Genomic DNA, 219336 nt, shown 5'->3' with positions numbered 1-219336 from the left:
CATCCCTGCCGCCTCCTCCTCCGTTTGGATCTATCAATGATGCTTTTGAAAATAAGTAATGGAGATACTAAGTACAAGCTAGAACCATACTTTATTTTGGGTTTATGCGTGTGTTCTTTTCAGGGCAGTAACAAATTAATTCTCATGTTAACAGTTGTTTCCATAAACCCTCTGTCTTAGAATTGTGTGCAGTGGTGAACTGCAACTGAAGCGAATTAAAATCTGTGATTTAATAAGTTTGTACTTACCTGAGGAAGCCTGAGATACAATTTTTGTAGCTAGAGAGTAGTCCTACCAGCAGACCCTGTTGCTGGCGAGAATGCTGTGTGGTTTGCTTGACACCTACAAGTGTTGGGTTCCCCGGGTTACAGTGGTATGTGACAAAATGTCTTCTAGGATAAATGTCTCAATGGATCCGGTGATGGCATCCTGGGCTGGTGTGTCACCAGCATAAGGCTCCTCTGATGGTTGGGTTTGCCCCTGTGCAGGAGCAGTAGAGGTTTGGGCGTTTAGTCCTGCAGACGATGGTCCCCAGTCCCACCTGTGGCTTCAGGAGGGTCAATTTTGTCATACAACCTATAGTTCTTGAGGCATTTTATGGCAGCGCATCTGTTGCAGTTGACAAACCTTTGGCTGCCCTGACAGACTCACGTTTGATGAGTTTGACACAGGTACTTACACAATCATCAGGTTTTTGGTCTGCTGTTGTAAAAACCTGCTTGCATGCTGATCTGACCAGATTCCCAGTGTCGGCCCTCCTCGTACATTTTCCAACAGCCTGAAATGCTCAGACGGTTGGTAATGGGGCCTCCCACCAGCAGCTGGAGATTGGAAACAGGCACATCTCGGTGACATCATCCCCCGCACGGAGATGGGGCTGGAGCCCGTCTCCCCACGTCCCAGCAGGCGGCCGCCGTCCGCTCCTGCCCAGCCAGCCCCGTGCGCTCGCCCTGTGCCCTCAACCCTGCCTGGGAGCCATGCTGCAGCCGCTGCCCGGCCCTCCGTTGTTCTCGGGAGGTGACCATCACCTGTGTCAACACACTCATATGGGAAGCCGTCACTCCTGTGTGGCCGCTCTTCCCTGTGGGATTAGCCAAAACGCTCCCCGGGTGATGGCTGGGCTCGGACTCTTCTTGCGCCCCCTGTCCTGAAGCAGCCCCGGTCCTGCACCCTGCTGCGCGCTCCGAAGCCGCAGTCCAAAAACGTTTGGATGCGTTTGCTTCTCCGTAAGCGCTTTGCTGCCCACCAGGAGGCATCCCGCAAAGAAAAGGTTGAGGAGCAGGAGCAAAAAAGCGTAGGGGAGGGACAGAGAGCTGAACCTGGCCTTCCTTCCCCTCCGAGCCTCCCTGGCAGCTGGAAAACAGTGTGGGGAGCAAAGACACAAGGCACAAAGGTCTGCACTGCCCCATTCCTTGAAATAGCTCCTCGGGGCTCTTGCCGCTCCCAAAAAAAGCCGCGCTGTATTCCACAGCTGGTGGGGCCGCGGCTGGGTGCAAGCACAGCTGGCCAGATGTTGCAGAGCTAGGTACAGATGTGCCTGTGCAGATGTTGTGGAGCCCAGCGCCTGCTGGAAGGTGGCAGTGTGGGGGTGGCGAGGTCCCCCTGTCCCTGGGGAGGGCAGCCTGGCCACCGCTTGTGCTCCTCCTGCCTCGTCCCCCGCAGCAGGCGTGCAGGGGGTTGGGAGCGGGGCTGCCCCCCAAAGCCCCGTGCTGCCTGAGGAGGTGGCTGCGTGGCATCCACCACGTTTCTAGAATTCCTGCCCTCACTGCCACCTGAAGAGACCGCGTCAGGGCCCGGCGAGGTGCAGGCTGGCAGGGTGTCCTCCGCAGATGCGCTGGCTGATGGATGTCTGGCAGTATGTTCCTTTGCAAACACCTGCGTAATTAAATCCATGCGTGATCGCCCGGTCTGGGTGGTCGCACGGAGGAGGAGGGCGTGCAGCCGCGCCAGCTGCCCTCCAGCAGCTCCGTGCAGCCTGCGCCTCACTGGCGCCCCCGGCCACCCCCATGGACCGGTGGCTTGCGGGGGACACGCTCCCCCGTGCTGCGAGCAGGTGACAGCCTGGTGTTGCCCCAGCGCCCTCCGGGTCCTGTTTCTTGCCTCTAATTAGTTTATTAGGAGAGTGAATGTCTCCAACCAGCTGTTGGAGAGACGGCGCGCTCTGTGTCGAGGTAAACAGCTTACTGTAAAGCTGTGGGGAGAAGAAACATGTTCTTGGTGATTCATCAGGATGTGCCTATAAAAGTGGCCAGGAACATTCTTGGACGCTAAAACGAGACAACCCCTACCATTACACTGCTGGGGATGGGCCCTGCCATGGTGTTGGTGGTGTCCTGCTTTCTGCTGGCTTGCTCATTTTCAGTCAATCCCACAGTCCCATCTGAGCTGGAAGGCTGGGAGGCTGCTAAATTCTCCATGGAGAGCTTTCATCGTCCCTTCCCACAGCCTCACACCCGGAGACTTGGAAAACCCAATGCCCTCTCCAGCCTCCTCTCCAAGAACCAGCCACCAACAAAGCAGGTTCGATGTCTGGTTTGTGACTAGTGGCTCACTGGGGTTTTGATCTGCAAAATAAATGGTTGGGCTCAGGGGATTTCCCAAGTGCTGACCTCAAGAACTCAACCAAACGCTGTTGCTCCAGAGGAAGTGACATTCCCACCGTCCCCCTGCCCTCTGCGGGAGCAGATTTTCCATGGTGTAACAAAAGGGGAGCTTTTCCTGGATTTCTTTGTCATGCAGTTCAGATCTTTCTAGACTTCCTTTGGGTGCATTTCTCCATGGAGGCCCAGGGTACTTGCACAGAATGACAGTGACGTTTGTGGTGAGGATTCAAACCCACTTCTCACTATTAACTCCACAGAGAGATTAGAGCCTGAATGGGATCACAAGACTCACACGGCCAAACTGGTTTTGGAACACAAAAGGTGAGATGCAGGGAGTTGCCATTCGACTCAGCTCCCTTGGCAGACACTTATTGATCCCTGTCTATGCAGAGATAGCTTGGGGAGAGCTGTGGAAATGGCTCAGCCAGGGGTGGTCTCAACACTGCGTTACAATAAGAACCCAAACCAGAACTGAAACCCGAATGCACCACCTTAACAAACAAAATGCCCCAAGTCACAGTCCCACCACTATTCAGTGACTGTGAGACCAGACATCCCAAAATAAACATTGCTATCTGAGGGGCCATCAAACCACCGGAGATAACCATCCCAGATAGTGCAATCCATTCAAGCACAGTCCTGGAAACAGGATATTTAAGTCCAAAGTTTTGGGCAGAAAAAGTGGGGGAGTCTTCCAAAGATAGAGCTGGCCTGTAGGAGATTCTGCCTGCCCTTGCCCAGGAGGCTGTGCAAGGTGACTTCCCAGGACTGAGTGGCCTTACCTGAGAGAGAGGGTAAGTGATTTAATAACGTATGTATGATGTCTAGCATGCTCTAACATCGTAGTTTGTGCACTCGTTTAAGGTATTCATGTCTAGCATGCTCGTGGTTTGTGTTGTTACTTTTCGGAATCACTTGTTAGGTGGTAATAGTGTATTCTATGAATTGTTTTTGTTCTTTTTCCCTTAAACTGCCATAGTACATTCTTCCATTGTATCCGTAAGAACTTGCAATAGTGGCGTATCGGACCTGTGAGTGAAGTCCAAATAAATTGTTAATTTGAACCTCTCAGTGAAGTCTTTTCCTCTCCGTCACAGGGCCACGTGGGCACCCCATTACATCCCCTGCAACACTCGCTGCCTTGCAGAGCCCTTGCAATTAGATTTATCGACGCTAATGCACCGCCCTGTCAGCTGTTATGACCCGGCTGAGGAGAGCAGCGGGGTAGAAAGAGGCTGAAGCAGCCTTATATACATCCATCTATATGTATCCTGCGCAGCTTCCATCTGTACCTAGGCAGTCCTGCCCCTCCTCAGAGACAGATTCGCATAAAAACGCGTTTCTGTCTCAACAGGAAGCCTCCATTCCAGAATAGCTCCATTTAAAAAATAATGTTAAGTGTTCTACCAGCAAAAAACACTGTTTGGGTTTACTGTAATTATTTATACAATTTCTACTTATTTATTTTGGTAAGAGCCACCTGCTGGATCCTTAGGGGTTTACAAGCTGCTACAAGACGACGTTCAAAACAGGAACCTACGGGAAACAGCATGTGGCTTATCTCAGCTTTTCCAGCTACTCTGCTAACCCCCCGTCCAGTCAGGAATACAAGAATATATTCCCTTAAAAATCCACCCCTAACTAGATATTAAATAACTGACTCTTTCCCGTAACTAACTTTGAAACGGAGGTATAGAACTCAGTTGCTTTTGGGGAATTTTGTGCTCAACAGTCTTTACAGAGCCAAATGGTCGTGGACGAGCATCAACACGTGAAAGCCAGAGAGAAAAAAGAACTTCCCAACGCGTTGGGAGGCAAGAGAAAACATTAGCACCGGCATCATTGGTGTTTTGTTGCACAAAGAGTGTCAGGACCAGCAGCCAAAGTTGTTATTTTGGCTTCCAGTATCTCAGCAGACCAACGGGACCCAAGGCCTATTGGTGGTGGTTTTCCAGTAGAATAAAAGCAGCACCTTCTTGAAGACGTGAGGTCAGTACTTACTCTGAAAAGCACAAATCAAAATAATTGGAGGAAAAGTCGCTTGTCAGTTTTGTGGCCACTGGATCTGGGTTGCCCAGAGCCCCAGACGCAGTAAATCAGAGCAGCCAGGCAGCACCTACTGTTGAACCTGCTGGTTTGTTTCCCACCTCCAGGAACTGTTTTTAGTTTACACCACCAGTCATTCCGAGTACTTACGTGTACAACTTTACAAGGAAGCAGGTGGGCAAAATCCGAGTCATGACAAGTCCATTCTGTGCTACTACTAAAGGAAAAAACATGAACTAAATGTTTCTTCTACTGCAGGTTTCCCATTGTCTGCAGGGGGAAAAGATGTGTCAAGTAGAAGAGATAAAATGTGCTAAGGGTCACTCAAGTCCTGGATCTCAGGCAAAGTGTGGTAAGAAATTAAATCTAATCCAACAGTGCAGGTTTGCAGAATTTAACCAATTTATCAGGTCAAAAAGATGCAAAGCCCTTCCTGTCATTCTCCTCTTCACCCTTTTTATTTTACTGTGTTTGAAGGCAGAGATGGAACAGAATCCACCACGGAGGGATCCTAAACCCACGCCTTGCCTTGCTGCAAGGAGTCTGTAGCCCAGGCTTTCCATGCTTTTGTCCACCCAGAACCGTACCCAGAGAGGCACAAGGTGCACAAGCCCCCCCAGCCTTGGTGAGTCGAGGCGCCAACTTCGAGGGCTTGGGGTACAGATGTAACGCCCTCCACAGATCATGCATGTCTGTAATGCCTATTATTTACGAAATGCAACAGTTAACTTTCTGGTATTTTGTGGTGTTCCAGCTTCTTAGGATATTATTTCCATGATCAGTGTTGGTAGGTTACAAAAGAAATTGTCAAAAGTACTATTTTAAGGAGTAATACAGTACATCTGTAGGCAGTTATACAAAAGTACAAATGTTAAGCCACAGTAATGTCCTTGAACACAATACAGGGAACTTTGCTACTCTAAAATAAATCACATTAAGGAAGTGATGTCTACTGTTCCATTTTTATCCTGTCACCCAGAGATTATGTAAATCATTCTTTACACTCAATAGTCAGGGATAGTAAAAATAATTCACCATGACAGCATCATATTTTTTTTTCACTGAAGAGAGAGAAACAGTAAACTAAAAGGAAATTCACCTATACTGAATACTTAAGTTTGGAAAAAAATAAAATACGGTAAATAAGAGTAATTTAGAATGTTATTAAGTATCTTTGTCAGTCCTGTAGTTCAAAGATTTGTAGTTGTTTTTCAAATGTAAAATTTACTGCAATAAATGGATGATCTGCATGAAGATAACAAAAATGAACCGCTGACATAAGCAAGAGGTGAAAAAATGGTCAACAAAAGCATTTTAAACTTAAAATAAACCCAAAAGACTTGAATGCTGTTGAATTGGGGAGCAATCACGTTGGTAACATATGCACATACTGTTTTCCACGTGTGCAAAGCGGGACTTCGTCTTCTGACAAACAACAAAACTCGGCTGCGGTCTAAAGCCATAGGAACCACCCGCAGGTCACTGACTCTCGGGTCACACCCCACAGCGGGAAGATTTGTCTCCTGCAGCGTGCTGTGCAGTCCCTGCACCGGGTTCGAGGCCCATCTGGGTCGGTGGACCTCCTGCTTCGAGCAGGCTGTTTGCAACGGAGAGGTGTGAAAGGGCAAGTTCAACTTTTGACTGAAGCGTACAGCCCACCTCGCTGTTTTGCAAAGCCGGACGCTGCAGAAAACTCTCCAGAAAGCGCTCTCCCTTTTCACTAAGAGGTTAGGCCCATTTTTAGCAGCGTATCAATACACCACTCCGTGGGACACAGGCAGGCATTTCTTTATGTCAGTTTAGGAGTCCCTCCTGTTGCTGAGAAAAGGCTATTCAGAAGGTAAACAAGCTTCACAAATAATTTCAAATATGAAACTTTTATACCTTCTTACGATTCTTAACAGCGTTAGTAGAAAGTAGCAGGGTAGGAACGGGGGACACGGAGACACAGAAACGTTTCAGCAGCAGCATTCTTGCGGATGTGTAATAAATTACTAGATACAAAACACTAAGGTAATGAGTAAGTAAATCCTGGCTTCTATCTTAATTTACCAATTCAACACGAGTACTGCAGACAAAAGGGTAAATTGGTATCATCAGATGAAATTCCAAGGAACTGAGTTATATTAATTAATCAAGATAAAGAGGAGCCTACTGGCTTCACCAGCAAAACGTGTCAGCATTTGCCAGAAGGAAACCACCTGCTGCTATTAAGAAATCAGTCTGAAAATGCCATCCTCTTTCAAGACAACTTTGGTTTTATTTTTAAGTCATTGAAAGTTAACCGGCTAACATACAGCTGGGATTCAGATTTTCCCTTGTGTAATTGCTTAGAACAAGCCAAAGACAAAAAACACAAACAAAAATTCTTGGAGAACACTGTAAAAAGTAACATACTACACGAACACCACTTTAACAAGTGTGCTGGAATCAGTTGCCTACAGGAGATCAAGTCCTCTCTTTGCTTTTTCAGCCTCAGTTTTCGGAGTCAAGGCTAAGAAACGTTTACAAGGGAATAAAAAGGAAGTCTTCGTATTTCTAATTCCACAGTTAAAAAAAAGCCAACAATATTAAGTGTATCAATAAATACAGTATTCATACAAAAAAATATAGTATTCATACATGTCCATAAATATAGTACAGACACCAAAACATACATCTAGAGCTCAGCTTCAGTAATATCCTCATCAGGGCAACAATAGTATTCCACAAAACAGATCTGTCCATCTTCATTCCTAATCATATACTGCAGTGAAAGAAATCCTTGAGCATCTGTTCGAATGGACACTTTACAAGATAATGCCAGTGCCTTTGTAGACGGTTTAAGCAAAGAAATCTTGTACCTGAAGGGGGAAAAAAAGAAGTCATCTGAAAAAAAAAATAACACTGTGTAGAGAGGAGCTGAAACATTACTTCCAATTAAAGTGACAGAGTAACTAAAAAGCAATTAGCAACGTGCTAATTTGATCTCTTCCTGGTAACAACATTGGACAGACATTGTTATTGCTTAGCTTTTGGTCGCAGGTTTTTATTAGATCAGAAGTTATTCTCCGCCGGCCCCCCCGCCGCCAGCCCCGACCCCAGCCCGGTACTGGTGAAATAAATGTTGCAGCAACACAAAACCAGCCTTTTAAACTTCCCACCAAGAACACACGAGCTGCCAGAGAGGGCACTGATCACAGACTTCCCAACCTGTTTGTCTGGGTCTGGTTACAGTGGAATGCTTCCATCAAATCAGAGTCCCTAGGGTAGTCCAGATGCGCACTTCCTGCATTGCCAAAAGTGGATAACCTGGAAGACAAAAGGCAACATCTCAAAGTACCTGATCACAGCTCTCTAAAGCTCAGAGTCGGTCATCTTGCATATCTCAATGGCTGTTTCATAAAACATTATTGGCTTTTTTGGCTTTATTTAATTAAAAATGCTAAACTGTCTGCATTAGTATCACATTTACCAGGCTGTCAATATATTTGTTACTACGCTAATTAGATTACATATAGTGATTTGCTATACTCATTACAATTCTTCTTGAAATAAAGCAATATTATAAAATAGCTCCCCCCTCTTCACCCTGAAAACTTCCAGTCCTTACCAATGGAGGCCAAGCATCAACATTTGAGTTGAAAATAATAGTTTCCAGTACCTGAAGTAGGGTTTATCTGGAGACATGGTAATCTGCAGAACTTCGCTGGTCATATCCAGTTCGGCAAATGCTTCTCGTAGCCCTTCCGACTGCAGGATAATTTTATTAACAACTTTTGTACTGCAGAAATCAAAGTCTAACAACTCATCAGGTTCCTGAGTGTTAATTTTGCACACTGTCACTACTCCTCCTTCTTCCAAGAACAGCATCAAGGGGTAACCATAACCACGGTAACACATCCTAAGGGCCGTTGTTGATCCTGAAAAAGAGAAGGAAACACACGTTCTTCTGGGAGCTAGCTTGTGCATGTGTTCCCTTTAGAAAATTCACATTTTCCTGGCATACGGGACACAGATCAATTTGATTTACCATGTTTGGTCCAGCCTCCAATACACTAATGCAGCATGCTTAGTGCAGCCCCCTGGACGCCCTGTAAGTGCTAATGGTTACGCAGCAAAATGAAATGACTCGTACAGAGCCACCAGTTCAAATCCAACTCATGTCACGTACCAAACGGGGAACACCAGCTGTGACAATGACGCTGGATATGCTACAAATAGTTCAGTGGAATTGGAAAATCCTTCACGGTCCCAAGGCGCTCTCTGGCTCACATCGTCTTTCTTCACTACTCTTGTTACTTGTGCAACCTAAACTGAAGTTAATGCAGCTTAGCTTGCATTGCGGTCACATCCTCCTTTTGCTAGGTACTCACAATCCCGATGTTTGGTTTCCCAAAACCAGAGTGCTGTTTACTACAGTTGATTTAGGCCTTTGGTCAGAGTGACAACAGAAACGGCAGAGGAATGTGGAGTTCAACCCAAAAAAAATGGGTCATGGTTATCACTCTACTTCACACGAGTACATAGTGCATCCTGTAGCACCCACACAGCCATGCTAACTTGTTATTTTTGCTTGAGAAAATATTTTTTGAACAACCATCAAGTAAAAAAACAAATTATAATTGATTTATAGGAAATAAAATTCACAAAGACCTTTTTTTTTTTGTTTAAACAAATGGGTTAATGCAATTCAATATTTGTACACATAATTGTGAAGGCAGCTTCCCACACACCTCTGTCACTGAAAAGACTACAAACAGGATTAATAATACAGCCTACTTGATTTTTGTAATTCACGCACTTGACAAGCAAAATTTAAAGTGCTCTTACAGCACCTGAAGTGCTACCAATCCAGCCAGTTCTTGTGAGACCTTAGGTAAGTATCATTCCTCAGTACCGTATCTGCAAGCTGGAGATGATACTCACAAAACAGGCGTAGCCTGAAGAAGGGAAGGAACAGAAGGTGCCACATAACAGCATTGGAAGCTGGAGCACAGTGAACTGACGGTGCTACCTGGAACCCCTGCAGACTTCTTCAAGCCCAGTAAATCTGCACCAGAACATTTCCTAGTTCATGTATTTGCTTGTCAATGTTTCTGAGGTAGCTGGATGTTCCAAGGTTGCACAAGCCACAGAAATATTGGAAAAGAGATCACATTTATCATTGAGTTGATACAAAATTTGTTAGCAAGACAAATTCCAAGCTATGTCTATACTGTCTCCCAGTGTGCCGATTTTCGCTACAGTTGGAAGCAATTACTCAGCCTGAGTCCCTTGCAAGCCCAGTGTGGATCCCCTGCTGCCTTAAGATGTACTGACAGCCTTTGTGCTTTTTCAGCCTAAAGTGACAGCTCTGATAAGAGGCTACCCCAGCTTGCCCAAGCAGTGGTCTTTTAACCTGGTGCTATGTGCAGCCTGCCCTGCTGGCCACTTAAAAGCATGTGACGGCGTGAAGCACCCCCCCTAGCAGAGGGAACCTTGGCGCTCTCTACATCCACACTGACTACCATGAATGGGCTGCGGAGGAACTATTCCGCCAGCTGTGCCCAGGTCTTCCCCCTAAGTGAAGGGCACTTGGGAACAAATTAGCATTTTTGTGATGTGGATGATCTGGGCCCTGGACTGAAAACAGATCGACGGGAAGGCAGTCACAGCATGTGTCAGTGGTAGGGTACAGCACTGGCCTGAGTCAGAACTCCAGCCTAAACATCACACAACTTGCCAAAGATTCCTGAACAAACTACTTGACAATGTTTTCTTACCAAGATTACAGAAATTATTTGAGATCTTCAGCCCCAAACCAGAGCAAGGGTGCAAGCTGGGGCTGTTCATTGGACCTCATGCCACTAAGGGGTTCTCTCCCAAAAGAAGCAGTTCTTTTGTGCCTTACATAGATCCAGGAAACATTATCTTCACAGGAAGACTCTTCTGTTTCTCAGTTACCCCAACAGCATCACACAGACATATACCTTTATTCCACCTTCCAAACTGAATTGGGCTCTTTTAGCCTCTCCTGCTGCAGCAGTCCCTGACACACTGGCTAGGTCACATCCATCAGCTCCTCTCCTCTCTGCATCGACTGTTGCCACAACACATACTTGTGTTAGTTTCAGTAAACAGGATGGATCCTGATTAACTGTGATAGCTGCCGTGCTCAGAAGGACTTAAGGGGAGGAAGTCAGATGTTTTTGCCAAGACTGGAAATCTCCTTGTAGCTATGTACAGGTTTCACTATGTGATTACAAGTGATACACGTACACTGTCAAGGTAAATATGCACCATACCTGGCAAAGAACTGGTACCAAAAATGGTCAAGCAGTCAAGGAGAACAGACAAATTGATTCGGAACGTCACCGATTCCTCCTGAACAGCAAATTCCTGAAAAATTTCTGCCTGTAAGAGAAAGGAAATAGATGAAGAGAGGGAGTTTCTGCAATTGTTTTACAGTTTACACTTACTTCCTCAAATTCGGTGCTTTCACTTTCAGAGATCAGTGCAATGCAAAGTAATTTCTATGTGTAACAATATCAATTAAAGAAAAAAGGGGTCTTCATCCTCAAAACTAGTTAAATAAAATCAGGTCACAGTTGAAAAAAAGTAGCATGGCATAAACATGAAAACCTAAACACGTATCTTTTATCATTTAAAAACAAGCCACAAATGTTAAAGCCTAAAGCTGCCTTTGGTTCTGGGCCCCACCACTTAAGAAGAATGTGAAGAGACCTGAATGCGTCCAGAGGAGCGCAACAAAGGTGGTGAGAGGGCTTGAAGGAATGTCCTGTGAGGAGCTGCTGAGGGCTTTGGCTTGTCTAGTTTGGAGGGAAGGAGGCTGAGGGGAGACCTCATTGCCCTCTACAGCTCCCTGAGGAGGGGACATGGAGAGGGAGTGCTGAGCTCTTCTCCCTGGGATCCAGTGACAGGACACATGGGAATGTCTCAAAGCTGCACCAGGGGAGGTTTAGACTGGACATTGCGAAGCATTTCTTTACCAAGAGGTAAAGAAACTGGAACAGGCTTCCTAGGGAGCTGGTCAATGCCCCAAGGCTGTCAGTGTTACAGAGGCATTTGAACAATGCTTTAACTTCTGGTCAGTCCTGAAGTGGTCAGGCAGTTGGACTTGATGGTCATTGTAGGTCCCTTCCAACTGGAACTACTCTACACTATTCTTAACAGCTCAACACTCTCAAAGGAACCTCCAGTCACTGTTCCTCTGCTCCTGCCCGCTGCTTAACTTCAACTTGCACATGCTGACCACTTCATAAGCCAGCTTAACCCACTCAAATACAGAACTAGTGTAAAGAAGGACTGTGCAGCATGGAGCAGGAGAAAGCAAGGGGAGATGCAAGAACAAGCAGACTCAGGCTACTCCCCTTTCACACATAGCTCAGGCTGAAGTTTCACAGACAGCAAATAAACAGACTCTAAAGGACAAAGGAAAGGTAAAGTTGGGTTTGAGTTACTACCATAAAATAGTCCTCACCCCTTCCATCTACATACCCAGTATCATACATGCTTTCAAAAACGGGAACCAGCATGATGCCTGTTCTTAAGAACAAAGCATTTACAAGTTGGATATACATTAAATAAAAATAAACCAAAAACCACTCACACTCAGAAACTAAGCCATTGTTAAAAGAAAAAATTAAAAGTGCACCTTAAAAAATTAAAATGAAGCAAAGGCAGCAGTCACAGCTGCAAAAGAGGTAGTAGGGAAGCGAGGAAGGCTGCTTTTGATCTTATACTAAATACAAGTTAAGAAGAAATAACTTAGATTGCTATTTAAAGCTGTCTGTTTGGACAGTGCAGTGTAGCTGAGATCCTGTCTACGCACAACCTCTCAAGCACCGTTTCAGGATAAAGTTCATCACTGGCTGAATGAGAGAGCGAAAGAGGCAGACCACCGCTCCAGTCTTCTGACGCAGCACACACTGCTGCCCTGCAGTTGTAAGTGCTTGGCTTACCCAGTTGATACACTGCAGATGAGTGTCTCTGAATTGTTACTCTCTTCCAGAGTCGACTTAAACCTACTTTTTTGGCTTTGGGATGAAGCATAATAGAAATACTTAAAGACAGACCATTCATGAGCTTGCTCAAGCATCTAAGAACGGTATGGCTGGAAGGAGCAGTGGGCTGAGCAGATGCCAACACATTAAACAAGGGAGCATGCTCATCACGCCAGCAGGTACGCGTGAACAAACCAGGGGCTGAGCTTGGCCTTTCGGCAGCGCGGATATCTCATAAACAACCACAGCCTCATCACAGCCCTTCCTTCATGCCCGCTCTCCCGGCTACGCCGCCGTTTCACTGCAGTTTCCCCTTCTCCGCAGGTACACTTGCTACACAACTCCTCCACCAGGTGCCTCTCTACAGCGGCACCGGCCTCTTCTGACGGCGGAGGCCGGGGACGGGCTGTCCCGGGGCCCAGGCGGGGAGCGCGGCCCCCACCTGGATGAAGGCGTTGGCCTGGATGCATTTGGCGTCCTCCACCGTCACCCGGAGGCCGTTGGCGGTGGCGAAGCAGGTGGCGTGGTCCTGGAAGTGGACGGCCCTGAGGAGGCTGGAGAGGTGGCGGGCGTTGTCCAGGCTGGCGGACAGCAGGTAGGGCTGCCCGCTGGCGGGCGGCGGGGCGGACAGCGGCATGGCTGCCACCCCCGGCGCTTCCAGGAAGAGAGCGGAAGTGAAGGGGACAGGAAGTGAAGGCGCCCGGAAGTGCGGTCAGCCGGAAGTGCTGGTGGCTGCGAGCACGGCGTGGTGCGGGCAAGATGGCGGCGACCAAGAGGAAGCCTGACGGCCCGGATGGGCGGCCGAAGAAGCGAGCGAAGAGAGCTCCGAGGGCGGCCAAGCCGGATGCTAAGCCGGGCCCGGAGGGAGCGGGCCAGGCGGGAGCGGGCCAGGCGGAGTACAGCATCCCGCCGCCGGTCTCACAGGTACCTCCCAGCCCTGCTGCCCTGGGCGGAGCGGGCCGCGCTGGGCCGGGTGTCCCCGCTCGGCTCCCTGCCCGGGCCGGGCCTTCGCCCGTGGGAAGGGCACTTCGTCTCCCTGCCCCAGCCGGGCCTTCGGGAGGTGTTCCGCCTCCGTGGGCTGGGGTAGGGGGTTGTCTGAGGGGAACCCAGCTGCTAAGCGAGGATAGAGAGGCTTATTCGTAATTTTTTTTAGTAATCCCGGCAAAAATACAAGTAACGTGCGATGGTATGTTATTTCTATGGAAGTATACGATGAGAGGTATTCTGGTCAGTGTAAATAAATTGTTTTACTTTAATGTCTGAAGTGTTTTAGAGGGTTGGGTAATTCTGTTGTATAGAAAGGATACGTGGAAATTATGCCCTTTCATTTAGGAATCGCCCTGATAAGGCTTCAGTGATTGCCTTGTACTTTCCTTAAAAGAAAAACAAAAAGTAGCACGTTCAAGTCTGAGATTTCATCTCTAGGAAAAGCTAAATTGTACGCTGAGGCTGTAGCTCAGCTCATTCTGCAGGGATGAGCTTTTGTAAATAAGTAATTCATATGCCTTGCTTAATACTTGCATGTTTTGTATGAGTGAAAGGCTTTATGTTGGAACATACTGAAGCAGGATGGATGGCAGTTCTTCACGTGAAAACTTCTGCCCCCATGTTCTGTGGGGAAGTTGCACTCTTCTGAAGAGTGATTCTCTGAGGATGGGCAGATGATGTTAATAAGAGATGTTCTTACTGTGTTTTCCTGTAATTACCGTGCAAATGTTTATTGTTAATGTGTTGTAGTAGTTTTAAGGCTAGAAACTTCATGCTTAACTTTTGTGTCTTTCCTAGGGTAAATGGAAAAACAAGGAGCGAGTGCTTATTTTCTCTTCTCGTGGAATTAATTTCAGGACAAGGCACCTAATGCAAGACTTAAGGACATTGATGCCTCACTCTAAAGCAGGTACGGTTAGGCATCATCCCTAACTCACATTTTCAAAATAGTTTTAAACCAAGAACTTAACAACAGTCTGTTCTTTTTAAAAATGTGGTACATAACTGTTTTGATTAAACTGTTATCTTAAACAAACAAACACCAAACCCCTTTTGAGCCCAGAAATACAGCGACTGTTGTTGTATCTTAATATTTTTCTGGGAAATTATTCCTATGGCCTCAGTCCTGTAAGTGCACAGATACTTTTGTTGCTCTCTTTATTTATTGCATAACATGGCTGAAACAACTTGATAGTTATTCTTAATTTTTCATTTATAATCAGTGACATTTTTCCAAAAGGACTGACTGTTAAAATAACGTCTCGTGTTAAATCAGTTTTCCAGCCTTCTAAACGTCATTCTTGTCTTCCAGATACTAAAATGGACCGTAAAGACCAGTTGTTCGTAATTAATGAGGTAATTTAGGTTTTAAGTGGTGCTTCTTTTTTATTTTCTCTGGAAATACAAGATGCTCATGTTGAAACAGGAAGTTGACTTTTGATTAATAAAACCAAAATGAAACCTTTAATTAAACATGGACTTTTGTCTTGAAGAAAGAAAACACAATGTGCCTTTCTATACAGGTGAAAGGTGTGCTACAGTTTATACTTGAGGAAAGAAGGGAACACGTATGTAGTGAGGCCAAACAATGTAGTAGGACATTGCTAATTCTTCACATATAACCTAATGTCACAGCTCCTGCACTAATGTTTATATCCTGTAGAGCTTATCGGATTGCCTGTAGCTTTAGTGAAGTTATTATTCCTGTAATAAATATGTGAGATTTTTCAAAAAAACAAGTGCTTCTACCTAAGTTGGGGGATCAGTGGGTGTAATTTATTAAAACGAGACCTTTTGCTTTTGAACTTAGATATTGGAGAGGGAAACAGAGAATAATGCAGAAAGTTTTTGAAAATGTCTTCAGAATTTTGTAAACAGCTAATTTGATGTGTCTTGTGTAGGCATGTGAAATGAAAAACTGCAATAAGTGCATCTTTTTTGAAGCCAAAAAGAAACAGGATCTCTATATGTGGTAAGGGAACGTTACATTTTCTTACATTTCTATATCTAGCTGGGGATGCTTCCGTTCTACCTAAAGTTTCTTGCTGTAATAGCAAAAATGCATGAAATTGTGTTGCTTAGTTAAATCTGTTTTAATCTCGCACTTGTGTGGGTAGTGCAAGTTTACAATGCATGAACAGCTTTTGTAGACTGTCTACAGAAGCATTGTACAAAATTGTTTAGAAAGCAATTATTTATAAGTATTTTAAAGGAGCTTAATAATGCTATAAAACTGAAATTACTTCCATACCGAAATAACTGGTTGGAGTATACTGTAGAAATCCAGCATATGTGCTGGCTGCTGTTAACGGTTTTCTTTTCTCTCCTCCCCACTACCTGTCCTCTGCAGGCTTTCAAATACACCACAGGGACCATCAGCTAAATTCTTAGTGCAGAACGGTAAGTTGGTGGACGTTATTGTGTTTGGACTCTTGCTTTCTTGTCTGTACGGTTTTCTGTAAGTACTAAAATGATCTTTTTAAAAACATCACTGTAGTTCACACACTGGCTGAATTGAAGATGACAGGAAACTGCCTACGGGGCTCACGGCCCCTTTTGTCTTTTGATCCAGTAAGTATGGGTTTATTTTGTTGATTATGCTTTTGTTTTCTTTACATGACTATTGCATTTAGCTTTGTATGTAAAATTACATTTTTTCGTTTGTAGACATTCGACAAGGAGCCACATTATGCCCTGCTAAAAGAATTGTTTATTCAGGTCAGTCTCTAGTTCTGCTGCCTGGCATTTCTTCCTCATTGGAAATGGTTTTTGGCAACATATTTAAAAATCTCAGGGTTTTTTTTAAGTACTAGTTTTACACTTCTGAACTTGAAAAAAATCTTCAAAGAATTAGGGTCATGTGTTCTGGGTTTTGAAATGTAACTTGGGATTGGGATCTTAATAAATTAAAATGAATTTAGAATGAGCCATTTATGTTTGGTCTCTTACAATTACAGGTATTTAGAAATACTGACTTTTTTTTTGCAGATATTTAGTACACCACGGTATCACCCCAAAAGCCAGCCTTTTGTAGATCATGTTTTCACCTTCACCATTACAGATGAGAGGATCTGGTTTCGGAATTACCAGGTTAGTGGTTTCTTTTAGCTCTTCAAGAGGAGCTCTGTGGAGTAATTTTGTATCAAATACATTAATTACAAAAAAACAGGAAGAATGGTTGTTATTATTAGGATATGCCAACACCTAGTGCTTGCACAAAGTAATTTCAACGATGGGCCTGGACTGTCGTCGTTTAACCCCAGTCAGCAGATAGGACCATGCAGTCGCTCACTCTCTGCCCCTGGTTGGGATTGAGGAGAGAGTCGGAGGACTAAAAGGGAGAAAACTTGTGCGTTGAGATAAAAACAGTTTAATGGATAAAGCAAAAGCTGTGCACACAAGCAAAGCAAAACAAGGAATTCATTCACTACTTCCCATTGTCAGGCAGGTGTTCAGCCATCTCCAGGAAAGCAGGGATCTGTCACATGTGGTGCTTACTTGGGAAGACAAACGCCATCGCTCCCCATTGCCCCCCCTTTCCTTCTTCCTCCCCAGCTTTATATACTGAGCATGACGCCATATGGTATGGGATATCCATTTGGTCAGTTGGGGTCAGCTCTCCCAGGCGTGTTCCCTCCCAGCTTTTTGTGCCCCCCCACCTTGCTCATTGGTGGGGCGGTGTGAGGAGCAGAAAAGGCCATGACTAAAATGACTTACTTTCTCCTGTGTCTTTGGAGAGAGCTGGTTTAAGTTCCATGTACTTCAGCTGACCCTCTGTTAGTTGTGATTCTGTGATGGTTGTCCTGGTAACAGGCAGCAGTAGCCAAAGCCTAATCTTCACCTGTCTTTTAACCATACTTGGTCTAAAGGAGGCATTTACAGATACCTGGTACTCTCTTAAGTGCTTGCTTGAACGCAAAAGAAGTGCTATATGTATAGAGCTGTGTTTGTACAATTCCGGCTTATCAGCTTTAGTGGCATTGGATCTGGGATTTAAATTCGGTTGTGTATCACTGTATGCAGGGTGCCTACGGGGTCATATGCTTTGATTCAGTCTATGAGAGATTAATCTTTTTATTGCAGATAATAGAAGAAGATGCATCTCTAGTAGAAATTGGGCCTCGTTTTGTCCTCAACCTCATAAAAATCTTCCAAGGTAGCTTTGGAGGAGCAACTCTGTATGAAAATCCCCATTACCAGTCCCCAAATATGGTAAGGAGCTTTATCTTCTCTTTGATTTAGCAACTAATTTTGAAGACTGGTCTCGCAAGCTGTCTGTCCAGGAGAACATGCATGCCTTTCCCTGGAACCTTTTGTAGAAAAGAGTGCCCTAACTCATTACAACTGAGGAACAAAGTAAATGTGTGAAAAATTGAATGAAGGCGATATTAATGTAACTGAAACGATGCCATTATGCTGAGGATTTTGGCAGTTAAGCAGAGAAATTACCGCTTGTTTCTTTAGTACCTGATTTCTTCCATCTTGCTTATTTGAAACCTGATGTAATTGAAATTCTTATTTTTTATAGCATCGGCGGCTATTAAGGTTGTCAGTGGCGGCTAAGTTTAGAGAGAAACAGCAAGTGAAGGAAGTCCAAAAGATTAAGAAAAAAGGCAGTAAGGTGCTTATTGGAGAAGATCCCACTGAAGTGGTCTTTGAAACTCCAGCTGAAGAAAAGACAGTGGAAATACAGCTCGTGAAACCGGAGTCAAAGCCAATTGTTAAAGATAAAAAGAAGCCACGCAAAATTCAGAGGAAGAAGCAAAAAAAGCTTTTCAGAAGTTGAAGCATCAGCATCAATGTTAAAAGTGAAGAAACTAGGCAGACCCTAAAGTCATGTCAGTCTGGTATAGGTATACCTAGCTATATTTCGTAGGTATATTGATATCATATTGTAAATACTTGTTTTTACAGGCAAAACTAACCGGACTTCATTTTTATGTAAACAAAATACCCATTTCTTTATTACAATTGAGTTTGCACTCTTTTATTGTCTTCCTCTCTTTGGTTTGTGTAGTCTAATAACACAGAAACATGAAGTATCTTGAGTTGGAAGGGACCCACATGTCTCACAGGACCACCTGAAACTAAACCACATCACTAAGAGCACTGAACTCTGACAGGCTTGGGGCTGTGACCGCTTCCCTGGGGAGTCTCTTCCAGGGACGACCACGCTCTCAGTGAAGAACCTCCTAATGTCCAACCTGAACTTCCCCTGGCACAGCTCCATTCCGTGTCCTGTCACAGGTCCCCAGAGAGAGGAGGTCAGCACCTCCCGCTCCGCTGCTTGCCATGAAGGTGCAGGCTGCCGTGAGGGCACCCCTCAGCCGCCTCTGCTCCAAGCTGAACAAGCCCAGTGGCCTCGGCCGCTCCTCATGAGTCTTGCCCTCGAGGCCTTTCACCATCTTGCTCGCCCTCCTCTGCACACACTTGAGTAGTTTGATAGCTTGATGTCCCTCTTACATTGGGGCACCCAAAACCACACACACAACTCGAGGTGGGGCCACATCAGCCTGGGACAGTCACCCGGCCCGCTGTGCTCTGATGGATGCTCCCCAGGACACAGCTGGCCCTTTGGGCGACCGGGGCACCCTGCTGACTCGTAGTCTCATCGCCATCAACCCAGACCCCCGCATCCCGCTGACTGTAGCGCTGCAGCCTAGCCGCCCTTCCCCGGCGGGGCCCGCCCCGCCCGCCGCCTGCTGGCTCCGCCCGGCGCGGGGCGGGGGCAGCCCGGGCGCCTCATGGCTGCGCCGCCGCCGCCGGCCCCGCCTCTCCCCGCTGCCTCGGCCGGGCCGCCGGCCGGCCGGCGCTTTCCCCCAGGCGGAGCCGCCGTCCCGCCGCCATGAAGTGTTACTACGAGGTGCTGGGGGTGAAGCGCGACGCCGCCGAGGAGGAGCTGAAGCGGGCCTACCGCCGGCTGGCGCTGCGCTGGCACCCGGGTACGGCCGCCGCGACGCCCGTCCTGCGCCGGCCCGGCCCGGCCGCAGGCCTGAGGAGAGGGCCCGGCCTACCTGCGCCCCGCCGTGCCCCGCCGGCCCCCGCGTGCCGGGGGAGAAGCCTCACAGGCGGCTGCGGCAGGTGCTCGGCCGGCGGTGGTGGCGCCGGGGAGCCTCGCGTCTGCGCCGGGGGCCTGCGGGGAGCCGGGGCAGGAGGCCGCGCCCGGGCAGCGTGTGGGTGCTGGCGGCCGTGGCGGGCGGTTGGGCGGGCGGTTGTGGCGGGCGCGTTGGGTCGTTCACAGCGTCGTTAAATTGTCTTACAGATAAAAACCTCGAGAACGCGGAGGAAGCAGCAGAGCAGTTCAAGTTAATCCAGGCGGCGTACGATGTGCTCAGCGACCCCCAGGAGCGAGCCTGGTGAGCAGCCTTCATCTGGTAGCGGTCTGGAAAAGACTGCTTTAAATTCTGTCTCATCCAGGAACTTTGAATTTGCTGCTGGCTGGGCCTCGCGGCTGGTCAGGGCGGGCCTCGGGGGCAGAAGCAGCCCCTTTGCTTCGGGCTTTGAAAGGGCTGAGAGCCATGCGACCTGCAGCCTCCTGGGGAAGTGGCAGCGGGCGCTGAGGAGGCCTCTGGGCACACGCCAGTGCTGGCCTCCTCTGGGGGCGTCCCGCACCACTGCTGGCCTCCTCTCCTCTCCTCTGGGGACGCACCGGTGCTGGCGTCCATCTCTCCCTCGCCGCGCATGAGGCAGCTTGCAGGTTAGCTCCGGTATCCTGCAGTCACAGCCCTCCCTCCCCCTGAGCTGGGAAGAGGGGGAGCACCGCACTGAGTGCATGCACGTGTTTAATGTGATATTGGTGACTGCGGGTGGTCAGCCTTAATGACATACATAGTGTCGTGTTTCTGTAACAGTACTAATTTGAAATGTGCACACGTATCTCTTAAAAAGAGCTTGCTACTTCACGTGTTCTGAGTGACTTGTTTTTCAAATGGGCTGCAGCCACAAACCACCTGTACTAAGTTTGTCCTTCTTGAAAGTACTGTTTCTCAGTTTTTATACGTTAATGTGTGATTTTGGGGTTTTTGAGTGTGTGTAAGTGTTGGATGATTTAAATAGTGACCTACCCATTCTGAATTGCTGCTTATTGAAGCACCTTGCTAAATGTGTTTGCTACCTTCCTGTTAAGAAATTGCTGCTAAGGGAATATTTATTGAGCCTGTCTTTTTCCTCTCTGAAGACTTTGGATATGAGACTCAAATTTCAGACACTGAGCTAAGCTATACATTGAGGTGATACGTGTACTGTGTTAGCTTACCGGCACTGGGGAGTGTTCTGTGTCTCTACATCCTTGATATTGTGAATTTTTCCTAGGTATGATAATCACAGAGAGGCTCTGCAGAAAGGAGGGGTTGATGGAGACTATCAAGATGATAGTTTAGATCTGCTGCGCTACTTCACTGTTAGCTGTTACTCTGGATACGGAGATGATGAAAAGGTAATGCATTAATTTATCTTTAATGAATCAATTTAAATTTATTGAAAAGTGTTGAAAAGTTATGCATGGAATTGTTGAGCACAGGTGGTAAAAATGCTTCCGCAAATCTTTCTAAGACAAAACTTAGGCTGGATGTTTACGCAAGCTTTAATTCCTGCTTATTGCACAACAGCTACTTATGATTTTGTGATTTCCAACTATACCATACAACTACAGAGCGTGTGTATATTATTTATGTATGTTATATAGTGAAGTGTTCCAATGCTTTGCAATACCATCTGTTTATTCAGAAATATCTTTAGCAAGCTAGAATGCTTCAGGCTAAAGAAAAGCAATATAATACCAGTGCCTGGGGGAATTGTGCTTCCTATAATATAATTCGCTGTTAGATTTTAAGACATTTGTCATAACTTAAAAAGCTCCAGGTGATTAGGAAAACCTTTGCCAGAGAAAACCCTTATCTGTCTTTGGGTTACTATAGTAGGAGTGTGTTAGTAACATCTTCATTTAAAAAGTAAAGAGATCGCTAGGATACTTAATAAGGAATTCTGTATTTGGAACTTCCTCAAAACTTGGTCCTGTGTAACCAGAAACATATCAGTATCCCCAGCATGCTGAAACTTTTTTGGGTTTAGATTTGAATATGACAGCTTCATGTGTGAGAGAGACAGAGACCACATGAAAGAGATGGAAATAAAAGGAATGGGAGAGAATGGGAAATTTGTTAAGAGTCTTGCTACCTAGAGCAATAGCTTACAAGGCCTTTACCCTGATTTTGAGTTGCTGTTGCAGAATTGTAATATTCTCTAAAATACACCACTGTAGTTGAGCATTTGTACATCAATTATTAAGTCACACAAAATGAATCAGAATTTCTTTTTAATTTCAGGGATTCTTTACAGTCTATCGACAAGTTTTTGAAAAGATTGCAAAAGAAGAAATGGAATATATGACCCAGGAAGGTACCGAAGAATTCCCTATGTTTGGGTATTCCCAAAGTGACTATGATACGGTAAGAGCAAGTGTAAATCTGAACTCAAAGTAACATAGTTAAGTCATTATTTTGTCCCATACTGGAATCAAAGGAAAGGCTTCTGCTGATGTCTGAGGTGAATAGAAAACCATGTGTCTTCTGTCTTTTCTTCTACTGTAGACCATTACTGTAAAGGAAGTGCTTGTGTTCTGATTCATAATATTTAGTTGAATTAAAATTGGTATTTCCTGTTGGACTATATTATTATCCAGGCTTTTAGTATAAGTTGTCAGACAAACACTTCACAGGGCTAACCATCAATTATGCCAAGGAAACTTACATTTAGTGTCTTGCCTCATTTAAGAGGATTGCATAGCACTTGCCGCATAACACAGCCTGTAGGAAATGGGAGATGTGTGGTTGACCTGCAATGGGAGCTCCCACTATGACAATCTTGTCCTTTACAATTATTCTGTGGTAAGATTTAATGTCCAAAATACTGCATCCTTTCGTTTGGGAAGCAAGAAAAGAAAATAGGTGGGGAACACTTGAATTCTTGTCCTCTGGTTTGCTAACTATTTGTTGTTCTATCAAACTTATCTTTTTTTTTTTAAGGTAACCAATATTCTTGTGTTGAAATCAAATAGTAAAGTAATAGCACTTTCTCCGTGAATAACTGCACAGTATCAGCGTACTCCAGTGCTGCTCCTAGTCTGTTACTTCTCCCTGTCATATTTAGTGGAATTGTCCTGTATGACTAATTATTTATGAAATTTAAATTGATACGTACCTTAAAAATGAGTAACTTCAATGGTACAAAACTTGGCTGGAGTTGGAAACAAAGTTAAAAATCAAACTAAGAGTGTCAGAATGGGTGTTTGAATGTCAGATAAAATTACAGGATGGTTTAACAAATAGAAGTTTTTTCCAGGGAGAGGATATTTACTGTCTCTGAAACAGCGAAAATCAGTCTACCAATGGAGTTATTTTAAAACATCTTTTGGAAACCACTTGTTTTGAGGCCACAGGATAGATGAGATTATAGACCCAAAATAGCTTTTATGTTGTCATTTAATAACTCCAAAAATGGATGGAATTCTAACACCAGCATGCTTTGACATCTCCATCATCACACTGCTCTGGAAGCAGAATTCTCACTTTTTTTTAAAGGGATCCATGGGGATATTTTATGGGAAATAGCCTCAGTTAAATGGGAAAGTCATTATCCCTGTTATCTTATATCCAGACAAAGAGATTACACTGTCAGAAGATTCCAGCGTTGCCGTGCCCACTTACCTACTCAGTGGGAGTATTGTGGGAAAAGAGTTTTAGAAGGGAGCTACAAAAAGTCTACAGAGACTTCGGAATGTGTGATGTGAACGCTCTCTGGTTCAGTCTACTGAGTTAATTCAAAAGAAGCTTGAGAGGTGGCTCAATAAATGCCAGGCAGACAGGGAAGATATTCTTAAGTCACTTCACAAGACTTCATGGGAGGAGAAGACTTGTAGGTCAATTAGATGCAGAAACAAAAGTGATCAGCTCCAAGTATAAGTAGTAGGCAAAACAAAATCCACCGGGGAGTTCAGCAAGAGCTGCTGCACAGTCTTCTGGAGAACGTCAGAGATGTGCCTGTATTTCAGGTAGTGGCTGAGGAGGAGGAAAGCCTTAGCTCATACAGCTACTGAAGGGGAGGATGATCCCTATCATCAGTTGATGGCCATGCGTCCTTTTTGCACAGAAGATATCCCCTTCTGAAGCAGAAATCTGAGACAGAGAGTCTAGTCTCACTTAGGTTATTGGATTACATATGAATATTTATTGGTTATTACAGACCTGGGTTCTTGTGATAGCAGAGAAAAATTGTAGTGACTTACCTGCCAGAGGCCACAGCCACGAACCTTTGCATGTAGGTATGCCATTAGAAATTAGTGTTGAGATGTTGATAGTTGTAGTCTACGTGAATGCCAGTGGCAGAAGGAGGAGGAGATACTTAAAGCAGAGATATTTAACTGTTAGGTTAAATACTTCTGTGAGGAATTCCAAAATATAAGCAGTAGTGCAAGTAGGAGTAAGTCGTAAAAAGGCAGCTTAATGGGGCAAGTAGTGTAAGAAAGGAGTTTAGGCATATCTTATTTCCTGAATGTACAAAATGCAGAAGTTTAAGAATTACTTGGAGAGGAACAGAGACTGGAAACAAAAAATTATTGTGCCATTTTATTAATCCAGCGTTTACTCGTGAATAGTAAAAGGAAGGAGGAAAAGGAAAGATCATTTACTGTTACTTTTAATGTGAGAGCTAGAGGGCATGATTTTAACCTGCAGTCTTATAATTTGCTACACAACAGGAGTTTTGTTAGCATCTACACATAGCCCCTGTTAAACCGTGCAAGTTACTGCTTGATGATACTGTATACACCAACAATTTACATGTGTTAATAAATACTGAACAAATTTATGAAAGAAAAATCCATCAAGGGCGGTTAATTTCTCTCTTGTTCTGGAAGCAGAGAAAATATAGTGGGAAGAAATAGTATTATGTACATGTGTTTGTTTTATTGCTGTTTTTATGGTAATTGTTGTCTGCTTTTGGAAATGTATGGCTGACCTTTGGTGTAATTTGGTATGGCGGTTTTTAGGCAATAACAGGTGCACATGCCTGCTTGTGGACTGCATATCTGATTCTGGTGGTGCTTTTCAGTTTGACAGGAAAAGTCCAGCAAAGCTAAGTAACTGGGCACTAGCATAAGCACAGTCCAATCCTGCAAGGGACCTTTTCTTAAAAGTTGCAGTTTGGAATGGTTTAGAGAAGGCTGCTGATGCAGCATGGGTTGAAATTTTAAGGATGATATTAGAGGTTTCTCTAAACCTTCGTGTGATTTCTTTATACTCTGGGTAAAAACTGGCCTGTGCAGAAGATACAAAACTGCTATAAAAATGCTGAATTATTTGGTGTGGTTTTTGTCCCCCTTCTAAACAAGTGACCTTTTTAAATACTTTTTTCTTACAGGTAGTCCACCCTTTCTATGCGTATTGGCAGAGTTTCTGTACTCAGAAAAACTTTGCGTGGAAAGAAGAATATGACACAAGACAAGCGTCAAACCGCTGGGAGAAAAGAGCTATGGAAAAAGAGAACAAGAAAACGAGAGATAAAGCAAGGAAAGAGAGGAATGAACTGGTCCGTCAGCTAGTAGCCTTTATTCGTAAAAGGGATAAAAGAGTACAGGCTCATAGAAAGCTTGTAGAAGAACAAAATGCGGAAAAAACTAGGAAAGCAGAGGAATTTCGGAAGCAGCAGAAGCTCAAACAAGCCAAGTATGTAAATGTGGAACAAATCTTTTCCTTTAAACTTGGAAAAACTATCCATGGGGATACCATATAGAGTTAGACTCTAATAGTAACTCTACTCGCTCTCTTAAACATCCTTGAAAATTTCATATTTTAGTTTTGGCCTCAAGTCTGACCTTTTTAAAACTTGAGTCCCTTTGCGTTGTACCGACATGTAGAGATCTAAGATAACTAGGGAATAGTTATCTGTGTGCTGCAGGTAACTGGCTTAGTAGCATCCAGTGTGCTTTGAATTACCTGGGGAAGTAAGATTTAATAGTTATTGTTACTTTAAAGAAAAAAGTGTGTGTGTTGAGGAGAACAGCACTATGGCAAGCTGGACTTAGATCAGCTTCATCTGTCTTGGAAAGATACCTGCTAAAAAGAAAGTGGGGGAAAATTAATTTAGCTTTCCTTTTCCTTTTAACTCTTCGGAAAGGACCCTTTCGTTGGAATAAGTGCGTTTCTTTGATGCTTCATTTTTCCCAAAATTAAGTAGAAGGAAGAGGCGATCTCCGGAGTGTAAGCACAATTTATTCTTCCAACTAGAAGAGCTTTTTGCCTGAAAAAGGGAAGAGGTAGCTTAAATACTTCAAAAGACTGCACTTGCAAAACAATTGCATATTTATTAAAATTATATAGCAATAGCTAAAATATATGTGAAATGCATTATGTAGAATTTATTTTTTTATACATACTTTTTTTTTCCCCCCGCGAAGGGAGGATGAAGCAGAGTTAGGCATTTACTGACAAATGGCTTGATAAGTCTGAGTCCAGGAACCAGCTGGGGCAAAATTCTGCTGTTTGATAGCTTGGGCCACACTTAGATTTGGAAAACTGGGCTGGCACATTCCCATAGCACAGAGTCAAGGAGTAACGTCCTTGTGGCTTTTGTGGTCCTGTATTGTTTGTGGGTTTGGATCTTGCAACAGGTAAAAGCAGCTGTACTGCTTTGAGGATTGAGCTGACTTCCCTGCTGTTGCCTTGATATTGACCATGCTGCACAGCATTTCTTGCCTGAAATTCAGGCAGGATCCACCTACCTTAATACCTCTCTACTTGCAGCACAGATGTGCCCACTGACATCACAAATTAACTGCTCAAATTTCCAGGCCCTACAAACAATTGTTTACTCCATCATAATATGTTCAGGACTTCCCTCCTAAGATATCAGAGAAGAACAAGTTATCTTTTAAATAATACTGTTTCTGTAATTCCCATCTCATGGATGCAGTGTAAAAGTTACTGAATTATTCTACTTAAAGGCTTGCTGAGCAGTATAAAGAGCAGAGCTGGATAACTATGTCAGATCTGGAGAGAGAGTTGCAAGAGATGGAGGCACAATATGAAAAGGAATTTGGAGATGGATCAGATGATGAAGATGAGTTAGAGGAACAGGAGACAAAAGGCATCGAAGGTATGGGGTGTGGGGGAGTGATCTAGAGTGAGTCGTGGCAGTCTGAGTATTGCCTCACTGCACTTAAAGCCCCAGATTCACAGTTCTGACTGTGGTGCAGCTCCCCGCCTCCAGCTGAGGCGTGCCAGGATAGACTCTCTCTCTCTCTGGTGTTCTCCATTGAACATGAGAAGACATGGAGCTGCTGCTGTTAATTTACCCTAATGTATGATTTGGTGAGATGGTCTTAATCTGTCTGCATGTCAGTAATACTAAAGAAATTGAATGTCAGTGTGGTGACTATTTGCTGGGGCTTTAAGAGCAGCTTACTCAAAAATCGCTCATCTGACTTTGTCTCTCTGATCCCCACTGATCTCTTCAGACAAACTGAATGATGAGACTGAAGAAGCTGAATTTGTTGATGGTCTGTACTGCCCTGCTTGTGACAAATTGTTAAAAACTGAGAAAGCGTAAGTGCTTGTGGTTGGGGATTTGGGGGTGGGCGTGTTAGGTTTTTAACTTTTTTAAAAATGTGTTTTAAAGACTTCTTGACTTCACATAATGGTCAGTGCCGTCTTTCCAGTAGAGACATTGTCAGGGCAGAATTTTCCGTACTTAGTAGTGATGGGTAACAGGCCTGTTATTACTTTATATGCAAATATAACAATGTTTGCTCAGAGCTACCTGCAGTAACAATTTGCTGGTCTTCACAGCATGAAAAATCACGAAAAATCAAAGAAGCATCGAGAGATGGTGGCACTCCTACGACAGCAACTGGAACAAGAAGAAGGGAAGTTTCCTGTGTCTTTGGGTGATGTAAATGGAATACATACCAAAGAGGAGGAAGAAACAGAAGACATGCCCAAACAGAAGTACTTTAAATTGGTTTTAAATTTATTGTGACTAATGATTTAATAAGTCTTGGAGGCCCTGGGAGGGAGCTTCTGATGACTTATAGTTGTGATGGAACTCACAGAATTGTGCAATTTAAAATATTTCTTAGCATCATAGTTCCAGTAAAATGCACACATTAGTATGACTGGATTCAAATGTTGTAGGATAATAGTCTCATATTTTCTCTGCTTCTTAAAGTTACACATTAAGGAAAAGTAGTGATTGTTATTTTTCAAACAGGGGAACTTTGACAGGGACAGTGTTTATTGATTTGGTACTTTTTTGGTGCTTTTTGTCAGTTGGATGCTAGCATACATAGAAAATGAGTGTGCTGAAAATCAGAATTGATGAAGTTGCACAACTTCATTTTTTGAATGGCCAAAGCATGATACCAGCTATCTCACTCTGAGCAGAATAAATGTTTGACTACATGCAATGAGTAGTTTAGGAGAACTGTTGTTTTCATTTCGGGCATGAGTAGTTTTCTGTTTGTGACTACTGTCACCGTAATATCATGTGAAAAGGATAAGCAAAAATATAACTTGACACCTTTTTAGAAATTGTACTCGCTTATGTTTTTTCTTGAAAAAAAGGTAATTTTAAATTCGTATCTTTACAGACTCTCGAAGAAGCAGAGGAAGAAACAGAAAACAATGATGGTATGTAGTCATATAATAATATTCAGGGAACTTTACAACCCAGTTTTATTATCTTCTAACTTAACTTTTTTTGTCCTGAAAAATAAGAGAGAATTTGGAATTCTACAGAGCTTGAAGATTATCTTCAGATATTTTTAATTCTTCTTTGACTGCAAAGTAATTTTTATTACACTTTATTATAATAATCTTTTATGATAATAATCTCATAGGCCTCATTTTGTTCTGTTTGTGCAGATCCTAATAAACATGGTGCTGGCTCTGAAAACACTACAGTCTGAAGTGTAAGGAAAACAGACGGAAACAGGCAGATAGGGAGAATACAAGGAGTTGATCAGAAAGACCAGCAATGGCCTTAGTGCATTAGCAGCTCAATTGGCAGTCATTTTCTGCTGTGGTTGCTAGAGTCGGTGTAATGTATTGTTTCTTAATCTCTAACTTGGGGGGCAAAAAAGCTAACACATTATTGGCATCCTAGTGACACTGTAGTTGTTGGAACGAACACATCCGTTCCACCTTTCATGTGGATTGTAAACACAAGTAACGCCAATCTGTTGTACTCCAGGATCTGAGTCAGTGCATGATGTAACTGATCGGTGCTGACAGCAACAAGGTGACATTCAAGAACTGCAAGCTGTTTCAGGCTTGAGTGGCAGGAGCACCCTAGTGAGCAGACTGTTCTGTCTGCCTTCCTCAAGCTTGATCCTTTTCAAGTCTTACCTCTTCTCTGCTTACTACCTCAATCCTAGCCTTGTCCCAGTGAGTTGTCTGTACCAGGTCCTGCCTCATCCATCCTTTGCCAAGGTGGTCTTCTGCCTTCCCCAAACCTAACCCCCCTAGTCTCCTATTGCGTGTTCACATTCTCTGCCCTCTCCCATACTGTCAGTATCTCTCATCCTCAAGAAAAGTATCCTGAGACCTTCAGGCAACTGAATTTTTCTTGCTTCTCTTTAGCTGATACTGCATAGTCCAAGTCAGTATTCGCTTGACCTTCTTGTTTCTGTGCAGGCCATCAGGCTCCTGTTCATTTCTTGCCTCCTCAGTTTGAAATCAGAAGGTCTTGTTCTCACTGTATAGGTTGCATATAGGTTGTATATAGGCACTGCGTCTCTTCCATTGGTTTGGTCACAAAGTCTTCTGCAGCCCAGACAGTAGGTGCCACTCTTGCGTAGCGTGAGCTGGAATCTTGTGCAGAGAGATTCTTCTGGAAACATCACCTCTGTCCTCTACCAAACTTTACAGAGTGCAGGGGATCACTATGGGTTTTGTTTTGTTTTCCTGACAGTAGATAGATTAGCCAGTTTTTTTCAGGTACCTGAGACTCTGCAAAAGATACTAGAGGTGACAGAGTTGCATTACTGTAGTGTTAGGTCAAATTTATTATCCGGCTTTTGGGAGCTGAGCTGTTTTGCTTCAGACATGCTCAGGAGTTGATCTTTTGACGAACTGCATGTATCAAGTCTATGCTGTGTTCTGGTACATGGAAAAGGCTGCCAGCATTTCTAATGTTAGGGAGGGAAAATACAGTGTGTCTGTCTGACTTCAGTCAGCTCTGTTATTTTGGCTTATGCATCCTAACGCAGGTGTCTGGCACAAAAAACTTTAGCCTAAATAATTAACATTTTGCAAAATTGTAAGTAAGGCACTGTTAACAATGTGAAATGGTAGCCAGAACAGAACAAGCCCTGTGTATAATTAAAAGATACCTTCATTCTTCTCTTCCATAGTTCTAGAAGCTGTTTTATTGGTGTTTCTTGCCTTCATCACAGGTGGCCTCACCTTTCAAAACAGGAAAACTAAGGTTTTACCTGTTACAGGCTCACTGAAAACACACAGTAAAATTAAGAGGGTCCATGGCTTTCTGTTCTGCCCACCCACCCGTGTTTGAGGTAAATGAGGTATAAGACTATAAACATAATCACTAATGAACTTAAAGTAGTTAACTTGCATTTCTTCTGTTTGGACAGACTTATGAGGACTCTTTTGATAAAAGTGCTGATGAAGAAACAGTTGAGCAAAAGGAGGTGTCCTGCGTGGACAAGGATGCTGGATCGGCAGAGGAGTTGGTAAATGATGGCCCGAGATGTACTGCGTCAGAGGACACAAGCGCTACAGAAGATGTCAGCCAAGTGAACGAAGCGAAAACTGAAGTGAAAAGGTGCGCTGACCTGCAATATCGCAGTCACTGTCTCATTCTGTGTCACATTTGATACTGTCAAACACGTCTAGATTTACTCACCGATGTGAACTGGGGGCTACTCCACTAAATCAGAGTTAAATAAATGTGATACTAAACAAGGAGTGTTGGGATCTACTTTGGAAGTGGCGTTTGACTGCAGATCCCTGCCACATCAGTTATCAGTAGCAGATCTGTCATGTAGCTGAATCTTAAGGTCAACAACTGATCGTATAACATTGCTTTATTTTTTTGCTGGAAGCACTTGCATTGTGTTGTGTGAAGGCAGAACGGGGGAAGCCGCAGAGATACTGATGATTTGAAACCATCAGAAGCCCTTAAATGTTGAATGCTGCTGTGCACTGATCTTGGTTTCTCTTTGTTTACCAGCAGTACGAAGCCTAAAGGGAAAAAAGCCAAGGACGCAAAAAAGCCTGCTAAGGCATCTTCAGAGCAACCAACAACGGTATGTCAAATTACTTACACTATTTAAAAGCTGGTGGTCGTGTTATTACAAAGAAGGTTGGTTGGTTGATCACCTCCGATCCACAAATTCTGTTTCAGTGTTTTTGCTTATTTTTTAATGATAAAGCTATTTCTATCCCTGTGATTTTATTAGAAGCTAGGAGACTGAAACATCAGCTCTTGTCCTTGCAGAGAAGAGCAGGACTAAATTTGACTTCTAATAGAGTTGGTAAAGCTCTGTACCCAAGGCAGTTCAAACCAACTGCCTGGAATTAAACAACTGAAGACAGAGCTGCTGACGTCAGACAGGTGACAGGCAGCACCATTTGCATCTTTCCCAATATCGATGCTTCCCAGAAAGCGCAAAATCTTGCAATAACTAGAGCTAAGACACATGAAATTCACTAAATCTCAGAGCCCAAAGTCTTGTGTGTATAGTCAAGTCAGATCAAAAGTATTCTTTATCTGGAATTCTATTTGCAAGGCGTCTTTTGTTGTTCTTGGTTCTGCTTAGTACTCTTTGAAATTTCAAGAAGCTATACTTGTGATTTTTTAAAAACATAACAATATTTAATTGTTAATCAGTAATGGAATATCTGCGATAGAAACAAACAGCTTATTCACACTTCATTGTCTAAGAGAAGCTGCATGCAAGAAATTGGTGTATTACGTTTATTGCATATGTGAAGCATTTTGGTTTTTCCCTCCTTGTAGAATGAAGTTCCCATCCACTGTGTAACCTGCAGCTCTGCATTTCCATCCCGAAATAAACTGTTTGAGCACCTAAAAGCCACAGGACATGCAAAAGCAACACAAGCGCCAGCTGTAAATGGAGCTGTGAACACCAGAAACAAAAAAGAGAAACGTAAAAACAGGTAGAACTTTGCTACAGTGACAGTCTTGAGAACCATACATGAAAACTCTCCTGAAACTGAAAGGTGCACACTACCTGTGTTTGGGGATAAATGGGAGAATTTTGGGGAAAAAAAAAAAAAAGAAGATGCAACAAAAGGAGTAATACCTTGTGAAGGAATCTGTGCTTTCTTTTGGTTTTATGAGCATTTAATGACTGGCTTAGACCTACTGTCTCAGCAGCTTTCACAGTGGTGATGGGGAAATAGTAATTCAAAGCTACTCCACCTTGTAGTCCTGTAGGAACTTGCACAGCGAAAATAAGTTATTTTAACGCTTGCATTGCTGCTATTCTTTTGAGAGGGCTTAGCATAGGCTGAGTGTAGCCATTAGAGGGGCCTGTGCTGCTTTGATCATCTATTAAAGATCAAACATCACCGAGACATGGAAAAGCACTGGCTTTTCTTCTGCCATTTCCAAGGGTCTTTTTTTCTTTTGATTTCTCATGAAAAACAACATAGGAATTTGTATTGTACCTCTGTTTAAATGCATAATCTACCTGATCTTGAACAGCACTTTAAAACAAAAAGTTGGGATAACACTTGATTTTGCAGTGGAAGTGGATTTTACGCAGGACTTGTCAATGCACTTGGAGAAGGCCGTGCCCAGTCAAGGCTGTGCTATGTTGTTTAGGAAACCCCTAGAGTATAAATTTCCAGAAGCACTCACTGATTTTGCGTTAACCAAGTTTCTCTAAAGTTTCAGCTCGTCTCAAATGCTAAAATTTGAATGACAGTGAAATGATAAATGTACAATTCTTGCTGACCATCCACACCACCATTTTTTTGATTGGAGGTAATTAACTAAAACATTAAAAAAAGTGATTATGTAAGAAAGAAACACGGCATCTTACTTCACCAGCCAGAGTTTGCATCTTTGCTAAATGACTAATGGGTGTGCTGCGCAATCCCAAAAACAGCAGGAGGAAAAGAAAAGCATGTTTTGGAGATGATGACGACTGGATTAGAGCCCCCTGATAAAAATAATCACTGTAATTAGAAACTTTTCAACTTCTGTGTGCAGATTTATTTTTTTTCATGCTGTAATTACAGTGTATCCTTGTAGTAAGGGTAAACAGTTTTAACTCTGAAACCTCCAGTGATGTTCTGCTCAGGCAGAGATCGACTATGCTTATGTAAGTGAAATCTCACAGACTTAACCCTGCAGTGCTAGTTGTGACTGAAGTGGTTTGGTTTTTTTTTCTTATTTAAATAAAACCAAATACTTTATAATTTGTGTGTTTTACAAATGCATGTATGCGTTGGATATAAATGGCAAGGTTCTGGTAGCAGGGGTGGGTGCAGGAGCAGTGGTGACCGCTGCGGAAGGCAGCCAGGGACTCGGCCATTGGGGAGCGGGTGCTGCTTCTGTGAAAACGCGTTTCAGAGCCCACAGTAAACACTGTGGTGGAAGGACCTGGGCCAGAGCAGCAGGAAGCACTTCACAGCACCGCTGGTAACAGCCCACAGCGGACTCTGGATGCTATAAAGTCCAAACACTATGTACTTCCCCAAAACAACTTTTATTAATTTGCTGTCACTCTTTCTAAAAATTACCAGTTTTGTTATGAGTTTCACAGATGCAAGATGAATGTGTCTGCCTCTTCATCTGATACCCAGTTAATCCCATCAGGGTTTTTTATGCTAAGGCTACAATAGGTGTGCAGCTTATCCATGACACCACTGTAGAACTCCACTGTATGTTTACAAAACAGATTAGAGCATATTCTTTATTAAACGCTGAATCTCTCCAATTGCTCTTGTGATACTGAACAAGCATTTAATCTTCAGACGATGATTTTCTCATCTAGTGTTGATTAGTGTGGAGTCTGCATGGCAAGTATCAGGGGTTCTGTGTGCATCTCACGCAAGGGAACAAATCACGTCTGTTTTGCAGCTGCTCTTTCCGCGTGTCTCTGTAAAGCGGTATGAAATGCTTCCACAGCAAAGTCGACATCCTTTTTAGTAATGCACATAGGAGGTTTAATTCTAAATGTCTTGAAGAGAGAGGAAAAAAAAAAAAAAATCCTTAAAATTGTATGGAAAGCATACAGCTTCTAGCAGCCCATCTCGGTCAGCACTCACCTTCTGCCCAAAAAAATCTAACCAAAAGTGTGAAAAATAGTATTACAGGAGAACAGCAGAGCAGGGACTGAGGCTTCTGATAAACGCACGCTGAAGTGGGGCAGTTTTGACTCGACTGCATCCAATGCCCTGCTCCACTCTCGTCACAAACCAGCTGCCTCCAAAGGAGACCTGGCCAGAGCAGGCTGTGTTTGCAGCTCTGTTACTCCAGATAGAGCTGGTGTAAAACCTTAGATGGTTTGTACTAAGAAAGGTGTATCTTCGTGTATTGTTCCCTCTGGCAGCTTTGCCACAGGGAAAAGTAGTATCTATGGAGAGTGGTAACCTCTTGCATTGCATCAGCTGATTTGCTGTTATATGCTTTTTTTAAGGCTTCTAAGAGAATGTCTTATCAAAGAATCACAATACTAACTTTCAGTGAGGGAATTCTAGCCTGAATGCATGTTGATCAGGAAGGGATATATGCAGTTTAACTTGTCAAGAACTTAGGTTCTTAAATCCAAATGTTCGATCTACAATATGTTTCCAAGAATATTTAACTTCCTTAAGAATCTTAAACTTTCAGTTTAAATTTTTTTGTCACATCACAGGACTTTATGCAGCAAGAGTGGAATAATGGTCTTTCGCTACAGCCCCAACTGAAGCAAACACTCACAGATACACAGCAGTTTTGTGAGACAGAATCAGATTTTACTACACTCTGAGCTGCAGCCTGTTAGGTTCTGTGTGTTCTGGTCTGTGACTTGTGGAAGAACCCATGAGGTGACAGCTGCAGTGGCCTATTGATTTTAGCCATCCTTTATCTATCACATACAGAAGCTGCTTCCTCTGTGTCTGCAGGCTTTGCTGACCCGAGCAGCCCACAGGCAATTCCCCGCTGTTAACTGGCATGCTGTAAGAAGCCCGTGACACAGTGCCCGGGGTACAGCATGGTGCATCTTCAATTGGGTGGGCTGACGGCCATTCACATGCAATTCTCACTTTTGTGCTCCTTTGCTGAGCTTGCTATTAATGACTTTTTTTTTTTATTAGCATCCAGGTGGAATGTTACCAGCTCTCCAGAATGAAAAAAATACCAAAACTACACTTGTTCTGTGCCGACAGGTCAGGTGATAACCTGAACAGTAGCAAAGACTTACCAGACCTGAATATTGCTGATTTCTTCTAATTTACACACATTGTAGAACATTTCTTTTCTAGGGGAGGTTGTTCCTCTGAAGGAAAACTGCAAGCTTAGAGCTAGTTCAGCATACTTGAAAAGAAACAAATAGCTCCTGCACAATTTGTAAATTAAGCAAAATTAAGCAAAGCTGATTCCTAAGAGTCTACGTTTTCTAGTTTATTTACTGAAGTCAATTTAGGTTGAGGGAAATGGGATGCAGTTCCTAAAGAGAGAAAATAAGCTTTATGTATAACCAGAGGTTCGGTACCTGACTGTAGAGTCCTCCTCGTCCGATCAGAACCCCCATGTCTTTACAGTCTTCCCAGATCTGACTGATCTCTTCAGCTGGAAGAGGCTGGCGACTGTCCTAAGGAAAGTGAACGTCAAACTTCACATAGATGCTCTACATTAGTTCTATGAAAAAAGATGTGTATTCCTGTCTGCCTAAGAAATCCCACACCCATCTCCAGCTGAAAACATTAGCTGCATAATTTATGTGCATTATAAGATGCTTTTATGCAATTAAGGTACACAAGTCACTGCCTACTCAAAGCTTGTGAAATATTTGAAGTGCTGGAATGTTTTGGCTCAAATTAAACTAGCGCAATGTTTTCTTACTTCACTATCTGTTTTTTAATAGAAATCTTCCTATTTCAACAGAAATAAAATGTGATAAAACTTTCAATGACACTGTAAACTGAAAGGAATAAAGTAAATCACTAACCTTATCTGTCACCATTTCTACTCCAATCATAAGTCCCTTGCCACGGACATCTCCAACAATCTCAAATTTATCCCGTAGTTTAGCCAACTCCAGTAGCATGTATGTTCCCACATCATCACTGTTTTTTTGCAGACCATCTTCTTCAATAGCCTGGTGAAAATGAGGCACAAGTGACAGTGTTGCAGGAAAAGCTTCCAGTACAGTTGGTTAATCCCTATTCAGCTTGATGACACATTACGTTTATCTCACTTCCTTGCAGACTATGTTCCTTCGCTACTACGGTCCTTACATTTGTCTTCTCTCACAATCCTCTACTGGCATCAGAGTACAACTGAACATAATATTTTAATGTTGCTGTGGCCTTTTTCACATTTTACTTATTATTCCATAAATGTAATCCAGTAATTCACATGTAGTCATAGCTGAAAAATACCTGAGCAGCAAACTGACTTTCAAAATCTTACCAGAAATATTTTAATTCTTTATCCCGTATCAGGAGAAGAATATCATTTGACAAGGTGCACCTATGCATATTAGGCAGTCTTTTAGGAAACAACGTGAGTGTTTTAATTTTTTTTTCCTACTCTGCTGTCCTTAATCAAAGTTCTGACATGCAGGCAGCTATCAGCAGTGATACAAACAAACTGTTTTATGAACTTCGTATTTGCGTTAAGAACATTCACATGAAAAAAAACAAGAAATACCATTACAGGAGTTAAAGTGGGTGCCCTTTCCCTTTCCTTTTCCTTTTCCCTTTTATTCTTCCTGATGCTGATAACCTCCTTGGACTTTTTTCAGATCCAGGATCCAAGTTACTTCAGAGCCAAAAACCCCCAAAACATGGGCTCAGGCTTTCTTATTTGTAAACTGATTTTTCAAACTGTTTTTATTTATATGATCAGCTGTCTTATAAAATAGATTAAGAAAACCTCAAAACACTCAGGGAAGTAACATGAGTAGAAACAGCTTCTGCTGTAATGAAGCGCGATTAAAGGAAAAATGGTCTGTCCATGATCAAGACAAATTAAAATGTGATCTACTGCCCCACTGACTGATTTTCTGATGGATAATAGGTGAAATACGTTGCAAATTCTTCTATTGTCTTTTTCATGAGGGTTTGGGTTGTTTGTTTGTTTTTTACAAAAAGGAATTCTGACCTTAAAAATATTTTTAACTATACAGTTGTTAAGGCTTTTTAGGCATAACATAAAAGCTGTGGAGTTAAAAAAATTTTGTTAAGCACATGTGCCAGAGAACAAATTTGGTTTAGCTCAGGATTTGCCTAGTTGATGAGGGTTAGCTAAGGCTTTTGAGAAAGTGCTTTCCTACGTTTCTATTAACAAAGTAAAGAATGTAAGGGAGACAATGAAAGATTATTCTGAAAACATTAGTGGACAACTATTCATGTTAAAGGGATGAAAATTTTGCAATGTAACTAACCAGGAATTTGTTTTTTCCTACACATAAGGCACACTGGCCATGTATGCATAATACATGCGTATGTTCATGCATTTTATACAGTTTTTTAAAAAATTGCCCACATATAACTTTACAGTAAGAATAAACATAAACATTTTTCATCTTTTGCTACAAGAAAGAGTGTGGAATACATAAATTTATATAACATTCTCCCTACATCAAGAACTGCAGCTCCAACTACACAGGCCAAAGGGCTTCCTCCAAATGTATTAAAGTGAAGGTTTTGAGCCAAGGAACTTGCAATCTCTAAAAGAAAAAGAACATTGATTACTCTTACAGTTGCCTTATGTTAGGTAACAGTACGTATCTGCTTAAACTTAACAGTTAAGTAAAATTTGCTGTGCTTCAGCCCGGATTATACTGGAGGCAATGCAAGTAATTATGTGCAAAATATGACTATTTCCCAAAATTATAGTGTCTGGCAGATGCTAAACCCAGACTTTTTCAAAAAAGTCACATTTCTAACATATGCTGTCAGTTGTCCCCTTAAACAGACATCTACAAATTTTCCTCACTGGATTCAGACAGTCATTTGTACATTATCAAGTGGTCGGCTAACATGCTGCCTTACATACTCACAGTATATTGATTAGTAAAATGGTGAATTTAGTGAGGACTTTCAGGATCTATTACCAGCTCTACCAATGACTCACATGGTCATTCCTGCTTCAGTTACACAACTAACCCCATTTAAATAAAGCTTTGCACTGGTATTGCACAGCACTTGGTAAAACAAGTGAGTAATGAGAATGCAATTCATTTGTTAGAAGACAGATGGAGATGAAGATCATTAATGAAGCGCAGCTGTTTCAACAAACATCTCTCCAGTAAAGTAATTATCATACAGTATATTTTGTAATTGCTCTATTTTAATCCTTAGCAGAACAGAACACTTATACCTTTTGTTGTAACAACAGCTGCCATTGGAAAGCCATTGCCAATTCCTTTTGCCAAAGTAACAATGTCAGGGACTACATCATGTGTTTGAAATCCCCAGAAATGGCTGCCTGTCCGTCCAAATCCGGTCTGTACCTTTCAAAAGAAAAATCCAGAGAAATGCCCATCACTTCCTTACATTTTCCAATACGGATTGCTTTTCTTGTCTTTCTATGTTACTGATTTGCATTTCATTACAACTACATCTGGAGTCAACTTGTATTAGGATCCTTATTCAGATGGCTTTGCTATTTATTGTAATTGGGGTTTTTTTTGCATGTGAAAGATAATATGTCACCGTGTCTTAGGCATGGTGAGACGCACAAATAAGCTGCAGCTTCCATTTCAAAAGGGAGAGGAAACGCAGTTGCTTATCACATTTCAAAATTGCAACCTCATGATTGTTGATTTCTACTACTGCAATGCTTGAGGTATATATTTCTGTCACTTTGAAGCATTTGCTACTATTTCAGAATAGCTTTAGCTAAGCAAATTCTATTTATAAAATATATTCACGCAGGCATGGCAATCAATGCCCTTCTAGAATTTAATGTATGCAACAACACTCATAAGAGCAACTGTTATTGGGACACGTCACACCACAGCTGGCATTTATTAGCTGCGTATTTGTGTAAATTTACTGCTCCCAAAAGGTAAGGACTGATGTCTGCTACTAATGTTACCTGCATCTAAAATCACAATACCACATAGCAGAATAAAAACAGTAAAAACTAGGAGGGTCCTATGCTTGGAAAGATGCATTGTGTTAAACTGAAGCTATGAAATGTATAGCATTTAATTTAGATTATTTCCAGTCTTCCAGTTTGCATTCACTTGAATTCTTTTAAGATGACTTTCAGAGGTACCCCAAACTCTAGATCTCTTACGTCAAAAAAACTCACTTCATCTGAAATACAAACGCCCCCTCTTTCCCGTACTAGCTGATAAGCTTCCTTTAAGAAATTTCTTGGGTACTGAACAGCTCCATTAACACCCTGCCAAGACAAAAAAGACAATGTCTTCAGGAACAGACAAGGAAACAGGAGTTCTACTATGAGACTATCCTACGATGAAAAAATACCAGCAGCCCTCAGGTAAGCAAGGCTGTTGTCTCAAGTTTCTGGCTTCAGCAGCAAAACTGCTTCAGAAAGTTACTGCTCAGGTCGCTCATTCCCATTCCACAGATTCCATGTTCCCATTGCACCAAAGAATGAATCCTGTGGCTACCACTTGCTGGACAGCTGCTAAAAACACAGTGGACAAGGTGGCTGCGAAGAGGTGGAAGGGGAATTGAGTTAAAGTTTACAGAAATAGTAAAGAAAAAAATAATATGAAATTTGGAAGAAGGTATTAGAAACCAAACAACAGCATGCTCCATACTTGCCATTTAAATGCAGAAGAGTGCATGTTCAATCATGATTCTCTGTTTAATTTAACTTCATGAGCAAAATTCTAGCTCCATTGAAATCAATGACAATAGCGGAAATTTTAAGACGGTACATCCATTCTTTCAAATATTTAAGGTGTTTAAGGCATTAAATATAATATAAATCAGCAAAAGTATGTTTAGGATGTAGCTAAAGAATATCAGATTTGAGCGTTTCAAACAGATTGTGCTAGCTTAATTGAGAAATGGCAAGCCACCTACTTGAATTGGTTCAGCGATAAATCCAGCTATTGCCTTTGGCACTGAGGTATTCAGCGTATCTTGGAACTGTTCAATGTACTGGTCGTTTGCCTGACATACACCTGTTTACAGGGGAAAGAGTTTAAAGGGAATTTACTTAAAATGACAAAAAACTAGCTTCAAAACATTAAATTACACATCTAAGCAACAAGTATCATCTGACTGCGTGGTAAACATCACCTCTCAAATACACAATAGTAGGCCAAACATTAAAGGAGAGAGTCCCTTATTTTCTCTTAAACCATTTACGCTCTAAGGAATGCCACTTCCAAAAGAGCAAGGCAAAGGTGCCAGACAATAAGATGATACACATTATACAGGTCAGTAAGCTGTAGGTTAGAGAAAATGTTTGTGAATCACCTACATCAGCAGAAGGAATAAGCAGACACTTTCTCAGGGGTTAATAAGCATCAGCATGAGAGATCAGGAATTGTTAGGTTAGTGCAGGTATGAGGATTCTGGAGAATACAGCTGCCAATCTGAATACTGAAATGAAGAACAGAGCAATTAGTATAGCTAATGCTCCCATTCACTAGGGAGAGCAAAGCTAAAAAACCATTGTTTTGTATGCATGTGAATTAAAATACTGAAGAGTGCCTCTTAAAACAGTGGCAAAAAATTACTGTAATTGCTGTTAACAGGAAAGCTGTAGAGGCGCTTTCACATTGTGCTGCGTATGGAATGTTTTGCTTCATAGAAGACTTTTTGCTTATCACTGGGTTCAGGTTGTCCTCACTATTCATATTATTCCAAAACAAAAGCTGAAGAGCTGTCAAAACTTCAGACTGGTGCAGAAAGCACCAATCACTATTTCTGTGCTAAACTGAGTTCCACAGCTTCCAGAGCTGATCATGACAAAAGCTGGAAGTAAAGGTTGGGATTTTAAGAAGAAACCCAAGAACATGAGTTGTCACCTACCCAAAACTTTTCTCAGCAGGAAACATGTGCCTGAGGTTCTCTGCAATATTTTCTTTGGTTGCCCTCGCAAATCCTAACCAGAGGTCTACCTTTCTTGAGGAGGTAAATACAACCTATTTCCACAGCCCTCTAGTATTCTCTAATCTAAAAGCCGAACAGTTTTTGTCATTGACTAACCTTCTGAACAGCTGCATTTTCGAACAGTTTGCACTGGAGAATCTCTACAATTGCTGCCTCCCCATGGACCACGAAAAACATCTGGTAACATTGTCTGTCAAGCATAACAGAAAGAGCTACAGATTTGATGACACCTTCCTAAGAGATGTTTTAACCATACTTAGGGATAACTAAAGAAAAAAACTAAAAAAGAGTCCTTTAGAGTCTAAGGGCATACCTAGTTCAAGCAACTGGTCTGAAGAACACTTGTGGAATAATACCAAATGTAGCCCTCAAGGAATAGTAGCACAGAAACAGAAGTTTTGGAAACAACAAGTTTTGACTATTCACTCAATTGTTGATTTCCTTTGTTTAGTTCTTTAAATTAGTCAGCAGTTTTGGTTATCTAAGAGTAATAGCAACATTTTTAGAGCTGCCAATAGCACTTCAATAATCCAAAGCATGATAAAAATCTGCAAAATACAGGAAGGCAGGCAGATCTAGCAGAGTAATTTCAGCCTGAAAATGAGGAACTCCAGCCTTCTAATCCTGACTGCTGATGAAACGCTGCGTGACTTCAGGCAACTCATTTATTGAGCCAGGCTGGGAGTCTGCTATAAAGGAGCCTTCTTACAGGCAGTGCTGTGGCTGAGCTATCACCAGCACAGATCAGAGTAGCCAAGGGCAGTTTCTAGCAGACAGAGAGGCTCTCCCATCCCCTCAAGGGCAGAGAGACAACATATTGCCATTCATCCTCAATGTATCTTTTCAACAGTATGTCTCCTGTCTTGCTGAAATGAGGGACACAGGGGCTTTTTTCATTCCAGGGGATATCTACTTCAGACCAGCTGAAAGCAGCTTTGCACAGGCTTGCCAAAACAAAGTTGAGAAAAGGGGCTCTAAGCATTGTTATTTTGGACCTTACATAGACTTCCATGCAAGCGCCAAGCATGAATAAAGCACTGTAAATCATGATCATTCCTGTTACGGCTGTCCTAACTCCAAATGAGCACAAGTAACTATACAGAAAAGGAACCGGGACTTTGTCTCTTGTTCTTACACAGCAGAAACAGCTCTACTGCAATTTAGTTAGTAACCATAGAGCACTCTGAGCATAGAAAATGCACTAATTGTTGAATTATTAAAATAAACTGTTAGCTACCCACATTACTAAAAAAATAAAATAAAAATCTCACTGTTGAACAGCCAAAGCCATTGGCAACACCATGCTTATAAAGACCAATAGATGTCAATCCCAGGGTGTAAGGGCTGCCTCCATGGTATGCTCCCCTGTGCAAACAAACAAAGCACATGAACATCACTCATTTCCAAAAAGAGACTGTAGCAATATTATTTCCAAGAAGGCATGCTTCTGAGCTACAAATTATTGTGGAAAATGTGCATTGTTACACTCAAGACAAGAACTGATTCCTACTGCCATTCTTTGCTCTGGTTTTGGAAGATCCATAACTGCCCATCTGCATTGATTTCCTGAAATCTCAAATATTAAAACTGTGAGGTAATGTTTGCTAGGAGAATAGAACAATGACTGGAACCAACAGCAATTCAGACAGTGCCTCATGAAGTTCTGCTGTAGCACCTGAGCCCTACAGAGCAAACATCTCAGTTCTTTGAATCTTGGGAACTACTGCTCTCTCCAACAGATGCTGCCAATCATTAAACTACATGGTGTTTTGCTGCCAGTTTTATATATAAATCAAAAGTTCATTAATGAGAATACACAAGCTAGGTGGGCACCCAATGTTCCGCTGAACAGAATAACAGAAAAATACAGCTCTTCATAACAAGGCCTTTTATTCTAATATTTGAGGCTGCCTGGGATGCACAGTAAAGAGAACTGCTTACAGTGGTGCTTACACAGCCCTCACCCTTGCGCCACCTCTGTTGTTATGCCAGAAGAGCTGTTTGTGTACCTGTGCAGTGAACTATGGTTCAGGGATCTGGCAGAAAAATAAGGCTGCAAAATAAACAAAACAAAAAAATCATTCTGCTAGGTTAGCTTTTAGCCAGAGCAGCTCTCCGCTGTGGTTCACTGCACCGCTGTTCCAGAGGTATCTTTGTACCCTCACAAAGGGGTGCACTGCAGGACTGGAATGAAGGAAGAAAGTAGCAATTGCCAAAGCCTGAATGCAGATCCACCAAAGCTTACCCTAAACACACAGATGAGACCCTTTTCTAAGTAACAAAAGCAAAAATTGCAGGTTGTGGTTTTTATGCAAACTATCCTAATATACTGTATCAAATATTCAAGTCCTGTTTTACACCCCTTTGGCAAATAAAATAATTTTATAGCATTCTCCTCAGCAGATCTGGGGTTAAAGAGTTCTCTACTATTTCTTGGTTTAGGCATACAGAGACTGATCACATACACAAACGAGTTTTGTGAAGATCTATCACCATTACCTGAAAGAGATGATGTCGAAGTTACGAGTATACAGCCTTGCCATGAACATAGCCAAATCGTTGGCTTCTGACCCGCTGTTGGTTAGATAAACCACCTATGGGAGGATGCTTAGGATCAGTACAGTGCACAACCACCACCTAGTTCAGCATCAGACCATGTTACTTAATGACATTAGGAGTTATAACCTATCACTACCACAAGGTGACTTCACTGCAATAAACTTAATGTTGCCCATACGCTACAGATGAGAACCAAAATTAAGCTGATCTACTTAGGGGGAATACAAAAAATTTTTAAGAGTCGGAGTCTTCAAGTTTTCCTAAGATGGAACAGCGATTCAAAGAAAAATTAAAGTGTCTGGTTCAAACTGAGCATGACTGACTGAATAGAAATAACCTTCACATAGGTAAAAAGGTCTGTACAGAGTCCCCGCATGTTAGTTACCAGGAGTGACATACACAGACACAAGCCTGGAACACAAGAGGTAAGCAGAGCTTGCTTATTGGGAGCAAATGAGAATTAAGGGTATATCCTGAATGCAAGTTCCGAGATCTGAAAACAGCTCAAATTCTAGGGTCACTGCTTTTAAAGTTAATTTTCAGAAGTAACTGAGATATTCCCCTGCTTGAACTATGCAGATGCTTCACATTTTTTAATTTTTTTTTAAACTCTCCTTCCATTTTTAAGATTGCGACAGCTTCAGTCTTCTGCTAACCCAATTTCATTTAATGACCAGTTTATTTTACCTGAAAGCAAACACAATATTTTTCCTACTGTTTCTGGGCACATGAAATGTGACACTTATGTGGTTTATTTATTTAAATCTCAGTACACCTCCCTACACAAAGGCCTTGAGGGTCATCATGCTCTCTTTATCTGACAGTTTATAGTCCCCATACAGGTTTTCTCTCCAGAGATATTGTGGCTCTCATTTAATAAATATTTTTCTATTAGATATTTCTCATAAATAGACAGCCCTTTCTCCAGCCACTGCTCCTGTCAGAAGCAAAGTACCTTAAGTGGATCTGGAAGAAGAGCAGTTAGCTTTTCAGCATACTCTTGGATTGACGGGTGCATGTAGATATTAGTGGTATGCCACAGGCGAGCAAGCTGTTTCTGGGTAGCCATAGTTACCTTCCTGCATGTAGCACAAGAAGAGACAAAGAAATTCAATTCAACACAGATGTGCACACACACATGCACACACCTACCTGTTACTAATTCTGAAAATGCAGACATTTGCCAGAGAGTTGAACAAATAGACAAAATTAATGAACTATTCAAAATGTAGTGGAAATTGACCTTAGTATAAGACATATATTTAGTGAATTATATTCTGGTTTTAGGCTCACAGTGCCACAGACTAACAAAGAACAAAACCAACATATCTGTATCTCCCTGTATTTTATAGTATAAATTAAACAGTAACAAACTTACGGGTGACAGTGACCAACACTGACGGTGACAATTCCAGCAAAGAGATCAAGGTATCTTCTTCCTTCATAATCAAACAACCACTGCATATGTCCTTGATGCAGCAACAATGGCTTCTTGTAATACAGTCGCAGTGAAGGAGAAATATTTTGTTCACGAATCTTCTGCATATGTTCATATGGATAGGACTGAACGGAATAAAAAAGTCAGTATCTGTTTAGACTTCCTAAAGATCCAGACTAATGGTGCTGTAGTGGGTCACGTAGATTACAGAGCTGTCTAGAGCAGTTTTTCACAGAACTAAGATTTTAACAAATTCTGGCACATAAAGTGTTTTACAAACCTCTGAAACTCAGAAATAAGACCGCTGTTCTGCTCTTACCTCTTCCTTAAAGTTTTGCAAATCAACAATTTAGCAGCAAGTTACAGAACTGTCATACAGGTACATCTATGGTTTATATCGTAGTTGTAACAGAATTGGGTTTTGCCCAAATTAGCAAATTTTATAATCATATTTAATGCACTATTTATAGCAGATGAGCCTGTCACTCAGATGTAGCAATGCAGTCTTACTTAAATGCAGTGTAATACATATGACTTACTTTGTATTTTTCAGGTACAAAATCGCAAGGAGGCATTTTTACTTGTGTGGAGACAGAGCTTTTCCATTTCTGCTGCCTAAAAGCAACTGCAAAATAGTAAAAGAATTATCAAACACATATCAAAGCGCACAACAGAAAGAGTTTCTCAATAAGCTTGTTTAGAGAACACACAAGCTACGGTCAAAGTCTTAGGTTTTGGTGGTTTTTTTTGTCTGACAGATTTTCTTGGGAGAAAAAATAATTAAGTAACATCTTTGTAAAGGCAAAATATATAGAAATACATATGTATACGTGAGTCGGAAGCCCAGGGTGACTGCAGCACAGTGCTCTCAAGGACCAGGATAGACTCAACAGATGTGAACAAGGTGGGCAAAGCAGGGTCCACTGAGAGTGCCCCACTCAGTGGGGCAGGTCGAGGGCGTACCCAGGGAGTCCAGTCAGGAGCAGCAGCAGATGGGGCCAGAGACAGGGCTGGAGACAAGGCTAGAACACAGGTCCAAGGTCCACCCAGGGCCAGAGGCTGGACTGGTGGCAAGGCTATACTCCGGGCACAGCTGAGGCAGGGACTGAAGGCTTGGGGCTGAGCTGAAACAGGGCTCCTGGGCAGTGGGCACGGGCAGAGGCCCCCGGTGAGGCTGCTCAGGGCAGCCAAGGCGTGCCCTGGGCCTTGGCAACTCTCACTGCCACCTTCCGTCCTCTTTACAAAATCCTAAAATAATCACACTGTCCTACCTTTCACTTAACTGCAAGTGTGATTAAACACGTATCAGAAAAAGTTATCACAGAATCACAGAATTGTGAAGGCTGGAAGGGACCTTAAAGATCATCTAGTTCCAACCCCCTGCCCTGGGCAGGGACACCTCCCACCAGACCAGGCTGCTCAAAGCCCCATCCAGCCTGGCCTTGAACACCTCCAGGGATGGGGCATCCACAGCTTCTCTGGGCAACCTGGGCCAGTGCCTCACCACCTTCACGGTGAAGAACTTCATAACGTCCAATCTGAATCGACCCGTCTCTAGTTTTAATCATTTAATTACATTCTCCTGCTGCATCCCTAACACTGCATGCTGAGAACTCCACGTTTATTTTTAAGTGTCTACAGTTTTAAACAATTTCTAAAACACATTACAATGTAAATGAATTAAGAATAAAGTTTCTTGGAATAAATTACATATACTGTCACTTCCGTTACAACCACTTACAGCACTAATGTGGTAATTAATCATCGATGAGAGTCCAGTCTCAAAAATGCTGATTGAAAACTGTAGAGTCTGAGAACTTCTGCCTTTGTGACCTCTTTCAAAGGGACCTAAAGCTACGCCGAAAGCGCTTCTTTCCCCGGCGCTGCGCCAAACCTCCTCTGAGGGCGGCCATTGAGGGAGACACGCCGAGCCCCCCGGGCCTCTCCCGTCCCACCCGCCCAGCCCAGGCCTGCGGGGCCTTTGGGCAGACGCCGGCGGGGTGACGTCTCCGCGGCGGGACGAGCCCCCTCAGCCCCTCACGGCGCGGCGGGGCGCCTGCCCGGCCCCGCCGGGACCCGGAGGGCCGCTCCCGCCGCCTCAGGAACAGCCGAGCCGCCTCCCGTTCACCACCCCGCCTGCCTTACCGCTGCCGAGCCAGCGGCTGCTCCCGCAGAGCAGCGACCCCAGGGCCCTCGCCATGTCGGCCGGTAGCGGGGCAGCGCCGGGCGGAGGCGGCACCGCCCCGCCCCCGCCGGGACCGTCCGCACGTGCCGGCGGGCGCGGCCGTTACTGGCGGCCGTTACTGGCGGCCGTTGGCTCCAGCGGCGCCGAGCGGCCATGGCTGTTACCCCCGGCCGGCAGGGGAGTGCTGGCGACCTGGTGCTGGTCCTGCACTTGGGGAGGAATGGCCCCACGCAGCGGTACAGGGTGGGGGCTGACCTGCTGGAGAGCAGCTCTGCAGAGAGGGAGCGCGGTGTCCTGGTGGACAACACGTTGGCCATGAGCCAGCAATGTGCCCTTGTGGCCGAGAAGGCCAGTGGTCTCCTGGGGTACACTTAAAAAGAGTGTGGCCAGCAGGTTGAGGGAGGTTGTCCTCCCCCTCTACTCTGCCCTGGGGAGGCCACATCTGGAGTACCGTGTCCAGTCCTAGAATCATAGAATCGTTAGGGTTGGAAAGGACCTTAAAGATCATCTAGTTCCAACCCCCTGCCCTGGGCAGGGACACCTCCCACTAGATCAGGCTGCTCAAAGCCCCATCCAGCCTGGCCTTGAACACCTCCAGGGATGAGGCTTCCACCACCTCTCTGGGCAACCTGTTCCAGTGTCTCACCACCCTCATGGTGAAGAACTTCTTCCTAACGTCCAGTCTGAATCATCCCATCTGTAGTTTTGATCCATTCCCTCTAGTCCTACTATTACCTGACATCCTAAAAAGTCCCTCATCAGCTTTCTTGTAGGCCCCCTTAGGATACTGGTAGGCCACTATAAGGTCTCCTCGGAGCCTCCTTTTCTCCAGACTGAACAACCCCAACTCTCTCAGTCTGTCCTCATAGGAGAGGTGCTCCAGCCTCTGATCATCGCCGTGGCCCTTCTCTGGACACGTTCCAGCACATCCATATCTCTCTTGTAGTAGGGGCTCCAGAACTGGACGCAGTACTCCAGGTGGGGTCTCACGAGAGTGGAGTAGAGGGGGAGAATCACCTCCCTCGACCTGATGGCCACACTTCTCCTGATGCAGCCCAGGATACAATTGGCTTTCTGGGCTGCAGGTGCACACTGACGGCTCATGTTGAGCCTCTCATCCACCAGCACCCGCAAGTCCTTTTCTTCAGGGCTGCTCTCAAGCCAGTCACTGCCCAGCCTGTATCAGTGCTTGGGATTGCCCCGACCCAGATGGAGGACCTTGCACTTGGTCTTGTTGAACTTCATGAGGTTGCCATGGGCCCACCTCTCCAGCCTGTCAAGGTCCCTCTGGATGGCATCCTTCCCTCCAGCGCGTCAGCCGCCCCACACAGCTTGGTGTTGTTGACAAACTTGCTGAGGGTGCACTCTATTCCACTGTCCATGTCGCTGACAAAGATATTAAACAAGACCAGTCCCAGTACTGATCCCTGAGGGACTCCACTTGTCACTGGCCTCCACTTGGACATGGGCCCATTGACAGCCACTCTTTGGGTGCGGCCGTCAAGCCAATTCTTTATCCACTGAATTGTCCATCTGTCAAAGCCATATTTTATCAGCCTGGAGACCAGGATGTCATGCGGGACAGCGTCAAAGGCTTTGCTCAGGTCCAGGTAAATGATGCCAGTTGCTCTCCCCTTGTCTATTGATGTTGTGACCTTCTCATAGAAGGCCACCAGGTTTGTCAGGCACGATTTGCCCTTGGTAAGCCGTGTTGATTGCACCCAATCACCTCTTTGTTATTCTTCTGCCTCAGCAGTGCCTCCAGGAGGATCTGCTCCATAATCTTACCAGGCATGGAGGTGAGACTGACTGGCCTATAGTTCCCTGGTTCCTCTTCTTTCCCTTTTTGAAAATGGGGATTATGTTTCTCCTTTTCCAGTCAGTGGGGACTTCACCAGACTGCCATGACTTTTGGAATATAATAGAGTGGTTTAGCAACCTCATCTGCCAGTTCTTTCAGTACCCGTGAGTGTATCTCATCAGGTCCCATGGACTTGTTCACTTTCAGGTTCATCAGATGGTCATGAGCCTGATCTTCACTTGTGATGGGCAGTTCTTTCCAATCCCTGCCATTGTCTTCTGTGACTCCGGGAGTGTGGCTGGAGCCCTTGCCAGTGAAGACTGAGGAAAAGAAGTCGTTGAGAACCTCAGCCTTCTCCATATCACTTGTCACCAGCTCCCCCGTTTCCTTTCTGAGGGGGCCCACACCCTCCCTAGTCGTCTTCTTACCATTAATGTACCTATAGAAATTTTTGCTGTTTCCCTTGATCTCCTTGGCTAGATTTAATTCTAACTGAGCTTTAGCTTTTCTCACCAGGTCTCTTGCTGTTTGGACAGCTTCCTCATATGCCCCCCATTCTATCTGTCCTTTCTTCCACTCCTTAAAAAGTGTCTTTTTGTGTGACAGTGTGTCCAGGAGCTCCCTGTTCATCCAAGCCGGTCTCCTAGCATTCTTTCCTGCCTTCCTCTTTGTCGGTATACTTTGCTCCCGGACACAGAGAAGGTGATCCTTGAATACTGACCAGCTGTCAGCTGTCTGGGCCTCCCCGTTCAAGAAAGACAGGGAACTAACAGAGAGAGTCCAGTGGAGGGCTATGAAGATGATCAAGGGACTGGAACACCTCTCTTATGGGGAAAGGCTGAGAGACCTGCGTCTCTTTAGCCTGGAGAAGACTGAGAGGGGATCTCATCAATGCTTATCAATATCTAAAGGGTGGGTGTCAAGAGGATGGGGCCAGACTCTTGTCAGTGGTGCCCAGTGACAGGACAAGGGGCAACAGGCACAAACTGGAACACAGGAAATTCCATCTTTACATGAGGAAAAACTTCTTTGGAACAGGCTGCCCAGAGAGATGGTGGAGTCTCCTTCTCTGGCGATATTCAAAACCTGCCTGGATGCGTTCCTGTCCAACCTGCTGTAGGTGAACCTGCTTTGGAGTAGATGATCTCCAAAGGCCCCTTCCAACCCCTATGATTCTGTGATTCTGTGTAAAAGCGGGAAGCTCTCTGTTGCCTTCCTCCATGACATTCCAGTTTCTCGCAATACTAAACGAAATCAGATTTGTGATTCTGTTGCCTGGAATGGTAATTGGCATACACTGTATCTACACACAATTGCCAGTGAGAGATGTTTCACAATGATTTTGATGACCCTAGCTGCTCCTAAGGCAGAAATCTGACTACTACCTTCACCTACCCTGAGAGGCAACCCCACTTTTGCAGGAAAACTGCCTGATCTTGCTGCAATGGGTCAGAGATTTTTGCAGAGGTTGTGCAGGACAGTGGTTACATACCTTAGTGACAGCTAAAGAACAAAGTTAAAAGTTTATCAAGAAGTTTCAGTTGGAACAATAACTTCTGGTCCAAATTCCAGCCATGAGTGTATCCCAAAGTAACTTTGGGTAATTATAATGCTAAAACACGCACCCCTTTGTGAATAATGTGCATGCTAATCAGGTAACCTCCTTAAATGTTTTAAACATGAGCTTGGATGCATATGTATAGTTAGGAGTGCTGAATGAATCATTATTGACCAATCAGCTGTATTTTATTGTTATAAATATTGGGCAGTTTGAAAAGTGAGGTGTGCAGTTGTTAAGTGCCTGGCACCCAATTCTGCAGAACTGAAATAAAACCAACTAACTTAGTGTGTTGATTGGCTCTCGCACACCAGGTGAAGAACCCTCATTTAGGGACGACCTTGGGACTCCCAAAAGATCAACCTTTCTCAAGCAAACTTTACTTTTACTAACTTGCAATCACTGAATTTCAGTGGTAAAGATAATTTTCATCAGCACAAAGACATAAAGAAGCATGAGGATTGTGACCCGGTGCATGAGCCACCTGTATTAACTGGTTCAATTGCTTAGTGCATGTCAACTGGGTTAAACACATCCATCTCAGAGCCTTCCATATGCAGAACAGAGGGAGCCCGTCCTACAGACTGTGCTTTTCTTTTTTATTTTTATAGATTATATATCATAGAATCACAGAATCACAGAATGTGTTGGGTTGGAAGGGACCTTTAAAGGCCATCTAGTCCAACCCCGCTGCAGTACGCAGGGACATCTTCAACTAGATCAGGTTGCTGAGAGCCTCATCCAGCCTGGCCTTGAATGTCTCCAGGGATGGGGCCTCCACCACCTCTCTGGGCAACCTGTTCCAATGTCTCACCACCCTCATTGTAAAGAACTTCTTCCTAATGTCTAATCTAAACCCACCCTGCTCTAGTTTAAAACCATTGCCCCTCGTCCTATCGCTACATGCCCTTGCAAACAGCCCCTCCCCATCTCTCCTGTAGGCCCCCTTCAGGTACTGGAAGGCCACTATAAGGTCCCCCTGGAGCCTTCTCCAGGCTGAACAACCACAACTCTCTCAGCCTGTCTTCATAGGTGAGGTGCTCCAGCCCTTTGATCATCTTCACAGCCCTCCTTTGGACCTGTTCCAACAGGTCCATGTCCTTGTGCTGAGGGCTCCAGAGCTGGGTGCAGTACTCCACGTGGGGTCTCGTGAGAGCAGAGTAGAGGGACAGAATCACCTGCCTCAACCTGCTGGCCACGCTGCTTTTGATGCAGCCCAGGATGCAGTTGGCCACCTGGGCTGCAAGCACACATTGTTGACTCATGTCCAGCTTTTCATCCACCAGTACCCCCAAGTCCTTTTCTGCAGGGCTGCTCTCTATCACATCATCCCACAGCCTATAGTGATAATGAGGATTGTCCCGACCCAAGTGTAGGACCTTGCACTTGGCCTGGTTGAACTTCATAAGGTTTGCTTGGGCCCACCTCTCTAACTCGTCCAGTTCCCTCTGGATGGCATCCTGTCCCTCTGGCCTATTGACCGCACTACTCAGCTTGGTATCATCTGCAAACTTGCTGAGGGTGCACTTGATCCCACTATCTGTATCATTGATGAATATATTGAACAGCACCTGTCCCAGTATGGATCCCTGAGGGACACCACTTGTCACGCCTCTCCACCTGGACATCGAGCCATTGACCACCACCCTCTGGATGCGACCATCCAGCCAGTTCCTTATCCACCGAACAGCCCACCCATCAAATCTGTATCTCTCCAACTTGGAGCGAAAGATATTGTTGGGGACCATGTCAAAGGCCTTGCAGAAGTCCAGACAGATGCTATCCTAGCCACTAGCCTAGGTTGGTCAGGCAGGACTTGCCCCTGGTGAAGTCATGCTGGCTGTTTCGAATTACCTCCCTGTCTTCCATGTGGCTTAGCATAGCTTCTAGGAGAATCTGTTCCATGATCTTCCCAGGCACAGAGGCGAGGCTGACAGGTTGGTAGTTCCCAGGGTCCTCATTTCTACCCTTTTTAAAAATAGGTGCAGTGTTTCCCTTTTTCCAGTCACCAGGGACTTCACCTGACTGCCCTGACTTTTCAAATGTCATGGAGAATGGCTTGGCAACTACATCAGCCACTTCCCTCAGGACTCTGGGGTATATCTTGCCAGGCCCCATAGACTTGTGTATGCTTAGGTTCCTCAGGTGGTCAATATAGATATATAGAGATATATAGATATATAATCTATAAAAACTGGGGGTTGGAATTAGATGATCTTTAAGGTCCCTTCCAACCCAAACCATTCTACGATTCTGTGATTCTATATACTAGAATTGTATATTTCATGAAGAAAGCTAGAATTTATGAATTTTATTCAAGAACTTTTATTAATTGAAATGTGAACACCGTTGCAAAGAGATTTTACATTGACAAAAGATTGAAAAGTCCATCAGAAAGTTACAGACTTCAGAACAATATTGATTTTACAAGTGAAAATGCTAACAGATTTTATTAAAGCTGGAATTTTTAATATTAAGAACTTAAAAAATACATTTTAAAGCATTTTCCTTCAGATACACTTAGAAACAATGAATTCCTGAGCAACTATTTTTATATCAGTATTCTCCAACCAATGTATATACTGCATATGAAATCTACTTTCTATAATTTCTTAAATTTTAGAAATTTACAAAACATTTCAATCTGATTCATAGAATAATTGTGCTTCAAGTCATTCTGTTGCTACAGTAATGACAATATGATAACTTGGATGTTCCAGATTGCATATAAATTCTGAAACTGTAATGGAAAAAATGCCTAGCTTGTATGGCAAGGCTAGCAATGAAATGGTTTATGCAAATGGAAATAAGTTTTTCTTTAAATATTGGATGATCTCTTTCTCTGCTGGAAAGTACATTGTTTATTCTGCAAATTATTCAGAACATGCAATTAAATTTATAAATATCTTTCTTTGAAGACCTGCTGGAACAATTAAAGGCAACAAAGTTCCACAGACTTTTACCTGCACTTAACAGCATGGCAGAAATTTGAACAAATACAATTAGTTAATAACTGCTGACATATTTTTTCTGGGCAGTATTTTTTCAGACCAGCACCCTCAATATTGCTGTATTTTACACAATGAGTAAAAAATATATATAAAGCACAATATAAAGATTTCAGAAGCCCAGATAGTGCTGAATATCTCTGAGCAATATAACGCATATATGGAACTGATGGTTGTGTTATTCCAGACGATGAATCGTATCTGTAGTTCGAATCAAAAAATTACTTTCCAAGATGAAAAATAAACAACACTAAAGCAGCCCAGGAGCTCTTTCTGAGTGTAGCTGAGCAGTAGTTTCCTCTTCCCTTTGGAATGAAGGACACCGGGATGAGAATTAAGAGTAGTCTACAGCATTATGAATAGCAAAAAATATGATTTGACATCACTATATTTCTGCATGGATTCTGCATGTAGAAAAATCTGCCTCCTCCTAGACATGTACAATTTTCTGTCCTACCGAAGGGATATTTTATACAAGTAACTTCTACAAAGATTTCCAGCATCCTGTAAAAATTCTACTCAGTGCTACATGTCTGTAAAACTGACCATTGCAGTCTTTGTAGGAATTGAAACAAAATCTTCCCATTTTTACTGATGTCAAAATGAGGTGCAGGTACTCAGCAGCTCACAAAAACAGACCCAAAAGCAGCATTGTCAAAAAAAATAAAAAGTTAAATAAAGACAAGGTCCAAGACAAGCAGCATCACAAAGTAGAACAGGATGTCAAACTTTCCAAAATAAAAGAGGAAGATGTAAAAAACCCACTTCCCTATGTCTAACTGCTCTACACACCAACATCTTGAGTATAAGCCCCACTTTTAGGATATCAGCACTGCAAGAGGCCATATAACTAATTCAGATATTTTTCTTAATTACTTTTGAAAAATATAATAGTTTCTCTTAAAAACTTAGCTTACATGGGAGAGATATATTTTAAGCCTGACTTGATGATTTTCCAAATTTATCACCAAGACAGGGACTTTCTGATTAAGGAAAATAGATACATTGTCACAGGTACAAACTAAGCAATGCCTAAAAATGCCAAGAGACTGTTTAGTAGTATCCCCAAAGTCTTTTTTCTCTTGGAACTTCTAGGTCATTATATTATCTTTAATAAATAAAAAAATAGAAAAAAGCTTAAGAATGATAGGCATATGTGTGAGACAATGTAAATGGATAAATACACCTCATCTCTAGATCTGTCTGAAAAACTGAAGATTGCTTTCAAGAGCAGTGTGGTACATTATATTTCTCTTGATTTTTTTCACTTAGGAATGTAGAAAATGCAACAGCAGATCAGGTGAGGGGTCTAGGGCTTCAAGTATTATTCTGTTTGCCAGGAACCAATGTCAGGTATGTGTAACTGATAGAAATTGAATGACCACTTCTCATGTATAGGACTATCTCTACTTGTATATAATAGCTGATCCTTAGTAGCTGATTTCAGTGTTTTGCCATCTCTTCAGCATTTAACAAGGCTTTGCTACTTTTGTGGACTATCAGGTAACTGTGCATATTCATGCTTTTGATATAAAAGTATTTTCTTCATTTTTTTTTTTTTTCAAACTCATTTATCACTCCTTTCAGTTCTACTAATTGTCATTTTTTCTTATCTATCTGCTCTTAGATTTGATTCTTTTGCTTCCATTTTCTGTTCTCCCTTCCTTTCTTCTCAGCTGTAGTCAAAATGCATGTTTACTACCTCTGATTTCTCTAATTATTTACCTATGTGCCATCCTATAGTGACTGTACTCCTCTTCCATTCTGCCACATACAGCAACCATGTCCCTCTTCCCATCATTAAGCTCTCTTTCTATCGCCATATATTATGTATTTCTGTATTCCATTTATCTTTAGTTTCCTGCTTGACATAACAGGAAAGATGAAGAAATTCCCTGATTTTTTTCAAAATGTTTTTCAAGTCAGGGCCACAAGATTGTTCTAATTAATGTAATTCAGTCCACCTTTCCACACCCACAGCAACTGGAGTCTGAATTTAGTATGAGGGTTTGAGATAGTTGAGAGCAGAGCTAGTCTCCATTTTCACTCATTTAGGGACAGAGCTTGAAGATGTACTTCTCAGTAACTCAGCTGAAAACAGGTCTTTCTAAATAGCAGTTATTGATAAATGCTTAGTTCCATTGCTGAGATCCAGAATCAGAGCATCTCTGACAACTCAGCTCATTCAGTCCTAGCGAGCTGGGCACACAGGCAAAAAAAATTTCAGCCCAGGAAAAGGACTGATGCTTGGCTGCCAAGCTGGTCAGTATGGCTTTTCCTACAAGACAGAAATTTCTGTTATTTTTTCATATTAGAAACATTTCATTTTGCTATACATCTCAAATATCCCACCTTAGTACTACCAGTATGACACAAGAGATGATTCCATGACAAGCTGTTAATTAACAAAAGTAATTTGAACAAGTACAATTTTTTGCAATCTTGATAGGATGATTCACAATTTGACACACAAAGTAAAATGGTTTTGTCTGCCTTTTCAAAGGGAGCAAAAAAAAAATAACCTGAGGTAGCAATTCTTTGAGAATATGATGCCTTATCTCATGACACTTTTTCATTTCATTTGTCTTTATGGCTTTGTAGAAGATGTCTAGTATCTCTCAACTGGATTAGATGACTTTGGTTTCCTTGCACAACACCTTCAAATTGTTTACAGTTAATGAAAAATTATGAAATACATTTACAGGCTTCATGTTGTGAACATATACAATGCTTCAGAGATCACCAAAAAAATCTGCTTATTCATTTTGAACACCTGCTGTTACTACACTTCAAATACTTAAATGACATTTAAAGCAACTGCATATTTTTGAGCCATTTAAACAGACACATAAACATACACCACAGAATTCACTGCTTTAACATAAATCAATTATCATTACATATTCGTTTTATACTTTGTTACATAAACACATATAACCTTTTACTAGTTTTATATAAGCTCAGTTTACTGCATTTTTATTAAATAATCATCGTAGTTACACAGTATCATCAAGACCATTCTTCAAGCCTGCATTTTATGTGAAAGCGAGTTTTGTGAGCACATGTCCCACTTCAATAAATCGTATTTCTTTAAAAGTCAGGAATATTACACTAAAATTGTTCATCAAATATGTCACTGCTAAAGAAAAAAGTCTAATTAGAAAATATAAGATTATGAGTCATATTTGTCAATACTGAAGAAAAACTGATAATAAAATTAGTCCAAGTCCAAAGGAAAGGTAATTAATTAAAAATATATATATTCAATGTTAGGAATTTTACAAAATTAATTACTTCTGAAGAGCCTTTATGCTTCCTTTTAGGGCTTTTATGCTACTAAAAAGTAATTCACACTACATGACATATGCATAAATTTGACACTGAAAACATTTTTCAAACTTTTAAAATAATTATTCTAAGTGAGGAATTTGAGTAATGGGGCAAGAGCAAGAAGGCTAATCCCTCTTCCTGGAGTAAATTCTGTTACATACTTCATCCCTTTGTATATCAGAGGAGGTGATTATTCCCCAATGGTGTGTCATAATTTTACAACAATTGACTACGTACAGCTGCTGCAAAATCTCATCTATTTCCTAATAAATAGCTATTTCTTAAAGAGCTGCAAACAAAACTATTGCTGCAAACAAAAAAAGAATGAAGTATTTGAACTTCTAATGGCCCAAAAATTTAGCTGAAGGTTATTCTGATTTTACAGAACACTAGTTTATTCTTTTCATAATGTACTTTCAGATGTTAAAGGCCACTTTCAGAGGGTGTTGCTCCCACCTTGGGAGTAAAAAGGTGTTCTGGAAAATAAAAGCAAATTCAAGGGAAAAACCTGCACATTTGTTCAGCTTAAAGAATGAAATATATTTATGAAAATTGTGTTCAAATTGTATTTAGGTCGCAAATCCCTGAAAAAGCTTAGCTACCTCAGAGCAGTGAGCAAACGCACCTTGTCCACTCTGGCTGAATTTGCCTTTCCACAGAAAGCCATGATGAGGCGTTCATCAGTGAAGGTGGGAGAGAATCTACACCTCACAATGTAATATAGGCTACAGCTATTTTCAAGCTTCCATACCAATTTATGGCAAAGCATAGAAACTCTTCCACTCAGTTCTCTATCTGTGTGGATTACTGAAGGTACACATATAGACACCTACAGTTAGGCAGATGAATCATACACTTAAAAATCTGCTAAAGGTTGTGTCTTTTTGCCTCAGGTCCAAAGTAACCGATATGACAGCAAAAGCCTGCTGCTGACACCTTATCCATGCTCTCTTCGGTTTACAACATCTGTGTAATCACCTGTGTTTTACCCTAAGAAGCTCAGAAAGAAATCCCTAAGAATTCCACTACATAAGGAAAATCTTTAGGCTGTGGCTTGGTAAGATTCTATAGCCTCTGTGCATCACCAGATGCACTACAGGCCTGTAGCAGCATGTCCTCATGCACGGCATTAGGAGTTGAAAAAAACAGCTTGGCTCAGATCTGGCCATCTGTGTAAAGACAGAGCATATGTCTGATCCGGATCAGCTCTGTCAGACTCAGTCAGAAAACTGAAGTGTAAATGAAGCACTGTCAGGAGGAGTATATTATCAGCTTGCATATATACACACAAACAAGTTGCTGCCCTGCAAAACATTCCAGTTTTCACTGATTAATTCATAGTTTCTTTGCAGCACTTTTAACATCCCCAGAAAATTTGTAAGATATACTACAAATGCTACAGTAAAATTGCCCTGTTGACTATAACTAAATAAAATGTTGTGTTTGGCTGTTCTCTGGAGTAGCCACTTCACATCTTCAAGTGTTAAGTGGCTGAATTAAGAATCTAAGATACCTCCCTACACATTCAGCAGAGTATCCAGACTGTTCTGATCAGCCTCTGCAAGTGGGCACTACATTGCCTGTACAGAGGACACAGGCTCTAAATTTGATGCCTAAAGCTTGTGTTTCAATATACACTAACACATATGTTTACAGACACACAGATAACTAGTTAAATTCTAAAGTCCTGCCAGCGGAAGGGCTAGACAGCTCGGCTGTACTGATCTGTACTTGAGCAGTTCCATGACGTGAAGGTAAAAGGTGAGAATCTGATTTGCCAGATTAGATGTGGCCTTCTGGGACCTTCAAAATCTGGCTCTGCAGCAGGTTACCCGAAACTGCAGGAAGGCTGGCTCAGTGCATAAAATCATGCAAAGCTGGAGAAATGTAAAGCTGTTCAGGAAGGACAAGAACAGAAAAGAGCTCATCTATAGCAAATACACTTTCCTTCACATGTACAGTACAATTTCCCTTACCTTAATGTTTCCAGTATCCCCTGATGCTGGCTAAATACTTGGCCCAGTTTTAATCAGTCATTACTTGGTCATACTTTCTTGGAGTAAATTAAACTTTTGTTTCAAGAAGGAAGGACCACAGTAAGGTCAGAGCCATTCCAGTATCGTTTTGATTCTGCCTTTGTTTACATGGGATATGAGGAACCTCACTGTTCCCACTACTGTTCCGGGGACATCTGTCCAGCCCAAGTACATGGTCTCCTTTCCTCATTCCCACTGCTATTTCAGCAGAGCTCTGAGTCTGATTATGCCTCGTATCTTTGACTTTGGATGCTGGATTCCAAAATTAATGTTGATGAGTTCATTATGAAAAATATGACTTCAAACTTTCCTTCCAGGCTCAGAGAAAAGTGCAATGTCTAAGGATGCAGGAGAACACCATCCACTCATGATTGGCGTCAGAGTACAAATTCAGTGGGAAAGAAGCTTTCCTCTCAAAACCTAGATTCTATTTTAATTTTATAATTACAGGTGATAAAAAAACAAGTGAAATAAATAATTTACAATTAGAATAGTAATACATCTGCAATATATTAGAAATATAGTTTAAAAATTACTTCATATTCGTAATTAGTATAAAGTTTAATTTTATGCTTTGTATAGAAATGGTAGCTTTACTTGTTACTGCTGTCTCAGCAGAAGGAAACAGAAAAGTTCCTAAGTAGCTAAATAGCACTGGGAAATTAAAAAATATTTTATTTTGCTTTTCTTTTGGTAATAGAAAAATAGCCTTTAAAAATACATTGTTAAACATATGGGCTTGTACTAAAGTAGTATGGTATATTATATACAGTAAGGCAGTATAACAAATATTGTCCTGCTATTTTTTTCATGTTTGGTTTGATTGGACTAGGATATGAATGCGATGCAGTTTTCTGTCACATTGAAACAGAGCAAAAATATCTTTAGAATAATTTGTTATTTTACTGTAATTTGTTGAATATATTATCTTTTTTATATGATTTGTTATACATAAGAGCTCCTTTTTTCTTAAGGATTAGAGAAAAAATATAAAGAAAACAATCTAGTGTCAGAATCCATTCAGAAGAAAATACATTGTAGATCAGAATGCTGTTGTGCAATTCATCAGATTTAGGAACTGCTCAGATTACTGTCGTGTACTGACTGACCCATAACAATTTTTATGTTTGTTAAATCTGCAGTATTCCCTCAGGTTTAATCAACTAACAGATCTGCAGAGCTGAATAATCAGTTTACAATGTATTTTTATGGCAGATAATATCCATTTACTCATTTCCCTGTGTCAGAAACATGTGTTAATGGTCCAAGGTTTACTTCCATGATTATTACCTCAACCCACAGTTTCTTTTATTCTCTGTATAATACACATAGGAGGCTAGGCTATTTTAAGGAACTATTTGCTATCTGGTTTTGTTTTACTGTACTGTACTAACTACTCGTTATTTAAAGGAGGGCATAAAGGAAGATGGATCCATGTACTCTGATCCACTGGTCTCTCTTTTGCACTCATTTGGAGCTGTCAGAGAATAGCTCATATTTTTCTCAGCTTGACCTTGCTGAAGGTTTGGAGACACTTCCATTGCAGGTTCTTGAGACACAGATGTGTGCTGGATGCATGAATCTGGCATTAATACTATAATATTATGGTCCACAACTGTTGAGACCTTGGTATATTCTTTGCTGGTTCCTGGAACAGTGTATTTTTCAGTCTTTCCACTATTTTCTTTATGTTTCAGTAATACTGCTTGCTCATCTTGTCTGACTTTGTGAACTTCTACATAATCCATTACTTTAGGATTCAAAAAAGGTGACTTGTCATTAGGTCTGTTTTGTTTGACCTGTGCTGTGGTTTGGTCAGTTTTGGAATGCAAATTCTCCATCTCTCTCTGCTTTTCTGTGTCGTTGTGGACAGTTTCAGTGCTAGGATATTGTGATTGATGCTTTTCTTCATTTCCCACCAAAACTGGTGCAATGTTCACGTTTGCGGTATTCAGTGTTAACTTATATGCATCTACAGTACTGTGGTAGGCAAACATCGGAGGCTGAGTATTGGGTAACTGAGCTGCAGGCCATGTGGATGATTTTGTAGTCTCATTGTTAAAGAGGAGTATTTTCTGTTCTGAAGCTATATGCTGAGTTTCCCGGCTTGTCTTTCCTCCTGTATTTTCTTGAACGTCTCTAATGTCTTGTGTTTGAAGTGTTGATGGAAGGGTGTGGCACTCCCTGCACTTCTCAGAAAGAAGAGAAGGACTATCACAGCTCCCTCGGCCTGAGTCACTGTCTGTTTCCTTGGGTATCATTTTTGTATTTTTACTGGGATGACCACTGTCATGGCTTGGCATGAGTTGCTGATCCTCACTGTCCTCTACCTCCAGATATTCTATCAGTAGTTCCTCACAGTCTGATGTTGGAGGGAAACCATGGCAACCAAGAGCACTCAATAATTCTTCTGATTTTCCTGTCTAAGGGCATAATAAATAAGATATATTGTTTCACTGTTAACCTTAGGGTTCATCTGACTAGAACAATAGTGAACAATCTACATATTTAATACATATTTAATACTTTAATAGTTTTATCACTAGACCTAAACTGGATATCTACTGCTGCAGCAAATAGTGGAAGAACAGAAGAAAATTTCTTGAGTTCCCTCAATGGGGACACATAACCCCAGAATTCATCTTTGTAAAATGGGAGGACTAGGGAGCTTTTGGCAGGTACAGATCTCATGGGTTTAACAAGAAGGAAATGGCGGAGAATGATAGAGCAGCCATGTCCTGTCTCAGCATGGCAAAAGACTGTGGAGAGCAACTTCCATAAGAACTACTAGAAGATCACACAGACATTGGCTCTTGTGGTGTCCCAGGTAACAGCTGCAGTCACAAACTCTGTTCTCAAACGCTCTCCTACTGCTAGTCCAAGGCAAGAATCTGTCTCACACATATCCTCCACACGATCCACCTGAAAGTGTCACTTATTTTTAATGTTGATTAAATTAATTGAAGCTGGCTTACACTTTATTTTGGTAATTGTGTTTGCTAGTACATAATTTTGAAAAGTAAGTAAGGGTAAATTCTTTTGTTGTTATCAGTGGTACTCACCTCTAAGAGATGTGTATCTATGCCTTTTATCTTTGGTCCTGGAACTGGTGGTAGGATAAAGGCTATCATTCTAAAAAAAACAACAAACACACAAGGTAGAAGTACGGAGAACTATTCGTTCTCCCATTTCCTCAGAATGTGACCGACATTTTAAACACTTCTCCCATATCTGATACCTCCCTGTTGGACCTCTGTTTCCTGTCTACCTCTCAAGCCAGGTAGTTTACAAATCCAGTTACAGTTCATGAGTTACCATTAGATGTTTTTATAAGAAAGAGAACAGTACAAAAGTTATTCAACTGGAAAAGTAACACTGCTAACATCCTTCTATTGTCATCTGTCCCTTAACCTCTGGTTCTCTAATATCACTGGAATTTCATCACTGGCCAAGAAACAGCTTTGTGGGGCACAGTTCAGGAGGACTAGTGGGCCTGTATGTACATACCTGACTGTCAGCTGACTACTACCACACAGGATTTACGATGAATGACTTCTAATGACTTTTCCATCAACAGTTTCTACCTCTTTCTTTTACTCAGACAGCATTTTTTGCAAGTGATAATCTTTGTGAAAATTTTCTCTTTCAGATTTGATTGAAATTAGCCTGTGTTCTAATAAATTATTTGAGGAATTGACAGACAGGTGGGCAGAAAAACAACCTCATAATGTAACCTTGTTTCCTCTAGGAAATTAGGGCAAAAACAAAAGGTGTGCCTTCTTCAGGAGCAGGGATACGCCAAATGATGTTTGCTGAATACATGGCTAACCAAGATGGTCAGATCTAACAGAGACATGTCTTTACCAGTTGAGACCCTGGTTTCCCTAATGAACAGAAATACCTCTTTACCAGTTGTGAATTTAAAGCCAAGTACCTGCTCTTTTATAGTTTATAAGAGAACACAAAACCTATATAAAATTCAATCAAATGTTAGCAGTCTATTTTTGAAAAGTTTGCTGAGATTTTCAACTCCATGCAATTGTGAAATCGGTGACTTACCTGTACCCTTTCAAAACCATTGTCCAGCTCATGATTAAACATATAAGAGATGATAACACACCAACGACGATCCACACAACCATATCTTTTACTCTAAAGTCTAGGAAACACACAGGATTATTTAATGACACACATCTAGCATATGCATAGTCAACATGCAAAAGAAGTCTCAAATTACTTTAATTTTAAAAATTGCTCTAAACTGCCAAATTTGAGTTGAATCTAGAGGCCTTTACTAGCATCGATGGATCTCAACAATCATTGCAATATCTGATAATAAATATACTTTTTATTAATGGCACTGTGCAGGAAATAAGCTTTCTTGGAAAAATGATACAAAAATGTATGAAGAGCGAAATTTTGCCACAGGCAGTTTTAGCAATTGGGTTCAAATCCAATTATGACAATACTGTAGTCATTTAATTATCAAATACATACCATACAATTAATTAAATGGTGGCTTAAATGATCTAGGACTGGATCTTTTTAAGGATTTATATTGTAACATAGCACTTTTTACATTGAGGTGTTTATTTCAAATTCATTCCAGATAAAGAGTAAAGAGCTGTTATTGTCTGAAGGCAGTCACTCTTTGTTGCCTATGTAGCAGTTGCAATGCAGTTACTGGTATGCTTTTAATTTAAAACTACCATAATGAGAACAAATGAGGCAATAAACAGAAAGGACATGGTTTAAATGTAAAGTAATGTAAAGTAAAGAAATTGATTCACCTTTTTAACTTCAAAAAGTAATGAAGGGGAAAGCTAACTGGGTATGGTGCAGGGATGCTGAGAATTCAGTTACCTTAGCAATGATGTTCTTACCTGTCCTAGGGAAAGTATGGGCTGTCACTCTGCATTGATGACACAAACAGCTAACAAAATTACTACATGAATAACAATTACTGAAGGGATGCCTGGCCACTCACCGGTAGGGATCTGAATATACTTTTCAGAGCTCCATTCACTCCATGATCCATGGTGGTCTGGTTTGCAGTGAATCTGTACAATGTACGTCTTTCCGGGATTTAAACTGAACATTTTATATTGTGTTTGCTGTCCAACAAAGATAGTCTGGAAATTAAATAAAAATCACAAATTGCATATAAAATTGAGACATTTTTCTATGACTGATATGAAAATCACAGCTAGGTTTAAGTCTCGATAACCAAGCTGGGAATATAGAACAAATCTGGTGTTATGGTTTGAGAAAACCTATAAAAATTTATTGTCATTTAGACAATTATTCTATCACCTGATGACCCCTCCCCACACGGAAAGGGGAATCGGGGAAAGAAAGGAAACATGAGGGCTGAAATACAAATATATTTATTAGGATACAACTAAATAACAATAATACTGAAGAACCAGTATTAATCCCGATACTAATATAAGATATACAAGAATTATACTCAGCCCATTCCATCAGTAGGAAGCTGTGCACTCACAGTGTGGACACTAATGTCCGCATGTCAGTCACCGCGAGAACAATGGCTTTGGAGGAAGGGAAGGGCTCAGGGCTCTGGTACCAGGGCAAGAAGTTCTCTGTACCGCCGCCATCAAGGGAGAGAGAGACTACGCAGCTAACTTTTTAATTTATATGAAAGTGACGTTCATGGTATGAAATAATCCTGTTGGCCAGCTTGGGTTAAGTGCCCAGGCCTCACTCTTCCTCATCGCTGCACCTGACAAGGCTTGAAAACACTGAGACCTTGAATCCCACATAGCCTAACTGGCTATAAAGTAAATATTTTCACGAATTCAGACACTAAAGTCTCCCAAAACTGGAGTTTTCCCCAGCATTAGAGGAGGATAGCTTCCTAACAATTGTTATGCAGGCATGGAATAACAGTACATTTATTTTATCTCTATAACTCAGCTTTGTGACATAATTCCATGGGAATGAGATATGGCTCTGGTATACTGTGCAAATTAAACTATTACAGAAACACATCATGGCAAATAGGAAGGAACTGCAGTAATGGTGGGAACTGCAGTGGTGAGCGGAGGAGGAGGATGCAAGAAACAGAGATGGGGGAAGAAAATGCAGAGAGAAAAGAAGGAGTTGGTGGAACTGCACAGGGTAGTAAAAGTGGATCTTGCAACAGCCAGGGGGCTGGGAAGTGCAGTGGCGGGGGAAGGAAGGAGGAGGTACAGCGATGGCTGTACTGTAGCAGCCAAGAAGGGGATGCAGCCAAATATCTTAGTCTTTATAGCCAAAGACTTTACAGCCAAATAGCTTAGTGTTTAATTTGCCACCCAAGTGTTTGAGTTGCAGGTCCTGGCTATAGACAATCATTATTATGTGGCCATAACAACTATAACCTAATGGCTATTTGTACAAATTTGAAAGATTTTACATAATGTCACTGAGCTTTCTGTTACCTAAGAAGTGTTTGTGGTTAAGAACAAATTATCACAGAAGAAACCTGACTAAATGAGAACAAACAGTTTAATCTGTAATGCCAATATGATTAATATATAATGGTCACAATTAAAAATAAGTACTTTATCACCTGCTATCACACAACAGCATCTGAGATACCAGTATTCTCAGTAGGAAATTGTGGATCACACAAGCACTTTTGAAAAATTATGAACTATTCGGTGTGCCTGCTTTATTACATTCAGGCATGGGACCTGACTGACAAAATCTAATTGATCAGAAAACATCATCCAGCAAAAACTTGTAACATCCTTACCTCCCATTCCTCTCCTTCTTCAGGCTTTAGTCGCAACTCATATTCAAGCGTAAGCCATCCAGATCTGACATCAGCCAGCGGGGGTGGAGACCATGTCAAGACTAGATACGGTTTTCTATTCATTGGCTTTTTTAATTCCAGAGTTACATTCACAGGAGGGTCTGGCTGTACTGTTAAAATAAAAGAACTGGAATAAGAGTCTAAATCATTTTTTCCTTGCATCTTAGTAAGAAATATAAAATGGTGTCAGTGGTGAGTTACCACCTCCATTGTGTCTAGTAGTTTAGAAGTGGTCTGGAATACAGGGATCAAGAGTTGCCTGATAAAGTAAGCACGGATTTACAAATTTGAAGAAACAACTGAAGATCAGTAAGTAGTTGAGCTCCTGTTAAGATTTGGCTTAATCATTTATCAACAGAAATATTTTTTTCTTACATTACCATTTATTGTTGCTTTTCCCCACAACTATATTTCAAAGTTAACATCTTTAATGCTGTGTTATGAAAGTTCTACTTTACCATAATCTTATCGAAGTTGCCGTATATATTTAGGAGTGCTGAAAACACAGATATAGCTCATGAAACTTGCCCATTCCCCCAACTTTTACATTCAGAAAACACAACAACATAATCCCTACATGCATACGGAAGGATATTTAAAAATAAAACAAACTGGTAATATTAAAGCCCTGCCTGTATCTCAAAAAATAAACCAAAATGGAACACAGGTTTCTGCTACACTCAGGCTTGCATCTTCCTCAGTTCAGAGGTAGAGCTTCTGCATGTCGTGCATGTATTTTACCACTGTCTTATGCAAAGCTTCATCACGTAAGTAGTCAGGGCATGGAGGTAAAATGTAAAGCCTTTTCTCCAGCAGCCCTTTTCCAGTTCCCAGACTCCTGGCAGCTAGACCCTTGATAACAAAGCAGTTATTGGTGATAAATCCGTTCCCTTAGAAAAAGACCTAAACACTTGTCCACAGTCACTCTGGGGAAAAAGTCTGAGAAAAGAGATTATCAGTACACTGCTATAAAAAGCACTAATTCAGCTTCTCTAGGGTCTGGAAACTACTTTTAGGTAACCAGATCTAAGTATTACTAGTTAAAAGATCAATTTGATTTCAGTTGCTGGTGGAGTGGAAAAAGATTTTAGCTGGATGACGTTTCTTAGGGTGTGACTGAAAGAAATACAGAAAACCAATATGGTTATCTGAATGCAGTTTCAAAGCTCTTAGCATTTTTGGGCTTTCTTTGAAAATAAAATGGTAAAGGGATGAATATTGATTTATTATTACACCAGATAAGATCTTATTTGTTTTTACAAGTTTTTAACTTGGATATAGTACTACATATGAGAAGAGCTGGAACTAAAATTCTTGTGTCAAAATCCAGAATTTTGAATTATTTTGTCCCACAGAAAATACTTTTTATCTCTTACCTATGTAAGTCACATCCACATAATGAGGATCAGAGAAGTTACTTCCCATTTCATTAGTTGCCCTCACAGTAATATTGTATATGGTCCAGAAAGAGGTGTGCTTTTTATCAAAGTAGCACGAATTGGGGCCCGCAGTTCTGTAATCTGGACATTCATAAACTTGTTCTTCTCTGAAATGGAAGAATCACAGTGATTAGGTTACACAGAGTAAACCATCTGACTTTGATTACTAGTAGTTCAGCGTTATTTAGGGCCAGATCAGATTTTTCATGCCTGGCAATGTGAAGAAAATCAGAAAACTGCTGTCAGACTAAGGAGTCATTGGGCAATTCCAGAGACTGTCGTAAGCATTTTCCCCCCAAAATAAGGACTACAAAGCCTGGAGAATTTAGGCTGTTGTAGATGCAGCAATGGGCTAGTGGAGCGCAGCTCTTACTTTTCTGAATGCCATTGTCCATTGCATAGCCCTTACAGGTTCCAGAGGTTCATTAGAAGTGATTGCTGAAGTCTTCTAACCCATCTGTTAAAAACTGAGTATTTCCAATGTTAATGTCACACTCAACATGAGTTCTGCATATTACATTAATATGCTTTCAGAATCTCTTTGCTCTTTCATCACTTGTTCCTCAAAACCCCCTACTTTGTACCTGTCCTGCAAATCCATTCCCAAGCTTCCCAAAGGGAGCAGGGAGCAGGCATAGGAGAGAAAGTTGAGTATGTAGTACTTGTTTCTAGGGTCCTCTGAGATGCACAATAACAAAAGAGAAAGTTGTGGATGTGGACCTCACATCCTGGCTGGCTGGCTGGACCAGTATCTGTCTTTTTCCACTAAGACCTGTCTCTCAGCTGGCAAGTACAGAGTTTAGCATCCGGTTAGGTCAGTACAATGCTGAGTAGTGCTGGGTGAATGAAAAAAAGTTCACAGGACCCAAACAAAATATTGACTCCTTTAAAATGAAAGTTTAGCACTTGATCTACGTTCCAAAACTAAGATTACTGCAGAAGCCAGGAGGCATTAATGGCCTATGAATAGTTGTGCAAAATAAGCATTATCAGAAGATGGAAATTTTAATACCTGGTAATTTTGGAAAGCTTTATTTCTGGGGTTGCGTAGCCAAAGAGCTACAGGACTGTGTGTTTGTCCTGCATACATATTATGCAGTTGCTGCGCCATGGCAACTTTCAAGGCAGTCTGTCTTTCAAGGCAGAAGAATTCACAGAAATTTGAAAAAACTGACATTATAAAGAGATCCTATTTCAACCTTAAATATGCTGCTGCCAGTGCTATTCCAGAATATGTCACTCGCACAAAAACATGTGCTATGGAAAAAGACATCTCCTAAATGCAAAACAAATCAGGATCGATTTTTCAGGTCCTTCCAATAAAACACTGAATAATTATGCACAGCTTATTACCCTTCTTTGCTGTAAAGCAAAGTGTAGTTAGTAGGATGTCCTCCATCTGAACCAGGTTTCCACCAACAAGTAAAAGTTTCCTTTTCTGGAGAACGGCATTTTATTATGGTAGGCTTTTCAGGGGGTGACTCTCCTGTGAGAGATAAAGAAATGAACTAATTACTAAGTTTAATGCATTAGGTCAACCCTGAATTCATAAAACAATATCAAGCAGCGCACAGGAAAATACTGTTTTTTCTATAAGGAAAGAAAAAGTTTTGCTTCATATTAGCATAGGAAAGGAAGGATGGTTCAGTGGTTAGAGCAGCAGCCTGCTACTTTGACATGGATTCAAAATCCTTTCCCAGCTGCAGCTATGCTGAGGAAATATGTTTTAGTTTCCTGGCTGTGGCTCTTCTCTGTCCCCAGGTTTGGTAAGGGGTGCTCAAATACTGTCACAGGAAGTTCTATAAAATGATTTAAAATACACTCTGCTACCCAATCTATTTTCTATCTAAACCATTTTTCCTTCCAAAAATGTGTTTTAAGATGCTTCTGAATGTTTATAAAATACGCTGTCATTCGTTTTGGCTTTTACAGGAAAAAAATGAAGAATGTAAGTGTTTGCCCATTTGTTTATGTTCTTGCCAGTAATTCTCTTCTGAAGTACCTATGATGAGCTGATTCCAAAGATGCAAAGAAGCAGCTCTCATATTTCCTTGTAAAGTGACGTTATGCTCAGTAGTCAGGCTACTTGCCTCATTGCTGCCAAGCAATTTGTAATTATTTGGATTCCTGATGATGTTTTTATAGACTCAAGAAAAGCACTTAGAGTAGGGCAGAGGAAAATGCTTAAATTTTGAATAGGATGATGCTAGTCAAAACCCTGATGTGATTGAAACTTTTGCAGTTATGTATTTGTGGCAAAATACGGTCCTATTACATCAATAATACATATTTTCTACTATTTAGAGTAGGGACATTGATTTTCCAAATTTCTAATTGCCAAAGGCAGATCTGAAAATGGGACATTTAAAAAATATTTTTCTATTAACAGTACTTCAGCAATCTCCATGTCAAATAATGAATAATACAATTAGTGACGGAAGAAGCAGGTTTGAGACAACCTGGCAAAAGCGTCTGACAACAAGATACGATGTCATGCATATTTAATGTGTCCACTCAGACCCAAGAAAACTCAGATAATTATTTCCATGTGATAGTAGCTGCAAGTGTTATCCTCTTTTAGACATGGTGATGCTTTCCATCCAGTGACTAACAAACAAACGAATGATACTTACACAATTACCATTACCTGGTATCTACAGCTACAGATGAAATCAATGTGATTTTTAAATAGAGGGACAGGAACAATAAATTATTTAGGCACACCTGTATCAGAAGTGATTTCCTAGTAAATCCCAGCCTGTTTGTCATAGCCGGTTTCATGAGAGGATCCTGAGTGGATCAACAAGACTAAATACACGCAAAGTACAGTAAGGTGCACAAAGTTGTTCCTCCAGCACTATGAAGTGTGTGTGTGAGGCAGGTTTTCAGGGCTGCCATTTAAGCACATTTCACAACACTGAACTGGCTATAATTTAAAAACAATTAACAGAACAGCCATCATCCACTCACCATTGGGGATCTGAACGCGTCTTTCAGAGCTCCACTCACTCCATTCTCCAAGGTCTAACATGCAACGGACCTGAACAACATACTTCACCCCGCCTTGTAATCTAATCACTTTGTACTGTGTCTGCACTCCAACAGATATTGTCTGGAAAAGAAAATGGATTGGAAAAATAATAAAGAATTGGGCCATTTTAACATATAAACCATAAAGGAGTAGGCTTGTGTCACTGACTTCTGGGCAAGGGTTTCAGTTGGGTATTTTATAAGATATGAATTTCAAAGAAGCAAAGGTAGTGACTTAACAGAAAAACTCACTTCAGTGACACTGAGATTTTGATACTTGAGAAACATCTTTAATTGTAGGCTTCCTGTCAGTTAGTACTCCGTCAGATCCATGATGTAAAGAACACTATAGTTAGTCCAACTCACAGATAAACCCTCTGTGTAACACTTCTTGGTGGCTAGTTTTAGTTCTTACTGCTAAGTGCCTTCCTCAGGCCCTTTGAATCTCTCTTCAGAACTCTTTCAAGACACATAGCTTTTTCCATCATTAAGGCATCAACAATTTAGGTAGCATTGAGGCCATCTGACTCTGACTTTAGGAATGACATTTTCTCCTGGTATCTCAGCTGTGGGAGTACTGCGACCCACTCCAGCTGGGAACAGCAATGGAAATTGTGTGAGTGGGACACCCCATCCTTTCTGAGGGGGGGGTTGCCCCTGATTGATCATGTTGAAGAGGATGACAATAATGACTCTCAGCCCAATAAACAGTAATTAGAGAATAGCAGAGAAACTTCTGAAAAAAAGGTCAGCTTGAAAAGCAGTATTAAAGAAGCATAAAAATTTCTAATATGGGGGGGAGACTGGAAACTTCATCAGTAGCTGAAGTTTAGTTTGATGCCATCAGAAGCTGCTCTGCTAGCATCGTGACCTCTGCCTGGGCCAGATGAGCAGCCTCCCTCTCTGGTGCTGTGAGGAGCTGCACTCCAGACGGCATGGACCGCAGCAGGCAGGAACCCCACCGGGGTATATGCATGTGGCCCTGTGGGTGATTTCCCACTGATGTGTGTCTTAGTAGATTGTAGGAAGGGATGTGGGTTCACATTAACTTAAAGCATCCATGTCCCCTGCAGAAGTGGGTGTAAATAGGGGAGTTTGTACTCCCAGCAGGGTGGGGTGTGCTTCTAACCCACCCTTCCTGGGAGAGGGGAATTTCTGTATCTAGCATAATACTGGGACTACTAATAGAAGTGTGTTTATAAATTTGTAGGTGTCCGTTAACATTTTTAAGTGCGCAGTGTTGTGATTTATCTGTTGTATCGCTGATACTGACGTTGACTGCATAGTTAACTGATTGCTTGTTAATTACATCTTAAGAATCAATAAACTGCTTTGATCCTGATTTGGTTTAAACTATATGAATGAGCAGTCTCTAACTGTGACACCTGGGAACAGACACATTGACAAAAATTACAATTAAATATTATATCAGTGGACTAAATAGTTTTTTTCAGTATATGACATTAGGGCAATTATACAAATACCCTGAATTTCACTGTCTCTACACATCATTACAGTATTTTTCTTTCTGTAATCAGATTTGGTTATATTATTTTTTTTGTCTTCACAGAAACCAGGATTTTTATAATACCACTTAAATTCAGACAAGAGAACTTGTGGAAAAAAGCATTTATGCAATAAAGATATTTTTCCGTTACCTCCCACTCTTCCTTTTCCTCGGGTTTTAGTCGTAGCTCATAGTGATATACATGTGGATTAGAGCTGGCATCAGCCAATGGAGGTGGAGACCATTTTGCCCAAAGGTACATTGTGTTAGCAGATGTTTTCGTTTCTAGAGAGAGGTTCACAGGAGCATCTGGCTGAACTGTATAAATGAAAAGTTTGCCATTAATGATTTCATTTGCTCTTCGAAAAGGTATGTCCTTTATGATTTTGTATTTCATCACATTAATTTCAGATCGTTCAGCACTTCTGTAAGGGAATAGTGCAAGAGACTTTTTTTTCCTTTCTCCCTAATAATGTTTAACTGGCTACTGATTTACCACAGTACCAGCAAATCTTAGACTTTACTGTGAAATTGTTAGGCTAAGGAAATACAAATCATAATTTCATTAGGCCACTCTTGCAAAATTAAAATGTCAGATATTTCATAGCTAAAAAGACTAAGTACATTTATCATTACGATGTGTAGACTATGCATATGCAGAAAGCAGATGGAGTTAGGTATATGAAATACTACAAAGAGAGAGCCCTTGGAGTGCTTATGCAGTTATTTTTACTGTCTGCAAGACTGTTTTTACTATTTTTACTGTTTACAAGACTGCAATGGGAGTAGCCAGAATGGTGTTTACATTTGGAAAATTTAGGTAGCATTACTGAATTTGAAAGTTTTATAATCTGCAGTGCTTGGAATTTACAACACTGTCACTGAGTCTAATTGAAATACTGGAGACAACGAGAAACTGGAGCCAATTTTTCAGACAAAGTTAAAATGACAAAAAATACGTAGTTTTCACATAAATTAGAGATGCATATTTTAGGTCATCTGTAGATAAACACTCCTCCACAGCAAGTTTCACATAATGAGGAAAGAAATTTTTCATTCCTACTTGTTCTGGGATTAAAAACCACATACACCTCCAACTAGTTGTTTTCCATTTCATTCTTCCCTTTTTACCTATGGAGGTCACATCCACATACTGAGGATCTGAGCTGTTACTTCCAATCTCGTTCGTTGCCGTTACAGTGATATTATATGTTGTCCAGGGAGTAGTGTGATTTGTATCAAAGTAGCAGGAATTGGGACCTGATGTTCGGTAGTCTGGACATTCATAGATTTCTTCTTCACTGAAATAAAATGATTTTAAAAGTTAAAAGTTTAGGAAACGAATAATACGATAATGATAATATTCTAGTAAATGCCTAGGTTGAGCAAAGAAATTTGAAATGTTTAACTTTAAACCTATATATAATCCCACCTTTGGGAAATATTTTCATGAGTGTCAAATGCTATTACCATAAATGCTTCATTGCTATTTTTGCTGCAGTTGTTCAGGATGAACCCTTTTAATGCCTTTTTGGTACACAGGAATATATCGATAAAAGAATGGAAAAAGAAATTTCCAGAGATAGCATAAGGCAATTTTTAAAAATGTTTAAAAGCAAGTTAAAGGCAAATTAAACACATTCACTTCGACTAAAGAAGAAAAGTTGCTAAATATCTTCTTTACTTATTTCCCCTGGAAAGTAACCCAATGGGCCCTATGGCAGATGGTTGTTTCACTGATTGTTTTCAGCAAGATGTTAATTTATCTGCTTTTTAACATGGTCATCATGATAACGGTCGCAACAGTTCATGATCTCCTATTACCTTTATACAAGTCGTCAGCTTTTCTAGGAGAGGGACTGTTCTGTACTCAATTAGAGCTGAACTGGGTGATGTACTCAGAGCCTATCCCAGGTGTGAAGAACTGCACAAACCCAAAGCACAACCTGAGGTGGTTCAAGGATGCACTTCAGTTGCACTGTTAAGCCCTGTGCACCACTAACAAGATCTAGTTTCCAGGAGTTTTGTCCCAGTTCACAAAGAAAAGACGGGAGCAAGGGGACTGTACCTGAGAGACAGTGAGCTACGAAGGGCAACAGTGGCACAGATCTGGAGTGCTCGGCAGTGCCTGGTGTTCAGCAGATTTAATGAAACGGAGAAGCACTCTTATCCATCCCTACACAGGCCTGTTCTGAGCTGTGATAGGTATGACTTAAAATGTCCATTAAAATTTCTGTTGTGATCGAGGCTGAAACATCTGCACTTTCATAAAATAAAAGCTCTCAGATCATTGTTGAGTGTGGTAGCCTCGTTAAAGGCCGGATCTTTCCTGATCGATTAATACCAAATGATTTGGAGTTTACTTAATTGAAGCAGGGGAGTCTGAGGCTTTACCTTATCTATTCTGAACCTCACTGGATTTATTCCTAGAAATTTAACCTCTGATTCTCCCTGCTTACTTGGCCCTGTTCTGAGACCTCATGTTTTCAGGAAGAAAGGGCAATTATACAAAGAAGCACAGGTTAAGTAAAGTTACTAAACATATACATAAAATAAACATACATACATATAAACATATTAGACAGGATGAGGGAGACATGGACTTTACCAAAACAGTAACTTTTGAGATGTAATACCCACATCTGATTTTACTCCATTTTGGGAACCACAAGGTTGGCTGCAAGTCCAGAAGGGGAAGCAAAGACTCTCTATGTATTTTCTCCAGATGGGGGTTTGCTGTGCAGGGTAATGGAGAAGCTCCTTGGCAGGGCCCTGAGGGCACCACCAGCCCTCACTGCCCCTGCCCAGCCTCCCCAGGGCTTCCCCACGCACTGCCTGGGGCCAGGTCCTCATTTCAGCCCACCGCGGCAGGGCTGGTCTCCAGATCCCCTGCCCTTCCCAGCCATGGGCCCTGCTGAGCTAGCCCCAGCCCAGCCTCAGCCTGTCCTCGTCCCCAGGGAGGTGCCCGATGCCCAGCTCTGTGTTGCCCCCAGCCTGCCCTGTTCCCTGGCTGGGACGGTGGGACAGGCCCTGGGTGGAGGTGGTGCCCTGGGGTACCTTGATGTTCTCCTCCTCAGAGAAGCACACCATTCAGCTAAACGCTGTGCGCCTCCTGATAAGATGGACAAATGACAACTTTCCCAGCATGCCTTCAGACCAGTGGTATTTTAGGTCAGATGAGTTTCCATGGGGACAGGCTGAAGGTTTGGGACTGGTGATGGTCATGTTTTCTTCCAACAAGGGAAAGCCATTCATCTTATGTAGCCCTTGTTGGGTATCTGAGGTTTAACATGGATTCCTAAAAATGCCTTTATAAATTAATGTTATAATTCCCTCATTCTGTCATAATCATCACTCCATCACTTTCAGAATACATATGCACCGCTTGTTACCTGTCCCTGCTGTAGAACAGGGTGTAATTGGTAGGAAGTCCTCCATCTGAGCCAGGCTTCCACCAACAAGAAAAGGTTTCCTTTTCTAGAGAACGACATCTTATTATCTTAGGTTTTCCAGGGTATGATTGACCTAGGGAAGTGCAGAAAACCAGCTACTTATATTAGAGTTGGACAGTATTTTTTGTTGTTATTGTTGAATGATAAATTCATGAAGGAAAGCTTTTTTTGAGAACAATAAAATTATTTGAAATTAGGGACTGAATTTGGCAAATAAATCTGCTTAGAAAAAGGGTCAAAATATTCAGAAAAGTAAATACATTTTACCTCAAACTTCTAAAATAGCTACTAAAATTATTTTAGTTGTGTTTTTCAAAGGAAGATTTCATTTTTACCTAAACATAAAAAGTATACAGTTATCACCAAATTAAATTACAAAGTTTGGAAGTAAATATATTACCTCTTGTTTCTTCCTAAAAGATCCAAAATTTTTATGTTCAGGTCAACTTAAAATTCAATTTCACCTTCAACTTTGCAACAGAACCAAGATTCCATTATTTGCACATATTTGGGTTAAATTATAGGTAAGACAAGTAATAAAAAGAAGGAATCAATGGGCTAGATGGAGTATTTTGTATATTGGCAACCTGCGTGTATTAATTAATTATTTGAATATTCCCTAATAATCCCAATACATTTAAGAGTATTTTCTGGTAAGACCAGTTGTCATTAACTTCTACCAAGAACATAGACCACAAATTTATCTACATTTTTTCATGAAAAGCATGTGGCTTTTCAAACTAAGCTTACCTTTATTTCATTAAAGTTCCATACCGTTATCTCTAATAGTGTTACTATTCATATGATGCTAATTCCCAAGAAGGTGACAAACATGGAATGAGTGTAAGGATGGAGTGAGTGTCTTTCATCATCACCATGACATAATCATTAAATTAATACTATAAAAAGAAAACAGGACTCAAGCTTCCATACAAACTTTATAAGAAAGTCACTTAAATATGTACAGGCTCCAGTGGTTGTCAGGATAGGTCGGTTAAAGCCTCAGACTTTCCTAAAGAAAGTGTTTTAAGGAAAAACAAGTGTTTCAGGAAGTGGTGTACTTACCAGTCAGACTCACTGCAGTCAGAGCAAGTAGCAAAAGAATTTTAAGTGATGATGTCAATTTCTGCTTCATGATGTCTGCTTCTCCTCAGGAGGAAATATCAGATCAAGGGCTCACTGAAAAATAGGCCACGATGCAATAGTCGATAACAATGCTTAACATGTGATATGTATCACTTGGCTTGATCCAAGTCCCTTTTGAATGGCAGCTAATTCATTCTTATTATTTCTCAAAAAGGTGCAGCAACACCTACAGTTCCACTTCAGAAGGAGAAAACCTGAATCACAGAGTAGTAAGTACGTCTTCCTCGAAGTCTTTGAATGGTTAGCAGTTCTTGGATTACCATTCCGTAGCATTAACAAATCTTACATATTTATTTGGCATCTTGGGATACTGGGTGCTTTTCTTAAAGCTCTAACTTTTAGACTTACTAATTTACCTGAGAAATCAGCCTTTTAGTAACAAAAAAATACAGTTGTATCTCTGTTGGTACAAAGAAGAGCACAACATATTTGAACTCTGAAAGCCCTAAAAAGAGAAGGCAAATAGAAAATAGCCAAAACTTCTTTTGAAGTTTACGATTTCTGAGCCAGTCTCATGACTTCCGAATATTTGGGACTGGCAATGTTGAATTCAGAATGACCCCAGCTGAAGAATTCAACTCATCGTTTTTACTGCATTTGATTTTGCAGCAAAGGGGAAACACCAACATCAGAGAAAAGAAACCAAGGAAAAAGTAGCCTGACTTCACAGTTAATTTATCAGGTGAAAATGCAAGATGGGATGCACTTATCCCTCTTCCTTCAACTTGCAAAGGCCAGAGGCAGTGTTGCGAACTTGGCTGAAATAAAGTGGTGCAAGTGGGAAGCCACCAGCTATGAAGACCCAGTCCCTGCAGTGGGCTGACACCGCTAGATGTCCTCAGAATTCAGTTTACAGCTCGGGGTAACCAGGAGTCCCTATTGCTGCTAAATCTGTTGGCTTAGCCCAAAGAAAAGACAGAATAACGTAAAGCAAACCTCCTGCTTCTCCCACCACTGTGCTTTCTGCGTGGAGATGGCGACTCTGGTTGGATATTAGATTCTTGGTAGCCAGCCTCACTCTTTGAAACTAAAGAAGAACAATCTACTGTCTAAATAGGAAGCTCCTTACCTCAGCTTTCCACTCCTACCAAGCACATCTGACAGGTATCTGTATGCTTGAAACCCATTCAGTGTAGCACAGCATGGAAACAAGCTGTCTCTTTGCTGAGGAAAAATTCTTTGTGGTTTACCAGATGACTCAATTTTCATTATGCAATGCATTTTCTGTATCAAGAAACTATAATCCGTCAGCATATAAATGTTTTTTCAAGCACAAGGGCAAATGAAGTATCAGTTAATTTAACTGAGTCTAAACATTGTTTGCTGTGGGCAATGTGGAGAAGAACAACAGTTGGCTATATTTCCATATACCACTCCTGAATATTTATGTCCATTACATGCATGTAACTGAGCTACAGGCTGCAAAATCACATCTGGGTTAGTTTTAAACTCACTTTAAACTCACAGCAATCTGTGCACAGTCGGTGGAGAGCAAACCATTTAAATATAAATTCCAGTTTTGTGTAAGCACATGCAAATTTTATGACTGTAAACAAACAAACGTTAGTGTTTAACTTCAGAAATGAGATGAAAACTTGGTGTTATATAATATAGAGCACAGGCCACAGCTCATGCAAGAACAAGACACATTTTTCTCAAGTGAAGCTGAAATAATGAACTATAAACAGTAACTGTTGCATGTACATATGAAAATACTTACAGTATTTTCTTATTTCTGAAAATAGTTGGAACATCTGCCAAATACAGAACTATCAAACTGACACTCATACTGTGCTTCTTTATAGGGAACTGGTACCATGATTTATTTTTTTTACTTTCACAGATGTATCTTTTCTTTGTGAAGCATTGAGAGATAAGAGAAACTGATTACAGTGAGTCAAAGAATTAAATTTGTCAATATGACAAAAGAGAGAGGCATCATCAAGAAAGAGCTCTATTAGAGCACTCAGGAAGGAAAACAGGATAATTTTAGAAACTGAAGAACTTCAGAACCAAATTAATAGAAATAGGATGAAATCAATGCCTTCAAAAACAAGTATCTTTCCTTGGGAGCATTTGTTTTTTAAAAATGAGATGATTGTGAACCCCTTCTGTAATGTGGCGATGAAAAAGAACAGGAGAGATACAGGGCATGTTACAGGGAGTTACTGAATGCCTTCTTTGCTTCTGTCTTTACCGCTCGGGACAGCCCTCAGGCGTGCCAGACTTTGGAGAAAGTAACAGGGAAAATCTGGATGAAGGAAGACTTCCCCTTGGTTGAGGAGGATCAAGTGAGAGATCAGTTGAGTAAACTGGATATCCGTAAGTCCTGATGGGATGCAGCCGAGAGTGCTGAGGGAGCTGGTGGAAGTCATTGCTGAGCCGCTCTCCGTCATCTTTGAAAGGTCCTGGAGAACAGGCGAGGTGCCTGAGGACTGGAGGAAAGCCAGTGTTACTCTAGACTTCAAAAAGAGCAAGAAAGATGACCCCAGAACACTACAGGCCAGTCAGCCTCACCTCCATCCCTGGAAAGATGATGGAACAGCTTGTTCTGGGTGTCATCTCAAAGCATGTGGAGGAAAAGAAAGCTATCAGAAGTAGTCAACACGGATTCACCAAAGGGAAATCATGTCTGACTAATCTGATAGCCTTCTATGATGGCATCACTGGATGGATAGATGAGAGGAGGGCGGTGGATGTTGTCTACCTTGACTTCAGCAAGGCTTTCGACAGGGTCTCCCACAGCATCCTCATAAGGAAGCTTAGGAAGTGTGGGTTAGATGAATAGACAGTAAGGTGGATAGAAAACTGGCTGAAAGACAGAGCTCAGAGGGTTGTGATTAGGGGCACAGAGTCTAGCTGGAGGTCAGTGATGAGTGGTGAGCAGCTCTGTGGAAAGAGACCTGGGAGTCCTGGTGGACAACAGGATGACCATGAGCCAGCAATGTGCCCTTGTGGCCAAGAAAGCCAATGGCATCCTGGGGTGCATCAAGAAGAGTGTGGCCAGCAGGTCGAGGGAGGTCATCCTCCCCATCTACTCTGCCCCGGTGAGGCTGCATCTGGAGTACTGTGTCCAGTTCTGGGCTCCCTGGTTCAAGAAGGACAGGGAACTGCTGGAGACGGTGCAGGAAAGGGCTACAAAAATGATTAGGGGATTCGAACACCTCTCTTATGAAGAAAGGCTGAGGGATTTGGGTCTTTTCAGTCTGGAAAAAAGACGATTGATGGGGGTATCTTATCAACGCTTATAAATACTTAAAGAGCGGGTGTCAGGAGGATGGGGCCAGGCTCTTTTCAGTGGTGCCCAGTGACAGGACACAGGGGTAATGGGCACAAACTTGAACATAGGAAGTTCCATCTCAACATGAGGAGGAACTTCTTTACTTTGAGGCTGATGGAGCACTGGCACAGGCTGCCCAGAGAGGTGGTGGAGTCTCCGTCTCTGGCGACATTCAAAACCCGCTTGGACATGTTCCTGTGCAACCTGCTCTGGGTGACCCTGCTCTGGCAGGGGGTTGGACTAGGTGATCTCCAGAGGTCCCTCCCAACTGTTATCTTTCTGTGATTCTGTGAATATGGGCCTATTAATGACACAGCATAAACTCTATGTATAATGCTGGTCACGTGTACTTGGAGGGAAAAAACCCCCAGGTTAACCCCTTTAAAACAGATTTAGAACACAGCTACAAAGATGATCAGAAGACACGGAGGCGGTCTCATGATGACCGGCGGAGGCGGTCTCATGATGGCAATTTAAAGAATTGGCTCTTTACTCCACATAAGGATGGTTGTCTTCTATAAACATAGCAGGAGATTAGCATCAAAAGAGAGAAAATAAGAATGTGTATATGTCTAGTAAATGTTGGAACAAGAGTAGATGGCCATAATTAGCTCAAAAAAATAGAGAAAAATGTTACCATCACAGCAGTGAGTTTCTAGAATAGTCTTCCAAACATAAAAATCCCATTTATTTTTCCCAGGTAGTCTGATCTATTATGAAATATACATGACATGGTTGTTTGTGATAGCTGAGACTGGACTTCGTGATCCAATATATGTTCTCCAGGCTAGTGTTTCAATTCAAGTTATATATCTTGAGTTATTAACAGTTAGAAAACTATGCAGAAGTATGATATATCTGGCTGTCATATCTTACATCTAGGATTTAATACTTTCAAAGTATTTTCTATTAAAGAAGTAACAGAACCTCTGTTTATTTGAAGATCATGCTTAAAAGCCTCTTAGAAAAGCTTCATTCTGATACTTGTATTGCTTTCGGAAGGAATGTAAGCAGCAGCAGAGCAATGGCCAGAAGGCTCCAGGCATATTAACCATATTCCATTTGTTCCAGTGCCTATGTCTCCACGGTTGCCTGGTATTTGGTATTTGTGGGTGGTTCAAATATTGTTTATAAGGCTTCTGGAGAGATGTCTTCTTTTTTAAAGATACGTGCTTTAATAGAAAAAATAATGACCACTTTGTCATAACTATATCAAAAGTGCATCTCCCCAATCTATGACTTTGAAAATGGTTTCATAAAAGGGTAATTAGCATTACTGAAGATGCTGTGAGGGAATGCCTCACTTTTGTGACTGAATGCATTCATTTATAAGGGACACAGTGGACATTGATTTGCCAGAATGTCATGCAAAACCAAGGGCTGAGTAACTGGTATTAAAAGATCACATGCCTCCTTTTTGAAGGTTTTGATTAAATTCCAATGAAGTTATTACGTTCTGACATTATAGTTGAATTTCTCCCTTTTAATGCAGCTGTTATATGGTATTCAACAGCTGCACATTGCACCTCAGAAAACAGTGCACCTTGATGGAAATGGAAATGATTACCAGGGTTTGAGAATGCACAGAAGTGCTAGATACTCCTGTAAAACAACCCTACTCTGCAATTAATAATATCATGAAACTGTAAGTTTGAAAACTGTGCTTACAATGATACTAGATGAAGCTGAAAGCTAAGTATCAACACTGAAATCAGGTGCTGTGGAGCAGGGTTGAGAGAAAAATGTCCTTGTCCTAATTGAGTTCTAGTTCTTACATTCTTTTCTCTGTCTTTCTTGGCTATACTGAAGGATGAATTTCTTCAGAGCGACAGAGAAGTCTTTACTCAGTTTTGCACAGATGAAAAAATTTTCTGTCTGCAATGTTTTCAAGCTTGCAGGAACAACTGTATAGCATCCCCTGGCAATGACATTATGGCCATCACAAGCCTTGCTCGTGCTGCTAAAGAAGTCTAAAGCCAAAAGTACTTTACCAATCTATACTGAACAAGACTCACATTCCCAATACTTATGACAATAAACAATGTTCAACCTTCAGGCCCAGGGCAAGGCAGTTTAAGGAGCCTCAAAACACCATTTAAAAGGCTCATCACCATTTAAAAGGCTGAACTGCAGCTGTATGAAACCAAGTACAAATATAGAGCAGAATAAAGGAAGAATGTGACAGTCTGCTAGACCATCCAGAATCCTGCTGGACATACATTCAGCTATACTGTGGACATTGCATGAGTCTGCCTTCCCATGCTGAGTTCTCAAATGCCAGCGCTGATACATGTCCCTAGCCAAGACGTGGGCATCGCTGTCACTGATGTGTTTCTGAATGACAGGGATGGTTGCGATTATACTGCAAATTTAAAGCTATGGATGGGCAGCGTGTCCAGAGCTCTGCTTTCCCACTCTGAATGAGCCCTAACTGGGACTCTCCAGATTCTGAACCCCTCAGGCACCCAGTACAGCCTTCATGGCAATGTCTAGGGTCCAGAGAAGACATGCGTCTGGTCTGAATTTCTTGTGACTGATTCCAGGTGGCTACTTTCAGCACATAGGTTTTGTGGAGTGCTTTGTGACGATGCATAGTTCCTGCTGTTGGTATGTAAGGGAACACAGAAATCCAATTAATTTCTTGGGACCAAGCACTTCATATTTCTGTGTTCCATAAATTGGAAGCACCTATAAGTTATTTTAGATTTCACCTGAAAAGCCTAAAAAAGGGTTTCTAATATATTTTTCCTAAATTTCTCTCTTAAACAAACCTTCTCCTAATGACCCTTTGTATTACTTCCTTTGACTAGCAGTCAATGTGTGATGATGAATGAAACCACTTCTCTAACCCATGGAAATACACTCCTCAGTCTGAAAGACTTATGTAATTTCTGAAAAAGAAAAATCATGACACCCCAGATTCTTGAAAATAGCTTAGACACTAACTGCTCCATCAAAGTATTTATGCACTTAACACCTATTAATTTTACAGAACCGAGCCTGAAACTTCTTTTAGAACTCTCAAGATCTAAACTGATGAGAAAAGCCAAGACAAAAAGAAGAAAGTGCCATTATACCTACTTTACAGATGGGGAACCAAGACAGAGAATGATCAAGTACTTTACTCAGATTCATACTAGAAATATAAGAAAAGCTAAAAACTGATCCTACTGGGTTTTTACTTCCTTTACTTTTCTGAATAGTGCCTCTATTGCCTTTGTTTTCCCAAGAAAACATGATCTAGCTAACAATAGCAATCTTCCTCTACCAGTCGCACAGCTCCCGCATATTCTATTTTCTTCTCTGGTGGTCTGTACTTTTAGCCATAATTTCAAGATTATTATTTTTACAGCAGTCCTTTTACAGACAATAAAAGCGTAAGCTGAAAAGAGTAAAATTTTACAGTTTCAAAGTTAGAATTTACATTAGAGCTTGAAAATTGCTCTTGAAATATGACGGAAGTTCATCTCTACCAACTACCAAGCCCAATTCCACAGTCATTATGTTGCTATAATAATTTTAAATATTATTTTTATCTAGCATAGTCATGAAGTATAAAGTCCAGTTTCCTACCTAAAGCATTCATGTGTGCGAGGAAGATTTTTGTTCCTCTCTTTCATGAATGTCAGATCACTTGATAATCTGCAAGAGAAAAAAATTCCAGGATTAGTATATTACTGGAAGTATCACTATTTCATTCCTAAAACATAAGCAGCAAAAAAAAAATAAAAAATCACTCTTTGTATTAGCTGATTCAGATACTGACACTCTAAATCAATACATTTAAACACTGACAGCAATAGCGTTGGTGAAATATGGTGAAATACCACTCTTTCCTTTATCTGTTTCAGTAAAGGCACAATATTTTGCAGCAACTTAGGATGCAGTTTAGATCTACCAGTAGACTGTGCTAGGCTATGCAATTAAACGCTAATCACCATCTACACAAAGGCCGGGACAGGATCAGATAAAAACTGATGGAGTTTTAGGGCAGAACCCTATCAGCCTAACTAGAGAAAATGGGGCGCAGGGAATTGGCTATGCCTAAGACTACCAAAGCACTGTCAGACCATTGTCCCTTGTGTGGAACCCATAAGGAGAAGCCTACCAAACTAATCCTCTTCCCCATATGGCTCACAGACTGAAGGAGGCATAGCACTCGCTAAGGGATGAAGTGGGGAAAGAATCTAAGGAGGAATGGAAGGGATTAAAGTGAACTGGGGAGAAACAAGCACGGGAAAATAAGGTGAAAAGGGTAATAAAGGGGCCAGTTATGTGTAAACTGGTGGCTTGTCTGACTCAGATGTGTGCCTGATCACTGCCGTCTACCCTATATTCTCATTGAGTCCTATTTCTAACTATTTTCCATCTGGGTGTCTCCAATCTGAGTGGGTACATTTGGTGTCAGCGAGGAGTGGGACTGCAACCCTTTGGGCTCATACGCAACTCCCCCGCAACTGGGGAGACCAAGGATCTGGGGCCAGCTACTCGGTCAACGTAAGACCCGCTGCTAGAGCAGTCAGGTTTTTATGTGCAAATGCACACGCATACGCGTAATTGTATGTGTTACATCTCTGTTGATGTGTGTGGCCTCTGTGTGTGTTTATTGTGTCCGTATGCCCACCCATCAGGAGCTGCTCAGCTTTGCTACTGGCAGAACCTGAGGATATGGACCTACAGCAGCCTCACATCTATGGGGCTACCTGACTCAGCTGTCTTTAACAGACTGAAATTAAATATTTTACCAAAAAACAACACTATGTTAACTAACTGTTCTTTGTCATCCCATCTGAATGCATATGCTGTGAAAAAATAATTTAGGTGAGTTTCAGTGGGCCACTTAGCTGCCAAAGGAAGAAAAACTATTTATACATTAAATTACTAACTTTGAAATTACTAACTTCATCATCATATTTCTTACAAAGTCTTCTATCTTTAAACAGTTTACAACAAAGTAAAATATTTTTACAACATTAAGAACGGTCTGTATTGCCTGGAGACTACGTAGGAAGCTGTATTACACAGTTACCAAGGTATTCTTTTGTTTGGCTCCATTTCAGTAAAGCTAATGAGAACAATAAAAATGCCGTGAAATTATTTGGCATTATGCCGTTACAGAGGATTAGGTTTAATTGAGGGCGATAAATGGTTTCTTTGTTGTGTGCATCTATATAATCGCATAGATAACATACAACTGAATACAGCAGAAATCATGTTTGCAGTGAACTTCCTCAACCATGACATAAGGTGAAATGTAGTTTAAAGATGGAGCTCAGTAACTGCTTCCTGCTTTAGAAAGGACAGAAATCTGGTTGTCAGTGTGCACACTGCGAACACAGTTTGTCTCACGACTGGCTAAGCAGAAGAATTCTCCCAAAATACAAGCTGCCATATAGATCTAGATCACTTCACAGAGACGCATAAAAAACTATGCAATTGTGCCACATTTCAAAGGAAGCCTAGTTCTACGAGAAAATGTATGGTTATGATAACTAAACAAAAATAAACCTTCCTCTACTTTAACTGATTTCTACTACTTGCTACTACATCAAAATATACAGTTCTAGCCTACCAGCAAATTTTATTCTGCTTTCATGACTGTTTTCATCACAAAGTGATATCATGAATTGGTGACGCATCCCTACATAATATGACTGACATAAAATGTGTTTTTTACCAAAGCTACAATAGTGCCATAAGCACTGGCTTGTTCATATCTATGATTGGAAAGGATCATCACAGAGTTGACCTGGCCTCCTGCGTTAACCACGAAAACGACTCTCACTCAAGTACTTCTACATCAATTAATGATTTTTCAAATCATATTTATTATGATAGTCCTGAGAACAAAGGCAGAATCCCACTGTCTTAGGTACTGTACAAAGAAGAGTTTCTGCTCTTAAGAACTGAAAATATAAAAAACCCAATTAATAACACAAAGTGGAAGAAGGGGATACAATAAGCAGGTCAAAACCTGAATATTTTTGGTTTGAAACTAAAGATTATTTTCATCGCGAAATATTTTCAAAATATCCCATAAACTGGAAACCGCATATGAAGAATCAGTTTTTGAAAATTCACTTCAGAATGTCATTTCACAATGTCACAAATTCTTCTTCAACTAAACCCAATGCATGCAAATTTTCAAAGTTCCAAAATGAACAAGTATCACCAACTAACATAAAGCATTTTATTTTGAGATTTTCCAGAACATCTTCTGAAATCTAAACAAATAATTACAGTTTTATTATAATTTTTTTCCAAAGAAAACATGTTGTGATGAAAAATTTCTCATAATCTTTAATTATACAAAGAATTTCAATGAGCAATGCAAGGGCCTGAAATGTCTTGCTATTTTGACATTTCTGGGGGAAGATGCTGGTGTAGAGGTGAGGGAGTTTGTTGTGAAGGGACTAAAATGACTGAAACTTTACAGGAAGCAAAGGAACAGGACTTTGAAAGTAGCACAGGGAACGCAGTAACAGACAAAAGTGTGAAAGGTTCATGGAGTGCATCTGAGGTAAAGCGACAATGAGGAAGGACACAGAAGGGGGAAAGAACAAACAATCTGGTGGCACCGGACACTGGGCAGTAAAGGGTTGGATAAAGCTGTAATTTAGAATGTATTGCAACACCCGCTTTGAGTTTCAAAGCTCCATCCACTGCCATCCCCAAATAGCCTTTTCTTGGTGAACACAGGCAATGGGGTTGGGGGTAGCAGAAGCATTTTCTGGATCCTAATGGCAGCAGGCATCCGTAAGGTAACGCTGAAGAAAGCTGTGACCTTAGCTCTAGCACGTTTTCTTTATTCCCTCTCACCGAGACCATCCATTTTGGCTGAGTGTGTCTGGAGTCTACCTTCAAAGCTTTATGACTGTAACAGAAAGAAGCTGTCTGCAAGGGAATAAATGTTCAATCAAAAATGTGCTCAGTAATTAACAATATCAGTGGGAGCAGAGAAAACTGTTGGACAAATAATTGTTTTCTGTTTCAGTGTTCTGTTTTTCAGGAGGTCCTCAGTATGAGGTTGTAAAAGTAGCTGTTTCTTTGTCTTTTTCTGAGTACCTGTTGTACATTTACACTTGAATTGCTTAAGTGACTGTAGAGTTACTCTGTAAAAGAACACAATTGCCAAAAATTACTGCTCCAATCAAACTGACATAAACACTCAATGACCTATTATTTGCGAACATTAACATTCCTCAAACATACTGCCTGACCTTCCAACTTGTTGATTAAGGAGCCTTGTGGTTGCGTGGTGGAGGCTGCCACTGATGCCACACGCAGATCGAGTGGCACACGGGCTAGCCAAAGGCGCGAAACAATGTTATCCCGGTAATCTACAACTGAGGGAAAAATCTGCTCTTAACAATTTCGTGAGAGAAATTGCTGACAATAATGGGAATAAAGCAATGTTTAACCTTCAACCTCTCACTTGCCTGAGCTTAAAATAATTAATCTTTTGGCACTTCTAACCCAAAGCATTATACTCCCTTTAATACAGAAATAACGTGGATATGCAGAGAAGTATCTTTATCACACCTAGCTCTAATCTTGGTGGCATTTTGTAGATCTCTTCAGTACCTAATTCCCGAGTAGACTCATGTTGAACACATTTTATAAACAGATTATTTTCTACGGGTATTTACATAGGTGGCATTAACCTCTAATGTCAGTAAAAACCACACAGCTTCCTTATGAGGAATGCCTCATTACAGAAGTGAAATGTTCGAACTACTCTGAACTTTCTACATGCCAAACCAATAACAGTATCAATACCACTGTATCACAGCCCTGTTAAGCTCCACATAGATGGTCATCTTACAGCAAAAATATCATTATTTAATCACGGTTTTGCAGTGGAAGAATACTGAAGCTCCTAAAAGCTGCAATATGCATTCCAAACTGAATTCACCCTTTGATCAGGAGTACGACCTTCCCTTCTTCACGATGAATACATAAACTGAATGAAGTATAGAACTAACCTGATCTATGCCCTGTCTTCATGCCAGGCTACTATTCCTTGGAGTTTCTCAGTCATGGTGAATTTTGTTTTGGTTTTTTCATTTGTTTTGCAGCATAAGGAAGTGAACCTGAGGTTGCAGACTGTGAGACTTTTATGTACTTGTTTACGGCACAAAGACTTACACTGCAATCTCCGGAGGTTAAAGGTAAATTTATTAATGTATTCATTCATTAACCCATTCATTCATTAACCCACTTGCTCTGTTCCTTAGAAACTGCAAGGACGGTATTGTGTCTCCTACTGATGAATGCATTTCTAACAGGTAATATTTGCATCTCAAGAAACAACTTGAAGAAATCTTTTTGCAAAGAGAGAGAAATCTTCATTGTGCAGCAAAGGCAAACAAATGGCTTCACAAATGAAGATTAACTAAATATGGGATATTAGGTTTTGGACTATGGATAGTGTTTAGTTTCAACACACTAAGAACACAAGAATGCCTCTCCTTTACCTTTACTGTAACACCAAATATGCCCAATTAGATGTAACATGAATGTTTCAGTTCGCCCAACTCCTCTGTGGAGTTTGCACACTTCTTGGTTAAATAATGAAATTCTAATAGTTCTAATATTTACTTCTACTAAACAGAATTTGGAGAACAAATTATTTCAAGGAATAAAAATTATATTCTGTACTGAAGCATAAATCTATTTTAACACTTTTCTTCAGTATGTTCCTGTTATTTGGTGGAAAAAGGCTCAGAATGAAATGAAGGACTTTTTGTTACAGCATGTATCGATGCATCCGGTTACATCTGGTTTTTCTGTAAATGTTCTTAATTCACTGTGTATTGTATAGCTTCAGTGGCTGTGAAATTTCTCCTTCTTTGCACTCAGTCTCAGATTGAACCTATGGAGTGTACGATAATTATCAAGTTTTATAAGCCTTATTATACTGGGTAATGACTTCACCTTGGAACAGTGAAGTGAACACCGGAGCCCTCTGCCTTTGAAATGGCATGCTGCTTCAAGATTATAAAACTGCCATCCAGTTTAGCGGCCAAAGGGGAAGGTATGAAGGTGAGCTATTGGAGTGGTCAATTCAGACCTGCTTGCAAGCAAAACCATCTGATCTTCACCTAAAATAAAACTGACCAAAATTCAAAAGTTTCAGTAACTGCAGGTAGACAAAGATGACTTTTTATGCCCGAGCATCTGAAATGTCAGATCTGCATGTTTTAATCGGACAAAGGTTGTCTCACAAAAATGTCAAAAAAAAAAGAAAATGTGAAAGTAATAAATCTGAAATATCAATGACATTTATTTTAGAAGTATTTGATATTTACAAGGAAACAAAGACAAGGCATAAGCATCAGGAACCTTCATGCTTGCCCTCTGTATGTTGGATTTCATGCTAAATTGCAGCAAACTGGTAAATTTTACTAACAGCTGAAATAGTTTTAAGTATGGTAATGTAGATCACTGGAAATCAACCATCAGCCTCCATAATTAACATTAACCCATTTTGGCTTATATCACAGTACGATCAACTACAATTAATAATTTTGTGTAGGCACCCAGTTAGCCAATCATATTTCAAATGGTAAAAACATTCATTTTGTGTTTAATCCACAATATTTCTTCCACAATCCCTGAAATAAAAACCTTATGCTGACATTTATGAAATGGCAGGAGGAAAAAATGCTGTAACTGTGGGGTTTACTTTAGGTAATAACAAGACAGGCTTTTAAATCCTTGCTTACATAAAGCCTGACCTTTTCCTTTGATATAAAAGTCATTTTTATTGAAACTTGGGTCCACACCTTCAGACATTATTGTTACCTGCATCCTTTCAAGTTGCCTTTTCAGTGATGCCTTTTATGGTCATATGCCTGCATCTTCTTGGCTGCATGCCGTAGGTAGCAGCATATTTTATATAATTTAAATAGAAAAATCATTGAAGAATAACACAGCCATGTTTTAAATTTATCTTTTAATTTAATCATTGAGTTGCTCCACTGACAGTATGTTCAATATATGATCTGACACTTCTTAACAGATACTGGCACCAGACTTTCAAATCCAATTCAGATTGTTTGTTTAACTGGGCATGGTAGGAACCTTGAGACAGAATAGTGAGATCTCTGCCTCCCTTAAGGTCTTCTTCCACTTGAAATCTGCATCCTTCAGAGTCCATGAGAAGTAGATCACTACACCTCTGACATGGCTGCCAAAATAACAGTCTTAGGAGGCTATCACCTGCACACAGAACAAAGCAGCCGTGAAGCAGCTCAAGCACACAACATCTATTAGGGCTCTAAGAACCATGCAAGTAGGTAAAAAGAGGCACCTCTCCTTCCTTCTCCCTGGAGTTTTGTCCCAGGTGCAGCTCAGAGAGTGTAGAGGACTCAGCTTGAAAAAGTTGCTGTCTGGGTGAAGAACAGGTTTTGAGGGTTGCCTCCAGGTAGTCTTTCAAAACAGCAAAAATAGCAGTAGGACCTTGGGAAGACAAATTAGTTGCAGACAATATGGATGGGTAACTGAGGCATTCTGAAGTCTTTAGATGTAAACATACATTTTCGAAATAAGTAGACCAGCTGAGTCATAAAAGTCCATTGGGTTATAAATACTGTTTTTCTGCTTTTTTTTGCTTGGATTTCTTCAAACTGATTTTTACTTCACTTTCAGAGCCCTAGCTACATTTAAACATTTTCCATCTTACTATTCATTTACACAGCTACTTTCTATGAATTGGTACAAAATTTTCTAGCTCTTCGATAATACGTATCAATTCTTCTCCGTAGTTAAATGCTGCTGAATAGCGCCCAGTAAGGACACACTCAGTTCAACGGCCACCTCTGCAATGTTCCTAAACTGCTTCAGGTGCCTACTGCCCATGAAGCAGCATGCCGATGCAAACCTCATTTCTCCGTTCTGGACTACATTGTGAGCTACTCAGGACAGGCATCCAGAATCACACAGACTGAGCAACAGGCGCACCTATCCGAACACACAACCACTAACCTCATGTGTGGATATGTTACTGCCCTTCAAAAGAAGCTCTAAGTGCAGTCAGGATGCCATGTTATCCTATACAGACAAGAGATAGGCTATGCCCCAGTTGTTGGAACGTTAAATAAACACAGTAACATTTAGCCCCTTCTCACAGCCCATTTTGTCTTTGATATGAAAACCAAATAAAGAGGACCGATTTTTTAATAGAGATTTCTGGTACATTTCTCCTCCAGTGGTGCAAAAGAACACGGGTACTGCAAGGTGTTGATAGGCATTTTATTCCAAAATCCACTCCACTATTACAGTTTCCAACTCTAATTTAATTGCTCAAATCTTTAACTGCTTAAACAAAGTTCATTCTTTGAAAGGTGAAACTGGTATTTGAAAATACTGATCTACGCGTAGAAACATATGAAAGTAAAAGGTCACGGGCTCTTTTTTAGGTGTCAAAAACTCAGATTTGAGTAAGAGTGCTTGCTTTTTATACCTGCATATACCTAGAACAGTTTCACAATTATGCGTATACAACAGTATACACAAACAGAAAATCTCTAAATCAACAAGTGCACAATAACAACCACGTTGCTATACAAAGTATGACTGTTTAGTCTTAGCTTATTTATTTATTTATTTATTTATTTATTCGATTAAGCTTACTCCTTTACATTTTAATACTCAGTCTTGAATCACCAGGTCCTTCAAATAACTTAAAACATTTAAAAAAGTAAACAACTGCTGTGATTCCTTTTACAGGATCACATTCTGAGCAGATACATCTGTGAGACTAAATATATGAGTATTTTCTTTAAGCATAGTATAAAAGACACCACACAGAGCACTGCACCCAGCTCTGGTGGCCCCAACATAGAAAAGACATGGATATGTTGGAGCGAATCCAAAGGAGGGCTATGAAGAGGAATCCAAGGGCTGGTGCACCTCTGCTCCGAGGACAGGCTGAGAGAGTTGGTGTTGTTCAGCCTGGAGAAGAGATGGCTCCAGGGGAGATCTTATAGCCCCTTCCAGTACCTAAAGGAGGCCTACAGGAAAGATGGGGAGGGACTCTTTATCAGCGAGTGTAGTAATAGTATGAGGGGAAATGGTTTTAAACTGAAAGAGAGGAGATTTAGATTAACTATTAGGAAGAAATTCTTTACTGTGAGGGTGGTGAGACACTGGCACAGGTTGCCCAGAGAAGTTGTGGATGCCCCATCCCTGGAGGTGTTCAAGGCCAGGCTGGATGGGGCTTTGAGCAGCCTGGTCTAGTGGGAGGTGTCCCTGCCCAGGGCAGGGGGGTTGGAACTAGATGACCCTTAAGATTCCTTCCCACCCAACCCCAACCATTCTGTGATTCTATAAGCTCTGTTATATATCTAAGTTGTATTCATGGGGCAACTGCAAATAGCAGACGCAAGAAGAAAGCAGTCTTAAGATCCTTTATATGGCAAAGGCAAGACTCCTACTGAGGCAAAGTCTATTAAGACCACTGGCCTGGAATTGTTATCCTATTTTTCCATGTGATGGATTTTCCTATCATTAATACTACATTTTCTTCACATGCCCCACATCTGATAATTTCACCTGCTAAAACTCACTCACGCTTGTGAGCATTTCACAAGCCAGACAGATCTATCTTTTGGTGTTATTACCAAGCATAATTTCTAGAAATTATACGTTCATAGCTCACAAGGCTCAGCAATCAAGAACATGGCCTTTACTATGCTGTCTGTATGAACCTCTTTACTCCTTTGACAGTCCTGTTGATCTGAACTTACTTTTCGGGATTTCAGTCTTCTCAGTCATTGTGATGAACGCAATGGGAGTTACACGCTGCTTTATTTAGATTTTTCTTGCATCCTAAGTATCGTAGCATCTGAGGATTTTTTTAATATAGTACCTACAAAATATGAATCGTTAGATGTAGAACATATAATATTAAGTGGAGTCTTAAAACAGTGACACACTAAATGGATGTGAATTATTGCAAAATTTTATGGAGTGATTCCTAATTTGACACAATTTTTGCTCAAATTCTTCAGGAAACAAGCATTTGCCTTAGTAGCAGCTTCTCAAGGTCAGTTTTGATATGGAATTAAATTCACTAGTATACACTCTGATATGAAATTAATTTTATTTCACTGAATTAATGCATTTTTGCCAATCAGTGAATTAAATACTTATATATGTAATCAATCCATTCTAGAAACTAAAAAGGATAGGAAATACTTTGGGCTTTTGGTACCATGACAGGGCAAATACTCTAGATGATGGGCTAAATGTGTCCCTTAGGTAAACAATCATCAGGAAGCACTGCTAGCACCAGTAATACCATTATCTTTAAAAAACACTGTGGAAATACAGGGGGAAACTGTTAAAATCAGAGGCATTTCTGCAGGCTGTCTGCAAGTGAAATTGGTAGGAATCTCCATTGGTTCAAAGGCTTTAAAACTAGGCTCTCGGGTTAGGGACTTGCTGCTGCAAGTGTTATCCAAATGTGTGGATAGGAGCTGGAATAAAATTTTCAAGGGCAGAGAATCATGGAGGGCACCAAGCCTTCCAGGCATCACCCAAGAGGTGGGGAAGACAAAAGTGAGCACCAAAAAGGAGGTGTATGTTCTGCTGACGAAGAGGGAGAATTTGAACTCAGCTCCAGAGTTCTGCTCCCATCCCTGCCAATAGCTTAGTCTCTGACATCTAGGACATCTCTTGCCCACCTGCAAAATGGGCAGACACCAAATCTCACTGAGATGTGTATCTTTTTAACTACACTTATAATTTCCATGTTGATTGAAATTAATGTTTCCAAGATACTTTGAGGACTTTAGATTAAAGGGATTATTCATGAGCAGAATTATTTCTAGTAGGGATTTCGTTGTAAATAATTTTAAAAAATATCCAAGTTGCAGGAATTTTAGTAAACATTTCAAAGAATCACAGAATAGATGAGGTTGGAAGACCTTCAGAGATTTTTCTAGTTCCACCCCACTGCTCAAAGCAGGGCCAACTAAAGCAGGCTGCCCAGGGTCACGTCCAGCTGGGTTTTGAATATCTCCAAGGATAGCAATTCCACAGCCTCTCTGGGCAACCCTTTCCACTGCTTGTCTGCCCTCACAGTAAAAAAATATTTGCTTATGTTTAAGGGAATTTTCCTAATACTTCAGATTGTGCTTATTGCTTCTCGTCCTTTTCCCAGATGCCACTGAGAAAAGCCTGGCTCCATCTTCTTTACTTCCCCTATCAGGTATTTGCACCCATTGATGAGGTCCCCCTGACCCTTCTCTTCTCCTGGCTGAACGGTCCCAGGTCTCAGCCTCTCATGGGTGAGATGGTCCAGTTCCTTAATTATCATAGCGGTCCTTTGCTAGACTCACTCCAGTATACCCATGTCTTTTTTCTACTAGGTATCCCTAAACTGAACACAGCACTCCAGATGCCCTAAACTTAAGACTATCTAACCTTTCAGGACAACACTCAAAAACTAGAGCTAAAATATATAACTAATAATTCCATTCATTGAGAAACGGAGAGAATCTGAGGCCAGCTCCAAGAAGAACTTTGCGTTAGAGCTCCACTATGCTCATTTTCCACTGGTGAATATGTATAAGAGCTGGCACTGAGGTTCAGGAGATTCTGGTTCTAATCCCGAATCTCTTTTTATTTTCTTTTATATGATATTTTTCCATTAGTCAAAATCTGATTCCTTTTTTAGAGGTGCTGTGTTCATAAGAAAAACAGCAGCCAATGACCTAATTCCTTTACAAACTACTTTATTTTTGACTTACAGCTAAACCATTAAATAAGTCACAAATTCTCAACCTGGGAACAAACTGTCATTCTTCAGAAAGTTCATCTGTGTGTGTTTGGCTAACTGCATGGAAAATAAAAGCTTTGTCATTTCTTGATATTTTTTTCTCTCCCTCCATTAGCATGCAGGTTGGTAACCCCTAACAAGAACTATATGCCTGGGATTTCTATTTGAGTGACATTTTCAGTGATTGCACTGAAATTACATCCCAGAACATTTTAATGATTATCACTTTTCAAAAAGCTCAGAATGACAGAACGCTTCTCAACTGAGGAACATGAGTCTTTGCTCTTTTCAGCATCTACAATACGTAGGTCTGTGTTCTTCCTGCAGCTTTACTTATACGACTATGTCTGACATTAAAATCCAGAAAAGCCTCCTGCTTATATGATGAAAGCAGTACTAGGTTATGAAGTCTGTGCTGTGTGCAGAACCTGACTAAGGACATTGTGAATCCAGGAGACGGGCTCTGTGCCAGCTATGACTATGGCAGCAGAGAAGAAGAGACTACTCATCCCGGTTTTTGTAATGATTTATGTACCATCCTTCTTCTCAAGCCAGGAGATGAGTTTTGAATCACAGACAGCTGGTATGAAACAAAATTATTCTCCAATAGTTCCATTCTAGACAGTGATATTGACCTATGTTGGTGGTGCCAGGCTGTAATGAGTGGCTTAGAGACATTGCATATCCCGTATACCCTGAGTTGCATCAAACATTTCTTGGCCACTGCTAACACTTTGTGCCCTGGAATACAGTAAGTCTGTAATTTTATGAGAACAAATGCTCTTTCATGAACAGTTTTGCAATACTGAGTCAAAAGGAATTAAGTTCTAAAACGTGGCAGGAACACATGATTAAGCTGAGACCAGACTGGAAAAAGCCATGTTTTGACATGAGCAGGGGAACTAAAAAAGCCTGATTTTCTAAGAATTTGTTTCACCTTGACACTGTAATACCAGCTTCCTCCTTCCCGACATCCTCTATGATACTCCACTGGCCAAGAGACACGCTATGGCTGGGCTGGAGACAAACTTACGCCGATGGAGTAGCTTCTTCATGAGTCGGCTTGAATGGTCAGCATGCATATGCTGATGGTCTAACGGGCTTTTGCCAAATTAAGAGTAATGTTAACTAAATACTGCACAATTTTCCTTCCACATGAGGAGGATCACATGAGGGGCCCTCTTTGCCATTCATTTGACAATTTTCAGAAAAATTATATGTTTCTGTTATCTTCAGGAATTCTACCCTCTTTTAAATATGATTTATACTGGGCAACAGGATAATACAATATTGGCAGGAACAGGGCCTATAGATTGTGAGATCAGTTAGCCTCAGTTCCTTAGTAAACCAAGAGCAGTTTCACATATCAAAATCTCCAATGATTACTTTGTCAGTCATTTTAGAGCAATTTTTATTTTATTTTTCTGGTAAGCCTGTAACAGTGTTTCTGTTCACTCTGAAAATGCAGTTCTATTTTATGGGTTGCCACCTGAGCAAACAGGGCATAGGCTTTTAAAAAATATTTGGACTACAAATTAATGCCTCACTTAGATAAAAATAGACCTGTTTGGTCATTTGCCTAGAAACCAGGAGGCATCAGTTAAATTATCCTAGGGATAATTCTTAGGGATATCCTAGGGAAATTCAACCCCAAATCTCTTATTTCTTACGGCATAGAGTAATCTGTGCTAGAATTGTTCTCTACCCCTCTTGTTTCCGTTCTGGCTATGAATGCAAGTTACAGGGACAGAAAAAAGTTAACCAGGACAGAATGTGACTATTGGTTAGTGTTTAGAGTACTTGGTTGGGAAAGAATGAGGTTTGCTCGTTCCTTGGCCAAATTGTCTGTTTACCATATAGTAGCTGCTTAATGTAAAATACATGAAGAGATCTGGTGGGCAGGATACACAACACTTTAAAATATCAATGCAGAGGAATGTGCAACACAGCCTGGATCTGAATTCAAATGTGAAAAGTGTTTTGCTGCTTAACTGGCAGGGCTGTTCAGTCTTCTACAGTAGTTAAGGAAGAATGTGAGAAACAAAGGATTTGGCTGACTGATCAGGAACTGTCCTCCAGCCCTGTCTGGCTTGCTCCACTGGTGTTACAAATTCACAAAGAAAAGTCAGAGAGACAGGCCAATATTTTTGTTTGTCCAAAAGGCAAAAGGAGAGGTTTGGAGATGTAGTTTCACGGGTAATCACCACAAAGAAGATAGACGCAGTTGTTGATTCAGATGAGATGCAGAGTAAGAAGTGAAATGGGATAATGAAAGAAGGGATAATGAAAGAGGATCAAGAGTAGACTCCTACAGAGAAAGAAGAGAGAAGACATGCTGCAGTAGTCAAAAGAATTATGGAAGACAGATAAAAGGAAAACTTCTGCCTCCTGTCACGTGTGTGTCTGCACATGCATGCATGCAGAAGGGAGGGGAGGCTAAGGAAGAAGAGAAGATAGTTCTCCGTATCTTCCCTGCAGGTACTGGAAGACTGCCATCAGGAAAATGCAAGCCCATATTTTCTTTTCTGTTTACAGTTCTAATGTCCTGTTGTCACTCTCTGGTTGTAATCCAAAACTTTTACCCTCTTGGAGCACTTATCTGGATTTTAGGCTGACCTTCTGATGCAGTAACTGCATATTCATTGTATGATGTCTGTGGCCCTTTCTCCCTCTTCCAAGCAAATGGAAACTGCAAAACAAAAGCTGGAGTTCATTGGCTAAATGTGACGAAAACTGCACCAAAATACTAAAAATAGATATACATGAGGTAATTACCAAGTCATATTTTAACACTTAACAATTAGCCTTATTGTATTGTGCAATTTGATCATTGCTGTGTTCATATCTTGTGTGTATGGATGCAGTTAGAAACGTGCTTTGCTGCAAATAAACTATGTGGTCTAAGTAGGGAGGTAGGGTAAACAGCACCAGGAGTTCAACAAAGCATGTGAACCGGCCTGCGGGCTCTCATACTCTCAGGAGAAATGGCTGATAATGAAGCAGTCTTGAAATTAGAGATTCCACTATAGGCTCAGAAAAGGACTTTACGTTTTGACTGGTGTGAAAAATAGTGAAGGTATTGTTGGCTTTCACCATAATAACAAGGCTATAAATCTTTGACTTATAAGGATAACTAACCTTTAGTAAATTAGGAAACATGAGAAACCTCAAAGATAACAACTAACAGCAACTATGAAGAAAAACATCATGAAGAAAAACATCCGAGAGAAACAAAAAAGAACTTCTCCAAAAGACTCCACAAGTGATTAACAGAAGGAAACAGATGCATAGGAGAAGGGAGCTGATGATAATTGATCCTACCAGAAGGAAACAGATGCATGGGAGAAGGGAACTGATCCTACCGGAAGGAAACACATGCATGGGAAAAGGGAACTGAAGATCATCGGTCCTCAGAAACAATTGTCAGAAGGAAACACGCAAATAGAAGAGAAAAAAGACTAATGATAATCAATCATTATAAACAATTACTCTGCCTAAAATAGTGAATACGTATGCAATATTGAATGTATATAAGACATGGTTGAAGTGTTAGCTGGTGTGCCTCTGACTTGAGTCATGCGCCCAGCGCTGTGCTTTTGCTCTATTGACTTTGTCCCTATAATAAAATAAGTGCCATTTCTGTTTAAGGGATCTGGCTATTTATTACAACTGGTATCATATTATCAGCCTTCCCTAGCCAGTTTGGGATGAACACTCCAAACATGACACAAGAATAAGCATGCACAAAAAAATGCCAACTCACTGATAAACCAAAACCTATTCAAGCCTTGCGTTCACAAGAAAAGGTTCAAGAACATTTCATACTTACGGAAAAAGTACTTACTGAAATTGGCAAGATTAGAAAGAGATAAGCTTGATGCAACTGCCTATTGTTTCAGATGGAAAAGATTAGAATAGGTGGGAATTCATTTTTCATTGTCATTTTCATAAGAGCTCCGTGTTCCCAGGTCTAGTCCATTCCTTTCAATGCCACTGCCTCCTTCCCCACAGACAGAGATATTCTGCAGGGGCTCATTTAAACTTACCGCTTCAGAATAAGAGACAATTTACTGGGTAGCATTAGCATTTCACTAAACTGACTTTCATGGCAGAAAGATTGCTTGCTTGTTAAGTAAGATCACTAGACAACAAATGTTTAGGTTTAAAAGTGATGAAGTGAATGCAGTTATATCAATAACTAATTATCAGTTCATTGTTCTTAGTCCCTAAGGTCCTCAGGCTCAAGATACCTACTCATGGCCCCGGGTGCACATCCAGTATTCTCTTTCCTATGGCAAGAGACTGAAGCTCCTTCCTCAAGGAGGGATAGAGTAATGTTTTATATGTAGAGAAAAGGCAGTATCTTGCCTTTACTCAGCAACAGAAAATACAATAAGGTTTTGAGATTCCCATATGCTTTCCCTTTTTTTTTTTTTTTTTGGCTTATGCTTATGTGGTATAAGCCTTGCAAGTTTTGCTGATGTTGATGGAGTGCCATGCCCTTTTTCGCATGCAATGTGTATATAATATAAGTAGCTTGTGAATACTAGAGAAAAACTGAAAAAGTTTCACTCTGACTTAGAACATATCCTAGATCGCAGGAAATATATCATCTTTATTTTAATTAAACCCATGCTGTTTATGTGGAAACAGTCTGGCAATGGGCTCAGGAAGATTCTAATATGATAATGCAGCAGGCCTCCAGTAGTAGCATCATAGAATCATAGAATGGTTAGAGTCGGAAGGGACCTTAAAGATCATAAAACATAAAACCATAACCTTTCCTTTTAAAAAAAAATTGCTTTATTACCTTTTTTCCAGTCTATTTTTAAGACTATGTATAGTTAGATGATTTCTAAGGATCAAGATGAACTAATGCAAACTATTTTTGCACTACATAATATTCTTAAACAAGCTACTGATAAAAATAATTTGTGTAATACCGCATTTTTACATGCTATTTTTCAAATTTCAGATTAAGATGCATTCCTATGGCTAACGCCTTACAGACTAAGAAGGATCAAGCAGAAAATCAGAAAATAGGAAGGGGTCTGGAAGAATTTCTTGAAGAAGTAAGTGTCAATAAAAGTGTTCTTGGAAGCCAAGAACAGGGAGACTGATTCTTCCATAAAAACCTCTGTGAAAGAAGTAAACCTGACTATCACACAACTCAGATTACAAATTTAAGCCTTCACTGCCCATCCCAGCCAGATCAAGTATTAACTTGTCCCTCAAATGCTTCTTATACTGAGGAAGGAAAGAAGAAAAACAAAGTTTACACTGACCTAAAAGCATTTGATAGAAATAGGCACAGAACAATAACCTTGACACATGACAGCACAAAAGAGGAGGGGAGTGGAGCCACAGGTTAGGGAGGGCTTGTATGAGTAACTGCAGTGAGACTGTGTAGTCTTCAAGGGTGAGGACAAGCCCCTTAAATTCTCTTTACGTAAATACAGGGCATGAGTGGACTGATGCCAGAAGAGGGTAGAAGCAGGAAAAGATTAGTTTAAGCAGATTCTGTGCACGAGCTGCTTTTCAGTAGCTGGATTTGTCTATAAGGGAAAAGGAGTATTTATATTTTGAACAATTTCTGTATGCATGCAATATAAAATTCCAGATATCACTTTTGCACCTAGGGATGCGGTATTGCTGAATTTGAACCTTTACCAGTTTTATGCTTTGCTGTAACCACATGTCCTAGGTAAAAGTAAGCACTACTTACTAAACAACGTACGCTGACTACTGACCACACATACTCTTCTGTTAATGATTTACACACCTGGGAAAAGAAGCCCTCAGTTTTACGTACACCGCCACTGTAAAGAACATTTATAATAAATTCTGCAGCCATGAGCTAACAAAGTATTTTCTTTTATTGCTGTGACTCTACAAAAGCAGGGAAACCCTGCTTGGGCACAAAACGTTCTGCCGTCTGCTCTCACTAATCCGAGCTCCTTTAGAGTAAAGCGAGCACCTCTGCTCTGCCATGGGACAACGCAAACCAAGGGGTAAGAAGGAGGAGACACTACCAGGTTGTCTGGGTTATTCCAAGGCCCTGTTGGCTAAGAAACACCACGCAGACAAACACAAAGCTGAAAGCAAAATGGCAGATCGAATTAAGGAAGCCGGGAGGAAAACTAGCAAGAAAACAAGTTAGGAAAAACTTCTAGAAAGCGTCTGTAGATCAAAGCATACATGAAACTCAGAACTGAGGCTGATCGCAGCATAAAAATGCCATGAAAAAGTGAATCTCAACAGCAGAGAATTCCGTGTTCTAAGGACCGTCAGCCCCTCCCACTACCGAAAAGACAAGTGCGGTCTAAAGCACAGGGCTGAAAAATGTTCTGTCAAAAAAGTGGAATGTTTTATTATAATTGCCTCTTCTAATTTCTGGAATACTTCCTGTAAGTTTTGTGCTACAACCTGTAACTCAGTCACAAACACATTGATCCATTCAGCTGAATCCATTTTTTTCAAAAAATCGCTGAGGACTACTTTAATGCAGAGGAATGCTCTTTTAAATGCAGGAACTCTTTCAGCTCAGAATCTAGACATTTGCCAAACAGGTGAACATGATGCCACATAAAATATGAACGAATGAGCTTGCCATCATGTATTTCAGTTTTATTATCACGACATATTAACTTTCAACCATTTTTGTTTTCTATATGGACAGCTGGCATACAGAAAATATGAGCAAAAAACATGGGCAAGCTGATAAGAGAATAAAGGTTACTTAAAAATAAAGGAAGTAGTATTAGAAACAAAATACTCCAGTCACTGTATGCCTTATCTTCCTAAAATGCTTGGAAAATTTCTATCAGTATCTTGTTAACCTTGGCTTTATTTAACCAATATTATAAATATTAGATGGACTAGGACCTACTGACACAGACTATTTAATTGAGCTTCAATTAAAATAACAACCACTTCTGAAATATCCAGGAAACAAAGAGCTTTTGTTGGCCAACAAAGCAAATCTCACGCACTCTTGAAGAGGAAGAGTTATTAATTATGTTTGGGCCTGGATATCAAATTTCAGTTTTCACTTGTCTGCAAGTTTTGAGGACTTTATACTCCACATGCTGATTTTGTTCCACTGTATTATGGGTTGTGCATGGTGGAGGAAGAGCTGCAGCAAAGGCAGGCTACGGAGGCTCAGCAGACGGATAGAGATACGGATCCAGCTCCTCCTGCAGCTCTTGCTGTCAATGCTGCCCAGAAAGAAGAGATCTCCAGCGACAGGCTAGCGAGGCAGCTGGGGCCACCACGGGAAGAGCCCAAGGCATCTGGTACGTGGGGGAGAGCTGTGCTCTAACTTATTGCTACACCTTTGCATATGGGACCCAAGGTTCGATCTGCAAATTTTATGGATGTGATAAGAAATTACTTTGGGTCAGGAGCACTCCTAAATAAAGAGCCTATTTTACACCTGGGAAAAGAGAAGCTTTACTGTCGGTATGAAAGAGGCATCTTTTCAGCGTGCTGAATAGATCCAGTCTCTGTTGCTGCACCAATGGCACGCATAGCTGAGCTTAAACACCTAGGGAACTTTCAAAAGCCAAATATAAGCACCTGATAGATTTTGCAAATGATGGATTTACATGCCTTGATTTTGCACAACTGCCACACTAGGCACCTACAGCCACCTGGAAATCTCACAGGAGATAGTTCAGAAGATTATTCCTATCTGAAGGTAACACACCCTACTAGACACATACAGCACTTTGCACGGTAACTTCTATCTGCTTCTTCCTGGCACCCTCTGCAAGCTTGCAGTCATCTCCGACTTGCTGGATCTCATTTTTAATTTCAGTAGCATATTAATTATGAAATCCAGTGAAAATTCGCTATTATCTTGCCTAAAGCAAATTAATTGGTCCCTGGCAACTCTCTGACATGCCAAATCATAATTTACGTACTTGTCCTCTTCTACTCTGCTTGATTATACTGATAAGCTAATAATGAGATAACCAGGAAAAATATGGATCCTATCTAAAATACTTATAACTAAGATTGGCGTGGCACAAGATCAGGATATCTGATCTTAGATGAAGCTGAACATTTGAAGGAGGAAAAGTTTAATTATGATATTGCTTGGCTGAAACACACACACCTTTAAAATGTCTTAGAGTTTGTCTAACATACTTTTTTCCAAGAAAACAACTGTTATTAATAGTATACATTTAAACAGCAAATGATATTTATTTCCTAGTTTTGTATTAAGAATACAGATTCTCCTTCTTGCCCATTGTCTTCCCAATTAAGCTAAATATTACAACTGCTTCTTAAAAAAGAAGCGCTGAAGTACTCTTCCACCATAACAGTGGCTGCACCAAGTGGAGCTCTGACATACTCTAACGGTGACACCGCAAGAAGCCTGAGTTGCCTGTAAGGCTACTTACCTAACATGCAAAACTGTCCACAATAACTACTGCTGTCAAAATCAGTGTTACTGAGAATAAAAAATGGAAACTCAAGGTGAAATAGGAAAAAAAATTTACTAGGAATATATACAGTGAACATATAAATTCAATTTCTTCAGACCCAAGATGAAACCCTGGATCAATTACAGAGTTACTCCTTCCATGACATTTAATGCCAAGTAACAAATTCAGTACTAAAATATTCCACGAATCCTGAAAAAGATCTCCAGCTTGATTCAGAAAATAAAGCAAATCCCCAAACAAAAGACTTTGGTGTCTTCATTTTTCCCTTTTATAGTGAAAAGCATTTATTTGTTTTATTTCTCATTTTCAGTTCAATATTTTCAGTGTCTGTGAATGCTAGCTCGTGATTTTTTCCCACTGGGAGAAGTAGGATACAGAAATGACACCAGCAGTTGGTAAGCAAAGGCAATTAAGTCAACTAAACTTTGTAATTAACATGTAAAGAATCTGCAATACTGAACTGATTCTGGTTTAGTCAGTCCCTTAAGAATACTATGTGGGGAAAAAAAATAATATTCACATACATTTTTCTTTTCTCAATCACTGCACTTTCTCTAACCAAAAAGCTCATCTGAGCCACTATCTTATCACTAACAATGACCAGTAATAAAAGTATGGCAAGCAGTCCTCTAAGTTAAATACCGACTCATTTTACCTGCTATACCAAACACATGTACACTTTAATCTCAGCTTTTGCTCTGCAGTGTTCACATTCAGACCTGTACATACAGAGAAATCTCACTGAATTTAGTGTTAGCTGAAGAAACACATAGTAAACGTCTGACTTACAGGCAGTAGCTTTCTGCTTCATTGGTAAAAATATAAAAACCCCATAAAACTCAAATTAACAGGTTTTGCATGAAGTGGAATGCATGGAAAACTTGCATGATTAAAGAAAAATAAAATCTCAGTGTTTGTTACAAGACCAAGGATATCCCCCTGATCTCACTGCCACTTGTGCCAACTTTAAATTGAATAATTCTAGCATAGTAAGTAGGGGTACATCTTCAAACAAGAGGAAAAATGTGATGCAAGAAAAGAGAACAATTACTCAGGAATTAGGAAACAAACCATGTGAAGGCTGCACCCATATCAACACATTCAGGGTAATCCTCGAAAGTCAAACTGTAAATGTTTGCTAATTATAGTGGAATTTCAGGCAACTTTTTATGCTAACCAAGTTCCGTCTTCTATTTTATGATCAAATCATCAACCTCTTTCTCATTCTGATGAACTGCAATTCACAAGAGTTAACTATGGAGGGATTGTTTATGTAAAGGTTTACCGAGTGAACAATAGCTTCTTTTCTTTTCTTTCAAGAACGGCAACACTTTGAATATTTGCCATAGCTATCTTGCATTTACTCAACAAGCAAACTGAAAAATTCATGTCAGTTCAAGTAATCAGTATTTGGTTTTCTAGATATTGATTTATTGTGAGACTTCCCATTTCTTTTATTGTGTTTACAGGTACTTTAAATCACAGCACCTTGATGCTTGTCATACTGTGGTCTAGGATCAAATTGTATCTAAAATTCAGTTCTGTTTTTTCTCTAAAGGTAAAGCTGTCCTCTCCGGTAGCCCCATGTCCCTGCAAACACACGACTGCCATTGCTAGCGATGGACTGCAGACTGTATTGGCTTTGGAAGTCCACAGGCGTGAGGCTTGCCAGGCTTACTTTGACATTTTCTTGGCCTGCCTGCACCTTTATGGGGGGGCTTGTTTAGGCATAATAATAATTTTTCTAATTTATTTTACTTTTGCTTCTCTTTTTCGTATGGTATAACTGTATGATTTTATATATGGTAGTAACACATAGTTATTCTGATATGATGAAATATTTAATAATGGCATAATGATACAGTGTAGAGGAACACAAACCTGGTCTGATAGCAGAAGCCTTGAGAATGAGGACACAGGATGCAGTGCAAAGGAGTTCAGGCATGGGTTGATAAGAAAAGGGGGACAAGCTGACACAAGAAATCCAAGGGCTATAAACAACTCACCAATGGCCAGTTAAAGAATGCCTACACTGAGCTGAGCAAAATGAGGGTAATGAAGACCAATATCCAAAATATATAAAACCCACCAAGTAGATTAAACTTGGATGTAATGTAAACTGACAGACCAGCGGATAAACAGCAAGGTGCAGAACATTCGTAAACATATAAAAAGGGCTCAAAGTGTATCCTAAAGAAGGGGACAAAGAAATTGTGAATGCCAACATCATATTCCTCCTAGCAAAGAAGAGCAAGTAACCCCAGCATCAACATTTCACTCCTCTCAGTGAAAGACCTGGAGCGCTGATGGCTTGTAGCAATGCTCCTCCTTCCTTTCTGCTCGAGGCAGACTAGCATCGGTGGCTTTAACAGACAGAGGCAGCAAAAGGATGAGCAGGGAAAAAGAGGTAAATACTAGGAATCGTGTGCACAACAATTTTCATTGTATTATTATATTTGAGACTTTTCCTGAAGTCGTATTCTTTATTTTCTTTTCTGTAACAATTAGATTGGGACTAGTACGGATTCTTTGATTAGAGTCTTTTATTATAATAAAAGTAAATTCACAGCTTTACATATTAGAAGTGTTTCCTCTTTGCACATACCAAAATTTAAAACAGATTACCCCTTATCTAGAATTTATCCATGGCAAATACAGCAACATCATACGGCTGAGCATCGCAGATACAGGGCAGAGATACACAGGTCATCACAAAGAACTTCCAGTTCTCAGTTTTCACCTACCTTTGAAACATGCTTTTTTCCTCATTGCATGCATATAAAAAATGGTGTATGTACTTGCGTGGACAAAGAGGAGGTGAGGGAAATTCGAAAGATTTGTGTGTGGAACTTAATAGACAGATTGAGTTCTAAACTAAATCAATGTAATGCTTTCTCATGCACATTCTTCCACTGGAACTGCTTATATAGTCAATTATCTGGTTTAGCATTTGTTTCTAATAGTCTTCATAATGTGTAAACCATGCGTTAGAAGCAAGACAGTTGCTGGCCTGGACTACTGACTAATGCGTAGTTTAGTGTGATGTCGCTACAGCAACCAAGAAGATGGAATTGCATGTCATATATCATTTACCCATTGCTTGGAACGTACAGCTTTCTAAAAGCCATTAAACCAAGCAGAGGTGCTGTGACGGAGGAGACGAGGATGCCTTAAAGCATTCTAAAATAGTTTCCATTGTTCTGAAGGTTTAGAGAAGTAAATCAAAGTAATAAGCAGCACAAATAAGAGTTAAGTATTTAAAAATGAAAGAGCGTTCCTTTTTTAACACATGGTATCAGTGATTCTCAGGGTCCAGTTGCCAGAAGAACATGCTTCTAAATCATGGACAAACAACCTAGACTTTTAACTTCAGACTTCTAAGACATGAATGTTTGTGGCCCATATCATGGCATGCAGAAATCCTGTAGACCCCACGCTGCACATCGCAAAACAGCTACTGTCTGAATGAAAGCTTGAGAGGCTTTCAAAATGGGGGCTATGAACTTTCTCCAATAGACCTCTTCAGCAAATACATGTGCCTTCATTAAAAGTAGTCTTGGTCCTCTAATACAAGCTAATTACCTTTCCTACTCCCTGCACACACACAAACTAATATGTAAACAAGACCAGTATGTGTTTTTGTGGTGGTAGTGGTGGTGATGAACAAATTTAGCAGACAAATTGGAAAAATTCAAATTGGTAAATTTTATGACTTAATGAAACTATTTACGTTTCAAGTTTGCAAATGATCTGGAAAACATGCAGTTTATAACGGCACTGTGTAAAAAAGTACCCACGATTGGGTTAAAATTTTAGATTCACCAACAGGGTGCACATTTTGGATAAGAAAGTGAACCAAACATCTGGGAACGAGTCTGGGGATGTTTTCCAGACCACAGCAGAAAGATTAATGAGCTAAGTCTGTCAGGCTCAAATGGAAGCTTACAGAGGGACTGGATAAGGCTTTGATTTAAGAAAAAAAGAAGAAAGAAGAGCAGCAAAACAATCTATAGAGTGGATGGGCCTGCTGCTCATTGTCAAAAAGGATATAATTCTTTGCTTATGTATAAACACAAGAGAGTTTCATAAGTATGTAATAAGGGAACATTTTGTACTGCCAGCAAGAGGAGAAATTCTGTAAGCAATGGAGGATGCCCAGTCTTTTTCTACATCTGAAGTACCAGAGGCTTTCTGGCAGCCACATTCAGAAGAGAGACAAGTTTCTGCATGTTCAAGACACTCCCTGAGAGCACCAAACAGTGAAGCCTCTTGAGTGCCCAGTGCTTACTGTACTTCCACAGCGTTCTTCTGCACAATGGAGAACATGCTGCAATACATCATTTCAGGGCTGGAGGCAAAGGCAACATGAATCCAAATGGAGTATAGCATCTTCCTTATTTTATTTAAGACATTTGTGCAGGTAGGATCAAGTTTTTGAAAATGCCGCCTACTACGTGGACATCATTGCCTATATGCCACGAATGGACTGGACACGAGTGTAAGACAAAAGCAAAGAAACTATGACTATCACAAATCTGAGGACAGGGACAACTGGAAGAGGAGTGGGGAGGAAGAACTCTTGCTAGACGCCTTCACTTTGGGGAGAACTACAGAGCCTGTAACTGCACGAATTCATCACCATAATGTGCCAGAGAATAAAAAGGGCCTTCAAGATAAACACTGCAGATATCTCCGCACAGGGCAGTAGCAAAACTTCTATTCACACAGCTGCTGGTATCCTTTTACTGCGGTAAACCACTGTTCCAACAAAATCTCTAGCCGTCAGCTCATCTAGGTTTACAATTCAGAAACAATGAGATACAATTACCATCTAAATCCACCCAGCTGGGACACCCCTTCCTCCTTCTGGCAGGGAATATCAACGCTGTTGAGCTTACTGGCCTCCCCCCAGCCTGTTATTTGACCCACATACAAAGAAATCCCCTTCCTTCTGGAAGGATCCGACAAAATTTAGCCAACCACAAGAAGGAGCAGAGCTCCAGTGAGTCTGTTTCATTATCACCTAATACAGAGGACAAAGATCCCAAGACAGTGCAATAAATCATGGCTCTGGAAGGAGTCCTTAAGGATGCCAGAAAGGATGGGTCACAGTCCTGAACCAGGACAGAAGCTCAATGTCATGCCTGGTCAGGCTCTTGCAGCAAAATCTCCATTGCAATGCTTGCTGAATGTGCTTTGAGCCACTAAGGAAAACCACGTGTGCTAGCAAGTAGACACATGCAAGACTGTCATGGATGCTCTGGCCAAATGTAGGAGGCTGATTAGATCAACAAGGACTGGCAGCCTTGCCCCGTGCTTTTTCCAGAGAATTATTTCACATGGAGGCCAGGGACCCTGCCATATCATGCCGTCTTTTCTTGTAAGGCATTCCAGGCTGCAGGCAAAAACTCCTCTCTCAAACTCCATTACCATATTGCCCATCAAAGGGAGTCTTGGCTTTGGGTGAGTGTGCAATGAGCTGAATTAAAGGCAGGCCTGCAGTATCCTATAGAATACAGGGCAGCACCAATTGTATATGCTAGAAATAGCAGAGGAAGGAGGTACAGGGCAGCAGAACTGGGTTACACAACATAAGAACTGGAAAAGGGGAAATATGGATGTAATTTCTGGGTCTCTGCTGAGTGTCAGCTTTTATGGAAGATGCTAATTTGCCCTTGACAGAAAAGCAACATGCAAGCAGGATAAGTCTGGGCAGTAATAAAAAAGAGTTATAGAAAAAAAAAACAGGAGGAAAAACCCTGCTGGCACAAGGTATTGGAGGAAAAAAATCTCACTGAGGTACAGCCAAATATCCTGTGTGTCCTGTTAGACTGTGCCTTGGGCAGAGCATTTTCTGAGCTCATACACAAATTAAGGCTATTTAAGCATGAGTGTCAAATCCAAGCAAGTTCTCTTGCTTGTCATAGAAAGGCTGAAATAAAACCCAGGAGAAAACCTTTTTTTTTTTTTTTACTATGCTAGGTTGACCGTGGTCAGCTGCCAAACACCCACCCAGCCACTCTTACCCCCCTCTTCAACAAGACAGGAGGCACAAAAAAGATGAAAAAACTTTGTAGGTTGGGAAAAAGGCAGGGATATCACCTACCAATTACCATCTCGGACAAAACAGATTCAACCTGGGGAAAATTAATTTAATTTATTGCCAATTAAATAGATTTGGATGGTGAGAACAAGAAAAGACAAAACAACACCTTTTCCACACATACCTTTTTCCCAGGCTCAACTTCACTCCTTCATTCCTGACTACTTTACTCCCCAGCACTGGCCCAGGGGGGATTGGGGAGCGGAGGATTATGGTCAGTACGCACTAGTTCAGCTCTGCCACTCTTTCCTCCTCACGTGTTTCCCCTCTGCTACTCCCCTGCTCCAGCATGGGACCTTCCCTTGGGCTGCAGTCCTTCAAGAACTGCTCCAGTGTGGGTGCCCTCCACAGGCTGCAGTCCTTCAGGAAAAAATCTGCTCCTGCGTGGGTCCTCCAAGGGACACAGTTCCTGTCAGGAGAACCTGCTCCTGTGTGGGCTCCTCCACAGGCTGTGGTTCCTTCAGGAAATACCAACCTGCTCCAGCATGGTGCTCCCGCTGGCTGCAGTGCTGGTATCTGCCCCACCGTGGTCTCTTCCATGAGCTGCAAGGGAATACCTGCTATGACACCTGGAGCACCTCCTTCCTTCTTTTCTGACCCTGGTGCTTACACTGTTGTTTCTCACACTTTTTTTCCTTGCTCCCCTCACATTGCCCGGCAATGTTTTACCCTTTCTTAAATGTGCTTTTACAGAGGTGCCACCAGCTTCGCTGATGTGCTCAGTTGTGTCCTATGGTGGATCTGCTGTGGAGCCAGCTGGAACCAGCTGTGTCCAGCACAGGCAGCCCCTGACCTCTTCTCATAGAGGCCACCCCTGCAGCGCCCTGATGCCATCACCTTGATACCTACACCCAATGTGTCCACCAACACTTCTAATGTGAGGGCAGCAAAGTCTGTCCTGGCTGGCTGGCTCAACATCTTTGCTGTATGTAGCTATGAAAATACAGGGATGAGGAGGAAGATGGAACAAGAGGTTTTTTTGCAAGGGGTGAAGGGAGTAGATTTAGAGTCTCAAGACTAGATAAAATAAAAGGCAAGAACAGCCATGGTGCTGTGAAACTTAAGGAAGTTCTTTTCCTCATAGACTGCTGGCTTTGTAACCAAAGTCAGTCTCAGGCTTCGCAACAGCTTAGATGTGGGCCTGGAGACACAAACAGCAAGGGCCATTGCTCTTTACTCTCCTTTCATGGACTGCGAAGCATTCAGCTGCCTTCCAGTAATTTTATCCAGGGTTGTATTAAGTTGATTTTATGGCCAATACTAGTAGGCCTTAAACCACCTGATAGTGCACCAGTAGGCATCTCATAAGAAGCTGTCATCAGAATAGGGGCACACACCATATGGCAGCAGAGCTAGGTGTAAGCAGTAAGAATTTAGGTCAGAATATTCATGTCTTGGCTGTAAATCTCTGCATTGGAACAAGCTAACTTTACAGCCTGCAGGGAGATTCTGAAGTCCCAAAATACAGGAGTCACAGTGTTTCACAAAATATACAATAAACCTGAATTGATTCGAGTAGCTTGTAAGTTATCAGAGTATGATGCAATGTTGTCAGGACTTCTCCAGAGAACACCTATAGTTACATATATCTCAACAAAACCTTTGGCCCAGCTGTTCTGTCCCAGTTGCATCCGTGGAAATCAGCAGTGATGTCAGGACAGCAATGACCAAAGCAATGAACAGCCGGTGGATGGGACTGAGCATGTTTGCTACAGGAGCAGTTACAGGAACAGAGCTTGCCAAAGATAAGATAGCCCCAAATCTTTAATGAGTACGTTGTGGCCAAATGATGCCTACTCTGGATCAGTATGGACACCCAGGAACAGCTCTGAAAAGGCAAAATTACTAATTCTGAATCAGGAAATAAGGCCCAGAAGGTCCTTCCACATCCTGAAATTAGTATCCCATTACTAACAGTCCAACACCTGAAGAATGATGTGGTCTACCCGCAGATGCTGGTCTTACCTCAGTATTGCCATCACTCTACAGTTCTGGTGTGTTCTCCGTGAAATAGACAGGAAGCAATTTTTGCATTGCTGAGCGATACTGCCTCGGAGTACAGAAGCGTGGAAACTACCTGACTTTGCATTCAGCCAACCTGCATCTCGCCCTTTTCCAGCTTCTCATTGCCTTTTTGACAGCAAGATGACACAAAAAAATCAAATGTGGCAGTAAGTAGGGCACCTTATACAACAGGCTTACATGCTGAGATTACGAAGCACATCTAGTACAAGGGAGGCAAGTGCTAGGTGGATCTTGCTAGCAATAATGCAAGATTTCTAGGGTAGCTTTTGCTTTTCCTATTAAACTGTCTTTATATCAACCCACAAGCTCTCTCATTTTCAGTCTTTGGATTCTCTCCCCCATCCCACCAGAGGAAAGTGAGCGAGCAGCTGCATGGTGCTTAGCTGCTCGCTGGGGTTAAGCCACGACACGCCCAAAGGTCCTCATCCTGTTTAGACAGAGATGGTGAACTCTGGAGGTGCTGAAGCACCTCTAAATAGCTTAGATCCCAAATGATGAAGTAGTTGTCTCACTAACCATTAACCACCAGCATCAGCACCGGGAGGTCAGGCAGCAGAGGCATATGTACGCCCTGACCTTACATATGGGGAGTTTGGAACCAATATATTTTTTACCAAATATAAGGAGCAGGTTCTAGGCCCGGTGGAATGATGATCTCCTTAGTGAAATTGGTACCTAATTTACTTTCCGGAGTACATAACCTAGGCATAACATTTTGCAAAGATGTGCAGTAGTGATTACTAAAAATATTTTGATAGAGAAGGATTTAATCAAGAAAATTAAAGTCCTGAGCTACTGGGATAGCAAATAGCAAATGTAATTATCAAGGCATTCCTCCAAAATGAGTATGTATCAAAACTAAGCAAATATCTCAAAACTAGTATATAGCAAACCTGGGTTAGCAGAAACAAAACAGTGTTAACAAAACAGAAACAAAATCAGTGTTATCCGGTTAATTAAAACAGTATGCTAAAGTACAGGAGGAGACTTTGATTTCAAGGAAAAGGTAAATAAGTCTTTCCATGACTTCAGCTTTTCCTCTTAAGCACTGAGACAGCATCTGCATCCTCTAAAAGCAATGGCTTTGGTGAGCCATGCCTAGACAGCTTCTTTAGAGCGATGTATTGTCTCTTGGATTGCCCCATCCTAAAAAGTCCATTTACACACTTGCTTTCTCTAAGCCACATCACTCCCTGACAGGCAGGGAAAACCTCAGCTGCTTTCAGATACCTCCCCAGGACCTGAGACTGTCCCAATGAGAACACCCTCCACCTGTCCAATGAGACAAGTACACCCTCCCCTTTTCTCAATCCAAACAAGTGGTTTTTATTTAGTGCTCTTTTTTCTATTTTATTCTCAGACTTGACTGTACAACTATGTCACTCTGCCAGAATCCTGGAAGTGCATTTCTCTAAAGTAGTATGATCCTGAAATGCTTGGTTGGCGGATGTTAATTTCAGAAGACACTTCACTGTCTTTAGGTTTATTCATCTTACAGTTCCTGTAAAGCTTGATGAATGCACACTCACAATAAATTCTTAAAACCCAATCTGTAGGAAGTGCACTTCCACGGACTAAGCATACGAAGTATTCATAAAATCGTGACATTCTTCTTAGATCACTGTTTAGCAGTCCTCTATATATCACCCTCTTTTCCTGACACAATAAAAGTGGAAACTGGGACACCTCATGCTTACACACAGGAAAGAGGAACAGTAGCAGACATGGCAAGATTTGCTCCTGATAAGCTCATGTCAAATCTGATTGTGAATTTAGGGGATGGCAGCAATCAGTAGGTATTTGCAATTGCTTTTGAAGGGGCCTTTTTTTTTTTCTTTAGAAAGAATCATAGAATAAGGGCCCCTTTCTTGTTGTTACTAATGTAATGCAGAATAAATCTGATCTTGATCATGCTGTTCCAGATCGCCAGAGATATTAGCTTTATCTGAAAGAGTTTATAAAGATTATGAAAGATGTTTCACACTTTGAAGTTTTCTATCCTAACTGACAAAAGCAAAAGCAAAGACTTCGCACTTTGAAGTGAGAAGAAGTTATTTCATCACTGCAGACTGGAGTGAGTTGAGTTAGACAATGAAAGACAGTGATCAAAAACCTTTGATTGTTACTTGCATGAGGGGGAACAGGAACAGAGCGAAGAATGCAGAAAAAACCATACAGGTTAGCATACCTCTAATTAGAGGTACTCCTATAGAAATCAGGGCAGACATCTTCACCACACTCAGGAAGTCTTGTAAATTTCAGTTCTGGATAAACAAGAGTCTTACAAATCTCGGAATATCAAAACCTACCTTTGCCCATACATTCAAATCTCATACACAGGGACAGTGAATTTGAAGAGATAAATATGTTTTCATCTTTAGAAGCATCACAGAAAAGTGGATCTATGTTTTAAATTTCATTTAAACTGTCTGACCAAGTTAAAGCAGCCACTACTAATCTAGTTTCACTGTTCTACCTCCAGCAAGTGACATAATTTTAAAATAGAACTGAGCGACTAAAGCAACAAGATCCCAGTTTGTACAGCAAAGTATAGAGAGAAGGGCATTCCTTTGAACTGCGCACATTTACATGTTTCTACTTAAATATAATTTAAAAAGAGACACTAATTTTATAAACTTTAAAAAAATTATGAAACCTCCAAAATATTTCTTCCTTATAGACATATTCTGATTTTATTCTTCTGTAACAGAAATATCCGTTGCTTTCTAACTGTAGTGGAAAAAAGATTAATCACCTACACATGTAGACTAAGAATGACTCAAATACAACCTTTTTATTCTCCCAGCATAATCTGGCCTTAACTGACTTGCAGGGTGCTGGAACAGAACATTGTTCTGCAATCTTACTGAACTCAGAACAGCAGGCAGCATGAGGGAAGAACTACATCAGTGATATTCTGTAAGACTAGTTCAAAACTGCTGATGGACACCCACATAATTATTTATTAAGTGATGACAATGGGATTTTAAAACTGTTCTTATTTAATGCAGACCAAATGCAGTTTTAATATGTTAAAGTAGAATAAATATAAGAAAATCTTCTGTAAAACTAAGTCACTAGAGAGCTGTGATCATCCAAAGACATGTCAAAAGGCCAAATATATTATTTCAATTTACTTAAGAGAATAGTTCCACTATTATGATGACAAGTACATTCTTCTTATAAGTCCAGAACATTTTAGATGTGAGCTGGTTTTAGACAAGATTTTTCTTTAACTGTCGTAAAGACTTATTCATCATTCATTAACCATGTCATTGTCCTGTATATGCTCATTGAGTGAAGGATAGAACCAGAATTTATTAAAGATATGCATTTCTTGTGTTATACATGTGATTTTTTAAAGGCTTCATGGGTCTGAATTAGAACCACAGTTCCATATGAACTGCTATAAATTCTGTTGTGTTATGGCTGGTTAACGAATATGTGAAAGGGAAGATCCAGGATCCTATAGCCTATCTTTCCCATTCATAGCTGATACAAAGTAGAGCACAAGCCTTCCTACTGTGAATGCACAGCGTAGCTCATCTACAAGAATTTTCCATTTATTGGTGTGACAGGAGATATGATAAATGATGGTATGGTCCCTATGCATTGGGTAAATCCAATCGTCTATCTAGACAGAAATTTATATCTAGAAATTGTCTATCCTTCTCTGAACACACCATCTTCTTGCTCCTGGAGAAAACAAATGGTGTTTAGAGATATTGTACTGTTTGATTCTCTATCTACACATAAAAATCAGATACTGTTGACAGTGGAAGGTAAAAAGTTTTGCACAATCCTCCCCCTGCCCCCCAAAAACATTTGTTGTTTCACTGCAGTTCTATCTCTGAGCTAATGCATGTTTTTATAGTTGCCAGAGCACTGAGCACACCCCTTCTGCCTTCCCCCTGGAAACCCCTGGGGGTTTGGTTGCCTGCGATCAGGGTCAGCTTCAGTAACGGTGCAAGTGTCAAGCTTTGAAGACAGCTCTTCCAGAAAGCTCTGCTGAGAAGCCTCAGTGGGTGCTCTCCCCCATCACACTCTGCAGTAGCTTTGAAGCTGAGTGCCTCCTCATACTTGGTCCCCACCTGAGCTCTGCTGCAGCAGTGCTGCAGCCATGGCCAGGAACCCCACTGATCTGGACACTGAGTGTTGAACTTGAGCTTCTGGCCTGATCCCCAACCTGCCTCATCTCTATGGACTTGTCTGGCCATCTGGGCTCACAGCTGAACCTCAGCTTATTCATAAGAGGTCCAGAGAGCACCAAAGATGGTGCAAAGGAGGTAGGGCTCACTGGTAGGTAGGAATAAAGGAGCAGAGGGAGGAGTGGGTGAACAGGACCTTCCCTTTTACAAAGGCATTTGCAAGTTTAACTTAGCCGCAGCATCAAACCCAGACCTAAAAAGTTATAGCCAGTTGTACGATTGATCACTGTAAAATCAAATTGTGCTGTGCTACATTTCTCTAGGAGTTTATGAAGGGAGACAAAAGAGAGTAGAGAAAATACTTAATCTCCTTGAATAGTATATAATGTACATGTTCTCACTAGGGTTTCTAGTTAAATAAGCTGGTAGCTTTGGTAGTTTAGTAAAGAAAAAGCAAAGGCTGCACAAGGAAACAAAGGAAAACAAAAAGATTAATTGTCTACTTCCCATCATCAGGCGATGTTCAGCCACCTCCTGGGAAGCAGGTCCCCAGTATGCATAGAGGTTGCTCCAGAAGATAAATGCCTTACTGCCCTCTCCTCTCCTCCTTTCTCTTAGCTTTTACTGCTGAGCAGATGTCGGATGGTATGGAATATCCCTTTGGTCAGCTTGGTTCAGCTGCTCTGCCTATGTCCCCTCCCAGCCCCTTGCCCACCCCCAGCCAATTGATCTTTGGAGGGGGGGATGGAGGAGAGACAGCCTTGATGCTGTGCCAGGACTGCTCAAGCAGCAGCAAAACACTAATGTGTTATCAACACCTTTCTATCTACAAATACAAAGCGCAGCACTATGAGGGCTGCTGTGGGGAAAGTCAACTCCACCCCAGCCAGACCCAATATGCTCACCCAACCCAACCCTTCCTGAACTTGCCAATACAAAAAATGTCAAACTGCGCTCTGCAGAACCCAGGCAAGCTGCCTGACCCACAAAACTACAGGATGTCACTGTGTTTTGATGATTAATGCTTATAGAGTTTTCTTCATTGAGGAAAAGTATTTCACAAGGGCTCCAAGAGGTCTGTGAGAAGTCCGTAAACACTTGAAGTGTTTCTGTAATTACTACTCCCACTCGAGTGCACACTGCAGTTTGCCACAGTGTTGAACAATCACGAATGTTACTGGATGCCAGATAAAAAAAAAGGGGTGAGAAACTAAGAGAACAATGTGAAAACCTTATCTCCATTGTATAGAGCCGGGATACAGAAACACACATAGTCCTCTCGTTTGGCAGTTAAACATGCACGGTCCCTGAACAAAGCTCCCAAAACCTTTACCAGAGGTTATACACGTGGAAGAAAAGCAATACTGCATAGAAAGAAAAGCCCAAGTTCAAGTCACCTGCCCCACTTATCACTGTGGTAACCTCTACTAATCTAAGCAAGAGGTCAACAAAATAGTGCTCTATAAACTCAGTAACAGTTACTACTAACGTGGGCAGCAGCACCTTGAAGAGGTGTCTGAAAGGCGGGATTACAGCCCCTTGTCTTTTTCCTTTCCTCCCATTTTTCCCAAGGAACTCCCTTCACTTGCACAGGTCGGCAAAGACAGTCAGGAAAGCTGCGGGAACACTGGCCAGACCTGTCATGCCGGTGCTGCCCAACCATCATAACTGCAGTGCTTGAAGGGATCACAGCCTCCCCAGCTGCCATAAAGCACTTCCTTCCCACCAAAGGCAGCACCTTAGCTTCACAAAGGCATAAGTAAGCCTTTCACATTTTTCACTTATAGGTCAGAAGCTCAAGAGAGAAAATCAATACCCCTGCGTGTGTGAACCAGCTCTGACCGCTACCTAGATCTGCAGTGAAAGTATGTGCTGCAGGCAACCGAAATAATAGTTGGACCAGACAATTCCAAAATGCTGACACTAGTGGGATTGTACTAGTACTCTCTGGCCGTGCCCACAGAGTTGTGATTAATGGGGTGAAATCCTCTTGGCGGCCGGTCACCAGTGGTGTCCCTCAGGGCTCAGGTTTGGGGCCAGTTTTGTTTAATATCTTTATCGATGATCTGGATGAGGGGATTGAGTGCACCCTCAGTAAGTTTGCAGATGACACCACACTGGGTGGGAGTGTTGATCTGCTTGAGGGTAGGAAGGCTCTACAGAGGGACCTGGGCAGGCTGGATCGATGGGCCAAGGCCAACTGTATGAGGTTTAATACGGCCAAGTGCTGGGTCCTGCATTTCGGTCACAACAACCCCAAGCAACGCTACAGGCTTGGGGAAAAGTGGCTGGAAAGCTGCCCAGCAGAAAAGGACCTGGGGGTGCTGGTGGACAGCCAGCTTAACATGAGCCAGCAGTGTGTCCATGTGGCCAAGAAGGCCAACAGCATCCTGGCTTGTATCAGGAATAGCGTGGCCAGCAGGGGCAGGGAAGTGATCGTGCCTCTGTACTCGGCACTGGTGAGGCCTCACCTCGAGTGCTGTGTTCAGTTCTGGGCCCCTCTGTACAAGAGGGACATTGAAGCGCTGGAGCGTGTCCAGAGGAGAGCTACCAGGCTGGTGAGGGGTCTGGAGACCAGGGCATATGAGGAGAGGCTGAGGGAGCTGGGCATGTTTAGCTTGGAGAAGAGGAGGCTGAGGGGAGACCTCACTGCCCTCTACAGCTACCTGAAAGGAGGGTGTAGAGAGGTGGGTGTTGGCCTCCTCTCCCAGGTGAATAATGACAGGACCAGAGGAAATGGTCTGAAGTTGCAGCAGGGGAGGTTTAGATTAGATATGAGGAGGAATTACAATTACTTTACTGAAAGAGTGGTCAGGCACTGGAACAGCCTGCCCAGGGAGGTGGTTGAGTCACCATCCCTACAGGTATTTAAGAACGTGTAGATTTGGCACTTCAGGGCATGCTCTAGTGGCAGAGATTGTAAGTGGTTTGTTTGTGGTTGGTTTTTTTGTTGTTTTTTTTTGTTGCTGTTTTTTTTTTTTTTTGGTATGTGTATGGTTGGACATGATGATCTCAAAGGTCCTTTCCAACCATGAAGATTCTATGATTCTATGATTCTAGTGTCATGGTTCGGTCTTAAAAAAAACATTTTGAATTAATGTCTGTAATATATCAACGATCTGCCATCCACAGACTTCTCTACACATCCACTCTCACAGAGGCAACAACTGGGAGCACAGGTTGAAAGACACCACCTGATTCAGCCGAGCCACATGCTACTATGAATAACCATATTGTGTAAGCTTGTTAATGAACTAATCAAGATATGTTTTAAAAGTAGCTACTTCTTCTCTGGCTCTGACTGTTCTTATTGGGAGGTGATCAAGCCTTTAATTGCTTTAATAGAAAAGGATCATCTTCCAATTTTCCACTAAAGTTTATTCTGTATTTTACATCTACTTGTTCTTGTGGCTCAGATAGTTGAAAGAGTTTTGCATTTTCTTTTGCTCTGTGTCCTTAGTGGTACAGCCTCCCCTTGGCATTCCTCCTCCACTGTACAACATGTTATGGAGAGATACAATATCCCCTCTCAGACAGCAGACAGTTAGATGAGGCTTTGATGTCTCTGCCAATGGTAGGAGGGGTTGGAATTTGGTGATCTTTAACGGACCCTTCCAACCCAAACCATTCTATGAGTCTGTGATTTTATTCCTTCTCGGACTTCAGCAAAAAGTAAACAGTAAACAGTTTATATTTGGGGTATCTTCTTGTAAGAAAGGCTACTAGTATAGTAAGAAGAGAACCTTTCTTTGCATCTGCTCCAGTTACAATCCATATTTCTTGAATATGAATGAGTAGAACTTCACAAATTTTTAAAATTTATTTTAATGTGTTCACTAGAACTTTGCATGACATCATTAACACTCCTCTAATTCTACTAGAAATAATTCAGATAAGGCAGGCCAAATCTCCTAGGATTGTACTTGCCAAAGTAATTTGCTTGTGTTTCCAACTAATGAGCTTCTGGCTGAAAGAGTAGTTTTTGTTATTAGTCCACTCTGAGCCCTTGCATTCCATTCCATTGGATTTGCATTTTGTACTCCTGAATTTCATCCTATTCACATTACTGTAGTTATCAAGGTCACCTAGTTCTTCCCACACAGCACTTTGATACTGAAAGTGCATTTTGCATAACTGGGAAATTTCATCACCTTATTCCTAGCTTTTGTGTCCAAGTGATTAAAACAAGTATTAAAGATTCAGGTCCAACACTCACCCTGAGGAATTTCAAACCCTCTTCCACACAAGACCTTTCCTTTCATTGCTAGTGTTGTTATCTACTGAGGTACAGCGCTACAGATCCTTTTCTGAATCCCACTTTTCAATCCCATATTTTCCTATGTGTCAACAAAAGATATGCTTCACTGAAATTAGACGAGATTTACTTCACTTCTATGTAGATAGGTACCAGATTAGTCTAGCTCAAACTACTTCAGCATTTCATTCTACTCTCCCTTTACTTCTGTGTTTGTCTTTACCTTAAAAGAACTGTCCTGAAGTTCTGCATATTTTCTAAATTACTCTGGTCATATCTGCCTGCATCTTTTTCTCCCAGCTTCCCCTTTAATACAGATTCTATATATCCAACATTCTGGAGTCATCTCGTAATATCCGAGAACAAAGAGACTTTATAATTATGTACTCTGCTTTATTATATCACTTCTGCACAGCTATGTGATGGAGATTTATCATTCCCCAAACATTAGATGACGACTTGGGAACTCAAGAAATCATTTGTAATAAGAAATCTTGTGTGAAACCTTGAAAAAACAAAAATACCAAGTGATTTATAACTGTACAAATCAATGCTGGAGACAAGTTAAACATCTACGGAAATCTGTATGGTTTTATGAAATGAAGAACAATGCTGAAACCCGACTCTGTGCGTTGCTGTGTGTTAGCAATTTGGGGCACTGTTCTCAGATTCGTAGGCAGTATGTAGCAGCCTGGCTTTCTGTCACTGTTTCTAAAACACCCTTGTTTTTGCGGTTCTCAGATCTTTAAAATTATATTCTGGTATTGTCTTACAAAGATTGGCTTCATCCCAGATGTTTGTCAATTCATGATTTCAGCTGCTTCAAAGATGTTCTGAAATTTTTAAAGCAAATGCATTATTTTTCTTTTAAACTGAAATATCTTATTTTTCAGATACACAGTTTGAAGTAATGAACTCAGATTTATTTCTTCTATTCAAGGAATAAAATTCTCACAAAACCCACAAAGGTATACACATTCTCATCAAAATGAAAATGATAAGCAAACACACACAGCTCTTGTAAGGACAAATGATTGTAAACAAAGAACTTTTTTTTTTTTTCTGGTGATACTAGTTTCTAAAGACATACAAAGTTTTCAGATGGCCTGTCAGGGTTTGCATGTCCAACTTCATTCCATAAACCTGAGGAAAATACTTGAAAAGAAATTACCTACATACATAGATATAGCACTACAAAAGAAAAAACTAGCTGAAAGAAAAAAAAATAGCGAAATAACAGATCTAGTTCAAAGCCACAGGGTGTTTCATTATATTAAATAAAATTGACTTTCAAATCTTATTTTTACACAGACTTGATCCTATGGCTGCTTCTTAACAAAGTCTGAAATGTTTCTCTAAGTATTTCCTCTGGTCTTTCCTTTCAACTCTGCGTCTCTCTTCATTAGACACAAAACCTAGTGGGTATTTACTAACATGTAGGTTGTTTATTCCAATACTTAAACGGTGGGGCAAATACATTATTTTATTTAAAACACTGGGAATTACTTTTCTTGGAGTAATGTTGCATTTAAAACTCAAATCCAAAGATTATATGCATATTTGGTGATAATATGATACATAAATATTCTATAGCCCTAGGCTAATAGGAATTTTATGTTAGCAGTAGCTTGCCCATGGCTTAAATTTCTAATGGGATACTTGCAGCAGGGGTGCACTCCACTTTATTCTTCTTATTACTTAAGTAATACACAAGTTATTTGCTGACACGGACTTCAAGGACAAAAGGAAAAATCAGAACATCTAGTACCATTGGCAGATACGAGGCTAATACATTTCATCCATGTAATCAAATAATTTGAGATAATATGTATCATCCAGAAAGAGGGCAGAAGTAACAGTGTGATCTTACCAGGCTCTGTTCTCAGGCAGCCTCCACTAATTTCATAAACCTTCGACTCCAAATCTCCTGGCTGAAGTGCAGTGTTGCGGCCTTCCCCCTGTTGATTGACACAAAAAAATAGGCTGTGTCAATTTGCAGCTTATGCCGTGCCTCTTCTTATGGATGTCTACCATAAAGTCCTTATTTAGACATTATCCCTGATAATTTATCTTGGTGGAAGAATCATGCTCAGAACTGAAAAGGCATTGTTAACTTTTAAGTTTTCTGGTTTTAGCTTCTGGCGATCTGTTCCTATGAGTTTAACCTGCAGATGAAAAGGCTTTTAATAATTTTTCTCTTTATACAATTACTTAAAAAATAAGTCCCCTATTCTTTCTGAATAACCAGACTAATTGTCCTCACATTAAGACTCTGACTTCAGCTCTTCCCCAGCTACTGCAGCTCTCTGCACCCTTCTATTTCTTCAGCACTCATAACATGTAGGAACATACTGAATACGTGAGAATGTGTTTTGCGAAGGTGTACAGAGAGATTGTAAGCAAAATCACCCCGTTATGGAGGCAAGCTTGTTGAGATCTCCTGTTAGCATACTGCATCACGCTGACAGTACCTGAGTTGCTCGTCCTCTCTGAAGCCTCCGCGGTTCCCACAATCAGTGTCATAGTCTCCACTCTGTGAAAGTTACCTTCATTACTCACTACTTGCTTTCTACCATTTTGTACCTAACTATGCTTAGCACACTGTATGAATGGCCCTAAGGTATCATGCGACCCAGACTGCCACATATGATTACCTTCTTCTCATCCTTATTTACCTCCATGACGATCGGTGGCCACTTTAGTCAGGAGTGATTTCATTATTCATTTCATCATCAAGAATTAATCAAGCAGAAGCAAATGCAGTATTGCTCTCTTCAGAGGTCTTTTGGAAACACCTCTAAAGAAACAGTATTACCTTTGGAGATTTAGTGTGTGTTTTAACCCATTTTTGAAGCACTTACTGTTTTGAACGGAACTCTGAACAGACAATTAAGATGTTTTTCAAAGAAAAGATATTTTCCTGAACATTACATCATGAATGTAACTCAGACCTTCAAGAACCCTTACGAAGAAGTCTTGCCTTGGGATTTAAATGGTCACTATAGCTCAAGAAGAGCTTTAGGATTCTTTTCCATTTTGGATTTGCCGTGGTTAACAAAATCAAACTCAGAACCACATCACGTAATCTAAATTTCAGCTATTCTGTGTTAAATCCTGTGACCTATTCTGATCCAGCAAAGCCTGATTCTGCCAAAAAAGATAATTGGCTTGCCTATGTTCTTACATAGAACTCAACAGAATTTCATCTACACCTAATGCCTTCTGCCTGCTAGATCATGTCCATTTACTGTGGGAGCTGAGAGGATTAGAGGATATAATTCTCATACAGAAACACCAATTTATATTTGAAACAAAGAAAAACACTCAAGGACATGGACAAGATAAAAATGTACTAGTACTGGACCCTTTAAAAATCTTGTGAAAAGCCCTTTGTCTATTCAAAAATCTGAAATATATCTACATTCAGAAGAAAAGCAGTCTTTTCTTGTGAAAACATTTGGTGAAAAATTGTAAGACCAAACAAAAATGTTCAGGATAGAATGATTTGTCATTTTGTTTTTCTAAAGAACTAGCACAACAATATCAATCCCCAGAGTTGTCCTTTTAAGAGTCACCATGATATATTTTTTTAGAGAACAATGTAGTTGTTTAAATATACATTCTTCTGACCATATTTATCCTTGTTGACTTCTGGTCAGTTGTAACAGGGTCAGGCTGTTTTTCAGTTTTAGAGATCAACTGAAGATTACATTAGTTAATAGTTTTCTAGCAGAAAGCATACCTGTAAATCAGTATTATTTAGGTATGTCTCCAGGGGATCTCTATGTTCAGCTTGAACTGGCCTTCTGAACAAACTGCACTTTTAAGTGCACCTGTAGCCTTCATTGTTTGGTGCCATGCTGTGGTTTAGTGTATCATGTGCCTTGCTTGTGGAGTTCTCCAACTAGCTAAGCAAAGAAACAGACTCCTTGCTTGACCGTAAAATTAAGACAGAGTCTTGCCTATGTATTTTTAACTTCAGTGGTCTATTTCAGGCAACACAGAAGACAGCTTCATCAGCTTCACTGCAATCACATCAGTTGATTTCAGTTTATGTTTCACATTGTAAGATATCTGCTTTGTAAAACACTCCAGAATGTTTGCATTAATTGATTCTCTGAAGAAAAATACGAGCGACATCTTGAAGCAAATCTCTTCAGCAAAGATGGGGACCAAGGCAACGGGAAACAAAAGGCGGAGAGAGGCATGTACATCATCTGCCCCATGTGGAATGCTGTGCCTGGCAGGCCAGCAGCTGCAGACACACATGTTGCTGCTCTGCATTGTGTTTGTGTGTCCCAAGTACTGCGAAATGCTCATGCAGCCTTTTGGCTAGGACAGTAGCCAAGAGCTAACTCTTAAGCTACTCCGTAGCTTAGCAGGATCACACTGACGCATTTACAACCCATTCTGCCCACAAGGACACCTAGACCCGAATTTCAGGGTGGATAGAGAATTAGTCTCCCACCAAGCTAAACGTGCGAGGTTCCCCGTGGGGAAAGCAGCAGAAGCAAGGAGGCAGGGTTTAATCTACCAGTGCTATATCAAACCCGACTAAAATGTCTTTAGCATGGCACTGATGTACGAAAAGGTTTCTTGCTTCAGCTTAACCCTCACTAGTGCCTACATTAGCAAGCTGTGAACTGGATTAGGAAATAAAAAGCAAATAAGTTTAACTAACTCTATTAAAATTATGTAGCTGACAAAAAAAAAAAGAATAAATGCTAACAAACTCATTAATTAATTGATTTAATCTCTTTAATTTTTCCCATGAGGTAGTTTATATGGGAGTTAATGAGCTGCCAGTCATCAGTCATTGGACACTGACTGTTCAACATTCAAGAAGCTGATTAAAAAATATAGGTGTTTATTTCATTCTGGTAGAACAACAGGATTGAGATTATTCGTTAGGAAAGAGACCAGATATTTTGAGCAAGGGAGAGGCAATCATTCTACTTACACCAGTCTGAAGTTATTCCCATAAAACTCACTATAATATTAGCTTTTTCCTTATATGGATTAGAACTGAGGAAAATACCTAAAGCATGGTATGATATATAAACCAAAATAGGGCACAGATTTTAACATGCAGAGTTACTCCAACTGTAAAACAGAAAAGGGGGTCAGCATGGCTACAGAGGTCTACTGTCTTCAAAATAAACTTATATATATATAGAAAGATTGTTAGAACAACTTCAACCTAGTTATAAATTATAGATGTCAACCTATGAAAAAAACACTTCACATTTTGTAGTGGAGGATAATTTTCTTCTGGTCTTTTTTGGTGATGCTGAGCAATTAAGTCAGTTTACATGGTATGGTTCTATAACTTGAACTAATTTCAGCAGTCCTGCCCAATAAACTCCAGATATTCCTACCTTCTCTGTAGCATCATTTCCAGTATTCATCCGAACAAGCAATGAATCAGTTCAAGGCACCGAAACCAATCACTTTTTTTTCTGTAGAGCTTTTTTTTTGTGTCTGTATGTGTGTTATATTAGCTCCTTGAACAAATCAGATGAATATCAGTGAAAGAACAAGGGAGGAACTGGAGATGGTTTAAACTCTTACGCAATCACACTTAAACGCAACCTGTTTAAAGTACCCTTGCTTTGGGCAAACACTAAGAATAATTCCTATGGAGTTCTGATTCAAGTGTGAGGACATAGCTAAAAGCTAACATCAAGGTGACAATGTAAAAGCCGATGAAAAACTATTTCTTTACTGGCTGCTATCAAAGGATTATTAAAATACGTCTAGCTGTTCTGTGTAGCCATTCAGGCTGGCCCTACACAGTCACTGACCTGTTGAACCTAGTAAGCCATCTGTTAGCTGAAAAGCAAAATGCAAGAGTGGAAATCCGGTAAACGCATTTTTCAGGTACTCATGAGTATTGCTTATTACCTGCAACGAGTTTTCCTCATGTCTGTTTGAATGAAGGTAGCTCACGCTACAAATCCTAGTACAGCTGTGATGACATACCCAGACTTTCACAGAGTTACTAGGCAAGAGTCGTAAAGAGAGTCCATAACACAACTGAAGAAGAGCTTCCAAGTCTGGGTAGCCTATGGCTCAGCTACCTGTCTCCACCGTGACAGAAAACAGCCACACGCTCCCCTGTGAGCTGGGAAAAGTTAGTTGTTATTTGTGGGAACCAAGGAGACATCTTCCTGAGAGGATTAAAACCAGCTATATACACAAACAGCAACTTTTCTCAAGTATGTTTGTTACAGTTAAGTAGCAGTAGGACCCCCACACAATGGGATAGCATAAGCAAAGTCTGAGAAGTAAAAAGTTTGTGAACATGGTATTGGTCCTTAAGCTGTGGCCACTGGTCTTCCCACAGTCAGAAAAAGAAATCTTTAAGGTCTGGTGGAAAATATGGTAATGGGTGTGTGGGGGAATGACGAAATCCTACAGATCCAGTGAAAGTTATCTCCTGTTTAAGGAATTTAGTCCATATACTCTAGACTGCATCTACCTCACTTTGGATGCATAGTACATATAAATTTGTGGTTTCTTGTAAAAAGAAACTTGAAATTTCAGGTTTTTGTCAAGCACCACCCATTACCAGTGGTCAGAACGAGGGCAGCAGTTCCCCAGCTGACAGAATCGCAGTCCTCAGCTCAGACACACTCTCCATACAAGGAGAGTAGGTTACACTGACCTCTCTTCCAAATGCTAAGGGTGTAATTCTACAACATACTGAGGTACACCAATACAGCTGTCTCAGGAAGCTTTCCTAACTAAACTTATTGCCCTTCCCATACTGCAGTTTCCTACTTATTCAGTTGGGTTGATAACAGCTGCTTATGGGTCTGTGCGGCCATCATGCAAAGGGTGTGTACTAAAAAGTAACCTACAATTTTTCTTAAAGCCTCAGCCACCTCAGTGATTCAGTTTAAACTATTCCTAAACAAGCAGCTATATTGGCACGACATAGTGAATTAGAAGACATGGGTAGGGAATAAAAGCTTAAGGCTGGGATTTCTTTAGCTTTCCTATTACAAGTAACGTGTAATGGAAATAATCTTTAGTTGACTCCTATTAAAGGTTAATATTTTTCTTACTTCACATCAAACATCAGACAAAACCCCAACAAAGGAAGTGGGGGTGCCTTAAAGTTATTATGCTTGTGATCATACTCTCTCTTAGATCACCGATACTAGGCATTGATGTTAAATCAGCTCAACTACAACTCTTGCATCCAGAAAGAAACTATAGTTTTCAGCTGAAAGGGGTTAGACAGCCCTTCCACTTGAGATTGGAGCCTAGACTCCAAAATAATTCTTCCCTGCACTATTCCTGGTTTCTGGCATAAGCCGGTGACTCAGTTTAAGGTGCTGCTGCTCAGCTGAACATTTACTGCAGCAACAGGAAAAGGGAGGAGAAAAGCTGCTTTTCTCCTCCTTCTGAAGCATTCCTGAGTTCTGGTCTGAACTTGCTAATTCATTTTTACTGGAGCCAGGAAACAGCAATCAGGTGTTCACCACTCCTTCGTTCCCAGGATCTGCTCAGCAGTGACAGTGAATGGTGTATTTTGTTGCACATTGACCTGCCAGTTTGTATACTGCAAGGGACCATGTTTCAAGACTTTGGTGCTAGAGTATTCAGGGTTGGATTCTGGGATACTGGGGAATGGAGCTCAAACCCGAGTTCTGACACAGGATGAATAGATGTTGATAAGTGAGATTCATTGGCAGGGCTGCAGCTTGAAGCTGAGCTTTCATTGCTCTTCGATGGATTCAGCTTTGAAAGAGAAGGAAAACAAAGAACACTACAAGTTTGTCCCATTAAAGAAAACACATTTTCCCAAATATTCAAACAGCTTAGTAGTAGGTTACAGAAAATACAGGCTCAAACGCTACTGTTCCTTGATTCAGATCAAGAACTTGAATGCAAGTCTTACTTGTTACAGTTAGTGCTTCAACTACTGAGCTTCTGGCTTTGGTGAAATAGTTGCCTCCATCTTCTTATTAGTAATTCCATCTTTTTCTGATGATGCCTTACTTTATCTATATGAAGACTTGACTGTGAGGTGCCCTAGAATGCCTTGTCCCTCTTTCTTTGGGCACAATCCAGGTACATTTCTCCCTCAAAGAATCGCCTTCAACAATGCTGTGTTGCCCTGACACAATCCTTTTGTACTGTCCCTTCTTTCCACAACAATAGGAAAAATGAAAACACTCCTCACTATGCATTAACAATCTTTTCCCAGAATAAAGATTTCCAGCCACCTCTCCTGAAGTGCGTCTTAGCTTCCATACTCCAAGACTTAGACTGTGCTGTTTCTATCATGTCAATTTGTACGTCCCTGGTTTTCTGGACTGCTTTCTTTTGTAGCAATTCCTAAATCTCACTTGAATGCAGTTTTAAAAACCCATCTTTTCCTGTTTTCTTCTCTGTTCCTCCCAAAGGTTCATAACAGTGCTTGTCCTGCTTCTGTAATACTCCATTATTTTAGTGCATCTCAAGGCCCCATGACTAGTTTATCTCATTTCTAGCAAACTTACATAGGAATCTAGCCCTTCTGTAGATTTACAGAGCCCATCACAGTTCATTTTCTACAGTACAGCAGCAAACCAACCCTGCCTGCCACAGGATGTACCTGCAGAAATGAAGTCGGACACAGCTAATTCAGAGTGTCCATTCTTTACCTGTCTTTACCAGACCCTCTCATTGCCTCCATCAAGAGTATGCATGATTAGATTAGGACTGGCCTTTAAAAAGTCCAGGGACCATCAGACAATCCCTCAAACGCCAACCAATGCCATTATGGACAAGTCTCAACTTTTGTATCTTAGCTCAGCCTGCCTGAACTATTCCCGTTTGTATAGTTATTAAATATTAATTGAACCAGAAAGCAAAAGGCAAATCATAATCCAGCAGCAAACACATTCATCTACGATGCTGGACAGCCAGGATCCCCGCTACAGTTAATACTGCATTATTTATGAAGCGTGGAACTACTGATAAAAGAAATTCAACTATTTTGTTTTCCATAAATATTAACACAGTTAACTACTTGGCAATGTGGGGTAAAGCAATTCTGTAGCTTGTAGTAGCTATTCAGACTTCTTTCAAACTGGAAAAAAAAAAGAAAGGTACCATAGTACTATTATCCTACTGGGTAAGGTAAATCAACTGGGGCATAGAATACTACAGTCAACTCAAGTTGAAAGCAAGGACCTAGAACTGATTCTTTAAAAACTCATGACAATGAATGCCCTAGCCTCTCAAATACTTGAACTAGAATTTCTGGTTAAAAAATATAATGAGAAACATCTCCCTTCCAAATTAAAAAAAAAAAAAGACCTTTGAAAATATTCCTATAGAACATTTGTGTCTTAGCAAATAAAACTTCCAAACGTTTTACACCAGTACTTCTTCATATATGTAATTAATTTATATGTTCCATTATTGCATCAGGAGGTTAGAATGGGGGACTGAAAGAAGTTATACTGAAAGAACTGTGGAAGCGATAAAGAAACATGCAAATTTGGTTTAGAAAGAAAACAGTTTAAATTAATCTTAAAAGAATTATAAAATCATTTAAAGACGTAATTGTGCAATTTTTGAATGAAAATAATCTGTAACTGAGTTCAGAATTTGTTCGCAAAACCAGAAATGGAAACTCACTATTCCTTCACATTCTCTATGGAGTCAGGTGATGCACTGCTTCAAGGAGTGTGTCTTTCTAAAGACCTGAGTCTCATAAAAATCACCCTGTTTGAACCATAAAGCACCTCTTTACCTCAACAAGTTCACCCCTGATTTACACTATTATTGTGGATTATATTTGGGTTTCTTGTGTCTGAGACACAAAATCAAGGGTCTGTCTACCTGTCGGTATCAATGCTATTCACAGATAGTCAAGCTAGTTCTGAGGAAATTAGCTTGAGCATGTAAATTAGTATCACTGCATTAATGTAAGCCTCCAGAGGGGATAATATATCCTGCTTTTTAGCATTGTGTAATGTAGACAATTCCCCTTACAGTTTTAGTTAATGAAAGACTCTTTTCCATGTTTTTTTCCAAAAACTGTTATGTAACATCACTGTGTGCTGTAAATAGCTTCCCACTTCCATCTGCTGCCCGAAGTGCCTTCTCTAAACTGCTTCGGTTGGTAGAGTGTTTGTTTTCTAGTTCTTCAGGATAAAGAATTTGTTAGCCTTGTCACAGCGTATCATCTTTTCTAGACTACAGCTGCCAATAAACACCCGGCAGTGGCACGCACATGATATACTGTTAATACAAATATATTCTTACTAGTTAAACAGAGTCTAAAAGACGTTAAAAAAATAATGAAGACATGTCACAACAGATTGGACAACATTCATTTAGGGAGTATTCCCCTTTATCAAGGGGCTGAACAGCATGGTCATATTAATACCTGCTACAATTTTTATGATTGTACGGCAACTGATGGATAGAGAAAACCAGTAAGAAATCCAAAAGCCCCCTGAGCAATGGCCTGCAGCATTATTAACCATCTGATCTCAGTACCTCTTGCTCAGTGCTCTGGGAGAAAACAAACTCTAAAGGTCCTGCAAATATGATACCGAAAACAATAATTCTTGACTTAAATTGGATTTGTGACTCTATTGTTAAAAACATATTTAAATGGTAATGATAATGGCTGATTTCTGTTACAGATCACATCAAACCATGATTTTTACCTATACCAGTCACAGACACAGTTTCCAATAAAGTTCAAATTAGCCAAGATAATTTGAATGATGTCAAGCAATTCTGAAACACGGTTGTATTGGGTTTGTGTCGCGCAGTTTTGGTAGCAGGAGGGCTACAGGCATGGTTTCTGTGAGGAGAAGCCAGAACCTTCCCCTGTGTCCGACAGAGCCAATGCCAGCCGGCCCCAAGCAGGATCCACTGCTGGCCAAAGCTGAGCCCATCAGTGACAGTGGTAGCACCCCTGGGATAGCATAGTTCAGAAAAGGTAAAAAATGCTGTGCAAAAGCAGCTGGGAGAGAGGAGTGAGAATGTGTGAAAAAAACAACTCTACAGACACCAAGGTCCGTGCAGAAGTCGAAGGGGGAGGTGTTCCAGGTGCCAGAGCAGAGATTCCCCTGCAGCCTGTGGTGAAGACCTTGGTGAGGCAGGCTCCCCCCCTGCAGCTCATGGAGGCTAACAGTAGAGGAGATATCCACCTGCAGCTCATGGAGGACCCCACACCAGAGCAAATGGTAGCCTGAAAGAGGCTGTGATGCCATGGAAAGCCCACACTGGAGCAGGTTTGCTGGCAGAACTTGAGTCCCTGAGAGGGGCCCACGCTGGAGGAGTCAGTTCCTGCATGACTGCATCCCATGGAGGGGACCCACACTGGAGCAGTTCATGAAGAACCACAGCCTGTGGGAAGAACCATGCTGGAGAAGTTCATGGGGGATTGTCTCACATGGGAGGGACCCCATGCTGGAGCAGGGGACGAGTGTGAGGAGGAAGGAGTGGCAGGGACAACATGTGACGAACTGACCACCACCCCCATTCCGTGTCCCCATGCACTGGTTGGGGGGAGGACGTAGAGAAACTGGGAGTGAAGTTGAGCCTGAAAAGAAGGGAGGAATGGGGAGAAGGTGTTTTAGATTTGTTCTTATTTCTCATTATCCTACTCTCGTGTTAATAGGCAACAAATAAAATGAATTTCCCCAAGCTGAGTTGGTTTTGCCTGTGATGGTAATTGGTGAGTGATCTCCCTGTCCTTATCTTAAACCATGAGCCTTTCATCATATTTTCTCCCCCCCCTGTCCAGCTGAGGAGGGGGAGTGATAGAGCAGCTTGGTGGGCACCGGGCATCCAGCCAAGGTCAACCCACCACATCACTGATAGCACAGTGACTCACAGTTTTACAGTTATGTTCAAACACAACATGCTGATGAGATATCATTATTGCTATACAGCTTCTACAATGACAACAGTCTCTAGACTTGTATTGCTTTGCTGTGCACTGTACAAATACAAAGGATATGGTTCCTGTTTCAACGAATGTGAAAGCCAATGATTTCATGCATAAATTTTCTCCATAGACTGTATAGTAGGAAGAGGATTCAGGAGGTCATCTAGGCGATCAAAGTGCCCCAACATGGGATTAACAATGCCAATTTCATTCCTGAGATTTGCTTAATCTTTCTTTAAAATGTCCAATTAGGGGAATTTCACAATCTCCTTATGCAATATAGGCTAGTGCTTTATTATATTTATTATTAAAATGTTCTTAATATCTGATCTGTATCTTCCTTGCTGCAACTTAATCCAAGTACTTCTTTTGCAGTCTAAAAGCAACAAAACAACAGACTCTCTGCAGAGCTAAGAAACACTACTTTCAACATTTTGTACGTATGTATCACCCTTCTCTTCTCTTAGATTTACCCATCCAGCCTGTCCAGATCCCTCTGCAGTGCCTTCCTACCATCAAGCAGGTCGACACTCCCACCTAACTTGGTGTCACCTGCAAATTTACTGAGAGTGCACTCAATCCACTCGTCCAGATTATTGGTAAAGATACTAAAGAGAACAGGCCCTAATACCAAGCCCTAGGGAACAACACTTGTGACCAGCAGCCAACTGGATTTAACTCCATTCATCACCATTCTCTGGGCTCAGCCATCCAGCCAGGTTTTTTCCCAGCATAGAGTACTCCTGTCCAAGACATGGGCAGCCAATTTCTCCAGAACAGTGCTGTGGGAAACCATATCAAAGACTTTACTAAAGTCCAGGTAAACACCCGCAGCCTTTCCCTCATCCACCAAGCATGTCGCTTTGTCACAGCAGGAGATCAGGTTAGTCAAGCAGGACCTGCTTTTCATGAACCCATGCTGGCTGGGCTTCATCACCTGGTTGTCCTTCATGTGCTGCATAATGGCACTCAGGATGATCTGTTCCATAACCTTCCTAGGCACTGAGGTCAGACCGACAGGCCTGTAGTTCCCAGGATCCTCCTTCCTGCCCTTCTTGTGGATGGGCGTCACATTGAGCAGGGTAGGTTTAGAGTAGACGTTAGGAAGAAGTTCTTTACAATGAGGGTGGTGAAACACTGGAACAGGTTGCCCAGAGAGGTGGTGGAGGCCCCATCCCTGGAGACATTCAAAGCCAGGCTGGATGAGGCTCTGAGCAACCTCATGTAGTTGAAGATGTCCCTGCTTACTGCAGGGGGGTTGGACTAGATGACCTTTTAAAGGTCCCTTCCAACCCAACACATTCTGTGATTCTATGGTTTGCTAGCCAACAGTCTACTGGGACCTGCCAGGTTTGCCAGGACTGCTGGTAAATCATAGGAAATTGACTCGGTGAGCATTCTGGTGTCTAAAGAAAATATCTGGTCTCCCTTTCCCCCTTCTCCTCTTTTAGATTCTGGGAAGGGTGGGGACAGTTTCACACAACCCAGGCACGGCAAGTGCCACGTGCGCCCTTGCCTGACGCAAGACGCTGTCATATGAGCCCTCTGCCAGGGGACCCCAGACCCCCCCAGATTTTCCAGTCACATGACTGGCTTACACCCCCCTGCCCCCCAACTAGGTCAGCCCTCCCCACACAACATCATCGCGCCAATGTGAGATCACCATTGTGAGACGCAGGTGAGGCCATGCCCTGGCCAACCCATCGGCACAGGAGAGCGGCGCATCCTCCCTTGGCCCAGCACGGGGCTGCCCCTTCCTGCCATCTCCTTCACGGTTCAAACCCTGTGATCTCAGCGCACCCCTGTAATCGTTTGGCAGCTAAAACCACACCTTCCTACTCACCTGGAAGCTTCTCACGGGCCCTTATATATTCTTGATACATATGATATATAGCTATGTAAATATCCCTATAAATATATCCAGAAAGGAGTGTATAAATATGCATAAATGCATACATACACTTCTTTTTATATATATAAATGAATTTTTATTTGCAAAAGTTTACATATGAAAGATCACTTAATAAGAGGTACTGAAATTAACAAAGCTGAAATATGAATAGAAAAAAATTAAATAAGAAGAAAATACAGTTATGGGAGACCACTGGTTAAAAAGACTGCTGAAAAACCAGCCAGATCACCATACAGTATTACTCAGGCAGCCTTTGAACTCTGTGCTGTGCTACAAGGTACAGGCAACATTGTCTACTAAAATGGAAAACCAGAACAAAAATTACTTTAGAGGAACATGTGTAGGGGCACTAAGAAAAGCTCTTAACGGGTTTTGCCCCAAAGACCACATCCATCGGATAAATGATAGCGGGGTTGTGATTTATGAGAAGCCCAAATTGTGCAGCATGACAAGGGCAGGGGATTACACCTACCAAAAGGCCTCTCAGATGTGAATGGCTCTCCGGAACCTGATGCAGCAGTAAGTGTGTCTCCTGCTAGGACAGAAGATAAACTCCTGAAGGCAACATCCGTCTTACAGGTCATCTACACCTTACATAGCACACTGTGTCTTACAAACTCAGAATGTCTCCTAACGTAACATTCAGCTGGCTGAAAGTAGGTGCCAACAAGTAATTCATCCTTCACTCACTCTTCTTAAACAATTTCGCAGCAAAGATCCAGCACAGTTTTTCAGACCTACACAATCTTTCCCATTCAAGTCCAGGGGGCAAACTGTGTTACAGCTGAAAGATCTCAGTGAAGAAGCTCTTCTGAATGCTTGTCTGCATCTGGGCCACTTCAAACGAATCCAGTTTGGGTTTGGCACATTATATTGAGCAGCCATGAACAAAAATGAGCCTTATTAAAATATATCCCCTTTTCTAGTGGTAGAACAGGCCATCTTCATCTTGTTTCTTTTCCACTGTTCAGTAGGGTTTGTTATTCTTTTTCTTCTTGTTGTGGCTGGGATGCAGCCTGGCACTATCCATCCATTTCTTTTTAGGGGTTTGAGGAAGGCCATCCCTTCAGGGCTGTGACATGTCACTCGACAACCCCTGAGACCTCCTGCTTTGCTGATGTTTGCAGCTTGGCCACAACAGCCTGAGAGACAACTAAGCAAATCTTTGGCCATGTTTTCAGCCATGCTTTTAATGTGTGGTTTAATAATTTCCAAAGTCCTTTAGAAAAATTATATAGCTTTTGAAAAGAAGCTGTAGAATACCTTCTACTGCACCTGGGCTCTTTAAAAAGTCATGTACAAGGAGGGGTCCTTTTAATTCTTTTACTACTACCTTTACTGCTTATTCTTTACTACATGATGGTGTGCTTTGTTAAAATATCAGAACCTCCCAGTGCAGCAGATGCAACTTCACAGCCTCTTTTCCACTGTGAAGTAAGTTGTGCTTGTTTTCATTTGTATTTATTTCAGTGCTGCCTGTATTGATACGAGCTTGGTTCACCTCATTACCTCACTAGGTAATGTACCTAGTACTGTGTCACTGTAATGATCTCACTATTACTAACATTTGCCAGAACACAGCATCATAATGGGACCAATAAATCTCCAACCAGGTGGTGCTCAACAAGGTTTTATGTAGAGGTAGACCAAGGTAAACCTTCCAGGCATGTCAGCTGAAAAGGGAAACTGTCACTGGCAAGCCCAGCAGAAGTTTCCAAAAAAAAAATCGCTAGCTTCCCAGCTGTACAGAAAGCACAAGATTTTTCATCTGTTTTAAGCATTGTTTTCCTAATTGCAGGATTGAAGACCATGGCTGGTCAACAGTTAAAGCTCTGTTCTTGGAACTAGTAAGTGGTTATACATTCCAGTAATATGCATATGGATGGATAATGGACTTGCCACAAAGAATAATGCCATGTCTTACCCAGGAGCACTACTGATGTTACTCCAGCTGTCTGGGTATTGTATTTCTGCTAACCTCACCTCCCACTGGCCTGACAGCTCCCAGGGGCTTTCAATAGCTGTTTGGTAAAGTTCAAACTGGTGTTTTGTGGGGGTGCAAGCATTATTGGGGAGCATGATGTAAAAACCACAGTTTATCATCCTTATTTTTCTCCCACTCTGGCTCCAACGGCTAAACATCATGGACACGAGAGACTTTTATCCAGCTGTTAAATTTCTAGGGCCAGCAATACCACTTTAAAAACAGCTGTTTCTCCCTTCCTTGCCTTTTTACTGCTAGAAACTTTTCAATTTTGTAGATTCTGTCCTCAACAGTTTTCAATTTCTAAAGTTCACTGAAACGAAACGTCCCCTCGATAGCTCGGTGACTGTCGTCTATTAAGCAGCACATGGGTATTTGACCCTTTCTCACAGTTTCAACTATTATCTGTGAACATCTGCTCATAACCATTGTCAAATCTTTCTTTTGTTCTAGACATCCTCACATGGTCTTCCTTTCTGAGTGGAGGCATATTTACTCTAATTTTATACCAATTCCCAGATGCAGCTTTCCAAATCCTTGCAGAGCTTGGAAGTTTCACGTCCACAGATCTGACTCTGACAGCACTGTGGAAGCTGCAGTTATAGCTCTTTATTATAAACTCCAGTTAACACATCAGTGTAGCAAATCCTAACTGTGTGCCGTAAAACATCCCCACTTCTTGGTTTCTAGCATCCTGTTAAAGCAGTCTGTAACAGAGGCCTCTACTACATTATTAGTAACAAAGAAGTGAAAATTATTCTACTTTAACAGCTTGTCTAGAGCCTGGTTTAAAACCACCCATTCCTTGCTTGGTGTGTAATTACTGAGGCAGCAAAAACGGTTTTAAAAACCTCAGCTGATTCAGAACCCATTCTGCCTTTTAGAGTCACACTGCAAGCACATTTGGATAGTATGTTCATCACCACTAAAATGAGCTTAACACTGTTATTGTGTTTAGAATACGCTACAAACACCTGCTACTTCTACTCTTTCTCACTGCCTTACCTGTGTTGTAAGAGTCCTGGTTTACAAGCCACGTGGCCACCTGGTTTCTGTTCAGATCAACAGTACTCCTGGCTGTTTCAGAAAAGGGATTGACTCTCCCAAAGCTTCTCACTTCCCCAGGAGCATAGTAAATAGCTTTTAAAAGATGCTCCAGTCTAGTAACATGCCTCTAACTACATGCACACACAAAAACAAACATCAGAAAACTGATTTCTGTTCCTTTTCTTTCAAAGAGGTTCTTTTTTTTTTAAGTGTTGTCATTTTTGTTTTTGTTTTTGGTTTTTTTTTTTTTTCCTAAGCAAGAAGACAAACAGTTCACAGAAAAATTCTGTCTTCTATATAATCAGCCAGGATTATGTTTTCAAAAAGTGCTATAAAACCCACGTCAACGTAAGGATGAGGGAACGTGCGCAGCACAACCCCTGCCATGGCATTACAAGCAGTTGTTAGCACACTGAGATGTAGGCAAAAGTTGCCTCCCACCCTCTCCAACAAACTTTTGTTTCCAAAATCGCACCCCAACCATCTTCTTCCCAATGCACATGGTCTTTTTAGGAAAACCCATTGGGGTGTAGGTGTTCCTACACACATGTTCCTGTGAAGTTGTTTTTTATTCTGGCTTTGTACTTTAGTAAGCCAGGTTACCTGTATTTTCTAGCACAGGACAAAGTCAAAGGACTGTCCCAGTAATACTGTACAGTAATGGGGTTGGTTTGCAGGTAGCTGAGGGAGGCTACTTGGTCAGATTCCCAGCTTTGGTCTGTTCTTTGGATGAGCTGGGGCTGGGTTGTGTCCTCTTGGTTTGCTTCACAGCCCTTTGCCCAACACATATTCAAATCTTTTCATGGCCTCCCACTCTCTGACACACTCCAATACCCTTCAGCTGTACTTTCCTTTTCTTTAATTTTCTTTCTATTTACATTAATTTTTTTCTTAATTTCATTATCTCTTATTAAACATTTTATACACTTTATAATACTTAACATATTTATAAAGAAGTGTAATTGTATAAACATACATTTATACACTTTGTACACTCTCATATGTATCTTTACAAACACACACACATATATGCATGTGTGCATTTGTACATATAAATGTACATGTGAGGGCCTTTGACATGCTTCTGGGGAAAACAAAAAAGCAGGGTTTCAGCTGTCAACAATTACAGGGGTTGTGAGATCACATGGGGTTTGGCCATCACCACGACAAAATGGTGACTCTCATGGACAAAGGGAGGACTTTCTGGCCCTGAGGGATCTGATATACTTCTGGGACAGGTGGGTCATATGGCTGGAAAAGGGGGAAGGGCTTCTGGGGACAATGGTCATCAGACTTTTAAGGGGCAGGTCTTCCAGCAGAAGGTGGGGGAATGGGTTCCACACCATCTTGTATCAAAGTTCTTCTTTAACTGTCATGAATAACGTTTCCCTCAGTTGTAGCCTTTCTTCACCCTCTCCTTATCTTCCTGAATCACAACTGGCATCTATGTTGCCACTCAAATAAGGAATGAAGTGAAATATTTGACATAAAATAATCTAGGAAACAGTACATAATAATCATTAGAGAGAGCATTTACACGTGAGTAGTATTTTAACATATATTAGTAATTATTACAGGCAGTTTGGATTAATTTGCCATTACTTAGGCTAAGCAGATATATGATTATTAGGCTGTAGTGATGACACAACACACATTAGGTTGGGCTTTTCCTGGAGAGAAGATTAGAAGAAATACCTTGAATGCCAAATAGACAACAAAATATTATTTATCTCCCTTATATTAAGGCAAAATGGCATGGTCATAACCAATTATTTTATATATACAAAGATAGTTATTACTTAGAACAAAGGGGCCACATGAGGATCCTACCTTCAGATGCCCAGACCTTGTCATTGAACCTGGTAGTTTAGTAGTTTAGTGCCTGGTACTTTATTAAAACTTCCATCTTAATAGGTAATTTCTCTATTAAAGTTTTTTAAAACTAATCTTTACTCTTAACTTAGAAGTATGTACCTTTCATGGTTTTGTACTTTAAGTACAAAATACTTTTTGTACTTTGTCAGGCCTGTAACGAGTGGTGTCCCTCAGGGGTCAATACTTGGACCAATTTTGTTCAATATATTCATTAATGACCTAGATGAGGGGACAGAGTGTATCCTCAGCAAGTTTGCTGATGATACCAAGCTGGGAGGGGTGGCCGACACTCCGGAGGGCCGTGCTGCCATCCAGCGTGACCTGGACAGGCTGGAGAGCTGGGCAGAGAAGAACCTAATGAGGTTCAACAAAAGCAAGTGTAGGGTCCTGCACCTGGGAAGGAAGAATGCCAAACACCAGTATAGGTTAGGGGCGGACATGCTGGGAAGCAGCTCTGAGGAGAAGGACCTGGGGGTCCTGGTAGACAGCAAATTATCCATGAGCCAGCAGTGTGCCCTTGTCGCCAAGAAGGCCAATGGCATCCTGGGCTGCATAGGGAAGACTGTGGCCAGTAGGTCGAAGGAGGTCATTCTCCCCCTCTACTCTGCACTGGTGAGGCCACAACTGGAGTACTGTGTCCAGTTCTGGGCTCCCCAGTTCAAGAGGGACAGGGAACTACTGGAGCGAGTCCAGCGAAGGGCAACCAAGATGATTGTGGGACTGGAGCACCTCCCTTATGAGGAAAGGCTGAAAGAGCTGGGACTCTTTAGCCTGGAGAAGAGAAGGTTGAGGGGGGACCTGATTAATGTTTACAAGTACCTAAAGGGTGGGTTTAAGGAGGACGGAGCCAGGCTCTTTTCAATGGTTCCCAGCGACAGGACAAGGGGCAATGGGCACAAGCTAGAACATAGGAAGTTCCGTTCAAATACACGGAAAAACTTCTTTACAGTGAGGGTGACAGAGCACTGGAACAGGCTGCCCAGGCAGGTGGTGGAGTCCCCTTCTCTGGAGATTTTCAAGACCCGCCTGGATGCAGCCCTGAGGGATGTGCTTTAGGCAATCCTGCTCTAGCAGGGGAGTTGGACTAGATGATCTCTAGAGGTCCCTTCCAACTCTGAAGATTCCGTGATTCCGTGATTCCGTGATTCCGTGATATTTTTGCTATTTTTATTCTGTATTCACACAGTCATGATCTACCTACCTTTCATACCACCGTAGCACATGACTTTGGTCTATCGTAACTGAAGTGTATTGTTCTTTACTTTCTCTTTGCATCCCAATTAAGTAAAATTAATCTTTTAAAGGAAAAACCTACTCTCTTTGTATTGGCTTCCTTGAACTGTCATGATTTCCCAGCTAATGTTAAGTAGTGAGGAAGTAGCAACTGCAGCAATTGAATTTTTGGATCAAGCTGTGTGCAGATGTAGATTTGGCTGCGAGTCATCTTTGCTTTTCCAAACGCCATCTCTTGTTTCCTCCAAGGAAGAGGGTCACACCATATGGAAGCATCCAAAACATGCTATTCATCAAACAGATTATTCCCTCCCTAGTGATAAAACTGCCATTTTTATAGTATGATTCCTCCTGATTGTTCTTCCTCCAGTTAGAGATCTGAAAGTTTTCAGATATTATCACTGCCAAGTTTATTGGTTGTTTTGATGAACCAGTACATACTGGCTTGCAGGGAACGTTATGTATCACATGTTCAGTGGAAGTGGAAATGTGACAATTTAAAAGTAGTATTAATATGGAATGACTTCACCCTGAGGGAACAACATATGTGCTAAGAGATCTGTTATGTTAAAAAAACTCTGGTTACCTCAGATTGTCAGGGGGATGAAAATCAGGAGATCAGAAAATTTCTCAAGACAAGGAAAACAAACGATACTAGATGTAACAAATGTGCTGAATGAGATCTTTTCAGAGACCATTAACTGTAAAGCTAGAGGGATCATAATGATAGTCTAACCTATATACAAAGGCAATAAGACTCACATAAGTGCAACCCTGAATAACAGACACCTTTCAGAAAACTGTATTTTTAACATTTGTTTTAAATGTTCATTCTTTCACATTTTTAATTCAGCAACCTAGAGTGAGGCAGGAAGAGAAAACGACAAAATTACAGCAGAGTGCCACTGGCTCCTCCAAATAAAAATAAAACAAAAAAACAATCTAGTGGACTTTTAGAAATGTAAAATAACCCCCTAGCTCCTTTTTGGTGCATTATGTCGGCCTGGCCTAAAAGGTGTCTAAGCAGACCCCTCCGCTTGGTTGGTCATATGCTGCTGCGAGGTATGGGGGTATATGCGGTAGGAAAGGCCATCAGGCAGAGACACAGAGGCACTGGGCACGTACAAGCTGCCGGTAGGGCAGTAATAGGGTTCCTGCATTAAGGGGTAGCCCAGGTTCAGGCTGCCCCACAGAGTGTGTTGTGGAGTGCATCCAACAGCACCTCACAGACACTTCACGCGTTCTCCACATGTTCAGTACGCTGACGTGTGAGTGTTCCTATTCAAGCAGGTTCTAAGTACTATTCTGAAATACTTCTGGAATACTCCATCCCTCCCCATGCCCACGGTATAAGCCGGGACTATGGAAACAAGTAAGTGCTTTGAGATTTACACTGATTTGTATCTTCGCAATGTTTTTTTTAAATATTTTTTTCTTACCTGCCAATTTCACAATTTTCAGTGAAATATGGAAAAATATGCACAATAAAGCAGTTTGCAAAAGCGAATCTGTGGTCCTACAGAGGATTTTCAAAGTCTGAACTACTGCAGATCTCACCCTGAACTGTTCCACGGCAGTGAGCCGTGGTTTTGAATACCGTAAACTGATTGTTCTGTCTCTCAACTTGTCTCTCTTCTCTCCCTTTTCTAGTCACTTTAATGTATATCCTAGTAAATGCTCTTGAAATAAATAAAGTTTGAGTTGAATTGTTTGAATTTGATGGAAAAAGTGACATCTATTTTTAAGTAAAAGTTAACTTATTGTACTCTTTCCCAGATTTAACCTCCCGATACTGCTTTCAGATGAATCACTGTCATTACAACTAGACTCCTTAGTCATATAGTCAGAAACTGATATACATTTCTTCATGGCTTAGTGCTTCCTGAATTCTGATCCAAACTCTTCTGAATCTTCAATTGAAACATCCTACACAGTTTATTTTGAAATAAAGATCAAACCAAACCTTCGCAAGGTCACCGTCTATCCTGTAACTCAAAATATGAAACTTTTTTACTGCAAGAGAAAATTCCAAAAGAATATAGCACATACAGAAAACATCACCATCAGTGCAGAATTCTACCAAGCATAGGCTTCTTCTGGCAATGTGAAGTACTTGCTATACACTATGAACTGAATTATTCTTTAAGAAAGCTTACATTGACCAGCCGTAAAAAACTGCCATGCAATTTGACTGAACTCCAAAGGCCAGTAAGAGTTTGTAATTCCTAATAAGTAGGGTGCGATGTCCCAAGTAAGATGAGATGACTAGATCATTCTGGTGTTTATCAATATTCACACTTGAAAAAGTGGGAGAAAGGTTTTGATGGTGGTTGCAACAGCTGCAAGTCTCATAAAGTCCTTGTACTTGTGCGATTAGACGGTATTCCTTCTACTCATAACAGACGAGGAGCAATTTGAAAAGTAGTCACAAGATTCTCAGAATAAAGTTTGTACTGGTCCAGACGATACCAAAATGGATAGTAAATCTTAGAAAAGGAAAAGCAGGGATTTAATTTACACTGAGGAAAGTTTTTTAGAACTTTTATCCAGACACACAAACTATAGTGAGCTGAAACATTTAAATAAGCTGTAACAATTTTAATGAAGTGTCTCAGAAGAGAAAGAAAATCTAAGCAATATTCTGAAATACTGAAATCAGTCATCACAGATTTTTATGACGAAAACTTTTACATTTTTAATATGACAGTTTCATAATTCACTTCAATTCTAAAAAAAAAAAAGCTTTAAAATGAAATTATTTTCTTTCAGATTAGTCAGCATTAGCTGGATGTTTTGTTGAGCCTAAAGTTTTGTCTTTTCATTTTGCCAAAACACAATGAAGAAAACCTGATAATTTCAATTTCTTTAAAAATAATTTTCTGTATTGGCAATGAACTGAAAAATCAGTTATATGAAAGTCCAATTAGGTTGTCTGCAAAGATAGTCTTACCAACAGAATTAGCTGTGGCTCCACTGGAAGTTACGATGAAGTCCTAGGGCTAAAGAGTGATCGTATAAAAAGTCCACTGGATATGAAAGTTCCTTAGCAGGTAAGTTTTTACAAGGATTAAAGGACATGTTAAATAGAACCATTACCAACTGGTATCTACCAGAACTGCAAGATACTATTCTCCCAAAGCGAGGTCATGACCTCTTCAGTAAGGCCAGGCAACAAAAAAGATAGGAAGCAGGAAGGGCACAAAAGTGAGAAACCTTCCTTCTCTCATTATTTAGCTCATGGAAATACTTGAATCCTTGATTTCATAATGTTTAACTAAATTGGTCCACAGTGATAACTTGGAGTGGGGGGAAGATTGCAGAATAGGTACAGCTACAGCTGACCCATCAATAAAAGATATTACAATAACGTGAGTTGGTTCTCTAAAAGGGTTAGGATCAGCCTCAAATGAACGAAGTTTAGCCTAGTTTGCCCATACAGCAGGAGTAAGTATGGATTCATGTGACAGGAGATTTCTAACTCAGAGCCAGGCTGAGGGTAAATGCGACAGCCCTCACAGCTAAACAAGGATGGAGACCAAACCAGGGGATGAAGGCATCCCCCCAGAAGTGTAGGGGACCAGTCAAGAAAAGATCAACGAGAAAGTCTTTGCGAGTGAAGTTATGAGAGCATCAGATTAGTCCAATTAATTAGTCCAACAAAGAACCTATGGTTCAGGCTGAGTTGCTCTTTGACCCCACCTTGTGAAATCCTACAACTTCTCTAAAATGCAGCTCTACCGAAGGAATAAATGGGAGCCAAAACTGGTGCTAAAGCTGACGCCACAGAAAACCAAAGTTTTCATGGTGCAGTGGATTTTTGAAAGAAGGGTATTGCATAGCAAAAGTTTGTGACAAAACCCAAACAAAATCCTACCTGCAGGATAAAAAGTGTATTGATGTGTATACATGTAAATGCAGGAACACGAACACATGGAAAACATATTAAAGTTTTTAAATTTGAGTGTCTGGAATATTAGCTTCAAACAAGACAAAATTATATTCTTTCATGAGCCTGTAATTAACCTGTGTCTAATTCCAGTGAAGAATACAAGCCCGGGAGACTGGAAGTTTGGACTGAAACTAATGCAGCTGAAGGAAGTGGCTGAACTCCATTTGCTTCACTGCAGTATGGAGTGTGTAAAAGTCAAACTTCCACAATCTCTAAATGAAGGCCAGCGCTTTCAAAAGCCACTTTTGTTCCCGAGCGCCCTGTTTCTCATAGCACAGCTTCAATTTGCTACAGTTGTTAATTCAGCTGGACCCACAAAAACTTGACACATTTAAAAAGGACCTTTAGCTGGGCAACAGCAAAACATGATAATCCAATGGAAATAGCTTAAAACCATGTAAATCCCTTCTCAAAAAGACAGATGAAAATTAAGAGACCTGAATTACCCTTCTGAGCTCAGTCCACTGGAAAACGTTGCCCTGTAAAACCATCACATCTTTCACAAGAAAATGTACTCTGGAAGGTTTCCAGTTCAATTTTACCCACGCAAAAATTGCTAGCATTACGTATCAGCTTTCGCTCCTTGTTCCTTTATACTATTCTCCAGATTTTGTTTTCCTTCTGGATCCGCAAGCTTCACGCCAAACGAGGGCAGATGTAAACCCTTGTGTCAGACTTTTTAACGAGGCTCTACTTCATCGCAGGAGACGGGTAACGCAGTCATGCCACAGGCTCTGCGTATACACTTGGTGCCATGGAAAGCGCGCGTATGGGAAATGTCTGCATTCTTTACGGGGACATCCCAGCACTACTTGTTGCTTAAACTTGTTCACGGCCTGGGCAAGCCATCCGCCTGCCTTGGGGAAGGGAGTGCCCACTTCAGCTCGGTAACAGCGAGCCAGCCCTCCCCACAAGGGAAGGCTCAGAGCTGCAGCCGAGCGTTTCTGCAGGAGGGAGCTTAACGCTGCTCATACGGGCACAGAATCTGCACGCTGTTTTGCAGGCTGCTGCGCTCTCTAGAGGGAATTCATAGCAAAAGAAGCTGTGTATTCATTTCCCCTTCCCTTCCCAGACTATTAATGAATTCCCAGGTGCCTGTTGGAATAGTGAAAATATTACAGAGGATGACGATACAGCGTTTCAACAGAATGCAGGGAAAACTGGCTAAAAAGATGCTCTCAGGATCAAATCACACTGTTTTCTTTACTCCTTGCCAGCTCGGTTACCAGATTTTTTTTTATTTCCCTTCTCTCAGGGATCTGTTTCCCCTCAGCCTTCGATTGCCAGTCTATACTAATACAAAGAATTCTTAAGATAATAACACACAACAGGATCTGGTAACTCCTGAATGTATACGCAAACATAAGAGAGGGTAACACAGGAAGACTAAAATAATAGCTAAGGATCATTAGGTAGTGGAAGATATGACGGCTGTTATGGGAGCTCCAGGGGGTTTATTTCCTCAACCAGCATATTTTCATTAATGAATGACAGAAATATTCAGTAAATGTAAACAATATCATGAGATCAATATTAACAAGTGCATTAAAAATGCTTTAAAAAAATAAATGCAATCCTGAATGTCATTTTTAAAAGATGTATAGTAGTGGCATCTCTGTGTCCAGCTTATTTCAGTATTTCAAAACAGAGACCACTGACCAACAAGCAAAAATGTTTGGGGTTTCTTTTTTTTTTTTGGAGAATGTGAGCCATACAAGATTTAGCATACCATATTAAGTTGAACTGATTTTACTTTTTTGGTAAGTCTTTAATTTCTGCTAATAGAACTACAGCCTACTCTGTCCTTTGTACAGCGACACAGAACCCTTTATAGTCAGGTAAAGATATACTAAGAACAGGTTTAACTGCAGTACTTACTTTTGCCTGGTAACGAAAAGTATGTTGACCCATGTCAATTCATGAATGCTTCCTGAACGACGTCAAAATCCAGGATTTGAAAGTTTCACTTATATTCAAAAAAGAATCCAGAAAAAAAAAGGGGGGAGGGGAGGAGGTTGTAGAAGACCCAAAAGTAGAAAGATAAAACACAGAAAAACCCTGTAAGGTTTACAGCTCTGCCTGCAAGACATTCAGCCTGGCAGCTCTAGGAGAAATACAACTCTGTGTACTTATGCATGCTCTCCCCATTAGAGGAGGAGTCAGTCTTGCAACACTTACGTTCCTTGCTGGAGGCAAAACAGTGATTCTCTTCAGTGCAAGCAATGTTTGGAGTGCGACAGCTTTAAAGGTGAGAGGTGTACTCTGGAGCGTAGAAATGCATCAGCAGAAAAATAATATTTTTAAGTGTCAGCTGCATACTCTACAGGTTGCTGTGGCTCCTTCTAAATGCTTATTGCCTAGGATTATTTTTTTTTAAGGGAAAACTAATACCCCTTCAACATTAAACTGCATCCATAATACTCTTTATGCACATTTTATATTCTAGAATAGCAGAAAAAATAAATTCTTTTTGCAACAGAATGGAAGGTGTTCAGTGTACATCAAAAAGCTGACTTAACAGAAGAAAAAAAAATATCTTTTTCTGTAACTTCCCTAGCTTTTTCCTGTGGTTTGAAAAGAGTTTCAGATTATGCAATAGGGCTGTGAATTTTACCAACATACTTAGTTATTCACTAGTCATCCACCTGTACTTAACTGAAGACATACTGCATATTCTTATTAATGCTTTCATTGAATCACATTTTTAATCTTTTCTGTATTCATGCCAGTGAACTGAATAGAAAATAAAATGCATGCATGTGTAGTGAAAATTCTTTTAAGCAAGAAGATTGAGCAAGAACATTCTCTTTCATAATGAAGTGAGATTTCTGTTGTGTGGATATCAGGTTGCTATTAGCGTCAAGTCTCTCTAATCAGGGTCGGAATTGTTCACATCTTGTGACCAGATGGGCATTCTGCAGACTATTTCAAACAATCAGTTCCTTGGCAAGACAGGCAAACATTTTAAAGTAAGAAACACATACCTTGTGATCTATCCATGCAGAGATATAAAACTTCAGGTGTGTTTCTGCAGCGTGGTTGGGGCTGCGGGAACTGCCAGCTGCTGCGGAGAGGAACAGTTTCACTCTGCCCCTCCACCTGCCTTGCTCCCTTCCATCCATCCACCCTGCGTGCTGTGTTACCCATTTCACCCCATGTTAAAACAGTTTAGGGAGCTGAACTGGTGGAAGACAATTCCTTTTTCCCCCCTCCTATTGTACATTTTTGAACTGGCTCACTCTGAGGTCAAACAAATGCTGGCGATAGGGGAACGGAACGCATAGCTGGCAGTAAAGACTCGGTTGATTGTATCATAAAACTATGCCCTAAAATTGATCACATGCTCACAGTGTTCAGCCAGCACTGAGCAAATTCCACCAGTGACTCTCTGCTTTGAAAGGGATGAAACTGCTCCTGGTAAATAGGGAACGCGTGCTTGAAAAGATGCTGTTGCCTCAGAAATGAGAAAAGGAACAGAAGGTAGAACCTAACAGGTATTTCACCAGCCGGAAAAGATGTAGCAGGCTGTGGCTGGTTGTTTTCTTTCTGCATCTGCTTGCCTCTGCTCAATACAGGGAGATCAAAATGGGGAGGGGAGGGAAAAGAGATTTTCAAAATGAAGGTGAATTAAGAAGTACTGCCCACACCATCACGATGTTAATTTCTGTAAGAGGTGCATATAACATTAAGGTCTGCATGTACATTTTTATCCTAACAAAAATAGGCCTTGTACCCCTGGAATTTGGCTGATGGGAAAAGGAGAACACAAACTGTATCACTAATGATTGAGAGAAAGGCAAGATGAGGGATGAGATCTGCTATCATCGAGATCAGTAACAAGAACAACATTTATACCTGTGCTATCCAGTTTATAGCTAGCTGACGTAATGCAACCTTGGAAACTGTGGCACCAGGCAGTGCAGTGTGAGTTAGTTCTTAAATTTCCCCAGGATTCTGAGTTAGTTTTTTTCAGCTTTTAATGAGCACTGTGTGCCTGTGGCTACACCACCAGCAATATTCAAGCCAGTCAGGCAAGTCTGCACAGGCACACTCAGTCGCCGGTGGAACACTGCCAAGAAAAGACAACTGTGATCCTAGGAGCACTGGATTAAGGAGAATATTTTAAGGTACTAGTAAGATCTCATATGCACAGAACACAGGTCATCCATGTTCAAGAAAGATTCTTTCAAATTAGGACAGCAGAAAAGAAAGGTCACCAAGATGAGGTAAAGGTTTTAAATCTTACCTATTAAAAAGTGACTGGCTGAACTTGGCTGGTTTAATGTGGCAAAGTAAAGACTGAGGCAGAAAATGGAGCAGGCACTTACCTGTCCCTGTAAAGGTAATGTATGTCTATAAATACAAAAGAGAGTAAGCACTGGAAAAGCCAAGTAGCTGTTTAGGCTGAGGGACAATTCTGGAGCAAAAAGAACAGATAGAAACAGAACACAAATAAAATCAGGCGATAAACTAGACAATACTAACCATTGGAGCATGAAAAATTGGAGTAGACTTCCAGTAGGATAAAAAAAAGCACAGCTACTTCTGAAATAGAGTTTGGCTGGTCTCTGAAAGGGATTATCAACTTGACTCATCCCATGTCACGTAACTCCTGTATCCATTTTAGAAATCTGGTTTAAGTCAGGCTTTTAAAATGCCCCTGTACTCAGAAGAGAAAGATTCCTCTGTGGCTGGTCTACAAGCATAATAGCTTCATTTCCAGAGGCTGATTTATTTAGAAAAGTTTGTAAGTTTGGAATCTGTTAAAATAAGCTACTGAATTCCACACAGCAGTCCTTAACGTAAACAGATCATTTATGGAAAGGAAGGTAAATTAAGGGAACAAGGGTCTAACTTTATTTCAAATATAATGATATTTGCATCAATATAACCTCACCAACCTCAGTGAAGTTATTCTGAATCAGAGCTCCGTCAGACTTCTGACATTTAGGCAGAACAGAATTTCACTGCCCTCCAAAAGAGTAAAATAGTTACAACAGGAAGCACGTAGGATTGGGAGAAAGGCAGGAAAGAAGACAGAATTTGGAGGAAGCAGTCAAAGGAAGAAATAAGGTTTCAGAAAAGGGCTTTACAGGTGAGAAAAATGCTAAAAGGAGCATGTCAGGGAGTGAGGTTGAAAGGGCACATGAGAGAAGACTGCAATCTGTCTTTCCCTTTTCCACAGCCCTTATCTACAAAAAACCTCTAGATTTCCTTGGGGAGTAACAGTTCGTATAGGGGTTGTGGCTGTGTGTCCCTCTCTTCCCCGCTCCCTGCAAAAAAAAAAAAAAAAAAAAAAAAAAAGGCAGAGGAAAGCAAGCAGGGCAAGGCTCTGTTTTCAAATGCAGAGGAAAGAATACAAGACATAAAACAGGAATAAAAATCCATAGAACTGCAGAGAGAATGGTATTTTCTATTTTCTTCTGCTGCTGCTTAGTTTCCTTAGCATGACCTCCTGTGAAGATGCAGCAGCCAGAGCCCTCTGATGTGAGACAGACAAAATGTACTTACAGGACATTCATCATACAAGAGAAGACATGGCGGGTGCCATGGCCGCTCACTCACCCTCACGTCACCCATGTGCCTGAAAAGTCCTGCTCCTTTCCTCATCACACGTCAGGTTCACCTCAGAAGTACAGCAAAGACCCCTGGATCAGGATGTCCTTAGCCCATGGTGGGTCCCATTTTGACAGAGCCGTATCCCGTGCTGTCTGAGAAAGGCCTATGATGGGCTGGTGGCTGACGCTGTGCCTTCTCGTTTACGCAGAAGTACCCCAAAGCCAGCAAGTCCAGGACATTCTGCCTTCACTGTGTGTCATCAAAAGTCCAGCCCTTCCCTGTTTCTGGATTTTTGGTCTTGGACAAACAGCACGGATGCTGGCTTATTTTCAAGATCTGCCCTTAACACGCACCACATTTCCAGCCGTTACATTTGGGAGTCTATTCCACATATCCTTTGCACCTCTCAAACAGAACCACCATCTCTTCAATAGCCAGGCCCTTGTGCCACCGTAACCATTCCCCAGCGCTTCACGGCAGCCTGCACTTAGGGCACCATGCTCTTGCCCTCCTGTTCCTGGGATACGCGAGATAAATTGCCATTTGCCACAGAAACGCCCAGGTTTTTTTACCCTCAGACATGCTGATGACCTTTGCATTAACACGTAGCGGATGGTCACACAATGGCTGGATTGTATGGATGGGCCACACTGGCAAGCAGGCACAGAGCCTTCAGGAGCCAGGCAGTCACGGGGGGCCTGGCCGTAGCGCAGGTGTGACCGGGAGTGGCAAAGGAAGGGAGGGCTGCCTGGTCCTGAGGGACCTGACACCTTTCCAAGGTAAGCCTGCCGTGTGGCTGGGGCAGGCAGGACTCCTGCCAGAAGTGAGGCCACTTCTTATCTCGTGTGAAAGTTGTTCTTTAACCAGTGACAAAGTATTCCACCTACCACGCTTGCTTCCATCTGCCAGTGCAACTCCTTATCTGCGTTGGTATAACAGAGGCCACTGGGTTCCTACTAAGTGAGGTACACACAATGCAAAGACCTAACCAGTTCTAACTGTGCTGAAGAAAACTGAAAATCTTATGAGGCCTGGATGAATTAATGAACAAATGAATTAACCAGATCTTCTAGTTTTACAGAAGTTTTTTGCATATGTTTATTTTCGTTTTGAAATGGTAAGCACATCTGTGATATTTACATAAGGAATATGCCCATCATCACTGAGAACTGTTCTTTGGGAATTATCCTTGTCTCATGATGTCCAATATACATATGAAATACTTTGATCTATTTTTTAATACAGACTGAATACTAAGTGTAATATTATCTAATTCTTCTATCACTTGCCCTATAAACTCCTGTAGATTCATATTCAGCTGTACAAGGCTGGCACATTCAGCTGAGTTTATCTGTTGACACAGATAAAATAAGTCTTTTTTTCTTGGATGGGATCATTGTACAATGTGGCAGCTTCCTACTTCATTAAGCCAAGCTTGATCACTTGACTACCTCCTAAAGAAATTTCTGAGATGTTCCTATCGCTTTTAATTGTGGACTTGTAACAAACCCACAGCTTTCATGGATGCCTTCGCTGAGTATCTCATTCTCTCACAGTTGGCACGTAGTTTAATTATGGTTATTGGTAAAACGTGGAAAATTAGTAAAAAATTGGAACGTGGTGGAAGGAATGGGGATCACACCCACTAGCTGTATTTCAATTAATTATTTCTTATATTTCTGTGTCCAAAACTCCCTCCCTCCAATTTAATCATGCAGAGAAAGGGAAAAACAGTAAACTCAATCTATTATGTAGAAATATGTTTTCTTCTCATGGGAACATTCATGAAATAAAGATGATACTCATCCTGACTGATTTTTTGTTTTGCTTAAATTATAAACAAAAATATTTCTGTATCACAACAGCTTGGTTGATGTGAGATGCACATACACAAATACTGGGTTAACAGCATAAAATGTAACTGATAAGCAATGATGCCATGAACACAAAGTAGCATTTATACAATAACATGCTTTCTCTTTACTGGTAGTAAGTTACAGACCAGCAAACTCTTTCAGAGTTCAACTCTTTTCATCTCTTTGATCTATAACTAAAGTGACACTATCATATGAGTCATTTTTTATTGGATTTTTTTACTGTTACAAAAAGCCTACTTACATTTCTAAACCAGAATGCATTTCCACAAAACTCTATATCTAATCAACACAGTATGTCCAACAGAACCTCACATTGTCTGAAAAGATGAATAGAAAAAGAGGTGGTAATAAAAACAGGCTTTCAAAGGACTGGTCTCCTAGCTACTTACAATCTCTCTTAAATTGATTCAGCCTCTTACAGTACTCTACGAAATGGTCCCATGCATCATTGTAAGGCAGGTACAGCTTTTTAAAAGACACTAAACACAAATAATGCTTAATTTCTAACTTCATGATTGCCTTGTGAGCACTAGCTGTAAAAGTGTATTTTATGTATTGCCCTCCTTATGTTCTTACTTTTTAGCATCTTCAAATGCAAAAGAGTTAGAACTCTGTCTTGAGTGATTTGGTCCCTAAAGAAATCAGAAGTTGTTGAAATAGGCGGGAAGATATATGTGAAATCAATAAAGTATGTAATATGTAGGAGGCAGAGCTATGTAATGATGATGAGATTTCTTCTGACTGTATTCTGTTCAATTATGAACTTGGCCTAATGTACTTCCCCATGCTGTTCCACTGATGGCCATCAGCGTGAGCCCTGTGGCCAAGAGCAGTGCCTCCTGAGTGATGTTTAAATTCAACCCTGACTGAAGGAGAACAGCTGCTCCAAGATCTTTTCTGAAGTGAGCCTGAATCTCTTCGTGTTCCTTGCTCCAGAACAATCTCAGGTCTCTGCTCCTCTGGGCCTCACAGCTGTGCTATCCAACTAAATTAAAAAATCTTTTGCCTTTTTGTGTTATGAGTTTTCCATATATATGATATAAAACATCATATTATGAGATGTGTCTATAGTAGAATAAAACTCTTCCCTAAGAATTATTTCCAATAAGTGTATTAAATCATTATGAAATAGAAAATAATGCTCACTTCCAAAAACATATATATTGCTATTCAAAATCATGTTTTATGATCATTAAGAATAATACTGCTGTCTTATTTAACATCTGAACAATGGTTGTGTAGAAATATGTTGTAGGTGAGTAGTATTTCATTGCCTATTGAGTATTCTTTAGCTTAACGAGAAAGCTTCTGTATTTTGCCTTAGCTTGAATGATTAGTGTACTACCTTATAAAACAGAAATATATGTTTGCTTGACATTATTCTCTTTCCCAAGTAACATTTATTGTCCACAGCTGAAGAAGAGATAGTGAAGCAGATGGACCTTTCATCTAACCCAGTATGACTGTTCTTCTAACAGTGCTTAGCAGAGTTTAAATCAAGAAATGACAACAGGAGGTATGATGCATCTTTTCCTCCCACACGTGGACATTCTCAAACCTCTTCCATGCAGTGAGCCTGAAAGAAGAGGTCTCTGCCATCATTAACTACCTGATCCTTCAGAAATCAGTGAAAAAAATAGCTGGATCCCAAATGGGAAATTTGGATATAGTTCCCTTATCAAGGCTATACTATTTTCCACTTAATCATTTTCAACCGAAATAATTTGTTATTCAGGATTATCTGCAGGGACTGATTGACCTTTTGACCAGAATCATACTTTTTAGCCAGCAGAAATCACATAACGACCATCAGTCTACTAAAAGCATTCTAGCTGATCAGTTTAATACTGACATAATTACTAATAATTAATCTTCACTTAGCTATCCTTTTCTCTGCTGTGTTTTGTTTTGGTTCTTGGTTTGTTGTTTGTTTGGTTGGTTTTGTTTGTTGTTTTCTTTGTTTGTTTTTTTTTTTTGTTTGGTTTTTCCTCCCTTCTTTATGCACTATGAGTGATGGGCATAGTTGCAAGAAAAAACAAAAAAACAACTTGTCCATAGTGATGATAATTGTCTCTCTCCTTGGTAATTACTAACTTTTCTTCCAAAGATTCAATCAAGTTTTGTGCGTGATAGGTTGTTAACAAGAAACAAACAGTTAGAATGCCAGATTCATGTCTTTAACTGATGCTGTTCTATTGTAGTAGTTAAAAACTTGAAGAATGTTTTATTAGTAGGGTAACCCTACTTTGATTTTTTTTTCTGCATATTAATACGAAGAACTAAATTCTGCAAAAAGACAAAGACAGCCACCCAGTAGAAAACTAGCAACGAAAATGGCTGGGGCAATTTCTTACAAACCACAGGCTGAAAAGAAGGAATTAACACATGGAACTTTACAGTGATATGACCTGAAGAGACAGATTCTAGAGACTGGAAAAATAGTAACTTCACATAATTTGCTCAAGCCATTCGTGGGACACAACACAATAAACAGAAAAACTTCCATGGAAAGCAAAATAAAAAATAAAACACATGGCACATAAACAATATAATGTACACTTAAAGCACCCTGACAAGTAGAACTTGGATATGAATTATGTTTGTTTTCTTGGTACTTGAGCTTTAGTATCCCGGTAAGACTGCCTATCTGCAGGGACAGCAGCTGTTTTTTATATTTTATTGTTTTCTTTAATCTAAAATAAGAATTTTTATTGACTGTACATGCCTTGTTCTTTGTGCGTAACAATAAATGGCTTTTTCAATAGAACTACGTATTTGAAAAAACCTCCATAAATACTTAAAAAATTCTGGGCAAAATCATTAAAAATACAAAGCCTTGTAAGATTATTTATGAATCACTCTCAGTTAGAAGCAAATAGAAAAAACAATGCTAATTTTGTCTGCTCGTGCTGTTTCTCATGGAAGTATTCCTAGCAGAGAGCAAGGAACTACCATCACTAAATTACAGAAAATGTAGTGCACAGAAAATAAAGTGTAAAGGCAGCAAAAGCAATTTCTCCAAATCAAATTATTTCTATACTCCCCTAAGGCCAAACATGCTTGTCTCAATTTAAGCACTCATTTGAGGTACTGCTTCTCTAACAAAATCTAAAATCAAGCTTCTGACCTTGGGAGAGGAATGATAGAGGAGAAGTCCCTAATTCCTCACCAGTCAATGGAGAGAGGTGCCTTTGAGAATTGCAAAGATGGAGATTTCAATAGCTCCTTTAGCTAAACCAATCCAGTGTTTAACCTTTTTCTCTGAGTATTTTTTACTTATGTCCAATCCAAATCTCCCTTGTTGCAACTTCTGACCACAGCTTTCTCCCACTATACACTTTTTAGAAGAGTCTGGCCTTTTAGATAGTTGGAGAATATCACTAGATCCTCTATTAACCTTTTCTTCTTCAGGTTAAACAAACCTTCTTCCCTCAGCCTCTCCCTGTGCATTGTACGCTCTGATCCGCTAACCATCCATAGGGGCCCGCTGCTCCCGTTCGTTGACATTTCTCTTGTACTGGGGAACACAGCAGTACAGATGCAGTTACCTTCCCCCTAAAATTGCACCATGTATGGTAGCCTGTTTCACAGTAAGAGTGCACTGTTGGCTCATACTCAACCTGGCACCCATTGTATAACCTAGCCCCTGTTCAAAAGGGCTGTTACCCTGCCAGCTGGTTCCCAGCCTGTGCCGGTGCATGAGGTGGCTCCATCTGAGATGCAGAACTACACGTGCCTTATTTTGGCGTGTGCCTCGAGTTTATTAAGTATCCACTGGGTTGAAACTCTGCCACTTGTCCTCTCAGCCTGACCTCACACCTCAATTTACTACCTTTTGTAAATTTGCTAATGCTGTTGTGTTATCGTCCGGGTCACTGATGGAAGTATTTACCTTAGACTACCACTAGATGGTCAGAAAGTAAAAGCAGCTCTGGAAATGGGGGCAAGAACACTACACTGTCTACCAATGCCACCTGAGCTATAGATAGTAGATGTCCCTAAGGGAAGAAAAAGTCACCCCTGCAGAACAAACACTCCTAAACATGTTTGGGTGTGCACGGCTACGTGCTGAGAGAACTTCTGGTGCAGAAAGTAAGGAGCTGCGCATGAGGATGATGGAGAGTAGATCGCCTGTCTGGATTTAGATGAGCTTCATGAGCTAATGTCCTAGTTTAGGCAAGAATCCAGCCGACAGTTTTCCATTTGATGGGTATAAGGAGCTAGGAAAATAATCCTCAGGTGCTCAGGGACAGTAAGTGGCAGCATATAAGACCAACTCAGATGACCTGAAGACGGTTGAGGTGCTCAATACCTGATAGAATGTACACACAAACATTATGGAATTTCTATAGTAGTAGTTCAAAACAGCATCTTATCATTATGCAGAAACATCAGGTTTCTAGAACTGTAGTTTTCTTGTTACAAAGTAAGATTTTTTTAAAAGTAACAATTCTTTTCTTGAGAATTTTTTTGTTTCTTGTTTTAAAACTCTTTTTATAGCTTCTCACTTGAGGATGGTAAAGCTCACAGTCTAATAGCTTGATCTCCAGTTCAATAGGTCTGCTGCACAGACAAGAGAAGAGATTTTCATCCTGTGTATGTCAAAATGACAGAGGAAACCCAATTATAATTATGTAGGGACACACTCCTGTTTTCAAATATAGTTTGACATTTCAAGTTTCGCTCTTTAATACCTGTCTATAGTGGGTTATGTTGCTTTTCCAGTTCTACATAATCTTTCATTATTGTGCAATTAGAAACTTTCTTATAAAGATAAGTAAGATTCCTTGTGAAAAGCATACCTGCTGCAGAAGGCACTTTAGTTGTACAGAATTACAGAAACACTGTACTGTACACTGTTGTACAGAAACACTGGTTTCTTAGCAAAACCCTTTGTTATTATTTGTTTGCTGACACGCACAGATAATTAAATGGAGACAAAGATATGAATGTGGTTTTGTGATAGGTTTGCTCCTTTGATACCCACCACAGCTTTGTGTTCACAGTCTTACAGCATTTTTGAAAGACTGCGACATATTGCGTTCTCAGCACCCTTTACAGCAGATGTGCAGTGTCCACCATATACACACCACTTCATTAGCAAAGAGATGATTAAAAGAAGTTATTGATCTATGAAATTGGCTGCCTTCTCCTCTTACCCATATATAAAAGAGACGGGAAATACTTCTGAAATGGCAAACTGAAGGTATAGGCCAAATCGCCTTGTTGGAGGAAATTAGGAGCTACCAAGCTTTTGGAGAATGCTCAGTTTGTTTCTTGGTTTTTAAAGCAAAAAGCTAACCTTAGAATGGGGTAAAGTTTTCGATTTTATCCGATTAAGCACAGAGCACAGTTAATATTCTGAGGTCCCTTTAAACCACTCTTCAGTTCTAAGGTACAATCAAGTGTACCAAAGTAATTTATAAAAAATATTTCACTAACCTGTTCTCAAGGACATCTAGTAATAGAGATTCTACACTTCCAAGCAATGCTGAAGACAGTTTTTCCCACTGTTCTTGAAAAATCCTGCCTTTTACTATGATTTTAAGGCACCTGATGCAGACAATTACAGTTGCAATTTTTTATCTGAAATTATTGCACCCAATACTTACACAGATAGTCTACATACCTGTGTACCTAATTCATAGTCATAGAAAAGTATTTACATGCCTATGTCAATTTCTAAGTCTGCCTTTACAAGTGTAATATGCAAATGAAGAGCAGTATGCAGAAAACCTGCATTTTTAACTTTACAGAACTGCTCTCATTCTGGATGAAATACATGAATTAATTCTTTGCAGTCATCTATTTAAAATGCCTCACAGAAATAATGCTTTGGAAAATACCCTTATTATTAGTTCATTTCCTGCTAATAGACTAGATTGCAGTATCTCTCAAGCAAAGCATTAAAAGATACTTTGTTCTAGATATTTAAAAAATGTACAAAGACATACAGAGTTTCCACTGGTCCTTCTCCTCTCTTCTGTATATGGTTTTTAAAAGACTTTCTTTTTTTTTTAATAACAGGAATGTGGAATGTCTATGGGAGATTTTGATAGAAGTTGTATTTTCTCCCATAAATTCTGCTCATAGTTTTTTATTTCCCACACAGGTTGTAAGAATCATTTAGAAGGTTCCATGTAGAGCCTTCACTCTACATGGATTCTTTTTAATACTGTTTAATTTCTATTACGATAAAAATATTTATTTGTGAAACACATCAGATCATACTAACTAGAAAATACTTAAAAACCAAGAAAAAGAGTTTTGTCCCTCAGTATGTTGTCTCCCATTTTTACTTTCTTTGACATGTACTAGCTGAGAATTATTCTGTTCTTCTAATGCATCTCATACACTTTTCAAGAAAAAAAGCCAGCTTTTAAAAGTAGGCTCTATGTTAATAGAAATAATTTGGTGGAATAACATTGCCTTTTTAGACAATGAAGCAGAGAAATTAAAGAGAATTTGTATATCATTCTGCTATTTGATATGTTGGATTTGACCTCTACACGCACATGCTGTTAATTTTCTAGTTTCTGACCTAGTTTCCACCTTTTATGTAACTCTGTTTTTCTCAGGTCAGTCTTCAGGTTCTTCGGTCATTAAAGAACTCATGATTTCGCCAGATTGGTCTTTTGTTGAACTACCTGTCTTTCTTTTGCTTGAGAGCAATCTGTGTGGGTGCCCTTCACATTGTTCCTTTAAGAAACCACCAGCTTTCTTTAGTTGCAGTTATGACAGAATGCTTCTGTCTAAATGTGAAAACTAATAGCCTTCAGCTCTCTGCAAGGAGAAAAATTGGTGGGAGCTCTCATTCAAATACTGGTAGCACTCGGCTACAATATTCCCTTGCCATACTTTGACAGTATATTGTGTGGGGTTGAGATACTCTGCTTGTTTTTGTATAACTGTATGTTTGTGTGCCATATTTGGATTAATTTCTAAGAACGCATGTGCACTGATGTACACCTACGATATATGCCTATGGCAAATTCCTGATTGTGGGGTTCTATTTTATTAAGCAATCTGTGGACATATTTATGTTATATGTATATCTTTGTTTGCTCATGTAATCCCTTGTTTACTTAATAAAACCCCTTGGTTTTAACTTTGGTTTAATAACAAGGTTATTAAAAGCGATCCAATTTTCACCTTCTTGCTTCAGTCGGAATTAAGTAGTTTACAACTTCTGCACAACAATACAGCCATCATTGAAGAAAAAAAACCCGAAACATGGCCTGGAGAGAATTTTGAGTGAAACAATCTGAATACTGAGTAAACATGGAGAAAAAAAATTAGGTCTTGGAAAAAGTAGAAAGCTAAAGAGTACTCAAATTCAAAGAGATACTAGAAAACAGGGTGCGAAAATAAAGACACATGATACCTGTGCTCTTTTGAACCCATTCTAAGGTAATCAAAAATGTTCAGAATCTTGCTAGTGAAATTCATTGCATTTCTGTGGACAGTAGCACTTTTTGCTGCATTTTACTGTAATGCAGATTTCCTTAATTTTCTGCTTCAAGACAAGAGCTCTCACATAGTTTACAGGACATATTATTGCACAGTTTTACTGTATGATAAAAGGTTTGGGACTACTGGAGTGTCCGTAAATCTGGGTTGGATACTGGAGAGACCGTAGGGAGCTAAGAATTGGCTACTGGAGAGGCCAGCAGGCTCAAACCATCTCATGGAGAAACTATGGAGACTACCGGAGTTAGTTACCAGTAAGATCCTAAGTTTGGACCACCTCAGTGAAGAGACCTGTTTGCACGTGTGTGTCAGTGTGTGAGGCAACTGGGAGACCAGGGCATCCAGTGGCAACTACTGGCTAGACTGATTGCTCAAGGCCAGTTACTGGAGGAACCCATAGCACACTTATCCATGCACGTCTATTTCCGCGCCATTGGAAAACTTGTATGTACGAATGTATAGTCAGGAAACAGAATTTATATCCCACACTTGATCAGTGCTTTATACTGAGTTGTGTAATTGTACAATATCTTTCCACAAAACTATTATAGAAAATATCTATAAGGAAAACTAGGTTTTAACACCTGAAACTTTAAAAGCTGTAGAAGAGCTAACCTCTAAGATAAAGTATATAGCTGTGTGTAACTGAGAATCCTTTCTGGAAAGCTTTAGGAGGGACATGAAATTAGAAAGATTTCCCTTTCTTTAAAGAGATGAGCTGCCAAAATTCTCATTTTTGTAAAGGATAACAGTTTTCATAGAATCATAGAATCGTAGGGTTGGAAGGGACCTCTGGAGATCATCTAGTCCAACCCCCCTGCCAGAGCAGGGTCACCTACAGCAGGTTGCACAGGAACACGTCCAGGCGGGTTTTGAATGTCTCCAGAGATGGAGACTCCACCACCTCTCTGGGCAGCCTGTGCCAGTGCTCTTCACCTTCAAAGTAAAGAATTTCCTCCTTATGTTTAGGTGGAACTTCCTATGCTCAAGTTTGTGCCCATTACCTCCTGTTTTAAGTGATTTCAAAGAAGATGCATGGGCAGATGGCCTTTTTTGAAGACCCCAAGTGCAGAAGAGAAACAGTGTAGAACCCAAGTGCAGGAGAGAAACACTATCATTAAAGCAAAGTAGTTTTCTTTCATACAGTCAGAGAGCCAAGCAGAGGGCATGTCTACAATACTAGATGCTGACCATCACATGTCCACATGAGCAACAAGTAGTGTAGTGACATCATCATGACTCTGAGTTTGAGTTTATAGGCCCTCTGCATGGCCAATGTCAACTTGAACTCAAGATGACGCTTGCAGTTTTGATGTTTGCTACCCTTTACTGGCCAGATTCAATGATTTCTTCTCCTGTTTCATTTAAATACCTTTGCTGGTGTCAACTCTCATTTTGCAGTATAATTAAGCAATATTCCCTCATGGTGAAATTCTCTTCTTGTCTGATTATTGTGCTCTGATACCTCCTTCTTTGGCAATATGTTTTTTTTTTACCTCTGTTCTCACAGTCATCTCTCTATTCTCATCCTACTCTTTTCTAGGAATCTTCTGTTTATTATATTTTGTATGATTTTGCCCTTTGGTTAATTTCTAAAGATTCAGTTCTTCCAGCACCTCTTTCTACCACAAGTTCTGGCTCTCAAACATTGTCTACAGCTCTATGTTTGGCTATAACTTAATAAAAAAAAAAAAAAGCTGAATTAACTAAATTTGCCATTTTAAAACAAAACAATTTGCTACGTTTAGGAATTATGTGTATTTCTGAAATTCCCCTATGAATACAGATGAACAAATTAATATACTACTGAAAGTCACTTTAAGAGGAGAAATATTGTCGAATTGTTAATCAGAATGGCAAAAAATAGATGATTGTACCACAGTACTTGGGATTCAAAACATAGAAATATTCCAGCATCTGTGAGCAAGGTTTAAAAATATGCTCTACCAATTTATTTTATTACAAAATTTTTATTTAATTACAATAATAATATGGCCTAAGTACAATACAAGAAGAGAATCACACTGTAACAACTCATGGCACGCAAAATATGAAGCAATAAGATACAGATCTAGTCAATCTCTCCAAGTATGTTTCCTTGTCTACATAGTACAGTTCTGTTTTACTAGGTCTAGTTTCATGCCAACCAAAACTTCAGTATGATTGATGACACTTGATCTAACAATGATCTAACAATGCTATATACCTGCATTGTTTTTTCAGGCTGTAGCTTTGAAATGCTAAAAATGGCCAATCCCTTCAATACTGTTTGGAGTGCTTTATTTCAAATAACTGAATGAAGATTATATTTCTGTTATAAAAACGTGCCTTATATTCAGTAAGTATAGGTTGTTTTTCTTTCCTCTATCGCCCATATGCATCAGTTACTGCTAGCAGATAAGTGTAGTTAATATTAGACAGATGACCATTTCTTGGTCGGTATTTTAACAAAGTGAAGATTATTAGTGAATTTGTGAAGATTACAAAGTGAAGATATTCTAATACTTAAGGTGTGTATATAAATATATTCTTTCTATTTTTTTCAAACATAAAAACTTATTCTCATCACAGATGAACTAAACTGCTGATGAAGTAACTGGGAAGCAGAAATGCATTTCTTTATAAAGACAGACAAGGTCTTTATAAAGATATTGTATAACCTCAATGGAATGAAATTTAACAAGAACAAATGCCGGATTCTGCACCTGGGACAGAGTAACGCCGGCACAAGTACAGCTGGGAGAGGAGCATCTGGAGAGCAGCCCTGGGGAAAGGGATCTGGGGGTGCTGGTGGGCAGAGGCTCCATGTGAGCCAGCAGTGAGCCCTGGCAGCCAAGAGGGCAAACCGCATCCCGGGGTGCATCAAGCCCGGCACAACCAGCTGGTGAAAAGAGGGGACTGTCCCACTGTATTCAGCGTTGGTGCCACCTCCCCTGGAGCGCTGTGTGCAGTTCTATTTAAGAAGGATGTGAAGGGACTTGAATGCGTCCAGAGGAGGGCAACAAAGGTGGTGAGAGGGCTGGAAGGAATGTCCTGTGAGGAGCTGCTGAGGGCTTTGGCTTGTCTAGTTTGGAGGGAAGGAGGCTGAGGGGAGACCTCATTGCCCTCTACAGCTCCCTGAGGAGGGGACATGGAGAGGGAGTGCTGAGCTCTTCTCCCTGGGATCCAGTGACAGGACACATGGGAATGTCTCAAAGCTGCACCAGGGGAGGTTTAGACTGGACATTGGGAAGCATTTCTTTACCGAGAGGGTGGTCACACACTGGAACAGGCTTCCTAGAGAGCTGGTCGACGCCCCAAGGCTGTCAGTGTTTCAGAGACATTCGGACAATGTCCTTAATAACATGCTTTAACTTTTGGTCAGCCCTGAAGTGGTCAGGCAGATGGACTAGGTGATCATTGTAGGTCCCTTCCAACTGGAACTATTCTAGTCTAGTCTAGTCTATTCAAAAAATACTAGTAGCTAATTCTCCAGAGTTGCCCACAGCTGGAATTTCAATCCTATTGTTATTGTGTGGCTCAAAGGTATTGATGTTTACCACATCCTTAGGATAAGAACTTAACCTATACCTTCTCAGAAAAGCAATGACAGATGCTTGATAACGAGTATATGGAAACTTACAGACAGAATTTTTTTAAATGGTTTGGGAGGATGGGGGTATGACCTGGACCCCACAGATCCATGTACATTACCCATTTTCATGTTGACAGTGCTCATTTTAATGCCTTTCCTCCCCTCTGATGCCTCTCCAGTTACATCAGCCTGTTTATTTTACAGGATTTATTGTAAACTGGATCTAGGAACAGGTCCACCTGAAAAAACCCTTGGAAATTTGATCAGATCTTCCACAAAATAAGAGTTTGTTAGTTGCTTGATTCAGTTCACAGTCTCACTCCACAGTCAATTGTGTCAAAACTAAAGAGAGGCAGTGCTCTGTAACTGGAAACGAGCAGGGAAAAACCAGGAATAATCTATGAAGGATGAAAAAGAAAGTGCAATTTAGTGTAGGAAAACGAAGACTGAATGAAAACATTATATACCTTCAAATACTGAAAAAAAGGTCTTATGCCAGTTCTGCTGTTGAATTTGGAACTTTACCCTAAGAATCACTGCACAATAGGGTCAGAAACAGCCTTAAGACAGCATCAGCTCTATCTCCAATACCAAAGAGCTTTCTCATTCCTGAAAGAAATTTTTCAAACCTACTTTTAATGATTCAGTGATGGATTTCCCCAATCTGCCAAGAAATGTACGAACCTTAAAAAAAACGCCACCTGTCTTCTCCATAACCTCTCCTAAACTCTTACATGAAAGTCTTCCTCATCTCTCATCTAAATCACCTGTTCTGTGATTTGGAACTAATACTGTTTGCTCTGGGCACCACAGAGAGAGAACAGATTATCTGTTCCATTTTGCAGTGGCTTTTAAGTATTTGAAAATTGTTATCATATCCTTCTACTCTCATCCTCCTATCTTACCTTCTCAAGATCAAAGATTTCAAGTTTTTCCCTTGTCATAGATTTCTCTGGATTTCTGACAAAGCTTGCTGCTTTCTCCTAGATTCTCTGAAATTATTCGACGTCTTCTTGAAGCCAAACACTCCAAAAATGAATGAAGTACTTCAATTTAGTCATAACCATTACTGAAGAGTAGAACGAAAAATACACATCTTACGGACTTTACTCCTCTTTATAACCAACATAATACTTGTCTTTTTCATAAATGATAGTTTTTCCAAGTAAACCAGGAAGTAGCCATATGTCTAACTCAGATAAAACACATTTATCTGCAAAGAATAACAGAAACATACGGCAAAACAGAAAAGTCTTTCTTTTGCACACAAAGCATGGTTTCAATGTGCAAACAAATTTCATATTCAGATACTTGAAGTTAAACACACCAAGCAGTATTCAACAGACTTTACTCTCAGTGAGAATTATGTGATCTGCTATAGTTCCTTTTATTTTTGCAGAATTAGTATTTAGTGTGTTTAGTATGTGTTTAGAATTAGTATTTAGGATGATGTGTTCCTATTTTTACCTACCTAAATCCATAAGTTTCCAACCTTTCTTGTTATGTTGGCTCTTATTTTTTCATAACATGATTTAAATTTTTAAAGCTACTTTGGATTATCTACTGTTGCAGCTCCACCACACCAATTTTCTTTCATTTGTTTATGTTTTAAGTCAATGTTTAAGGATGTTAATAAAGATCCTGAATAGTACGGGATACAGGACAGATGCATATAGAACTTCATGTGACAGAGACTTTTGGTGCTGAACCATTGATAACTACCTCTGATTTTCCAACTAGTTTTGTTTTCAACCTAACATAAATTAATCTGGACCATGTTTCCCTGCTAGCTTATGAGAATGGCAGGTGATATAGCATTGAAAGCTTTATTAAAATCAAGACATTTACTGTTTCTCTATCTACAAGGCTTGTGGTCCTCTCAGAGAAAGAAATGAAACTGGTTTGACATCATTTGTTCATGAGAAAGCTGTTAAGCTACTAATCTCCTTGTTCTCCTCCTGATGTTTATAGGTAAGTAGTTTGATTATATTGTTCTGTTTCTCTCCTTCAGAACTAAACAGATACCATTAGCTCTCCCTTTTAGTATTAGCAGCATTCAGCAGCTGTTTGAGACTGACTTCTTTAATGAAAGCTAATTAAAATCTTTGGCCTTTCCACTAGATGATTCTAGTAGTTGCTCATTAGAAGCTTTGTTTTCTTAATATTTATAGGTTAATTGTATTTACTAGGACCTCACCGCGATAATTGTCTACGTTATTGTCGCCTTTAAAAACTACCCAGAAATTTCAGTACGTTTATATACTGTATTACAGACTCCAGACCAAGTGTCCAATCAAACATCACCGAGCCTCTCCTATACCTATTATTATAATCAGTACAAAAAGGACAATCAGCCTGTTATGAACTGATATAGCAGAGAATCAGTAGGATAATTAATATGTGTTACTATAAAACAGTGTAGCTTTGCCCAGTGAAGGACAAAGAGGAGTAAGGAGGAGATGGTGCTTGCTTGGATACTGGAAACAATGCAATCATCTGCTATATACATTTGGAGGAAATTATCTGAAGTCTAAGTTGAAGGAGCATTCTTAGGAAACAAGAATTTTACACATGAACAATAGTGAAACAGGAGCACATTAGTCTGGGATGCACCAACAGATATAAACACGCTTTCTGAAGAGACAGTAAGGAAGGCAGCCCCAGCGTGCAAGAACTAATGAATTCTGTTCATTCAAAATCTGACTTACTGAAAGCTTCCAGCAGCTTGTGATAGAACATTCTCAGATGAAAGAAAAATAAATTCAAATTAAAATGCAATGGTGTAGATAGTAAAAAGAAATTGCCTAAATGCAAAAGAGCAAAGAAGGTAAGGATCAGAGACAAGTCAAGCACTCTCTATTGTGGTAAAGGAGCAGGCCTAACTCAGTAATGCAGCAAAGTCCAGATGGTTTTAAAATATTTTTAGTAGAAAAGAAACATAAAAGCATATTATAGATGTATAACAATGTATGCTGTTGGAGGAGAATTTCCAAAAATAAAAAATAGTTTCAAAACCATAAGCAAGAAACAGCTAGAATAGCAAAAAAATTAAAATTAAAGGACTCTGATCAACATCTCGCAGTTAAGGGGGATGAGGGGATTGAGTGCACCCTCAGTAAGTTTGCAGATGACACCACACTGGGTGGGAGTGTTGATCTGCTTGAGGGTAGGAAGGCTCTACAGAGGGACCTGGGCAGGCTGGATCGATGGGCCAAGGCCAACTGTATGAGGTTTAATACGGCCAAGTGCCGGGTCCTGCATTTCGGTCACAACAACCCCAAGCAACGCTACAGGCTTGGGGAAGAGTGGCTGGAAAGCTGCCCAGCAGAAAAGGACCTGGGGGTGCTGGTGGACGGCCAGCTTAACATGAGCCAGCAGTGTGTCCATGTGGCCAAGAAGGCCAACAGCATCCTGGCTTGTATCAGGAATAGCGTGGCCAGCAGGGGCAGGGAAGTGATCGTGCCTCTGTACTCGGCACTGGTGAGGCCTCACCTCGAGTGCTGTGTTCAGTTCTGGGCCCCTCTGTACAAGAGGGACATTGAAGCGCTGGAGCGTGTCCAGAGGAGAGCTACCAGGCTGGTGAGGGGTCTGGAGACCAGGGCATATGAGAGGCTAAGGGAGCTGGGCATGTTTAGCTTGGAGAAGAGAAGGCTGAGGGGAGACCTCATTGCCCTCTACAGCTACCTGAAAGGAGGGTGTAGAGAGGTGGGTGTTGGCCTCCTCTCCCAGGTGAATAATGACAGGACCAGAGGAAATGGTCTGAAGCGGCGGCAGGGGAGGTTTAGGTTAGATATTAGGAGGAATTACTTTACTGAAAGAGTGGTCAGGCACTGGAACAGCCTGCCCAGGGAGGGGGTTGAGTCACCATCCCTACAGGTATTTAAGAAACATCTCAATTAACTCTGTGCTGCCTACTTGCAGCATTAGTTCTTCAGCACAGAGATTTCTATCTCTGCATGTCTGAAAAATTTATAAACTATATCAGTAAATTACACTATCATGTTTTTAAAATGGTTGTCAATGCTTTGATGGAATCCTGCAGCTCTTGAACTGGAAAAATTACTATTTTTAAAGTTGTAGTTATTTTCCATTACAGATCTGTGAAAATGAATTAAAATGACTGCCCTAGAATTGAATTACTTTACAGGAATATTCCCTGTAAGCTGATAGATGTCTATCCTTCACATTGCTAAATATTCACTTTGTTAACATACAAATCTTCTAAAATAAGTACTGCCAAAACTCAGAGATCTTACTTTGTTTCTCAGTCAAGATTCATCAGAGATTGTGATACAGTGCTCAACTACTGAGATGATGATGAAAACAAAACTTTTCACAGTATATTTACTAATACATTAGAAAACATCATGGATAGGAAAATCACCGTTAAAGTGTAAGGGAACATACATAAAAAAAATTTGGTGACATATTATTTTTTTTTAATTTTGCCAGTAAAAGTAGTCAATCTAATTCATGTTGTAGGTAGCAAATGAAATATATTAATTTCTTTTCTCCTCAGAACCTGAAGTTATTGTAGATTTGATTGAGATAGCAACAGCATTCAAAAAGTGCACACTAGTGCTATTTAAAATCACATTACATATTACTCAGATGTTAACAAGGTCACTAGAATTTTACAGTCTGAAACTACTACATGTAGTAGCAGTTACATCCATGCTTGCAAATCGAACTATTTTGGAACATTTCCGGGCATTGGAACCTGATTGCCTATAATATTAAATGGTTGGAATGGTCCCTGACACAGATTTGGTCCAAGTCATCTATTGCTCTCCCAAACAGCTGCAGATCTGGATACAAATCTGGAGCTTGCACAAGGGACCAGACTCAGTAGGTGGTCTGGAGGCAACTACAGTGTTTGGGAGGGCAATACAATTTAAAAGTATGGACACAGAGTATTTCATGTCAGTTGGCCTGTCAACTAGGTGCATTTAATTTACTAAAAAAGATACAGTCATAATGACTGACTGTCAGACAGGAATGCTGAAACTTTTTAATATGCATAGCAAGCCTACTGATATTGTATTTAAAGTATAACTGAGAAAGAAGCAAGCATGGCTTCACCAAAGGCAAGTGCTGCCTTACAAGTTCTGGGCACCTCAATACGAGAGAGATCTCGAGGTGCTGGAGCGAGTGCAGAGGAGGGCAACGAAGCTGGTGAAGGGCCTGGAGAATAAATCTGATGAGGAGCGACTGAAGGAGCTGGGACTGTTCAGTTTGAGGAAGAGGAGGCTGAGGGGAGACCTCATCACTCTCTACAACTACTTGAAAGGCCATTGTAGAGAGGTTGGTGCTGGTCTCTTCTCACAGGTAATTAGTGATAGAACAAGAGGGAATGGGTTCAAGCTGCAGCAGGGTAGGGTTAGTCTGGACATAAGGAAAAATTCTTCACAGAAAGAGTGGTCAGACACTGGAATAGGCTGCCCAGGGAGGTGGTGGAGTCACCATCCGTGGATGTGTTTAAGACTCGTTTAGATGTGGTGTTAGGGGATATGGTGTAAGGGAGAACTTTGTAGAGTGGGGTTGATGGTTGGACTCGATGATCCCAAGGGTCTTTTCCAACCTAAATGATTCTATGATTCTATGATTCTACCAACCTAGTGGCCTTCCATGATGAGTGACTACACCATTGGATGTCGACTATCTGGACTTCTGTAAGGTTTTTGATACAGTTCCCCACAACATCCTTCTCTCTGAATTGGAGAGAGATGGATTTGATGGATGGGCTGTTCAGTGAATGAGGAATTGGTTGGATGGTCACATCCAGAGGCTAGTGGTCAACGGCTCAATGTCCAGGTGGATATTGGTGATGAGTGCTGTCTCTCAGGGGTCTGTACTGGGACCAGTACTGCGTATCATATCTTCAACAACGACACAGACAGTGGGATTTAGCACACTCTCAGCAAGTTTGCGGATGACACCAAACTAAGGGGTGTGGTTGACACGTCTGAGGGATGGGAGGACAGGCTGAGAGAGTTGGGGTTTTTCAACCTGGAGAAGAGAAGGCTCCAGGGAGACCTTGTTGTGGCCTTTCAGTACTTAAAGGGGGCTTGCAAGAAAGATGGGGACAAACTTTATAGCAGGGCCTGTTGTGATAGGACAAGGGGTTATAGTTTTAAACCAGAAGAGGGAAGATTTAGGCTAGATATAAGGAAGAATTTTTTAACAGTGAGATGGTAGATGCCCCATCCCTTGAAAAATTCAAGGTTAGGTTGTTTGGGGTCTGAGCAACCTGAGCTTGTTGAAGACGTCCCTGCTCATTGCAGGGGAGATTGGACTAGATGACCTTTAAAGGTCCCTTCCCCCTGTCCCAACCCAAACTATTCTAAATGATTCTAAGAATAACCAAATTTTCTTTAGTTTCTTAAGTATATGTTATGACTAGTAAACGCTAAGTGGTGTTTTATACAACATCAAAGCTGTACATGCTAATATGTATATGCTAGTATCATAATCTATAAAACATGATACTTTACTACCTGTTGTTTTACATATTTCAGCAATGTAACCTTTCTAGCTGCCTAAATGGTTATTAGGTACAACAGAGTTAAAAAATTCAGAAGGCAGCAGAGAAAAGCCTAATGATCATTACTGACGTTTGCCGTATTTCCTGTCTGCTAAAGGCATGGGATTAAGGGAATACCCTCAGAATATAAAGTACTCTAATACGATTGAACTAATAATCTGATTACAGAATGAGCCATGCACTGCTCCAGTTGCACACAGTGAATACAGTATGCATGCAAACATGCACATACATGCATATCATCATAAGAAAAACTTTGTGTCACAGTACTTCTGATCTCATTTATAATTTAAGGATCATTGTCTGACTAATCTATTACCACTACAACCTTATTACCCCCTAAAAATTCTTTGTGTCTGACAAACATACCACACTGTTCATTGGATGAAGAAAAGTGAGACTCTGATTAATCCCATCTATTTTTAGTCATGTAACACAGACATATAGATTAAAAATATAATATAGATTATAAACACACACTTTTCCATAGTAAAGTGATCAAAATGTTAAAAGGAGCTGAGCCATCCTCAGCTTCCTCTAAAATCATTCCAAGCACCATAACAATGTTCTAGGAAAGACTCGATTAGTCACATTTATTCAAAGAAAAACTAATTAATTTCTCTAAGAAAAACATACTTTCCTGAATAGCCTACTAATTAAGTATACACCCTGTTATGATATTAAATAAAACAACAGGAATGGCTGTGGCAAATGCTGAATGTATAACATATGCAAAGGTGTTGGTCAGCCTGTTAACAGCTGCAGTGTTGATATAATTGGTATCTGGACTTCTTTACCTACATCATTGTTTATCTAAGAGCTGAATTTTATGATATTTTGTAAAGGGCAAAAGATTTGGGATTGGATTTTGGTTTGGCTCTTTATGATTTATTAAGGAATTCAGAAGTTCTTTTCTTCTGGCTTAATGGTAAGGGTAAAATCGCAGGCAGTCTCAAATGACACCTGGAAATGATAATATCATGTGAGACAAGGCAATGAAAGTCAGGGGACTGAAAGAAATTTTGTTTGCCTTTTGACATTAGGAGAGCTGGTGATTTGTAATGAATGTATGTGAGGCAACATGTGATTTAACACGTATTAACTAATTAAGATAAACACTGGGGAGCTTTGGCTTCCGTAATATTACTTAAGAGATTAAAGTCTGTCTCAGTGCAGTCAAAACTTTCAATAAAGCCATCTTTGTATGGATGTCCCCCCTGAGTTCAAACAGAATATAAATAGCCGCCTGAGGCTGATTTACAGTTTTATTAAAGTAACTTCACATTTCAGCTGGAAAACACAGAAATAGAAAAATGCCTTTAAAATTACTAATGCAGTCTAATCCAGACTGTGTATTAGCAATCTTAACTGTATTAGCTTGTTGAAATAGAAAAGCATGTAGGAAGATCCAAGATCCTGAGATACGTTCAACCCAAATGCCAAATAAAGAAATAAAAATGGAAGTTTTGGTTTGGGCTATTCATTGTACTCTCTTAATTTGTAGTCTGTTTTTATGCTTTTGTTTGGATGTTCAATTGTTCATAAAATTTGAATTCCTTAATATAGCCAAAATAAGAATAATCATGCATATTAAATATACAGCACTATCAATAGAAAAAGACTAACAGAACCAATAAATGAGTTGTATATGAATATGGAAATTGAAGGAAGTTAGGTGACTGTTTCTACCTTATTGAACAACTGTCACTAAAAGACAATTAATTATAGAAAATTTAGTCTAAAGCAAAAGCTGTTTTTGCCACCTGACCTGTTGTAGGCCAAGCAGCTAGCATTTAGTAAAAGTAACCTAAACTGAACCCAAAATGTGGCAAGACAATGAGTAACTGACACAGTGATTTAGTCTTCTTAAACAAGATTGAAGGAGATAAAGAAAACGGCACAATAGCTCAGACAACTAAAACAACTGCTGGATTAAGTGAAAACACGACAAACAAGGAACTGGGAAAATTACAGAAAGTGACCAGAACAACCACCCTGTAAACACTCAGAACGAAGAAAACCTGAATGCTTTTTCCAAGTTCTCCAGGCTCCCAGGACATTTAGGGAACAGATGTAAGATCTCGTTAACAGGGATTATACATCACTGGTGAGTTATGCATAGTTATATAGGCAGGCAGTAAACTTTGTCCATTATGTTAAGGACAATCTTTAGGTCACTGTCTGCTCAACCACCCAGTCCCCAGAGGGACAGTTTGGACAATGGATTTGGGATCCATGGGTGAGTTCAAAGTTTGCGTGAACCAAAGTAAACTTTTTGGATCAAAAGACTGACCTTCCACCTCTGACTGATCTCAAAACCCCTATTTAATGGGGCCTATGAAGCAATTCTGTGTGGTTAATATGCCATATCCTTCAAAAATAACTCACTTTTCCTAGGAAGGAATGACCTAGAAACACCAATTTATATGAATTCGTACTTCAGAACTTTCTGTACATAACAGTTTTCATTCAAACTTGATTAGATTAAATGCTTTTTCGAAAAAGGAAATTGAGTTATGATCTTGATACTTAAAAGAAGATAGCTACTATCATCCAACCTTTCTCAGATGTTAATAAGCCATTAGCAATTATTGATAATATCTCAAGAGCATCATGATACATGCAATCATCTTCTCATCAACATACACAGGAGCTTGGATTTTAATTCCAATCAATCATGAAATTTTTAATTAAAATTAAATGTTGAACTCTTGAGCTTGGCTTAAACTAAAAGTCCCTTCCTATCTACTTAACTTTCCATAGGATGAACCTACTTCTCTGAGCACTGAAGACTTCAAGGTTGCTTCTTTTCCTCTCCTGCTCCTATTTACCCTCCCTTACAGCTTCTGTTATTTGAGTCCACTGGGCAATCTCGCTCCTCACAAGTAGTGTACGTGGGTCCAAATCACACGAATTGCCACGCAGCACCGCTGCTATGCATGAGAGACAGTCAGCAGCTCTAATGGGTAAGCACTTTAATTTTTCTGTCTGTCAGAAAGAAGATGAAGACAGGTCAGTCTTTTCTGTAAGGCCTGTTTTGCAGAGAATGCGCTTTTTGCAGGGGAAAGCTTGTGGCAGAGGCCTCTGCATATCAAAATATATAGAGGCCTACTGTATATCAATTTAAGTCTTGTCATATTTTTCTCTTTCAGCATTCCTATGCAGTAAGGTGCAGCGTTTTTTTCTAAAAAGCTTTTTTTTTTCCCCTAAAACCTCTGTCAAAACAGGAACTTCTGTTGAGTTCTTTTCAATTTTTGAGCAGGCAGGCTCAAATGACTGGTACAGCTATTAGGAATTGTAACAGTATGTCCCAGTAATCCATCAGAACATGAGTCTAAAGTATAAGACCATCAAAACTATGGGTATAAAGCAAAAAAGCAGGCCTCGGGATGGAAAAATCTCAGGGATACAAAAGGCTGGGAGGATGTGATGGTCAAATACCTGCTTCTACCAATCTTTATTTTAGCTGTTGGATTTACAATAGCCCTGCAATGCACAATGAGAGAAATAGGGTAGAAAATCTAAATTTCTGCATTCACAACAACAGTATCTGCACAACAAACATGGGAGAGCAGAAAGGATTGTTAGCAGGAATATATCCTGTCACAGCAGATTTCAACTACCTCTTTAATACTCTGGCATAAATTTCTGATCATGCAAAGAAATGTAAACTGCATTCACGTTATCTCTTTAAATGCTTCATTTCTGTACCTTGTTTAATTCCAAAACCAAAATATACTTATTCTCAGAAAAAAAAAGAAAAAAATAATCAATCAAAAGACTTTAAATGAAGCAGAAAGAACCAATACTGTCACTTTGGAGTTCCTTTTCATGCCTAGAAAAGGACTATTCTTTGCCTCTCCCCCTCCCCCCTATTTTTTTTCGTTCTGGTTAACTGATTCATCACGTTTCTCTCACAACTAGCTATAATAAGTATGTTTTCCATGAATTAAGTAACATGCATGCAGTTTCTGGGTAGATATGAAGTGGAATCAATCAGAACCAGCTCTAACTCACCAGTATCATTGCAGCCAAATTTCCTGTTTGACTCACCGAGCAAGACCACTACTGAATTCAGAAATTGCAGTGCAAAAGGCTATAGCAGAATGAACAACACTATTTTTTTTTCAGACTAAAGCCTCAGCTAGTCTAAAAATTTGTAACTGTAAAAAACATTATTTTTGCACAATGTCTATGACCATCAATAGGTCCCACAGATACTACCAGAAATAAAATAACATACATATCTTCTTGGATACCTGAAGGTAATTTTGTAGAAATATTTTATTACATGTAGTGACTGTTACCTAAATTTATAGTATTCTCTATTTTGCTACCACAGTGATGAAATTGGAATTAGAAGCTACAAATGTACAATTTTAAGCTAATCAGATGCACTAAAAAAGCTTGCTCAACCAAAAGCTTATGCACAGCCCTAGCACCAAATGCAAATCCTGTATTCTCCACCATATGTAGAAGAAAAGTATTTATTTGCAATGGAAACAAACATTTCTGAATTACTGTTAACCTACTGAAGTCATGGAAAAGAAGAAACAGATGGACTAATACATAAAAGAATACCTTCACATTTAAGGATTCCATTGAGGAAGGAATTTTCCATGTCAGCTGAGCAGTGTGTGGGAAAGAACTGTTTTTATTTTACCATGGTTGTGATTAGAAATATTTATTTCTTGTTGACATTTACAGAGTTTAATATGCAAACATAAAAATCCTCCAACAAAGCAATGGAAACAGTTTTACAATCATATCCTTTCAGAAACAAAATGCACTATAAGTCATCATAATCACAGGAAAAATATTTCCATCAATTTTTAGTTATCTCTTACAGTTTTTGTAATTTTAGTCATCAGCTTGGAGTCTGAAATCTCCTACTTATCCATAAAGTACATAAAAAAGCAGACATCATTGAGGAAAGATCTACCTCTGCTTTTTCTTGAAGGCACCAAATAATTTGGAAAGAAATACCCAAGAATAAATTAAAATAACATGCAACAAAATACTATAAGCCTATCTAGATGATGACTAAGCATAATAAATGGTTCTCTTTTGTTTCTGTAATCTTCGCAATTTTGTAATATTTCAATCAGCTTTTTTAGAAACACTTTAGGAAGAGATTAAGAAGTCCTTGTAACTCTGGCAACTTAAGGCACAGTGATATTACCTTAGACCTAAGAAATCTAGATGTAGAATAATATCACCATATATTATGCTTTATGCAATAGGAAAAATTTACATCTTCCTTAAACTCTTTTTAAATATACTAGGGATAGTGTGTAATTTTGTGTGTAATTCCACATTTACTCAGTCATTTCTCATAGCAGTCCTTAGCGAGTTTACAGCAAAATTTACTAAGAGGTGAACAAAAGAAAATGCACAAGATAATTCTTAATTATAGTTAATTTTTCACTATGTTGACATAATTGAAAAATAGTGACTTAAATTAACACCACTGATAAAGCTCAATACTAACATAACTATTATTATTCCAGGTATATCTTGTCAGTGTCCTTCAATCTTAAGACCTAATTAGAAATATTTTAAATTACCTAAAAGCAGGGGACGTAAATGTACTCATTTAGAATTAATATAGAATCTCTTAAGTCACACCTGAAATAAGAACTCTGGTGGGCTAAGACACAGGTATGCATCCTGACACCAGAACAAGGAACTGCAAATTATAGCAAAATGAACTTCAATTATTCTATTTAGTGAAGACCAGCTGTATTAAATCTGGAGATGACAGTTCACTTTGTGAGTGGAACAAATAAACAGTTTGCTAGTGCTGAAAGGGAAAGGTCTTGCTTCCTCATTGCTTCTCTGTTCCTCTTTCTTTTGATCCGGTTCCTTCCATCCCACCCTCAGTAATGCAGTTACCCCACCCTGCATTACTGTCCAGGATACAGCAGCATCCATATATCTCAAGATTAGTTAATGAGTTAAATGGCTTCTGGGTTTTTTTGAGGTTTGTCTGGGTTGTTGGTTTTTTTTCAATTAGTTTGCTGACATTTTAGTGAGGTGGTTATGCTCGTGTGCAAGGTAAGCAACAGACATTTATGGCCAGAACTGGGGAAAGAGAAACAAGGCAGGGGATTTCCCATTCTGCCCTGGAGAGCTGTTAACGTGTCTACATCTGTTTCATGTAACCATGTCTTATTTATCCGGGAGTGTAGTGATAGGACGAGGGGTATTGGTTTTAAACTGGAAGAGGGTAGATAGATTACATATCAGGAAGAAATTCTTTACTGTGAGGGTGGTGAGACACTGGCACAGGTTGCCCAGAGAAGTTGTGGATGCCCTAACCCTGGAAGCCAGGCCGGATGGGGCTTTAAGCAGCCTGATCTAATGGGAGGTGTCCCTGCCCACGGCAGGGGGTCTGGAACTAGGTGATCTTTAAGGTCCCTTCCAACCCAAACTATTCTATGAATAGCATATTTTAAAGAGGAAATATACTGTTCTTTCATTAACTCTGTATCAGAGTTAATGTATGTGTAGCCTGTATCAAAGTTTCAGGATCTATTCCTATCTGCAGGGAATAAGAAATGAAGGCAAAAGATTTTCTTCTCAATAAACATAAAAAAGAGTAAATCTGAAGATTTGGAGAACTCTGTAGTTGGAAGAAGCAATCCAGAAAGTACTATAGGCAACTAGAGGACAGCAAAACACAGTCAACTCTGTCCAGCAAAAGGTCATTGTAACTTGCCCATCTTAGAACAAAGAAGTAATGTTCTCTCTTGAATGAGTTTGAGCTGAACTTTGAGTTTGTCATTTCAGAATGACAAATCAGGATTCACCTCACTTAACCAGATGCCTATATCTGAGCTTGTAGCTGAGCTATATAGGGGTCCCTACATGGTCAATAGAAGGAAAGAGACTCCTATAGCATGTGCCTCACCTTACCTGCTTTAGATGAAGAATAAGACAAAAGTGCCTATTTCTTCACTGATTAGGAACAGGGAGTCTATGCAGGCTGTTGTAATTATCCACACTTAGTCGGAAGAGTTGCAGTCACCCTAACAAGTGAGGTGGAGTTGAGGAACAAACAGCAACAAAGCAGAAAATAAATATAGAGAGATAAAACTAAACCTCAGCATCATAGACAACTGCAAACACCCTCTAGGGGGATATCTTTGGAGACCGAAGATTTCACTCATGTCCAAGTATGATACCCAGCCTTTTTTCACTCTTACTCCCTGACTAGCATACAAACAATGGGAGAATCATGTTCATCTCGATGAACTTAGGACTTAGACCTGAAGTCTGAACGAAACGTGGGGTTTCATGTTCTTTCTTTCTTACTGAAAGATTGAGGATGGATGAAAAAAGTATAAACTGTAGCAGGAAATAAATACAAGTAATAAGGCCGACACACTTTTTATGGTTTATGTGGGAATCTTAAAAGAACGCAGAAAACAGAAAGGGAAGCTCCAATGAAAATTGAAGAAATCACTGTTAAGCAATATTGCCTGATAAAATAAATTAGCTATCCTTCCATCTCCCTCTTACATCACATTTTAGTGTTGATTATACTCACTAGGAACCTAGGATGGATATTAAGGTCTCTAAGACAAATATATTGTGAGTGTATCTAGAGAACATGCTCAATTTGAAAGCAACCTTATTTTTGCTGACAATTTTATTAATAATTTTTGGCAACTTCCACATTCTGTTCTATTTTGCTCCTCTAATCAACTTCATAACCTGGTATGTGGAATGCATGTACATGGAAGTGAAACAGCAGCCCTGTTCTTTATGATTTGAAGGCTGGGAAAAGATGAGATGGAGTAAACTTGGTATTAGAAGGAGCAGCTTAGTGAGCACGGAGGGCAGAACCAGTCTGAAAGTTCATGTTTACTAATGCTTACTAATTGTACCCAAATAAAACAAATCCTAACAACAGGCACAAAATACACCGACACCGGCTTTTATAATTTGTAAAAACAATGCAAACCTTTTTCTTCTAATCATAGTATTTAAGATTTTTACTAACAGAAAAAAATCATATTATTATACTGTTTACTGCAAAGTGGCATAAACGATACCTTTTATAAATTAAATATTAGTTAAGCCATTAAACCATTTAATATTCCTGTCATCATCTCACTGATGTGTGGAAAGAAATACTAAGAGCTTGCAGTTTAAATTCCCTTGTCAATCAGGCCAAGGTTAGGGACCTGTGAAAAGAATCAGATGAGGGGGCTGGGGGGCGCAGGGAGACATTTACAATTTTAATTCCAAGGAGTAAATGGAACAATGCTCTTGTTTTTGAGAAATTTTTATAATTACTTTGCTTTAGACAAGAACATCAGTTTTCACTTTCTATTATGAAATCTGTATGTAGAAACTTAAGAAATCACAATTTCCTTACTAAAGATAGGGTACAATTTTATGTGAAAGATGGATGAATTGAATGTGCTGCCAGACTCTCTTGTTTCCTTAAGTGCTTTAAAACAGAAATGATGGCTTTCTCATTACAGTAACGACAAACAGATTTTTGAATATGTGTAATTACATGAATTCTGGTTTTGACACAAGCAAAGGCCATTGCACTATAATTGGACATCTATTTAGAACAAAAATTCATGTAATTTGATTTTTCTATCTGACAAGATGCACTGTCTTGTATTTATAGTTTCTTTTGTAATGAAACAGACCACAAAACACAACCCAAAATCCTTCTCTCATTGCCTTTATATTTCCACTCAATAAAGAAAACAAAACAAAATAATTTCCAGAACGCTGTAGTCAACCCAAAGAGTGCCATATAAAAGGGAGCTTTCTGCATGAATGTAATGGTAAAGGTGAGCTTCATGCATTCAGCAAAAGGCTAAAATCTAAGTTGTCTTTCCCAGATACTCTGAGCTTAAAACAACAAAATAGTGACTGCGTGGTTCATCATTACTTCAGATCTAAAGTACTGCTAAGCATGCTAAATAACATTGAGCATGAAAATCACTGAGCCATTTAATGCAAATACTTTCACACTCTCAGAGGAAATGGCTGTTACATTATCTGGAAAATCAGAGAAGGATTAAAGTAGGAAATTAATAAATATTTAGCAAAAAAAATTAAAATCTAACTTTTTGTGCATACTTTTATTATTCAATATTGAAAATACTATTCTTTCATAGTGTCCTCAGTTTCTCGAAAGTGTAGGACAGTGAGTCGATACCAGGAGGAAAATGTAGAAATATGTATGATCTATTGCATAATTACACTTCTTACTTACAAAAATAATAATAATGTTTCCCTGCTATGCATGATGCAAATTGAAGCTTCCTCTCATGAAACATACATCAATTCATAAACATTTCATATTCATACTTATGTGGCTCTCCACTCAAACTTTAGAATTCTGATCCAATTGCTTCCCTTTAAGCTTTGTACTTGCATTTCTTTTTAATCTTACAGCAATCAAATATTGGATAATTTTGTCTTAGACATAATCAGTTTTAAGAAAGTATTATCATACAGTTTACATTGCACCGGTGGATCACAGAATCACAGAATCACACAGAATGGTAGGGGTTGGAAGGGACCTCTGGAGATCATCTAGTCCAACCCCCTGCCAGAGCAGGGTCACCCAGAGCAGGTTGCACAGGAACGCGTCCAGGTGGGTTTTGAATGTCTCCAGAGACGGAGACTCCACCACCTCTCTGGGCAGCCTGTGCCAGGGCTCTGCCACCCTCAGAGTAAAGATGTTCCTTCTCATGTTGAGATGGAACTTCCTATGTCCAAGTTTGTGCGCATTACCCCTTGTCCTATTGCTGGGCACCACCAAAAAGAGCCTGGCCCGATCCTCCTGACACCCACCGTTTAAGTATTTATAAGCGTTGATAAGATCCCCCCTCAGTCGTCTTTTTTCCAGACTGAAGAGACCCAAATCCTTCAGCCTTTCTTCATAAGAGAGGTGTTCCAGTCCCCTAATCATCTTCGTAGCCCTTTATGTGAAGGGCAAGTACAGAAGTTAAGAGTAAAATAAAATATTTACCAGGATTGTTTTGTAGATGTGAGAGAATTCAGTTTATTGGTTAGTTAATCATAAAGTCCCATTTAAACATTGTATAGTAACTCAAAAATACTATCAAATGTATGAAAACACACAAGCACAAAAAAATTTAAGAAGTAAAATGGGCAAACAGAATGACTTGTTTTAAATTAGTTCAATAACATTTTACGCATATAAAAACATGGTGGAAGAAAAATACTATGCTGTAGTTCAGTACACAAAACATAGGAAAAACTATTCACTCCAACTGAGGAGTAGTGTTAAGCGCTAAAGTAACTGAATCAAATCAGATAAACAAGTTCACTGCATTAATAAGGAAAATAGGATCAGTATGGACTAGGATTCCACACTTAAGCAGGAAAGGATGATGACAGTGACTACGAGATAGTGTGGGAGACCAGGAAAGCTGAGAGCAATAAGCAAACAATAAAGCAAAACAGGTAAATTCCATAGGGCTGCATTGCTGAGGCAAAAATTTATAATACTATAATGGATTATTTCAGTCAATCCACTCAGGAAATCCACAGGAGGAGAAAGAAATCTTGAGTTAGTCTTTCACAAAGTACAGGACATGATTCAAAATGATATTATTAAGGAGTTAATTTGTTACTGTGTCCACCACGTCCTTTGTTTCATGGGCAATATAAGCAAAAATAAAAATAATAAAGAAAATTTCTACCAATCTAGGATTTAATTTCAAAAAAGGAAATTATTTTTAAATAAGTGGCCTTGTTAAAGAGAAAGAAAAAAGGAAATTTTATATCTTATCTGCCTGCAAGTGCCATGAAGGCTTTTCAGTGACACCAGGAGAGGGTTTCAGAAAAAAACAGAAGGAGCTTTCCTTACAAGGGATACACCGGAAAATCTGTTTCAAATACATGTGACAGTAGAAGATTTGGAATAGAATAACAAAACGAACTGTCACAAATTGCCAACACTAAATGAAAAGTGCTCCCTAGTTTTGAAGGAATGTACCTCCAAAGTAACTAAATCATTAGTTTAGATGTACAACCTATCTTAACTCGAGTGTTTTCCAAAGCAGGTTGCTAGTGTACATGCCTGGGTTGCCCTCCTTTTGCCCTGAATGTACGTTAGGTACTAGCTCTGTTTCCCCACTCATTTGCAGTCTGAAAACTCTGCAAGTTAATTAAGTTCATTGTGGAAAAAGCTGCAGAATAGAACAGAATAGCCACAGCAACAGAAGATAAGTGAACATCAAATGCCAACAAAACAGACAATTTTATGAAAATAATTGTTCTTGCAGTATCTTAGAAAAATAAAGAATCATATAAAGAAAGAAACACAGAGAATCAATGGCATCCTGAGATTTAGTTATCCCATTCTCTCAAAGCTATTGCTTTTGCTACTGGTTCAGACTGAATGAATATTGTGCATCTCACTTAACTGTTAAAATCAATTTAATAGCATTGTATTTCCTTTTTGTGTCAATACCAAGATAGGTAATCCATTGGATGGAACACAAGGAAGTTAAAGAGAGATAGGAAAGATACAAAAGAATGAAAGAAAGTAAAAATAAGATAAGATACAGGCGTGAAACAAAATGAATGGTCGCAAAGATCATGAGTATTGTTACAGGATGCTCAAGAAAAGATCAAAAAAATGGAGTGCCACCTTTGGTACTTAAACTTCAAAACTGCACAATGGAGAGTATTCTAGATCACAAAAATGGAAATGTTCAAAATACAAATATTTTTCCATCAAGCAAAATAATGGGAAAAGTATGATAAATATGCTTGGACAAAGAATACAAAATTATTTATTAAAGAAGCCAACAAGAAGCATAATAATAAACATAGATTTGTAATAAAATATAATTTAATAAATATACCATTTTTTCATACCTGAGGAAGCAGAATATTTTCTATTTAAATATCTTCCAAAACCAGACATGCTTTTTCTAAGTTCTTTTTTTAAACCCAGCAAAACAGTTTGGCTGTACTGACTCAAAGTGACTTATGCTGATTTAAAACAGTTAAAAGAGTCCAGACCAAGAGATTTAAACTGTCTTCTAATACTACTCCCAGTTAGAAAAAAGCAATACGCTGAAGGGGTAAAACTTAAACAGAATTGCAAATTCTATACACAGTGATCCTGGTATGCTCATTCTTCTCTTAAAAGCAGAGGTTTTAATCATATCTTCTCAAGATGCATGGAGTTATTCAAAAGCAGGATCACAAAACAGAACTCTTTCCAATTTCCTTTCTTAAATAAAATTCACTCTAACTTTAAGTACTGTTCAGTACAAATTGGTTATATATTATTAGACTCCATAAGAACTGCAAATTATCACTAAAGAATCCAATTATAAAGGGTAAGCAAATCAGTATGATCAGTAAATGGTTCATGCTTAAAGAAAAAGATCACCAAAACCCAATGAAGAGATTTCATGGGGACACAGGAACCACCAAAGAGTTGTAAGAACAGGAATCATTGCTGAACACCATAACAAGTTGGACTAGATAACTGTTGTAGGTCCTATTCTATTCTATTCTATTCTATTCTATTCTATTCTATTCTACCCATGGATGGCAAAAATTTGCAGCCCAACATTGCACTAATGTCTTTTCCAGTTCCTTTCATTAAGGTACTGCACATGATGAATTTACTGCAGACATGCCAATAAGAATTTAGAGATCAACCAAAGGAAACTCTTAGCTGGGATAAAATAATCAGACATTAACACTCCTGTATGGGCAAGCAGACTTGAACATAACTATTAAAAAAATATTATTACAATGTAATTAAATGGATCAGAGTATTTTTTTTAAGAAACCCTGCAATACCTGTTTCTAGAGCTGCCAAAATGCCAGTGAAGTGATGGGCTATTTGAACAGAACCTTGTTAAGAAATGTGATGCAGCAGTCATGCAGATATGCCAAATTATATTAAACATTTATGTGAAGCTCACATTGTCAGCAAAAGAGGAACTACATATCTAATACGTCATTCCTGCAGACTTAAAACCTGTCCTAAACGGTGAAAGCTACTGTCTCAGCCAAAACTGAAGTCTGGTATTTGAAAGGATTTTTAGGAAAAGCATACGTTTAAGTTGCAGAAGTAAGGCAAGTAAGTATTGCTTGTGTGCTGACCCCAACATCTGTTGGAAAAGTAGCATGATGTGCTGTAGGCAATGCAGGAGACTCCTGGAGTGCATTGAGGGAAACTTCTTAAGCCAGGCAATAGACAGCCCTATGAGAGGCGATGCGATACTGGATGTGTTGGTCACCAATGCAAGCGAGCTAATTGGTGACATCAAGACTGGAGGCAGCCTGGGCTGCAGTGATCACGCACTGGTGGAGTTCGCAGTCCTGAGGGATATGGGTCAGGCGAAGACTAAAGTAAGAACCCTGAATTTTAGGAAGGCAAAATTCCAGCCGTTCAAGGAGTAGTCAATAGGACCCCCTGGGAAACTGCCCTCAGCGACATGGGAGCAGAATGGAGCTGGCAGATTTTTAAGGACACTTTCCATAGAGTGCAAGAACTCTCGATCCCCAGGTGTAAGAACTCAGGAAAGGAAAGCAAGAGACCAGCATGGATTAGTTGAGACCTGCTGGTCGGCCTAAAGGGCAAGAAGGAAATGCACAGGCAGCGGAAGCAGGGACAGGTATCCTGGGAAGAGTACAGGGACACTGCCCGGTTGTGTAGGGATGGGGTCAGGAAGGCCAACGCCCAGCTGGAGATGAACTTGGCAAGGGATGCAAATCAAAATAAGAAGAGGTTTTGCAGGTATTTCAGCCAGAAAAGGAAGACTGAAGAAAGTGTAGCCCCTGATGAACATGACTGGCAAACTGGTAACAACAGACTACTTCAGAAGGCTGAAGTACTCAACAACTTTTTTGCCTGTCTTCACAGGCAGCCCGTCTCCCCCCACCTCTTGAGTGGATGGACTGCAAGATGGGGAATGAGGGAGCAAAGTGTCCCTCCCACTGTAAGAGAGGATCAGGCTTGTGACCACCTGAGGAACCTAAACATACAGATGTCTCTGGAACCTGACAAGATGCATCCGAGTCCTGAGAGAATTGGCTGATGCAGTTGGAAGCCATTCTCCATGACATTTGAAAAGTCATGGCTGTCAGAGAGAGTCCCCAGTGACTGGAAAAAGGGAAACATTGCACCCATTTTAAAAAAGGGTAGAAAGAAGGATCCTGGGAACTACTGACCTATCAGCCTCACCTCTGTGCCTGGGAAGATCATGGAACAGATCCTCCTAGAAGCTATGCTAAGGGACATGGAGGACAAGGAGGTGATTCAAGACAGACAGCATGACTTCACTGAGGGCAAGCCCTGCCTGACCAACCTAGTGGCCTTCCATGATGGAGTGACTACATCAGTGGACAAGGGAAGAGCTACAGATGGCACCTATCTGGACTTCTGCAAGGCCTTTGACACAGTCCCCCACAACATCCCTCTCTCTAAATTGGAGAGAGAATGATTTATTGGGTGGGCTGTTTGCTGGATGAGAAATTGGTTGGATGGTCGCATCCAGAGGCTAGTGGTCAATGGCTCAATGTCCAGATGGAGATCAGTGATGAGTGGTGTTCCTCAGGGGTCTATACTGGGACCCACCATGCTGAACACCACCAGGGTGTTCAACACCTTCATCAATGACGCAGGCAGTGGGATCAAGTGCACCCTCAGCAAGTTTGCAGATGACATCAGATGAGTGGTGCGGCTGACACACCTGAGGGACAGGGTGTCATCCAGAGGTACTTGGGCAAGCTTGAGTAGGGGGCCTGTGTGAACCTCATGAGGTTCAATGGGTCCTGCACCTGGGTCAGGGCAACCCTCAGGATCAATACAGGCTGGGGGATTAAGGTATTGAGAGCAGCCCTGCCCAGAGGGACTTGGGGGAACTGGTGGATGAAAGGTTGGACATCAGCCACAATTGTGTGTTCGCAGCCCAGAAGGTTAACTGTACCCTGGGCTGCATCAAAAGAAGCGTGGTCAGCAGGTTGGGGGATGGTCACATGGAGTACTGTGTCCAGCTCTGGAGCCCTCATCACAGGACAGACATGGACCTGTTGGAGTGTGTCCAGAGGAGGGACACAAAAATGATCAGAGGGATGGAGCACCTCTGCTATGAGGACAGGCTGAGAGAGTTGGTGTTCTTCAGCCTGGAGAAGGCTCCGTGGAGACCTTATAGTAGCCTTTCAGTTCTTAAATGGGGCTTATAAGAAAGATGTGGAAAAACTTTTTAGCAAGGCCTGTTGCAATAGGACAAGGGGTAACGGCTTTAAATGAAAGATGTGAATTTAGGCCAGATATAAGGAAGAAAGTTTTTAGAATGAGGGTGGTGAAACACTGGCACAGGTTGCCCAGAGAGGTGGTAGACGCGCCGTCCCCGGAAACATTCAAGGTCAGGTTGTCTGGGGCTCTAAGCAACCTGATCTCATTGAAGACATCCCTGCTCACTGCAGGGGGGGTTTGGACTTGGTGACCTTTAAAGGTCCCTCTCAACTCAAACTATTCCATGATTCTATGACTGCTTGTGTCTAGTACAGTGTAAAATATGGAAGGAATTAGTTTTCTTGCTGAATCTTGCATATAACTATACTTTTAGAAGATTTCAAAGATAAGTAAGTTGAAAATTCCTGGAAAAAGTTCAAGGGGAACATTTAATCTGCAGTTAATGAATGTGCCCCACTAAACAGAGTGTGACCTATAAAAAAAGAATCAATACCACAGGCAAAGGAATTCAACATTTCTTAAGACAGGAGCTGCAGTCCAGGAAATCCACAATCCTGAACACTCAAGAATAGACCAGCCACCTGACTAAAAGGATCACTGGATGAAAGAATATCTGAGTATCTGTTTGCCTAACTGTGATTCTGGTTGTCCAGACACCACACCGCTCTGTTAAACACCCTATCTGCTTACCCAGAGAGTGAGTTTGTAACCTAGCCTTTTAAAAGTTGGAAAACATATTCTAAAAAATAAACAAATAAATAAAAATGGGGGGTGCGTGTCAGAGAATAACACATTATATCTTACTGTCTCAAGCAGAGAAAACTATACTGGGAGAAACAAATGACTAAGTGAGCTAACAGCAAGACCCTCTAGTCCCACCTCTGCAATCTCCAGTGTGTGACATGCAAATTGTCTTCTGTATCTCAGCTCTGCTCTACAACCAAGAGAACAGACAAACTTCACTTCCACTTTGAAAATCACAGTAGCAAATACAATTTCCTTGACAGCTACAAATCCAGTGGATACTGACAGGAAAAAAAAAAACAAAAACAAAACTACTTGTACATATACTGGAGATACAGTTAAATGCACCTACTAAGAAAGAAACCCCTCTTCTCAATATCCAAAGTTGCTCAAAAGCTTAACAAGGTGTAAGAATTAGAATGGAAGAGAATATTATCAGTGGATTACTGAAACCAAAGACATATCTATACTAGTAATACTCACTTCAAGAATCACATATCAAAAAAGAAGAAAACAGGAAGAATACAAAAATAGCAGAAGGAAGTTCAGACAGGAATTTTAAATACATTAAAAATACAACAAGATGTATAGAAAAAAATACCATACAAAAGGGAAAAAAAATGCCAGACTGATTTAGAAAGGAGACGATTATGTGGGCATATAAAACAACAAATAATACAATGACAACAAACTGGGCTGCTATTACTCTGAAACTAAAACCCAGTAAATTAAAAATTGACAAAAAGAAATGCTTAAAACTCCCTTTTTCTCAAGGGAAAAGTTGTTCTTGTCTTGTTTACCATCAGGGGCTGAATAATCTACTCTTCAGGTAACACAGAGGTCTCTTATCACTATTACCTGATTAGCTGTGTATCAGGAAATTTAATTAGCATCAATCAACATCCCAAAAGCCTCTTCCTTCCCCTTACAATATACTCAAGGTTCTCACCACACTCATGACAGACACAATCATATTCTCTCCCTGAAACTGTACCCTGAATTTCACCCGATCTCTCCAATCTTGTTCAGGCAGTACCCATCAAATACTGACGATTCAGAAGACAGCTACTTATGCCATTGTCAATCTCTGGGTCTCCGTCCTTCCTCTTCCTTCTGTCACTCTTCCTTACTGTTCTCCTTTACCCAGCAGCACTAAGTTGCTTTTACCTTTCCTTCATTTTCTCCATCCAACTAAACGGAGCTGAGTCTTCACATATAAATCAAGTGTCACAAGCAGTGACTGGGAAAATCTAACATGAAATTTTCCTTATTAAGCTGATTATTCTGTAAATGCAATAGATTCTTGCCTTTTTCTCTGAAGAAGGCTGAATATCAGAAAAATGAATGACAGCTTTGATCCAGTACAGCAATTTCTATGTTCTCGTGTATGAAAGGATTTAAATACCTCCTAAGGAAGCACAACAGTTTTGTGTTAGCAACCACGTGCCTCAGTATAAATCCTAAGCAACAAGTACTAAAATAATCATCATCTTGGATGTGGGCCTGTTAATACCCTTAAAAAACCAGAAATGTTAATCAAATTGATCCCCTGTGTGATTTTACCAGCCAGCCTGAAGGTCTGTTAACAAGATGAACATCATTACTTCCAAAGGAATGTTATATCTCTCAGCGGAAGCGTCACCAATATTTCCTCAGGTTTTATCAAGATTGCAGACTGGTAATAGAGGCACCAAAGATTGTTAGCAAATCAGTTGAATGTGTTTTCTCAGTTTTTCTATTAATAATTTTCTGGATTTGGTTCTTTCACTTCTAAAACATTAAACTGAAACACTGTTGCTTTAAATAAAAGTGGTAATGGAAAATATGCATGTTGTGCATTGTTTCAATAAATAATCTGGAAAAGTGCACGCTTACCAAGAGATGAAAAAACCCAACAGGCATTAAGGCTTCTCTAAAGACCCTCTTTCCTAAGGTGTCTGACAATGAAATAATGAGGTATTAAGTATTACAAGCAAGTATTACACAGCTTCCAGAAGTTAGAAAGCCAAACTGCCTTGATTCTGAAATGAAACACCTTCCCCATTTACAGACAGAAGACAGCTGTGAAAGCCACTCTTCCCTTTCCTCCACTGCAGAGCTACAGCATTACAGTTGTGTACCTCTGCAGCAGCCCCCGTGCTCTCTGAGCCAAGATGTGAACAGGCGGAGGGGAATGCACTCAGCTACTACTCATTACTTGAAAGCCATTTGCCGTCTCCTGGAAGAGGCAGTGAGCTGTAGCAGAGCATCCTTAAGCACAGCCCAGCTTGTAGGCTGCTTGTTGGATCACAGTAAGCCCTCAGTAAAATCATCTTAAATATGATTAACTACTGCTGCTGCCAAACAACTTGAATTTAGGAAGGATATGGATTTGAACACAGTGATAACAGTCTCACAATTGAAGTTTTGGGCTGGTTCTACATCTAGGTTTAAACAGGGTTGCAAATTGAAAATCAGTATGTAAATCATGCGCACTTATACAAAAAACGCACTCACAGTGAACTGATTTTTAAAAATATCCTAGATCTTAAAGTCTACAGCTGTGTATTTTTCTATTTGTTTGATTATTTTTGTATAGCAAAGACACATAATATAAATACTATAGGAGCAAACCAAAAATAAAAGATGTGCAGTCAAGAATGCAGAGGAATACAAAAATAATGATGTAAACATTGTACATGATTTTCTATATAACAAATCTCAATCAGTTTCAGGAAAACAGGGCAAGCAATTTTCAAAAGGCTGAGGTACTTTCTAGAGTAATACCTATTATTGCAGTGATACAAAGATAAATACCACAAATATCTTTAGTTGTCTTGTACACAGGTAGCTTCCGTGGCTGACAATCTTTGACTTAAAACTGATGGGTGTCAGCATATTGCTATATGTTATTTATTTAAAGAAATGACACATCCATTGATTAACATACTTGCAAAAAAAAATCCAGATTTCATAACTTGAAAATGTGTGCCCAAGTTTTAATGTTTCACTCATCAAAACCTGTTCAGTTACCCTCAGGAGAAACTTTCAAATGTGTAAATTGGATCAGAAGTCTAAAGGTAAGTTAGGGGTGAAAAAAGTATCTGAGGTACACATTTGTATATATGTTTTATGAACCAAATTCAAAATATTTGAAATACTAGAATACAGTAGAAAAATAATACAATGCAGTTTATTCCTATAAACACATAACTTCTTAATAACAATGGAATTAATGCACCATAATCTAGGGGGATATAATTCACATACAGAAGATTTGAGAAGAGCTTATGAATAAATTAATTTCACTTGCACATATTACACTCCTATTTATTTTCGTTAAAACTACAGTTCTCTGTTCAGTCCTTTGGCAATTCAGCCCTTTTAGTAGCCTAAACACTGGAGGTCTTCCACAGCCTCGTTTTTTCTGAGGTTTTGATTTTGAAGATAAATATATGCCAACTGTAAACACTTTGAGTTCATAAAACTGTTCTTCCATTTTACAGCACTGTAAATAGCTACGTAAGATGAAACATGAAGAAGAATTACACATGAGTACTATAGGTCTAGTTCTGATTTCCTACATACTGATATTCCAGAATTAATCTGATTTCACAGTAATATGTTTCCAGTGACTACTCCTGAATTCCTGTCTGAATTTGATCAAATGAATTAAATCTCACTGGTACAAGGCACTTAGAATACACGGACCAAGGTTATGCCAATAATTTAAAATGGAATGAGAAAATCGTATTTGCCAGCATTTCACATGGAAGAAAAGGTGTCTACTACACCAGCTGGAACACCTGGACACATGGGTTTGGGGTATGCACAGATGGCCTACTGTAAATCTACAGGATCAGATATATCTTAGGCTTGTTATGCACACACGGATCAGTTGCACAGCACATGCACAGGAGGCATGACATGTCCTGGATGCATCTAAGTCACTCCATAAGTAGGGAAAGGCTGATCTGCCTATTTGTCCACAAATAACCCAACTGGAGAGACTGCTGCTCTGCTTATTGATCAGGATCGCAGATTATCCCAGAAAGTGGCAGGGTGGTAGATAACTTGCAGTAATATACTGGCACACTGTTAAAGCAGTTAGTTGGTTTAAAGAAAAAAAGTTGGATTCTACTAGTTGCTCCCTAAATTAGTGATAACTGGTCAAGGTAATTCATATTAGTGTGCTCAAGATTAAAATGAAAATTAAATTTAATTCATATCAAACTCATTATAGAAGCCAGACTATTTAACAAAAGGATAGATTTTAGTAGATTGAAAATCAAATTAAAAATATGATAGAGCTATAGACAGAAGACAGACCAAGAGAAAATTAAGGCAGATTTATTTGTACAAAATTAGGAAAAATGTAAGGAGGGGACAAAGGTCGAGAGGCAGACAAGAAATTAGGAAAAGTATCCAGCTCTCTACCTGACCTTCAAATTAACTATTAGACACATAAGGAACAAACAGAAATACTAGAGGATGAAATCACATGTGATATTAAGGGACTAAATATGACAGTAGTACAAAACCACATGAAAATTGAAAGTTAAAAAATTAATAAGGAAAGAAGGCATGGGAATGAGAAACTTTTGGGGAGGCACAACACATTTCCTAATCCTTTTATTTTGATTATTCTGTCTCTCTAAGCGTATTTGGATCATAGCGGACTTCTCTCCAAGCACTTAAGTCACATTTTTTTAAGCTAACTGGTGTATGTGTTCCAATGACTTTGAGCATTTTAAGCATTAAGTATGCTTTCACCTCTGACTTTTCTATTGTGCATTTTACATAGTTAAGAAGACTGACATCATATTCAGCTCATAGAAGTGGCCAAGTCTTCCCTGTCCTCTTTGCTTCATTTCTTCCCCTTATGTCCTGAAACAAAGTCTTATCAGAAGAGTGGCAACTTAAATAGCCTTAGATGTGCCGCAAAATGTCTGAATTTCTCTCTTTGCTATGAAATATCTTATACACAGAATTTTTCTGTAATATTGTTGAAAAGGTAAAAACAGCGATCCTGGAAAAAAACCCAGACTTTTTAAAAAATCAGTTACAAAGAAGAAAGAAATGCTGAAGCACTGGGAAAAAAGAGTGGGATGCAAGAAAAGAATAATCAAAATCTGACAAAATCCATTGGCTTTGGCTAGTTTAGATTATCGTCTGTAGGAAAAGAAAACACCAAGAAAGAAAAGAATTCACAGGATAATGTTAGAAGCAAAATCGGTATGATAATCAGATGTATCTCATTTCACAGTTTGCTTCAGTTCCGCTCTTCTATGTACAAGACACTGGACAGTATCATTATTGAAAAAGGTTCATCTGGCATTATCTGCAAATAAACTAACATTGATTTTTTTTTTTTTTAAATGGGCATGTAATACCAGAAGAGATACTGAAACAAGAAAAAATACAATGGTTAATATAAATAAATCCAGATTAACAACTACAGCACAGGGTTAATTAAGAAAGACATTTTATCACCTTTGATGTTACGTGACAATGTAAAAAAGAAAAGCACGATAAACTCCAGAGATTCTGCCAAAGCATGTAAAATTTAGTTGCTCATTCACTCATCCTTATTTATTATGAAGCTTCAACTAAAGTGTAACATCCTATTTTGCTTTAGAAACGAAAAGGAATAATATTTTAAAGTTTAAGCAGAAAACAATTAACTTCTGACAGCAATTTAAACAAGTTTTTCAACTTCCTGCCCCACCCAGCATAAAGCTATTAGGCATTTTTCTCTTGCACTTATTTATCTCAGTTCCATTTGGATTTTGGTTCTTTTAGATACAAAAAACTGGGATGAAATAACACGTGTTTGTTGGAGTGTGAGTTTACTTCAGTGACACACGCATTAATTCTTTTTACTAAAGAACACTGTGCTTGAAACTGTTGACAACTATTCTGCATCTCAGTGTTCTATAAACTTTGTTTCTTATTATTGGGAAATTAACACATTTTTATAGTGGCACACTTTATACACATTTTATAGTGGCAGTGTGAATTCTAGCATGATTATAAAGCTACAACAAAATTCAAAAAATACTTACAGAGTTCATCATACTTTAATTATCTCTTCCTCATTTCATAGCTTACAGAAAAACATGTCACATTACCTTCTTCTCTATTATTTATTTTATATAAACATTTTACTTACACAAATGGAGAGTTTTAATCCATCTAACTGGGAAATGCATTCACTTGTTTGAGTAATCCAGGTCTGACATTTAAATCAAGTATATTGCATGCGTGTTTTCGCCTGTGCATATCTCCCTCACTCCTGAGGGACACCTGCACAGTGAAGAACAGACAGATCTTGTTGCTCCCTGATAAGGTCATGGAGGCTTAGCTATAATATAGCCTTGCTTAATCCTCATTGGTTTTGCCTACTGAGCACAAGGCTGTTTCCTTGACAACACAACTGCAGTTGCCACAGCATCCAGAGCCACATGTGATGTCCAGGTTTAGGGTATGGCCCAGCTGAAAATCTATTATTCAATGCTATTTTCTACAAGTCATTTCAGGCTAAAAATAAAATTGGTGAAAATCTTCCTTACACTCTATTTCTTCTGTTATTATTAAGCACTTTGCTATTACTTACTTGCAAAAACATTTTCTTTATGGGATGGACACTTCTGAAACTCAGGAGTCATGACAATTCTTGCCTTGGTGAGCACACAGTCAAAGGGTATTCTTTTTTCAAGGCATGTCATTTGCATGTGATATGCAAGTAAGAATCATCGGCTTGTGATATAAAAAGGCAGACAGAATTAGTAAATATATATAAAAAATGCAGTAATAATCTGGAAAGTGGGAATATATTGATGACATCACAAACAGGGAGATGAGTTTACTTTTTGAAATGTTCTTTCGAAAAGTGACTGGCATACATTATACCCAGTGAACCAGTTTTAAAGTTGAGAATCATGCAAGAACATGCAAAGCCTACCCTATTTTTTAAGCCTCATCTCACATCTTAGCAAAGATAATCAACTGCCTGTCCTGCTGATGCTAATAAGAGACTTGTCATCTAAGATCTAATAAGAGACTTGTCATTGTATCGCTACAATGACTTGGTATTAAAATCACTTACGGGCTTTCTTGCTGAAATGGCTAAAGCATTAGGAAAAGTGACACAGAGAAGTTTCTTTCTGCTGTTTTATTATCACTGATTTAGAAAGAGGTTATCTGATTTATAAATGCTCACAATGTGTTTATCAGTTACATGACACAGTAACCTTGCCTAACTTGTGGTTTTGCATAATGAATTCTACAAGTTCCTTGAGCTCTTACACATGACAGTAATTCATCTGGATTTACGTATTCCCTGGAAATTTCAGGTATAAGTTGAAACTGCTAGATGTATACGTATGTAACTGCTGAAAACCATCTTATCTATCCCAAGAGAAGTGGATACTGGCCATTAAACAAAGACCTCAGAACCAGATCCTCTGGTTAGAAGTTGAAGGCAGACACACTGAGGGCAGAAATAAGGTGCAGAATTTAAACATTACTGACAATTAGGCATTCAGACAACTGCTGGAGGGCTGTTTGGAGTATTCCATGAATGCTGGATAATTTTCTTGGTTATACATTCTACCTTAAAGAACAATAAATGCATGGAAATTCTACAGCCCCGTACTACACAGAAAAGCTGATTAGATGATGATAGCATTATAAGCTATAACTCATTGCCGGGGAAAAGAACTGTTCAGAATAAATCAATATAGAATAATCTGTTACACCAGCCATTTTAATGATGCATATATTCTTCTGGTTCATAGAAACAGAGCAGACTTACCCAAGAACTACACATTCAAGGTTCCAGTGATCAGCTAATTATATGTACTTTGTTTCTACGAACACCAAAAATCTGTCTTCCACTGAGTTTTAGCTTATCAAGACATGAAACTTGGTATGCAGAGGTTACAGGCTACTGTACTTATAACTTAACTGTGCACAGTACCATTCTCTGTCACTGACTGCCCTAGAACAAAACAATGTAATTAAACTCTATTGTCTTCCAAAAACAGGTTGTCTGCAAGAAAACTGCCAACTGGGAATGACCCACAGTCTGTACAAACATACAGATTTCGCAAATGTCTAGCAATGTCCTGGGCAAAACTCTACTCCCTTGTACAAATAATAAAACAGTATTGACATCCGACTTCCAGTGAGGGGGAAAAATTCTCTGGCACTGTGTAACTTAATAACATTCACATCACCAAGGTGAAGCCTCCTGTGGAAGAAACCTTCTGACCTCAGAGCTCGGGAGGTTGTCATGATCCTGCATTTGACTGGCAATGAAGCAATACAGAATCATAGAATCATAGAATTGTTTTGCTTGGAAGGAACTTTAAAGACTGAGTTTTATAAGAATAAATGTGTAACTGGTCAGTCATTTATATCTTCAGAAGGTCATTGTAGAATTCATGGAATCATAGATTGGTTTGGGATGGAAGGCACTTTAAAGATCATCTAGTTCCAACCCCCTGCCCTGGGCAGGGACATCTTCCACTAGACCAGGCTGCTCAAAGCCCCATCCAGCCTGGCCTTGAACACCTCCAGGGATGGGGCAGCCACAGCTTCTCTGGGCAACCTGGTCCAATGCCTCACCACCCTCATTGTAAATAATGTCTTCCTAATATTGAATCTAAAGCTACCTTCTTTCAGTTTGAAACCGTTACCCCATGTCCTATCATTACACTCCCTGATAAAGAGTCCCTCCCCATATTTCTTGTAGGCCCCCTTTAGGTACTGGAAGGCCGCTATAAGGTCTACCTGGAGCCTTCTCTTCTCCAGGCTGAACAACCCCAACTCTCTCAGCCTGTCTTCATAGGTGAGGTGCACCAGCCTTCTGATCATCTTTGTGGCCCTTCTCTGGGCCCATTCCAACAGGTCTGTGTCCTTCTTATGTTGGGGACTCCAAAGCTGGACACAGTATTCCAGAAAGGGTCTCATTAGAGCAAACTAGAGGGGCAGAATCACCTCCCTCAACCTGCTGGCCATGCTTCTTTTGATGCAGCCCAGGATGCAGTTGGCTCTCTGGGATGTGAGTGCACATTGCTGGCTCATGTTGAGCTTCTCATCCACCAACATCTTATCCCTGTGAATGGCAAGACCAATGAACTTCTACTGAATTTAGAATTAATATGAATCTAGCCTCTTTCAAGCATTGGAAATAACAACAATAGTGGACTATGGTGTTTAGTTCCATCTAGAAGCCCCAGAACAAAACGAGTCTGATGGAATCTAAAATCAAGAAACAAACAAAAAATTTAAACCCAGAAACACATGATTTGTGCAAGTAGAAGCCAGAAATCTTCCAATATTTCCTAAGCCATATGTCCAAATTAGTGCTCTAAATCATGATTGTATCATATCTAATAAAACAAGCTAAGAATTCAAAATTAGCTTGGAATGTGAAGATTACACAAATTTTGGGTTTGGTTTTTTTTTTTTTTCCTGAGGAGAAGGAGTATTACTACTACTCTAAATCAGTAGAGCTACTGAGCCTCTGCTATTTGTCCTAAAAATATTTCAGAATGAGTACAAACTGAGGGTCACCAAAAAGTAGCTGAGATTGTGTGACACCTGATCGATAAAGCTATTTGTTCTATCTGAAAATATACGGCTGTGAAAAATAAATGAAATATATCAAATCAAGTAAAACATGGAAAGGTAAGAAAGATAATAGTTAATGCCTGACGATTCACAGCCATACAACACTAACTGATAGACCCAAAATGTTGCAGGCTGTAATTTACAATGTTGTACCAGTTTCAGTTGACTTAATACATTTCGGATCTTCTCTGGGTACATGATTTGTTCCAAATGGTTAGATTTAGATATCTGGATTAAAATTCCAGTTTCACGCAAATCAAGAGCAAAACTACGGTGAAAGGCTAGAAATGGATATAGACAGATGGTCATGAAGCAATGGATACAGTGATCAGTATTATAATCTATAATCTCATCAAAACCTTGATCTAACCATTATGAACTTTGTGCAGCTAGCAGAGCAAAAGTGATAGTAAGAAGCCAGGGGATATAAAGAGATTACTGAATGTTTAGACAAATTCCTATCAAATGGGAAAGATAACATGAGAGAAAGCAAAAAAAATACCATTTGAAAATTCAACAAGTGGGTGATAATGGCTGGCGTAGAAAAGAAGGGAGAGAGGCAGGGAGGGAGGGAGCATTGGGGTCCAAAGTGAAAGGCTTAGGTACACGTTTAAAGGTGGATATAGAAATGAAATGGTGACAAACTACACACTGAAGCAATGTTTTACATAAATACACATAGAACGAGGCTACATTTTTCAAAATTAAGAAAAAGGATTTTACAATAATTAAGATAAATGGTGAAACAAGAGAAAACAAACGTATCCGTTCTGTTACTGAATAAGGAAAGTGGTACTTTAGAAACACTCTTCAGTAAGTATAGGCAAAAAAAGTCATACAGTATATCCAGCCAGATAATTACTTGTACTACATCAAAGTTATGCAGTACTGCAATGCATAGAAGAGATATATAAATGACTTTATTCTTTTAAATTTATTCAAACAAAGCTGACAGTAATTTTGTATTGGCAGACTTTATATCTGACAACACATCAACTATCATTCCACATCTAATAAAAAAAAACAAAAAGCCATTAAAAATCTTTTATTGTGTGTTAATTTGACAGAAATGTACTATGTGCCCACATGTGTTTTAACTCAACCTGCACTTGGCAAATTCAGTACTAATGACGGTGGAAAAAGAGATAGCTGAAGATGGCACCCAGGCTCCAGTACCGCATGACAGGTGGATTATCAGGATCAAGGAAGAAATAGGAGAGGGAGATAAGTCTGTAGAAACAGGAACAGTTTTGTTTTGTCCCCTGTTGAACTGAAACTTTATACTAGATGTTCATGGAGAGGTGTCTGAATGATTTTAGTTTAGATGGAGCAAGACCGAAGTAAGTAAAGAAGCAGATAATAGCTTGACCTTATAGTTAATGGATTTGAGATGTCTGAGCCTGAATAAGGCATTGCAATCTATGTTGCGGTAAAAACAGTTAGAAGAGAAGGATTTAATCAACTGAGAACACAGTGGTTTGTTTCTTAGCAACACAGGTCAGCAAGAATACATAACTCCACCCATATAATTGTTTTCCTATTGAATTATTATTGGCCCTGTATGTTAGGGAGTGTTCTAAATGTCTAGAACTTAATGGTGACAACAGGATTGAGTGTTTACGGGTAAAAATCAGGGGGAAGGCCAATAAGACAGATATCATGGTGGGAGTCTGTTACAGACCACCCAACCAGGATGAAGAGGCAGATAACAAATTCTATAAGCAGACGGGAAATGTCTCATGATCACTAGCCCTTGTTCTTGTGTGTGACTTCAGCTTACCAGATGTCTGCTGGAAATATAATACAGCTGATAGGGAAGTCTAGGAGGTTCCTGGAGTGGGTTGAGGATAACTTCCTGACAGGTGGCGAGCAAGTCAACTAGAGAAGGCACCCTGCTCAACCTGTTATTTGCGAACAGAGCAGGACTTGTGGGGGCTGTAACAGTTAGAGGCTGTCTTGGGCACAGCAATCATGAAATGATAGATTTTCAATTCTTGGAGAAGCAAGGATGGGGGTCAGCTACCTTTGACCTCCAGAGGGCAGACTTTAGTCTATTCAGGAGCCTGTTTGACAGAGTCCCTTGGGAAGCAGACCTGAAGAGCAAAGGAGTCCAGGAAGGGTGGACGTTCTTCAAGAAGGAAGTCTTAAAGGTGCAGGAGCAGGCTGTTCCCACATGCTGTAAAACAAGCCATCGGGGAAGCAGATTGGCCTGGCTGAACACAGAGCTATGGTCGCAACTCAGGGAAAAATGGAGAGTTTCTGGTCTTAGGAAGAAAGGGCAGGCCACTCATGAGGACTACAAAGATGTTGTGATCCCATGCAGGGAGAAAATTAGAAGGGCCAAAGCCCAGCTAGAATTTAACCTGACTTTTGCTGTTAAGGACAATAAAAAAAGGTTTCTATAAATACATTAGCAATAAAAGGAGGACTAAGGAGAAACTCCATCCTTCATTGGATGTGGGGGGAAACATAGTGACCAAGGATGAGGAAAAGGCTAGCTACTTAATGCCTTCTTCACCTCAGTCTTTAGTAGTAGGACCAGTTGTTCCCTGAGTACCCATCTCCCTGAGCTGAATGATAGGGATGGTGAGCAGAATGAGGCCTCCATAATCCTAGGGAAATGAGGAATGATCTGCTACACCACTTAGACATATACAAGTCTATAGGGCCGGATGGCATCCACTCAAGGGTACTAAGGGAGCTGGCGAAAGTGCTCACCAAGCCAATTTCCATCATTTATCAGCAGTCCCGGCAATCCAGGGAGGTCTCAGTTGACTGCAGGCTAGAAAATGTGATGTCCACCTACAAAAAGGGCCAGAAGAAGGATCCAGGGAACTACAGGCCTGTCAGTCTGACCTCAGTGCTGGGGAAGATTTTGGAACAGATCATTTTGAGTGCCATCATGCAGCACATACAGGACAACCAGGTGACGGGACCCAGTCAGAATGGGTTTATGAAAGGCAGGCCCTGTTTGACAAGCCTGATCTCCTTCTATGACAAGGTGATTGCATAGTGGATGAGGGAAAGGCTGTGGATGTTTTTTACCTGGACTTTAGTAAAGCCTTTGACACAGTTTCCCACAGCGTTCTCCTGGAGAAACTGGCCGTTCATGGCTTCGATGGGCACACGCTTCGCTCGGTAAAAGACTGGCTGGATGGCCGGGGCCAGAGAGTGGTAGTGAATAGAGTTAAATCCAGTTGGCAGCTGGTAAACAACTGTTGTTCCCCAGGGCTCAGTACTGGGCCCAGTTCTGTTTCATATCTTTATCAGTGGCCTGGATGAGGCGATTGAGTGCACCCTCGGTAAGTTTTGCAGGGCCCTGCACTTGAGTCACAACAACCCACAACATCACAATAGATGAGGGGAGGGTGGTGGATGTTGTCTACCTTGACTTCAGCAGGGTGTTCAACATGGTCTCCCACAACATCCTCATAGGGAAGCTTAGGAAGTGTGGGTTAGATGAATGGACAGTAAGGTGGATAGATAACTGGTTGAAAGAGAGAGCTCAGAGGGTCGTGATTAGGGCACAGAGTCTAGTTGGAGGTCAGTGACGAGTGGTGTTCCCCAGGGGTCAGTACTGGGTCCAGTCCTGTTCAATATATTCACCAATGACCTGCATGGAGGGATAGAGTGCACCCTTAGCAAGTTTGCCGATGACACAAAGATTGGGGGGGGTGGCTGACACACCGGAAGGCTGTGCCGCCATACAGAAAGACCTGGACAGGTTGGAGAGTTGGGCGGAGAGGAACCTTAAGAAATTCAATAAGGGCAAGTGTAGGGTGCTGCACCTGGGGAGGAATAACCCCATGCACCAGTACAGGTTGGGGGTGACCTGCTGGAGAGCAGCTCAGCTGAAAGAGACCTGGGAGTCCTGGTGGACAACAGGATGGCCATGAGCCAGCAATGTGCCCCTGTGGCCAAGAAGGCCAATGGCATCCTGGGGCGCATCAAGAAGAATGTGGCCAGCAGGTCGAGGGAGGTCATCCTCCCCCTCTACTCTGCCCTGGTGAGGCCGCACCTGGAGTACTGTGTCCAGTTTTGGGCTCCCCGGTTCAAGAAGGACAGGGAACTGCTGGAGAGGGTACAGCAAAGGGATACAAAGATGATTAGGGGATTGGAACACCTCTCTTAGGAAGAAAGACTGAGGTATTTGGGTCTTTTTAGTCTGGAAAAAAGACAACGAAGGGGGGACCTTATCAATACTTATAAATACTTAAAGAGTGGGTGTCAGGCGGATGGGGCCAGGCTCTTTTCAGTGGTGCCTGGGGACAGGACAAGAGGTAACGGGCACAAACTTGAGCATAGGCAGTCCCACCTAAACATGAGAAGGAACTTCTTCACTTTGAGGGTGGCAGAGCCCTGGCACAGGCTGCCCAGAGAGGTGGTGGAGTCTCCGTCTCTGGAGAGACTCAAAACCTGCCCGGACGTGTTCCTGTGCAACCTGCTCTAGGTGACCCTGCTCTGGCAGTGAGGTTGCACTAGATGATCTCCAGAGGTCCCTTCCAACCCTGCAATACTGTGATTATGTGAACCCCATGCAGTGCTACAGGCCTGGTGAAGAGTGGCTGAAAAGCTGTGTGGGGAAAAGGACCTGGGGGTGTTGGTCGACAGCTGGCTGAACACGAGGCAGCAGTGTGCCCAGGTGGCCAAGAAGACCAATAGCATCCTGGCTTGTATAAAAAATAGTGTGACCAGCAGGATTAGGAAAGTGATTGTCCCCCTGTCCTCGGCTCTAGTGAGGCTGTACCTCAAGTACTGTGTCCAGTTTTGGGTTCCTCACGACAAGAAACACATTGAGGTGCTGAAGTGTGTCCAAAGAAGGGCAAGGAAACTGGTGAGGGCTCTGGAGCACAAGTCTGATGAGGAGCAGCTGAGGGAGCTGGGGTTGTTCAGCCTGGAGAAAAGGAGGCTGAGGGGAGACCTTATTGCTCTCTACAACTGCCTGAAAGGAGGGTGTAGCCAGGTGGGGGTCGGTCTCTTCTCCCAAGTAACAAGTGATAGGATAGGAGGAAATGGCCTCAAATTGCACCAGGGGCTGTTTAGGATGGATATTAGGAAAATGTCTTCACCGAAAGGGTTGTCAAGCATTGGAACAGGCTACCCAGGGAAGTGGTTGTATCACCATCCCTGGGGGTATTCAAAAGAAGGGTAGATGTGGTGCTTAGGGATGTGGTTTAGGTGGTTTTGTTAGTTCTAGCTTAATGGTTGGACTCGATGACTTTAAAGGTCCCTTCCAACCTAGACAATTCTATGATTCTATGATTGTATGAATATGGTTAAATTTAAGTTTTCAATTTTTCCTTTAAAATATCTCACGTGTGCAAGCTTACGTGACAGAAAAGATCAGGTTAGCACAACTATGAACACAAGCATCCATGACAACTGCAGAACCACAGAATGGTTGGGGTTGGAAGGGACCTCTGGAGATCATCTAGTTCAACCCCCCTGCCAAAGCAGGTTCACCTAGAGCAGGTTGCACAGGAACGCATCCAGGTGGGTTTTGAATGTCTCCAGAGAAGGAGACTCCACTACCACTCTGGGCAGCCTGTTCCAGGTCTCTGGCACCCTCAAAGTAATGAAGTTCCTCCTTATGTTTAGGTGGAACTTCCTATGCTCAAGTTTGTGCCTTTCAATGACTTTCCAATGACCTGCCACCTTCAAGAACAGTGGAATTGAAAATGTTCAGTTGGAGGGGCTTTTTTTTCTGTTTGGTTTTGCTTTGGTTTTATTTTAAACACCCAACATACAATACAAAGTGTTCTCCATCTGTCTGGCCCACATTTGTCAATCTCTGGGAAGTCAGAAAACCTACAAATTCTATTACTTTCAGCAGAAAATGTAGAAGGTATAATCTGACTTACTTTCCTACACACTACATATCAAATAAATAACTAATAAAGAAAATTGGTGCCTTTGAAAGAATGCAGTAAGAAAGACAATATCAATTTTCTAAGATACTAAATACAGGTATAAGCATGATATAGGAGGTCTAGTAAAATAACCACAGTTAATCAAACTAAGAGCATTTGGAGAAGACTGTTTATGCTTTAGTCTCCTCATGTTTCATAAGTCAGAAAAATTCTAAACCCAAAATTTTCTGTAAACTTGTGAAAACTTATTTTGAAGAAAATATTGCCTCTGCAAAAATAATTAATAGTTAATTATTTGCTTATTTTGATTCCGAGAAAGCTATTATTTACACACACAAAATTTGCATATTGCAGATGCAAGACAGGGAAGAAATACTAAGACTAGACTGTCTGGACCTTAGTGAATGGCTTTCCTAGCACATACGGCGGTTATGCATATGCATCTTGCCAGTTAACTAAAGGAGTCATTAGAGGTATGAACACACCTTTTAAATATGAGCTACTCAGGATTCCCAGTCCATTCCCCTCATTTTGCCTTTAAACAATTTAATTACATCCTCTGTATTGTCGAGTGAATTCTACCATCCTATTTCGCCAAGAAATTCCTCTGAAAATTCTATTATCTATTTCCTCAAGTTCCTCTGAATGTATGTTCATCAGATTGTAAAAGATCAGTTGAAAGATGCTGATAACCTGCTTGGCAAAGCAGATCCTCTGCTAATACTGTGTTAACATGGACACTGAACTGAAACTTGACAGTCTTTCCTGATTCACACAGAGAAATAAATGTTTCTTTTCTCCTAAGAACTCCCTATTTGATAATTGCCTGTATTTTCTCTATCTGATATCTCAGAAGTTGTTGATTTCTCTTCTGTGAGATCACTTCTTTTGCTGGATCCACTAGCAAATAGAACATCTTCCAGATAGTTTGGACCTAAACACTGAAATCATAATTCAACAGCTTCAAAAGAATTAAATTATTTACACAATCAAGCACATAACCAGATTACAAAACCACAGTCAATAACATCATTTACTTGTTAAACAAGTATATATATTAAATGCTCAAAATGTTGTAAAACCATTAAGTAACAGTGTAAAACGGGTAAGTAATAATAAGCAGTCTCACATTACTTGTGAAAGTATTACAAAGCTAATAAACAATTTTAGATGGAAAATTAATGAAGTAAGGTTTTCTTTTTTTAAATTCTATACTAAATTAACTTCAAATGTAAAATAAAATTCAAATTTTCATCATGATTGGTAAACTGTAAATTTTCATCATCTACAAAGGAAAAATAGAGATAAAATGGTTAAAGGACTTACATCATGTCACATGGTCATCAGCTTGTGCAGGAGAAGACTTCACACTTCTTGTTTCAAAAACTCTATGGATTCTTTCAGCCTCCAGTATCTGAGAGTTAAGCACAGGTTAAAAAGGGAGCAGTAATACAGGCAGTAAAATCAGACAGAAAATTTTCCATTTCCTAAAAACCAATGTAGCTTTCAGCATTACAGAATGTATTTTCAAATGTGATGGTGATAGATTTTTCTTTTTGTTATAGTTAATGATGGCTTATCAAGTGTGTTCAGGTGATTACCAGAAGTCTAACAGCAAAATGAAACAACTCAAATTGCCAGCATCCCCATGTATCTGTCACACTAGTTTTCAATCACTGCAGCTCCAATTTCCATTTCTGTATCATAATTATCCTTCATTACAGAAACAACGTTAAGACATGAAACTAATTTGCACTAATCTTAATTGTTTTACAGTAGTGATTCATGTTTAACTACCTCTTGTAGGTAAAAAAAAAAGAAAGCTTGTCTCTATATTTCTTGTTTATGCTTTTCCTACATGAAAATATTTTTTGGGATTGCATAGTTATAAAGACACTGCATAATGTGCCCCTTTTCATTAAAAGAACTAAGTTTTAACATGTGGCCAGCACATCATACAGGGAAACACAGATACGTTTTGACCTCACCTTTCTCCCAGTAAAGTAAGTCTTCTAAAAACAGTGCTAGGGGAGTCTCAAACTCTTCAGGGATGGGATATGGCATGTAAAATCTGTGAAATTTTAGCATCCTTCTCGATGCAAATGTAGAAATAACATGAAGTCTTATATAGTCTATAAAATGTGACAGAACAAGTGATTGTTTCTGATTTTGATGGAATTCATTTTAGAAAACATTACTAATTTAGAATCATTCAAATGATTTAAAAAAAGTCTTTATACAATGAACACATTTCAACACAATGCAGCAAATCTATTACAATTTCCGATTAAGAAATGAGAAAATTTCAACAGTATTAAATATCTTGTATCTTTTTTCATTTTCTGTTAATCATGCAGTTAAACCACAATAAAATTCCATGCCAGAAAATTTATCCTTATAGCAATTTCAGTGCTGTTAACTTAAAATACAAATAGGTTATCTTGAGGTTATGAGTTAAATGGAATCTAATGCTTGGAAAGACCAGGAATGTAGGTTATATGCATCAACAAACTCTCTTTACCAGTCAGTATATTATGTCCTGAACACACTGAAAGAATCATTAATCATAATAAATTTGAGGACAATATATAATTCATCGAGTCCAACCTTTCTTGGCAAAAGCATGGTCCTGACAAGATGGCCTAGCACCCTGATCAGCTGAATCTTAAAAGTGTCCAATGTTGGGGAATCCACCACTTCCTTCGGGAGATTATTCTAATGGCTGACTGTGCTCACTGGGAAAAATTTTCCTTTTGTGTCCAATCGGAATCTCCCCTGGAGTACCTTGTAGCCCTTGTCTTTTCCATGTGACTGCTTGTCAAAAGGGAGTCTCCATCTTCTTCATAGCCACCCTTTAAATACTGGAACACGGTGACAAGATTTCCCCGCTAAGCCTTCTTTTCTTAAGGGTGAACAAACCCAATACTCTCCATCTTTCCTCACAGTGCAGGCTTCCCAGTCCTTTGAGCATCTTGGTGGTCCTTCTCTGGACCCTCTCCAGCCTGCCCATATCCTTTTTGTACAGCGGGGACCAAAACTGAACACAGTATTCCAGGTGTGACCTGACAAGTGCTGGCTAGAGTGGGATAATGACTTCTTTACCTCTGCTGGTGATGCCCTTGTAGATGCAACCCAGCATCCTGTTGGCTTGTTTTGCTGCAGCAGCAGCAGACTGGTCACTCACATTGAGCTTGTTGTCCACCAAGACCCCCAGGTCCCTTTCCACAGAGCTGCTCACCAGACAGCTACATCCCAGCCTGTGCTGCACTCCTGGATTATGGTTTCCCAGGTGCACGACCTTACACTTGTCCTTGTTGAACTTCCTAAGGTTCTTGTTAGCCCACTCTTCCAGCCTATCCAAGTCTTCCTGCAGGGTGCCTTTCCCTTCTGAAATGTCCACTTCCCCACTCATTTTGGTGTCATCAGCAAACTTCATCAGGGTACACCTGATCCCATCATCCGGATGTTTTTTTTTTCTTTTGTAATTATAGAAATGTTAAGCAAAAATAGCTAGTAGTTTGGTATTTTATAATCAGTGCATACGAGTTCACTGGTCAGAAGCTTTCATATTAGTTAAATCAGAAATAAGATAGACCACAAAGAATAAAAATATTTTCAAATAACTATTTTAGATTATAGCCTGCTTATTTTCTAGGATTCTTAGACTCTGGTAAACCAGCATATTAACTGCACACCACTTTACACTGTCCAGCTTTTCAACATGCAATGGCAGCTGATGCAACTCAGTGGTCACTCATTTCCATAAATGAACCAATATCAAACAACTTTTTTTATCTATTTTTTTGTATATTTCTATTTTCTTGTTTATTATTCCCTTCTACATTCATAATTTGCATGTTATTTCCCTTTCAGTTTTTCAAAAATGTCAAAGTTTTCATTAACAAATTACAGTCATAGTTCAATGATCATAGAATCATAGAATGGTTTAGGTTGGAAGGGACCTTAAAGACCATCTACTTCCAACCCCCGCCTGCCCTGGGCAGGGACACCTCCCACTAGACCAGGCTGCTCAAAGCCCCATCCAGCCTGGCCTTGAACACCTCCAGGGATGGGGCATCCACAGCTTCCCTGGGCAACCTGTGCCAGTGTCTCACCATTCTCACAATAAAGAGTTTCTTCCTAATAGCTAATCTAAATCTACGCTCTTTCATTTAAAACCATTACCCCTTGTCCTATCACTACATTCCCTGATAAAGAGTTCCTCCCCTCTTTCCTGTAGGCCCCCCTTAAGTACCAGAAGGCCGCTATAAGGTCTCCATGGAGCCTTCTCTTCTCCAGGCTGAACAACTCCAACTCTCTCAGCCTGTCCTCATAGCAGAGGTGCTCCAGCCCTCTGATCATCTTTGTGGCCCTCCTCTGGACCCACTCCAAAAGGTCCATGTGCTTTCTGTGCTGAGAACTCCAAAGCTGAACACAATACTCCAAGAGGGGTCTCACAACAGTGGAGTAAAGGGGTAGAACGACCTCCCTCGACCTGCTGGCCATGATTCTTTTGATGCAGCCCAGGATGCAGTTGGCTTTCTGGGCTGTGAGTGCACATTGCTGGCTCATGTTGAGCTTCTCGTCCACCAACACCCCAAGTCCTTCTCGGCGGGGCTGTTCTCAATCCATTCTCTGCTCAGCCTGTATTTGTGCTTGGGATTGGCCTGACCCACATGCAGGATCTTGCACTTGACCTTGCTGAACTTCATGAGGTTTGCACGGGCCCACCTCTCAAGCCTGTCCCTCCAGCGTGTCAACTGCTCCACACAGCTTGGTGTCATCGGCAAACTTGCTGAGGATGCCCTCAATCCCACTGTCCATGTTGCCGGCAAAGATGTTAAACAGCACTGGTCCCAGTACCAACCCCTGAGGGATGCCACTCGCCACTGGTTTCCATTTGAACATTGAGTCGTTGACCGCAACCCTTTGAGTGCAGCCATCTATCCAGTTCCTTATCCACCGAGTGGTCCATCTATCCAATCCATGCCTTTCCAATTTAGAGACCAGGATGCCATGCGGGGCAGCGTCAAACACTTTTCACAAGTCCAGGTAGATGATGTCTGTTGCTCTCCCCTTATGCACCAATGCTGTAACTTTGTTGTAGAAGGCCACCAAATTTGTCAAGCATGACTTGCCATTGCCATTGGTGAAGTCATGTTGGCTGTCACCAATCACCTCCTTATTTTCCATGTGCCTCAGCAGAGTTTCCAAGAGGATCTGCTCCATGATCTTGCCAGGCACAGAGGTGAGATACTGACCGGCCTCTACTTCCCTGGGTCTTCCTTTTTTTCCCTTTTTGAAAGGGAGTTCAGCAGGAACTTCACCAGACTTTTCAAATATAATGTAAAGCAGCTTAGTGACTTCATCTATCAATTCCCCCAGGACCTGTGGATGGATTTCATCAGGTCCCATGGACTTGTATACCTTCAGGTTCCTCAGATGGTCTTGAACCTGATCTTTTCCTACAGTGGGCAGTTCTTCATTCTCAGAGCCCCTGCCTTTGCCTTCTGCGACTTGGGTGGTGTGGTTGGAGCCCTTGCCAGTGAAGACTGAGGTGAAAAAGTCATTCAGTACCTCAGCCTTCTCCATATCCTGGGTGACCAGGTCTCCTGTTTCCTTCCAGAGAGGGCCCACATCTACCCTAGTCTTCCTTTTATCTGACATACTTTTAGAAGTTTTTCTTGTTGTCCTTGATGTCCCTGGACAGATTTAATTCTATCTGGGCTTTAGCTTGCCTGATCTTGTTGCTGGCCACTTGGACAGTTTCTCTGTATTCCTCACACTCTAACTGTCCTTGCTTCCACGCTCTGTAGGCCTGCTTTTTGCTTTTGAGCTTGTCCAGGAGCTCCTTGTTCATCCATGCAGGCATCCTGGCTTTTTTGCCTGACTTGATCTTTCTTGGGATACACCGCTCCTGAGCTTGGAGAAGGTGATCCTCTCCTCACTGGCTCTACCATTTGGAGAAGCAAGTTGTCTTTGTCACATTCCAAGAACTTCCTGTGTTTCTTGTGCCCTGCTGTGTTGTCCCTCCAACAGGTATCAGGGTGGTTGAAGTCCCCCATGAGGAGCAGGGTCTGTGAACACGATGCTGCTCCTATGGAGGGCTAAGCCCTATAGAGAGCTTCATCTGCGTCGTCATCCTGGTCAAGTGGCCTGTAGCAGACCCCCACTGTAACATCACCTACCCATGCATTCCCTTTAATCTTGGACCATAAGCTCCCCGTTGGCTGTTCATCCATCCCCAGGTGGAGCTCCATGCATTCCAGCTGTTCATTGACATAGGGAGCAACACCCCCTCCTTGTCTCCCCTGCCTGTCCTTCCTGAAGAGCCTGTATCTCTCCATTCCAACACTCCAGTCATAGGAGCCGTCCCACCATGTCTCTGTTACGCCAATGAGATTGTAGCCCTGAAGGCGTGCACACATCTCTAACTCCTCTTGTTTGTTCCCCATCTTAAATGGGGATCTTAAATGATACGAATGGGGTTCTTAAATGATGTATAAGCCCTCCTAATGAAAAATACAAACCCATGTGATTTTTTTAAAACATACCACAAACAGTTTTTTTCTATTTTGCTGAGTGTCTAGCAATTGGATTTTTTGCAGTCTTGCTGTTCTTACTGTCTGTAAGATTCCAGTAGTGATAGGATCAGAAAGACTGAAGCTAATGAGTCTTCTAACAGTGCATGTTTCCTATTCAGTCTTCTGTATGTTATTAGATAGAGCAGATCAACCCTCTGTAAGCAGAGGCATAAAACTATTTACAACTGCTTAGTAAATGTTGGGTAGGCAGGGATAAAGTACATAATTGTGTGAGCCAACGCAGGCAGGATGCAGGAACAACCACACAACCACGGATGAAAGGCAAAGAACAAACTTAATCTCGATACCTCACAGGCCGGGGAGTCTCCGAAGCAACACCCAGGTAGAGGCACACAAGCAGGGACCACAGGCACCGCGGAGTGAGAGTTCTTGTTAGCAAGAGTCCTTGGCAGCGAGAGAGTCCTTGTTAGCAAGAGCGGGCGCACATTCCCTGTTCTTGCTGGTATTTAAAGGGTTCAAACAGGCATAGTTTTCCCACTGTGCTTTGTTCTTCTTCAACAACAGGCCAGGATTCTCAAGCGGCTAGATATGGTGTCCCTGAGCCCATCACAGACTTATGTTATCTAAGTGCAAGTGTTTTCCTTGCAAGCACCCGAGAGTGAATAACAAATAGTGTGATATATGTGTTTTCCAGCACCCCAGGTGCGAGTCACTTGAGCGTATTTACAATCCTCCTCGCCAATCTTCCGTTGCTTTCCCACAATAATGTAGTAAGTAATTACAGTATTCTCAACATGAGGAAAAAAAAAATTAAGGATATTTAGGAAAAAGAAAATCTTATTACTCCCATAAGTTAATCCCAATAGGCATCATAAGGAAATATATTATTTTTGTGGTAACTTTGCCTAGTCTGTTCCACTTTAAGCTTCACAGCCAACACAAATCTGTTCTTATGCCCTTTCTTGTGTTTCTCCACCTCATTTATTGCTGTCTACGTCCTTTCACTCTGTCTAGCAAACCCTAGCATCTCCATCCTTCCAACTTCTACCAGTGATGCAAGTCTCTCAAACCAAGTGACTCTACCATTCTCTGGCTTCCTCGTTATTCTCTCTCCCCTGCACGGCATCCAATCCTGCCATCCTCATTCACTCTGTTCTTGACTATAAAATGACCTTCCCAATTGCACGGAACTTTTTTTTTGCCAACAGAAATGCTATGCTTTTAATGGAAAGGGGCTTATATTTCACTTTTTTAAGTGGCAGGACACCTCCTGCCTTCTACATTAACTTCAGTTTGTGCGATACCTATATTGTACTGTCTCAGTACAGGCCCTTTTCATATTTTTTATTCTTCATTTATTAGTAAGAAGTGAAGAAGTTAAGTTTATAGCAGGCCTGAATTTTGTAGCAATGCAAAATTTTGCAGCAATGTCCAGGTCAACCAAACTGCACTTCCAGAAGTATGCAAAGAGGTGGCTTCCCTGTCATAGGGATCATTTTACTGGAATTAACACTAACTATCTTGGAGGCATGGAAAATATTAATAGAAAAGGATACATTAATGGAAAAGCCCAAAGAAGAAGGAAGAAGGGAACTAGCTGCTCCCCGGATCCCTTCTTTGTGAAGGTATGAAATAGCATATTTGCCATTCCTGTTTGCTGAAAAAAGTATTTAGTGATTTGTCATATCAACTGGCTAGAACACCTCTTGGGGCTTCTATTCCCCTGGGAAATAAAATTTTAATTCAACCTGCTTCAAGACTGATCACTTTAGTTAAGCCCTGTAATTCTAACAGCTATCAGCAAAATTTCTATCCCAGTCGTACACTTGGAAGTGTAACGATGACATGTCTGCTGTGTAAATCACCCACAAACTGGCACTATTTGGTTTATCCATTGTGACATAATTATGAATGCAAATCATACTATCTACAAAGACAAAGGTGCACAGCTTTTCTCATTCCTGTCTCAATGACAATACAAGCTTAAGCAACCCAGAATTCAACGGACAACAAGTAATCAAAAATTTTGTGATTACATGTGCAAAACTTGTGGTTGCTGTGGCCAGCACAGAAAATCTTTGCTGCATCTCAATATTCAGTTGTTGGCATAGCTAAAGTAGCTTCCCTTCTTTGAACCATACAACGATATCATCAGTCCTCACAGAAATACTACAGAGATTTGATGCATATCCACCCAACCATACCTCATAGTAATTGTGCTTTCTATATTTATGATATCAGTTTCCAAACAACCCTGTTCACTAATTTCGTAGGTGAACAACTTATCTGTATTTGTGGCCAAACAAAAACAAAAGTTTAAGCAATTCTGCTGCTGTGCAATTTGGTCCTTAGCAACTTTTCCACAAAAAAAGAGGGCATAAATGTAAAATTCCATTAAAATCTTGTTCTCTCATTCCAGTTTCCTTTTTAGTTCCCTATCCTTGGGCCCATATTTATAGTACATTTCGTAAGCTCTCAAAAGCAGATGTTGAATGGTCTCAATAAATATTCTTGCAAAACATTGTCCAGATTGTATCTATCAGCAACTGGTTAAAGAAGTTTCAATTGTACTTAACTTCATTTAACTCACTTTTTGCAACATTTTTAAGAATGTTGCTTGCAAATTATATGTGTTGTTTTGTTTGAGATGTTACAATTAATTTCCACCATCTTGAGCCAAGACAAGCAAGCCAACTGTGTTACTGCAAAAAGTAATGAAAATAGTAATGTCATTAATGTGGTTAGATGGAAAGCTGCACTAGATTGACAAAGAGCTCTGGAAAAATTAAGCCATCTGCAAGGTAAGATATAAAATACAGCCAAGACAAGCTAAGTTGAAAAATACTTTGTAGAGATGCAGAGCTTAATCCTTTCAAGTGGCAGACTGACAGAGCTGATGGAAAAGGTGCAGCTGTTTCATACGCAAATCTATAATCAAATGCAATTATGGTTTTAAACTAACATGAATCAGTTCTAATATTAGCTGCCACAAAGCTTTCGCCCAATTAATATCTGAAGAGCAACTGGCATTATCTACAGGTCACTACTGATATGATTAGCATATCAATAATTTGTACTGAAATTGCTGGAGAGGATTAGTTAAATAATACAATTGCTCCATGTTCCCTTTTTGGTTCCATTGTTACTCCAAGTAGAGTGAAAAAAGACAAAAAAGAAGTGGCTCACAGAAGGCAAAAGGAAGGATTTGAATTTAGGAAAAAAGTTATGCTTACACAAAGTAAACTGTATATGTTACATAGAATGTGCATCATATATACCAAAAGCATTGTTGGTTTTACACACACCTATTCAGGGTTTCATTGTTTATAAAATAACTCTTTCTTGGTATATTCAGTTCATCATCTAGATGATACTCCACAATGCTCTGCAAGTCTCCAGAGGCAGCTCCTCAAGACACAGTGTAGTCATATTTTGATACATCTCTTTCAAACCCGGATCAAATACTTCAGGGGTTGAGATCGTCATCATGATGCTTTTCTATTTTCAAGTTTGTTTTTGACTCCACAATTGCAAAGATAACTTCTTCATCTCACTGAATCTCAGCTGATTCCAAGAACAAATTCTGACTCATCACATACGGTGAACAGTTTGAAGGGCAGCAGCAAAACTCCTCTTACTGGTCTATATTCACACACTCATACCTGGCTATTGATGCCCTCTCTATATATCAGTCATAAAAAAAGCCAGTCTTAATCCTGACCAGAATTTGCACTTAATTCTCCTAACAGGCCAGCAAGTGCTCTATAAACAAAAGAACACTCAAAGCCATATAGACCTGACCTAGAGTATCAACATTACCATCTAGTTTGCTCACATGGGTAAGGAGTGATGTGAGCCAATATGAATTCCTTGTATTGATTTATATTTCTGTATCCCATTATTTAGCTCTACATTCTGGGACTGCATGGCTTTGTAAGTCTAACAGGAATATTACTTGCAATGACTGGGGGGAGGTGGACATGGAGAGCAGGAAATACACACTTTGCTTAGTGTGTAAGAAGTACTAATTCTGTCTTTCATGCTCAAAAGAGGGTAACTGTTCCTTATGAATTTAGAAAAGGCTCATTTTTATCGCTGTGTCTGCAGCAAGGTTTCCCTTGATTTCAAAATCATGTACCTGTCTTCAGAAAAAAACAACACAACAGAGAGCACCAATTATGACAAAGTTCACATCATCTCTTCGAACAGATTACTGTTCCTCATATACAGTTAAATTACACAGTACCAAGTAATTTCTCATACCAGCTTAGCAAATTAAGTTAAAATATTTAAAAGACAATAGAGGACATTATTTCTTTCCTTATATCAATACAATATTATTAAAAAAATAAAGTTGGAAAATAAAAAGACTTTTATGCCAATTCAAAATGAGTTTTCTCTCTCCAATATTACTGCTCTTTTCCCTTTTGACAATGACTACTGTTAAAGTAAAGATAAAGATTTTCTTCCAGGGCCAAAAAAAATAATTTGGATCATGTCAATCCAATTTTCATTTTTTTAAATGTATTTTTTTGATGCACGTCTTTCTTATGCGCTAAGCAAAAGTCATTAAGTAAGGTGGTAATGATGAATATTTTCTAACAACTCCAGGGCACAGATTTATAAAGAGATAGCTTCTTATAGAAGGGGTAGTACTACATATGTATATACATGAGTTATGTATGTTTCCACACATACACACATATATATATACACACACATAAAAATATTCACTAAACTTTCTGAAATACAAGAAAAAAAATTACATATGTGTTCTATCAATGTTAAAAAAAACTCGCCACAATGCAAATACATGTTTGTCTTTATATTAGTATCACCTGCTTCCAAAATTTAAAGTTACATGTACAAAAAAGCTCGTATTCTTGCAGAAACCAGATAGTTCATGCACTTCTCATGATAGAAAACTAAAAAAAAACCAAACCACAAATAAAAAAACCCATATAAAGAATACATAAAAACAAGTCCATTCATAATAACATTTAATTAAGGACTTAATCTAAAAACATGCAAAAAAATTCAGAAAACTAAGGTATACACAATAACCAATTTAAAAGCAAAAGTACAAGTAACATATTAAACAATGAAAAAATCTTCTTTCAGACTGACTGCTCTGGGATCAAAGTGAGAAACAGACAATGCACAAGAAAGGACAGGAGAGCACAGACTAATAATTTATCTTAGAGTTTAATTTCTTATAAGAAAACATCTTCCAAACTAATGTAGAATTATAGAATATTGCTTTAAAAGACTGTAACACCAGATCCACTTTCAATGCTGTACGCCAATTTAATACAAAATATTCAGAAGACATGTCTGAATTAAGAAAACTTTGGCATTCACTGTATCTAGCAGAAAGGACAAAGAATTTTGATGAAACCATAAAAAACACGTTAAAGTTAAAACTAAAGAAAAGGTTGCTGGGCAACATAAAGACTAGCAAAGCAGCTCAGTTTAGGTAGCAACAAATATGGTCTACATCTGCTAGTTTAAACTGTAGTGATTTCCAGAGATTGTCCCTCAGTTAAATGATAGACTACACCATATTTTTATGTGGACAATAAAGTAAGTGGATAGCTCAGTATCCATCTGTGCATAGCACACTGAGAACGAGTCCCAAGTTTTATTAACTGCTGAGCCGACAGAAATAAAACGCGTTTGAAGTCAAATGCTAAACTAAGAAAGAAAAAAACAAAACCATAAGAGAAAATATGTTTTTCATCTTCACCTCATACATTTCCTTAGGCATCATAATTTCTTGTGTTTAAATCCTATCATAAATGAGTATCTGAGTCATGGCGGGGCAATAAACAGTAATTACTGGCAATAACTATAAATTACAATGTATAATTTTCTACTCCATTTAAACATACAGTCTGCCCATACAATCCACCAAAGGACCATGCCTGTCACAAATAAGATCCAGTATATTGATCATAACGTCAAGTCAGACTGGTTCTTAATGATTTAGCAGGCTGGCATTTTGTTACAAGGACTAGTGTTTTGTGTCACAGAATTTGATTTTATTTTCTTTTAAAAATAAGCATAAAATGGATCTACCATAAAGTGTATTAAATAACAAACAAGTCCCCAAATTAGAAAAAAAAAATAGAACTTCATACTATGCCTAATTTGAAATTGGCCTGTATCAGAAATAGTGTGACCAGCAGGATTAGGAAAGTGATTGTCCCCCTGTACTCGGCCCTAGTGAGGCCGCATCTCGAGTACCATGTTCAGTTTTGCGCCCCTCACGACAAGAAACACATTGAGCTCCGGAGAAGAGCAACGGAGCTGGTGAGGGGTGTGGAGCACAAGTCTGATGAGGAGCGGCTGAGGGAGCTGGGGTTGTGTAGCCTGGAGAAAAGGAGGCTGAGGGGAGACCTTATCGCTCTCTACAACTGCCTGAAAGGAGGGTGTAGCCAGGTGGGGGTCAGTCTCTTCTCCCAAGTAACAAGTGATAGGACAAGAGGAAATGGCCTCAAATTGCACCAGGGGCGTTTTAGGATGGATATTAGGAAAATGTCTTCACTGAAAGGGTTGGAACACTTTCCAACCTAAATGATTCTATGATTCTGTGAAATTACTATATACCTGTTCTGGCTAGGAGCTAGAACAGTATGTACAGATGTCCTACTGGGGTATGAAAACATAGCCAAGTTAACCATCTAAATGTATGTGACTGAGATATATAAAGGTAAACTTCGTCATCTTTTAATCAAGAATTGCTCATCACCAAATCCTTTCTCAGATTTTTAGATCACGAAAATTTTAAGGATTAGGCAAAGAAACATACCAACAATTGCCAGCTAAGCAAACATCCACCACTTTCTTTGCTTCTCTTTTCTCTCTCAAACCACCTTCTTATGAATGAGCTCTGAACTAAAAGGCCTTTGATTCATCTCTTTGTCTGATTTGTTCTACAGCTTCACATTTAAGATTCTAGTCAAAACGGTGCTTTTATTATTTATTTCCAAAAAAAATTAACCAGAACCTCTTCCACTTATTTTTTGCACCATTAAGTTTACTAGTCATTGCCTGCTTTTTTTGAGAATGTGGCATTCTTATTCTGTACAGTGTATCCTATCCAGAAAAACTGCTTTAATGAGAATTGCTTCAGTAATGGTTGTGTAATCTTTATCCAGAACCTGATTATTAACCATTTTACCTTACTGCTTTATATATTTGTTGCCTTGAAGGTGTTGAAATATTTCCAGCCTTTCAACGTGCTAGCAATACCGCATGTACATGTTTCATACTACATAATGACAGAGAAAGTGTTTATCATACTTCAGTAGTGTATGAGAACACTGTGTGATAAATCCAGGTTCAGTAAACCATTTACTAGCAAATTTCTGTTTATCTTAAGAAAATTACAAGTTAGAAAAAAATGTGGTTGACTGTTATTTATTGTGATATACATGCCTTCTTTTTAAGCTTTAAATTATATCTTGCTCAGCAATGACAATATTTCAGAATATCACCTATGATAAGGATCACATTTTAGGGCCTTAAGCTTAACTTCTTTGATCACAAAGTTAAATCTTACGTATATTTTTTCTATGCAAATATGTTATTTTCTTCTGGCTGCTGTAAATGAACATTGTTAAAGAGCTGCTGACAGAACCTGCTGGACTTCATACTAGGGCAAAATTATTTCCCTTAAACTCACACATTCTATTTCTTTTGTGGAGGTATCTTGGCTATTTAGGAGTTTTACCTACATTGCCAAGACCTGATAGGAAACTCATTATAATATGAAAACTTTGTGGGAACAGAATGAGTTTTACAGACTGGTTAAAATGTAGAACAATTTCAGGCCTTCTAGTATTTCTTAAATATGAAATAAATATGAAAAGAAATGGAACGTGAACTGAGTAAAGCAGAAAAAAAAATCCTCTCTCCAGTGAAGAAATATGACAACACAGAAAGAAGAGGTGTAGCAGAAAGAAGTGTGAAGAATGATGAGCAGGTCTTGCATAGGAGAGAACAAAAGTTTGTAGAATTAAAGATAGTATGCTTCCTGAGTACTCACAAACTTGCACAAACAGACGTCAATAAAAATTATAGTAATATCAGTTGAATAAGGAGGAGGAAGTAAGGAACATACTAGAAAGCAGAGGTTGGAGAAATATTAATAAGATTCAGCTAGGGTCTGAAATGGAACTTCTCACAAAGTGAGAAGTGGTTTTTTAAATTATTTTTATTTTTAGGAATTTTGCCATTTCACACAACAGGGTTTGAACTGTCACAACTACAGCATTAAGAATGGAAACAGAATATATACATGGAATACATACTACACCTGAATATCTAGAATATTAGGATAAATAAGGTTTGCAAGAGGAATATTATGGCATAGTATCTACAGTTCTTATAAGAAGTTCTTGATACATACTAGGATAATGCATACAAACAAAGAAATTAAATACTTTAGAATTTTGCCATGTTTCAGTTCTCTGTTTTTACACTTTAACCCTGAACAAAACCTTAGAAACTGAAACACAGGTCTTTCAACTACATGAAACTAGCACAGAGACAATTCTGTGACATGACAGCAGTAAGGCAGGTTCAGCATACCATTGTGATAAAGAGGGTAGCTGTAACTTTCTCATCAGGGTAACTGATAAGCAGCAATGCCTTGTGACAGGATTAATTTCTGAAAAAGTCAAAGATGGATCACCATTAGAAGTCAGCATAAATTACTAAATGGTATGCTTAAAAGTTATGGCCAGTACATCTAAACTGCCTCCCCAGGCTGCTAGGTAGTGAGTAAGTAGGTGAACTCTCAACAGATATACAGAATTCTATTAGAATTTCTGCTAAGTATTATCATTTTCTCTTACTTTTCTACCACATGTATTTTACTGATTATGACTGAAAACACATTTGGATTAAAAACAAAATGCCCTTCATCTCCACAGTGATTTTTTCCTTTAGGTAACATTCATATCACCAAGCAGCTCTTGCTAAGACAAACTGTAAATACAAACTCTTTACACAGTTTCTACATCTCCATTATTTAATAACTACATAATTTGTGTCCTAAATTTAATGTAATCTATCACCTTGCGAAACATGCATTTTTTTCTGCTTGTTAAATGTCCATATTGCAGACTTGTCTCATAAATCATGGCTGAACCACACCTGCATACTCTGAACACTGTAAGGTATCCTCCCTGAAAAAGAATGATCAACAATTAAGTCCTCTTCCCTAGTGAGGATATCTTCATTACAAACAAAACCTATGCTGTAAAATAAATATGGATCATCGTTATTCAGTTCAAAGATGAATCAAAAAGAGTAACCATATTTAAAAGTCTCTGTTGTGTAATACGGACATAGAGTATAATAAATCACAAAATTGAGCAAAGCAAAATGTTAGTTATTGAAAAACTACACCTCTGTAGCAGCTGCTGTTCTATATGCTGACATGTTATACACAAGATGGAAATACCTACTTTTAATCTTACAAAAAGCTTGTAAATAGTAGCTTACAAATACAGAAGTGATGGGGACAATAGAAACACATTATTTAAATATCAAAAATTATTGTAAGGAAAGCAATGTTACTCTATTTCACAAAAAGTGAGCCAGAGATATCTATAAAAAACTGCCATACTCATTCTCTTCTCCTTGCACAAACCAATTGAGGGATGATAAATTCAAAAGACAAATATTTGATGAAGTTGTATTTATATAATTAGTAAAATTTCAAAAATATGTCATGAAGGAAGAAAATATTATTAATTCCATTAATTACATTTAGAATTCAGGGGAAAAAAAATTTAATTAGTTTACTTACATTCAAATAAGTAACTTCATGGGAAAGAAACTGCATTGCAGAAGTAAGCAAGCAATCAGTATTTTTTTTGTTTATTAGTGGTTTGAACCACTGAACTTTGTGTTAGCAAAAGTTTGCAAACTCACTGGACATTTTAAAAAAACATTTAAAAGCATATACACATGTGCTTGCACACCCACACCTAATCTATACATAAATTTTCTTATGAATCTTGCAAGTTTCTGTAAAGCTGGGTTTCATAAGCCAGATGGGATTGCATTTGACTTCCAAAAATGTCCTTAATTTTCTCCCTGAGCTGCTTTTGGGTGGTTGTGATCACCAAGATCCATTCCCACTAGTAAAGGGGTTTCCATGTTAACATACCAAAGCAAAGCAAACTTAAATTTCTTAGCATTAGACACAAATGATAAGATGATTGAATATTGAAACAATTGAAACAATTGAGCCAAAATTCATATGAATTTAACTGCTACATTGTCCAATTTTGTTTGCATGAATGCTTGGGTCTGTCAGAAAGCAATTAACAATGTCGCAATTTCATTTATTTGCTTTTTGTTATATTTGCTATTCCTTGGCTTCCCATATCTGATTCATCTCTCTCCATAGAACAGGAACTGTTAAAAATATTCCTTAAAAGGGATTGTTGAACAGAGTTTCACATGGCAGCTAATCACAGGAAGCAGCTGCATAGTTCCAGAAACAGAATTATAGGAATCTTAGGGTCCATTTATGCAGTAAATTATTAAATTATATTTACATGGCCTATACATATAAATGAGATTAATTTGATGCTGTATAATCAGTAAAGTCTGACAGGTATGCTTATTTCTTGTTTTAAAATTAAAGCTATTTTTCTGTGCTTCACCTGGCCCATTCAAGTAATATCATGCATTAATCTGTGGGGGAAAAAAAATCAAACTAAAGGATAGAATTTGTTTGATTTAACTTAATAAACAGCATGCGGCATTTGCCTTTTATAGGTTTGGGTCTTTTGTTATTCCAAATATGATTAAAGCAAAAATGTATACCCAAATTTTAGAACAGCACTTTTCTCTAAATTGAGGATAAGAACTATTCTGTCTCTGTAAGATTCTTCTGGTTCATGCAGACTCTATGGATTATGTATCTGCAGCAGGTATAAGCTTTAGTGAAAGAATTTCATGATGCCATCCAATGGTAAACTGACCAAAAGATCGAATACATCAGCTTCATTCACATATTTTATTATCTACCAAGCAGGAGAATTTTTGTCACAGAAAATGTGATCATTTTCATTTTTAGAATGGAAATGAAAAAGAAGAATTTATTAAATTGCTATATGCAACAAGAATTCTGTTCAAGGTTATATTAAACCTTCAAATCATCTACTGAACGTACTTTCAGAAAAGAAGAAATTCTACCAGTGACCTACTAGTACTTGTATTGTATAAGAACACATTTAATATCACGAAGTACCCACTTTTGTAACTGCAGTTGAAATAGCTTCGAATGGTGCAGCCTGAGCATCTGTATTTGTATTGTAAAACAGAAGTAACAGTATAGTGAGAGGTAAAACAAGAGAAAGGGCAAAATGAGCTTTACTGTCAGAAGTGATCAGTGAGAAGAAGAAAGTGAAACAATGATGTGGCGTATCACTTCTTTACTGACGCTGAAGACAGGTCTACTTGAGTATATACACGGAATAACACTACTTCAAACTCTGTGAGGTTTTCAGAAGAGGCAGGAAGAAAATGGTGTGTTCTGGTTATTGTTAATGATTCAGTCTGCCAAATGCTGCTACTGTGCTGCTGAAATGGAACTTGTCATTGACAATCATTTCTTTGGGAGCATTCATTCTGCATACAAAGCTAAATCACTGGCAACTAGCTGATCCTAGGTGGAGGAAGTGGTCCAGAGGTAGCGATCAATGGCTCAATGTCCAGATGGAGATCAGTGACGAGTGGTGTCCCTCAGGGGTCCGTACTGGGAACAGTACTGTTCACCGTATCTTCATCAATGACATAGACAGTGGGATCGAGTGCACCCTCAGCAACTTTGTGGATAACACCAAGCTGAGTAGTGCAGCTGACACGCCTGAGGGACAGGGTGCCATCCAGAGGGACCTGGACAAGCTTGAGAAGCAGGCCGGTGTGAACCTTACGAGGTTCAACCAGGCCAAGTGCAATGTCCCACACCTGGGTCCGGGCAGCCCCCAGGATCAATACAGACTGGGGTATGAAGGATTGAGAGCAGCCCTGTCAAGATGGACTTGGGGGTGTTGGTTGACGAGAAGCTCAACATGAGCCAGTAATGTGCACTCGCAGCCCAGAAGGCCAACTGTATCCTGGACTGCATTAAAAGAATAGTCACCAGCAGGTCGAGGGAGGTGTTTCTCCCGCTCTACTCTGCTCTGGTGAGACCCCACCTGGAGTATTGTTTCCTGCTCTGGAGCCCTCAGCACAGGAAGCACATGGACCTGTTGGAGCGTGTCCAGAGGAGGGACACAAAAATGATCAGAGGGATGGAACACCACTCCTATCAAGAAAGGCTGAGAGAGTTAGGATTGTTCAGCCTGGAGAAGAGAAGGCTCCATGGAGACCTTATAGCAGCCTTTCAGTTCTTAAATGGGGCTTATAAGAAAGATGACAATAAACTTTTTAGCAGGTCCTGTAGAGATAGGACAAGGGGTAGTAAAAGAGGGTAAATTTAGACTAGATATAAGGAAGAATTTTTTTACCATGAGAGTGATGAAACACTGGCACAGGTTGCCCAGAGAAATGGTAGACGCCCCATCCCTGGCAAGATTCAAGGTCAAGTTGGACAGGGCTCTGAACAACTGGATCTAGTGGAAGATGTCCCTGCTCATTGCAGGGGAGGTTGGACTACATAGTCTTTAAAGATACCTTCCAACCCAAACTATTCTACGATTCTTTGAAATCTCCTATTCAGATTGCATGTAGTCAAAAGAATAAACTGTTTATCAATAAGACAAGGATATTGTTAAACAAAACTGTATTTCAGTATCCATTAAGTACAAGCACAACATTATCCCTGTTGTTATGAGCAACTCTGATGTCTAAGAAGAAAAAAAATATTCTATTGGGATCAGCCTGAGAACCAATTTATTGTGGCATAAGATGAGAGCAATATGCAACTTGAAAGATAAATCATTATTTTCTAAAAGAAAGTCTACACATATCTTCTGCTTATAAAACTGAATTCTGTACACTACCATTATCATGCCATGATTTATCGTTAATTTATTGTTAAAAGGAGCAACTCGGAATGTTATCCCATGGTCTCTCC

General features: G+C 40.3%; 5 protein-coding genes across 16 annotated transcripts; 2 read left to right on the top strand and 3 right to left on the bottom strand.

The window, feature by feature from the left end:
- Nucleotides 1–6889: 6889 nt before the first annotated feature.
- On the bottom strand, nt 6890–13309 carry RAD1 (RAD1 checkpoint DNA exonuclease). Its single transcript, XM_054186112.1, has 5 exons — nt 13077–13309; nt 10916–11024; nt 8293–8551; nt 7842–7940; nt 6890–7492 (listed from the first exon to the last, which is right to left on the bottom strand). Exons 1-5 carry the CDS (start codon nt 13269–13271, stop codon nt 7309–7311), a joined length of 846 nt encoding a protein of 281 aa, XP_054042087.1. The 5' UTR covers nt 13272–13309; the 3' UTR covers nt 6890–7308.
- Nucleotides 13310–13344: 35 nt separating this feature from the next.
- Nucleotides 13345–18609, top strand: BRIX1 (biogenesis of ribosomes BRX1). The gene is made up of 10 exons (XM_054186111.1): nt 13345–13558; nt 14420–14531; nt 14934–14977; nt 15523–15593; nt 15972–16021; nt 16119–16192; nt 16289–16339; nt 16610–16711; nt 17705–17833; nt 18150–18609. The coding sequence occupies exons 1-10, from the start codon at nt 13394–13396 to the stop codon at nt 18405–18407; spliced, it is 1056 nt and encodes a 351-aa protein (XP_054042086.1). The 5' UTR covers nt 13345–13393; the 3' UTR covers nt 18408–18609.
- A 756-nt stretch (nt 18610–19365) lies between these two features.
- DNAJC21 (DnaJ heat shock protein family (Hsp40) member C21) lies at nt 19366–33101 on the top strand. 2 transcript variants are annotated; one of them, XM_054185613.1, is made up of 12 exons: nt 19366–19563; nt 19884–19977; nt 20933–21056; nt 21946–22068; nt 25037–25341; nt 26619–26770; nt 27132–27219; nt 27463–27621; nt 28263–28302; nt 30267–30457; nt 30869–30941; nt 31655–33101. In XM_054185613.1, the coding sequence occupies exons 1-12, from the start codon at nt 19467–19469 to the stop codon at nt 31817–31819; spliced, it is 1611 nt and encodes a 536-aa protein (XP_054041588.1). In that variant the 5' UTR covers nt 19366–19466; the 3' UTR covers nt 31820–33101. The 2 variants fall into 2 exon arrangements, with proteins under 2 accessions (XP_054041588.1, XP_054041587.1); XM_054185612.1 differs by having other exon boundaries at nt 30866–30941.
- AGXT2 (alanine--glyoxylate aminotransferase 2) lies at nt 31489–47190 on the bottom strand. Of its 4 annotated transcripts, none has more exons than XM_054185614.1 (14): nt 47066–47190; nt 45460–45545; nt 44861–45045; nt 44438–44561; nt 43423–43517; nt 42195–42288; nt 41020–41113; nt 39886–39986; nt 39140–39232; nt 38201–38333; nt 37459–37547; nt 35823–35972; nt 35367–35465; nt 31489–33848 (listed from the first exon to the last, which is right to left on the bottom strand). In XM_054185614.1, exons 1-14 carry the CDS (start codon nt 47118–47120, stop codon nt 33732–33734), a joined length of 1515 nt encoding a protein of 504 aa, XP_054041589.1. In that variant the 5' UTR covers nt 47121–47190; the 3' UTR covers nt 31489–33731. The 4 variants fall into 4 exon arrangements, with proteins under 4 accessions (XP_054041589.1, XP_054041590.1, XP_054041592.1 ...); XM_054185615.1 differs by lacking the exon at nt 47066–47190 and adding an exon at nt 46662–46838; XM_054185617.1 differs by lacking the exon at nt 47066–47190 and adding an exon at nt 45751–46130.
- Nucleotides 47191–52834: 5644 nt separating this feature from the next.
- On the bottom strand, nt 52835–201102 carry PRLR (prolactin receptor). 8 transcript variants are annotated; one of them, XM_054186528.1, is made up of 17 exons: nt 146180–146293; nt 121155–121242; nt 96917–96989; nt 92265–92386; nt 83086–83154; nt 76152–76265; nt 75027–75159; nt 72724–72935; nt 71786–71952; nt 70068–70209; nt 68451–68583; nt 67035–67204; nt 65599–65768; nt 63826–63970; nt 62898–62997; nt 61901–61970; nt 52835–61261 (listed from the first exon to the last, which is right to left on the bottom strand). In XM_054186528.1, exons 6-17 carry the CDS (start codon nt 76219–76221, stop codon nt 60239–60241), a joined length of 2535 nt encoding a protein of 844 aa, XP_054042503.1. In that variant the 5' UTR covers nt 76222–76265; nt 83086–83154; nt 92265–92386; nt 96917–96989; nt 121155–121242; nt 146180–146293; the 3' UTR covers nt 52835–60238. The 8 variants fall into 8 exon arrangements, with proteins under 8 accessions (XP_054042503.1, XP_054042500.1, XP_054042502.1 ...); XM_054186525.1 differs by lacking the exon at nt 146180–146293 and adding an exon at nt 145074–145284; XM_054186527.1 differs by lacking the exons at nt 96917–96989; nt 146180–146293 and adding an exon at nt 145074–145284.
- Between the last annotated feature and the right edge of the window lie 18234 nt (nt 201103–219336).

This window comes from Rissa tridactyla, chromosome Z, assembly GCF_028500815.1.
Source record: "Rissa tridactyla isolate bRisTri1 chromosome Z, bRisTri1.patW.cur.20221130, whole genome shotgun sequence".
In the NCBI taxonomy this organism is placed as follows: domain Eukaryota; kingdom Metazoa; phylum Chordata; class Aves; order Charadriiformes; family Laridae; genus Rissa; species Rissa tridactyla.
This window is presented reverse-complemented; position numbering and strand designations above follow the sequence as displayed.

Excerpts from the sequence above, each read along its gene's own strand:
- RAD1 (XM_054186112.1), bottom strand. The coding sequence starts at position 13,271 with ATGCCGCTGTCCGCCCCGCCGCCCGCCAGCGGGCAGCCCTACCTGCTG. Across the intron at positions 8,552-10,915 it reads TGGTACCAGTTCTTTGCCAG|GATCAACAACGGCCCTTAGG; the intron begins GTATGGTGCATA and ends TCTCTTTTTCAG. Across the intron at positions 7,493-7,841 it reads AACCAGACCCAGACAAACAG|GTACAAGATTTCTTTGCTTA; the intron begins GTTGGGAAGTCT and ends TTCCCCCTTCAG.
- BRIX1 (XM_054186111.1), top strand. The coding sequence starts at position 13,394 with ATGGCGGCGACCAAGAGGAAGCCTGACGGCCCGGATGGGCGGCCGAAG. Across the intron at positions 14,532-14,933 it reads GATGCCTCACTCTAAAGCAG|ATACTAAAATGGACCGTAAA; the intron begins GTACGGTTAGGC and ends CTTGTCTTCCAG. Across the intron at positions 17,834-18,149 it reads ATTACCAGTCCCCAAATATG|CATCGGCGGCTATTAAGGTT; the intron begins GTAAGGAGCTTT and ends TATTTTTTATAG.
- DNAJC21 (XM_054185612.1), top strand. The coding sequence starts at position 19,467 with ATGAAGTGTTACTACGAGGTGCTGGGGGTGAAGCGCGACGCCGCCGAG. Across the intron at positions 19,564-19,883 it reads GGCGCTGCGCTGGCACCCGG|ATAAAAACCTCGAGAACGCG; the intron begins GTACGGCCGCCG and ends ATTGTCTTACAG. Across the intron at positions 27,622-28,262 it reads GAAGACATGCCCAAACAGAA|ACTCTCGAAGAAGCAGAGGA; the intron begins GTACTTTAAATT and ends GTATCTTTACAG.
- AGXT2 (XM_054185614.1), bottom strand. The coding sequence starts at position 47,120 with ATGGCGAGGGCCCTGGGGTCGCTGCTCTGCGGGAGCAGCCGCTGGCTC. Across the intron at positions 45,046-45,459 it reads TTGTACCTGAAAAATACAAA|TCCTATCCATATGAACATAT; the intron begins GTAAGTCATATG and ends TATTCCGTTCAG. Across the intron at positions 42,289-43,422 it reads TTCGACATCATCTCTTTCAG|GGGAGCATACCATGGAGGCA; the intron begins GTAATGGTGATA and ends TTGTTTGCACAG.
- PRLR (XM_054186524.1), bottom strand. The coding sequence starts at position 76,221 with ATGAAGCAGAAATTGACATCATCACTTAAAATTCTTTTGCTACTTGCT. Across the intron at positions 72,936-75,026 it reads CTGTTCTACAGCAGGGACAG|TGAAGAAGAAATCTATGAAT; the intron begins GTAACAAGCGGT and ends ATTTTATTTCAG. Across the intron at positions 71,953-72,723 it reads GAAAACAACTAGTTGGAGGT|TTCAGCCAGATGCTCCTGTG; the intron begins GTATGTGGTTTT and ends TCATTTATACAG.